Here is a 288,358-nt window from a genome sequence, read left to right as displayed (position 1 = left end):
TTTACTAAATGGAGTCACATCAAAATGAATCTACTCTGTCACCACATTGGGGGGTTTATAGGTAGCTAACCCTATAGTATAAAAGGGATCTAGGTAGTATGACACGATCCAGGAAAGCCAGTGGATCTTGTAGAGGGGACACCAGTCTTTTCAGGGGTCTGGTCACTCCTCTTCCTCTTCCTCAGTCTCAGGCTTTTCCTGGCTGTTTGAGGAAGGGCTGGAAGCCTTGTTCTCCTTTTTCCATTTCATCCTGCGGTTCTGGAACCAGATTTTTATCTGTCGTTCAGTCAGACACAAGGCATGTGCGATCTCTATGCGCCTCCGTCGGGTCAGGTAGCGATTGTAATGGAACTCCTTCTCCAGCTCCAGGGTCTGGTACCTGGTGTAGGTCTGGCGGCCTCTCTTTCTGTCGGTGCCTGCAACATTACAAAGGGTCATGAATGAAATTGTGGACCATAGAACTACTGTGTAAAGTTAGGGAGGTAAGGCATGGGAAAGATACTCCTGTATGACACCTGCCCCTATCTATGCCCTTCTTGAGGTTCTGCAGCAGATTCTGTCCACCATTGCCAGGCTCAGCAGTACCAGTACTTCACTGCCTGGTATACAAGCCCCCACAGGTATGGTAGAAGAAAGATCAGATTTGTCAGATAATTGTATGGGGTTCAGGAATGGAGTCCTGTGGGGCACTACGGGCCAGGATGAATCGGATCGGTAAGTCTGTGGGGGAGCAGGAATCAGATACCTTCTTCTGTGCAGGGGACTGAGAGAATAATTAATAAATAGATAGGTATTTGTATAAGGCTCTATGGGGGGCTGCAGTAATCAGATATGCTCTCCAGTGGGGGGCCGATAGACTATTAGTAAGATGATATTTAATTCTGTAGGGTTTCTGGAGACAATCAGCTTTTAGATATCAGTTAGGTTGAGTTCACACATCACTTATTTTGACTGTTATTTCCATCAGTTATTTTGAGCCAGTAGTGAAGCCTCTCAGATAAAAGGTGTAATCGAAAGACTTCCTTCTGTTCTTCTGTTGGCCGACGCCTGGTTTGGACTCACAATAACTGACCAAATAACTGAAGTGTGAACTCAGCCTTAGGCCTCTTTCACACTACAGTTTTTTGCGTTCCGTATACGGTCCGTTTTTTGCGTTCCGTATACGGTCCGTATACGGAACCATTCATTTCAATGGTTCCGCAAAAAAACGGAATGTGTTCCGTATGCATTCCGTTTCCGTATTTCCGTTTTTCCGTTCCGTTGAAAAGATAGAACATGTCCTATATTTGGCCGCAAATCACAGTCCGTGGCTCCATTCAAGTCAATGGGTCCGCAAAAAAAACGGAACACATACGGAAATGCATCCGTATGTCTTCCGTATCCGTTCCGTTTTTTGCGGAACCATCTATTGAAAATGTTATGCCCAGCCCAATTTTTAATATGAAATTACTGTATACTGTATTTGCCATACGGAAAAACGGAACGGAACAACGGAACGGAAACGGAACCACAACGGAAGCAAAAAACGGAACAACGGATCCGTGAAAAACGGAACGCAAAACACTGAATTCAACATACTGTAGTGTGAAAGAGGCCTTAAGGGGAAAGAGCCAGGAACATAGGACTTGTCTCGGCACATCACAATGCACATCCACAGGACATATGTTTATATGAAGAACACGCCTGTGGTCAGATTATATCCACTGTGGGGAATTGCCGGAGTAATATTTGGTCAGCTTTTCTGAAAGATGAGAGGCCAATGGGGGGATTACCCCTGTTCCTAATCCTTATTACACTACACCCAGAAACTCTGCTATCAGGTGTTCTGGAAATGCATCAAGATCCTACCTGGACAGCTAACATCAGTCTAGGTGTAAAGGAAAGTTATTCCTTTACTTCTGGTCTAACAATGGCTGTCAATGTAATCCATACATCAGCAGTGTACTCAGCCTGCTTACTTCTGAATACCTCCTCCAGAAAGTATATCTCTAGCAATGAAACCTATGCTTATAAAAATAATAGTCACACTGATGTCATAGAGAAAAGCTAGAACACAGGACAAACTGCTGCAATTCACATTGTGCGGAAAAGTTCCAGTCCTGACATCTGCTGTAATTATTGCTGAGGTACAGAAGTACATATAGACATTGCTCTGTGAGAGGTAGAGCATGGAAGGATGGCATTTTGTAGATAGAAAGAAAGATAGATAGATAGATAGATAGATAGATAGATAAAGAAACCTAAAAACCCACCTCTTCAGACAAGCCTACAACCAGTGACCCTGCTGCCTCTATCCCACCATGACCAGCTTCACCCTCACCTACTGTGTCCTTCTCCCATACCATGTAGATTGTAAGCCCTCAGGGTCCATTGTTTATGGATAGTGCAATTGTCTGTATTATGTATGTATGCCCCTTCTCATATGTACAGTGCTATGGAATGAATGGCGCTTTAATAAATAATAATAATAATAATAAGAAGAAGAAGATAGATAGATAGATAGATAGATAGGTACATAGATAGGTACATAGATAGATAGATGGACAGATACATGGATAGATAGATAGATAGATAGATAGATAGACAGACAGACAGATAGTTGCATTGAAAGATAGATGATATATAGATAGATTGACAGATCATAGATACATAGATAAATAGATAGATAGAACACTATGTGAAGACTTTTCCCAAAAACTCAGCCAGAAAGACAGATAATCAATCATTATACGGAAGAAACCTGCCCCGTATTTCAGGAGAACGCATCTATTTCCCTTTTGTCAGCCACTTATTGCAGATTGCGGAGCTGCCAGCCCCCAGTAAATCCAGGGCATCCTGCCTCGTGGATCATCCTGCTCTTATTTGCATAGCTCCTTAGCTGTGATTTTATGGCGTAGGCTTGTTGAGCTTGTAAACTTCCCCAATCCCACTAAACACCCGATGCCTCTAAATCTCCTGCCTGAGCTAGAAGCCGGCCAGTATGAACACGCTCCTATAGGTAGGGAGGCAGCAGTCCAGTCTGAACACGCTCCTCTAGGTGCTGCAGGGACTGGGAGGCAGCAGTCCAGTCTGAACGCCATTGATGAGCTGGGATTAATCCCAGGCGCCATGTAATCATCTCTCCATTCCAGAGGTGCCCTCCCTCCCCCTGTCCTTCTTACCTGTGCTCCTCATCCAGGGGTAGATTCGGAAGTTGCTCTCGTGGCTGAGGTCAGAGTCCCTCTGCTCGCTCTTTGTGCAGTTCTGCTTGGAGGAGTCACCGGAGCACATCAGAGAAAGGTTCTGCTCAAACGGAGAGCAGTGCATGTTAAAGGAGGCCGCCTCCAGCCCGTAGCCGGAGGGAGGGTACATGGCGGGGCTCTGGGGGTGCATGCTGCTCCCATTGCTGTAGATCCCGGCCATGGATCCGGGGAAGGACGCCCCGCTCCCCGAGCCATAGCCCGGCCGCTGGCTATTGGAAGCAAAGGCGCACGAAGTTTGCTCCGGGAAGACTCCGGATGGGAAGACAGAAGTTGCAGTTGGATATTTGGAGAATAAAGCATTGGCATAATACAATGAACTCATAATTTGGCCGGATGATTTGTAGGCCGGGACGTTTTAGTGTCGGTTTTACGAGGTACCGTGATATATTACAGAATTAGAGTCCAGATTTACACCAAAAAGGACCCCCTTTTTCCTCCCTGACCATGTGACTGCAGGACACGTGATTTCCCAGCGCCCAATCCAGGCCATGCATCCCACAGCTCTCATAATGTGGAAAAAAAAAAATGTAGTAGTGCTGGATTTATAAAATATGATAAATATTTGATGCAGCCTGAGATCTATGGTAGAAAGTGCAATAGCGATGGAGTCGATAAGTAAGCGGTAATCTGCTGCAATTCTACATGAAACCCACTGCTCAGGCACAAAAAACTCCAGCCTATTTATTCCTCTATTGATTTTGCTGTGAGGCTGCCGTCTGCGCGCTGTGAGATCTCGCTATCTGTGCCATAGTTATTAATGGATCCTGCCTAATGCTGCTCAGCCTTGGGCCGGTGGAGAAACCGCAAAGAGACCGCAGCATCCAGGCAAGCAAGGCTTGTGCCTCTCATGGCTTCTTCTAGCTGGGATGATCGCAGAGGCGTCCTAGTCCTGTCCCTGCTCCAGAGCACATTTCCAGGCTGAGGATCCCGACCCACTACTATTGTACTAAGCCATTGCTGTATCCATAGTGAAGACCTTGGACAAGTATATAGTATATACTGCTCTGTCACTGAACCAGAGAGGTTACAGTTTCTCTGTATGTATGCTCCTCATAGTCCTGGAACTTATTGTGATCAATAACATCCCACCTACTAAAATGGTCCTCTTGTTCTGATCCACGAGCAAAACCCTTGGAAAAGGTCTGATCTGTCTTGTTATGATAGTTACATTTGATCCAGAGGGGGGTCACCACCATACTTATATCTATAATGATAAACATGTGCAAGAAACGTGTGCTCATCTGTATTTAACCACTCATGTACCACTATGGCCTGCAATGTAATACAATGTACTGACCCAAAAGGAATATCCATCTTTACTTCACTAGATCTGGCATCTTTACTGGTGGACATGGCAAAGTAGGACATGGCAAAGTAAGTTGTGCTGATTGTTTTCTATAACAGCTACATACATTATCCCTACCTCCCTTCCCATAGCAGATTATACTTCTATCTTGTACAATATACATTTATTAGCCTACGAGCCCAATTAACTAAAAGCAAAAGTTGAGATCCCTCTACCTAAAGACATCATCAGGAATAACATCTTTATGTTAGTCATATATTTACATTATGCAACCATGCACATACTGAATCAAATTACCATCCTCAGGTATGATGTAAAATGCCTGCATATAATAGATAGCAAGACAGGTTGGGGGGTAAATGGAAAGACATATGAGGATAGATAGATAGATAGATAGATAGATAGATAGATAATAGATAGATAGACAGGCACAGACATATCTAAAGGTCTAGACAGGAAATTAAGTTACCTGATCCCCTCATCCAGGATCCATGACTCTCTCTTCAGTTTATCAGATCCCTGCAAGCATCTTCATCCAAGCCCCTGACCCCACACACACAGCCCCAATCAGTGCTCTCATATATTACATTCTCTCTGGAGTAACACAGAAGACTTTTTATTTCTCTTTTTCACCCCAAGTGGAGGAAGTGAAGCATCAAAACTCACTGATGTCACAATCCCTCTTGTAAACTTTATTGTAACTCCTTCTTCCGCCTCTTCCATGTTTAGACAATAGGACAAAGTGTGCAGAACCATCAAATCGAGAATTATCCCCATACCCCCAATAAAAGGAATTCACGTATACAGTATACAGTCTGTTCACAGTAACCCTAAAATCACAAGTGGCTTTTCACTGGGCGCATGCTAACTACAGCCTGGCACACACTGAGAATGCGGGGTGCCAGGGACAACAAGAGGGGGATCTAGCAGTGTGTTAGAGGGGGGTGGGGGACTACAGCTGAATTAGGCAGTTTCATGTTGTTGGTCTGTTTTTTTTTTATAGATATAGGTAAAGAAAATACAGTTAACCACATAGAGAAATAGTGCACACAAAACTTCTAGAGCAAACCTCCCCCCACCCCCAAAAAAAACAACCCCCAAATGATCACCCACAAAAGCTATTGCGTTATACACAAACACTACAAAGTCAGTGGCTTCCCTCTCAAGAAGGTGGGAATACGGTGGTAGTTTTTCCTTGTCTTATGGGGGCTCTGGTAAGGTTTTAAGTTGGAAGAGAGGGGATTACAGCTACAGCAACATTGTGCCCCCTCCTGTATCTTTCCAGGAACACAGGGCGAGGATTGGGGATAATTGGAGAGTGCCTGATTCTTTCCAGGAACATAGGACGAGGACTGAAGAGAGCGCCTGCTAACATGTCCAACCTAGTCCAGGCTTTTCTCGTCCTTCTGTCCATCCAGTGCCTCCTCAGTGTCTTGTTGTGACCTCTCCATTTTCTGTTTCTCCAGTTCCTCTTGCTCACATTTGCTGCTGGGGAACTTATCTTTGTTGTTCTCCTTTTTCCATTTCATCCTCCTGTTCTGGAACCAGATTTTAACCTGTCTTTCAGTAAGTCCCAAAGCATGAGAAACCTCAATCCTCCGTTTGCGAGTCAGGTAGGGGTTGAAGAGAAATTCTTTCTCCAGCTCCAAGGTCTGGTAGCGGCTGTAGGTCTGTCTACCTCTCCTGCGTCCAGCGGCTGCTGGAGATGACAAAGGGTCAAGAATCAGGGGTTGGAAATATGACCGGGACACACACCACGTACAAAGCAGAAAAAAAGACAGTATATAGTACACATATAAAATGAATAAACAATAAATAAGAGTACACATATCAAATAATAAACAAATAAAAATAAATAAAGACAAGGCATGCTTCAAAGGGCTGAGGAAGGAGGGTGTAAATAGTCTGGGAAGTGTCCAGCAGTAAAACACAAACCTCCATCCGGGCAATTAAACTATAAAGCAATTCACAAGTGCACAAGTTACCCCCCACCATAAAACAGGGTCACTTTACGGTGGTGTTCTACTATGGCTCACCTTGTGGTCTCATCCATGGAAAGAGCTGTGTGGGTGAAGGACTCTGTTCAGAGCTCTCTGCCTCTTCCCCCAGGCCGGCTGAAGCCAACTTGCAGTCGGTGTACTGCACAAGATCCGAGTCCTGGCTGCTGAACAGGCTCTGCCTTTGCAAAGGGTCGTATCCATAGAAGCTGCTAGGGTCTCCATGACAGGTCACAGCACAAGGATTCTGCTGGTAAGGGGGCGAGGACAAGGAGGACGTTCCATGGTAAAATTCCTGAATTTGGCTAGGGTGCTGAAAGGTGCCCCCAGCGCTGGGTCCATACACCACGGTGGGTCTGCCACCTAGATCCTGTGCAAAGCCACAATCATAGTAATTGGGGCGCAAAGATTCCCCTGTTTTGTATTTGGAGAAGAGTGAATTGACAAAATAGGAGCTCATTTTAATGATTTCTTTTTTACAGACTGAAGAAGAAGAAGAAGAAGAAAAAAAAAAGTAGTAGTGGTAGTAGTAGTAGTGGTGGTAGTAGTAGAAGAAGAAGCAAAAAAGATCCTGGCCGGTTGTGTCTGTGATTTCCAGGAAAGATACAATCAAAAGTCTATGCCTGGATGAGATTGCATCCCTTGTTTTTTATCATAATAAAAAAAAAATAGCACTTAAGACTTGTCGCTTTACATTTCCAGGAAGGGATTGCCAGTTCATAAACAGTTTCTGTGATTTACTTCGCAGCAAATGACTTGTTTCATATTTTGCAGCGTCTTTTCACGAACATTTGCATCTATTAGACGCGCCTCCTCCTATTGGCTTCTAGCGCTCCACCAGGACTGCGCGCAGGATTGGAGGGGGAGAGGTGGAGAGACACCACAATATACCGATTAAATATGTTTAACTACCTCCACTAATGACATATCCATCTCCCCCCATCGCATACCTAGCCCACCCCAAAGATTGATTTTTGGGGAGTGCAGAAAATTAAAGAAAGGGACATTTAGTCGTTAATTTGGAACATTTTAACGAGGCAGTTTTAGCCTTTTGAAATGTCAGGGTCGCTTTAGAAATCTGTAAAAGTACACGATTTAATTGCTACGAGTTTTTACTGGGTCCAATAAATGTAATTGGTATTTTAATACAAGTTATCAAATCATACAGTTTCTCAGGCTAAACATATTTTAAAACAAACGAGCCAGTCATATTTAACATTTTAATGATCAATGTCCCCTATTATTGATAAAGGTGCAGAACCCCCCCCCCCCCCCCATTCCCCTTATAGGAAAAAAAAGGGGGCCTGTAAAGTGTTTAGTAAACTATAAAAGGCTGTAAAGCCGAGATGGGGAGGTTGTTTATGCCGCAGAATATAAAACGCGTTAGCAGTTTACGAGGCTTCTCCATTACAGCGATAAAATAGCAGATTCGATTGGAACCCTGCACATTATTATAGCAAGATGCTGCGAGTGTCAATACTGAATTAAAATCATCATCGTCTCCACAATAACACTTTCTCTCTTTTTGTGACTGTGTTTTTCTCCTTTTTTTCTTCTCCCCTCCAGGCAGCTACTTATTATTACACAGACCAGGCAGGAGAACAGGGCATGGATGGCCCCAAACATTGGCCTCTGTCCCTGCTGGTGTCTTATGTGTCCCCATCCTGCCTGCACACAGTAATAATCCCCTTATCTCACAGCTCAGATAAAATACACAGGTCCAGCTCATAAAAAGCCTTCAAAAGAGGGGCCCCTTTATTACAGTGCACTGCTCTGCTGTGGATGTAGGCGCCTTGTCCTTTCACCTTAGATAATGCAGGGAATCCCTGGAGTTCTTGTGTCATTTATTGGATAGGACATGGGAGCCTGTCTTATGCTCTCATGTCTAACAGTCTGTCTATCTATCTATCTATCTATCTATCTATCTATCCATCTATCCATCTATCTATATGTTTGTCTGCCTGCTGTCTGTCTATTTGCTATATATGGTTATATATGGCTATCTATCTATCTATCTATCTATCTATCTATCTATCTATCTATCTATCCAGTATATATGTTATACTATCTATCTATCTATCTATCTATCTATCTATCTATCTATCTATCTATCTATCTATCTATCTATCTATCTATCTATCCAGCATATATTATCTATCTATCTATCTATCTATCTATCTATCTATCTATCTAGTATATAGTATCTATCTATCTATCTATCTATCTATCTATCTATCTGTCTATCTATCATTTATCTACATTGCCCATATAAATAACTATTGTTATGTGATGCATTTCGAGTCTTGAAATGCAAAATGATGTAGTCATCAGACGTAATTCACAATAACATACAACACATACCTGAGACCTACCTTCCCTCAGAGGCCTAAAGTGTATATACCTGTTAAATACAAATGACTACATTGGGACACATTAGCAAGCAATAGAGATATATCTTTTCCTGAGAGCGCTTTAGACTGTGATGTGATTTGGATATCAGGCAAATGTGGCATTTAAATGGAGACTGGTAAATAATATTTATGGAAGACTGTTGTTAAACAGCTGACATATATTTATATTTTTATCTGTATTTACTGGGGTTAGATCTCAGGAAATTCGCGCAAAAGTGTAGAATGAGTCCACATTTAGTAGACACCAGCCATGATTCCATTTTCCCAATCTTTTCTGACACTGGACAATCAATGGATCAATTTTTATATAGTGTTATGCTTTTTTTGTACATTAGACAGATATATTTTATGGGTGCCTTATAAAATGAAAAGCAAACACAGAGGATATAAAAAAGCTGAAAACTTGAAAATGTCTAATCATAAAAAGAAACTCATCCATTCCTCCCCTCTGTCAAACACACCACATACACGTACAACACACACAAAACACACATACAAACACACACCTAACACACAACACACATACATACATACACACCAAACACACATTACACATACCTACAGACATATTTACCCCTATACATATACATATATAATTCCACAACACACAGACACTATACATGTACATATATAATTCCACAACACACAGACATCACACATATAAACAACATACATATAGACACACATACATAGAAAACACACAAGGCACACAGACACATATACATAAGCAACACACAGGTATTTACATACACACACACACACACACACACACACATACGTGCACATCACACATGACACAAACAACCACATACATACACATAGACAAACACACACACTACCACAAACACACACACACACACACACACACACACACACACACAACCACATACATACACACATAGACAGACTGACAGTCAGACACACACACACACACACACACACACACACACATAGACACACACACATACACACACATCCCTAGACACTACAACTACTAGAGGGATAACGGTGCAGAGATGCTCTGGAGTACTTTGTGCTTTAAATTAATTGGATTCTACCATTAAATAAAGGAATATGGCGGAATAAGCCCCCATAGATTTGGAGGTTATGGTAACATTACCGTACAATGGGCACATAGAAGCCATGCTCTTTCGTTTAATGTTCAGCATTCTCCTACATAATCATGCTAATTATACTCTGGTACAGATTATGCGTCTGAATGTCATATTTATCTTATGTGATTACAACTTGATGAAATACTCTGGTGATCCAGCACCCACTTTCCCTTACAGGAGGGATCCAGAAATGACCAGTAAAATATCTGTCAACACAAAGTCCTATTATCTCATAACACTCAATATAATTAAAGTGTATTTGGATATCACTGTGCGATCTGCAGGGAGGAATATCTCCAAAACGGCATCCTAGCAATCCTTAGTATACTAATCTTCCCCCTGTGCTATTGTTCACTAATTTACTGATTGTTAAAACGTTTTACAGTGTCATAAAGCTGAATTATTCGCTCAAGTTACATTTAGGAGATATTTTGTTTTCGTGTTTTATTTCTTACGACGAACAGACATAACAATTTCTGGGGAGGAAAAGAACAGCTATTTTTTGTTATGTAAAAAAGGGTATGTTTAGTGCAATTTTTAAAGCCTTTTTCTCTGTGCAGATTCTAAGGACTAGAAAGGAAAATCTAAAATTCATAGATCAACAGCGCCACCTAGTGAGCGCTTCTACGAATAACCTGCATGATAGAAATGGCTAAATCAAGAGCTCTCCAACTTTCTTCAAAACATATACCACTAAAGAAAGATCATACTTGAGAGTTGTAATGCAGATTTTTTGGATTTTTTTTAATGCGACAAATGGGCATTTTCTGTCAAAGTCATGTACTCTTCTAGGGGGTGATAAAGAGTTAAATACAGTATATAGTGGGAAGGAGTGGAAGTGGGGGAGTCTGAACAGCTTTGGTTTGATACTGATAAAGAAAACACAATTTCAGACGTCTGGCCACAGTTCTCTTGTTTGAAAGTTTATGGCTTGAATTCTTGCAGCCAGGAATTGCTCAGAGTGAAGAAAAAAAAAAAAGAAACAACAAAAGACATTAAACCCCAGAGAGGAGTTTCCAAGGCTTCTGAAAAGCTCCAGAAATTCCCAGCTTCCCTCTGCCTCATCATATATTTTCTCGGAGCTGTTGAAAGGTATTTACGTGTTCCCAGCCCTCTCTAGCCAGGAAACTTCCTCACAGTCTCCTCACTTCTCTGCCTATAAACTTTTACAGCCCTTATATACTTTTATGACACAGCACTAAACGGAATTTTCCTTTTTATCACCAGCACTTGCTTTTTAAGCCCTTCATCTTTTTTTTGTTTTTCCAAAGAATTATGCAAATAGGACCCTAAAAAAGAGAGAGAAACCAGCAAAGGCAGAGGCCCTTCCAGAACACTATCAATACTCTTCCCAACTCCCCTCTCTATTTAACTGTGTTTTCCTGAGTGATAAAAGTCCTATTATTTTTCAATTGATGTCGGTGGAAAATAAAATATTTAAAAGGACATTATATATATATAGGAGCGCATGAGACATTTTCTATAAATCAGGTCACCACTATGGGTGGACAACACCCTCTATATACATCCAAATGATGGGGGGCAATCTATATTCCTATAAAATCCACCAATAGCAAGAACAAAACAAATCTAACTATAATATATACACATATAGATATATAGATATATATATATTGTACACCATAAATATAAATTATATACATACAATATATATATGTGTATAATATTTATAGTGCATGCTATCTATGTGCATATATAGTCGATCTTTCCATATTATCAATACTAATTACCATAAATGTATAATATATGTTATCGATATTTTATTAGTTTTTCTGCATCTATCTATTTGTGTATCTATCTATCTATCTATCTATCTAAACACACACACACATTTATTTATTACTTGTTTACATTTCTTATGTGTCAATATTATATTTTATTAATTTATATGTATGATCTATCTATCTATCCACACACATTTTTATGTATTACTAGTTTATATTTCTTGTCTGTCTATCTATGATCTGTTTATCTATCTACCTATGATCTATCTATCTCTATATCTATCTACACACTTTTTTATTTATTACTAGTTTATATTTCTTAATTGTGTGTATATATATGATCTATCTATCTATATATAATCTATCATATATATATATATATATATATATATATATATAATCTATCTACATACACAGAGACACACACACACGTTTATGTATTACTAGTTTATATTTCTTGTCTGTTTAACTATATCTATCCATCTATGATCTATCTATCTATCTATCTATCTATGATCTATCTCTACACACACACATTTTTCTATACACATACATATTATACACCCATACATAGCGTGCAGTAATAAAGGAGGGAGAATGGCCTGTAGCTCATATTACTAGTTTAATAACTGTTTGCAGATAAAACACATCATGAAAGGGTCCATTGTAAACAGCGGGTCGCCCCAGTGAATACTACATTAATAGATATTTACACACAGACACAAAACTTTCAAGTATCGCAGATTTCAACAACAAAAATATACAAATACTTTGACTTGACACAAGAACAAAATCTACATTTCGTATAAACGTCATTTCACAATAAATTAGAAATAGCTACTTCTAGGGAACATTCAGCTTTTTCTGTCGATCTAGTTGTACTAAAAACAAAAAAAATTCACTTCTTTATAGTTTTTTTTTGTAAATTACTTTTTTTTTCTAAAAAACTATTTTTAGCAAATCGAGGCTTTTCCAGTGTGCTTTTCGTCTTAATCTTCTGGCTCAGTATAAAAAGGGAGTCTGCTGGCTGAAGGTATTATAATAGAGAGAGTGAATATTAAATATATCTATAAGTTATAGCTCTTGCTGATAATGCTGATGGATGGGGCGAGGTTGCACTGCATACCTTCATCTGCTGAAGGCGAGGTGACCTCCATACCCAGACTAGCACCCATGAGGAGCTGCCTACCTGCAGGTAGGTACCACATCCCCTGTCTATAAAGGGACAACATGTGGACATGTAGAACAGGACTGCACAGAAAAGAACATTAACGCTGTCTGCTGGCTACTACCTGGCCATTCTACAACAGCCTCCATATGTCATGCAAATAGAGATGGACAAGTCCTATGCAAGTGTAATCATAAATAGAAGAGGGAGCAGGTGCACTATGGCGAGGGAAGGTAAGGGGTTAATCCTTCCCCTGTTCCTTGTTCAGCTTCTTCATTTTCATCCTCCGGTTCTGGAACCAAATTTTGACTTGTCTCTCGCTCAGGTTAAGCAGTCTGGCCACTTCATGCCTCCTGTCCCTGGTCAGGTACATGTTAAACAGAAATTCTTTTTCCAGCTCCAGGGTTTGGTATTTGGTATAGGGACACCTCTTCTTCCTGGATGATCTGGCGTGCAACCAGTTTGCAGAGGGATTGGCTGCAGAAAAGAAAGAGACAGGAACGTAATATATCATATATATCATATATATATATATATATATATATATATATATATATATATATATCACATTCTAGTTATGAATATGGGAAATACAGACTTAAATAGATAGATATTAGATAGATGCTAGAGAGATAGAGATAGAAAGATAGATAGATATACATTAGATATGTAGATAAATATTAGATAGATAGACAATTAGATAGATAGATAGATAAATATTAGATAGATGCTAGATAGATATACATTAGATATGTAGATAAATATTAGATAGATAGACAATTAGATAGATAAAAATTAGATAGATGCTAGATAGATATACATTAGATGTGTAGATAGATGCTAGATAGATAGATATATAGATAATAGATATAACAAAAAGATAGATAATAGATAAATGACAGATACATATTAGATGAATAAATAAATAGACAAATAGAATAACATGATATGCTAAGGACTTTCCCTAAATATGCCCCTATCCCTCATACCCTTATTTGTCAGTGCTAATGTGTATTTGTTTCTGTCAATAAAGGTTATTTGGATTTGATAGACAGACATAGATATACTTATAAATACAGAATATATATCTATAATATCTATACACATCTATAGATTTTATGATTTTATTCCGTATACATTGTATCATGTGACACCGTGATATTTATCTACATGGGCACACTGCCCCACAGTCGCAGGGCAGATGAGAGGTGTTAGTGTCCGGTCGTCTGTAGGCAGTGACTGGTGTATTGTCTGCTGTAATGTATTTTCTCTTCCCTCACATAATAACCCGGCTTCCAGTGATGAAATATACATGCTGGTCCCCGGCTCTGCTGGCTTCCTCCCAGTGTACAAACCCCTGCCTTCATTGTCTCCTTCTTCCCAGAATGTGCAGGAAAATAAAATATTCAAGAGATTTAAATGAGTGAATAATTAATAGTTGTTAATCCGGCGGCTGCGATGCGATTCCGAGCAGATATCGTACATTTCTGAATCTGCAGCTAGCGGGCTTTTCCCTGACAGCTTCAATATTTACATTGCCAATTATTTATACCGAGAGGTTTTTTTGTTGTTACTTGGTTGGAGTGTGTGTTAATACATTATATTAATTGTGTAGTGAATCATATGCAGCAACTAGCATTATTATCTTAGTACATTAACAATAATAATTATAGATGTACCACACCGAGAACCGAAGCCAAATCCAGGACTCGGTACATGTAACACCGACTCCTGCTCTCTGCTACAATTACACATTATCCTATCGTGACATGAACGGTAAATACACGTAAGGTGGAAGGGAAATTATCATGAGTATATCCATCATCATCCACTAGAAAAATGATCATTAATGTGACAGGAGGAAAAGAAATGACACTTATCAAGTGCATCACAAAGTGCAGGTGAAGTAGAGCAAGAAATAATGTCACGGCCATTGTGAGGATGAGGATGTCTGAAACCGAGTTTGAATCTATCTATCCATCTATCTATCTATCTATCTATCTATCTTATGCCTCTCCATTTATCTCCCACCTGTCTTGCTGTTACATCTATTTATTTATACATGTATTTATTTATTAAATATCCATTTATCTACTTGATATCGTCCTTTTCTCTTTCTTTCTCTCTCTTCTTTTTTTCTTTCTGTCTTTCTTAACATATCTATTCCATCAATAATCTAAAGCACTTATATTTCGATTTATACATACATTTACTTATAAGTATTAATTTATCTATCAATTATCTATCTAATAATCCATGTCCCCTATAGATGTTCCTGGCACAGAAGGTGGAGGGCCCTAGCCTGTGTGCAGGGTGCTGGACAGGATTAGCAGTTTCCTTGCACTTTTATGGCAGTGTTATTACTATTCTTCTCTGCTGACTTCCTCAGTGGTGTAACTTACTTTGATGTGTCCTGTCTTTGTCCTCGCTTCCTTCGCACACTTTATTGTCCTGGAAAGTGGGCCTCTCATTAGCTTCTTCTCTTCCAGCAGGCGACTCTAGATTGTACTCCTGGGCTCCCAATTTCTGCAGCTCCCCAGGGTGCCCCAGCAGTGGCTCAGCCTTCACGGCTCCTTGTCCCGGTCCAGAGTCAGTCCTGGGCAGCGGTTCCAGCCAGCCCCGTAAGTACCTGGTCTCTGAAGTGGGGGCACCCTGCGGTAGGTAGGGGTGGTAGACAGGAGGCAGGGGGGTGGCAGCAGCGCCGTGTGGGTTCAGGGGAGTCCAGGACGCACTGAATACTGGAGCTTTGGGCTGGAAGCTACACGAGGGGAAGTCCAGGGTGTCTGAGTGTCCTGCAGCCCGAGGACTGGGGTACTGTCCAGAATACTTGGGTGCTGGAGGTTCCTCACTCTCAGGGCTTATTATGGACTCCACAAAGTAGTTACTGAGGGCTCCAGAAATGGACATTCTTGGACATCATACAAAGCAGGTTCATTGAAGGGAAGAAGATATAGGACAGATGCAGAGCTTTTCCCTTCCCAACTTCCCAGCCAACAAAGTGCACTTGGGCTGCTGCCTCCTGAGCTCCTGGCAAATGATTGGTCAAACTTTATCCGTGTGCCTGATAAAGCGTCACAGAGACATCAATCAATCGGAGGGGCCGCACGGAGCTGTCAGCAATTCATATCAAGGAGCTATTGTTTTATGTGGATGAGGCTGCTGCACGCCTGAGACCCCAGCACATCCTCCACCCTGCAGGTCGTGGTACCTTCTAGTGCACCAGGTGCTCCCAGGCTGCACACTGGTTGCACTCGCCTCCTGGGTGCAGTCAGATACTGGCGACACCTCAAGATCGGCACAGCACTAGCAAGGGTTAATGGCATATCACAGAGGACTCTTTTTATTATTAATATTCTTATGATTAGTGGAAAGCTGCCCGAGCAAAACCAGAAATGATACTTGCAAAAGGAAAACTGCTCATAAATGAATTAAACAGTAACTATGTAGAATATACACCAAGAGATACAGAGAACAGTCCTCACATCCAAGCCCTTAATATTCATAGTCCTCCCCACCTTTCCCTACCTCCTCCTGCAAAATATATGACCTCAGACTATAAAATATCAACTGCTTATACTAACCCAAATATCCATCAGAGCCTGGTAATGAATAAGGGGCTGAATTATACAGGTGAATACTCCAGCTCCACAGCTTCCCCCTGATTTCTTATATCATCCTTCCCTCATCTATATCTACTTCATTTCCTCAACATATCAGCTAGATTTTGCTTTCCATTAGGTCCTTGTCAGTTTCTTTATCTATCTATCTATCTATCTATCTATCTATCTATCTATCTATATATCTATTTATTTATCTATTTTCTATCTATCTATTTATTTATCTAATATCTATCTCTCTATGTATTATCTATCTATCTATCTATCTATCTATCATCTATCTATTTATCTAATATATATCTATCTATTTATCTAATATCTATCTATCTATCTAATCACTACAAAATGTCCTCAATATAAGAAGATTGTAGTATTTTACATAAGTGCTAGCCACTGAGTCACAATCTGTCTATTAGTTGCTGTGTAATACATCTAAATACGTTTAAAAGTATGATATTGAAAACTTTTATATCCAGAGGGACAAAGGGCAAAATATATAACTTTGTATATACAGTTAACCGCATTCCTTGTAGGTGAAATATCCCACCTAAAATTCGTTGGTTATACCTTAGTTCTGCTTGTACACACATATCATAATCTAAATATTAGGACAGACAGATAGTTATCTTGTATATAAAGTCCATTTATACCCAGTGTCAATTATATATAGCCATATGCTAGATAATGCGGAAGAACAGACGTATCCAATAAATAGGAAAACAAATATTTAAATTTACAATGAACATACATATGGAAGACACACACACACACACACACACACACACACACACACACACTATATATATATATATATATATATATATATATATTTGTAAACAGACAGCTTACAACTTTAAATAGAGTAAACAGTGGAGTCTGTAAAGGCTCATGATCCGACCTTTTGGTTTTCCCTCTTTTTTTTTTATCACTGGCATAATAATCCAGAAAAGAATCCATTTATTGTAAGGAGGCCTGGGGTAGATGAGGGAGGCAGGAAGCACTGTGATTATATGATAATATACATTGATTCTCCTCACACAATAATTGGGTTATTAAACTGGAATGCGCCCACATATTACAGTTCGATTTCCTCTCATTTCAAGTTGTACAAGGAGATTTTCAGCTTGTACAGGCGGCTCCATTAATTCCTTTTATGGGGAGAGAAATGAAGGAGGATAATAGTTTTATATGTGTCTGTATATGGGGCAGACAGCAGCGACTCCAATAATTACCTAGAATGCCTGCTCCATTCATATTTTTATTTATCATAATGTATCTAAAGGGCGAAACCTAAATGGTCTAAATTAACGCAATACAAAGACTTGTACTCAGGATTCAATGGAACTTTTATTAACATGTCAATGAAAACTACTACTATTACTGCTAATATTGCTAATAGTAATAATAGTATTAATATTTTTAGCATATACAACTGTATGAAAGTGATTTGTTATTGAGCTGTTTCTTTTGCACTCACCTGAGTTTGGGTGTTTTGCAAAAACAGATAACTAATGGTAATATTATGATGAGTTGGGTTCAATGAAGTGAACAAGTGTAGTAGTGCAGGAACTGGATCTGTGCAGAGACCCAAACTATATAAACATAAAACTTATATATATATATATATATATATATATATATATATATCACACACACACTAAGTTCACAAGTAGTAAAAGTAATGGCTGGATGTCCGGCACTAAAGACAAAGGAGGAACTTCTACAAAGTGACCATGTGCTAAGACTATCGATAGCAACAGTCAAAACCTGTCCAAACCTCAGCACAGTTTCTCTGATCAGTCTCTAAATCACATCTGACCTTTTTTTTTCTTCCAATGCATCGATTTCCTGGGAAAATCCATAGTAAAATATGATCTTTTAATGACCGGCTCTTGCTTACCACCAGCAGCTGACAACCCACAGCAGATCTGGGCAGTTCTGTTCATAAAAACTGCATTAAGCCAGTGAGTTTCCAGCCCTTTCATCAGGTGCTACCAGCCAGTCTTGAACTCTCCTCGACCATCCTCTTCTCACTGCAAGGAATCTTTTGTTGGACTTTGTGGCCCAAGTGTGAAGGAAGTAGGAGGTGAACTACAAGTAGCTTTTATTTACAAAGCCATGGCAGAGCTCCTGCTATTTACACTCCAGTCACCAATTTCCCCACCAAACATTGCAGTGAAGCTCTGCACCCCAATACAATACAGGACAACAGAGAGGAACCCAAATCCATTTACAACTAGGTGTAAATATGCCAAGGATCGCTCTGAACGCAGATCCTGTACTCTCTACTGTACTCACATGGAAATATATCGACATAACCTACCTCCAAAAGAAACACTAGTTAAGTGCTCTCATTAAAGAAACAAAATACGAGTATTGCAGGTTTGATACCTTTTAATGCCTAACAATAATTTTTGTTAGCCATTAAAAGGTATCAAACCTGCAATACTCTTATTTTGTTTCTCTTAATGAGAGCCCTTAATTAGTTTTCTATTGGCTAACACAGTACCAGACTTTTTCCTTTTTCTTTGGTCCAAAAGCAACACATACTCTAGATCTATCTATCTATCTATCTATCTATCTATCTATCTATCTATCTATCTATCTTCTACCATTTAATATCATAATTATCATTCATTATCATCTATCTATCTATCTACATTATGTACCTCTGAAAGCAACACATACCCTAGATGTATCTATCTATCTATCTATCTATCTATCTACCATCTATTATCATCTATCTATTATCTATCTTCTATCATTCATTATCTTTTCTTTTCAATTATCTTTTTATTAAATTTTTACAATCTCAAGTAATAATAGAGTGTAAGACAGTGCAATTTCAAGTGGAGCAAGTATTTCCAGATCTAAACAATTAGAACAAAGTCACATTTCAAGGTAAGTCTGGTAACCCAAGGAGGTAAAAGTCCATAAGCAAGTAAAAGTAGTCCTGAGAGTAATAATGGATCATTTCCTCTACCATTCATTATTATCTATCTATCTATCTATCTATCTATCTATCTATCTACGACCTATTTGTGTATTTCATTTACTTGTTGTACATGTTACATTCTCCAGGTTATGTTGCTTTCTGGTTTAGCAATGTAAAAGGTGTGCTTTGGATTACTGTTATTCACCCCTAACTATGCCTTTACTGTCTACAGTGCACCGGAATACTGCTGAAGACCTTATAAACCTAGTCCTTAAGATGAAACATTGATTTAACATATGATAATTGCAAATATAACTTTTGCCTGATCTTGTTTTATAACCAATATTTTCCACAGGAAATTCAATACCTTCCCTCAAAGGGTGATATAATATTTTAGGAGGGTGTGTGATGACAAGTCATGGTGTTAGCTTCATTGCACATTACTAATTTATGTGAAAGGGATGATGTTGGGAAACGAGTGTCAGCAATGAAAGTAGTGAAATTATAACAAGATAATTGTGCAGATGTGCCTGAGTACACAACCTCCCCAGCTCCTCCACCAATGTAAAGAGCTGCAATATTTAGGTGAATATGGCAGGAACTTCTAGCTGTTAACTGTAGGATATATGTACAGATGTCAGTCTCTCTGATTTACTAGGAGAGCTACATTTAACTTACAGCAGACAGACAACATCTAAATCCAGTCATAAATAGTTATATTTATGGCACTTCCAATAAAGGAGCACACTATTCACTTCTGTTGAAACCATGAAATAACACATAAAAACATGTTTTGGTTTGACCCTACATAAAAAAGTCACATGGCCTCTGGCCACCAGAGGGAGCAGTTCATTCAGTAAACCTGTGGCTAATTGCAGAGGAGGCTAAAATTACCCAAATTTCCCTACACCATTGAAAATTTGCAAATCTCCCATCCTAGTATTTCTTTCAGATAATGCTGCTGGCTGACCTGGGTATTAGGGTATATTCACACAGCAGATTTGTTGCAGAAATTTCTTTGACTGCCCCATGTTGAATAGGGCTTTCAGAAATCAATGTGCTTGCCACCAAAACAACCCCATTCAGATGAAATTTTAGCAGTAAATCTGCTGAATTCACCCTAACTGCTGCCTGACGGTTTTGAATGCTTTTTTTTTTGTTTATTTTTTTGTTTATTTTTGTTTAATGCTTTTTTAATTTTGTTTAATGCTTTTTTTTTGTTTTGTTTAATGCATTTTGTTTTTGTTTTAATGCTTTTTTTTATTCATTTGTTTTTGTTTCCACTGTGTTTTCTTTTTCAAAACACAGCGTGCATTTTGTTCAGGTGATTTCCCTCAGTCTTCTTTACAGGAAACGGGAAACGGGACGGATCCGTTTTGTAGCCCATAGACTTCTATTATTCTATTATTCCGTCATAGAATTGCGTTATGGTCCGTGGTAACAGAATCTATAACGCAATTGTGCTTTTACCAACAAACGAAACGTGAACAAATTTCAAAATATTAAATTCACTCCTCTCTACTTAAAAATATCTAGACTTTTTATTTTCAATTCACCATGGCAACACCATGACAAAACTATAGGCGAAGGAAGCTTAAGCAGGTTTTCCCCACATAGTTTTTTTCTGAAATATTTATGGTGTTTTCTGCGCGCATATGTTGTAATACAGTAACATGTGCAATATGAAATGCATTACATACAAAGCATTTTGTTTTAGTGGCATGCGGTTGTGGTCTTTGGGTCGTGGATAGAATACTCTGGGCATGATTATTTTTTTCAGATTTTCTTCCCCATGGGCTTTTCTATATAACCTGAAAAATGCTATAAATGCATGTAACAAATGTAACAAGATAAAAAAATGTAATGAAAAATGCTTGAAAGTATTGACTTTTTATAAGCCCTCCCCACTCCTAAAAAAACAATGCTGAAAAAAAGTGCATATGAAGAAGCCCTAAAAAGAGTTTATAACCTTTTTCTGGAGGTAAATACTGAAGTCTATATGACTGACTAGTGGCTTCACAGTACCTGCACACGTCGCGGCCTAAGTGCCTTTTTTTGCATATTTTTTTGAGTGGAAATTGACCTGCCATGCGGTTTTTAAAATCCGCAGTGTGTAATTTGTGCGGTTTCGCACCATATATAGTGGTTTTCCCCACAGACACCAAAATCCACAAGAAACACACCAAAATTGTGATAAATAGCGCACTTTTATGTGCGTTTTTAATGTGGTTTAAGTGCTGATTATGTGGACATTCTGCATACAATGTGCAGTTAATCTTAGGCTATGACATGCATTTTGGATTACACTTGTTTTTTTCTGCACAAACTGTCATGCAGAAAAATCACACCGTAATACAGTACAAGCAAAGTGTGAGATTAGAAAAATCTCTTGTACCCTGTTTTTTTCTTCAGTTTGGCAATCAACCTGCTTGGCAGATTTTCAATGTAATGGTGGGATTTACAGTGAAACCGCATCAAATCTGCACCAAAAACTACAAGTTACACATGCGGATTTTGATGCAGATTTAGTGTCGAAACTTACAAAAATCTGCATTAAAATTAAAGCGGAATTTCTGCAAGTTTACCTGCACCCGTGTACAGGTAGCCTTAGGGTACTGCCACGTGGCCAGGTTTCCTGATGCAGTTATGGAAGCTAAAATCAGGAGTGGATCATAAAAAGAGAGTAAATATAAAGAACAGATACAACTTCTTTCTTTTAAATTCACTCCTGGTTTTGGCTTCCCAAACTGTATGCCGAAAACTGACCTTGTTGACATACCCTTACTGTGCTAACAGCAGTGGGAACATTTTAGTCCAAATTTGCAAGCAGAAGTGCAACAGCGTAATAGAACTGTAAAAGTGAGTGAGGTCAAGGCTGTTACATTGCTGCACAGTCAGCCCAGAAAAGTAGGATTTATGTTGTGGCATAGAACAAGCAGTAGATTCAAATGGGGGAATGACTCACATTGCTGGCTGGAAGTTCACCTTTGTAAACTTTTTTTCTTGCATTGATGTGGTAGTTTTTAATACAGAGGGCACAGGCCTGGGTTAGGACATGTCTACACTTTACATTTTTTCTTTCTAAATGTTTTGTAAAGTGACTGTTGATACTTAAAATGATGCCTGTTGAGCTAGATTCACACCATGATTGGGCCCTATAAGATCTATGGTTGAGAAAATAAACCAAGAGCAGTAAAAACAGGGGTATGACTTCATACCATCTGTATATAGATCTGTCAAAACTGTTATATAGTTAGTATGCAGTTAGCATACAGCATAGAAAAGGTCACTCTCTTACCATTCTTTCATCCCCTAGAAGACAATGGGTGCTGTACTGTACTTGGGAATACTGCAACTATATGGCTAAATGTGGTGTGAATAGAGCCTTTGTACAACATTTTCAGGACCCAGAAAACAGATATTGACTAAATGGATCTAAATGGATTCATATTTTTTTCATCAGTCAGCATTCCATAGAAATTCATGGGATCTGTCAAAGGATTTCTTTCTTTCTCTCCTTTTTTTTTTTTTTTTAACCAGATAAAGGTAAAAAGACAACCAGGCACATAAACAAGATCTTATATGTTATTTACCAGTCTCCAGGGGTGCCTTCATGTGCAGCAGATTTTGTTGCAGAAAATTTCTGTGAGTGAATATCAGTTCTGTTCATCTAAATCGGGTGGTTTTGGCGGCAAGCACATGGATTTCTGCAAGCCCCATTCAGAATGGAACCTATTTTCAATGGCAGAAATTTTTCTGCAACAAAATCTACTGCATGTGAAAGAAAAGGCTCATATCTAATAGGTCTTTACAAAAAAAAAGAAAAAAAAAAAGAAAAAAAGAAGAATCATATTTTTATTGACTCAGCTGTCCAAATAATTCCCAGGTGCTCCTGCAATACTCCAAGATTATTTTTGTAGCTAATAAGATAAAGTGCTAATGCAATCTCTTTTATGTTTCAGTCATTCTTTTTTATTTTATGTAATAAAACAGAATATTTCAAGTGTGTATGTGCAATCAGCTCTATTTTGTTTTAGAAAACAAATGATACAACTATGTTCATTAGCACACAAAGCATACATACCTACAAATGCACAAACTATACATACACATAAATATACATATGTCCCATATACATAATAGTTACATATATAACACATACATAAATACATGCCTAGATATTTTCTGTTAGGTTATTTTTCCTAAATACTATCTAAGTAATATGTTATTATGTCTAAAAACACTTACATGATAAAATATTGTATAACATTTGCCTCTATAAAATTATTATTCACCTTCTCACGCTGCATTGTTCATTCACGTCAACAGATAGATGGAAATGTTCTATTATTACCATTTGTGCTATTATTTTCAGTACTGTCAAATGTGTCACCAGTACAAGTTTAGTAAATATTAAACATTAAATTTGGATATGTTTTACTTTTTTTTTTTTTTTTACTGAATATATGAAACTTTTTGGTTTATGTATTAAGGTGGGCAATTATAATGTTGAAGTACATAATACAAAAAATTAGACATATGTTTGGTAAAAATCTTTTGTGCTGATAAAGCTACATGCTTAGATGCGTATGTAACAATTTATATTGTTTTTCGTACATAACTATGGGAAAACAATTGTCTTTGTATGGTATTTAAGTTTTTTTTTAATAGTTGCTAAATAAAGTAACATTTAGCACAATTTTTACATAATTCTATTATGCCTATCTCAACAGAATTATACTTATCAGAATTTAAAGAGAAAATAAAAGAATATGTTCATAATGATGACAAGAATATCCCGAAACCTGTCATAAATAAAATTACATTTTTTCAAAATCTTACGATTTACATTTTAAAAAGGAATAATTGTTTTTGCGCTGTGTAAAGATTATGCTCTAATTTATTTAAAGAGGAACTAGAATTCAAAATAATTTAGTAAAGGAATAGACTAAATGATGTCTATAAACAATCAAGATAGAAATAAATATAGCTTGCAAACATATAAATTAGTTACTGGATTCAGCTCACATTCACCTGTTCACAGACACTCACCATTTACATTTCCTACTACTTTTTATAGATGCATACTGACGCAGTTTGTGCAATATGTAACTGGTGCATTCACACTATTGCCTTTCACATAGGTTTTTCGACTGCAAACTAAACCCCTTTGGCAGTAAATTCTCCCATCACTATACTGTAGGTTGTTTTTAGATAAAAACAGCAAAAATTTCATAAGGTGTCCTTTGGTCGCCAAACTATGAACAGTACCAGATCCAAGAAATGGAAGATAATATATAATGCCAACACATATCTTTTCATATCATCAGTTGATGAATCAGCTCTTGGATTACAAAGGAGATTGTCATCTAAATTTTCCCATTGTAAAAGGTAATACTCTATCTGCTATCTATCTATCTATCTATCTCTCTCTCTCTCTCTCTCTCTCTCTCACATCTATCATCTATCTATCTCTCACATCTATCATCTATCTATCTATCTATCTATCTATCTCATATCTACCTACCTATCACAGGTCTATCTATCTCATATCTATTTATCTCATATCTACCTATCTATCGATCCATTTTATATATATATATATATATATATATATATGTATATATACACCTATCTTCTATTTATCTATTTCATATCTAGCATCTATCTATCTATCTATCTATCTCATATCTACCTATTATCTATCTATCTTATACCTATATATTTCATATCTATCTATCCATCATCTATCTCATGCTTATCTATATATATCAAATCTATCGATCTATTTGTCTATCTATCTCACATCTATTTATCTCATATCTACCTATCTATCGATCTATCTTATATATATATATATATATATATATATATATATATATATTCCTATCTTCTATTTATCTCTCTATCTAGCTATCTATCTCATATCTACCTATCATCTATCTATCTCTCATGTCTATATATCTATCTATCTATCTATCTATCTATCTATCTATCTATCTATCTATCTTATGTCTATGTCATAACCCTCTGTCAAATCAAAATACAAATCAATAAAGCTTTATTGGCAGGTCTAAAATTATACATTACTATTGCCAAAACATGTGGGAAATAGGGGGTTGAGAAATCACTGTCTATCCGCCTATTAACAGTGTAATAATCCCATAAAACTCTAATATTCATAGGTATTATTATTAGAATAGTGTATAAATGGAGATTGCAAAGTAGACCTATTACAGGATGAGCCAGGTTACATTTTGTAAGAGGAGAATGATTTTTGTTCAGCTCCGGGTTTTCCTTGGCAAATGATTTTCACACTATTGTTAGAGTATGTTCACAGGCAACAGATTTGTTGTAGAAATGTTGGACTATTCCACTCATCTGAAAGGGGTTTGTAAAAATCCATGCAAATACTGCAATAAAGTCCTATGTAGATATTTGGAAGAGTACTTCAGTCTCAGAAACTTAAAAAAATCAGCCAAGTTTAAACAAATCTTTACCCTGTAAATGTCAATGAATGTAATGCTTGAATTCTGAATGATATGTGCACAATAGATATTTTTACAAACTTAGCCTTTACATTGAATTTAAGTGGGTGAACCTTTTTTGCGTCCACCTTGCATTTGTTCTCCTATAGGATTCACTGACAGATGTCAGGACTGATGTTTTTATGTAGTACTTTTGGGGCATAGTATATTTGAACAGAAAAGAATGGGATATTTTTTTCGCCTTTTTACAATTGAAGACTGAGATGAAAATGCTTGATAAGTGTGTAATAACCAGATTGAAACACTCTATCCACATTTGCGTGTTCCTATTTTTGAAAGGGATTCTACAATTTTTGACAGAAAGAATAGTGATCCCCATTGGGGACAGTGTGATGCTAATGTTATATATAAAGTGCTGCGGAATATGTCATTGCTATATAAGTTAGTATAATAATAGTGCTGTCTGCTATGCTATTTTTGTAATTGAAAAACCCCAAACCCCCCCAAGTACCTGTCCGATTCCATTAAAAATCTATAGGATTCTTCCGGATTTGTTGAGATCCATTCAAATACTGATCTGTCATAGCTCTCTTATGAATGGAAGCCACGGAACAAGTGCAATCAGAACCTAATGTAGTGGTCAGAAGAACATCCTGGGAGCGAATTGTAGAGGTGGTATGCTTACTGGGGAGAATGGGTGGGTTGGGAGGTTGACAAGTTCGTAAGGTGTTAACCCAGCCTAACAGTTCACTGCTCAAATGCTATATTGATGGGTCATCCTGCCAGCTCTTTCATTGAAGAGGTAGGTGTGTATGTATTATTATTATTTATTATTAAAGTGCCATTCATTCCATGGCGCTGTACATATGATAAGGGGTAAACATATATAATACAGACGGTATACATACATAATACAGTATGTATGTATGTGGGTGTATGATTGTTTGTGTGTGTGTGCATAAGTTTGCATGTGTGAATGTGTGCGTGGGTGTCTTTGGCAACCCCTTTAATTAGTTCAGTGCGCAGAACATATTTTTAGCCAAGTTCTATGTCCTACAGAAGGTCAACATTGTCAAAACATCAAAACTTTTCACTTACTGTTATATTGTAATTCAGAATTCTGATCGCTTGGTAGAAAATTTCAGTATGGTGCAATTAATTCAAACTTTTTTTTTTTACTTTTGAAGATATAGAACATGTTCTTAAATGCAAATAGCTACACTTACTTTCACCCAAATGACCCCTAATAGCTCTTCAATAGCAAACGTTTGAGCAAGAGGGTCTAGGTCAGGTATGTAATCCCATAATCCCTTCCACACAAACTCTGTGTGATCTCGCTTACAAATATCATGGAGTGTCATGGCTCCTCAGATCCTTCTTTTTCTACAGCCTTGCCTCAGAAACTGACAGGATCGCTTTAAGGTATTGAATAAATCTATTGATGTATTAAACACATAGATCTGACCAGAAAAGAACAGTCTGTCCAGTATGATGAGTGTAGTTTCAACTTTGCTTCCTCTCTATTTGGCTGAGAAGTCATTGCAAGTTCAGTGTATGCATTCGTTAAATTAATAGTATCTTATAGCACTTTCAATGTTATATGTCCCCTCCTCCTTCCCAAATGCTTGGTATTACTTAAGCTTTCCTGAACTTCTATGTGTAAGATTCCTTATAGTTTGTGCAGGGCTTTAAACCGAGTTTCCTAACTATGTACTGATGTCTGTATGGCTGGATGCACATACATCAGACATGTCTGGCCAATTGTTTTTAATTTGTAGTTTTTTTTGCGGAACTGGGCAAAACTGATGTCTATGTGCACTTTGTGCAGGGATCTTGTGTCTATAGACTGTTAACATCGGAGAGTGCTATTTGACATCGGGATGGGATCAGTTCTGGCTTCATCTTCTATCCAGCGTTTTCTGCACCACGCCGGAGGGAAACTGAACAAGATCACTAAACATATGTGAAGGGGACCCTAACAGGGTTAGGCCTATGACAACCTTTAGGCCCCCTGCAGACGAGCGTGTAGGGATTAGGTCCGGGTACATTGCGAATGCATTCAGTGAAAAATGCACAATTTTGCAGGCAAAGCCATTCAGTTTTGACTGATATCTCGTTCAATTGTTCAGTTTTTATTGCGTGGGTGCGTTTTGCACGTGCGTGATAAAAAACGGAATGTTTGCAAACAACATCTCTTAGCAACCATCCGTGAAAATTGCTTGCTTATGCGATGCGATTTTCACGCAGCTCCATTCACTTCTATGGGGCCAGCATTGAGTGAAAACTGCAAACTATAAAACATGCTGCGATTTTCGAGCAACGCACAAGTGAAATGAATGGGTCTGGATTCCTTGCGGGCGCAATACGTTCGCATCACGCATTGCACCTGTGCAGAATACTCGCTCGTGTGAAAGGGGCCTTAGTCCTAAAAAAGGTGGCAGCTGTGATTTTATGTATAACAAACATAGTAAGAAACCAATTGATACTGAAATACTATGGTGTTCAGCTCTCAAGAATGCTTGACTACAATTGAATCACAATTCACCAACTTAAAAACATTTAGAGGAACCTTTGTGAAATTTAGCTTTAAAAAGTCTGGTGCACGTGTTTTTTTGTGCAAAGTTTTGTGACTTTTGTCCTCCTGAACCACCGCATGCCACTTTCAAAAGTGTGCTGGGTTTAAGCCCAAGTTTGAAGATTAGAGCAGTTTTAAGTCACATTTATCTTCTGTGACATTCACACGCGCGACAAAAATATTGCAACACCGGGCCAAGCAAGCCCCAGGCGTACTTTAAAATATATAAGCGTAACCACATTGCACTTACGCGCCAAATTCAGCACAAACCAAAGACAGACATAAAAATGACACAGGAAATACAGCGAATAATAAATCCCCCCACCCATACTGTTTTAAAACTGCTGGTATCATTCACACATATGTAATGAAATGTTTTTGGAGGTATCACTATTGTAGCTAGTGGAATAAAGCAGGGGACATTGCACGGTGAGCATTTTGCTTGGCTTTTAATCAGTTAAATTATTAAAGGTCTGTAGCCTGGCTTCTTACAGGACACATATGCACTAAGTTGCCACCAAATCTGTGGTATACGAATGGCACATAAACCTCATGATCTATACAGCGACTTGCCCCTAGATTTCATTGCGAATAACATATGTCAAACAGACACTAAAGATGGGTACCTCTACACTTTCAATAGCTTCCCTCTTGAGAATATATACAGGTGCATACAGTTTTACACCAAATGTTATCACTAAAACAGCATGAATTTAGCCTAAGATCAACCTGATAATATGTTTCATTTTTAAAGCCATAAGACTCGAGTTTGCATAAACCATATTTAGGTTTTGCTATAAATGAGATGACTAGACTAGTAAGGAATCTCTCCAAGAGGCTGGTACGTTATTACAATCATCATCACGTGTTGTTAGAATCCAGGAATTTGTATCTGCTTGAAACATCTAAAAATCATCTCAAAAGTTAAAATTTCTGAACGATTCGGCTGCATCATTGTACAAGCTCGACTGTCCAATGAACAAAAGATGGATCTGGAAATAACAGCATTCAGTGCTACAAAAAAAAAAGTGATGATACAAAGCAGGATATTGCATGTGTAACGACACAACATGCAATTCTGAAACATACATTTCTTTGAAAAAAAAATTGGAGAAACATTTGCCAATTTTTCCTTAGTCGCGGATTTTGGTAATGAATAAGTTCCCGAGCTCTGCATTTATACACCAGATGATTTACTAAAGGAAAGAAAATCTGTGTCGCTAGTTACCAGTAGACAGAGAAGATAAAATTCTTCAGTCGTTGATATGGCTAAAGGTCCCCATTATGGGGAATAAACATTTGTATGAATGCGCGCTCTGATAACTGACCCATGTAAATGTGTCGCTGAACACTTGATGAATGAGCAAATGTTCGTTCATAGGGTGAAATCATTGCTGATACGGATATCGAAATCATAATGTCTGAGCAGCAAATTGTGCTGTCTAAACAGCGATCTTTTACTCAAAAACAATAAGGGGGTCATTTGTATGAATGCGCGCTCTGATAACTGACCCATATAAATGTGTCGCTGAACACTTGATGAATGAGCAAATGTTCGTTCATAGGGTTAAATCATTGCTGATACGGATATCGAAATCATAATGTCTGAGCAGCAAATTGTGCTGTCTAAACAGCGATCTTTTACTCAAAAACAATAAGGGGGTCATTTATTAAACAGAAATACGCCTAAAGTAGGCATTTTTTTGGAGCAGATTGCGGCGCAAAGGTCCTTTGTGCCGCAATCTGTGACTTCTCCTTGCTCATGCCAGGTCTAAAAAAGTGGGCTTGGCGTGGACTGGCCGAGAGGCCGGTCTCATTCTTTATTTGCGTCGTTCAAAACTTCGGATTAATGTTGTACCGAGATCCGTCTCCATACAGCATTAAAATGATGATGAGCCAAAGTCAGTTATTCCCGAAGTCGCGCATGACTTTGTTGAATAACTTCAAAGTGGAAAACCACTTTAAAACTTGGAAACGAACTCAGCTTCGGTTCCGAGGTACCAGTCAACTTAGTTGTAGAAAATTGTCTAAATGTAAGACAGCTAGGAAGCTGTCTTACATTTGGAAGCGGCTGGGAGAATCTGCCGAAGTTATGAAGAGGCCGACACCTCTTCATAATTCCGGCGGATCCACCGACAGCGCAGGGCCTTATTAAGACTGGCGTCTAAAATGTCGGTCTTAATAAATGTGCCCCTAAATCTCTATGTGGATGAAGGATTGCAGCAGCTATCAGGTGATTGTTGTATGTAAATGCAGCTCCCACCTCTCACGAGTAGGTAGTTATCGGAAACGGTTTGTTCCTGATAATTGCCTGCACAGCTGACCTTTAGGCTCGGACTGCATGTGTCGCATAACATAAAAATTGTGTGACATTGCATCTGATTGTCAGTGGTGTCACAGTGTGACACACAAAATGCAGCGGCTTCGAAGCCACAATCACAGAAAATCCAGTGCTGACAGATTTTTGGTCACAAGTCGCAAGCCACTTTGACATCATAAATTGCAATGCAAGCCATGTGTGAAATGGGACTTACCTGCGGCTTTTCTGTGACTTAGCTGTTTTATTTTAGGCTAGAACTACACTGTGACTTTTTGTAGCGTTCTAGATCCATTTTTACTATTGAGCCACAGTTACTGTCCATTAGTTTGTATGCAATCTTTTAGACAAACAATAGAAACACCATTGGGGAATATCTCACTCAAACAATCTCTTTCCACTGGCATATGGTTGTAGTGCACAGAAGTACAGCAGATCCGTGTCGGCTTGTACAACTTAAAGCTTCAAAAAGAGAAAAATCTTTGGCACTTGCAAAATAAAAATACTTCATATTAACTATATACAGGGTGGGCCATTATATGGATCCACCTTAGTAAAATGGGAATGGTTGGTGATATTAACCTCCTGTTTGTGGCACATTGGTATTCAAAACATAGAATACACATAGACCCAAAAACATAGTATTGGGCACTAATAAAATGACCCTAACAAAAAACCTACACAGTGTACATAAATACACCTATACCAAAATCAACTGAGACTAAACAGGTTTTACATAAAAAAAAGTATATGCTTTATTATAAATACAAATTACATAGATAAAAAGAGACATGATACATCAGATAAAAATAGTGGACTACACCTAGGAAGTATTGACAAAATATACACGTAGAGGAAATACAGAAAATCATGTAGGCAGGCCCAATTTTATGACTGCATGTATACAAAAGATATATATAAAAAGATGGCGGCACCGAACAAACAAGCGTGGGGCGGGTGCTATGTCCCAGGGCATGTGCTCAATGCCCAAATATAAAAAACGAAAATCGGACAACATTACATTTTTGACACATGGGTGAATAAAATGTCATTGTTTTTGGAGTGCTGTCCGATTTTCGTTTTATATATATGTATATATATATATATATATATATATATATATATATACACACTCACCTAAAGAATTATTAGGAACACCATACTAATACGGTGTTGGACCCCCTTTTGCCTTCAGAACTGCCTTAATTCTACGTGCCATTGATTCAACAAGGTGCTGATAGCATTCTTTAGAAATGTTGGCCCATATTGATAGGATAGCATCTTCCAGTTGATGGAGATTTGAGGGATGCACATCCAGGGCACGAAGCTCCAGTTCCACCTAATCCCAAAGATGCTCTATTGGGTTGAGATCTGGTGACTGGGGGGGCCATTTTAGTACAGTGAACTCATTGTCATGTTCAAGAAACCAATTTGAAATGATTTGATCTTTGTGACATGGTGCATTATCCTGCTGGAAGTAGCCATCAGAGGATGGGTACATGGTGGTCATGAAGGGATGGACATGGTCAGAAACAATGCTCAGGTAGCCCGTGGCATTTAAACGATGGCCAATTGGCACTAAGGGTGCCCAGAAAACATCCCCCACACCATTACACCACCACCAGCCTGCACAGTGGTAACAAGGCATGATGGATACATGTTCTTATTCTGTTTACGCCAAATTCGGACTCTACCATTTGAATGTCTCAACAGAAATCGAGACTCATCAGACCAGGCAACATTTGTCCAGTCTTCAACAGTCCAATTTTGGTGAGCTCGTGCAAATTGTAGCCTCTTTTTCCTATTTGTAGTGGAGATGACTGGTACCCAGTGGGGTCTTCTGCTGTTGTAGCCCACCTTTCTTTCCCATTCTGACATTCAGTTTGGAGTTCAGGAGATTGCCTTGACCAGGACCACAACCCTACATGCATTGAAGCAACTGCCATGTGATTGGTTGACTAGATAATCGCATTAATGAGAAATAGAACAGGTGTTCCTAATAATTCTTTAGGTGAGTGTATATATATGGCACCCAGCATAGTACTAAAGTGAAAAGCAAGTGCATATATCTAATCAAGTTGTTCCTCCATATCAAATAGCAACACACCAGTAAAGTAAATAGAACTACTTGAATCATACAGATAAATATGCTGGGGAGCATACATATAGAAAGCCTGAACCCACAGTGTATATGCAAATACACCACTAAGTGTTTACTTCATACCTGAGGTATGAGGTGGATCTCCCTATTATGGGTATGTGATATCAGTGTGATTTTAGGTATGAGGCAAACTAATTTGTATTTATAATAAAGCATATATTTTTTTATCTAAAACCGGTTCATTTTTGGTATAGGTGTATTACCTATACAGGTAGCATCTTAACTGGCACGTTTTAGGTGAATCCGATCACCCTTAGTCCTGGTTATACAATAAAAAAAGTGAGGTTGCAATAGCATAACATAGTTGATCATAATTAACAACCGTTTGGTTTGAAACATGTCGGTCTGATGGGAGGTGATGACCACTGCTTTTGTATACTTACTGTATATTCCACGATGGAATAAAGATAATGCAGCGCTTTAACATACTACGTGCTGGACGTTTCTTCTGTTTCAAGTGTTCATACTGAGCCAGCCTTGGCTTGTCCATGCACTGTGGATTACTGGTGAGCTGGACTTTTACTCTTTCTATTGTGCATAACATAGTTGCATCACATCCTGCTCAACTCTGATTGCTACCTCTAAAACTGACCTTAAAGGGATTGTCTGGGCTCAGAGCTGAACCTGGGCATATTCCCTTCTTCACCAAGGCAGCCCTTCTGAGTTTAGCATCTGAGATTTTCAAGGCTTTTTCAGCAGATCCTGTGACTTACTGGGTCTCACCACGGGAATGCTAGGCAGAGGCTTCTGCCTAGCAGTGATCCTGGTGATGTCACCGACACTAATAGGTGGGCTTAAGCACTGCAAACAGGCTAGAGTAGCACTATAGCCCACCCATTATTGCCAGTGATTTCACCAAAACACTGCTAGACGGAAGCCTCTGCCTAGCAGTGTAAAAATACCGACAAAACAGCCCTTGTCCTGTGCGATGCTGCGCAGGGCAAGGGAGAGCATCAGTCCATGAAATGCTCCGATGCTCTAGTCAGAGGGGCTGCCTGGGTGAAGGAGGGGATATGTCCAGGTTCAGCTCTGAACCCAGACAATCCCTTTAACGCCTTCTTTCGCTGAGATTCCACTAGCATCTTCCTCCAATAGACCAGTATTATAGAAACCTGTACAGAACTGCACGCGGACCTCCGTGTGAACAATAGTCAACATACATGCCTTAATAAAAATACATAAGATCAGTATTTGGATTTTATTTTGCAAGTGTCAAAGATTTTTCTCTTTTTGGAATCAAGCAAATAAGTTGCAGTCCAGTCGCACAAATGTTTCGGTTGTGCAACCTTTCTTTCTGTCGCACGACACATCGCCATGTACTGCAGCCTGAGCCGAACTGACAAGATGAAAACAAATAGCAAGCAATCAAGACTACTTAGGTCTTTTCATCATGCCTTATCATGCTTGATGAAGAGACCTAAGTAGTCTCAAAAGTGTGCTATTTGTTATCATCTATTCCAGTTAGACATTAAAAGGTATCACTGATGGAGGATTCTCAAGTTTTATGTTCTCAGATAATATGCTAGGATTGAAGCTAGTTTTACAGGGAAACATCATTGCCATGCTAGAGCAATAAAATCCTTCCGTTCCGCCTTAAAGAGAACTTGTCTGCTGATCACCATCTCCACGTTACGACTCCATTGATAACGTTACAGGAATTAGATCATTTTCCAATCTAGTGGTTCTGATTGTTTTAAACAATTACGTACAGAAAATGTCTACAATCTTTCATTTTCAGTCACCCTACAGCACAAATCTGTCAGTGTTAGGCTGGGTGCACATGTATCAGTTGTGTCCGGCCAAATGTTTTTTTTTCTTTCTGCAGAGAGATGAATGGAACTGATTTTCAGTCACAGAAATTATTTGCATCAAAATCTGAAGGCACCTAAAGGGTCCAATGAATGAGCCAACATGGGTCGAAGGACGCTATAAAATTAGGCTTCGGTACATACATGAGTAGTCTTGTCATTTCTAGGGCTCCAAGCAAAGTTATGTCTCGGGGCCCTAGTCAAAAACATTTTTTGTATAGCAAAATACAATATTTACCCACCTTCTACAGAGGCCATGTGATGTCAGCAAGCTTAGCTAGCCTAGTAGATGATAGACAGTCCGCAGTCACATGGAGAGGCTGGGCTTATCTTTCTGGTCTGGTCTAGGACTACAGGTAACACCTACCACATTACTTACTGTACTTAGAGAGTTATCACTTTGTTATCTGTGCTGTTACATAGGACTGTGAGTGACATCTACTACATTATCTGTTCTCAGAGAGTTATCACTGTGTTATCTATAGCGTTACATAGGACTGCACTTAACACCTACTTCATTATCTGTCTTCAGAGAGTCATCACTGTGTTATGATCTGTGGTGATACATAGGACTGCAAGTAGCATCTACTACATTATCTTTACTCAGAGAGATATCACTGTGTTATCTGTGGTGTTACGTAGGTGACATCAAGTACATTACAAATACAGAGAACGATCAATGTATTATCTATTAGATAGGACTGCAGGTACTGTACATGACACTACATTATCTGCACTCTGTTCATGGAGCCAAATAAAAAATATCAAATTTGTCAATCATGTAGCTTCATGAGTAGAAGTGCAGATAACGTAGTATCATGTACCTGCAGTCCTATGTAATGCCACAGAGATCATTATCTGTACAGATTATATAAATGTTACCTGTAGACCTATGTAACACCCCAGATAACACAGGGATAGTAGGGGCCACTGCGTGAGGGCCAAAGGCTAGATGAGGCTCACAGCAAGCAGCAGTGTGATTGAATACTCAGGGCAGCCTGAGCACACTCCATAAATTGTTCCTTGGGGCGGTGCAGTGTCCTGAAGCACACTGCTCAATGATGTGATTGTGTTTCATGTACTGTGCTTGTAACTTTGTTCTCATAAAGTTGCATAGGCAGGGGGAGCTTCTAACAAGCCTCCCAGGGCTAACTCACAAAAATGGCTTTTGAGGTTCAGCCCTACACACTCAGTGCACAGTGCAGGAAGAAGAAGGTCAGTGTGTCATGTCTGAGGACAAGCTGAACCTCAGCAGCCATTTTTGTGAGTTATCCAAGCTCCATAGTTAGTTCCATGTACCAGCCCATAGAAGGGAAATGATTACAGTATCTCCAGGCTAGCCAGAGAGGGAATGAGGATAATGATGAAGGAAGGTAACTGTCATTTATCAGACCCCAGACTCCTTTGCTTCAGGTGGAGAGATTTAAAGCTACAAGCTACCCACCATAATTAAAGACAAAAAGGCCATTTGTCTGAGAATAGTATTCCTAGAAGAGGATACAGAAGTATAGGATTATACAGTACAACAGAGATATTTCATCCCCCCTACCTGGAGAAATAAGAGAGAGAAAGACTGATTGTCATAGGGGACAATTCCTTATGCAAGTTCTGGGAACTAATGTGAATCACTGTGAAAGGTGCCTTTATGTAAATGTCACATACCTTGATGATCTGTGGATCAGCTTCAGTAAAGTACTGGGAGTTTGTTAAATGCTCTAGTCTCCCATATTCTATATCATCATTTCAACTACTAACAAACATTTGCACCAAACGGTGCTGGCGTCACGAACCAGGGGCCCAGCCGCAAAAGCACCTAACACCAGCTACCATCAAGGGCACCTCAACTTCCATCTGGCTGGTGTTCCCTGCAACCGAGAGTGCCCCGGAGGATTTAGTACTGTCTTGCCATCCACTGTACGCCAGCCCAGGGGGGCATCTGCTAACCGTGAGTACATGAACTATTGCACCCATCGGCCCACCGTGAGCTTCATGTGTTGTCCCCTGTGGTTTGGTATGCTACAGCAGCAGCAGACCAGTACCTGTAAAGTCAGTATCTACTTCCATTGCACACAGACTCTCCACACTTGGAATAAGAGACTTTAGTAAAACTGAGGTTAGGTAGTGAGATAGTGCAGAACCAATATATACTGCTGCAGGCAGCTCCTGGGCTCCGCTGTCTCAGGCCTCTGCGTTGAAACATCATGTGCTGTGTGCGTGCCGGTGTAGGCCTGATGGTTAAAAGGACCGCTCCTGGTATCATACAGGGGTACAAGCAGGATATTATTCATGCAGAAGCTGTAAGAAAATAAAATTGTGGCATGCATTATGCAGATGAATCTGGGAGAGAATACAGCACCTCACAGAGAACACAGCGCCTCACAGAGAACACAGCACCTCATAGAGAATACATCGCCTCATAGAGAATGCACCTCAGAGAGAATACAGAGCCTCATAGAGAATACATCTCCTCATAGAGAATACAGCGCCTCACAGAGAACACAGCGCCTCACACAGAATACATCTCCTCATACAGAATACACCTCCTCACAGAGAATACATCTCCTCAAAGAGAATACACATCAGAGAGAATACAGAGCCTCATAGAGAATACATCTCCTCATAGAGAATACAGAGCCTCATAGAGAATACAGCAACTCACAGAGAATACAGCGCCTCACAGAGAACACAGCGCCTCACAGAGAATACAGCGCCTCACAGAGAATACAGCACCTCACAGAGAACACAGCACCTCACAGAGAATACAGCGCCTCACAGAGAATACAGCACCTCACAGAGAACACAGCACCTCACAGAGAATACAGCGCCTCACAGAGAATACAGCACCTCACAGAGAACAGAGCACCTCACAGAGAACAGAGCACCTCACAGAGAATACAACACCTCACAGAGAATACAGCAACTCACAGAGAATACAGCGCCTCACAGAGAACACAGTGCCTCACAGAGAACACAGCGCCTCACAGAGAACACAGCACCTCATAGAGAATACATTGCCTCATAGAGAATACGCCTCAGAGAGAATACAGAGCCTCATAGAGAATACATCTCCTCACAGAGAACACAGCACCTCATAGAGAATACATCGCCTCATAGAGAATACATCTCCTTATAGAGAATACACCTCACAGAGAACACAGCGCCTCATAGAGAATACATCTCCTCATAGAGAATACATCTCCTTATAGAGAATACACCTCACAGAGAACACAGCGCCTCATAGAGAATACATCTCCTCATAGAGAATACATCTCCTTATAGAGAATACACCTCATAGAGAATACAGCAACTCACAGAGAACACAGCACCTCAGAGAACACAGCGCCTCACAGAGAATACAGCGCCTCACAGAGAATACAGCGCCTCACAGAGAATACAGCACCTGACAGAGAATACAGTGCCTCACAGAGAATACATCTCCTCATAGAGAATACATCTCCTCATAGAGGATACATCTCCTCATAGAGAATACATCTCTCCTCATAGAGAATACACCTCATAGAGATTACAGCAACTCACAGAGAACACAGCGCCTCACAGAGAACACAACACCTCATAGAAAACAACACCTCACAGAGAACACAGCGCCTCACAGAGAACACAACACCTCATAGAGAACACAACACCTCATAGAGAATACATCTCCTCATAGAGAATACACCTCATAGAGAATACAGTAACTCACAGAGAATACAGCGCCTCACAGAGAACACAACACCTCATAGAGAACACAACACCTCATAGAGAATACAGTAACTCACAGAGAATACAGCGCCTCACAGAGAACACAGCGCCTCACAGAGAACACAGCGCCTCATAGAGAACACAGCGCCTTATAGAGAATACACCTCATAGAGAATACAGTAACTCACAGAGAATACAGCGCCTCACAGAGAACACAACACCTCATAGAGAACACAACACCTCATAGAGAATACAGTAACTCACAGAGAATACAGCGCCTCACAGAGAATACAGCGCCTCACAGAGAACACAGCGCCTCATAGAGAACACAGCGCCTCATAGAGAACACAGCACCTTATAGAGAATACATCTCCTCATAGTGAATACACCTCAGAGAGAATACAGAGCCTCATAGAGAACACAACACCTCATAGAGAACACAACACCTCATAGAGAATACAGTAACTCACAGAGAATACAGCGCCTCACAGAGAATACAGCGCCTCACAGAGAACACAGCGCCTCATAGAGAACACAGCGCCTCATAGAGAACACAGCACCTTATAGAGAATACATCTCCTCATAGTGAATACACCTCAGAGAGAATACAGAGCCTCATAGAGAAAACATCTCATCATAGAAAATGCAGCGCCTCACAGAGAACACAGCGCCTCACACAGAATACATCTCCTCATACAGAATACACCTCCTCACAGAGAATACATCTCCTCAAAGAGAATACACATCAGAGAGAATACAGAGCCTCATAGAGAATACATCTCCTCATAGAGAATACAGAGCCTCATAGAGAATACAGCAACTCACAGAGAATACAGCGCCTCACAGAGAACACAGCGCCTCACAGAGAATACAGCGCCTCACAGAGAATACAGCACCTCACAGAGAACACAGCACCTCACAGAGAATACAGCGCCTCACAGAGAATACAGCACCTCACAGAGAACACAGCACCTCACAGAGAATACAGCGCCTCACAGAGAATACAGCGCCTCACAGAGAACAGAGCACCTCACAGAGAATACAACACCTCACAGAGAATACAGCAACTCACAGAGAATACAGCGCCTCACAGAGAACACAGTGCCTCACAGAGAACACAGCGCCTCACAGAGAACACAGCACCTCATAGAGAATACATTGCCTCATAGAGAATACGCCTCAGAGAGAATACAGAGCCTCATAGAGAATACATCTCCTCACAGAGAACACAGCACCTCATAGAGAATACATCGCCTCATAGAGAATACATCTCCTTATAGAGAATACACCTCACAGAGAACACAGCGCCTCATAGAGAATACATCTCCTCATAGAGAATACATCTCCTTATAGAGAATACACCTCACAGAGAACACAGCGCCTCATAGAGAATACATCTCCTCATAGAGAATACATCTCCTTATAGAGAATACACCTCATAGAGAATACAGCAACTCACAGAGAACACAGCACCTCACAGAGAACACAGCGCCTCACAGAGAATACAGCGCCTCACAGAGAATACAGTGCCTCACAGAGAATACATCTCCTCATAGAGAATACATCTCCTCATAGAGGATACATCTCCTCATAGAGAATACATCTCTCCTCATAGAGAATACACCTCATAGAGATTACAGCAACTCACAGAGAACACAGCGCCTCACAGAGAACACAACACCTCATAGAAAACAACACCTCACAGAGAACACAGCGCCTCACAGAGAACACAACACCTCATAGAGAACACAACACCTCATAGAAAATACATCTCCTCATAGAGAATACACCTCATAGAGAATACAGTAACTCACAGAGAATACAGCGCCTCACAGAGAACACAACACCTCATAGAGAACACAACACCTCATAGAGAATACAGTAACTCACAGAGAATACAGCGCCTCACAGAGAACACAGCGCCTCACAGAGAACACAGCGCCTCATAGAGAACACAGCACCTTATAGAGAATACACCTCATAGAGAATACAGTAACTCACAGAGAATACAGCGCCTCACAGAGAACACAACACCTCATAGAGAACACAACACCTCATAGAGAATACAGTAACTCACAGAGAATACAGCGCCTCACAGAGAATACAGCGCCTCACAGAGAACACAGCGCCTCATAGAGAACACAGCGCCTCATAGAGAACACAGCACCTTATAGAGAATACATCTCCTCATAGTGAATACACCTCAGAGAGAATACAGAGCCTCATAGAGAACACAACACCTCATAGAGAACACAACACCTCATAGAGAATACAGTAACTCACAGAGAATACAGCGCCTCACAGAGAATACAGCGCCTCACAGAGAATACAGCGCCTCACAGAGAACACAGCGCCTCATAGAGAACACAGCGCCTCATAGAGAACACAGCACCTTATAGAGAATACATCTCCTCATAGTGAATACACCTCAGAGAGAATACAGAGCCTCATAGAGAAAACATCTCATCATAGAAAATGCAGCGCCTCACAGAGAATACAGCACCTCATAGAGAACACAACACCTCATAGAGAACACAGCGCCTCACAGAGAACACAGCGCCTCACAGAGAATACACCTCAGAGAGAATACAGAGCCTCATAGAGAATATATCTTATCATAGAGAATACAGCAACTCACAGAGAATACAGCGCCTCACAGAGAACACAGCGCCTCATAGAGAATACATCTCATCAAAGAGAATACAGCAACTCACAGAGATCACAGCGCCTCATAGAGAACACAGCACCTTATAGAAAATACATCTTCTCATAGAGAATACACCTCAGAGAGAACACAGTGCCTCACAGAGAACACAGCGCCTCATAGAGAATACATCTCATCATAGAGAATACAGCAACTCACAGAGAATACAGCTCCTCACAGAGAACACAGGGCCTCATAGAGAACACAGCGCCTCACAGAGCAGGCATCCTCAAACTGCGGCACCCTCCAGCTGTTGCAAAACTACAACTCCCAGCATACCTTAACAGCCTACAGCAGGGCATTGTGGGAGTTGTAGTTTTACAACAGCTGGAGGGCCGCAGTTTGAGGATGCCTGTCATAGAGAATACAACACCTCACAGAGAATACAGCACCTCACAGAGAACACAGCACCTTATAGAGAATACAGCGCCTCACAGAGAACACAACACCTCACAGAGAACACAGCACCTTATAGAGAATACATCTCCTCATAGAGAACACAACACCTAACAGAGAATACAACACCTCAGAGAGAATACAGCGCCTCACAGAGAACACAGCACCTCACAGAGAATACAGCACCTCACAGAGAACACAGCACCTTATAGAGAATACATCTCCTCATAGAGAACACAACACCTAACAGAGACCACAGCACCTCACAGAGAATACAACACCTCACAGAGAACACAGCGCCTCACAGAGAATACAACACCTCACAGAGAATACAACACCTCAGAGAGAATACAGCACCTCACAGAGAACACAGCACCTCACAGAGAATACAGCACCTCACAGAGAACACAGCACCTCACAGAGAATACAGCGCCTCACAGAGAATACTGCATCTCACAGAGAATACAACACCTGACAGAGAACACAACACCTCACAGAGAATACAACACCTGACAGAGAACACAACACCTCACAGAGAACACAGCACCTCACAGAGAATACAGCACCTCACAGAGAACACAGCACCTCACAGAGAATACAGCGCCTCACAGAGAATACAACACCTGACAGAGAACACAACACCTCACAGAGAATACAACACCTGACAGAGAACACAACACCTCACAGAGAACACAGCACCTCACAGAGAATACAGCACCTCACAGAGAACACAGCACCTCACAGAGAATACAGCGCCTCACAGAGAATACTGCATCTCATAGACAATACACCTAACAGAGAATCAGGGTCGGTGCAATGATTTTTGCCAACACAAGCGAAGCTACATTTTGTAAATACAACTTAAACATAAAGAAATATATTAATTAAAATTTAATCCAATGATTGTATGGCAATATACGGAGTCTTAAAGACATTCAGGGGCGGACCAGGGTCATGTAGGTCAATGGGTGTCTTAATTGGTCCCCATATGGTTGTATACCTCTAACTGTTCAGAGAGAATAATACAGGGGGTATTATTGTAGATGTAAGGAGTCAAGGAGACACTCAAAGGCAGACCAAGATTAGGCGGGCCAATGGGTGCCTCAGATAGTCCCCATATAATTATAAACCTCTGACCATTCAGAGAAAGTAATATTGTATATAATAAATTGATATGTAAAATATAACAATTCTCTTCATGCAGGTAAGGTCATTAATCAATATTCATCAATGTGGTAATCAAAATTCAACCAAGTAAAAACACTATCCACAATGGGACCACAAAAATTTGCAAACGTGAAAAATATATAGTGTGATCAATTCATATAGTGAGTCCACGTTAAAAAAATTATATAAGTATACCCTGAGTGCACCTTTAAAAATTAAATAAATAAAGTGAGTCCACCTGTAAGAATCATATATATAACGATCATTTGAATATAGGATGTTTCCACCTATGTATGAAGAGTTCCACCTATAAGGTAAAAGTAAAAGAAGAGGGAGGGTTCCACCTCTATATGCTAGAGAGTTATGTGCACAGATCCTTCATCCACAACGGAGTCACACTGGTAAAAATATATCCTAAAAAGTCCATCCACTATAAAGGGCAGCAATAGCTATTGCAATACATGGCTTCAAATGGTTCCAATTGTATAACAAGGTATCACCACAGTATTGGAATAAGGTATCATAACCTGGGATACATCGGTAGTTGTTGCAACTTTGATCGGTTCCTGTAATTGTAAGTAATCAATCTAGGAGGCAATGTACTTACTTACAGTTTGGTGATTCAACTGGAACACAGCCTGGCAGTATCGTAGTGCAGCCGAGATTAGCCGCTATACTACGTGTCTGCAGCGGGTGATATTTGTGATCCCGGTATTTGGAGCAGTAGGTTAATGTTGCTTATACCTGTGGCCACGGCGTCAGCGCCTACAGCGCTGACGATGTTCTGACTTTCCGGCGTCTCCTTCTGGTCGGGAATAGTTACCGGAGTTGCAGGGTCCTAATGCTCATGGTATTGGATACTGCTTGGAAACTTCAAAGTGATGAATAACGTCTGGAGGATCTCACCATACGCGTTTCAGAGATCTCTGTCTCCTTCCTCAGTGGTTAGGAGACCCCCAAATGTAACGGACCTTATATAGTCATTGTTCAATTGGTGTCTTCAGTTTGATGAAAAACTGGCATGGAATCGGTATTCCACCGATCTTCACTAGTATTAGTATAATGCAACCACTTTGCGTTTTTCATGCGTCTTTTCCAAATGATGTATAGTACTACAGATCTTTTAAAATGATTATTTAAAATGATTAGCAGTCTTTCCAATCGCTCAAATTGTATTTTTCAAATACTAAGCAACATTACATGCATAATCACAATATACAATGATATTGTTAGTATAAATCTGTAAGATTAACCCCTTAAGGACCACAGGTTTATACCCCCCTAGTGACCAGGCCCTTTTTTACAAATCGGCACTTCACAAATTTAACGGTTTATTGCTCGGTCATGCAACTTGGCACCCAAATTAATTTTACCATCTTTTCTTCTCACAAATACAGATTTCTTTTGGTGGTATTTGATTGCTGCTGAGATTTTTCGTTTTTCTGATATTAATCAAAATAGACCGAAAATTTCTCAAAAAAAAGTGTATTTTTAACATTTTCTGGTAAAATTGTTCAAATATAATTACATTTCTATACAAGTTTGTGTCAGAATTTATTGTGCTACATGTCTTTGATAAAAAAAATCCAATAAGTGTACATTTATTGGTTTGCGCAAAAGTTATAGCGTTTACAATCTATGGTACAAAAATGTGAATTTCCGCATTTTGAAGCAGCTCTGATTTTCTGAGCACCTGTCATGTTTCTTGAGGTGCTAGAATGCCAGGATAGTATAAATACCCCCCAAATGACCCTATCTTAGAAAGAAGACACCCCAAAGTATTCGCGGAGGGGCATGGTGAATTTATGTATGATTTTAAAAAAAAATCACAAGTTAGCGGAAAATGACACTTTGAGGAAAAAAAATATAATAAAGTTTCCATTTCTGCTAACTTCTGGCAAAAAAAATAAAAAAAAACTCCCACGGACTCACTATGCCCCTCAGTGAATACGTTGGGGTGTCTACTTTCCGAAATGGGGTCATTTGTGGGGTGTGTTTACTGTTCTGGCATTTTGGGCGGGGCTAAATCGTGAGCAACCCTGTAAAGCCTAAAGGTACTCGTTGGACTTTCGGCCCCTTTACGCACCTAGGCTGCAAAAAAGTGTTACACATTTGGTATCGCCGTACTCAGAAGAAGTAGGGCAATGTGTTTTGGGGTGTATTTTTACATATACCCATACTGGGTGAGAGAAATATCTCTGTAAATTGACAAATTTGTATAAAAAAAAATAGAAAGTTGTCATTTACAGAGATATTTCTCACACACAGTATGGGTATATGTAAAAATACACCCCACATTGCCCTACTTCTTCTGAGTACAGCGATACCACATATGTGACACTTTTTTTGCAGCCTAGGTGCGCAAAGGGGCCCAAATTCCTATGAGTACCTTTAGGATTTCACAGGGCATTTTTACGCATTTGGATTCCAAACTACTGCTCACGCTTTAGGGCCCCTAAAATGCCAGGGCAGTATAAATACCACACAAGTGACCCCATTTTGGAAAGAAGACACCCCAAGGTATTCCGTGAGGGGCATGGTGAGTTCATAGAAGGTTTTTTTTATTGGCACAAGTTAGCGGAAATTATTATTATTTTTTTCTTAGAAAGTCTCTTATTCCACTAACTTGTGACAAAAAATAAAATCTTACATGAACTCACTTAACCCTCACGGAATACCTTGGGGTGTCTTCTTTCCAAAATGGGGTCACTTGTGGGGTATTTATACTGCCCTGGCATTTTAGGGGCCCTAGTTGGTGGCGGAGAAGTCACGCAAGTCATCCGGCATGCAGTGATTAAATACAGCAGCGTGTGGACCATTTTTAGCCCAAGGCATCTCATCAGGCCTTTTTTAGTCAAATGCATCCCCCACTGTCAGTCCCTTCGGGATCCATGCCTCATTCATCTTAATAAAGGTGAGGTAATCTAGACTTTTTTGATCTAGGCGACTTCTCTTCTCAGTGACAATATCTCCTGCTATGCTGAAAGTCCTTTCTGACAGGACACTTGAAGCGGGGCAGGCCAGAAGTTCTATCGCAAATTGGGATAGCTCAGGCCACAGGTCAAGCCTGCACACCCAGTAGTCAAGGGGTTCATCGCTCCTCAGAGTGTCGATATCTGCAGTTAAGACTAGGTAGTCTGCTACCTGTCGGTCGAGTCATTCTCTGAGGGTGGACCCCGAAGGGCTGTGGCGATGCGTAGGACTTAAAAAGCTCTGCATGTCCTCCATCAACAACACGACTGTGAAGCGTCCTGTCCTTGCCGGCGTGGGTTGTGGTGGGAGGAGGATTACTTTCACCACTTCCCCTGTTAGATTCCCGTTGTGCTGTGACATCACCCTTATACGCTGTGTAAAGCATACTTTTTAACTTGTTTTGGAACTTCTGCATCCTTTTCTGACTTCCGGTAATTCGGTAACATTTCAGGCACTTTCTGCTTATACCGGGGGTCTAGTAGCGTGGCCACCCAGTACAGGTCGTTCTCCTTCAGCCTTTTTATACGTGGGTCCCTAAACAGGCATGACAGCATGAAAGACCCCATTTGCACAAGGCTGGATGCCGAGCTACTCATGTCCCGTTCCTCATCCTCACTGATCTCATTGAAGGTCTGTTCTTCCCCCCAGCCACGTACAACACCACGGGTACCAGATAGGTGACAACGAGCACCCTGGGATGCCTGCTGTGGTTGGTCTTCCTCCTCCTCAAAGCCACATTCCTCCTCTGACTCCTCTTCCTCAGACTCCTCTTCCAGCGTTGCCGCAGGTCCAGCAAGCGATGCTGATAAGGCTGTTTCTGGTGGTGATGGTGACCACAACTCTTCCTCTTCACGCTGATCTATGGCCTGATCCAGCACTCTTCACGGGCACGCTCCAGGAAGTAAACAAATGGGATGATGTCGCTGATGGTGCCTTCGGTGCAACTGACTAGGTTTGTCACCAGCTCAAAAGTACGCATGAGCCTACAGGCATTGCGCATGAGCGTCCAGTAACGTGGCAAAAAAATACCCAGCTCCGCAGAGGCTGTCCTAGCACCCCGGTCATACAAATACTCGTTGATGGCTTTTTCTTGTTGGAGCAGGCAGTCGAACATTAGGAGTGTTGAATTCCAACATGTCGGGCTGTCTCAAATCAAGCGCCTCACTGGCATGTTGTTTCGCCACTTAATATCTGAAAAGTTTGCCATGGCCGTGTATTAACGCCTGACATGGCCACACACCTTCCTGGCCTGCTTGAGGACGTCCTGTAAGCCTGGGTACTTATGCACAAAGCGTTGTACGATCAGATTCAACACATGTGCCATGCACGGCACATGTGTCAACTTGCCCAAATTCAATGCCGCCAACAAATTGCTTACGTTGTCACACACCACTTTGCCGATCTCCAGTTGGTGCGGAGTCAGCCTCTGATCCACCTGTGCGTTCAGGGCGGACAGGAGTGCTGGTCCGGTGTGACTCTCTGCTTTCAGGCAAGTCAACCCCAAGATGGCGTGACACTGTCGTATCCGGGATGTGGAATAGCCCCTGGGGAGCTAGGGGGGTGCAGTTGATGTGGATCAATACGTAGCAGCAGAAGAGGACTCAGCCGAGGAGGCTAGCGAAGAGGATGGAGTAGGAGGAGTAGAGGAGGTGGCAGCAGGCCTGCCTGCAAGTCGTGGCAGTGTCACCAACTCCTCTGCAGAGCCACGCATTCCATGCCTGGCAGCCGTCAGCAGGTTTACCCAATGCGCAGTGTATGTGATATACCTGCCCTGACCATGCTTTGCAGACCAGGTATCAGTGGTCAGATGGACCCTTGCGCCAACTCTGTGTGCCAGACATGCCATGACTTCCTTTTCCACAATAGAGTACAGGTTGGGGAATGCCTTTTGTGAAAAAAAAATTTGGCCGGGTACCTTCCACTGCGGTGTCCCAATAGCTACAAATTTTTTTAAGGCCTCAGACTTCACCAGCTTGTATGGTAAAAGCTGGCGGGCTAAGAGTTCCGACAAGCCATCTGTCAGAAGCCGGGCAAGGGGGTGACTCTGTGACATTGGCTTCTTACACTCAAACATTTCCTTGACAGACACCTGACTGTGGGCAGATGAGCAGGAACTGCTGAAGGTGAGAGGAGGAGTGGCGGATGGTTGAGAGGGGCCAAGGAGGACAGCAGTAATTGACGTGGCTGAAGATGCTGGACCAGGAGGAGGATGGTGGCTTTGAGTTTGTGTGCTGCTTGTACTCATCATGTGTTGATCCCATAGGCATTTGTGATGTGAGATCATGTGCCTTCGCAAAGCAGTTGTACCTAGGTGGGTGTTGGACTTCCCACGACTCAGTTTCTTTTGGCACAGGTTGCAAATGGCATCGCTGTTATCAGAGGCAGACACACAACAAAAATGCCACACTGCTGAGCTTTGCAATGACGGCATTCTGGTGGTGGCAACAGCATGCGTTGATTGGCGTGCTGTCTGGCTGACCCCGGGTGCCGATACATGCTGTCTGTCTGTGCCACTAGCTCCTTGCGATGACCTCCCCCTGCTTCCAACTTGTCTCCTCCTCCTCCTTGTCTCCCCATCACAACTTTCCCCCTGTTCTTCCCCCTGGTATTTTCCGTCGTCTCCCTCTCCGTAATTTCTTCTTTTTCTGTATTGGTGAGGTGAGTGATTTCTCCTTGGTGTCTGGTAATGTGTCCTTGGATTTCTTATCCCCTGAGTGTTTGAATATTGTTCCGTATCGTAATGTGAATCTTGATTGTGGTGACGCTGTCTCAAATTGTATGGAGGATTGTGCCTTGCTGGTGTTTGCCGTATTCTTGTCTGTATTTGTAATGTTGAGAATTGTCTCGATATTTGTCAAGTCCGTGTCCTGTGATTGAGGGGTGTGTGTGTGTGTGTGTGTGTGTGTAATCCAAAACATTGTGCTCGGATAATGCTTCATATTGATTATTAGTAGGTATTGTGATTTTTTCCTGTTTTGACTGTGAATCATATTCTCCATTTGTATTTGCATTAGTGGATTCTGGAATTTCCTCTCTTTCTTTATTGGCTAGTGGATATGCATTACTGTTTTTATTCTTGTTTGTGTTTTGATTTTGTTTTAGTATTTTGTATCCAATACCAATAATCTCGGCTGCACTACGATACTGCCAGGCTGTGTTCCAGTTGAATCATCAAACTGTAAGTAAGGACATTGCCTCCTAGCTTGATTACTTACAATTACAGGAACCGATGAAAGTTGCAACAACTACCGATGTATCCCAGGTTATGATACCTTATTCCAATACTGTGGTGATACCTTGTTATACAATTGGAACCATTTGAAGCCATTTATTGGATGAACTTTTTATGATATATTTTTACCAGTGTGACTCAGTTGTGGATGAAGGATCTGTGCACATAACTTTCTAGCATATAGAGGTGGAACCCTCCCTCTCCTTTTCCTTTTACCTTATAGGTGGAACTCTTCATACATAGGTGGAAACATCCTATATTCAAATGATCGTTATATATATGATTCTTACAGGTGGACTCACTTTATTTATTTAATTTTTAAAGGTGGACTCACGGTTCAATTTTTAAAGGTGCACTCACAGTATACTTATATAATTTTTTTAAAGTGGACTCACTATATGAATTCTTTAAACGTGGACTCACTATATGAATTGATCACACTATATATTTTTCACGTTTGCAAATTTTTGTGGTCCCATTGTGGATAGTGTTTTTACTTGGTTGAATTTCGATTACCACATTGATGAATGTTGATTAATGACCTTACCTGCATGAAGAGAATTGTTATATTTTACATATCAATTTATTATATACAATATTACTTTCTCTGAATGGTCAGAGGTTTATAATTATATGGGGACTATCTGAGGCACCCATTGGCCCGCCTAATCTTAGTCTGCCTTTGAGTGTCTCCTTGACTCCTTACATCTACAATAATACCCCCTGTATTATTCTCTCTGAACAGTTAGAGGTATACAACCATATGGGGACCATTTAAGACACCCATTGGCTTACCTAACCCTGGTCCGCCCCTGAGTGTCTTTAAGACTCCGTATATTGCCATACAATCATTGGATAAAATTTTAATGAATACATTTGTTTATGTGTAAGTTGTATTATTCCAGATGAGGTGTGCACAACCATCCTATACTTTACATTGATCCTTTTTGTATAGACGGGGTGTGTCAATATCAGTTGGGGCACCCATTCCATATACAATAGTGGGGTGAGTCACCACAAACCAACATATCAGAAGCTACATTTTAGCCAGCTCACCTGGTTCTGTTCCCGTCTGCAGCAGCTGGCTTCTTTTCTGTGTGGTCCTGGTATCTTCTCTCTGCTTCAGATAATCGCTGGTTTGAGGACCGTATTTTTCGACCTCTAAAACACACCGGCCCATAAGATGCACCTAGGTTTTAGAGGAGGATAATAAGAAAAAATTATTTTCCATAGCACCTCAGGTCAGACCAGCAATCAGACCCCCAATGCCTCACATCGGCCCCCCATGTCAGCCATCAGCCCCGCCATGTCAGCCATCATGCCCGCTATTAATCATGCCCCCCATGTCAGCCATCAGCACAAATAAAATAAAAGTTACCTCTCCTGCTCCTGGAAGACGACGCTCCTCACCACCAGCGCTCTCTCTCTTATTCCTGGTTCTCGGCTGTCAGCTGTGAAGGCTGCGCACAGTGAGGTCATATTGTGCGCAGCCCTGCACAGCAGACAGCCGAGCGGAAGACCAGGAAGCGGTGAGTACAGATCCTTCACCGCTTCCCAGTCCTCCGGTACTAATGAAGCGCTTCCAAAATGGAAGCACTTCATTAGTATTTGCCCCATAAGACCCAGGGGTGAAAAATACAGGGTATTTAACCTCTTCAGGACATAGGGTGTACAGGTATGCCCTTATGTCCTGGTACTTAAGGACACAGGGCGTACCTGTACGCCCTGTTGTGTATTTCTGATCACCGCCGCACAGCGGGCGGTGATCGGAAGCCGGTGCCTCCTCAAATCATTGAGCAGGCACTTCGGCTAAATGCCCGGGGGGGTCAATTCAGACCTGCGGTTTGCGGCTTTTCTAACTTGCGGCGGCGAGCGGTGCCATCGGGTCCCCATGGGGTTGTGGGGGGACCCGATGGCATGGAAGGCAGCGCGATGTTTAAGGAAGGCATCGCGCTGCCATCCGGTGACGTGCCTGTGAGATCCAGCCCCCTGGATCTCACAGGCCCCGGAAGCTGTATGAGTAATACACACAGTATTACTCATACAGCCAATGCATTCCAATACAGAAGTATTAGAATGCATTGTAAAGGAACATACCCCCAAAAGTTCAAGTCCCAAAGTGGGACAAAAAATTAAGTGAAAAAAAAGTTGAAAAAATAAAGTTCCCCCCAAAAATTAAAAGTTTCAAGTAAAAATAAACAAAAACGTAATTTTCCCCAAATAAAGTTTAAAAAAAATTGTAAAAAATAGAGGAAAATAAAGTATACATATTAGGTATCACCGCGTCCGTATCGACTGGCTCTATAAACATATCACATTAATTAACCCCTCAGATGAACACCATAAAAAATAAAAAGTGAAAACTGTGCTAAATAAACCATTTTTTTTGTCACCTTACATCATAAAAAGTACAACAGAAAGCGACCAAAAAGGCGTTTGCCCACCAAAATAGTACCAATCTAACATCACCTCATCCCGCAAAAAATGAGCCCCTATCTGAGACAATCACCCAAAAAATAAAAAAACTATGGCACAGAATATGGAGACACTAAAACATCATTTTTTTGTTTTAAAAAAGCTGTTATTGTGTAAAACTTGCATAAATAAATAAAAAAGTATACATATTTGGTATCGCCGCATTCGTATAGATCATCTCTATAAACATATCACATGATCTACCCCCTCAGATGAACACCGTAAAAAATAAAAAATAAAAACTGTGCTAAATAAACAATTTTTTGTCACCTTACATCACAAAAAGTGTAATAGCAAGCGATCAGAAAGTCATATGTACCCCAAAATAGTGCCAATCAAAGCGGCATCTCATCCCGCAAAAAATGAGACCCTACCTAAGATAATCGCCCAAAAACTGAAAACATTATGGCTCTCACCCTATGGAAACACTAAAACATGTTTTTTTTTGCTTCAAAATGAAATCATTGTGTAAAACTTACATAAATAAAAAAAAGTATACATATTAGGTATTGCCGCGTCCGTGAAAACTTGGTCTATAAAAATACCACATGATCTAACCTGTTAGATGAATGTTGTAAATAACAAAAAATAAAAACAGTGCCAAAACAGCTATTTCTTGTTATCTTGCCTCACAAAAAGTGTAATACGGAGCAACAAAAAATCATATGTACCCTGAACTAGTACCAAAAAAACTTCCACCCGATCCCAAAGTTTCTAAAATGGGGTAATTTTTTGGAGTTTCTACTCTAGGGGTGCATCAGGGGGGCTTCAAATGGGACATGGTGCAAAAAAAAAAACCATTCCAGCAAAATCTGCCTTCCAAAAACTGTATGGCATTCCTTTCCTTCTGAGCCCTGCCGTGTGCCCGTACAGCAGTTTATGACCACATATGGGGTGTTTCTGTAAACTACAGAATCTGGGCCATAAATATTGAGTTTTGTTTGGCTGTTAACCCTTGCTTTGTTACTGGAAAAAAATGATTAAAATGGAAAATGTACCATAAAATTAAAATTCAGAAATTTCATCTCTATTTGACCAATAATTCCTGTGGAACACCTAAAGGGTTAACGACGTTTGTAAAATCAGTTTTCAATACCTTGAGGGGTGTAGTTTCTTAGATGTGGTCACCTTTTGGAGTTTCTACTCTAGGGGTGCATCAGGGGGACTTCAAATGGGACATGGTATAAAAAAAAAACAGTCCAGCAAAACCTGCCGTGTGCCTGTACAGTGGTTTACAACCACATATGGGGTGTTTCTGTAAACTACAGAATCAGGGCCATAAATATTGAGTTTGGTTTGGCTGTTAACCCTTGCTTTGTAACTGAAAAAAAGTTATTAAAATTGAAAATCTGCCAAAAAAGTGAAATTATGAAATTATATCTCTATTTTCCATTAATTCTTGTGGAACACCTAAAGGGTTATCAAAGTTTGTAAAATCAGTTTTGAATACCTGGAGGGGTGTAGTTTCTAAAATGGGGTCATTTTTGGGTGGTTTCTATTATGTAAGCCTCGCAAAGTGACTTTAGATCTGGACTGGTCCCTAAAAATTGGGTTTTTGAAAATTCCTGAAAAATTTTCAAGATTTGCTTCTAAACTTCCAAGCCTTGTAACATCCCCAAAATATAAAATATCATTCCCAAAATGATCCAAACATGAAGTAGACATATGGGGAATGTAAAGTAATAACTATTTTTGGAGGTATTACTATGTATTATAGAAGTAGAGAAATTGAAACTTGGAAATTTGCAATTTTTTACAAATTTTTGCTAAATTTGGTATTTTAAAAAAAATATAAATGATTTTTTTTAACTTCATTTTACCAGTGTCATGAAGTACAATATGTGACGAAAAAACAATCTCAGAATGGCCTGGATAAGTCAAAGCGTTTTAAAGTTATCACCACTTAAAGTGACACTGGTCAGATTTGCAAAAAATGGCTTGGTCCTTAAGGTGAAATAAGGCTGTGTCCTTAAGGAGTTAAAAAAAAAAGTTGAATTTTTTCTGCCCCCCCCCCCCGTCTCTGCGCCCTAAGGCAGCCACTTGTTCTGCCTTATTGTAGCACCGGCCCTGCCGAGAATACAGCGCCTCATAGAGAATACAACACCTCATAGAGAATACAGCACCTCACAGACAATACAGAGCCTCACAGACAATACAGAGCCTCACAGACAATACAGCGCCTCATAGACAATACAGCGCTGATAGACAATACAGCGCCTCATACACAATACAGCACCTCATAGACAATACATCGCCTAATAGACAATACAGCATCTCATAGACAATACAGCGCCTCATAGACAATACAGCACCTGACAGAGAATACATCGTCTCATAGAAAATACAGCACCTCATAGAGAATGCAACACCTCTTAGAAAATACAATACCTCATAGAGAACACAACACCTCATAGAAAATACAATACCTATACAAACGCAAAAACACAAAATGCAATCGCACTTTGCAACCAGCACTCTAGCCTTTATGCTGGATGTTGAATAAGGCATTGGTGAACATTTTGGCCAAAGCGTAATAAGCCACTCACCACGTCAAGGTCGCCTTAATGAGTGGTCCCTAACACTAGTTCCTACCTTTAATGGCCCATGACAGCCACACAAAGTCCAGGGAGCGCAGGTACAGCATGCACGCCAAGCACACTCTGCTTTTAACCCCGTCCGGTGCCATTACAGCTTTCATCGGATCCAGGGATGCAAGTACCAACATGCATGCTGAGCCCACTATATACTTTTCCTGGAGCCTAATGGCTACTGGTAGGTGCTATATATAGGTGCTTATATAGCACCTACCAGTAGCCATTAGGCTCCAGGAGAAGTATATAGTGGGCTCAGCATGCATGTTGGTACTTGCATCCCTGGATCCGATGAAAGCTGTAATGGCACCGGACGGGGTTAAAAGCAGAGTACAGCGCCTCATAGACAATACAGAGCCTCAAAGAGAACACAGCGCCTCACAGAGAACACAGCGCCTCACAGAGAACACTGCGCCTCACAGAGAACACTGCGCCTCACAGAGAACACTGCGCCTTTAAAAGGTCAAATCTGTGCAAAGATGTGGATTCATTGTCATTTTCTGTCAGGTAGTCACACGTTGTGATGGCAAAGACAAAAAAAAGCTCCCTTTTTGAACGTGGTCGGGTTGTTGAACTGCATAAGCAGGGTCTCTCACAGCACGCCATCGCTGCTGAGGTGGGACGCAGTAAGACAGTCATTTGGAATTTCTTAAATGATCCTGAGGGTTATGGAACAAAAAAGTCAAGTGGAAGCCCCAAAAAAATTTCATCAGCTCTGAGCCGGAGGATCTAATTGGCTGTCCGTCAAGACACTGGATGATCCTCGACCCAAATTAAGGCCCTTACTGGTGCTGACTGCAGCCCCATAACATCAGACGGCATCTGAAACTGAAGGGCTTCAAAAACAAAAAACGTCTTCAAAGACCTCGTCTCCTTTAACGCCACAGAACTGCTCGTTTGGACTTTGCAAGAGAGCACCAAACATGGGACATTCAAAGGAGGAAGAAAGTTTTATTCTCTGATGAGATTTTTTTTTACCTTGATGGTCCTGATGGTTTCCAACGTTACTGGCATGACAAGCAGATCCCACCTGAGATGTTTTCTACGCACCACAGTGGAGGGGGCACCGTAATGGTCTGGGGTGCTTTTTCCTTCAGTGGAACAATGGAGCTTCAGGAAGTGCAGGGGCGTCAAACGGCACGTCCTGAGAATTTTCGATCATCGCAGCGCCGCCTGGGGTTTCGATGTCGGCAATCGCAGAAAACCGCAATTCAGACCTGCGGTTTTCTGCATTTCCGGGTTATTCGGGTCTTTGATGACCCGATAACCCAGAAAGGACGGTGATCGGTGGTGTGATTATACACCACCAATCCCCGTCCTGCGATCCTGTGAGGTGGCGATCACGTCACCTCTCAGGATCGCCTGCGACTGGTCCCATGCGGCATGTGGGCGGAGCGCGGCAAGTTTGAATCTCCCCCTGTTGCTCTCCTCCCTCATTCTGGTTCATGGAGCGGCGAGAGCAGCAGGAGATCACGCTGCCCACCATCTTGTGAGTTTTTGGTGCCATCAGGCACCTTAGGAGGCAGGGACAGGCAGGGGCAGGCAGGTAGTGGGAGGTGTAGGCAGGGGTAGTTAGGGCAAGTTTAGGGTTAGATTAGGTAAAAAAAACTAAAAACTTTTTGGGTCTGTGAGTCCCCTGATAGCTGTGTGACCCTAGACCCACTCTTTGCGTCCGGCCACTGTTAGCGCATCGCCCACCCTGCCCCACAGCGCATTTGTATTATTATTATTCTTTTTTACACTTTTCTTAGTTGGGCAGTGCTTCTCAAATAGTGGGGCGCCAGGCTCCGTAAAGGGGGGCTCATTCAGGGCCGGCCTTTGGGGTGTGCGGCAGTGTAATATGCGGCAGGGAGATGAGCGCTTCCATTGTGGAAGCGCTCATCTCCCTTCCTCTGATCAGAGGTCGGCGCAGTATGGAGCGGGGGCCGGGGGAGGGACTGGGAGGAGGAGCTGGGGGCCGGCAATAGCGGTGGGGCGGTGCGGTCACTGTACTATAGCCCCGCCCCACCGCTCCCTCCTAATAGTACCGTATATCCGAATTTCTTCTGTATAATGCCGGCAGGCAGGCCGGGCGGCCGGCTCATCCCTCAGTGATGTCACGTGCCTGCGCCGCCTGCTTTATGAATGAAGCAGGCGGCGCAGACAAGTGACGTCACTGAGGGACGTGCCGGCCACCCGGCCCGCCTGCCGGCATTATACAGAAGAAATTCGGATATAAGGTACTATTAGGAGTGAGGGGGGCATGTTGGAAAAAGCACAACAATGTTTAATAACTTTAAACGGCGGCGGCGGGCACACGGAATCTGTGGATGGCACAGTTAAGGGGTGGGGGTCTGCGGATGGCACTGTTATGGGCTGGGGGGGGCACTGTGGATGGCACTGTTATGGGGTGCGGGGGTCTGTGGATGGCACATATGTAACAGTGCCAGCCACAGATCCCCCTGTAACAGTGCCAGCCACAGATCCCCCCCTGTAACAGTGCCAGCCACAGATCCCCCCATAAGTGTCCGTCATCCACAGATCCCACCATAAGTGTCCGTTATCCGCAGATCCCCCCATAAGTGTCCGTCATCCACAGATCCCCCCATAAGTGTCCATCATCCACAGATCCCCCCATAAGTGTCCGTCATCCACAGATCCCCCCATAAGTGTCCGTCATTCACAGATCCCCCCATAACAGTGTCCGTCATTCACAGATCCCCCATAACAGTGTCCGTCATCCACAGATCCCCCATAACAGTGTCCGTCATCCACAGATCCCCCCATAACAGTGTCTGTCACCCACAGATCCCCCCCATAACATTACTGGCAAAGGGGGGGCTGTTATTACTGGCAAAGGGGGGGCTGTTATTACGGGCGGGGGCTGTTATTACTGGCACAGAGGGGCTCTTATTACTGGGGGCTGTACTTATAACAATTTTATAGACAAATTATACTATTTACAGTCGCGCGGGGGGCGCGAAATGTTTTCTTCTTCCTAGGGGGGGGCATGACCGAAAATAATTGAGAAGCACTGCTATAGGGTAAGTGCGTGAACACCTGTGCCCCACACACACGCACACCTAATAAAGATTTACACACACGCACATACACACGCAGACACACACTCCCCTATGGCCCGCCGGACGTTCTCAGCCGAGGAGGCATACGCCCTCCTTGCCTTCGAGTCCGTGAGCCCCAGTGAGGATGAGGATGACCCCACGTTCCTGTCATCCGCATCCTCCTCATCATCAAGCAATGATGAGCCCCCAAGGCGGCGGAGATGCCGCCAGGCGGATCGAGGGGACCCCAATGCTAGTGATCCTGTGGCCCAGCCTAGTACGAGCAGCTCTGGGGCTCGTACTAGTTTTCCGGCCCACCAGGTCCGTCCACCTGAGCCCCCCGCAGGTGGACTTGTCTGGTGTACCCCAGAGAACTTTGAGCCCACAATTCCTGATTTTGTTGGTGAATCAGGAATCCATATTTACACAGTGGGCTTCACTGAATATGACTTTTTCAGTCTTTTTTTCAGTAAGGAACTGGTAAATCTGATGGTGGAGCAGATGAACCTGTACGCCCAACAGTTCGTCGCTCAACACCCAGGCTAGTTTTTGGCTAGGCCCGGTGGCTGGACCCCGGTCAGTGCAGCCGAGATGAGGACGTTTTTGGGCCTCGTTCTGCATATGGGCCTAGTCAAAAAGCCCAGTGTTAGGTTGTACTGGAGTGGGTACGTCCTCTACCAGACCCCACTCTACAGTATGGCCATGACACGTTCCCGATTTGAGGCCATCCGGAAATGCCTGCATTATGCAGATTATGCAGCATGTCCCCCCAAGGTGATCCTGCCTATGACCGTCTGTATAAGATACGTCCGGTCATTGATCATTTTGGGGCCAAATTCATGGAGGCCTATGTACCTGAAAGGGAGGTCGTGGTTGATGAGCCTCTCATTGCGTTCAAGGGGAGACTCATTTTCCGCTAGTATGTTCCCTCAAAGCGGGTGAGGTATGGCGTGAAGCTGTATAAAATTTGTGAGAGTACCTCAGGGTACACTTACAAGTTTCGCGTGTACGAGGGGCGAGATTCCCGTATTCAACCCCCAGAATGTCCCCCCACTCTGGGTGTTAGCGGGAAACTTGTGTGGGACCTTATGCACCCACTGCTGGATAAGGGTTACCACCTATACGTGGATAACTTTTATACTAGTATCCCCTTGTTCCAGTCCCTCGCCACCAGATCCACGTTCGCTTGTGGGACAGTGCGGAAAAATCAGCGCGGCCTCCCTGCCTACCCCCTCCAGGTACCTATCCCCAGGGGTGAGACCCGTGCCCTTACCAGTGGAAACCTGCTGCTGGTCAGATATAAGGACAAGAGGGATGTCCTTGTACTGTCCACAATTCATGGCATCACCCCTGTCCCTGTGCGAGGTACCGCGGCAACAGTATATGGGAGGAGTTGATCTCTCTGATGAAGTCCTCAAGCCATATAACGCCATGCGCAAAACCAAGGCATGGTACAAAAAAGTTGCGGTCTACTTGGTGCAGGTTGCCACGTACAACTCTTTTGTACTGTTCCAGAGCGCTGGCAACACAGGGACATTCCTCCAGTTCTATGAGGCAGTCCTCAAGACCCTGATCTTTTCTGACCGGGAAAGGGCAGGTGGGAGTACCTTGGGAATTGGAGGTGCCTGGATCGTCCCTGGTAAACACTTTCCAGGTGTGGTCCCCCATACTGGAAAGAAGGGACGAACCCCAAAAAAATGCAGAGTGTGTCGCAGGAGGGAGATACGGAAGGACACCACTACTCAATGTGACACATGTCCCGATCATCCGGGCCTCTGCGTTATTGGTTGCTTCAGGGAGTACCACACTTCCATGGAGTTCTAAATTTATAATCCCCTTCACCAACTTAGCCACTGACTATTCAAAAAAACTATGGTTCTCAGACTTGAGACACCAAAAATAAATAAATGGTAGAACTAAAAAAAATAAAAAGTAGACTTACTAGGTAGTGCAGCATTGGTAATAATCTCCTCTGTAAATATACCCCTAACCCCCCAGATTAACACAGTAAAAGAAAAAAAAGAAAAAAGGTGCAAAAAAAGATTTTTTTTTGTCACCTTACATAAAAAAAGTGTAATAGCAAGCGATCAAAAAGTCATATAGCCCCCAAAATAGTGCCAATCAAACCGTCCCCTCATCCCACAAAAAATTAGCCCCTACCTAATACAATCGGCTAAAAAACAATAAAAAAGAGATACAGAAAAGACTATAGAGATACAAAAAATTTCTTTTTTAGTATCCAAAAAGATAATATAGTCTAAAACCTAAATAATTGTAAAAAAATAGACTTATTAGGTATCGCCGCGTCCCAGATTAACATGGTCCAAAAAAAAAAATGTTTAAATGGTGCCAAAACAGCTATTTTTGTCACTTTTCCATTTCAATCCGTCTTTTCTGGTAAAAGCCAAGGGTTAACAGCCAAACAAAACTTAATATTTATTACCCTGATACTGCAGTTTACAGAAACGCCACATTTGTGGTTGTTAACTGCTGTATCAGTAAAAGGGAGGCGCAAAAGGAAAGGATCGACATGGTTTCTGGAAGGCCGATTTTGATGGCCTTCATTATTGACACCATGTCCCTTTAGAAGCCCCCCTGATGCCCCCCTAGAGTAGAAACTACTTCCGATTTGAAAAATGTGAAAAATTTTGGGTAAATTTTGTATTTTTTTATAAATAATTTTTTTTTTTTTTTTACTCCATTTTACCAGTGTCATGAAGTACAATATGTGACGAAAAAACAATCTCAGAATGGCCTGGCTAAGTAAAAGTGTTTTAAAGTTATCACCACATAAAGTGACTCAGATTTGCAAAAAATGGCCTGGTCCTTAAGGTGAAATAAGGCTGTGTTCTGAAGGGGTTAAATTAAATGTTCAAAAAATGTTTTGTCTCACTTCCATTTCTTCTTGTTGCATGTTGAAGCTCTACTTGGAACCTTGTTAAGATACAGCCATGCTAAATATGATTTTTTGCCATTTTTCAAGTGGTCTTAAACTTTTGATCAGGACAAAGTTTGCTGCTAAACTGCTTTTAGATCTTTGTTTCAGTTGTTTCTGTGATGTAGTGAAATATAATTACACACACTTCATACGTTTCAAAGGCTTTTATCGACAATTACATGACATTTATGCAAAGAGTCAGTATTTGCAGTGTTGGCCCTTCTTTTTCAGGACCTCTGCAATTCGACTGGGCATGCCCTCAATCAACTTCTGGGCCAATTCTTGACTGATATCAAACCATTCTTTCATAATCACTTCTTGGAGTTTGTCAGAATTAGTGCGTTTTTGTTTGTCCACCCGCCTCTTGAGGATTGACCACAAGTTCTCAATGGGATTAAGATCTGGGGAGTTTCCAGGCCATGGACCCAAAATGTCAACGTTTTGGTTCCCGAGCCACTTAGTTATCACTTTTTTCTTATGGCACAGTGCTCCATTGTGCTGGAAAATGCATTGTTCTTCACCAAACTGTTGTTGGATTGTTGGAAGAAGTTGCTGTTGGAGGGTGTTTTGGTACCATTCTTTATTCATAGCTGTGTTTTTGGGCAAAATTGTGAGTTAGCCCACTCCCTTGGATGAGAAGCAACCCCACACATGAATGTTCTCAGGATGCTTTACTGTTGGCATGACACAGGACTGATGGTAGCACTCACCTTTTCTTCTCCGGACAAGCCTTTTTCCTGATGCCCCAAACAATCGGAAAGAGGCTCCATCGGAGAATATGACTTTGCCCCAGTCCTCAGCAGTCCATTCACCATATTTTCTGCAGAAGATCAATCTGTCCCTGATGGGTTTTTTTGGAGAGAAGTGGCTTCTTTGCTGCCCTTCTTGACACCAGGCCATCTTCCAAAAGTCTTTGACTCACTGTGCGTGCAGATGCGCTCAGACCTGCCTGCTGCCCTTCCTGAGCCAGCTCTGCACTGGTGGCACTCCGATCCCGCAGCTGAATCCTCTTTAGGAGACGATCCTGGCGCTTGCTGGACTTTCTTGGATGCCCTGAAGCCTTCTTAACAAGAATTGAACCTCTTTCCTTGAAGTTCTTGATGATCCTATAAATTGTTGATTGAGGTGCAATCTTAGTAGCCACAATATCCTTGCCTGTTAAGCCATTTTAATGCAACGCAATGATGGCTGCGCGCGTTTCTTTGCAGGTCACCATGGTTAACAATGGAAGAACAATGATTTCAAGCATCACCCTCCTTTTAACAGGTCAAGTCTGCCATTTTAACCCAATCAGCCTGACATAATGATCTCCAGCCTTGTGCTCGTTAACATTCTCACCTGAGTTAACAAGACGATTGCTGAAATGATCTCAGCAGGTCCTTTAATGACAGCAATGAAATGCAGTGGAAAGTTTTTTTTGGGATTAAGTTAATTTTCATGGCAAAGAAGGACTATGCAATTCATCTGATCACTCTTCATAACATTCTGGATTATATGCAAATTGCTATTATAAGAACTTAAGCAGCAACTTTTCCAATTTCCAATATTTATGTAATTCTCAAAACTTTTGGCCACGACTGTATATACAGAGCTAAAAAACCTATTTAGAAACTTTGCCTTTTCCTTATCTTAAGTGACTACCCCCCCGCTTTACCATTATTTACGAGACCTACCTGCTCAGACCTAGGTTTTTTAGCATTTATATATTTATAAAAATGTTTTGGGATTTGTTTTTCTTTCTTTTGCTACTTGCTGTTCGTTTTGTATCTTTGCTAATTTTATCTCCTTTTTGCAGATTTTATTAAGCCCTTTGTAATCTTCAAACGCTACAGCTGACCCCTCAGATTTGTATTTTTTTAATGCCCTCTTTTTGTCTTTTATTGCTCTTTTTACAGTAACTAAAAGCCATGGGGGTTTAATTTTAGCCGTTTATGCTTGTTACCTAAAGGAATACATTTTTTAGTGCAATTTCTCAATGTGGATTTGAAGTTCTCCCATTTATCCTCTGTATTATGTGACAGTAGCTGCTCCCAGTCTATGCCCTGAAATGCTGCCCTCAGCCGAGGGAAATTAGCCTTTTTGAAATTCAGTGTCTCTGCTCTGCCTGACAGAGTTTGCTTCTTATAGTTTAGGGGGAATATAATTATATTGTGGTCACTATTACCTAGTGTTTCTCGAACAGTAACATTACCAACAAGCTTTGCATCATTAGAAATTACTAGATCCAACAGAGCATCGCCCCTAGTGGGAGCTTCTACAGTTGAGGAATTTTCTCCCCTTTGCAGTTGAGGCAATGTGATGTTAGGGGGTCTATAGATTGCACCAAGTATTATTTTCTCACTGTTTTTATCCTTTTGAACTTCTACCCAGAAGGTTTCCACATCCTCACACACGATTGCCACTTTCACACTTGTCTTCAGATCACTCCTCGCATACAGGCGCACGCCACCACCTTTTCTATTGACCCGGTCTTTCCTAAATAGTGTAAAACCCTCAATATTTACAGCCAAGTCATGCAAAGAGTCTAATCATGTCTCAACCACACCTTCTACATCTATGATTTCATCCATACCATTGCCTCCAGCTCCCCCATTTTGCTAGCTAGACTTCTAGAATTTGTGAAAATACATTTTAAATTACTATTACCTGTGATTATCTGGGATTTTTTGGTTACCTTGGTTAATGTTTGTATGTAACAGGTTCTTGTTACCAGCAGTAACTCACTAGCCCCAGCCCCCACTAAATCCCCACTGTCCCCTTCTATAACCCACTCTGTATCTACACTATCTATCCCCTTATTAGTATGACACCCCCCCCCCCATATCCTAGTTTAAAAGCTCCTCCAGCCATCTAACCATTTTTCCCCCAGGGCAGTTGCGCCCTCCCTATTGAGGTGCAGCTCGTCCCTAATGTAGAGCCTGTAACCGACCGCAAAGTCGGCCCAGTTCTCCATGAACCCAAACCCTCCCTTCCTGCACCAGCTTCTGAGCGACTTATTTAACTCCCTAAGCTCCCGTTGTCTCTCTGGTGACGCTCGTGGCACTGGTAGTATTTCTGAAAACACTACCTTGGAGATCCTGGACTTGAGCTTCTCACCTAGTTCCCTAAAATCTTTAAGGACCTTCCATCTCCCACTCACTGTCATTGGTGCCAATTTGTACCATGACCGCTGGGTCTTCTCCAGCCCCACCCAGCAATCTTTCAGTCCGATCCGCAATATGCCGAACCCGAGCACCCGACAGACAACACACTGTTCGGCATTCATGGTCTCAGAGACAGATAACCCTGTCTGTCCGCCTAATAATAGAGTCCCCTACCACCAGCATCTGTCTGACCTTTGCTGCACTACTTTTCCCATCCTTCCTGCAGTGGTCATCCTCGTGGTTGCTAGGAGAAACACCCTGCTGCAGTGCTGCTGGCCCTGGGCTTTCATCCCTAGTATTAGCCAACAGGCATATTTACTAGGGCGTTCCAGCCCAGGACTAGCCTCCCTGGCACTTTTCCCTTCACCACTTCTTTCTACATTAACCCAACTGCTGATCTAATAGTCCTGATCTTGCCCTTCTCCTCCCACCTCCATTTCACTGACCCCAGTCAGTGCCTGCACAGTGAGGTCTAAGCCTCTCTCCAGGTCTGCAATGCCCCTAACTATTTCAAGCTGCTTATTTAAATCCAAGATCTGGGCTTCCAAATATGCAACATGATTGCATCTAGTGCAAATATATTCCCCCTAGAACGGCTCTGCAAGGCACGCATACATTGCACAGGACACACTTTGTGGCATTGTCCATGAGGCACATGTTTAATGGGGATGAACAGTAAAGAAGGAAAACACTAAATGTGAGTCAGAATTAGACCCTGTCTGCTGCAGTTGAAGGACTAGCTAGAATCAAGCCAACAACACACAGTTTAGTTTTTTGCTCCTTGTCTAAACCTCCGTTTCTTTAAACTCCACTTAATCAGAAGCCACTTAGTACAGCAAGCTCTGGGAGAGTTCAGTGGTTCAATTTATAGCACTTCAGAGAGAATATATCTCCTCATAGAGAATACAGCGCCTCATAGAGAATATATCTCCTTATAGAGAATACAACACCTGACAGAGAACACAGCGCCTCATAGAGAACACAGCGCTTCATAGAGAATACATCTCCTCATAGAGAAAACAACACCTACCAGAGAATACAGCACCTTATAGAGAATACAGCACTTTGTACAGAATATAGCACCTTGTAAGGAATACAGCGCCTCAGAGAATAGTTTCTTATAGAGAATACAGCTCCTCATAGAGAATACAGTGCCTCATACCGAATATAGCACCTCACAGAATCACTGGTAAGGCATCACACTGTTCCTCATATGGAGTTCTACAGTCACATATCTTCCTCATTTGGTATACACTATCACTGATAAAGATGTTGCCACTATATAAAGAAAAGATAATCCAGAATAATAAAATATAGTTATTTTAGTAAAATTTAAAATACATTGTCAGGAAGCGACACCAGTATGATTTCATAAGTAATAGATCCTCAGACTGCCCTGTAATCCAGCCTCACAATTCCTGTCCTACAATACCGATAGTTAATTATGGTTGTTGTACTGTTTAATAATTCAGAGGCATTCATACAGTCATACACTGATTTACATTCTCCCTGTTATTAGGCTTTTTTTTATCATGAGAAAGCATCAGTACCAGGAGTTATTCCTTGCTTTACTATTTGGCTGGGTTAAAAATTATTTGGCTATAGATAATGGGCTTTATAATTAGTGTTTTGCTGTAAATTTTTTCACTTAATGTAAGTTTCAGGGTGTTCACAGACCTCCTGCTCCCTACCCCTGCATAATACTAGTAATACCAGGAGAAAACTGTCCATTGACACTACCTGCAAACTTACTGGTGGGTCAATGCTTGGGAGGACCTCTCTCCTAATGACTACTGGCTGGCTACATAGCAATGTAGTCAGTTGGCGGCTGCAGATGCCCCCCTTAAATCAAATGTATTGTTGTCCTCAGGACAGTAATACACTTGAATACTGTGATAGGAAACGGGAACTGATGGCTCCATGCCTCACCATTCAACTTCATAGGCCACAGGCCAATAGGCCTAAAGCCTATCAGGCAGTACAGTGGTGCAGTAGGACATGTAGCTATTATTTCATTACAACCACTAGTGCTGGGTCACAGGCATCAAAGAGGCCTGTGTCCTGCATCACAGATGGCAGCGGGGGATTGGACTCAAGTATTAGATTTCTTTTTTAGTTTGAGTTTACAGGACACTATAAGGGGCATTACTTGGGGCATTATAGAGGAATTAACTGGGGGCACTATACAGGGCAATACTTGAGGCACTATGGGGGCATTTTTAATACTGGTGGCACTTTCAATACAGGAGGTACTATATACTTGGGCACAACGGGGACATTATTACTACTGGAAGCACTATAGGGGCATTTTTATTACTGGGGCATAATTATTACTGGGATATTATTGGGTATATTATTATTACTGTGAGCACTATAGGGGGTATAATTATTGCTGGAAACTCTATAGGGGCATTATTACTGGGGGAATTATGAGGGCATTATCACTACTGGGGCACCACGTTTTGTCTGTGGCAGCAGGATGGGAATCATGATGGAAATGGTAAGACAATCTAAGATGTCCACGGGGCAAACTCTGCAGAGATGAGGGACAGCTGAAAGATGTTGTCATGGTGGTCAGGGTCAAATGGAGAAGATGAGGAAAGTAATTGTCTACATTCAGAACAGACATCCCTGGATGTAAAAGGTATTTAGTGTTGTATTTGTAGTACCCCAGAGGACTACTGCAAATAGTTAATTATTGACAAAAAAAGTTAATTTAATGTTGACAAGTTAAATGTTATGATAAACATATACTTACCTGACTGTTGTCTTCTGTCTCTACTGGTTACGGCCACCGCTCTCCTCAGGAATCGCGGTGGCCGCACTTGCGCAGACGAATTCTCTTCTCCCGGCCGGCTGCGCGCAGTCCTGAAAGCGCACGCCGAGGCCGTGCATGTGCTATGGTGATTTCTTCCTGGCCAGTATAGTATACTTGCCAGGAAGAAGTCACCAGGGCGCATGCGCGGCGGCGTGCGCGTTCAGTCCAGCGCGCGGCCCGGCCGGGAGAAGACTTCAATCAAGATGGAGCCCGCCCCCTGCCGAAACCAGGAAGTGGACAGCGCGCTGAAAGCAGGTAAGTATAAAACTGCGTTACTGAGAATACCCCTTTAATTAGTATAAAGTAGTTTTAGCAGAGCTACCTGAAGGATGTGTGTGATAGACTTTCTACAGACCAGGTCCCAGTCCAAAGAACCTCTGTCTCTGAGTCTACAGTTGTCAAAATAGCAACTCTACTACCAGGGTACCCCTGAAGGAAAGAGGCCATACTTTATAGAAGGTCCAGAACCATTCCAGCCATGCAAGATCATATAAGTAAGGTATTTTCTTGTTGATGGCATAAGAGACGTCTTATGGATTATTGCCCCTGGAACCTACGACACTTTGAAATAGATTGGCCCTCTTTGTCTAAATTCTGTACCCCATAGCATGGGAATTGCAGAAGGAGATAAGAATTTAATTGCATGCCTGTGGTTATTTTGGAAAGACTGAAGAATGGGTATGTCCTCCGGCCCTATGGTGCGCCAAGGTGGAGCAGGCTACCTTGTACTGTGAATACCATTACCACCACCATCCTCCCATCCTGGGTCACTACATATTCTTCTGTATGTTTGGTAGACCTGAAATACCAGAAAGACCAGACAGCATGCTGAAGGTAGGGCTGGCTTGGTGCTGTGGACTGCATCTTTCCTTCTCAGTCACCTCCTCCATATTTTATCTAAACAACTTGAAGAAAAGGACAGAATGTGGCAGTTATCACTGGCTACTACAGAAGGGCAGATTCTGGAAAGCTGCTGAGGCAGTATTTTGTGCTGCACTGTGGTATTTGGTTCTGCTGTGGAAGTACCATATTATTCACTTTATAATAAGCATCTAATCATATGATGCACCAAGGTTTTAGAGGAGGAAAAAAAAAAAAATAATAATAAGAAAATTCTCATTAGGGTTAGGGTTAGACCTCAGATCACATGCCCAGTCTTCATCAGACCTCAGAATAGACTCACAATCTTCATCAAACATTGACTTAGACCTTCAATCAGACTCCTAATTTAATTAGACTCCCAATCTTCCTCAGACCTCATATTACATATTAGACCCCCAGTCTTCATCAAACCCCAAATCAGTCCCTCAACCTTTATCAGCTATCAGATCAAACCCTAATTGTTATCACCCCTCACATCAAACCCCAATCTCCATCAGACCTCAGATCAGACAGTAAAATAAATAAAACAACTTACTTATCCTGCTCCAGGATGGTGCTGCCAGCACGCTTATCCTGTACTGACTGCTCTTTGGTCTTCTGCCAGTGCTGCGCTGTACTGTGACCTAAAGTCGCCTCGGTCAGAGTGTGCACTACGTCCTGACACTATACACAGTGAGGACACAGCACAGTGTAGTTATCACAGCTAGAGCCAGCAGTGCTACATTCACGGCTCCTTGCACCTCCTGCATACTAATGACAACTTCTATAATGAAAGAGTTCATTAGTGTTTGCTTTAATAAGATGAAGTGCCATTTTCTCCACTCTTTTGGATGCAAAAAATGCATCTTATAAGGAAAAAAAAAATTATTTAAAAAAAAGTGAGTGTGGGTGGCCGGATGGGTACAGTAGTCGTACTCATGGTTTCCTAAAGCTCCCTGGGCCAGCATACAGTGACGGGAAGGGCACACCAGTTCTTCCCTTCTAGGCACACTCTGGTTCTGGGGTTCTCCTGGTGGTTGTGGTGCCTTTGATGCTGCTGTTTTACAGTGCGAGGCGGGGTCTCAGTTGTTGTGACGTCAGTACGTTGCGGTGCAAATGTAGTGTGGTATAATGATGAGGCCGGTGTTGGTATAACAAATCCACAGTACTTTACTGAAGCAGGTCAGCAGGTGATCCACACAAGTACTATTTGCATGAAATACAGTCTTAACAGTCGATTCAAGTAGTTCCCAAAGTTTGTATATGGAGGCTAGCTTCTCTCTTTCTCTCAGTCAGATTGGTTAATCTCTCCTTTTCCCGGCCTAAAGGGATGCTCTTTTTTTATAATCAGTAGTCTGAACACCACTGATACGTACCTGTAACATGCAGGTGATGGCCCTACCTAACCTTGACCTGAGGTGTGCCACGGTCACTATGGTCAGTATGCAATAAGGGGCCAAAACCACTCAGTAGGAAAGGGGATACATTTATTAAAGTGACAACTATAGCAGAAGTTTGGAGAATGCCTGCGCCATTTCCAGCTGTGGATCAGGCACATATCTAGCATAACACCCTGAACTCCACCTTCCCAACTGCTTAATGACATGCACTGGAACACCTTGCCTGGATGCCGCAGAAGCTGCCCCTATCCTGAAGGAATGCCCAGAATATTGCTCGGGGTTGAGATGCCTGTTGGCTAGGAGGATGCGGACATATCTAATAAAATTTGCAGAACTGAGTGGACCTCCTGAGAAAGGCAACAGGGGACTGTCCGGAGAGGAATGACCGAGAGCAGCTAGCAGCTGGTCCAGAACTCTGACTGGACACCAGGCATTCTGTGAAGGAAAGTACTTGACCTCCGCGCTTTTGCCAGGTTGCAGTGTCTTCGAGTGTTCCAAACAAAATGAGAAGAAGGTTTTAGAGGAGGGTTAATATTGGCAGAACCCCCTGTCTCCATGCAAGAGCATGACCCTGCGGCCTGGTAACAGTGAACTCTCCGGGCCTTAGAAACCCGCAGAAGGCTAAGTAGATTGCCGCCTTCAAAACCAGGCTGGGCAGTACACCGAAAGGTGCCTGCAACAGCTCTTGATCAAGATCCCGGAAAATGCCCGCCGTAACGGGAAGGTGTGTGAGTCTTGGCCCATGGCCTTAACCGGATGCGCTGAAAAGAGAGATGGCCTGTCGGGGTCCCGGAGGGACATGTGATGTTGCACCCCCGCTAAATACAGTTTGATGGTACTATGTGAAAAACCCAGGTTGGTGTAGCAATACGATACGAATGACAGTATGTATTTGATGTTGACTAGTCTCGGGTACCTCTCCTGAAATTCTAGAAACCTGAGCCAGGCTGAGGAGTAAGCCCTCCTTGTGTTCTCGGATAACAACTTCTCAATTATGTGGCAGGCGGTGGCCCAATGAGAGGTCAGTCCAGAATTAGCAGACAAAAAGGTGGCACTGGAGTGTCTGTCATGTCTGCCTGTGGATGCTGTTGGAAAAAAAAGGGGGAAATTAAATCGTGACAGTGCATTCGCAGCAGTGTTTCCCCTCCTGGGGATAAACGAACAGGCTATATTGAAACTATGTTGCAGAGACAACCATACCAGCCTATACCAGCCTCAGGAAGGAAATAATGGCTAGGGACTTGAATCTGCCTTTAGTGATGATATCGAAGGTAGCCTGATTATCAGTGAGAAATGTTACTGTTTGACCCGATCACAAGTGTCCCCAAACTATGGCCGCAGCCACAATAGGGTAAGAGGTCCTTGAAAATTCTGGAATCTCCAAAACCTATTCTGACCAGGGGGCTGATAGCCATTGGGGGCCAAAAATGGCCGCGTAGCCCCTTGAGGCTGCGGCGTCGGTAACCACAAGAGGCGAATTCACAGAGGCCTGCGGGATAAACATGGACACACTGTTCCATCGACTGAGAAACTCCTCCCACATTGCCAGGTCCGCTCGTGCGCATGGGTCCAAGCGAACCAAGGACTCCGCATCAGGAGCCGAATGCAGCAGCGAAAGCAACCTGGAGATGAAGGACCTGCCCTGTGGTATAATCCGCATGCCTAGCAAAGACTGCAGCTCCCTCCTGGTGGCGCGGCTGGCGAACTTGCTCCTGTCCAATTTATCCTGGGGTAAACTGGCCTGCATGTGCAACGTGTCCAGCGTCAGAAATGTCCGCTTTGGACAACCAGGCACCCCTGTCTGCCAGAATGATTGTCTGAATCGCCTGATCCACAGAGGAATATTTAAGCGAAAACTCCTCTGACGGGATCAGCGAAATCACACTAGGCACACTGGATGAGTTAGGCGCAGACAAATCATAAATTAAGTGGGGTTTATTGGAAAATTTACCTCTGACCAATTCAATAGGGCTCACCCTCCAAGTTCGGAAAGGGGGGGCAGCAAAGGGACCAATAAGAAAACCCTTTTCCAGCTCCTGAGCCAGCAACCTGTCAACTTCGTCCGGATCCAGGGAGGACGACAGCAGATTCCTGCACTCAAAAGAGGAGGTGGGAAAGATGATGAACCCCATTTGGAACCCCAGGGTGAACCCCTGCACCAGGAAGTCACGGAAAGACTGGGATGGGTGACCCACCAGACTCTGTTCACACACCACGGGCAGTTGAGTGGTAGGACCCCATGTGTGCTGAGACACCGTGACGTAGTGCATGAGGGGCTCCGATATGTTCCTGAAGATATTGGCAAAGTTCTCAGCTTTTAACATCGGCCTGAGGAAATAGCTAGTATTGTCAGTTGTGTATCATCTTAGTGCATTTTTTGCAGTGATTTTTGTATGTATATTTTTTCATCTGCACAATGTATTATTTTGTGTAAGATGTTCTTGTGGTGCATGCGGTCCGCCCCGGCATCCTCCATTGTACACATTTTTTGCTGGGGATTGCCGTTGTCTGCGGACCGCATGCAGAGGATTTGCTCACCCGGTTATAGACACGCTACAGTGTCTGGGTTTGGAGCATTTTCACCCAAAAAATGAAAGCAGTATCCGGACCCTCCATCTTATAGGCCGCTACAGGGACATTAAATTTGGCGAAAACGGCCATCAGTGACAGCAGATCCACAGGGGGCCGAGCCAGATTCTCAACCAGAAAAAAGTCATCCAGGTAGTGGATTACCACTGGCAGCCTACCACGTTGGTGAGAATCCAAAGCCTGGGCGAACCTGTCAAACAGCCACGGGCTACTCTTGGAACTGAAAGTAAGCTTCGTGGCAAAGTAATACCCATCTCTCCACTTCAGACCGTGCCACTGAAAAAGAGAAGGCCTGATTGGGAGAAGCTTAAAAGCGTCGGAAATGCACCCCTGCCTGCCAGAATGATTGTCTGAATCGCCTGATCCACAGAGGAATATTTAAGCGAAAACTCCTCCGACGGGATCAGCGAATCCAGACTAGGCACACTGGATGAGTGAGGCGCAGAGACCAGCAAAGGGACCAATGAGAAAACCCTTTTCCATCTCCTGAGCCAGCAACCCGTCAATTTCGTCCGGATCCAGGGAGGACAACAGCAGATTCCTGCACTCAAAAGAGGAGGTGGGCAAGGTGATGAACCCCGTTTGGAACCCCAGAGTGAACCCCTGTACCAGGAAGTCACGGAAAGACGGGGTCGGGTGACCCACCAGACAGTGACTCAGGAACCCCTTGTCAACCCTGCTTAGTCACGCTGAATCCCCCTGCAGCAAGGTACAAGCCAATTTGGGGTGGGCCCGAAAGCACAAGGCACAGATGTGCAGGAGGTGGCATTGCCCAAAGTTACAGGCGGTATGATTGAAGTTGTTGCATATCTGGGCCTTGCCCAAAAAATGAATGGCGGGTGAGAGGCTGGGACGGATGGGATCTCGGCGGAGGGACACCAAGTGGTGGCATGGGAGGAGGACTGGCAGATGGCACACACCGGTGCCCCTAAACCTGCAAAATGACGGCAGAACAGCTCCATGTCCACGCCGCCCCAGTTGGTCACAACTTAGAACTGAGCCATTGTGGCTGCTGCCTTAGCCGAAAAAGACCTGTGGCAGTCGTAGAATGCCCAATCACCATACCTGTGACCCAACTCCACCACAGGGTACACATACAAGTCTAACCCCTCCCTCCTGTTGGGCGCCACCGAACAGACCAGGTCTCTGTACACGCTGAATGCCAGCATGAACTTGGGCAGGGACAGCTTACGGTTGAGACAGGGATCCTTCGCTTTAAGGATCACCGAAACGTCCCCGCAGGCAAAGGCCTTGTTCTCGGTCATGTCCTTTGACGCCAACAGCAAGGAAGCGAGGTTCACATCCTTTCCCTCCAGGATGTCCTTCCTGATGCTAGAGGGCACAAACCGAGCCGGAGTAACAGAGGGAGATGAAGCAGGGATACTTGAGAGCACTGGAGGGGGCTGTGGCAACTACAGGGACAGCCACGGACGGGGGGGGCGGAGGTTGCCACCTCCACCGACTCCATACGCTGTTGAAAATCCTGGAGAGAGGAGTTAAGGGAGTTCAACAATGTATGGATTTGCGGAAGGGAAGTGGCCACAGTTTGCAGAGAGACCTGCTCGACTCCGGAGGCTGCAGTATCGGCCGCAGCTGGGGCAGGAAACAATAATCGAAACAGTTCAGCTTTGTGGGCAGTCGCCGGAAACGGAACCTTCGAATGCCGTAATTCAGCCGTCAGACGGGGGATGGTCCATGCTTGTAGGAATGGAGCCATGTTCGGAGCCCCTGGCAGGGGAAGGCGGAACGGAGACCAACTCATCTAAATCCGAAGCCTGAGACATCCTGTGAATACGAATGAGAGAAGCGAAAAAATGTAACGAGCGCCAAAGCCAACGTGCTCTGACCCACAACCAGACACCCGACAAACCAGACAACAGAAAGACCGTGAACGTTGTAATGGCAACACAGACGTGGGGCAGAATGAGGCCCGTGACGGGTGTAGGCTAACTAACCGAGACGTGACCGAGGCCTGGAATGAACAGGCATGTCACACTGAGGTCTCTGCGTGCAAGGCTGCGTGTGTAAGGGGGGGGGGGAACATACAATAAAGTACCCATAAATTACACTGTATGCACGTGGCAGCACCTAAGACGCCGCGGGTAAATGACTAGGAGCAGAACAAAGTCTGTCCGACGGCCAGTAATGTGGAGAGTGGCAAGACAACGTATGACGTATGAGCAGGGAACTCGAGGACAATGGTGACCAATCTAACCTAAAGACACTCAGAGTTCCCTCGACTCCTGTTGGGGTAGAGACTATGTGTATGCAATGCGGCTGCACACTAACCACGTGCTTGGTGAAAAACCACTACGCATCCCCCACAGCTCCACGACCTATGACCTAGTGTATGTGGAGTAGCAAGGTGTAGCGCACTGTGATGTGCGCACGTAATGAACCGAGAATGCGAGTAAACCCTCGACAGAGTTCCACACACCTGAAATGAGTAAGCAGCACAAATTCCCACAGAGAACAGCGGATCCACACGCACTCTCAGACTTGCGATAAATGAAAACATCAGTGTAAAACGCACAAGTATCCCCACAACCTCAGACTCCCACGCCAGCAAAACCACAGAAACATACCAACAGTCCAAACGCCCCCACCTACCGACACACATGCCGCCACGCAAACCCCCTGTCACGACCAGCGGGACCTGCACATGCAAAGTCACCCAGGAAACCCCCATACCTGCACATGCAACAAGTTTGCCATCCATGAACAAGGGCACCAACATGCAGCAACCACGGGAAGCACAACACCCCCCGCAAGGCAGCAAGCGCAACCAAAAACACAATCACCAGAAATGGATGTCACTTCCTGTGACGATATCATCCATGTCGCCGTCTAGTATTCCCTTCTTCCCTTGGGGTTAGCACCGCCAAATAATCCAGAGAGCCATAAATCGCTAGTATCGCTGGTATCGCCAGTATCGCTGGTATCGCCAAATAAGTCCATACATGAGCCAAAGCTGAATGCTGGAACAAGACTTTACTGGAAGCAATACAGGCATTCAAAACTACACTTTCTTTTATGCCCTGCTCCCATGCAAGGGAGACACCCACAACCAATATACATTAACCAATAACACAAAGGTTACAACCCACATAACATGCTCCCCTCTGCCTGTGATATAATTATGTTGCACAATGGTTAACATAATCATCACAGGCAGGAACATACACAATGTCTTCTGTCCTGGAGACAACCGAGGTGTAATTCAATTATCTCTCAGGACAAAGGGAAATCGCCAATATACACGGGGAGACAATTGAGAAATTATCCACTTATCTTCCAAGGACAGGGGCAAGACTCCATTAGCCACATGGTAGCAAAAGACAGCAAAATACATGAATTTATATAACTATGCAGCTATTACATAAAACAGGTACATTCAACATGGGACCATAATCACATGGTAAGAGGCTGGCAAGTAGTCCTCTCCAAGTTCTCTTGGCAAACTCAAAAGAGGGGGATTAGTCACATATCTTCCCTTTGGGGTTAAGACTAAACAGGTATCTGACCTCCTGTCGGTCAGTACCTAGATTAGTCGGGAAGCCCACCCACAAGGGACAGTGCTGGTCTGTAGGTCCCAGGTTGTGGTGAAACAGTTCAGCATCCTCAGTCTCCCTGGTGCAGCTAGGCAAACCGCTGGGGCTACTTGGGGGACAGCGGTCAGCGGCATTCAGCCCTGTAACAAGGGGGTCGGTGGAGCAGAGGCTAGCGGTTCTCTGCCCTGATGCCAGCTCTTCCACTGGGAAGTAGCGTGGAAGGGGAGGGCTCACTTACCTCCTCCTCCTGGTATCCCTGCGGAGATAGTTGGGGATCTGGACCAACCGCCCAGCATCCCTGTAGGATTGGCACAGAGTCGCAGTCTCCTCTGCGCCCGTGTAGTGGGGTGTGTGTTCCCCTTTTCCTGGTATCTCTGGCTGCTGTTGGAAGGTGAGGCCGGTTGCATCTCCTCCCTAGGACTCTGGTTGCTGTAGGGCAGAGGGACCCATCATCTCCTCCCCCTGGAACTCAGGTTGCCGCTGGGGAGAGAGACCGGTTATCTCCTCTCCCTGTGATATGCACTGCCGCTGGAGATCCGGGCAGGAGGCCCAGCATCCCTGTAGGGCCGGTAGAGAGACCTCGGTCCCATCTCCACCTGCCATCTGTGGGTCCTCCCAGGACCAGTCTATGAGGTTGCTCACCGCTGAGGTTGGGGAGGGATCAGTGGGTATCGCAGGCTCATCCCCTTTCCCCAGAACTCGGTTGGGAAGTAGCGGGGAAGGGGAGGGCTCGCTTACCTCCTCCTCCTGGTATCCCTGCGGAGATGGTTGGGGATCTGGACCGACCGTCCAGCATCCCTGTAGGACTGGCACCGAGCCCGCAGTCTCATCTGCGCCCGTGTAGTGGGGTTTGTGTTCCCCTTTTCCCGGTATCTCCGGCTGCTGTTGGAAGGTGAGGCCAGTTGCCTCTCCTCCCTAGGACTCTGGTTGCTGTAGGGCAGAGGGACCCAGCATCTCCTCCCCCTGGAACTCAGGTTGCCGCTGGGGAGAGAGATGGGTTATCTCCTCTGCCTGTGATATGCACTGCCGCTGGAGATCCAGGCAGGAGGCCCAGCATCCCTGTAGGGCCGGTAGAGAGACCTCGGTCCCATCTCCACCTGCCATCTGTGGGTCCTCCCAGGACCAGTCTATGAGGTTGCTCACCGCTGAGGTTGGGGAGGGTTCAGTGGGTATCGCAGGCTCATCCCCTGGCCCTAGAACTCTGTTGGAAAGTAGCGGGGAAGGGGAGGGCTCGCTTACCTCCTCCTCCTGGCATCCCTGCGGAGATGGTTGGGGATCTGGACCGACCGTCCAGCATCCCTGTAGGACGGGCACCGAGCCCGCGGTCTCATCTGCGCCCGTGTAGTGGGGGTTGTGTTCCCCTTTTCCTGGTATCTCCGGCTGCTGTTGGAAGGTGAGGCCAGTTGCCTCTCCTCCCCAGGACTCTGGTTGCTGTAGGGCAGAGGGACCCAGCATCTCCTCCCCCTGGAACTCAGGTTGCCGCTGGGGAGAGAGACCAGTTGTCTCCTCTCCCTGTGATATGTACTGCCGCTGGAGATCTGGGCAGGAAGCCCAGCATCCCTGGAGGGCCGGTAGAGAGACCTCGGTCCCATCTCCACCTGCCATCTGTTGGTCCTCCCAGGACCAGTCTATGAGGTTGCTCACCTCTGAGGTTGGTTGGGCAAAAGAGGGTATAATTTCCAGGCAATCCTCTGGGCTGAGGGATGGTGGTTGAGCTAGGTTGAACAGTTGATGGTAGCTCTGCTCCAGCTCCCACTCCACGGTGACTAGATGAATCAGGTCTGGCCCAAGGTCATCCGCTCGGGGAAGGTCCAGCATGGTCTCCCTGATGTCGTGGATGTCCCATAACCGACATTCTGTGGGGCATCCAAAGTCATCGCCCTCCTCAAAGGCTTCCCACAGTAAGCCCAGACCATTATAATCCTCTCTCTCCGGCAGATAGTGGTTAGTCATCCATGGGTTGCTCTGGGTGGCATACCACTTTAGTGCCCGGTACGCTTTCTCCAGCCACAACTCCTCCCGAATCAGGTTCCACAATTCCGTCAGCCACTCAGCCAAGGGTTGTTTTCCTAGGAAGGGTGACCGCAGGACCACGAGTACCTAAAACCTCTGTTCCTCACCGTGAAGGCTCTCTCTCCGCTGCCGCATACCACAGGCCCTTTCGAGTGGCATCTCTGTAATCCAGTATTTTAGAAGTGATCCACTTATCTTCCAAGGACAGAGGCAAGACTCCATTAGCCACATGGTAGCAAAAGACAGCAAAATACCTGAACTTATATAACTATGCAGCGATTACATAAAACAGGTACATTCAACATGGGACCGTAATCACATGGTAAGAGGCTGGCAAGTAGTCCTCTCCAAGTACTCGTGGCGAAAACTCAAAAGAGGGGGATTTATCACACTTCCCCTTTAAAAAATAAAATAAAATTCAAACACACATTTTTTTTTTCTTTTCAGTTGCAGGTGAGCTAGAGAAAGGGTAGACAGTGGCTGTGTAGCCTGAAATGAAACAAAGCATTGTATTGTATGGAAACTGCAAACGGCAGAGTTCAAAGGCATACTCACAAGCCCTGAAAATTCAAATCTCAGCCGCAAGGAGAGGAACGAAAAACGAACGATCAATACCGAAGGCAGCCGAGGCCGGACAGCAGCAGCCGAATGACGTCACGGCCTCGGCTGCCTTAATGAAGCTCCAGATGACTCGATCATCCTGACGGGTGAGTGGCGGAACAAGATGGGTTGAAATGTGCGGGGCTCCTCCCACAAATCCGGCCAATAATTGACCTCAAACATATATATATATATATATATATATAATATATATACAGTTGCAAGAAAAAGTATGTGAACCCTTTGGAATGATATGGATTTCTGCACAAATTGGTCATAAAATGTGATCTGATCTTCATCTAAGACACAACAATAGACAATCACAGTCTGCTTAAACTAATAACACACAAAGAATTAAATGTTACCATGTTATTATTGAACACACCATGTAAACATTCACAGTGCAGGTGGATAAAGTATGTGAACCCTTGGATTTAATAACTGGTTGAACCTCCTTTGGCAGCAATAACTTCAACCAAATGTTTCCTGATGTTGCAGATCAGACGTGCACAACGGTCAGGAGTCATTCTTGACCATTCCTCTTTCCTGTCTGGTGTGAATCGCTTTCTTAAGGTCATGCCACAGCATCACAATCGGGTTGAGGTCAGGACTCTGACTGGGCCACTCCAGGAGGAGTATTTTCTTCTGTTTAAGCCATTCTGTTGTTGATTTACTTCTATGCTTTGGGTCGTTGTCCTGTTGCAACATCCATCTTCTCTTGAGCTTCAGCTGGTGGACAGATGGCCTTAAGTTCTCCTGCAAAATGTCTTGATAAACTTGGGAATTAATTTTTCCTTTGATGATAGCAATCCGTCCAGGCCCTGACGCAGCAAAGCAGCCCCAAACCATGATGCCCTCACCCCCATACTCTGTTGGCTAAACCTTCTATAGATCTATTCCCTTCTGCCACATAAGTTACTTGTGGGCTGTAGGGGGAATGGAATCTCCCTACAGGAGCTGGTCCTTGTTGCTCTGACGTATTCACTCCTCAGCAGTCAGCCATTAACTCCAGAATCTTCATCCTAGAAAGGAAGGGTGGAGCCAGCCCTGAATAGCCTCATGGGACCTCCCTATACAGCCTTAAAGGGACACTGACAGGCCCAATTAGCATATTGAGTTATATATATCACAGTACAGGTCATATGAAGTGTATTAGAATCATGTAAGTATCCCCCCTGCCCACCTTATAAATACGGAAATATAAAGTTTTATAACCTGCTTGTCCGGTCTCCAATCTGCCCAAGGGGCGGCGTTTCATCTGAAAATGCGCCCAGCCAGCCGCTCCCAACTGCCGTTCTGAAGCCCCACCCAGCTCATCAATATTCACGTGGCTGGGCGGCGGCTACAACTCTCCAGGTCTCGATCCTGCGCATGGGCAATCGAATCCTCCTGGCATCGTTCGTGTGTAATCTTCTGCGCCTGCGCCCCGCCGTGGTTAGATTGTGCCTGCGTACACACCCTGCCTGCGTCCCCGAGCCTCTGCCTCATGCGCATGCGCCAAACACTGTTCATAGCAGCAGCACTTCAGGCGCATGCGCATGAGGCTCGGGGACGCAGGCAGGGTGTGGACGCAGGTGCGATCTAACCACGGCGGGGCGCAGGCGCAGAAGATTACACACGAACGATGCCAGGAGGATTCGATTGCCCATGCGCAGGATCGAGACCTGGAGAGTTGTAGCCGCCGCCCAGCGAAGTGAATATTGATGAGCTGGGTGGGGCTTCAGAACGGCAGTTGGGAGCGGCTGGCTGGGCGCATTTTCAGATGAAACGCCGCCCCTTGGGCAGATTGGAGACCGGACAAGCAGGTTATAAAACTTTATATTTCCGTATTTATAAGGTGGGCAGGGGGGATACTTACATGATTCTAATACACTTTATATGACCTGTACTGTGATATATATAACTCAATATGCTAATTGGGCCTGTCAGTGTCCCTTTAAGGGATTTGTAATACATGCACATACTACATGAACTATAATGATATTAAAACTTTTAGTGTGCTGATGACAGCTTTAAGGGAAGCTTACCCCAGTGCACTATTGCCACAAAGATAGGTTATCTGGAAGACAAAGAGAGAATGCATGCATATATACGCCATTTTTTATTCTTGTATACTTCTATCTTCTTCCTTGCTGCAAAAGAATTTGGTTAGGCACAACTATATCAGGGGCAGCCAAACATAAATATATGTAGCAGCATGGGTGACAAGGGCCGTAGTCATCTCATATGGGGACCTGGTGGCTCTGGCCTAGTACAGGAGCAGTCAGTAGCCGGCCGGGCCAGGAGGGAACATGCCCCCCAAGGCCGGTGGATGTCAGGGCCGCTGAGGCCCCTAAACACAATTGTATCTGCATCCACTAGATGCAGATACAATTGTGCCAGCAGCAGCCAGCGCCAGCGAAACAAGGGAACCTCTGGTTCGCTGCTCCGCCATTCCCGGTCAGCGCACTGATGTGACGTAAGCGGCTCGAGCATGTGGCACTATATACAGAGGGCACAGAGCATGTGGCACTTTATACAGAGGGCATAGAGTATGTGGCATTATATACAGAGGGCACAGAGTGTGTGGCACAATATACAGAGAGCACAGAGTGTGTGGCACAATATACAGAGGGCACAGAGCATATGGCACTGTATATGGAGGGCACAGAGCATGTGGCACTATATGCAGAGGGCACAGAATAAGTGGCACTATATACAGAGGGCACAGAGTATGTAGCACTATATACAGAGCGCACAGAGTGTGTGGCAGTACCATTGGGGGCCCTGTTTGTAGCAATAATGCTGCTGTTATATTCAGGGCAAAGATTGTGGCACTAAGATCAGTTTGTGTTAGTATGCAGGTTGCCAATGTGTTGGTAAAGAGAGAAGCTGAAGACATCTTCTCGGCAAAATCTGCAGAGCCGAATTGTGGTCAGGATATGTCATCATGGTGGACTGAACCAGATGGAGAAGAACTCAAGAGGAGACGTCACCTGTAAGTCACTAATGGAAATGATTGTTCTGTCACTGACTGTGTATGATGAGAGCTGTAGTCACCTGGATGATCAACTGATGATGGGTGGTAGCATGCTTTTTTGTAAAACAGCAACAACCAGCATACCTTTACACTTGTTCAGGCCATACTGGGAGCTGTAGTGTCACACTGTACAAGCTTATTTGGCGAGGGCCGACCTGACTACTCAAATGGTATCTGTACTGAACTTTTAAAAACTGGTGCTGAATTTATGTGGAGAACTTGGTTCTGGTGCTGTATTTGACTTATGGGTTTGGTTCTGGTGCTATATTTTTTGTTGATTTTGTTGCTGTATTTGACATATGGGCCTGGTTCTGGTGCTGTACGTATGCAGTGAACTTGGTTCTGGTGCCATATGTATGCAGTGATCTTGGCAGAGTTAAACAGGTTAAGGGTGGGCCGCTGCTCATGGGCAAGTGCTGCGTGCTTGTTCCACAACTCCCCCCCCCCCCTCACCGGTAAGATTTGCCAGCCAGCCCTTGGGAACAGTCCAGTCCAGGAGAGTTCATTATAATGTAAACAAAGGCAACTTGGAACATCTTAGGAGGCTCAAAGAGCATGGGTCCATTGCCTGGGCACAAAGCTTTATGGTTACAGAACATCACAGAGGGCTTAGATGCATTAAAGTCCATCTCCCGACTTGAAAGTTGCAAAAGTTGCAAAGGTTAAAGGAGTCTTTAGAGAGTACTTAAGGCAAAGTAAACAATTAGGATAGCAGCAAGTCTCTTACCCTGGTTCTGTAGCTCCAAATTGTCTGGAAAGATAGTCACAGTTCAATCCAGGTACCAGACAGATAGTTTACCTTTTGTGGTCTGGTCGGATATTCAAAGTGGTGGTTCTTCCTCAGGTGACCTTGGTTCCTCCTGATCCGCAGAGGACTCCTCATAGGATGGTACTTCTGGTTAATGTGGAGCTAGCGTATTTCCAACAGGAACGAGGAAGTTAAGCTACGGCTTAAGAAACGACTGCAGAGGTTGAGTCCAATAATTGCTTCCTTATGAGCATCAGTTGTTGCATTGGAGCAGACAACTTTGGTTCCCCAAATGGTTGCTCAGTGATTGGAATTTCTTCCTGAACAGTCTCTTTTAGGCATAATTTGAGATAGTTGCGATGCACTACTTGAGGTGCTCTGTTTTAAAAAAAAATGATTTTATAGACATCTGTCCCAGGATAGAGGATAGCTGTGATGATGTAAGGCTCTCTTTCCCATTTGTTATCCAGTTTGCTGGTACGATGGTTATTTTTCAGCCATTCATAGTCATCAATTTGGAAAGGCTCTGCTTTAGCAGATTCGTCATAGTCTCTTTGTTGTTTCTGTCATGCATTTGCCATGTGGATTTGAACAATCTCCTGAGCATCAGCTAGACATTTTTGATGGTCACTCATCCAATCTGTTTGTGGCAAAGGGTTGATGGTATCTGGAACTAATACGTCTAAGGTGAGGTCTGCTGGTAGCTTACCTTGACAGCCAAACATAAGGTGTACCCAGTAGAACAATAGATGGTCACAATAATAAAAAAGTTCCGATACGTTATCTCAACGGTTTTACAGCTGCAGGTATCAAGCGAACACCAAATTCCCAAATATCCTCCTCCCACTACAGCTCCTGCGGAGGTGAGCGCACTGATAGTGAAGTACTGTATTAGCTTCCCACACGTGCTTTCAGCTGTTATACTCACCGGGGCAGGTAGGAGTTAGGCACATCAAATAAACATTTTCCACTGCACTTTCCTCTATTCTCTTGTTTCTTCTGTGGTCTACTAGAGCATAAAAACTCCAATAGTGCAACACCGCTATTCACTATTACATAAAATTATTTTAATATACTCACAAGAGTAGGTTGACAAACAGCATAAAACAACTCTCAACCCGATAATCCTGCAGTATATTAAAATAATTTTATGTAAAAGTGAATAGCGGTGTTGCACTATCAGAGTTGTTATGCTCTAGTAGACCACAGAAGAAACAAGAGAATCAAGGAAAGTTCAGTGGAAAATTTTGATTTTCACTATCAGTGCACTTCTCTCCGCAGGAGCCGTAGTGGGAGGATATTTGGAAATTTGGTGTTCGCTTAATACCTACACAGTCGGAGGATTCAAGATTAAGAACAATGGATAGTGTTGTTATACAAGTACACCAGCTCAGGTAGCAAAGTCGGTCAATCAGTTCTTTGGTCAGATGGTATAGCTCTCAGCATCTCAATGAGAGTTTGATTTATCTTTTCATAAAATCCATTATCTTGAGGATGATAAGCTGTTGTTTTGAGCTTTTGCCAGTTGTGGATTAAGCATAGTTCTTAGAAGAGTTGAGACTCAAAGGCAGATGTCTGGTCTATTAAAGTGTAACTGCCATTTCATTTTTAATACCGTAATGGTATAGTACACCCTACAGTATATGTGCATTTGTGTTTTAAAATGTTATCATTTTCAGTTTCACCTCATAATAACTCCAACAAATGCATGCTACTTTGCCATATTGCAGGTCTCTTCTCACAACGTTGTCATATGCAGGCCGTCTCCTCTCTGATATAAACATGAGATGGGTAGTGTGACGAACGTCACAAAACCGCCACAGCGCCCCTAGTGGTCAATCCGCAAACAGGCCTCCCAGCCACTTTCAGCACACCGACAGTCTAACTTGAGTCCGTGCAGTCGATAGGCTGAAAGCGCGGGGATTGGACCGCAGATTGACCACAAGTAAGCGTGTGAGCGACCGGACCGGAACCACACACAGGGTAGTTTAACTGCCACCACCTTGCAATTTGTGGGAGCAAGGAACCCACTATCTGGATAACTGAACAGAGTAGCTTTCTCTTCGGAGAGGCTAGGGTAAGTTTTTGCAGTGTTTGAAAGCAGGCATATGGCTAGAGAAATGACTTGTAGGTCATTTATTATATATATATACAATACAACTTCTCAATATGTGCAGTGATTAAGGAAAGTATAGTCCAATAAACAAAAAGGGAGAAAAGAAAGAAAATACTTATTTTCCGCAGAAAAGATGTCCGTTGGTGAAATAGTCCGTTGCAGGGATAAAGTCCAAGAAACCTTTGTCCAGGGTGTAATAATCCAAATATGCCTACAGCCCACGGGTTCTCTGGCTAAGGCCCTCTTCAGGTGTTGTTAAAAGTGGAGAACTCCTTTAACAGATTCTAGGCCCTTGTTATAAGGATCCCAGAATCAAGGCGGGGAATTGAGAGTCCGCCTGCTGGGGCAGGATGTATTTCTGAGATGATTGCCAGTTCTGAAATATGGTATGTGCCATATCTCGGGATGTCTCTGCTGTATATAAGTAACAAGCACAGATTCACATTCCCCACAAAATATGGAGTGTAGGGATATCAAATATGACTATTATAACCTGTTTTATGATGGGGTAACGCCATAACTTTACCTGGGCATCTCCAAGAGTTATGTTTGTCATATGTAAATGTCCAGTGAATTTTGAGGGACAAGATGACGTAATTTTTATGTCCGTAAGATGCATGGTCTCTCTTAAAAAGGGTAAAAATCATATCTCAGATCGCAGTGCCTGACTGTCTATACTTTCACCCAGGTAACTTCCTTTTCAGGACACTGATTTCACATTTCTTATTTACCAGGGATGCAGACGAATAGCCACAGCCTGATCAGTAAATTGTAGAGGACGCCGTAATGAAGTTAGCATTCGGTCCATCTCCAGTTTTAGCTGTGATAGACAGTCGGTAGGAAGTCTGAAGCATGCTGGCCTCTATTGACTGACTTGAACAAAAGGACCCTTTTGTTCTCTGGGTACATAGAAGGAGACGCTCTGAGTAATCAGATTGTAAACTCTGGGGGCCCCTATGGAAATAAGGACTGTTTAATAGGCCCATTGATTGGTAAGGGATAGTAATATTGATAATATTGTGAGGATGGTTCAATATTCTTGCGGATTATCCATGACAGGTAGAGCACTGGGAGGAGGAGCACAGCCCTGAGTGCCTGGGCTGGGGCAGAAAGTGGAGGGGGATAGGGCTGCTTTACATGCTGCTATATCCTGAATGGTAGAAGCTAGAAATATTCAACTGGTCTTGTTTGAAAGCTGACATCCCAGGCTTTCATACACAACCAAAATAAGGAGAAATCACTGTTAGAAATTGAGTCAGGAATAATTGCGGGTAAAACCTGCTTTTACTTTCAGCTGCATTCATAGCATCACGATTTCTATCAGTGATCTTCCCCTGTACTGAACATATTGCTGTCATTCTGGTATTGTCTGAAATGTTGAAATGTCAAACAATACAAAGCCCATATCTCTAGCTGGTACCAAACCAGAGATATAAGCAGCTACAGGAGGAGAGAAAAAACTGCAAAAAAGTATAGAAATGTTACATTAGTGATGATTGAGCACCAAAGTGCTTGGGTAGTCTGGCCGAACACATTGGGATGCTCGAGTGCTCTACCGAGCACTCGAGTATAATGGAAGTCAATGTGAGAACCTGAGCATTAAACCAGGCACCCCCTGCTCTGAAGAGGGGAGGGTGTCTGGTTCATAGGAAAAGGTCAGAAATGGATTGGGAACAGCATGGGGAGGATGTCTCGATGCATCTTGGACTCCCAGGTCGCTGCTGGGAACCATGTTGTCTGAGTAGTAAGCCACTTTTACAGACTGACAATAATACGCACAAAACCGGAAAAAAAAAATCACTTTTAGAGGAAAAATTGTTAAGAAACATTCTTTCCTGTACATTTACTTGTATATAAATAGCAAGTGCTGCCAAAAATTACAAGGAAGAGGTACTCCGATACAACCTGTATATCACATAATGGAGGGCCTCATTCACATTCTATGTGCGAATGCTGTAAACCCTCTAGGACATGGTTTACATCAAGCTGGGTCTTGAATCCTTCCCCAGCGGGTCGCGCAACATCCCCAAGTTTACTTCTCAGGACTTCCATATCCATAGTGTTCAGGGCGCCTACTCCTAATGCACCTCCGCCTAGTCCCATGGCTACCAGATCTCTTCTTCCCCTGTGTTTCCTTTCTTACCTCTTGCTGAGCCTCTATCCAACCTCTTATCATGTCAATTTGGTTCCTCACAAACTCCCCACATCTGTGATCCCAATGATCAACTCTGAAGGCATCCACGGAAATTCTCCAGGTAAATTGGACGAAATTTGTGTCCCCGTGATGATCTTCCATCGGGATGACAGTTAAGGAGCTATAGGATCTGCCAATTGATGGATAGGGGCGTTGCAAGAGTCCAAATGCAGTTTTACAGGTTGGAGACTTGTCGTTTTATAGGGGATCCTCACCACTGTTGCACAAACTTGCCCTCTACCTCTGAACTGATACCATTGGTCACTTTATCCAGCCTGTAACACTAGTTTTCCTACAGGTTTGGATTTGGACAGATAGACCCACTGTGTAAATGTCCATCACCCTTCATCTACTGCCTCGCAAAAAGGCCATTTAAACGAACCATATATATTGATGTCAAAGTTAATATCTCTGCCACTGGGGTCTTTCCAATCGGAAGACACATACCTACCCCAGTATTCCTCAGTCATAGGGGTACCGTCCATCCATACATCCACAGTAGGGGTATCCACCCCATTGCACACTAAATCCCTACTCCAGGGATTAGTGTCCAACATTACCATCTGGGTATCTTGTTCCCAGTGGGCATAGGTGACAAAATAGTATCCAGTCACCTCCTGAACACAATTGTCTCTCATGATGGTGATCATGAAAGACCGTATGGATGGAGATCCCTTTAACTGAGCATACCTAGGATCCTTGGCATCAGTTTGTACCTTTAAAACTGTGGCTCAGTAAAAGCCTTCCAGTTTTACCGGACCAATCTGGTCATTCCATAAGGCCTGACCAGAGTTACTGCAGTTTAACTTTAACATCATTATACTGGTTTGTATGTAATCTGTTGACACATGTCACTGAACATAACTGGATTCCCTAGTGATAATTATCTAGGAATCCCCCAACATACAATAAGCTTTTAGGGTACCCTTTACCAGAATGGGTCTATCAAAATATGTCCTTACCCTCAACCTATTATGGCTGTCCTTCCTTATGAAGGTAGCTTTAAGAATATGCCAGCCACTATACTCTGCCCCAGTGACATCTTCAGGACTCAGAACCCCTTCCTTGGTACACAACACCGTAGTAGTGTTGGCTTCCACTTGCTTGTAAGGGTGCATGTGAGGGTCCCTAGACACCCATCGTAAAGATTTGATAGTCTTGAAAATGTCTGAATTCCTTGAGGCAGAGGGCATGTAAGTCATGTTGTATGGCAGACACATTCTCCATAGGGTTTTAATTTTAAATTACACCTTTGGCAAAACCCTCCCTCTGGAAGCCATACAGATACCACTGTCCCGGTGTAAAGGAGAAGTTCTCTTATGGTTCCAGGATTTTGCCATCCAAACATTCCACCCGGGACCGGGTTTACTAATTGATATGTTGGCCATACCATAATTAACTCCCAGGCCCTCCCCCGAAGAGGTTGAGCCTGCCATCATCATGCTTACCCCCAGTGTCACAAGTTGGAGATGTGCCATGTTCAGAGGATCTCTAAATCTTTTCTGGCTAGTTGGAACCTTGGCGAGTCTCCCTCCCATGATCTGTCAATTCAATGTATATGTAGTCAGTACTCATGGATCCACCATTGACCAACCAAACCCCCCCTCACCCAACTCTAAGCAGGTTTACGTTATTGAGTTGGAAGGCTCGGGTGGCCTTGGCCTGGTTGATATGGATCCACAAGACTTCCTGCTGCCTACGTGACTTTTTCTTGGTTGTCTTGCACCTTCAGCATTGTGTCACCCATTACCTGATAGTGTCCTTCCCAGCATGCGTCCCAAGGGCCGGCCCGACGGAAGATTTTTACCATCACCAGCTCTCCTACAGAGGGCATCAGTGTTTTCCCCTGTAGATACGTTCTGTGCAGCCGTATCGCTATATGAGGCAATAACTCTTTCAGTTTCTGTTGAACCTGTTGGAGAAACAGCGATGGCGTTCTTCATAAGCTCCGACACTAGAGGTTCATTGGGCAGGCATAGGGGCATTTTGCGTCCGGTCATGAGTTCAAACGGTGTGATATGGTAGCCTTGGTAGCTCTGATTCCCATTAGCACAGCTAGAAGAGAGGTTACCCATGAGGAACCTTTCTCTAGTAGCGCTTTAGAAAGTCGTGTCTTAATGGTCCGGTTCATCCGCTCCATGATGCCCGCAGACTGAGGGTGGTAAGGCACATGAAACCTTTGCTTTATATCTAAAAGACCACAAAGCGCTTTCATTACCTTACCCGTGAAATGGGTTCCTCTGTCTGACTCTATCAATCTGGGGATACCCCATCGTGACAGAACCTGTTCCCAGAGAACACTGGCAGTTGTTGTAGCTGAATCGTTGACCGTGGATGTATTTAGAGAAGACATCCACTACCACCAGTGTGTAACGACAGTTACGACTTCCTGTTGGTAAAGGTCCTATAAAATCAATTTGTAGTGCGGACCACGGACAATCTGCAGGAGGAACTCGCTGCAAAACTGGCTTCAGGGCTGATGCCCTTGGGTTAATCTGAGCACATACCAGGCATTGTTGTGTAACTTCCACTACTGTATTGGACATTCCTGGCCAGTACAACTTGTTTCTCAGGAGAGACAAGAGTTTATTCCGGCCAAGGTGTACAAACAGTAGGCGGTTCAATCTCGTCAGCTCTGCTTGCAGATGCTGCAAAACCACGGGAAGAGGAAGTTGCTGTGTACCGGTATCGTAATGCAGGATCCCTTGTTGTGTTGATCAGGAATGCTGTGGAGATATGAGATGTGTCATTAGAAGAGGATCTTTGGCTTGTTCCTCCTCAAATGACATTGGGACTTTTTTCAGATTGGTACGAACTGCAATCCGGTAAGCTGGTAGCGGCTCAGTGCCTGTTTCCCGAAGGATCCCAGACACTGCCGCTAGTTTGGCCAATTCATCTGCCTTGTTGTTGCCTAGCGTCAAAGGCTCGTCCCATTTCTGATGTGCAGGGATTTTAATGATGGCTGCTTCCGCCATGTGTGCCATGCCCCATTCCCATAGTTCCTTCAGGACCGACAAATGAGCCAGAGGTTTGTTTTGGCTGTCCACAAATCCTTGTCTTTTCCATGTGTCCAGGTGCAGGGTGAGAGAACAAACTACATATGAACTGTCGCTATATATAGTTTGTTTCCCTGGGGTTTGAAGAAGCAGAGCTTCCTTGACCGCCTCCAGTTCTGCCTGCTGTGCCGACATGTAACCTGGTAACCTGACGAGACTCTGGGTACCTGAGGTCTCATCCAGTACAACACAATGGTTCAGTAACTAGGACAGAACATACTTGGCCACTAAGATCCATAATCCACCTCCCGAATCTCTGTTGGGAGACTCCAGGGAGTGTATCACGGAGCAAGAGGGCCAATGAAGAGTGTGGAGTCTGCAGGGTGAGGGACCTGAAGCCTACAATATGCTCAGTGGTTTTGATGGCATAGTGTATGGCTGCCAGTTGTTGGGCACACTCATCGAACCCTCATTCAATGGGCGAAAGTAACCTGGAGAAGTATCCCAGCGGTCTAGTGTCATACCCTATCTGCTGTAGGAGGACCGCTGTGATAGACTCTGTCCCTTCAGGATGGGGAGTGGCCAGTACAGGGGCAGAGGAGAGGTCCCTTTTCAAAGTAGAAAAGGCCTCCTGTGCATCAGACCATCATTTGATTGAAGGGTCTTCTCCTTGGAGGAGTTCATAGAGGGGTTTTGCTTGGGCAGTGAAATCCTCTATGAACTCCCTCATGAAGTTGGCAACTCCCAGGAATTTTCTCAAATCCTGTAGAGTGCCAGGCCTAGGTAATTTTACCATGGCTTCCACTCTGGCTCCCACGATTCCTTTGGCTCCAAAATAAATTTGGACCCCAAGGAAAGTCACCTCTGTTCGGCCCAAATTTGCCTTGTGGGGACTCAACTTGAGTCCTGACCTGGCCAGGAGTCCCAATAGTTCTTTTAACAGAACCAAGTGTTCTTCTATGGTTTCTGTGGGCAAGAGCAAGTCGTCCACGTATTGCAGAAGACATTCCGGCCGTGAAAACACACTCAGTATTGCTGCCAATGCCTGGTGAAAATACGTGGGACTACTGTGGAACCCCTGGGGGAGTACTCCGAACATGTACTGTTTGTCTCCCACTGTAAAGGCAAATTTGTACCTACAGTTTTCGGTAAGTTCGATTGAAAAGAACCCATTGGCAACATCTATGGTCGAGAATATGCAACTTTTGCCGCTTATTCTGGCCATGATGTCGGGAGTCTGTGCCACCACTGGAGCGGACATTGGGGTGTATTTGTTAAGGACCCGGAGGTCTATGGTGAGCCTCCATGCATTGGTGTCCTTCTTCTTTACTGGCCAGAGAGCATTGTTGCATTTAGAATTGCCCTCTATGACCACACCCCTAGTTTCCAATTCCTGGACGGTGTCCAAAATTGAATAGGTGGCTTCTGGCGGAAAACAGTATTGGCATTGAGGTGGAGGGTCGGGACCTTGTATGTCCACCTGCCACAATCATTTTTGCTCTGGGCCCACAGATCGGGGTACTTATACACAATAGGCTCAAGGTCTGGATTATGTGAGATCTCTGGCCATTTGTGCTCGAGTACTTCAGTAGAATTCTCTACTGTTGGCAATGGTGGTCCCAGACACTGGCGTTGGATGACAAACACCTTGGATTGCCTGGGACCCTTCCATACAATACCATTTGCTAGATCTAGGATCCACCCATTTTCTGTTATTACGTCGGCTCCAATAATGTTGTCAGAACCGGGTTAATGCCACATTGGAATCCTAAGGGTCATGTAACTGGTAATCTGGACAATTACCTCTTCAATTCTGTGGGCCTTCACCCCCCCTTGTTGGTGAACAAATCCGATCACCACACACTGAGGGCTGTTGGGATGTAAATCATGTTTGCCATTGGTAATGGAGATTTCCGCACCAGTGTCAAGCATGATTTCAGCATTCTGATTCTTTTTTTTTGCTTTTATGTGGGGTCTCCCTGAAGAATCCAGTACGATGGGACATACTAGCGCCAGATCTTTCGGGACCCCTGATCTTCACTAAATTTCTACCAGACTCCCAGTCGGTACCTGTGAGGTACATACTGCCACTTGTGGCGTCTTGCCACTTGGTGTGGATTCCTTGGATTCCACACCCCTTACCGAACGCGCTGCGGCATTCACAACAGTCACATGTTTTGGTGTCTGGTCCTGTGAATGTCCCAGATTTTTATCAACATATTCCCCCACTGATTTGGCATAATTAGGTTTCATTTTGAAACCATTATTATTGCCAGTTCTCTCCGGATTTGTCCGGTTATTACGTGGCCATTGTGGACAATTCCTCTTTATGTGCCCGTATTGTAAACACAGGAAGCATCGAATTCCTCCTGTCCTTTCCAATTGCGGGGCCGTGGGGCTGAATTAGCCTTTGTGTGCTGTACCCGTTCATCTTGAGATGTAATGTGTACAGGCACACGCTCCCTCATTTTGACGGATTTCTTATTGAGCAGTGTATCGTGTCTACACTGCTCAATAATCATAGCCGCATCCATGTGGGATGGCTCCCTAGCTGCACTCAGCTGGATTGCAGTGTCAAGGTATGGGAGATTTTCCACAAACATAAATATCATTCACTGTGGCATTCCGATACCGTGATACTTTGTAACCCTCCTGTACATTGCTTCAAACCGACTACACAGAGACAGAGGTTAGTCATGTATAGTGGGTCTGAACTTGGACAGGATATCGTCCCAATGGCCCATTGCCAGTCTTATGAGTATGGAGAGACGTTCCTCCTTATCATAAAACTGTCCGTTCATGGGTTGCGTCCTCCCTGTTACCTCATACCTTTGGTTTAGGTGTGTAGATAACCATAACTTGAATAACTCCATGCGATATTCGGGAGCCACTGAATACTTGTTACAGTGACCCTCGAAGATATCACATAAGGTAAACGGATCTACACTGGGATCGTATTTTGGGATCTCCTTGCAAATCCATAACAGGAAGTTTATCCATTCCATATTGGAATGGTTAGGATAAAAGTCTTCCTGTCTTTCCGGACGCATTGGCTGCTTGGAAGTGGTAAATGGCCAACCACTTTCCTCTCCCCAATTGTTGTCCTGATCCTGGAAGCGGCTGCTATACCTGTTTTCCCTGGGTGTTTGGGTAAAATGTAGCGTCCATTCCACCTGTCCTTTAGAGTCTACCGCATCGGATGTTTGATCTGTGGGAGACCTTGGCGCCATCGCCTCTGTCTCCCCCTGTGCCATTTCCGAAACACAAACCTGTTTTGTGAGCAACATGCTGTTAGCACCAGGCCGTGACAGATTCAAAATGACTTGCTGCAAATCCGCAATTGTTTGCGTTTTCACAGCCAGGTCTTCTCGAAGTTGAACAATCATAGTATCCGTAGATACCGCATTGTTCCTAAACTGATTTATCTCAGTATACAGTCTGAGCAGTTCCTTGTCCATGTCAGAGTAGAAACTCTCCTTGTCCGAGAGTCTAGACTCTCTAACACGCAAATCTCTCTGCCCCTCTCGACTGTACACTGGACCATCTCTTGTAGTTGTGTTTGTAATGTGTGTAACTTTTTGATGTCCTCAACACAACAATTGCAGTAAAAGTTTGCCATGTTGGAAAGTGTTTCAAGATGTTCTGGCTTCCAAATGGTATCCTCAAAGGTGTAAACCAATTTGGTTAACATTTGGAGCCGTTTTTTTTAAATGCTATGATTGATACAGATTTTATCATGAGTGTATGCCTGGTCCAATAGAGTGGACCATAGCAGCTCAGTGGATTTGTAAGTGGTGGGGATGATGGGGTTGAATGTGCTACGTTTGCTGAGGTGTTGCAGTGTGGAGAAGTTCATACTCACTTTTTGACGAGAGGCCATCTTCTTTGGTGCCGTTGTTTGTTGTCCTATGTTGCTGCGTGGAGGAGGTCCTTCAATATCCGGAACTCCTTCTCCCGACGACTTCTGTTCAGCTCTAATGATGATGGTTCTCTCTTCAGTGATGTATGTCATGACTTCTCCCCAGTGTTCAGTGGGCGTTTAAGGGAATCAGAAAATACTTAATACACAAATAAGAAAGATTTAAATTCTCTGCTGTAGATTTTGGCCTGTGCCTAGCTCTGATTGAAAAAATCGCGTTCTGTCCGAATTATCAGGCCCTGGACGCTCAGAAACCACTGATCGCGTCTCTCTTGCCTGACTAATTCATAGAATAGCGACTTCCTTCACCAAAGCCAAACATGGACAAAAATTCTTACAGTGGGCCTGGCTCGCCAATCTTAAGGGGAATATTAATTATTGATATTTTGGATACGCTCAATAATTAATATTCGTCTAGTGAGGACTCCGCCTATTTATACCTAAAATATATTATACTAAACTACCTGCGGCTATTGCTGCGGCTCCTACTACAACAAAAAGACTATACGCTGTGCTTAAATAAAAGGTATTTATTAACACGCAACAATTCTACAGTCTAATTATTGCTTATAACTATATATATCTATATCAATGGAATAACATGAAGAATTCCAAAAATGGAATAGATATATATAGTTATAGCAGCACACAGCAATATAATATAATCACACTGCAACAACACACTAATACGGTCCTACCTACGCTAACACAATCCCTTGTCCTTCCCAGAATCTAACTACAATTACACATATATAACAGCAGCCCACCCAACCTGGCAATATACTATCCCTATCCGGTATAAGGGGTTAAAAACACAATACTATTCAGGGGTTGGAATACAGGGCAGGGAGCAGCAAGGGTTAAAGGCGTTGGTGGTATTGGGAAATACATGGGTAAAAGGAGTTAGTGGTATAGGAAAATCAGGGGAGCAAGGGTTAATGCTGAATGCGTTGGTGGTATAGGGTTTGGTGAAGTAGGGTTTAACAGGGATTATGCAGGGGTAAAAGGCGTTGGTGGTATATTGGTGAAGTAGGGGTTAGCAGGGATTATGCAGGGGTAAAAGGCATTGGTGGTATAGGGAAATACAGGGGTTAATGCAGGGGAAAAACATTGGTGGTATAGGGTATGCAGGGGTTCATTGGTAATATAAGGTATGCAGGGGTTAACAATACTTAGCCCTATATGCTCGTTGTCCAGGGGTTAATTCCTGCTTGTATATGCTCGTTGTCCAGGGGTTAATTCCCACTTGTATATGCTCGTCTCTCTAGGGGATGATCCTCTCTTGTGCCGGGCTGCTGGCTCGAACTCTTGAGCATAGCACGGCCGGGGTATTTAAACCCGGTCGTGCTCGCTCCCGTATCCCTGGGCTTCCGCTGGCTCCATGCGGATCGGACCGGTGATATGACGTCACCGGGCTGGCCCGCGCATCCTCAACAATAAAAGTTAGAGAGACATCAGGTTGTGCCAAAATGGGAGCGGAAGCAAAAAACTCTCTTTGATACTAGAAAAAGCCTTAAGCGCATCTACTGACCAGGAGGAAAAATCTACCCCCTTTTTAGTCATATCAGTGAGTGGCTTAACAACAGAGAAATAATTCAAAATGAACTTTCTGTAATAATTGGCAAAACCCAAAAACCGCATCAGCACCTTCTGATTCTCAGGAAGCTCCCAATCAAGCACAGCGCGGACCTTCTCAGGGTCCATGCGAAAACCAGAAGCGGAGAGAAGAAAACCAAGAAATTGCATTTCCGGAACCGCAAACACACATTTTTCCAGTTTAGCGTACAATTTATTCTCCCGAAGAATGAGCAAGACCTGACGTAGGTGGTCCCTATGAGTTTTGAAATCAGGAGAAAACATCAAAATGTCATCTAGATACACCAGTACAAATTTCCCCATTAAATGATAAAAAATGCTGTTCACAAAATGTTGGAAGACGGCCGGAGCATTCATCAATCCAAAGGGCATAACCAAATTCTCAAAATGACCCTCAGGGGTATTAAAGGCCGTCTTCCATTCGTCTCCTTCCCTGACCCTGACTAGGTTGCATGCCCCTCTTAAATCCAACTTAGAAAAAACTTTAGCCCCAACAATCTGGTTAAACAGGTCCGGGATCAGAGGAAGCGGATATGGGTCACGAATTGTGATACGGTTCAGCTCCCTGAAATCCAGACAAGGTCTTAAAGAATCATCTTTTTTCTTAACAAAAAAAACCCCAGCGGCAACAGGTGACTTCGAGGGTCGGATGTGTCCCTTTCTCAGGCTCTCAGAGATATACCGTATTTTTCGCCCCATAAGACGCACTTTTTTCTCCCCAAAAATGGGAGGAAAATCCCCCTGCGTCTTATGGGGCGAATGCTGACATGTTTAACATCGCTGGCTGCGATGTGCGAGCGGAGGGACTGGGAGGAGTGCAGATCAGAGCCTGAAACTGGCATTTTAACACTGCCGCGATCCGATTGGTTAGTCTGCACAGACTAACCAATCGGATCGATTGCCGGCAAGGGACCACTCTGATTGGTCTCTTGCCGGTGTTCTGCCAGATTTCTATAGCTTGCCGAAAGTCTATAGCGGAAGTGATGTGGTGCGCTGCGGAAGCGCACAAGCGCACTTCCACAAATCATCCGAATCATCGCCTTAAAGTGACAATCACCTCCAGTAAAATACAGCATCTACATTAATTTGTACCCTCGCGGGCTCGCTTCGCTCGACACGCATCGGGCTCGGCCTCGCTGCGCTCGGCATTTAGTAAAACTAACTCTATGCCGCCATTGATAGTAAAGAAGGAAATGGATGGTAAAGAAAGAGACTATCCCTCTCTTTCTTTACCATCCGTTTCCTTCTTTACTATCAATAAAGGCATAGAGTTAGTTTTACTAAATGCCGAGCGCAGCGAGGCCGAGCCCGATGCGTGGCGAGCGAAGCAAGCCCGCGAGGGTACAAATTAATGTAGATTAATGGAGATGACTGTCACTTTAAGGAATCTATACCCTTAAGTCTGCGCACGCGCGGTGTGCAAACTACTCCAGTGGAGGCAGCAGGAATGCTTCGCTGAAGTACGCTTGCGCAGCGTGCCACGTGACTTCTGCTATAGACTTTCGGCAAGCTATAGACTTTCGGCAGAACACCGGCATTACTAGACTGTATGCTGTCCGTGACAGCAGCAGGGCAGGGGAAGAATCTTTAATCCAAGTGCTTTGCAGCGCTTGGATTAAAGAACTGCCTAACGTCTATATACGTGGTAGCTGCACGGGGTATGTGCAGCTATCACGTATATAGACGGATTGCGGGCGTGAAGGAGTTAATGCCCCCACACAGTAGTGCTCCTCCACATATAAGTGAAAACCCCCAATGGTGTAAAAATATTAAAAATGAGTAATACTCCCCAAAACCAGTTCCACTGCTGAGCTCCGCCCCCTCTGGAACAGATCACATGATGGCGATGTTATCACAAGCCCTTTAGCTCTAGCTAATGGCTATCAGCCATTGGCACAACACTTTATACAGAGGATATATATACAGGGTGAGCACAAAAACAGTCCTTGATTTCCAGCAGGTACAGATTTCCAACATTAGTGGCTACAGTTCCATCAACTCATAAAGTTTCATGTGGTATCAGTTGGTGTAACACACACTCGATGTGTGCCCCACCCATAAAATTTTTATTTTATTACTATCTGATGCTTTCCTGTATTTGCAGTCTGGCAGGGAAGACCTAGGCCCCCTTGCTGGCCCCATAGCAGTTTCTATGGCTGCTATGGCGATAGGTCGATCCTTCTAAAAACTATGCACTAAAACTATGTACTAAAACAGACCTGTTGGGAGAAATGATGAGAGGTACTGGTACAGTAAGAACCCCTATTGTGCACAAAGCATAAGTTTTATAGGGAAGGTACGTGATTATGGTGTAATCGGTATATTGTATAGTATTATGGGAAAATATGTGACTGTCATGTTACACATGCATGGTTTGCCTTTTTATTCTGTATGTCCCTTCCCTCTTCCCCTCCTGCTATGCTCTCTGTAAAGTCTCCTCCCCTCTCTCCCTTGCATTCTGGCTTCACTCTTCATCTCAGCCACATGTATCCTGTTAGCTGCTCACACCATGATTTTTTTTACCTATCCATTTGTTCATCGGTGTATGATCTGCAGTTTCGAATATACTTCTTCACGATTTACAAGGTGTCATTTGGATCGAGTCACTGTCAGCCAATTCAACTAAGATTGATGGTTACCGCTATCTCAGCACAACTGTAAGTTGCAGAGATCACACTTTCAATGCTTAGATTGGAGAGGCAGAACAGTGACCCAAACTAAAAATAAAAAAAAGGTAAAATTAACTGGTGAATAAACAGAACACTTACCTAGCACCCTCCTTTTCATCTTTTTAGCTGTAGATCAGTCAATTCCTGGAGTCCACTTCTGCCATGTGTAAGGGATCGCTCTCCCACAGGGGGTCGGCAACGACAGACTTCTCTCAGACAGCAGGGGTTACAAAGTCCACAGGGTGTTTTATTTTGTCTCTTCAGCAGTACAAATGATCACCCAGTTAACATTACTGGGTGATATGTGGTTCCAGCAACACAAAACACAAAACAAACACATGCCTTTCTGGGCTCTACCTAATACATAGGTCTCCCTAACTCACCTCTAAGATTCAGTTCACATAAGGGGTGAGATCTGGCTTTCCTCAGCCATATGGTCCAGCAGCTTCCTGGCTGTGGCCACACCAATACCTTGGGGGGATATGGTCCAAGAGTCTTCCCGATTCTGACCGTGCAACACCTCTTTCCTTAGGCGTCGCTGGGCCCCCCAACCCTCCTGGCTAGGACTACATGGAGCCTCTGCAGGCTTCCTTTTCAATTCCTCTAGGGTCACTTCCTCTCTTATACACAGAGGGTTGTTTTATCCCTCATTATTTATCATAGACCACCTCACCGGCGATCACCTTAGGTTAAAGGGAATATGTGCAGTGGAAGGATATGTGGACTGAAAGGTCCCACTGCCAAATCTACCACTAAGTCCAAATAAAATCCAGCCCATATAACTTTACCAAAACAGCTCCAACAACTATGTTTGCTGAAGAAAGTGTAGCTTTTCTGGACTTCACTTATCTCACCCAGCTGAGGTATCTGGGTGGGATATACACACCCTCCAAGATTATACTGTACACATTACCACACATGCAAGATGTCTACACCGGTTCTCAGACTACCTGATGGTTGTCCATAAACACCTGCTGCCTTTGGATTGGCCAGAAATGCTCATGTGAACATTGCTAGCCAATCCAAGATCAGGGCTGAACAAAACGGAAGTGTATTTAGTTACCAATGCACAGCGTGTACCAGGTAGTCTGAGATCTAGTGCACAGATGGCAGACAGGGAGCCCAAGATTTAGTGGATCTGCAAACAAAAAGATGAAATGAAGGGGATTTTGTAAGTGTTCTGTTCATTCCCCAGTTAATGTGATTTTTTTTTCTTGAAGGTTGACGGTTGCTTTCAAACTGTCGCTTATTAAAAAACTGCATTGTGAAACTACCTGAGAAACACACAGTATCAAACGTGTATTTTCTCCGTAAATTTCGAAGGGATAAGAAAAAGAGAAAGAACACATGTTCTAAATTCTACACATGGCTGCCCTCTGTAAAAGGAAGATCATACATTCCTATTCTTACATGCTTAAGATCTGACCTTTGCAGAGGCAAAATGTACTGCTATGGGCACATTAAGCGATAGACATATAGCCGTACGGCCCAGAAATTAAATGATAAAAAAAATCACAATCACGCTGAAATATCGATATTTCGAATTTTGTTTACTCTTTCACCCATTGGTTGACATATCTAAGAAAATACTGTCTGTAGCCTTCACATTGATTCCAATGGCACATCACTGCAACTTCCTTGCCACGCTTATTTAATTAATATTATTTGTTAAGCCATGGTAATTTCCCATGGGATACTGTGAGCACAAGCCCCAGCCCTGTCCTAAGTAACTAATCTCTATATAGCCTGATGCCCGCTGTGAAGAATATTGCTAATATCAGCCTTAACTATACTGCATTTCAACACCGAGCAATAGATATATCAAAGGCAGCAAAGTAAAAAAAAAATGACACAGTTATTAAGTCTTTTAAGAGTTCGGCGTAAAGATATTACTCTACTATGAAGCCAGCAAAAATATCTGATTTACTTCCAACCCTTACAGAGGGAGAGTATTTGTCATTCTACACTCTCGTAGGAATACAAGTAGAAATAATGCGGTACAGAGAGATATTTAGTATTATTAGGGTCTGTTTAAAATATACACAGAAAGATTTCAGGAAACAATAGGGAACATTTATAAATGGTGACATTATGCTGATGCTGACAGTTTTCTGTTGTAAAAAAAAATGGCTAATGCCAAAGGTACATAGTTAGTTTACAGATGTATGAAGATTTGGTGTCAGTACTATATATTTGAGCACAGAAGAGGTAAGTACAAATATATAGCTGAGCTTGTGGTGTATGCCAAAAACAAAAGTCTCCCACACAATTGATATTCTAAACGAAAGCTTGTGGTCATATGCACGCTCCACCCTACACGTCCTCCAGTAATTCTGTTCTTGGTAGTCTACATTATTGATTACTACTTGGCTCCTGTAATACTGTGCTGCGTAATTAGTTAATTGCAGCTTGTTGCGGTATGTACAGTCACGTGGTATTCAAGCGCAGCATGGACACTTCACAACCGTGGCACAACTGAGCTGTGTGGCCGTACCCTTAGGTTTCACATTTTTTTCTATTGTAAGTTCTCGCTCTCCCTGAGTCCCGGAAATGCCAAGTCCACCCCTGTTTATATAGCCCATGCAAGGCCATTTTAACCATAGGGCAAAAGGTGCATGTGCACAGGCCTTTCCTGGTAAAGGGCCCCCTGGTAGCATTATTTACATCCTGTGGACACAGACACAGTAGAAAATAGTAAGCAGCGGGGTCTGAGTTGAGACCCGGGGATCAAGTCAATAGGGCTGAGTTGCAATACCATACCTCCCAACTTTAGAAAAGAAGGAAGAAGGACACTATGTGTGTCGGCAAATTTTCCCCCCACTAGGTCACACCTCTAACTCCACCCAAAACATAACTAAACACCTAATCCCACCCAGTCCCCTAAATGCCCTCACATAGTAATTATTCCCCCTTTATGCCACCACTCAGTAGTTATGCCAGCATTGTGACCCCTTCACAATAGCGATGCCCAGATATGTGCCCCCTCACAGTAATATGCCCAGATATGTGCCCCCTAACAGGAATATGCCCAGCTGTGGCCCCCATGACAGTAATATGTCCAGCTGTGGCCCCCCTCCCAGTAATATGCCCACCTGTGGCCCCCATCACAGTAATATGCCAAGCTGTGGCCTCCCCTCACAGTAATATGCCCAGCTGCGGCCCCCATCACAGTAATATGCCCAGAATTGTGCCCCCTTCACAGGCAGTAAAAATAATATTCCACATACTCACCTCGTTCCCCAGCAGCAGGCAGGATACACAGAGCACACGGTCGGCCTCACTCTTGCTTGGGAAAGGGGGCAGGGGGTTTCAATAATTTGCGGTGGGGCCTAGCCTTTTCTAGTTAAGTTACTAAGAGAGGATCTGATTCACGTGCAGAAGGAGGTGGGCCAGGATCTCTAAGCATGAGCATGATTCACCCTTGGCTCTCCTGGCTCTTCTGCAATTTTACACAATCTGGTAAATTGCAGGGCAACAACCACAGATGTTGTTTAGGAAGACACCCAATTAGCAATGTCAGAAAAGCATCCATTGCATGTATCTTAGTATCTGCTCTTATTCTGTATATATGGACACTGCACAGTACCACTTCTCCTGTCCTATATACTAGGTGTAATTCTCAGGATCTGCTCCTATTCTGTATATATGAAGACTGCACAGTACCACTTCTGCTGTCCTGTTTGTAATTCTCAGTATTTGCTCTTATTCTGTATATATGAACACTGCACAGTACCACTTCTCTTGTCCTGTATACTGGGTGTAATTCTCAGGATCTGCTTTTATTCTGTATATATGGACACTGTCCAATACCACTTCTGCTGTCCAGTCCAGGCCGGACTCAGGGCTGCAAGCCTGGGGGTAGGCCTTGCATGACAGAGGCTTGGAGGGAGTGGATTTTGTACCTATGGGGTTAATTGGTGGGGCAGGGGGTAGGCGGTGAGTCAGGGGAGGGGTATAAGGTTTATAAAGGGTGGCAAGGGCGGGAAAGGGGCCATCTTGTGGGGACAGCAGATTTTCAGCAGCCCCTGTCAGAGCTGCTGATTACCTCTTGTGTGGCAGTGTCTGCACCAGGATGTCCTCTGTGGAAGTGCTGCTGGCGCAGCCCCGGGGGGCGGCAGAGAGCAGGGGATCCGACTGACTCCTGGGGACTGTGCAGGGATTGCTTCCGGGGTCGGGGGACTTGGCCTCCACGGCTTCCCCCCTTAGTCGACCACGGAGGACCAGGCCTTCGACGCGCCTCAGTCTGGAGGAGACCCCGAGGGTCCGGCGCTGGATGAGTGAGGCGGGACCCTGGGTGGGGGAGACCAGTCACCCCCGCCTCTGATTCAGCAAGCGGGGAAGTGGGACCAGGATTGGCAGGTGGGCCAGGCCAGGCTCACCTTGTCCGGCGTGGGAGTGGAGTCCAGGATGCTTCCTCGGGGTGGCAGGGTCAAGATGGCTTTGACGCGCCTCAGTCTGGAGGAGACCCCGAGGGTCCGGCGCTGGATGAGGGAGGTGGACCCTGGGTGGGGGAGACCAGTCACCCCCGCCTCTGATTCAGCCAGCGGGGAAGTGGGACCAGGATTGGTAGGTGGACCAGGCCAGGATCACCTTGTCCGGCGTGGGAGTGGAGTCCAGGATGCTTCCTCGGGGTGGCAGGGTCAAGATGGCGGGGGAAAAGAGAAGGGGGGGACGGGGAAAGATGGGGAGGAGCCACGTTTGGATGACGGGGCAAGAGGGGAGGTATATGTTTGCTTTGAAGGGCTGCTGGGGGCCCACCTGCGGCCAGAGGTGAAGGAAAAAATTTGGAAAGGGGAGTACGTAGACATATTTTCGTTACTCCCGCTGGAACATTTCAATTTGGATAGCTAGAAAGGAGGATAGGAGAAAGGACTAAGAGGACAAGTGGCGGCGCTGTTTGATTCCGTGGACTTTTTCCAACTGGTTGCAGGCATTCTTTATCCTGTCCAGTGTCATTGGGGAGAAGGTGCCGGAGAACTGTTCCGGGCTTTTATGTTACCTGGAAGTGATAGGCCAAGCCTATCGGGTATATGGGGGGTTGGGGTGGTTGTGGTACGACAAGCAATTTAGGCAGCAGAAATCGGTGCGGTCTAGCATTCAGTGGGATCATAAGGACATTGGCTTGTGGATGAGGGTGATGGCTCTGGTCAGGGCGGGGAAGTCCTTTCCAGGAGGCGCCGGGGGTTCTGGCCAATCGGAGAGCTCGGCAGCCTGCAAAAAGGATTATGCTTCCTGTTTAACGAGGGAGGATGCAAGTATGGGGACAAGTGCAAATTTAAGCACGAGTGGGTTTGAAGGGATGCTCCATGATGTTGTATTCTTTCAAAGTCATGTTGCTATTTTTTTGGGTTCCCTTGTCATCGGAAAAAACGGAAGGCCCTATGACGGCGTTTTCATGGGATAGTCATAGATACTCTGGCTATGGAGTGCAGGTTGCCCGAGGACAAAGTTGAGGATTTACGTCGGGTAGTGTCGGCTGCCTGTGGGCAAAAGAAATTGCGGCTTGAGGAGTTGCAGTCCTTATTAGGAAAACCTAACTTTTCCTGTTGAATTATGCCCATGGGTCGGATTTTTTGTAGGAGGTTGGCACAGGCGACAGGGGGGAGTTCAGGCTCCTCATCACTTTGTGCGACTTACTCGGGAATTGCGGGACGATTTGAGGGTGTGGGCTTCCTTTTTGAAAAGGTATAATGGTCAGTCTTTATGGATGGCGGAAGGGGTGTTGGCAGCGTATCTGAACTTGTTTACGGATGCGGCTGGGGGGTACAGTTTGGGGCAGGAAGAAGGCTGGGTGAAGAATTTGGTGTTGCTAAAACTCTTTCCCATTGTGGTGGCAGTGTCCATTTGGGGGGAATTTTTTCGGAATAGGAAGATGCGATTCCATTGTGACAATTTGGGGGTGGTGGAGGCCATTAATCGCATTTCGGCTTTGTCACCGCCAGTTGTGTGCTTGCTTCAGCATTTGGTTTTGAGTTGTTTATCATTGAATGCTTGGATAGTTGCGTCCCATGTGCCAGGGGCGTATAAGAAGGCATTGGGTTTATGGGAAAAATGGAGGCAGCGTTTTAAGGGGTGTGGGTTAGAGGAAGGGGCTTTGATGTTGCTTTTTGTGGGGCACTGCAGAGAGGAGGGATGGTCGGTGTCCAGAATGAATACGTTAATGGCAGGGGTGGCTTCTGGTTGTAAGTGTTGGGCTACGTCAGATGTGACGAAATCATTCTGGGTATTACAGGCATTAAACGGTTGAAGGAGGCGGTCGCCGGGGGTGGATCGACGTAGGCCTGTTTCCTTCGCATTGTTGGGGGATATGATGGAGAAGTTGGGGAAGGTTTGTGTGTCAGTTAGTAAGGTTAGGCTGTTTAAGCTAGCATTTTCTTTTGCTTTCTTTGAGGTGTTGCGCATTGGAGAATTGGTTAGTCCAAGTAAGAGCAGAGCGGGTGGGCTTCAGAGGGAAGAAGTGGATTTATTTCAAAACAGGGTGGAATTTTGTATTAGGAGGTCAAAAACGTTCAGTTGGGTCGGGGTTGTTGGGTGGTTTTATATCAGGTGGTGGGGTCGGCTGCGTGCCCAGTTTGGTATCTTAGGGAGTTTTGGGGGCGAGAGGTTGGGGAGGTTGGACCATTGTTGGTTCATGACGGGTCATTTCTTTCTCATTTCCAGTTTATCGCAGTATTCCGAGCTTGTTTAAAAAGGCTAGATAGGGACCCCTTATTGTTTGGGGGTCATTCTTTCCTGATCGGTGTGGTCATGGAAGCAGCTAGGAGAGGGTTGGAGGAGGAGGCCATTCATCGCATTGGTCGATGGGAGTCTAGTTTATTGGGGTTAGGAACATGTGGTGAGCCGTTTTAGTTTCTGTTGATGTATGGTATTTTGTGCTTCTTCCAGGTGGTTCAGCATGCTTGGTGTGGATTATGGGGCACTGTTACATGTTCTGGGGAGCATGGCGAGCAGCAGTCAGACCAGATGGAAGACAGTTGGGTTTTCCAAGAGAGGTGGCTGTGATTCGCTGGTTTGGGATGAGAGGAATGCTGTGGAGCTGGGTTCTTCCAGAGTTTCACAAGTTTGCGAGGTTAGATACGTACCCGGGAGTCTTGGTGTTACATGTAGGGGGTAATGATTTGGGGGTGCAGAGCGGGTGGGCTTCAGAGGGAAGACGTGGATTTATTTCATGACAGGGTGGAATTTTGTATTAGGAGGTCAAAAACGGATCAGTTGAGTCAAGGTTGTCGGGTGGTTTTATATCAGGTGGTGGGGTCAGCTGCATGCCTGGTTCGGTATCTTAGGGAGTTTTGGGGGCGAGAGGTTGGGGAGGTTAGACCGTTGTTGGTTCATGATGATGGGTCGTTTTTTTCTCGTTTCTAGTTTATCGCGGTATTCCGAGCTTGTTTAAAAGGGCTAGATAGGGACCCCTTATTGTTTGAGGGTCGTTCTTTCCGGATCGGTGCGACCATGGAAGCAGCTAGGAAAGGGTTGGATGAAGAGGTGGTTCAGCGTGCTTTGTATGGATTATGGGGCACTCTTACGTGTTCTGGGGAGCGTTGCAAGCAGCGGTCAGGTCAGACGGAAGACAGTTGGGTTTTCCAAGAGAGGTGGCGGTGATTCGCTGGTTGGGGATGAGAGGAATGCTTTGGAGCCGGGTTCTTCCGGAGTTTCACAAGTTTGCGAGGTTTGATACGTACCCGGGGGTCTTGGTGTTACATGTAGGGGGTAACAATTTGGGGGTGCGCCCCTTTCGAGAGCTCACAATGGACATTAAATTCGATTTGTGGCGTTTGTGGGCTCAGTGTCCTGGAATGGTGATGGTCTGGTCGGATATGGTGCAGCGTAAGCAATGGAGGGACGCTAGGTCAGTGGAGAGGCTGAATAAAGTGAGGATAAAAGTCAATAGGGTGGTAGCCATTTAGTAGAGAGGAATGGCGGTATTGCGGTTCATCATAGGGAACTGGAGTTGGGAGAAGGGGTGTTCTGGAGGGGGATGGGGTACATCTGAATGCGGTGGGTATTGATTTATGGTGTTCAGGTTTACAGGACTGAATTGAGTTGGCTCTGGAGGTGTGGCGGGACGCAAGGAGGTGAGGTTTCACCCCCTTGTGTCGTTGGCGGGGGTGGGTCCTTGGAGTTGGTGGTTATGGTGGTTCTGGCATGATGGGGAGGGAGCCAAAGGGGCTCTGGACTCCCCAGGGATTGGATTTTGAGGTGTGATATGGCGGGTATCTGCCCACATTTGTTGCCCATGGTTACCGGTTCTGCCTCTGAGCTGGCGTTTATCGGCTAAAAGTAATTTAATAGAGCGGGGGGCAGTTACCAGTCAGGTTTATGGGGCTCCAAGGACCCTCTCCGTGCTGTCATGTTTTTCTCAGGGTTTATTTTTGGTTTTCTTGGGAAGGTATTGGGTTGGTTATTCTTTTATGTTATTTATGGTATTTAAGTTATTATTAATAAAATGTCTGCTGTGGCCAATAAAATCCACTTGCGGAGTTGTGCCTTTATTGGGGTCAATGGAGGGAGAGTGTGATGGGAACGACTCGACAATTCGCTGGTCATGTATACTAGGTGTAATTCTCAGTATCTACTCTTATTCTGTATATACACTATATGGACACTGCACAATACCACTTCTGCTGTCCTGTATACTGGATGTAATTCTCAGTATCTGCTTTTATTCTGTATATAAGGAAACTGCACAGTACCACTTCTCCTGTCCTGTATGCTAGGTGTATTTATCAGTATCTGCATTTATTCTGTATATAAGGACACTGCACAATACTACTTATCTGGTCCTGTATAATGGGTGCAATTCTCAGTATCTTACCCTTATTCTGTATACAGTATATAAGGATAGTTCACAGTACCGCTTTTCTTGTTCTGTATGCGGAACAGCAGTTCATAGTAAAATAAAGGTATATTGTAGAAACAAAATAAAATCACACAGAATAAATTAGGACCATATAGTAAAACAGTAAATATCAGATATAAAACGAACATGAAATGAAATAAAATTGCAGCATTTGAATCAGTTAAAAATAATCGGATAAGAGTTGGATGAATATCAGGTTAGAATAATCAGATAAAAAATCTAATAAAAATCAGGTGAGATTTGTTCACTGAGAAAAATATATATTATATCAAAGGTGCTAGTAAAATCCATGCAATGAGCCAATTAGGAGTCCCGTATTGTGTTTTTCTAGTGCGTTCGCGATTGCACTTGAAGTTGTTTGATTCTTATACCATACAAAGGTATATATGGTCATCCAGATGTACTGTACGTGTAACAATGTCTTTTGATTCAGTCCACTGTAGTAATATTGTGGTTAATATACTGTATTTTCAGGTGAGAAACACTTGACCAGAATGAAATAATCGGACTATATAGCTCTTATCGATAAATATCAAATTGTAAATGCAATTTTTCTTGCGAATAGTTTTAATGTTCGATTGTCTCTACTTACGAAAGACTTAGTTTTGCTTACTGCAGGGGCGTCCCTAGTGCAGTGCAGCTACTCACCCAAACCGGGGGCTGTTTTTTCTTTCGTGATGAGCTGTTATTGTGCTCAAATGTCGGCGTCCCACTTGATGGTTTGTGGTCACGTGACTTATCTGCAAATATGTGCTGGAGAGAAACAAAGTTGTTCTATTTGTCTTTTATATTTTTCCGATTCTGTGGACCATAAACCATCACGTGGGATGCCGACATTTGAGCGCAATAACCGCGCATCACGAAAGAAAAAACAGCCCCCGGTTTGGCGCGTTCTATGGAAGCAGTAGGTTTAAAGAGCACACCAAATGCTTCAAATAACTTCTTTATTCACTTCAACTTTTCTTCATATATAACACTGCCACCTCCACAGCAGATAGTCTATGTACAAAACACGTGTTGAATAAAGTATCATAAAATAGCGGTATGCATAAGATGGTGGTTCAACTGTTCAATCTTGTCATTTAACATGAAATGGTGGATATATTTATCTTGAGTATCTGTACTCTCACTTTATGTTATTTAAGTACTTTTTGTTCTCTCTGAGAGGTATATCTGAGGTCTAACTAATAGCTCACTTGCTGAATTTGGTCGCAATTTGCAGTATGCAGTTAGCAGTAACTATTTGCAGATTAATTGAGTATGATCTGGTATGGTTGTATTTAAACACACATATAACTGGTTCAGTATACAGTTCTAATCACTATATTAACAGTAAGAACATTATATAACTGTTTTAAATACCTATTTTGGCCTCCCTGCTTCCATAAAACACAGCTCTTAGTGGAGTGAATGTCTGTTCAGCTTCTCTCCTCTGGTGTAATGATTGTAGGCGCTCCTGCTAGTGGAATTTCCCACACAGGCTGGTTGTGATTGGTCAAAACTCTTGCTGTGTGTGAGGCTGGCTGTAATTTGTCAAGACTCCGGCCCAGCAACAACAGTTTAACTCTATGCTTTATTTTACTTCTCCTGTGTCATTGAGATTACCTTACATTATATAATGAATCTTAAAGGCATATTATAATTTCTGTTTCTTTGAACACAATATATAACAGTTTTATGACATCCAAACATGAAGTCACTGTAAATAATCACTTTTGTCTTTAACATAGAAACATAGGAACTGTATTAAGGTTATTAGCAGGTTTAGCTGTATAAACATAGAGGCTATATTAGCAACCTAGGACAGGTCTCAGCTTGCCAGCTACACTTCTTACTGGCACATTATTGGGGGGGGGGGGCACTATGGGGGAAGAAGGGAGAGGAACACTATGGGGGCATCTACTGAGGCCACAAAGAAGGGGTATTTTATACGGGGGGCTCTGTATAGGGGCATTTTATACTGGTACATTATGAGGGGCTCCAGGAGGAAGGGGGGAGCACTATGGGGGCATTTATTGGGGGAACTATATAGAGGTATTTTATACTGGCACATTATGGGGGTACTATAGGGACATTAACTTAACTGGGGTCATTGAAGGGGGAATTTTTTTTTACTGTCATATTATAAGAAGAATTATTACTACTGGAGGGCATTATGGTGGGCTTTATTACTACTGGGGGTCTATGGGGAACATGATTACTAGTATGGGCACTATGGGATCATTATTATTTCCAGGGTACAGTGGGGACATGTTGGGGGCACTGTAGGAGAACTATTACCACCATGTGTGCTCTAGCAGATAATTATTACTATTGGTGTGACTTTTGGGTGCACTATTACTGTGGGGGGCACCCTGGCACAGTATCAGCTTACCACAATTATTTTGGGGGGACATTATGTTTACACTATTAGTGTCAGGGGCACTATTTGCTGGGCACAGTTATTTTAGGACACGGCATACCAATAATTATTGATGGGCACTATCTGCATGGTACTAGTATTATCAGGGGGTTTGTCTGTTTCTGCAGTATAATATTGGGGGGCACAGCGGCACAGTATTGGGGGTGGTAAGATGATTTGTCCAAAAGATGGGAGGATGATGGAAAAGTAGTAAACTAAGATTTTTTTTGTGTTAAACTGCAGAGACGAGAAATGGTTGAAAAATGGTGGTCTGGTCTGAAAGTAGAAGATGAGGAAAGGGAACATCTACATCAGAGGAGACGTCACTGGATGTAAGAGGTATGTGGCGCTGTATTACCTTGTATGTTCTGTAGTGATATACGTAAAGTTAGGAGGGAAAGGGTTAGGTTGAGAATTTGGTATGGGTGGGGGTGCTTATTCTATTTTCGCCTCAGGCAGCGGAAAGGCTAGGTGCACCCCTGGCAGGGCGGCAGCTTGTCTTTCTGCCATGAACAGGGCGGAGCAGACATTTGGTAGCATAATGTAAGCTAATGATGGCACAGTAGTAAATTATTTTTCTGCTGTTGGTAGAGCTTACACACAGGTAACCCCTCATGGACTGGTCATGAGCAACTTGTTGTAATACAGTAGTCAATTCACTGAGTGCAAACTAGGTTATAGTGCAAAAATTCTAAGGGTCTATTCACACGTCAGTTGTTTCTTTCCTGATCTGTTCCGTTTTTTGCTGACCAGATCTGTTCAGCAAAAACGGAACAGATCAGGAAAGAAACAACGGACGTGTGAATGGACCCCAGGTTTCTCCGTTTTCAGTATACTGCTAGCATATGGAAGCTTAGGCTGGCATATCCCACAGTGCATCAGCCAATAAATGTTTTTATTAGTGCAATATAACGTTTTATATCTCAGTTCTCATACTAGCAATTCTCTGAGAGCTTTCAAGAAAAAGTCTCTAAACATCCACAAGCAATGCTTCATTAGCTTTTGAGTCAAAGTCACTAGCACTTTCTCCAGCAGCTTTAAATAAAAGTCTCTGGGCACTCTTTCAACACACAGTACAATAGCAATTACTCTCAGCAGTCTTTCAGCCCAATAAACAGTAAAATAAAGTCTCTTAATAAGGCACAGGGGCAGTTGTATCCTGGTCCTAGTGCCATTTTTTTGGTTGTTCAGCGACCTGAAGGCATGTGGCAGAAAAGATAGGAGTAGTAGTGTTGTTGGTGGTAATCCTCCTCCAGCACTCCCCTTGGGCAGTGCAACAGTGAAGGGAGTTGTGCAAGCCTTTCTTCCTCTCTGGGCACACCTTAGTCTTTGGGGGTCTCCTGCCTGGTGGCAGTTTGGATGCTCAGGCTATTAGTGGGTGTATTCCAGGGTGCAAGGCAGATAGACGAGGTTGAACGTTTGGGTGCAACGCCACAGTCCACAATGACGAGGCTGGTATTGTAACTAATAATAAACCTTTAATGGTAATAATGGTGGCAAATTTAAAATACACATCCTTACTGTAATAGTCACAGGTTTTAACATGCATACCCTGTCAGATCTTACATGTCTTTTAGTGCAGACAGGTCTCAAGGCTGCAAATATGGAACTAACAGGCCTCTCTCTGAGTTAATCTTCCAATACTTGTTCTTAGTCTCTCTGATCCAGCCACAGTAGTGCAATATCTTTTCCTCCTCTCTCTCTCTCTTCTTCAAATGTGGCACAAAAATACCCAGCTGAGGGGTGTAGACCTGTAGCAGATGGCCAATCTGCCTCTAAATTATGCCTGGGTGCGAGGCTCCCTATTGTCCCAGACAAGTGCGCTATGGAGTCAAAAAGCTTTGAGCAGGTAATCTCAACAGGCTCTGTCATGTACCTTCTCCTGATGGCTGATATAAAATCCAAAATAAGTTTCAATTGCTTCCTCATAGGCTGGTACAGGGCTCTGTTAATTTCCTTTGCTGGTGATTACTCAGGGCTTTCTGCTTCCTCTCATTTAGAAATCACTGACATACAAAAGCTTAATTTTTTGGGGGTATCAAAAATATTCAGGACTAATAGTTATTTATTAATGTAAAAAAATGAAAATAAGGCATCATATAGTACACGACAAAGCAAGAACTAGCCCTTTACCTCTCATGGATCCAGAGATATCCCTATTCATTGGTCTGCTTCATTTATATCAAGCTGCAGCTCAGGGGGCTTTGCCATTCTTCCGCAGCCCTCTCCCTATCACAGCTCAGAAGGTAGTTGAAAGATTAAACAAGTGTGGCCTTCTTAGTGAGCCGGTCAAAGAAATAAGAAATTAAGTGACACTACATTTCATTGAATAACTCAGTAGATATACAAAATTTTAATTTTTTTGCAGTTACAAAGGCCAAGTGCTGGCTTGAAAACTGAAGAATATTTTTCGTGGAACAACACTTTTAAGTCCATAGAAAAACACCATGTATAATAGATCCAGTAGAATCAGTGGAGAATAGTTGCCATTCCTTTTTGCTGTCAGATCATTAGATACTTTAGCAAGAGCAGTTTCTGTAGAGTGGAGATAGCAAAAGGCAGATTGTAAAGGGTGAAGAAGAGAGTTTTCAGAAAGATAGCTTATTAAGCGAGAGTAGGCGAAACGTTCCAGGAGTTTAGAGATGAAGGGGAGGTTAGAAACAGGTCAGGTCAAGTGATGGTATTTTTAGTAGCGTGTTTATAACAGAATGTTTAAAAGAGGACAGAACGATACCAGAAGAAAGAAAGAGGTTAAATATTTTAGTAAGGTGAGTAATGACAACCTGGGAGAGGGACTGGAGGATGTGTGATGGAATAGGATCACTGCTTCAGGTTGTGGGTCGAGAAGAAGAGAGAAGCCTGGAGACTTCTTCATCTGTGATAGGGTCATAAGTGGAAAGAGGGCATGTGGAAGTGTGAAAAGGAGGAGGATTGAAATTGGTTAGGGAATGGAAGATTACTTCCTGCCGGATGTTACCAATCTTGTCTCTGAAGTAAGTGGCCATGTTATCAGCGCAGCGATCAGTGACTGTTTCTTGAACTTTAGGGCTTAGAAGGGAATAAATAGTGTCAAAGAGTCATTTTGGGTTATTTGAGAGTGAGGATATGAGAGAGGTGAAGTACTTCTGTTTGGCAAAGTTGAGGGCTGAATTGTATGTGTTAAGCATAAATTTACAATGGTGGAAGTCTGCTGATATTCGAGATTTTCTTTATAAGCGTTCTGCACATCTGGAGCACCAGTGGAGAAAACGTATTTCAGATGTCTGCCAGGGTTGACGAGTTCTGTGTCGGGAGGGTTGGATTGATATTGGAGCAGCTTCATCCAGGGTGGTTTTGTATGGCTGTAATGATTGGCAGCCTGGTCTGCAAGAGATTGGGGTAAGTAGGGTGTCAATGAGTTGCTGACACTTAACGGTGTGTAGGTTTCTAGAAGTATGAAAAGTAGGATTGTCGTGAGAAGAGTGAGAGGTCTTAATAGTAAATGAAAGAAGACTGTGGTCAGAAAGTGGGAAGGATGAGTTAATAAAGTTTGAGACTGGGCAGTAATGGTAGAAGATTAGATCAAGTGTATTGCATTGTTCATGCGTGGCAGAGGAAGTATGATGTGATAGGCCAAGAGAGGAGGTTATAGCGAGAAAGTGAGAGGCTAATGCGGAGATAGAATCATCAATGGGGATACTAAAATCACCCATAATAAGAGTTGGTGATTCAGAAGATAGGCAGTGATGAAGCCAAGTGGCAAAGTGATCCAGGGATTAGTGGGGGGAGCCTGGGGGATGATAGACCAACTGCAACTTGAAGGGGGAATGGGCAGAAGAGTCTGATAATATGGATTTCAAAAGAGAGGGTACAGGGGGAATGACCTGAAACTGGGGATCTGGGGATATCGGAGAAGTGAAGTCATACACAATATGTAATTATCACAGATAATCTATTCTTTCCTTGTACAGTGTATGGATGTCATGAATAAGGACTGAGTACAGTCCGAAACGCGTTTACTGGTGTGGGGATATGTCCTGCTGTGTGCCAATTTGGACTTTTTTTTTAAAGATATTTAAAATAAAAAATCTATGGTTTTATCCAAGACCTGAGTGCTGGACCCGCTACTTTGCTTCTACAATGTGGATTTGCTTCTGTAACACCCCAGAGTGACATTATTGGTTAACCTCATGTGTATTTATATGAGGTCCTAAACACTGTGCATATTTATTTCTTCTAACTAACTGTTATTGTTCATGTAATTTACCTGGTTCACCAGAAGGTGGCAGCAAGCATGGCATATATACATTTATAGAGAATGGAACCCTTCTTTCCATTCTAACTCTCCCTCTAAGGAGGGGAGGGACTTGTTAGTTAGAAGTCAGTCTCGCTTTCCCTCTGCTAGGGGAAGGTTCAGCTTACCGCCTCCTAGGGGTTAGGTGTGCAGCAGGTGCACGTCCTTGTTGGACGTGCCTTGTCTAGGCCAGCTAGAGCACCTTCAGCTCTGCTGGATGTGGAGGCCAGAGCTTGAAGCCTCAGAAGCCAGAAAGAGAGTACCCTGGATTAAGCAAGAGTCAGACTACAAAGAGAGAAGTTGCAGCATACACCTAAAGCAAAGTTATTCAGTCAGCGTGTCAGCACAGCAGAGCCAGATAGCAACTGATGTAGCAGAGTTGATTTTGTTTGCCTGCCAGAGTTAATGCTAAAGCCTGCTGGTACCCAAGACAAAGCCTGAAACTGTTGGAGAAATGTTTATTCAAGTAAAGCTGTTATTGAATTTCATCACAAGGTCTGGACTCAATTTATCTCTTAAAATCCCTCAATTATTCACCCTATTTGCTCTGCTTCAGACGACAACGCTGGGGATCCAGCGTATCCAGGGAGGAGCACCGTGACACGTGCACAACACATTAAGGGACATTATAGGCTACCCTACACCACTCTGGCATTCCTACATCTGGGTGCCATCTACTATATCATTTAAAGGAAGTCTGTCACCTCCATATGGCCACATACAGTGCTTACATGGCTCTGTAGCACACCTATACAGGATTGTAATGGTACCTTTGTCTTTGTTTTTAGACTTGTACCAGCAGTTTACTCCTCCCCAGCCTCTTCCTTTGCCCGCCCTCCAAGTCTCTTGCCTCATCGATAGGGAAAAGGAAGAGGCTGGGGAGGAGTAAAGTGAAAAGAAGGCAGAGCAGCCTGGGCACCTACACACTGAACGCCCCCCCCCCCCCCTTCCCCTGGGCACTTGCGAGTTTACATTTGCATATGAATTAAACTTCGTTTTTCCTGCTGGTGCAAGTCTAAAGACAAAGACAAAGGTACCGTTACAATCCTGTATAGGTGTGCTACAGAGCCATGTAAGCACTGTATATGGCCATATGGAGGTGACAGACTCCCTTTAAAAAGAGCCCTGTGCCCTTGTTGCTTCACTGCGTCACGTCACGAAAAACATTTTATTTGAGGGACCCCTGGCTGTTGTCGTGCGTTGCACTTCTCCTAAGGATCTGTGCACCGAGGACTGGCAAAAGTGGTGAGCTGACTGCATTTATTTTTTTATGGATCACAGAGCATTCCTAGAACACTCTCCCATAGAAGTCAATGAGTCACTAGGATATTGTTTCTATGGCCCATGGTGGCTGCTGTAAAGCATATCTCTAAATCCTATTTACAACAGCTCAGGCAAGATGGTCGCCCCTATAATCATGTTCAGAAAATAGAATTAAAAAAACTACAATGAAAAAATTGATGTGTCACTATCTAGTTTTAACTAGCAGAAAATTCAGTTTAAATGTCAACATGCATATGAGGACACTAACAGATGGGTAGATCTCATGTCGTGAAAATTTCATTTAATATATTCCTGTATTTCTTCTACTCTTATGAATAACAACAAAACCTACAGATGAGAGCACGATCATGGCCCGGCTACACCCCCCTCAATATGACACATGACATGATCTTCAAATATCTGACGCTGATTAGGCAAAAACGTTTCAGAACATACAGGACATTTTAAAGGACTCGATGGCTGTCTGCTTGTAGAGCTTGTGGATGATCCATGCTGTAAATTAAACAGAAGACATGAATTGTTATATGAATATCCCAACTACAGTGTTATTTTGGCTATGATTTTATGGTAGATAAGAGGTGAATGTGCTGTTATGTAATTATACATATCAAGAGAAGTGGAAATAGTTCAGCTGGAATTGCGTTTATGAATTGAGTCTTATCTGCATATCATTTTGACTATTTATGGCATAAATCAATATTTTGTAATTGTGTCAAAAAGTGGAATAATTTGATTAAATTTATGGTGTGTGCAAAATGGATCACAATTTTTCCCCCCCTCTCATTGCCCAGTCAGTCCACCCAATCTACCATTAAGCTTGGAAAATGTTTCTTTGTTTCATAAGGGAAGCTAATGACTCATACTGAACATATCTATAAGGCCCGATTCAGCTGATGGATGCCAAAAGACTGTCCTTTTAGTCAGTATACACAGTATTTTAAATTTTACATAGGTGGAATAGTGTAGTTGACTATGCTATTTAACACAGAAGCATTTCGACAAAAAACAGTATACTATGGGTAATGTATGCCACTATATGGCTATACGGTGGCATATATCAGAGAATTCTGTCAGTGATATACATTACAAGTATTTCCCAACTTACACTTTCACCGTACTCTCCAAACACAATTTGGAAAGTATACCCCAACAGTGTTATCAGTGAAAGTTGTTGGAAGTGCTTAAAAGGGTATTCTATTTTCAAATATTAACGGTACATATACAGTTTATGCCAGAAATGCCTAATTGATGAGAGTCCCACCCTGACCCCATCCTGCTGGGCGCCACACAAATGCTGCCAGAAGTGGCTAGGTTTATGGAAACAGCTTAGCTCATAGTACTACACCATTTCTGTAAATCCTATTCACTTTTATAGGCGTTATTAAAACAGCATAGCACAGTGAGCTTGGCAAGGTCCATATACTTGGCCACCTTTGCAGCCTGAATGTGGTGGCCACTGGATGGGATGAGGTGGGATGGGGTCAGGTGACATGCTTTCTAGAGATAGATGTGGGTCCCAGAGGTGGAACCCACATCTATCATGAAGGGGGAATATACAGATCTCAATGGGCCCCAAAGCAAAATTTATTATGCCCCCCAGAATGGTTTTTTTTTAAAAGTAAAGTTTAAAAAAATTGTGCTCTTTTCATGACTTCTATGTCTGAAAAAGTGGAATATGTGCTTCCTAACATATTCCTCCATGTATTTAACACCAGAAAAAAAATACATTGATAGATTTTCCTCATATTTTAAAGCCTCTTTTCTTCCTCACATATTACAAAACTGGCTGCCTGCACCCACCAGTAGGGGGAGCTCAGTACAAGGGAATTTACATAGATAGCATTGCAGTCAATAGAAGCTGTAGAATCTCTATGCACTGAGCCCCCCCGCCCGGTGGCAGCTGCAAAAAATGACCTGAATCTATATTAGGAACAGAAGAAGGAGTTCAACACTAGCCTCCCCACTTGCCCCCAAAACTCTATAGATGTCACTTGGCTGGCTTCCATGGTAGGTGCTCCCCTGCTATCAGACATGTATATCATGTGGATATATACATGCAGTGGTACTACTCATGATTAGTTGCAGTATAAGTTATCTATGGTAGGATTCTTCAGTCCAAATAGTATGTGTCAGAGAACCATGTATGCTAAATTCAGATGCAAATTTCAAGACTATCCTCACCCAGGCAGCGGTGGATTGCTGCTTCATCCAGTTCCTCCATTATTACCAGATATGACTTGATAAAGGTCAATGCAAGATTGAAATGTTGCATACTTAATGTCTGGAACAAAACCTGCCTAATGTAATATTTTGGATGAAGCATACATGTATTTACCAATTTTCTGGAAATTGTTTGGCTAAATCTGAAAATTTACATCTGAATTTGCCAAGGTTCTCTGTCAAATATCCTATGACATAAAGGGCAGAATAAGGGCTCATTAAGATGACCGTATGGTCGTCTATCTGTGCTGCAGACTTCAAATAGCGGTCAGCAATGCACAGGCACTGGCAGTGTGAAGTCCATGCTGAGGATGCGGTACGCAATACGGGTAAAGGTAAAGCCTGGGATTGAATGCATGGAAGTGTTTAAGTTTCTGGCTAGCAAATGACTGTGGAGGTCATCTATTTCAATACGATAATTCTAGTAAAGAATAAACACGAGTCCATGCTGATTACTAGTCATGCCATACGAGACTGAGGAGATTCTAACCAGAATGATTCTAATTTCCCAATACTGATTATCATACAAGAAGACATGTATATAAAAAAGAAAGAGGGACAGTTTTAGTCATCTTGAACCTGCATGCACGAGTAGGAGCTGGGTTCTAAAATATTCTGTATTATCAGGTGGCTATGTAAGTGAGCACTGTGGGGTTTCGCTCTGGTAGCTAGGGTAAGCGGGCACAGTAGAGAGGCAAAATACAAGTTCTGTCACCAGGTTTCACCCCTGTCAGCTAAACATATGCTGATGTTCAGGGCCTCATCACGATTCCTAATGTGGGCTTCTAAATGTGATGCATAGCCTTATTTTGCTAAAAAAACAGCTTTTACTAACCTGTCATTCAAAGAAATAAGGTGCCCAAGGGGATGTCAAGTATCCAAGCTGCCGGCCACACCCGCCGCCGTTCGTGCCTAGCGCCGCCTTTCCAGACTTTTGCGCCGCCTCCTAATCCTCTGTGCCGCCTCTCGATCTCCCTCCCTCCTCCTCCTGCTGTAAGATCTCGTGCATACAGGGGTTGAGCGAAGTGCCGGCGCATGCGCACTTGGCTGTAAGAAGCCAAATGGAGAAGTCCACACAGGCGCATCAGGTAGAGCCCTGTGCGCACGCGCAAGATCTTACAGGAGGAGGAGGGGGGAGGGAGAGCGAGAGGCGGCACAGAGGATTAGAAGGCGGCGCATAAGTCTGGAAAGACGGCGCTGGGCACGAAAGGCGGCGGGTGCGGCCGGCAGCTTGGATCCCTTGATATCCCCTTGGGCACCTTATTTCTTTGAATGACAGGTTAGTAAAAGCTGTTTTTTTTTAGCAAAATAAGGCTACAGATCACATTTAGAAGCCCACATTAGGAATCGTGATGAGGCCCTGAACATCAGTATATGTTTAGCTGACAGGGGTGAAACCTGGTGACAGAATCCCTTTAAGGGTACTTTTACACTTGAGGCAGAGAAATCCGGCAGGCAGTTCCCTTGCCGGAACTGCCTGCCGGATCCGTCAAAACGTATGAAATATTGAAAATGGTACAGAATATCCACAAAGGCTATATTAGTAAGTGCCATATAGTCCTGTTACCTACACATTGGTCAACAGTAGCCAGAGAGTGGCCAACCCCTTTAACAAATAGGTTGTAGTAACCAGTGATAAATTCTGATCTGCATATTGTTACCTGCATTTCCTGGAAGTGCTGCACCTGGATTGCAGCAGCTCCACAATTCTAAAGCAAGAATAGGTAAGTAATACTTTATTTTATATAGCACACTAAAGCTACTTTCACACTTGCGGCAGAGTGATCCGGCAAGCAGTTCCGTCAAAACGTATGCCAACTGGTGGCATTTGTAAGACGGATCAGGATCCTGATCCGTCTTACAAATGCATTGAAATGCTGGTTCCGTCTTTCTGGTGTCATCCGGAAAAACGGATCCGGCATTTATTTTTTTCACATTTTTTTTTCGGTTTGCGCATGGACGGATCCGGCATTGCGGTACATTCCTATCGAAAAAAAATACGTAGCATGATGCGGTATTATCTCCGTCTTGAAAAGTCAAAACGACTGAACTGAAGACATCCTGATGCATCCTGAACGGATTGCTCTCCATTCAGAATGCATTAGGATAAAACTGATCAGTTCTTTTCCGGTATAGAGCCCCTAGGACGGAACTCTATGCCGGAAAATAAAAAAGCTAGTGTGAAAGTACCCTAACTCAAAACGTCAGTGTTTATTCACACTTGAGGCAATTGCACAAAACAGCACGTAACTTTGCAGTCTTGGTGTTAATTCACATACAATGGAAAGTTCATATAACACAAGTCACCTTGCTGGCAGTTCTGCCTTCAGTAGTCTATAGCAGGCTTTAGGGGGCCCGTTTCCCCAGCGTGCGGCTCTCAGCCCTCCAGCACGGCACAAAGCCTCAGATTCCAAAAACAGAGACATCTCTGCTGAGCCCAGCTGCCTATTTAAGGACAGCCAGGTGCTGCCAAAACCTGGACAAGCACTTAAACTCCGGTCCAGTGTTTGACCTCACCTGGCTGTAAACCAGCCCAGCCGCACATGCTGGGAGGAAAATACCTGCCTTGCCAGACACAACCCCTCACTGTGTCACAGTACATAAACTATACTACTATCACTGTTAGCTCACTGTAGTACCTTATGTACATCCTTCAAGTCTTCTTCGATGAGTTCTAGAGCACTTCTTAATCTTAACACTTCTTCACCCTGTTCTCTACATACGTCCTGTGAACAATAAGGAAGACAACTATTGTTACTGTGCCCTGTGATGTAGAATAGCAGTGCCATTTTGAAAAACTTCACAAAAACAATATGAACCCAGATAGTGGAGCTGTAGGTGAAGATTAACATGTCCATTATAAGTTCTGTATTGACCTGTGTCATTATCCTATTAAGTTTCTGTGTAAAAGTAGGATCTATGTTGCATACGTTACTGTAGTTTACACATTATTGCTTTATGTTTTTGTGATATGGCAGACAATGCAATGAATTCACATCACTGGAGCCCAATGCTGGCTGAGATGGCAGACATTTCGTAGTCAGCACTGGTCTATTACTTTTAAATATATCCTACTTCTGTCTCTTATGTGTGGTTTCACCAATTTCTTTGCAATGTCTTATATTATAAAATAATTCCTATTTTGGGGAACATTTATTAAGTCAGGGATATTACATGGCAGTCTTAAAGAGCGCCTTTCAACATTACTTACTAAACCAAACCTGTGACAAACTCCCCTCGTTTGAGGTTGCCACGAGTGCTTGGAGAGGACTTGCCAGCCTCTTACCATGTGATTACGGTCCCATGTTGAATGCACCGGTTTTGTGCAATGGCTGGATAGTTATGTGGGTTCATGTATTTTGCTGTCTTTTGCTACCATGTGGCTAATGGAGTCTTGCCTCTGTCCTTGGGAGATAAGTGGATCACTTCTCAATTGTCTCCAGGACAAAAGACGGTGTAGAACCGGTTTTGGACAGAAAAGCCATGAGTACAGCCAGGCCCAAGAGACTTTTACTAACGTTTAACCCCTGGTTTAATTCGTGCCATTTTGGGATGTTAAATGTCTATGTGTATTGTAAAGGGTGGGACATTGTATAAGTTGAGTAGTGAGGTCTGTTCCATTGTCTCTCTGTGTGTATTGGCGATTGCCCACTGTCCTGAGAGATAATTGAATTACAACTCGGTTGTCTCCAGGACAGAGGACATTGTGTATTTTCTTGCTTGTGATGATTATGTTAACCATGGTGTACCATGATTATATCACAGGCAGAGGGGAGGATTATATGTGGGTTGTAACCTTTGTGTTATTGGTTAATGTATTTGTTGTGGGTATCTCCCTTGCATGGGAGCAGGGCATAAAAGAAAGTATAGTTCTGAATACATGGGATGCTTCCAGTAAAGTCTTGTTCCAGTATTAAGCTTGGGCTCATATGTGGAATTATTCAGCGATACTAGCGATAATAAAAAATTATTGCTCCGTGGATTATTTGGCTGTGCTATTTCATGGGAAGAAGGGAAGACTAGACGGTGACACGCATGATACAGTCACAAAACCTTTCAACATTACCTACTAAACTAAACTTTTAATAAGTTTATCATGCTGATTAAAATGATATCTGCCTACTTCCGGTTCCGGCATGGGCATGTAAAGACGCAGGAACTGGTGCTCCGCTTCACCGCTGGGAAAAACCTGCTAGTCCCGCTTCTCTACGGGCAGCTGAGGGATCCCCTATAGCTGCATGGAGCGTTGCCTGCTGTCGAAGTGGGCAAAAATCTACGGCGCATAACAGGTAGTATTTAGTGTTAGGACCCGTCTAACAGAGACCGCCTTGACGTTCGGCAGACGGGCTCAGATGGTTTTGTACAAAATGCATTGGCCAAGCATTTCACTTTATAAATAAGCGTAGCATTAGCACTATAATTTTTGGCATTATTGTACTTTATCTGATTTGCAGGGTGCTGCTGCATTGTCTCTTTTTTTCCTCTAGGTCTTTGCCATGGCGGCGTGCACCTGTGCACTGGGAGATGCTGACTAACCCCCTTTTTTTGCAGATACCCCAGCTCTGTTATGGGAGACTGCTACAGCAGTTCTGAGGGGGCGGTTGTGTCACCACCAGACATCTGAGAAGCTCTGACAGATGTCTTTCAGAAGCTCCTCCTTGAGCTTCCTTTTGTTTTGCTTTCATTTTCTCATCTCGTTAGCCTCTCTCAGCTGTCATGTAGGTGCACTGATTGCATCCCTTTAAATTCCCTCCCAGACTGCTTCACTTTGCGGTTTATATTCCTTCCTGGAGTGTGTGCATGCTGATCCTACTTCTGAGTCTTCTACAGATAAGTTTTGTTCATTCATTTGTGTTTTTCTGTTTGCTGGATCCCAGGTGACCCTGACTCCCTCCGTATCAAGTGTAGGGAGCCGGTGGTCGTGTCCCCTCACTATTATAGGGTGTTCAGGTGTTATACAGTCGAGGTACGAGGATATGCGATCATCTACCATTGGGATTTTCGCATAGGCTGATTAGTCAGGGAGAGAGCCAGGTCTGATGCAGGGCTCTCGCTTTTGTTCCTTAGTTTTGGATCCAGTGAGTCGGATATTCATTTTGTGTCTTCTAGTTTCCTGTACACCTTCCGTGACAGGTTGCTGGCGTATGTGTCTTCCATAAAGAAGACAGCTAGGACACAGTATGAAAGGGCGAGTGGATGTTTGAGGGATGCCTACAGTGACTTTCTCTTGACTCAGACCCAGACAACGAAAGAACGCTGGATCTTGGCTAAGAGGGACTTCGATGCGTGGGCAGAGAAACTGGAACAGTTAAAGCGGTCTTAATTCGATGCCCGGCTCCATAGATTTGGCAACAAATCGGGGAAACTACTGGCCTCCTTGGCTAGAGGGAAGCGCCCTCTCAATCATATTCAAAAAGTGAGGGGATGTGACGGGACCAGGGAGCACAGACCTCAGCAGATAAATAAGTTATTTGAGCAATACATGGCCAAATTTTATCAGGGTGGGGAGGATAGAGTAGAGGAGGGAAAATCCTTCTTGGAACGTGTGTGTGTCCTTGCCAGTACTGACAGAACAGCAGGTGGTTGCCTTGGACGCCCCCTTGACGGCAGTGGAAATACAGACCACTATAAAATCCTCTCCACCTGGCAAGGCCCCTGGCCCCCGATGGATGTCTGATTTACGTCTGATTTCTATAAAGCTATAGACGCTCAGGTTGCTCCGTTTCTTACCTCTCTTTACTCTTCCGTGGTGGAGGGGAGTGAATTACAGGAGCAAATGAACATGGCTCATATCACATTACTTCACAAGGCTGGTAAGGATCCAGAGGGTTTGGCCTCATACAGGCCGATCTCACTGATCAATCATGACCTTAGAATTTTGTCAAAACTATTAGCCAATAGGTTGGCTGCTGTTCTTCCCTCTCTGATCTCTCTGGTGCAAGTGGGCTTTATAAAGGGGCGTGCTGCGGTAACTAACCTGCGTAAGATCTTATTGGCCCTTTCAGTGGCGGGGTCGCCGGCGTGCCAGGGGCAGGACCCAGCCATTCTCACTTTGGATGCTGAATGGCTGGGTCTCACCCTGGACTCTGTGGGCATTACAGGGATGTTTCGTACGCTTCTGGATGGCTTGTATTCCAGGCCGAGAGCGCGGGTTTCTACAGGGGGTTATTTGTCTGATCTATTTGTACTCCAAAAGGGAACCAGACAGGGTTGCCCCTTGTCCGCTCTATTGTTTGATTTGGCGATAGAGCCCTTGTCACGGTGGCTAGACTCAGAGGAGCTTTTCGAGGGGCTGAGGGTGGGCGCTAAGCAGATGAGAACGACATTGTTCGCTGATGACATCTTGTTGTTTATGGCCGACCCGCATAGGGATGTGGGAAAGGTGATAACAGCATTGGAGGAGTTTGGCCATTTCTCGGGACTTCAAATTAAAGAAAACCAAAAGTGAGTTCCTCTTCTTGAAGGGGGGGAGACAGCGTGAGATAGGGAGTTCGCTAGGGGACATCCCAATAGCTCGTTCTCACATAACCTATCTAGGCATTACATAGAAACATAGAATGTGTCGGCAGATAAGAACCATTTGGCCCATCTAGTCTGCCCAATATATCTGAATCCTATGAATAGTCCCTGGCCCTATCTTATATGAAGGATAGCCTTATGCCTATCCCATGCATGCTTAAACTCCTTCACTGTATTTGCCGCTACCACTTCTGCAGGAAGGCTATTCCATGCATCCACTACTCTCTCAGTAAAGTAATACTTCCTTATATTACTTTTAAACCTTTGCCCCTCTAATTTAAAACTGTGTCCTCTTGTGGTAGTTTTTCTTCTTTTAAATATGCTCTCCTCCTTTACCGAGTTGATTCCCTTTATGTATTTAAAAGTTTCTATCATATCCCCTCGGTCTCTTCTTTCTTCCAAGCTATACATATTAAGGTCTTTTAACCTTTCCTGGTAAGTTTTATCCTGCAATCCATGGACCAGTTTAGTAGCTCTTCTCTGAACTCTCTCTAGAGTATCTATATCCTTCTGGAGATATGGCCTCCAGTACTGCGCACAATACTCCAAGTGAGGTCTCACCAGTGATCTGTACAGCGGCATAAGCACTTCACTCTTTCTACTGCTTATACCTCTCCCTATACATCCAAGCATTCTGCTGGCATTTCATGCTGCTTTATTACATTGTCTTCCCACCTTTAAGTCTTCTGAAATAATTACTCCTAAATCCCTTTCCTCAGATACTGAGGTCAGGACTGTGTCAAATATTCTATATTCTGCCCTTGGGTTTTTACGCCCCAGGTGCATTATCTTGCACTTATCCACATTAAATTTCAGTTGCCAGAGTTCTGACCATTCTTCTAGTTTTCCTAAATCCTTTTCCATTTGGCGTTTCCCTCCAGGAACATCAACCCTGTTACATATCTTTGTGTCATCAGCAAAAAGACAAACCTTACCATCGAGGCCTTTTGCAATATCACTTATGAAGATATTAAACAAAATTGGTCCCAGTACAGATCCCTGTGGAATCCCACTGGTAACATGACCTTGTTTTGAATGTTCTCCATTGACTACAACCCTCTGTTGTCTGTCACTCAGCCACTGCCTAATCCACTCAGCAATATGGGAGTCCATGCTCAATGACTGCAGTTTATTGATAAGTCTTCTATGTGGGACAGTGTCAAAAGCCTTACTAAAATCTAGATATGCGATGTCTACTGCACCTCCACCGTCTATTATTTTAGTCACCCAGTCAAAAAAATCTATAAGATTTGTTTGACATGATCTCCCTGAAGTAAACCCATGCTGTTTTTCATCTTGCAATCCATGGGATTTTAGATAATCCACAATCCTATCCTTTAATAGGGTTTCCATTAATTTGCCTACTATTGATGTCAGACTCACTGGTCTATAGTTGCTCGATTCCTCCTTACTACCTTTCTTGTGAATGGGCACGACATTTGCCAATTTCCAATCTTCCGGGACGACTCCTGTTACTAATGATTGGTTAAATAAATCTGTTAACGGTTTTGCCAGCTCACCACTAAGCTGTTTTAATAATTTTGGGTGTATCTCATCAGGCCCCTGTGACTTATTTGTCTTCACTTTAGACAGCAAACTTAGAACATCTTCCTCTGTAAAGACACATGCATCAAACGATTTAATAGTCATCCTTTCTAGTGGAGGTCCTTCTTTTTCTTTTGTAAAAACTGAACAGAAGTATTCATTAAGGCAGTCCGCTAGCCCTTTATTCTCTTCTACATACCTTCCGTCCTTTATTTTTAATTTAGTTATTCCTTGTTTTAATTTTCTTTTTTCATTTATATATCTGAAGAATGTCTTATCCCCTTTTTTCATAGACTGAGCTAGTTTTTCTTCTGCCTGAGCTTTAGAAGTTCTTATAACTTGCTTGGCCTCTTTCTGCCTAATCTTGTAGATTTCCTTATCTTCATTGCTCTGTTTTTTTTTATAATTACAAAATGCTAGCTTTTTATTTTTAATGATTTGGGCCACTTCTGCTGAGTACCACAGTGGTCTCTTCCTTTTTTTTGCTTTTACTGACAAGTCTAATGCAATTTTCTGTTGCCTTCAATAATGCACCTTTTAAGTAGTCCCATTTCTCCTGGACTCCATGTAATCCGTTCCAGTCTGATAAGGACTCATTTATGACTAATTTCATTTTTGAAAAGTCTGTTTTTCTAAAATCTAAAACTTTTGTTTTTGTGTGGTGGGACTCTTTCACAGTTCTTATATTAAACCACACTGACTGGTGATCACTAGATCCCAAGGTTTCGCCAACAATGACATCATATACCGAATCCCCATTTGTGAATATCAAATCCAAAATGGCCTCCCTCCGGGTTGGCTCCTCAACCATTTGTTGTAGGGATAACCCCAGTAGGGAATTTAGAATATCTGTACTCCTGGTAGAACTTGCTATTTTGGTTTTCCAGTTTATATCTGGAAGATTGAAATCTCCCATAATGATAACTTCTCCTTTCATTGTCATTTTAGCTATTTCTTCAACTAGTAGATCATCTAGTTCTTTAACTTGATCAGGTGGTCTATATATCACACCTACACGAGTTACTGCATGATTAGCAAACTGCAACGTAACCCAAACTGACTCTATGTTGGCCTCACCAACTTGTATTAGGTTAGATTTAATGCTATCTTTCACATACAGGGCCACTCCTCCTCCTTTCTTGCCTTCTCTGTCTCTTCTGTATAAAGAGTACCCTGGTATGGTTATGTCCCAGTCATTTCTTTCATTAAACCATGTCTCCGTAACAGCCACTAAATCTACATTCTCAGATGCCATTATTGACCCAAGTTCATTGATTTTTTTACCTAAACTGCGAGCATTTGTAGAGAGGACTCGGAGCTTATCATTTCTTACCCTCTGTGCTTCTGACCTGTTCTGGCATTGTTTCGGGGGGCAATTGGACTCTTATTTTCACTCTTTTGCCCCCCCCCTTCCTAGTTTAAATACTCTTTCGCAAATTCTTGGAGTTGTTCACTAAGTACATTTGTTCCTTTGAGAGAAAGATGCAAACCATCTTTTTTGTACAGTTCCTTTCTATTCCAAGTAGAGCTATTATGAGAAACAAAGCCAAATCCTTGCTCTTGACACCATTTACCAAGCCATATGTTGAACTCCTTTATGCGCCTCTGCCTATCATTCTGAACATTATGCACAGGCAGAACTTCAGAAAATGAAATGGTGGATGCAAAATCCTGTACGTCATTACCAAGTGTGATAAAAGATTTTTTCACCTCTGACACTTCATTGCAAGCCAGGTCATTTGTCCCTAGATGGACAAGAACATCCACGTCCCCTTCCTGCTTTGCTTGCTTAACAATATTAATAATACGTCTTCTATCTCTTCTAGCAGTAGCCCCAGGGAGACATCTCACAAAACCATTTTCTTTAAGCTCCACACTTCTTATGATTGAATCACCCAGCAACAGCTGCTTCCTTTGAGACTTCACTTTATCTTTTTTGTCCTTGGCTGCAGTCTTGCATACATTAGACATAGGAGTCGATGGTTTCTCACCCTCTGTGCTTGAGTCCATATCCATGTTGTCCTTACATTCTGAGAGTGCTGCAAATGAATTTTGGAGAATCACCGACTGTGGGACATGTCTTCTATCCACCACTCTAAGTCTTCCAGAACCTACAGTAACCCATCTGCCATTTCTGGGGGTCCTCTGTGGCAGTGGCATTGCAGCAGTCCTAGCTGGAGTTTGTTTAACAGATAATTTAAATATCTCAGATTTCAAAAATGCAATTTCCTGCTGCAGTAAGGAGAACTGTCTACAGATCTGACAGCATCCGAATCTCCAAAGAGTGGAACATGAAATAAATGCACAACAATTCCTGCACTGAACCAAGTCTGCCATTTTAAAGAGGAGAAAGTAGGTATTAAAGTAGGTATTACCTTGGAATCGCTATATAGGCTTAACTATGTTCCCCTGATAGCCAAAATAACTGGAGAACTGCAGAGATGGCATGACCTCCTGCTGTCTTTACTGGGAAGAAATCATCTCATAAAGATTATGTCAGTCTCCAAGCTCCTTTATCCCTTGCAGCCTATCCCCATTCTTTTAAAGCATGTGGACGTAAATAAAATAACTAAAGATTTCACTACCTTCCTGTGGCATGGGAAAAGACCTAGGATAAGACTACACATATTAATGAAGGAGTCGGACCTGGGTGGGATAGCCTTTCCTGACATGAGAAGCTATAATTTGGCTTGCATGGCCAGGCATGTTTGTGATTGGATAAATGGGCCTAGTCATTACTCTGCTCTCGCTTTAGAACAGGAATTCTGTGCTCCCTGGTCCCAGGAGGCGCTGTTGCACTCAAGGCTGCAGGTGATCCCAGGGTGGATTAAGCAATCGGTACTTATTAAAGACACGATGGCCACGTGGAGAACTCTACGGAAAAAATACGGGTTATCCCACAGGATCTCCAAACATCTCCCGCTTTGGAATAACCCTGAATTTATACAGGGTAGAAATAATAAATTGTTTGAGGAATGGAGGTTGAAGGGGATTACGCGGGTGAAACACTTACTTCATGTCACGGAACCCAGGTGGCTAATGGGACGGGAACTGATTGAGAGATTTTCTTTGACACCTTTCCAGACAATTCAATGGTCCCAAGGTTAAGGAGGCTGTGATGAATCGGCGGATATTGGTGAAGGAGGAAGTTCACAGAAATGTACTGGACAAAATTCTGGATTTGGGTGGGGGGAAGATTTCTATATCCGTGATTTACAAGGATATGCGGAGTGAAGATGGGAAAAGTGACAGAAGTAAGAGTTTTGAGAAATGGGCTGAACAGGTGGGAGACGATGACATCGAACAAAAGGTATTGAAAGGATGGGATAAGGTCAGGAAACATGAGTCATGGAGGGATACCCAGCTGAGATATATGCACAGGGCCATATATGGCTTTAACATTCCCCCACATCCAGATAAGCCAGATCCTAAAACAAATCGCCCGAAGTGTGGGATAGGTTACACAGATCTGTATCATGGTATGTGGACCTGCCCGTCCAGTCGGAGGCTTTGGGAGGAGGTTGGGGGTATGATCCAGAGGTTATGGGAACGGGAGGTAAAACTAACCCCTCAATTCTTTCTGTTCCACCATGATGACGGTGAAGCTGGCTGGGGGGTCCCACCTCGCTTATTTCATACCATTTGCTTGGTGATCAAACGAAGTATCCTGCTGAACTGGTTGAAAGATGAAGTAGCAGGTATGCAGTTCATAGTAGAGCGTTTAAAAAATGTGTTTTACCTGAAAAGAACGGCAGGCAAAATTTTTGTTTCAAAAATGGAAACCATTTATTATACACTACATGTCGGATGTGGAGATACAGCAAATTATGAAACCTTTCACACACACTGAATGGTACCTGGTGGGTCAACTGAGAGGAACACTAGGTCGTTTGCTGCCCAGACCTTCTGGGCCTTCTTAGAGGTCTTGAACGCCCCCTGTCGCAGGAATGGTTGTAATGGTTGCCCACATATGCTAGGATTTAATGCTTTATGTTTAAAACCCTCATATGTTTTTTTCTTTTGATTTACTTTTATAGTACTTTTTGTACTGTAATTTGTTCAGAGTTGTACACTCTGGCTGTTTAAAAAAATGTATATAAAAAAAAGATATCTGCCTTGTGAAAATTGGTTGTGATGTTCCCCCCCAAAAAAAGAAGGCTTTTATTCTTTATGCCAATGAGGGCTTAGCCCCTTGGTGCTCCTCTCAGCACACTGAAGCCCTCATCTGCATCAAGAATTACATTTTTATAAGACAGATATAATTTTAAATCAGCAGGATCAACACCACCAGGTAGTATAACTGGTTTAACAGGGTTGATCCTGCTCTTTAATCTATCCCCTGCTAGCGTCAGATGGACTAAAATTATTAAGAGATGCAAAACTCTTAATAATTGTGGCTTATCTGTGCACGTGTGTGCACCAAAAAATAAATCTACATCAACAAGGTAACTGGTGTAGGTTTCTGCTATAATCTATGGCAGTTTCCAGTAGGTTATAATAAATAAACCAGGTTCAGCTATAGCCACATTTTGGAAATCAGGGCCCTAAACCCCCAAAAAGTTGCACAACGAAGGTGTGCGCCAGACTTTGCGACTTTTTAATGTCAGTTTTTGGCATACAGGGGATAATAAATGTCCCCCTATGTCAATATATTTTGGGAGTCATTTACCAACTGATATACGCCAATTTTCTGGCGCATATCTGTCACAGATTGTGGCACAAAGGTTATTTGCATTGCAATCTACAACTTTTCCCGACTCACGCCTGTCTCATTGATCATTTTCTACGCCTGTTTCAGGCGTAGAAAATATTCTAAATCTACGCCAGCAAGGAAGCTGGTGTAGATTTAGACCGGAGGTGGATGTGCCGAAGTTATGTTTGTCTAAAACGCTGGTCTTAATAAATGTTGATAGATATGAACCCCATATAACACTGAACATTCACCTTCTGTTGAGCCAGTTGCATTTCCAAGTCTTGCATCATCTCTTCAGCAGATTGGAGGTGTGTTTTCAGTTGTCTCACTGTTGTTCTTTCTGCTTCCATCTTGCTCTAGATGAATTGCACAATTAAAAATTATTCTCAGTTGACAATTTATTCATTTCAAGACCCAACTTTAATGTGGCACTGGATTCATGTTAACAATAGCTGGTAGCTAAATCTGCCTCTACTGTGAAAACACCACATCAGTTGCACAGGAGCCATCGAATCGGGCAGACAGTTCCCAGGTACCTAGGTTTTTGGGTGGTTTTCTATTGATGCTTATAAAAATTATTTATGAATGCTAAATATTGTCTCTCTACCTTCATAGTCCTTCAAGGTGCTGTATTTTGGACACTATGACATGTGCTTATTCTACTTGCCATCTTATCTAATTTTCCATGTTCCTAACTTCAGTGGATGAGCCATGTTACATTCCATTAAATTGTATGTACAACATTTATAAATGAATATCATCAAAAATAGGACATTTGGGGTAATTAAAAGAAACATAAATCTCCTGGATGTCTTTTGCATACTGCACATATTTCTAAACCATCATGTCTCTTGCCCTAGCGCTGAATGTAAACTTCTCTTAGTATAAACATATCTTCCACTCTCGAGACATCTGAACCCCACAGTTCTGTGTTGGGAAGAGGTAACAGCTTTGGGTACCACAAAATGGTTCCTGAAGTCATAGTCACTTTTTAGTCCTGTTATGCTGATAGGCAATCAATATAAGATCAGCAGGGGTCCAACACCTGCCCCCTGCCAATTATCTGTTACCTTGTAACTCAGGAACCAAAACTCCATCCATTGAGTAGTGGTCGGAGCTGGTAACTGCAGCGCTGCTCCCATTCACTTCAGTGGGAACAGTACTGCGGTTACCTTCTATGTCCACTACACTATGGATGGAGCCATGTAGTTCTGGCACTGACTTCCGGCGCTGTAGCTACAAGGTAACAGCTGATCAGAGGGGTGCTGGTTGTCTCGAGGATAGGCGATCAATCTCAAATCCTGGACAACCCATTTAAGGTGCCCATACACAATGAACAAAACCTGGTCTAACCTGCAGATTTTGGCATGATCGATGCAATGTAAATGGGGCCAACCTACTCTGTGCTGATGGCTGATGTCAGAGAAAGAATGATCGGGCATTTTGGATTTAAACATGCCCAATCTTGTGTTTCCACAAGAGATAAGCCACTTTCTGACATTAGTGAAGCTGTTATTTAATGTTTATAGCCACCAAAAAGGGAACCTGTCATGTTGTATGCGCGATCCTGTCTGCAGGCAGCATGTTATAGAGCAGGAGGAACTGAGCAGATTAATATAACATTGTGAGGCAAAAGATTCAGTATAACTTGTATCTTGTTCATTGAAACCCCTGCTCTTGTTATGCTTAAGAGTCCCTTGGGAGGTCCTACCCTTTGATTGACAGCTATCACCTTATGCACACCCATATAGGGCAGACTATCCATCACTGAACATTACCACCCACTGGACTCAATCATTGCAGGGTTTCTTTTAATGAATAAGATACATATTATGCTGAACCTTTTCCCACAAAACTATATATGAATTTGCTCAGCTCCTCCTGCTCTATAACATGCTGCTATGTGCAGTGTAGCAGGTATCCTTTAAAGTAATGACACATTGATACTAGCAATGTTTAATAACTACAACTTTTCTACTGATGACCTAGCTGATTGGTGGGGGCTCGACACCCAGGACCCCCCGCCAGTCAGCTGTTAGAGATGGCACCAGTGCTTGAAGCTCTCTCAGTTTAGTCCCATTCCCTGCAACACCATATAACACTGAACATTCACCTGCTGCTGAGCCAGTTGCCTTTCCAAGCCATGCTTCTTCTCTTCAGCAGATTGGAGTTGTGTTCTCAGTTCTCTCACTGTTCTTTCTGCTTCCATCTTGCTCTAGATGAATTGCACAATGAAAAATTATTCTCACTTGAAAATGTATTCATCTCAAGACCCAACTTTAATGTGGCACTGGATTCATGTTAACAATAGCTGGTAGCTAAATCTGCCTCTACTGTGAAAACACCACATCAGTTGCACAGGAGCCATCGAATCGGACAGACAGTTTCCAGGAACCTAGGTTTTTGGGTGGTTTTCTATTGTTGCTTATAAAAATTATTTATGAATGCTAAATATTGGCTCTGGGAATGGACTAGTCAGCTCCCAAATTCTGCAAAACGGTCCATATCCACATTTAAACATAGAGGACTCTCTACCTCCATAGTCCTTCAAGGTGCTGTATTTTGGACACTATGACATGTGCTTATTCTACTTGCCATCTTATCTAATTTTCCATGTTCCTAACTTCAGTGGATGAGCCATGTTACATTCCATTAAATTGTATGTACAACATTTAAAAATTAATATCATCAAAAATAGGACATTTGGGGTAATTAAAATAAACATAAATCTCCTGGATGTCTTTTGCATACTGCACACATTTCTAAACCATCATGTCTCTTGCCCTAGCGCTGAATGTAAACTTCTCTTAGTATAAACATATTGTCACGGACGGTGTACAGGAAACAAGACAATGCAACATGCATATATGACTCACTGGAACCAAAGCTAAGGAACCAAGGGGAGACCCCTGCACAAGACCTAGCACTTTCCCTGGCTGCTCAGCCTATGCAAAGATCCCAGAGGTGGATGGTTGCATATCCACGTACCTCGACTATATAACCCCTGAACACCCTACAATAGTGAGGGGACACGACCACTGGCTCCCTACACCAGACATAGAGGGAGTCAGGGTCACCTGGGATCCAGCAAACAGAAAATAACAGATAAATGTACAGCACTTAACTTTGTAGCAGACAGGAAAACAGGATCAGCATGCACACACACTCCAGGAAGAAGTATAAGCCGCCCAGTAATGCATTATGGGGCGGAATTTAAAGGGATGCAATCAGTCCAACTACATGACAGCTGAGAGAGGCTAACGAGATGAGGAACTGAATACCAAAACAAATAAAACTCAAGGAGGAGGTTCTGAAAGGCTTCTGTCAGAGCTTCTCAGCTGTCTGGTTGTGACAGTACCCCTCCCTCTACGAGTGGACTCCGGACACTCAGAGCCCACCTTCTCAGGATGGGACCTATGTAAAGCCCTGATGAGACGAGAGGCCTTAATGTCCGTCACTGGGACCCACATCCTCTCCTCAGCACCATAACCCTCCCAATGAACATGGTACTGGAGAGAACTGCGGACAAGACGAGAATCCACAATCTTAGAGACCTGAAATTCAAGATTCCCATCAACCATAATCGGAGGAGGAGGAGGCAAAGGCGAGGGTACAATGGGTTGAACATAAGGTTTCAATAAGGACTTATGAAAAACATTATGGATCTTCCAAGTCTGAGGAAGATCAAGATGGTAGGCAACAGGATTGATGACAGACAGGATTTTGTAAGGCCCAATAAACCTAGGACCCAACTTCCAGGAGGGAACCTTCAATTTGATATTCTTGGTAGACAACCACACCAGATCACCAACATTAAGGTCCGGACCAAGCACACGTCTCTTATCTGCCACACGCTTATATCTCTCACTCATGCTCTTTATATTATCCTGAATCTTTTGCCAAATAGATGACAAAGACGAGGAGAATCTGTCCTCATCAGGTAAACCAGAAGACCCCTCTCCCGAGAAAGTCCCAAACTGCGGATGAAATCCATATGCACCAAAAAATGGTGACTTATCAGAGGACTCCTGACGACGGTTATTTAAAGCAAACTCAGCAAGGGACAAAAAAGAACACCAATCCTCCTGATTCTCCGCCACAAAACAGCGCAGATATGTCTCCAGATTCTGATTGACGCGCTACGTCTGGCCATTCCACTGCGGGTGGAAAGCAGAAGAGAATGACAACCGAACCCCCAAGCGAGAACAGAAAGCCTTCCAGAATATGCAAACAAACTGCGTGCCCCTATCAGAGACTATGTCTGAAGGAATACCGTGCAATTTGACAATGTGATCAATAAATGCCTGCGCCAGCGTCTTAGCATTGGGCAAACCAGGAAAAGGGATGAAATGCACCATTTTGCTAAAACGGTCCACCACCACCAGAATCACAGTCTTCCCCGAGGAACGAGGCAGGTCCGTTATGAACAGATGTGTCCAAGGACGGGAAGGAATGGGTAAGGGAAGGAGAGGACCTGATGGCCGTGAATGAGGGACTTTGGCACGAGCGCAAGTCTCACAGGCTGCTACAAAACCCTCAACCGACTTACGAAGCGCAGGCCACCAGAATCTCCGAGCGATGAGATCCAGTGTGGCTCTTGCCCCCGGGTGCCCAGCAAGGACCGTATCGTGGTGTTCCTTAAAAATCTTGTGTCTTAAAGCGAGAGGCACAAACAACCTCCCAGGAGGACAAAGATCAGGAGCCTCTGACTGGGCTGCCTGCACCTCTGCCTCCAATTCAGAAAAAAGAGCAGAGACCACCACACCTTCGGCCAAAATTGGACCTGGGTCTTCAAAATTCCCGCCTCCCGGAAAACAACGTGACAGGGCATCTGCCTTGACATTCTTAACCCCAGGGCGGAACGTGACAACAAAATTAAATCTTGAAAAGAACAAAGACCATCTGGCCTGTCTCGGGTTCAGACGCTTGGCTGACTCCAAGTAGGCCAGATTTTTATGGTCAGTAAACACGGTAATAGGGTGTCTGGCTCCCTCTAGCCAATGGCGCCATTCCTCAAAAGCCAGCTTGATGGCCAACAATTCCCTATCTCCCACATCGTAATTTCTCTCTGCGGAGGAGAGTTTTTTTGAGAAAAAGGCACACAGTCGCCATTTGGCAAGAGAGGAACCCTGAGACAAGACCGCACCCACACCCACCTCAGAAGCATCAACCTCAACTATGAAGGGTAAAGAAATATCAGGTTGCACCAAGATGGGAGCGGAAGCAAAACTCTCCTTGATATTAGAAAAAGCCTTACGCGCCTCTACCGACCAAGAAGAAAAATCTACCCCCTTTCTGGTCATATCAGTGAGTGGTTTAACAATAGAGGAATAATTCAAAATAAATTTCCTGTAATAATTGGCAAAGCCCGAAAAACGCATCAGCGCCTTCTGATTCTCAGGAAGCTCCCACTCAAGCACAGCGCGGACCTTCTCGGGGTCCATGCGAAAAACCAGAAGCGGAGAGAAGAAACCCCAGAAATTGAATTTCTGGAACCGCAAACACACATTTTTCCAGTTTTGCATATAATGTATTCTCCCGCAGGATGAGCAAGACCTGACGTAAATGTTCCTTATGAGTTTTGAAATCAGGAGAAAAAATCTAAATGTCATCCAAATACACTAATACAAATTTTCCTATCAAATGATAAAAAATGCTGTTCACGAAATGCTGAAAAACGGCTGGGGCATTCATCAAACCAAAAGGCATAACCAAATTTTCAAAATGGCCCTCAGGGGTATTGAAGGCCGTCTTCCATTCGTCTCCTTCTCTGACCCTGACCAGGTTGTATGCCCCTCTTAGATCTAATTTGGAAAAGACATTAGCCCCAACAACCTGGTTAAACAGGTCCGGGATCAGAGGAAGCGGATAAGGGTCACGAATAGTGATACTGTTCAGCTCCCTGAAATCCAGACAAGGTCTTAAAGAACCATCTTTTTTCTTAACAAAGAAAAAACCAGCGGCAACAGGTGACTTCGAGGGTTGTATGTGTCCTTTTCTCAGACTCTCAGAGATATAAGCACGCATAGCGATCCTTTCAGGTTGGGAAAGATTGTATAAACGAGATTTAGGCAGCTTGGCGCCTGGGATGAGATTAATAGGGCAATCATACTCCCTGTGCGGAGGCAAATCCTGAACTCCACTCTCAGAGAAGACATCCGAAAATTCAGAGAGAAAAGATGGTACAGTCTTAGTAGCAACCTCAGAAACAGATGTCGTGAGGCAATTCTCTCTGTAAAAGTCACTCCAACCATTTATTTGCCTCGCTTGCCAATCAATGGTGGGGTTATGTTTAGTGAGCCAGGGTAGCCCCAACACTAGAGGAGTAGGCAAACCGCAAAGGACGAAACATGACACATCCTCAACATGAGCATCACTCACAATTAAACGGATATTGTGAACTATGCCCTTTAATGATTTCTGAGAAAGTGGAGCGGAATCAATAGCAAAAACAGGAATATCCTTGCCCAAAGCGCGCACCTGGAAACCATGAGTTATCGCAAATTGATTATCAATGAGATTGACAGCTGCTCCACTATCCACAAAAATCTCACAAAAAATGCTCTTGCTCTCTAGCGCCACCCTAGCAGGCAGGACAAAACGGGAACTACAAGCAAACGGAAAACCTTCAATTTCCGCCTCAACCCTGCCAATAGTAACAGACGGAACATTTTTAAAAGATTTTTTCCTCTTTGTTTCTTTATTACTCCCAGAGAACTGCCTGAATCTCCTAGAGGGACAAATATTTGCCAAATGATTTATACCTCCACAACAAAAACAAACCCTCCCATGCGGGCTGAATCTTCTATTGTCAGAAGCAATCAACCCCAGCTGCATGGGCTCCTGCTCAGAAGGGGCTGACAGCGACTGAGACCCCTGCACACAGAATGGGACCGCTGCACCGTCCTGGGACTGAGTATGACAGGAAGGAGAGATCTCTCCTCTCTCTCTAAGACGCCTGTCAATACGAACGGCCCGAGACATAACACAGTCCAAGGAAATAGGCCTTTCATGAAAGGCAAATGCATCTTTCAATCCCTCTGAAAGACCATGGCAAAATTGACTTCGGAGTGCAGCATCATTCCAACCAGTATCAGCTGCCCATCTCCGAAATTCTGAGCAGTATATCTCTGCGGATTGTTTACCCTGGCATAATAGACGTAGTCTAGACTCAGCCAGAGCAATACGATCCGGATAATCATATATCTGACCCAGGGCTAAAAAGAATTCATCCACTGAACGGAGGGGCCGTGCCCCCTCCGGCAACGAAAAGGCCCAAGACTGAGCGTTACCCCTGAGCAGCGATATAATGATCCCCACCCTCCGTTCCTCATCACCAGAGGAATGGGGAAGAAGGCGAAAATGGAGTTTGCAAGCCTCTCTAAAACGCACAAAATTCTCACTACCCCCGGAAAACGTATCCGGGAGCGAGATCTTAGGCTCAGAACAAACTCCATGAACGCCAGCTGAACCGGTCACTTGAAGCTGAGAAAAAGTCCTGCGGAGATCAGCTACCTCCAATGAAAGACCCTGAAGGCGTTCAGCCAAAAGTGAAACCGGATCCATGCTTGAGACGGTTTTTGCGGCTTATAATGTCACGGACGGTGTACAGGAAACAAGACAATGCAACATGCATATATGACTCACTGGATCCAAAGCTAACGAACCAAGGGGAGACCCCTGCACAAGACCTAGCACTTTCCCTGGCTGCTCAGCCTATGCAAAGATCCCAGAGGTGGATGGTTGCATATCCACGTACCTCGACTATATAACCCCTGAACACCCTACAATAGTGAGGGGACTACTGGCTCCCTACACCAGACACGGAGGGAGTCAGGGTCAACCTGGGATCCAGCAAACAGAAAATAACAGATAAATGTACAGCACTTAACTTTGTAGCAGACAGGAAAACAGGATCAGCATGCACACACACTCCAGGAAGAAGTATAAGCCGCCCAGTAATGCATTATGGGGCGGAATTTAAAGGGATGCAATCAGTCCAACTACATGACAGCTGAGAGAGGCTAACAAGATGAGGAACTGAATACCACAACAAATAAAACTCAAGGAGGAGGTTCTGAAAGGCTTCTGTCAGAGCTTCTCAGCTGTCTGGTTGTGACACATATCTTCCACCCTCGAGACATCTGAATCCCACAGTTCTGTGTTGGGAAGGGGTAACAGCTTTGGGTACCACAATATGGTTCCTGAAGTCAGTCACTTTTTAGTCCTGTTATGCTGAGGATAGCCAATCAATATAAGATCGGAAGGGGTCCAACACCTGCCCCCCCTGCCAATTATCTGTTACCATGTAACTCAGGCACCAAAAACTGCACAGCTCCATCCATTGAGTAGTGGTCAGAGCTGGTAACTGCAGCGCTGCTCCCATTCACTTCAGAGGGAACAGCACTGCGGTTACCTTCTATGTCCACTACACAATGGATGGAGCCATGTAGTTCTGGCACTGACTTCCAGCGCTGTAGCTACAAGGTAACAGCTGATCAGAAGGGTGCTGGTTGTCCTGAGGATAGGCGATCAATCTCAAATCCTGGACAATCCCTTTAAAGTGCCCATACACAATGAACAAAACCTGGTCTAACCTGCAGATTTTGGCATGATCGATGCAATGTAAATAGGGCCAACCTACTCTGTGCTGATGGCTGATGTCAGAGAAAGAATGATCGGGCATTTTGGCTTTAAACATGTCCAATCTTTTGTTCCTACAAGAGATAAGCCAATCTCTGACATTAGTGAAGCTGTTATTTAATGTTTATAGCCACCAAAAAGGGAACCTGTCACGTTGTATGTGCAATCCTGTCTGCAGGAGGCATGTTATAGAGCAGGAGGAACTGAGCAGATTAATATAACATTGTGAGGCAAAAGATTCAGCCCTGCTCTTGTTATGCTTAGGAGTCCCTTGGCAGGTCCTACCCTTTGATTGACAGCTATCACCTTATGCACACCCATATAGGGCAGACTGTCAGACACTGAATATTACCACCCACTGGACTCAATCATTGCAGGTTTTTTTAAGATACATATTATGCTGAACCTTTTCCTACAAAACTATATATGAATCTGCTTAGCTCCTCCTGCTCTATAACATGCTGCTATGTGCAGTGTAGCAGGTATATCCTTTAAAGCAATGACACATTGATACTTGCAACGTTTAATAACTGCAACTTTTCTACTGATGACCTATCCGATTGGTGAGGGCTTGACACCCAGGACCCCGGCCAGTCAGCTGTTGGAGACGGCACCAGTGCTTGCAGCTCTCTCAGTTTAGCCCCATTTCCTACAATGAGGCCGAGTTGTGCCTAGGCCATGTGACTGATGAAGTGACAATGCAATTCAAATTAACTCTGACAAATGTCGGGTTATACTTAAAGGGGTTTTGCCATCTCAGACAATGGGGGCATATCGCTAGGATATGCCCCCATTGTCTGATAGGTGCGGGTCCCACCTCTGGGACCCGCACCTACAATGAGAACGGAGCACCTACTTAACTTTTTTCCACATTGTTCACGTATACTCTAAAGCTAATTGTTCTGTCCCCAGATGCAGATCCAGTTGTTTTCTGTGTGTTTCTCTGTTTGACATTGCATTTTAACTGTGTTGTAATTCATTTGCATTATTTTGTATGGTAACATCACCATCTATTGATTAGTTCATGTATTTTATCCAGACTGTTTTTCCTATGCATTATGGGAGTCCCAGGGCATTGTGGGTAGTTCCTGGTTGTTTCTAGTATTGTGCTGGGATAGCAAGCAGCCACCGTCTTATGTCTCAGGAGCCACACACTCTCACTGGTTTTACTGCTCCATCATCTGTTATTCAGCCTGTTTTCAAGCATAGTCGGTAAGGGCACTATCTATGTGACATTTAGTGAAGTTTATTGTATGTTTCTTGTATCTGATAGCTCATGTACTGTATGTATAGCAGATTATTCTGTGTCTTATGCTATGTACCTTGGATATTTAAGTTCTAAAATACTACTGTTTTATTCTGTAGTTTCACCTTTCCTGTCAATCTACTATCAATAAAGAGAAAGTTAAAGCAGTACAGTTTTCTCTTCTTATCAAGACAGAGAAGGTTTAGCTACATGTCAGATGACACACCGTGTTAACGTGTATGAGGACAGTATACTAATGATTAAAAGACCACGTCACTGCTACTGCTTTGTTTTGCTAGCACATCTATCAGCTTGCAGTGTGGATGGTGCACACAACCTATCTATCTTTATGACACTGTCAGATACTGCGGTGTACTTGTACTTGTATTCCTGTATAACAAGCTTGCAGCTAGTGACAGATTAAAACTCTTAGACACTGCCCCCCCATGATGAACATGACGTCACATGGCCCAGGCCAGTGATGATGAACCTTTTACAGACTAAGTGCCCAAACTGTAACCCAAAACCCACATATTTATCGTAAAGTGCCAACACGGCAATTTAACCTGAATACTACAGTCCAATATCGTATATCTTCCATGTACTTTATCATTTAGCTATAATATCCTGCCTACATTCAGTGCACTGCCTGTGCTGTTCATAGCCCGCTCTGCGCTGATGAATGGCAGGAAAAGTCTAAGGCATATGGGTACACCATAAACTTTTTCCAGGGTGCAGGTGCCTACAGAGAGGGCCCCGAGTGCCCGCTCTGGCACCCGTGCCATAGGTTCATCCCCACTGACATAGGCTAAGCTCTGAGAAGGCCGCGGTGCTACTGCGGCACTGATGCCTTCTAAAACCACTGATCGTCGGGGTCCCAGGTGTCAGACCCCCACCGATCAGATACTAATGACCTATCCTGAGGATAGATCATCAGTATAAAAGTCTCAGAAAAACTATTTAGCACATATATAAATCCAAGCCCCATCTGACAAATATATTTAATCATTCATGGAAAACTGTGTAAATCTAAAAACTTCTAGATTAATTGTAGTTACCTTGCACTCGTCTTTCAGTCTTTTCACTTTACTCTCCAAATTAGCAATCATAATATGTAACGCCCCCATCGTTTTAATTTTATTTTCACTTACAGCCTAGAGAGATGAAGAAAGAACACAGATAAGACTACACTATCATGGATCAGTCAGGAGCAGCATCCTCAATGGTTAGCCTGCATGGACGCTGTACCAGAAACAAAAATAGAAGATATATTACATTGTTACTTATGGTTTACAACCACTTTGATATAGAGCATCCACAAGTTGTCTCATTACTGCATAATCTGCTGAACATATCAGAAGAGCGTAATCTGCAGTGTTTGTAGAGAATACAAACAACAAAGAAAGCCATATGGATACTTTTTTAAACAAGTACCAACCAAAAAGAACAGGAATAATCCTGGACAAACAGGTAGGAGACAGTGGCAGATGTAGAACCACTGGGCCATTGGGCCAAGTGACCGGTTTGACTAATAACCAAATCCTAAGGGCGTTATTCTGGCGTTTCCCTGGTTTCACCTTCTAACCCCTATATACGGATGCTCACGGTTGCAAGGAATGTGGTCAATATCAGATGGGGGCCCAAGGTGCATCAAAGTTACATGCCATCTTCACTCTCCATGGGCTCTCCAGGTAATGCTTTTCTCAAGCACTGCCTGGAGAGCTTGTGGAGGATGAAGACAACAAATATTTTGGGCATAATGATTGAGGCCTGGTCTAAAGATTGCATTGGGCCCATAGGAGTCTAGTTACTAAGATATTACTAAGTTAGGATGGGTTCGCACTTGTGTTAGGGTATTCCGTTATAGGTTCCGTTATAACGGAATATAACAGAATTTTTAAGACGGAATGAAAAACGGAAGCCTTTAAGAGGCATTCCGTTTTGATCGGTGATTATATAAGTCTATGGGCATGCATAACAAATTAGTATGGTTACCGTTATGCAGTACGGAAAACAAATCAATCAATGGGACTGTTTTTTAACGGCTGTTTAGACAGTAGTCCTCCCGTCTAATGGCCATTAAAAACAGGTATAAAATGTCTTTCATGGGTTAAAAAAAAAACACGAAAAACCTTATCCACTTTAATGCATTGGGACACTTACTCCTCACTGTATGTATCAGGAAAGGACCTGCCCTCCCAAGCACAATGGGGGCCAAAGAGGGCATTATTAATACTGGGGGGCACTAATGCAGACATTAATGGCTATGTATATCTTCAGAGAAATTTTTTATTTTTTTTCCACAAAGGGTTAACTGTTTTTCTAGCAGGGTGAATCCTACTTTTTACTTTTACTTCATCTAATAACCCTTATCTCTAATTCACTTAGAGGTCATAAACACTTATTTAAAGAGGACCTTTCATCGGTCCAAACATTGTGAACTAAGTATCATGACATATACAGCGCCTCCCAGGGATCTCACTGCACTTACTATTATCCCTGGGCGCCGCACCGTTCTCCCGTTATGTCCTCCGGTATGTTCGGGGACTTGGTTATAGTAGGAGGAGACTTCCCTTGTTCTGCTGGGCGTCTCCTTCTCCTATGCTGTAGTGCTGGCCAATCGCAGAGCTCAATTCTGAAGTGTTTCGGGCAATATTATCTGCTCATATTCAGCCAAATGCTTCAGAACTCATTGGACGGCACTTCACAGTGCAGATGGACAATGACCCAAAGCATACTGCAAGAGCAACCAAAGAGTTTTTTAAGGGAAAGAAGTGGAATGTTATGCAATGGCCAAGTCAATCACCTGACCTGAATCCGATTGAGCATGCATTTCACTTTCTGAAGACAAAACTGAAGGGAAAGTGTCCCAAGAATAAGCAGGAACTGAAGACAGTTGCAGTAGAGGCCTGGCAGAGCATCACCGGGGATGAAACCCAGCGTCTGGTGATGTCTATGCGTTCCAGACTTCAGGCTGTAATTGACTGCAAAGGATTTGCAAACAAGTATTAAAAAGTGAAAGTTTGATTTAGGATTATTATTCTGTCACATTACTTTTGGTCCCTTAACAAGTGGGAGGCCCATATGGAAACTGTTGTAATTCCTACACCGTTCACCTGATTTGGATGTAAATACCCTCAAATTAAAGCTGACAGTCAAAGCACATCTTGTTTGTTTAATTTCAAATCCATTGTGGTGGTGTATAGAGCCAAAAATGTTAGAATTGTGGAGATGTCCCAATATTTATGGACCTGACTGTATATCACTGTATAAGGGGGCACAGAGCATGGGAATACAGAGCATGTATCACTACATAAGGGGGCACCGAGCAGGTCTCATTATAAAAGGAGGCACAGAACATGGGGTACAGATCATGTCTCACTCTATAAGGGGGCACAGAGCATGTATCACTATATAGGGGGCACAGAGCATGTATAACTAAATAGGGGGCACAGAGCATACATCACTCTATAAGGGTGCACAGAGTATGTATTACTCTATAAGGTGGCACAGAGCATATATCACTATATAAGGAGGGGCAGATCACAGGAGCACAAAGCATGTGGCACAGTATGGGGGCATAGAGCATGTGGCACAGTATGTGGGAACAGGACATGTGGCATAGTGTGGGGGCACAGAGCATGTGGCATTATCTATAGGGGCACTGTGTTTGGGGTGCATTATTTTCAGAGGGCATAGTACGTGACATGATTGTATTCAAGAGCACAGTGTATGCTGTTATTACATTCAGAGCACAGCATGTATCACTGAAAAGAGTTGGTGTCAGTTAATAATGTGTTAGAAAAGTGAGAAGCTGAAGACATCTGGGTGGCAAATTCTGCAGATGAGTTGTGGCCTGGAGAAGCCAACTATGGTTGTCTGAATCTAATGGAAGGAAAGGGAAAGAGAAGAACTCTGGAGGAGATGTCACCTGTAAATCACTAAATGTAAATGTAAATGTTTATTCTGCTACTGACGGTGTCTGTAGTCACTTTTATCATCTACAACAGGCCTCGATGGTAAGGTGTCTTTGCTGATCACACAGAAATTGGTAACAGGGTTAATGTTCCTGGAAGGATACACCAAATGGAAAAGGATTTAGGAAAACTAGAGGAATGGTCAAAAATCTGGAAACTGAAATTTAATGTTGATAAGTGCAAGATAATGCACCTGGGACGTAAAAACCCAAGAGCAGAATATAAAATCAGTGATACAGTCCTAACCTCAGTATCTGAGGAAAGGGATTTAGGGATCATTATTTCAGAAGACTTAAAGGTAGGCAGACGATGTCATAGAGCAGCAGGAAATGCTAGCAGAATGCTTGGGTTTATAGGGAGAGGCATTACCAGTAGAAAGAGGGAGGTGCTCATGCCGCTCTACAGAGCACTAGTGAGACCTCATTTGGAGTATTGTGCTCAGTACTGGAGACCATATCTCCAGAAGGATATTGATACTTTGGAGAGAGTTCACAGAAGAGCTACTAAACTGGTACATGGATTGCAGGATAAAACTTACCAGGAAAGATTAAAGGACCTTAACGTGTATAGCTTGGAAGAAAGACGAGACAGAGGGGATATGATAGAAACTTTTAAAGGGAGTCTGTCACCACATTTGAGCATATTAGACTGATCAAATAGCGTTATATGTGCCACCGAGAACTTAAAAACGGTACCTTTGTTGTATCTAATGGAGTTTTCTTTCACCCAAAAATGAACTTTTAAGATTCTTTAAATGCGCCCTCTTAAGTGCCCAGGGCGGCATCTCAATCGTCCGAGCCCCAGGTAGCACCTCCTTAATGGCTCATAACCCCGCCCTCCGTGTGCCTCTGCCCGCCCGTTTACTCTCCTGCTCTCTCCTTTTCCACTGCGGCTGAGCGGTCAAATTCGTAGCGGGTGCAGAGGAAAAAGAAGAGAGGAGGAGAGTAAATGGGCGGGCAGAGGCACACGGAGGGCGGGGTTATGAGCCGTTGAGGAGGTGCTGCCTGGGGCTCGAACGATTGAGATGCCGCCCTGGGCACTTGAGAGGGCGCATTTACAGAATCATAAAAGTTCATTTTTGGCTGAAAGAAAACTCCATTAGATACAACAAAGATACAGTTTTTAAGTTCTCGGTGGCACATATAACGCTATTTGATCAGTCTAATAAACTCAAATGTGGTGACAGACTCCCTTTAAATACATAAAGGGAATCAACAAGGTAAAAGAGGAGAGAATATTTACAAGAAGAAAAACTGCTACAAGAGGACATCGTTTTAAATTAGAGGGGCAAAGGTTTAAAAGTAATATCAGAAAGTATTACTTTACTGAGAGAGTAGTGGATGCATGGAATAGCCTTCCTGCAGAAGTGGTAGCTGCAAATACAGTGAAGGAGTTTAAGCATGCATGGGATAGGCATAAGGCCATCCTTCATATAAGATAGGGCAAGGGGCTATTCATAGTATTCAGTATATTGGGCAGACACATTCTATGTTTCTATGTTTCTAACAGGGATCAACAACCTCTGCTAATCTAAATGTTTTGAAACCTCAACTCCCAGAATCCTCCTTTTACTTCTATGAGAGAAAAGCTGTGTGTCTATGCTGGGAGTTGTAGTTTCACAACAGCTAGAGTCGAAGGTAGCTGATCCGTGACCTACAGCATGATGATGGGTGTGGTAGCATTCTCTTTTGTGAAACAGCAACTCCCAGCATAACTTTAGTTACACCTGTTCAGGACAAACTGTAAGCTAGTGTACCGTGTTTGGTTCTGGTGCTGTATGTATGTATTGGTCTTGGTGTCGGTGCTGTATGTATGTATTGTAGGAGAGTACCTGGGGTGGTAATAGACGGCAGGTACGTGCCACCGGGGGTCCTGGCACCGGTGGAGTAAGAGCCAGAAAAGTGCATATTGCAGCGGTTATGCTGTTAACACAGCGGATCCGGGCCGGCTCTTATTGGGAGCAGGCAGATATGCGGGCGGGTGCCTGTCTCCCCACGGTCCAGGCCAGGTTTTGCAGGGAAGGGTTAAAAACCTGACCAGCAACAAGGGTGTGGTGTGCAATGTGAAGCTTCTGTGTTCTCTGGCTGTGAGAGTGAGAAGTGGAGGTGAGCTGGGCTGTGTGCTGAGGCCTGTGGAGGACTGTGCAGGATCCTGCAGCTGAACCCAGGAGGGATCCGTGTCCTGTGGCTAGAAGCAAGACCCATGGACTTACTTCACCAAGGAGAAAAAGGTGACATTACTCCTGGCTTTAAATAGACTTTGCTTTATGTGACTGAAACAGGCCTCAAGTAGCCGGCAGCAGGGACTTGCTGTGTTTGAATTATTATTTTGCTGTTGTGTGTGACCACCCTCCCTATGAACTGCACCGTCTTTCACTTGTATGCACCGTGTGAATAAACAAAGCATCGTGTTTTACACCAAGACCATTCTGTGTTGCCTCTATACTGCACTCGCTACCACTGCCTACCAGAGCGGATCCCCACAGTATGTAATGAGCTTAGTTCTGGTGCTGTATGTATGTAATAAGCTTAGTTCTGGTACTGTATGTATGTAATGAGCTTGGTTCTGGAGCTGTATTTATGTAATGAGCTTGGTTCTGGTGCTGTATGTATGTACAGAGCTTGGTTCTGGTGCTATATTTATGTAATGAGCTTGGTTCTGGAGCTGTATTTATGTAATGAGCTTAGTTCTGGTGCTGTATGTATGTAAGGCGCTTGGTTCTGGTGCTGTATGTATGTAATGAGCTTAGTTCTGGTGCTGTATGTATGTAATGAGCTTGGTTCTGGTTCTGTATTTATGTAATGAGCTTGGTTCTGGTGCTGTATGTATGTACAGAGCTTGGTTCTGGTGCTATATTTATGTAATGAGCTTGGTTCTGGTGCTGTTTGTGTAAAGGGCCTGGTATGGCACCATTACTACTGTATCGTATATAGCACACTATGCATGCACTGTGTTCTCTCTGCTGTTGGACTACAGAAAATACTGAGCCAGCGCTCCACTATTTTCAGGAGTCACATAGCAGTGAATGGAGGAGTAGCCGAATATGTGTGCCTTGCTCTCGAATCACTTAGGGGCCCTGTTCTTGAGATAGCAGAGGATCTCCCAGAGATGGGACCCGGACCAGCACCTGTCAGACATTTATTCTATCCTATTCATAGGTCATAAATGTCCCAGATGAGAATATCCCCTGAAGCATTGGCTGTGCATTCTTTTCTCCATAAAATTGCATAACATTTTAAATTTGATGCTATTCATTTATTGTATTTTATTCCCTATAATGGTTGTGGTGTGTGTGTGTGTGTGTGGGGGGCAAAAAGACTGCTTACACAGGGCGTCATTTAACCTAAGTCAACAAAAAAAACCAATCATAAACACTACTATTTATTGCAAGAAATAATATATTTATTGAAAAGAAAAAAATATTAAAAGCAGATTCCTCTCTGAGGAAGATACACGAATTGCACATTGGAGGGTGTGGTGTGTGGGGCCGTGGCAGGAACTATATAGATATATGGAAAATTCAGTTCGGTGTATATATATATTATATATTCATTTTTTAAGCATTATACTGTATTTATACAGTTTTTTGTTAGATTGAGTACATGTAATAGCTTTAACCCCTTCCACGCCAATTTTTTTTTTGGAGTTGTGCTCCCTGCCTTCCCACAGCCATAACTTTTATATTTTTCAGTTCACATAGCCGTATGAGGCCTTGTTTTTTGCTGGACAAGTTATACTTTCCAACGCCACCATTTAATATTACATATGATGAAATGGAAAAGAAGAAAAAAAATTCCAAATTGGGTGAAATTAGAAATAAAAGGAATTCCGCCACAGTTTTACGGGTTTTTTATTTATGACGTTCGATAAAACTGACCAGTTACCTTCATTCTACAGGTTAGTATGAATCCAGCGATACCTTATATGTATAGTTTTTCTTGCGTTTTGAAATAATAAAACACTTGGAAAAAATCAGTTTTATTATTTCACTGCCATATTTTGACCTCTATAACTTTTTGTAAATAGGTGTATCAAGCTGTGTGGGGGCTCACTTTTTGTGGGGCAATGAATGCTAAATATTGGCTCTGGGAATGGACTAGTTAGCTCCCAAATTCTGCAAAACGGTCCATATCCACATTCAAACATAGAGGACTCTCTACCTCTAGAGTTGAGCGAACACCTGGATGTTCGGGTTCGAGAAGTTCGGCCGAACTTCCCGGAAATGTTCGGGTTCGGGATCCGAACTTCGCCCCGAACCCGAACCCCATTGAAGTCAATGGGCACCCGAACTTTTCGGCACTAAAAAGGCTGTAAAATAGCCCAGCAAAGGGCTAGAGGGCTGCAAAATGTAGGTAAATCCCCTGCAAACAAATGCGGATAGGGAAATGAATAAAAATAAAAAAAATTAAAATTAACCAATATCAATTGGAGAAAGGTCTCATGGCAGAGAATCAGGCTTCACGTCACCCAACACTGGAACAGGCCACTGTCAGATATTTAGGCCCCGGTACACCCAGACAGAGGAGAGAGGTCCCATTGCAGAGAATCAGGCTTCATGTCATAGCAGAGAATCAGGCTTCACGTCACCCACCACTGGAACAGGCCATTGTCAGATATTTAGGCCCCGGCACCCAGACAGAGGAGAGAGGTCCCATAGCAGAGAATCAGGCTTAATGTCACCCACCACTGGAACAGGCCACTGTCAGATATTTTTAGGCCCCGGCACACAGACAGAGGAGAGAGGTCCCATAGCAGAGATTCAGGCTTCATGTCATAGCAGAGATTCAGGCTTCATGTCATAGCAGAGAATCAGGCTTCATGTCATAGCAGAGAATCAGGCTTCGTGTCATAGCAGAGAATCAGGCTTCGTGTCATAGCAGAGAATCAGGCTTCGTGTCATAGCAGAGAATCAGGCTTCGTGTCATAGCAGAGAATCAGGCTTCGTGTCATAGCAGAGAATCAGGCTTCGTGTCATAGCAGAGAATCAGGCTTCGTGTCATAGCAGAGAATCAGGCTTCGTGTCATAGCAGAGAATCAGGCTTCGTGTCATAGCAGAGAATCAGGCTTCGTGTCATAGCAGAGAATCAGGCTTCGTGTCATAGCAGAGAATCAGGCTTCGTGTCATAGCAGAGAATCAGGCTTCGTGTCATAGCAGAGAATCAGGCTTCGTGTCATAGCAGAGAATCAGGCTTCGTGTCATAGCAGAGAATCAGGCTTCGTGTCATAGCAGAGAATCAGGCTTCGTGTCATAGCAGAGAATCAGGCTTCGTGTCATAGCAGAGAATCAGGCTTCGTGTCATAGCAGAGAATCAGGCTTCACGTCATAGCAGAGAATCAGGCTTCACATCACCCAACACTGGAACAGGCCACTGTCAGATATTTAGGCCCCGACACCCAGACAGAGGAGAGAGGTCCCATTGCAGAGAATCAGACTTCATGTCATAGCAGAGAATCAGGCTTCACGTCACCCACCACTAGAACAGGCCATTGTCAGATATTTAGGCCCCGGCACCCAGACAGAGGAGAGAGGTCCCATAGCAGAGAATCAGGCTTCATGTCATAGCAGAGAATCAGGCTTCACGTCACCCACCACTAGAACAGGCCATTGTCAGATATTTAGGCCCCGGCACCCAGACAGAGGAGAGAGGTCCCATAGCAGAGAATCAGGCTTCATGTCATAGCAGAGAATCAGGCTTCACGTCACCCACCACTAGAACAGGCCATTGTCAGATATTTAGGCCCCGGCACCCAGACAGAGGAGAGAGGTCCCATAGCAGAGAATCAGGCTTCATGTCATAGCAGAGATTCAGGCTTCATGTCATAGCAGAGATTCAGGCTTCATGTCATAGCAGAGATTCAGGCTTCATGTCATAGCAGAGAATCAGGCTTCATGTCATAGCAGAGAATCGGGCTTCATGTCATAGCAGAGAATCAGGCTTCGTGTCATAGCAGAGAATCAGGCTTCGTGTCATAGCAGAGAATCAGGCTTCGTGTCATAGCAGAGAATCAGGCTTCGTGTCATAGCAGAGAATCAGGCTTCACATCACCCAACACTGGAACAGGCCACTGTCAGATATTTAGTCCCCGGCACCCACACAGAGGAGAGAGGTCCCGTTGCAGAGAATCAGGCTTCATGTCATAGCAGAGAATCAGGCTTCACGTCACCCACCACTGGAAAAGGCCTTTGTTAGATATTTAGGCCCCAGCACCCAGACAGAGGAGAGAGGTCCCATAGCAGAGAATCATGCTTCATGTCATAGCAGAGAATCAGGCTTCAAGTCATAGCAGAGAATCGGGCTTCACGTCACCCACCACTGGAACAGGCCATTGTCAGATATTTAGGCCCCGGCACCCAGACAGAGGAGAGAGGTCCCATTGCAGAGAATCAGGCTTCATGTCATAGCAGAGAATCAGGCTTCATGTCATAGCAGAGAATCAGGCTTCATGTCATAGCAGAGAATCAGGCTTCACGTCACCCACCACTGAAACAGGCCATTGTCAGATATTTAGGCCCCGGCACCCAGACAGAGGAGAGAGGTCCCATAGCAGAGAATCAGGCTTCGTGTCATAGCAGAGAATCAGGCTTCGTGTCATAGCAGAGAATCAGGCTTCGTGTCATAGCAGAGAATCAGGTTTCTTGTCATTGCAGAGAATCAGGCTTCGTGTCATAGCAGAGAATCAGGCTTCGTGTCATAGCAGAGAATCAGGCTTCGTGTCATAGCAGAGAATCAGGCTTCGTGTCATAGCAGAGAATCAGGCTTCGTGTCATAGCAGAGAATCAGGCTTCGTGTCATAGCAGAGAATCAGGCTTCGTGTCATAGCAGAGAATCAGGCTTCGTGTCATAGCAGAGAATCAGGCTTCGTGTCATAGCAGAGAATCAGGCTTCGTGTCATAGCAGAGAATCAGGCTTCGTGTCATAGCAGAGAATCAGGCTTCGTGTCATAGCAGAGAATCAGGCTTCGTGTCATAGCAGAGAATCAGGCTTCGTGTCATAGCAGAGAATCAGGCTTCACATCACCCAACACTGGAACAGGCCACTGTCAGATATTTAGGCCCCGACACCCAGACAGAGGAGAGAGGTCCCATTGCAGAGAATCAGACTTCATGTCATAGCAGAGAATCAGGCTTCACGTCACCCACCACTAGAACAGGCCATTGTCAGATATTTAGGCCCCGGCACCCAGACAGAGGAGAGAGGTCCCATAGCAGAGAATCAGGCTTCATGTCATAGCAGAGAATCAGGCTTCACGTCACCCACCACTAGAACAGGCCATTGTCAGATATTTAGGCCCCGGCACCCAGACAGAGGAGAGAGGTCCCATAGCAGAGAATCAGGCTTCATGTCACCCACCACTGGAACAGGCCACTGTCAGATATTTTTAGGCCCCGGCACCCAGACAGAGGAGAGGTTCACTCAACTTTGGGTTGCCCCGCAATATAATGGTAAAATGAAAATAAAAAAAGGATTGAATGAGGAAGTGCCCTGGAGTACAATATATGGTTAAGGGGAGGTAGCCATAAATGTCTAATCTGCACAAGGGATGGACAGGTCCTGTGGGATCCATGCTTGGTTCATTTTTATGAACATCAGCTTGTCCACATTGGTGGTAGACAGGGGGCTGCGTTTGTCTGTAATGACGCCCCCTGCCGTGCTGAATACACGTTCAGACAAAACGCTGGCCGCCGGGCAGGCCAGCACCTCCAAGGCATAAAAGGCTAGCTCTGGCCACGTGGACAATTTGGAGACCCAGAAGTTGAATGGGACCGAACCATCAGTCAGTACGTGGAGGGGTGTGCACACGTACTGTTCCACCATGTTAGTGAAATGTTGCCTCCTGCTAACATGTTCCGTATCAGGTGGTGGTGCAGATAGCTGTGGCGTGGTGACAAAACTTTTCCATATCTCTGCCATGCTAACCCTGCCCTCAGAGGATCTGGCCGTGACACAGCTGCGTTGGCGACCTCTTGCTCCTCCTCTGCTTTCGCCTTGGGCTTCCACTTGTTCCCCTGTGACATTTGTGAATGCTCTCAGTAGCGCGTCTACCAACGTGCGCTTGTACTCGCGCATCTTCCTATCACGCACCAGTGCAGGAAGTAAGGTGGGCACATTGTCTTTGTACCGGGGATCCAGCAGGGTGGCAACCCAGTAGTCCGCATACGTTAAAATGTGGGCAACTCTGCTGTCGTTGCGCAGGCACTGCAGCATGTAGTCGCTCATGTGTGCCAGGCTGCCCAGAGGTAAGGACAAGCTGTCCTCTGTGGGAGGCGTATCGTCATCGTCCTGCGTTTCCCCCCCCAGTCACGCACCAGTGATGGGCCCGAGCTGCGTTGGGTGCCACCCCGCTGTGAACATGCTTCATCCTCATCCTCCTCCACCTCCTCCTCATCCTCGTCCTCCAGTAGTGGGCCCTGGCTGGCCACATTTGTACCTGGCCTCTGCTGTTGCAAAAAACCTCCCTCTGAGTCACTTCTAAGAGACTGGCCTGAAAGTGCTAAAAATGACCCCTCTTCCTCCTCCTCCTGGGCCACCTCCTCTTCCATCATCACCCTAAGTGTTTTCTCAAGGAGACATAGAAGTGGTATTTTAACACTGATAACAGCGTCATCGCCACTGGTTATGTTGGTGGAGTACTCGAAACAGCGCAACAGGGCACACAGGTCTCGCATGGAGGCCCAGTCATTGGTGGTGAAGTGGTGCTGTTCCGCAGTGCGACTGACCCGTGCATGCTGCAGCTGAAACGCCACTATGGCCCGCTGCTGCTCGCACAGTCTGTCCAGCATGTGCAAGGTGTTGTTCCACCTGGTGGGCACGTCGCATATGAGGCGGTGAGCGGGAAGGCCGAAGTTACGCTGTAGCGCAGACAGGCGAGCAGCGGCAGGATGTGAACTCCAGAAGCGCGCACAGACGGCCCGCACTTTATGCAGCAGCTCTGACATGTCGGGGTAGTTGTGAATGAACTTCTGCACCACCAAATTCAGCACATGCGCCAAGCAAGGGATGTGCGTCAAACCGGCTAGTCCCAGAGCTGCAATGAGATTTTGCCCATTATCGCACACCACCAGGCCGGGCTTGAGGCTCACCGGCAGCAACCACTCGTCGGTCTGTTGTTCAATACCCTGCCACAACTCCTGTGCGGTGTGGGACCTGTCCCCCAAACATATGAGTTTCAGAATGGCCTGCTGACGTTTACTCCGGGCTGTGCTGAAGTTGGTGGTGAAGGTGTGTGGCTGACTGGATGAACAGGTGGAAGAAGAGGAGGAGGAAGCCGAGTAGGAGGAGGAGGCTACAGGAGGCAAAGAATGTTGCCCTGCGATCCTTGGCGGCGGAAGGACGTGCGCCAAACAGTCCTCCGCCTGGGGCCCAGCCGCCACTACATTTACCCAGTGTGCAGTTAGGGAGATATAGCGTCCCTGGCCGTGCTTAATGGTCCACGTATCTGTGGTTAGGTGGACCTTGCCACAGATGGCGTTGCGCAGTGCACACTTGATTTTATCGGATACTTGGTTGTGCAGGGAAGGCACGGCTCTCTTGGAGAAGTAGTGGCGGCTGGGAACAACATACTATGGGACAGAAAGCGACATGAGCTGTTTGAAGCTGTCTGTGTCCACCAGCCTGAATGACAGCATTTCATAGGCCAGTAGTTTAGAAATGCTGGCATTCAGGGCCAGGGATCGAGGGTGGCTAGGTGGGAATTTACGCTTTCTCTCAAATGTTTGTGAGATGGAGAGCTGAACGCTGCCGTGTGACATGGTTAAGATGCTTGGTGACAGAGGTGGTGGTGTTGGTGGTACATCCTCTGTTTGCTAGGCGGCAGGTCCCAACGTTCCTCCAGAGGCGGAGGAAGAGGCCGAGGCGGCAGCAGCAGAAGAGGTAGCAGGGGGAGTCTGAGTGAGTTCCTTGTTTTTAAGGTGTTTACTCCACTGCAGCTCATGCTTTGCATGCAGGTGCCTGGTCATGCAGGTTGTGCTAAGGTTCAGAACGTTAATGCCTCGCTTCAGGCTCTGATGGCACAGCGTGCAAACCACTCGGGTCTTGTCATCAGCACATTGTTTGAAGAACTGCCACGCTAGGGAACTCCTTGAAGCTGCCTTTGGGGTGCTCGGTCCCAGATGGCGGCGGTCAGTAGCAGGCGGAGTCTCTTGGCGGCGGGTGTTCTGCTTTTGCCCACTGCTCCCTCTTTTGCTACGCTGTTGGCTCGGTCTCACCACTGCCTCTTCCTCCGAACTCTGAAAGTCAGTGGCACGACCTTCATTCCATGTGGGGTCTAGGACCTTATCGTCCCCTGCATCGTCTTCCACCCAGTCTTCCTCCCTGACCTCCTGTTCAGTCTGCACACTGCAGAAAGACGCAGCAGTTGGCACCTGTGTTTCATCAGAGACGTGCTGAGGTGGTATTCCCATGTCCTCATCATCAGGAAACATAAGTGGTTGTGCATCAGTGCATTCTATGTCTTCCACCGCTGGGGAAGGGCTAGGTGGATGCCCTTGGTAAACCCTGTCAGCAGAGTCTTCAAACAGCATAAGAGACTGCTGCATAACTTGAGGCTCAGACAGTTTCCCTGATATGCATGGGGGTGTTGTGACAGACTGATGGGCTTGGTTTTCAGGCGCCATCTGTGAGCTTTCTGCAGAAGACTGGGTGGGAGATAATGTGAACGTGCTGGATCCACTGTCGGCCACCCAATTGACTAATGCCTGTACCTGCTCAGGCCTTACCATGCTTAGAACGGCATTGGGCCCCACCAAATATGGCTGTAAATTCTAGCGTCTACTGGGACCTGAGGTAGTTGGTACACTAGGACGTGTGGCTGTGGCACAACGGCCATGTCCTCTCCCAGAACCAGAGGGTCCACTAACACCACCACGACCATGTCCGCGTCCCTTACTAGATGTTTTCCTCATTGTTACCGTTCACAACAATAAGAAAAAAATTATTTGGCCCAATGTATTGAATTCAAATTCAGGCCTTTTTTTTTACAGGCACCTAACACTATCTGGCTATCTATTTAGGTATCGTATTACACTAATAAAGGCACAGTAGTAACCACAGATTTTAGCTGAATATAAATTGTAGGCCTAGTATTTAGGCCCTGGATGACAGGTATACGTTTACGGACAGAATTGGACTTGGAAATGCACGGTAGCGTGTGAAGTTATTGAGGATGACCCTATAAGCACCTTCAAGGTAATATACCCTTTTATGGATAGATTTAAACTTGGCCTGATACAGCAGAAACCACTGATTTAGGGAATTGCTAAGTTGGGAATTGTATTTCAACCCATAAAAAAAACTGTGCTTTGGCGGACACTAAATAACTTGACCAGCCACAGCAATAACCACAGATTTAGCTGAATATAAATTGTAGGCCTAGTATTTAGGCCCTGGATGACAGGTATCCCTTTTTCGGACAGAATTAGACTTGGAAATGCACAGTAGCGTGTGAAGTTATTGAGGATGACCCCATCAGCACCTTCAATGTAATATACCCTTTTATGGATAGTTTTAAACTTGGCCTGCTACAGCAGGAAACCACTGCTTTAGGGAATTGCTAATTTGGGAATTGTATTTCAACCCAGAAAAAAATATATCCTTTGCCAGACAGCAGACAGTATTACAATTGGCTAGCCACAGCTGAAACACCAGATTTAGGGTACTGCTATTTTGGCAATTGTATTTCACCCCTCAATAAAATAGTAAGCACAGCCAAGCCCCTGATATAGGATATAGCAAAAAAAAAAAAAACACTATTGGTTAAATGTACTTGGTGGCAGCTTGTGCTGGCGCACCACAAGACACGAAATGGCCGCCGATCACCCCAGAAAAAAGTGACAGAAAAACGCTCTGGGCAGCCTAAAAACAGTGAGCATTTAAATAGCAGAGGTTGAATGATTCACAGCTGTAGATCGATCACTTCATTAAGTGTTTTGGAAGAGTAAATCCCTGCCTAATCTCGCCCTAACAGCAGCAGCTGCATCCTATCCCTACACTGATCAGAGCAGAGTGACGTGCAGCGCTACGTGACTCCAGCTTAAATAGAGGCTGGGTCACATGCTGCACTGGCCAATCACAGCCATGCCAATAGTAGGCATGACTGTGATGGCCTCTTGGGGCAAGTAGTATGATGCTTGTTGATTGGCTGCTTTGCAGCCTTTCAAAAAGCGCCAAGAAAGCACCGAACACCGAACCTGAACCCGGACTTTTACGAAAATGTTCGGGTCCATGTCACGAACACCCCAAAATTCGGTACAAACCCGAACTATACAGTTCGGGTTCGCTCATCCCTATCTACCTCCATAGTCCTTCGAGGTGCTGTATTTTGGACACTATGACATGTGCTTATTCTACTTGCCATCTTATCTAATTTTCCATGTTCCTAACTTCAGTGGATGAGCCATGTTACATTCTATTAAATCGTATGTACAACATTTAAAAATGAATATCATCAAAAATAGGACATTTGGGGTAATTAAAAGAAACATAAATCTCCTGGATGTCTTTTGCATACTGCACACATTTCTAAACCAACATGTCCTTTTGCCCTAGCGCTGAATGTAAACTTCTCTTAGTATAAACATATCTTCCACCCTCGAGACATCTGAACCCCACAGTTCTGTGTTGGGAAGGGGTAACAGCTTTGGGTACCACAATATGGTTCCTGAAGTCATAGTCACTTTTTAGTCCTGTTATGCTGAGGATAGGCAATCAATACAAGATCGGCAGGGGTACAACACTTGCCCCCCTGCCAATTATCTGTTACCTTGTAACTCAGGCACTAAAAACTACACAGCTCCATCCATTGAGTAGTGGTCAGAGCTGGTAACTGCAGCGCTGCTCCCATTCACTTCAGTGGAAACAGAACTGCGGTTACCATATATGTCCACTACACAATGGATGGAGCCATGTAGTTCTGGCACTGACTTCCAGCGCTGTAGCTACAAGGTAACAGCTGATCAGAGGGGTGCCGGTTGTCCTGAGGATAGGCGATCCATCTCAAATCCTGGACAATCCCTTTAAAGTGCCCATACACAATGAACAAAACCTGGTCTAACCTGCTGATTTTGGCATGATCGATGAAATGTAAATGGGGCCAACCTACTCTGTGCTGATGGCTGATGTCAGAGAAAGAATGATCGGGCATTTTGGCTTTAAACATGTCCAATCTTTTGTTCCTACAAGAGATAAGCCAATCTCTGACATTAGTGAAGCTGTGTAATGTTTATAGCCTCCAAAAAGGGAACCTGTCACGTTGTATGTGCAATCCTGTCTGCAGGCGGCATGTTATAGAGCAGGAGGAACTGAGCAGGTCAATATAACATTGTGAGGCAAAAGATTCAGTATAAGGCTACATGCACACGAACGTTGTTTGTTTCCGTGTCGTTCCGTTTTTTTTCTGCATAGGATGCGGACCTATTCATTATAATGGGTCTTCAAAAAATGCGGACAGCACACCGTGTGCTGTCCGCATCAGTATGTCCGGTCCGTAGCCCCGCATAAAAAAAAATAGAACATGTCCTATTCTTGTCCGTTTTAAGCATTGTTACATTGAATCCGCCAAAAAAAAAAAAACGGATGGCATACGGATATCATCCTTTTTTTTTTTTTGCGGATCCGCATGTAGCCTAACTTGTATCTTGTTTATTGAAACCCCTGCTCTTGTCATGCTTAGGAGTCCCTTGGCAGGTCCTACCCTTTGATTGACAGCTATCACCTTATGCACACCCATATAGGGCAGACTGTCAAACACTGAATATTACCACCCACTGGACTCAATCATTGCAGGTTTTCTTTTAATGAATAAGATAAATATTATATGAGCTCTGGAACCCGCGCTTCCGTGAAAGAAAGGAGACAACACTGCACTGATTCACACTCAGTAAGAGTTTGTCGCTGCTTGGTCTACAGAGGGTTAATTGCCAAACCCCTCAATAGGGGTCAGGAAAAGGTATATGATTAGACCCACACCGATGGTGCTCGTACCATGGAGGTATACTACTTGCCTGTCTCTGTTGCGGGCGGTATTCCTCCTGGGTAAGGATGGTGGCGCTGTTTGGCTTAGGAGTGCGTGAGTCTTCAGCTTCCACTACCAGCGCACGTGGTCCCAGCCGGAGACACTCGCGTGCGACAGAAGCTGCGATAGTAATCCGATAGAAAAAAGTCTTCTGTGTGACGTCACACTGGATACAGATGCCTGCTTGGACCAAAACAACGACACGTTTCGGAACTACCGAGTTCCTTCCTCAGTCCGGGACCACGCGCGCTGTTAGTAGAAGCTGAAGACTCACGCATTCCTAACCCAAACAACACCACCATCCTTACCCAGGAGGAATACCACCTGCAACAGAGACAGGCAAGTAGTATACCTCCATGGTACGAGCGCTCAAAACCTGTTTGGCTACTGTATTAAGTTAACAATAACTATAACCGGCTCTTAGGGAATTACATATATATATATATATATATATATATATATATATATATATATATATATATATAAGATACATATTATGCTGAAACTTTTCCCACAAAACTATACAGTGGAGGAAATAATTATTTGACCCCTCACTGATTTTGTAAGTTTGTCCAATGACAAAGAAATGAAAAGTCTCAGAACAGTATCATTTCAATGGTAGGTTTATTGTAACAGTGGCAGATAGCACATCAAAAGGAAAATCGAAAAAATAACTTTAAATAAAAGATAGCAACTGATTTGCATTTCATTGAGTGAAATAAGTATTTGAACCCTCTAACAAAAAAAGACTTAATACTTGGTGGAAAAACCCTTGTTTGCAAGCACAGAGGTCAAACGTTTCTTGTAATTGATGACCAAGTTTGCGCACATTTTAGGAGGAATGTTGGTCCACTCCTCTTTGCAGATCATCTCTAAATCCCTAAGGTTTCGAGGCTGTCTCTGTGCAACTCTGAGCTTGAGCTCCCTCCATAGGTTTTCGATTGGATTAAGGTCCGGAGACTGACTAGGCCACTCCATGACCTTAATGTGCTTCTTCTTGAGCCACTCCTTTGTTGCCTTTGCTGTATGTTTTGGGTCATTGTCGTGCTGGAACACCCATCCACGACCCATTTCCAGTTTCCTGGCAGAGGGAAGGAGGTTGTCGCTCAGGATTTCACGATACATGGCTCCGTCCATTTTCCCGTTTATGCGAATAAGTTGTCCTGTGCCCTTAGCAGAAAAACACCCCCAAAGCAAAATGTTTCCACCCCCATGCTTGACGGTGGGGACGGTGTTTTGGGGGTCATAGGCAGCATTTTTCTTCCTCCAAACACAGCGAGTTGAGTTAATGCCAAAGAGCTCTATTTTGGTCTCATCAGACCACAGCACCTTCTCCCAGTCACTCTCTGAATCATTCAGGTGTTCATTGGCAAACTTCAGACGGGCCTGCACATGTGCCTTCCTGAGCAGGGGGACCTTGCGAGCCCTGCAGGATTTTAATCCATTGCGGTGTAATGTGTTTCCAATGGTTTTCTTGGTGACTGTGGTCCCTGCTAATTTGAGGTCATTAACTAACTCCTCCCGTGTAGTTCTAGGATGCTTTTTCACCTTTCTCAGAACCATTGACACCCCACGAGGTGAGATCTTGCGTGGAGCCCCAGAGCGAGGTCGATTGATGGTCATTTTGTGCTCCTTCCATTTTCGAACAATCGCACCAACAGTTGTCACCTTCTCTCCCAGCTTCTTGCTAATGGTTTTGTAGCCCATTCCAGCCTTGTGCAGGTCTACAATTTTGTCTCTGACATCCTTGGACAGCTCTTTGGTCTTTCCCATGTTGGAGAGTTTGGAGTCTGCTTGATTGATTGATTCTGTGGACAGGTGTCTTTTATACAGGTGACTAGTTAAGACAGGTGTCCTTAATGAGGGTGACTAATTGAGTAGAAGTGTCTAACCACTCTGTGGGAGCCAGAACTCTTAATGGTTGGTAGGGGTTCAAATACTTATTTCACTCAATGAAATGCAAATCAGTTGCTATCTTTTATTTAAAGTTATTTTTTCGATTTTTCCTTTTGATGTGCTATCTGCCACTGTTACAATAAACCTACCATTGAAATGATACTGTTCTGAGACTTTTCATTTCTTTGTCATTGGACAAACTTACAAAATCAGTGAGGGGTCAAATAATTATTTCCGCCACTGTATATGAATCTGCTTAGCTCCTCCTGCTCTATAACATGCTGCTATGTGCAGTGTAGCAGGTATATCCTTTAAAGCAATGACACATTGATACTTGCAACATTTAATAACTGCAACTTTTCTACTGATGACCTATCCGATTGGTGAGGACTTGACACCCAGGACCCCGGCCAGTCAGCTGTTGGAGACGGCACCAGTGCTTGCAGCTCTCTCAGTTTAGCCCCATTTCCAGTCGAGATGCCTAGGCCATGTGACTGATGAAGTGACAATGCAATTCAAATTCACTCTGACAAATGTCGGGTTATACTTAAAGGGGTTTTGCCATCTCAGACAATGGGGGCATATTGCTAGGATATGCCCCCATTGTCTAATAGGTGCGGGTTCCACCTCTGGGACCCGCACCTACAATGAGAAAGGAGCACCTACTTAACTTTATTTTCCACATTGTTCAAATATACTCTAAAACTAAAGATTAAAAGACCCTGTCACTGCTGTTGCTTTGTTTTGCTAGCACATCTATCAGCTTGCAGTGTGGATGGTGCACACAACCTATCTATCTTTATGACGCTGTCAGATACTGCGGCGTACTTGTATTCTTGTATAACAAGCTTGCAGCTAGTGACAGATTAAAACTCTTAGACACTGCCCCCCATGATGAATGTGACGTCACATGGCCTAGGCCAGTGATGGCGAACCTTTTACAGACCGAGTAGCCAAAACCCACATATTTATCGCAAAGTGCCAACGCGGCAATATACCCAGAATACTACAGTCCAATATAGTATATCTTCCATGTACTTTATCATTTAGCTATAACAGCCTGCCTACATTCAGTGCGCTGCCTGTGCTGTTTATAGTGCTCCCTGCGCTGATGAATGGCAGGAAAAGTCTAAGGCATATGGGTACACCATAGACTTTTTCCAGGGTGCGGGTGCCCTCAGAGAGGGCTCCGAGTGCCCGCTATGGCACCCATGCCATAGGTTCATCCCCACTGGCATAGGCTAAGCTCTGAGAAGGCTGCGGTCATACTGCGAGCACTGATGGCTTCTTAAACCGCTGATTGGCGGGGTCCCAGGTGTCAGACCCCCAGCGATCAGATACTAATGACCTATCCTGAGGATAGGTTATCAATATTAAAAAAGTCTCAGAAAAACTCTTTAGCCCATATATAAATCTAAGCCCCATCTGAAAAATATATTTCATCATTCATGGAAAACTATGTAAATCTACAAACTTCTAGATTAATTGTAGTTACCTTGCACTCGTCTTTCAGTCTTTTCACCTCACCTTCCAAATTAGCAATCGTCATATGTAACGCCCCCATCTTTTTATTTTTATCGGAACATTCAGCCTAGAGAGATGAAGAAAGAACACAGATAAGTCTTCACTATCACGGATCAGTCAGAAGCAGCATCCTCAGTGTATACACTGCACCCATGGTTAGCCTGCATGTACTCTGTACCAGAAACCAGAATACAAGATATATTACATTGTTACTTATGGTTTACAACCTCTTTGATATAGAGCATCCACAAGTTGTCTCATTACTGCATCATTTGCTATACAGGGATTTTTCACCACAATTGTAGACTATTATCTGCATTACTACATGAATGGTATTACACACGGGCGAGTATTCCGCGCGGATGCGATGCGTGAGTTGAACGCATTGCACCCGCACTGAATACCGACCCATTTATTTCAATGGGGCTGTTCACATGAGCGGTGATATTCACGCATTACTTATGCGTTGCGTGAAAATCGCAGCATGCTCTATTTTATGCGTTTTTCACGTAACGCAGGCCCCATAGAAATGAATGGGGTTGTGTGAAAATAGCAAGCATCCGCAAGCAAGGAAGGATGCGGTGCGATTTTCACGCACGGTTGCTAGGAGACGATCAGGATTGAGACCCGATCATTATTTTCCCTTATAACATGGTTATAAGGGAAAATAATAGCATTCTGAATATAGAATGCATAGTAAAATAGCGCTGGAGGGGTTAAATTTTTTTTTAAAGAAATTTAACTCGCCTTAATCCACTTGATCGCGCTGCTCGGCATCTCGTCTGTCTCCTTTGCTGAACAGGACCTGCGGTGACGTCACTCCGGTCATTACATGATCCATCACCAAATGGATCATGTGATGACTGGAGTGACGTCACCACAGGTCCTGTTCAGCAAAAGGAGACAGAAGAGATGCCGGGCTACGCGATCAAGTGGACTAAGGAGAGTTAAATTATTATGATTATTTTTTAACCCCTCCAGCGCTATTGTACTATGCATTCTGTATTCAGAATGCTATTATTTTCCCTTATAACCATGTTATAAGGGAAAATAATACAATCTACAGAACACCAATCCCAAGCCCGAACTTCTGTGAAGAAGTTCGGGTTTGGGTACCAAACATGCGCGATTTTTCTCACGCGAGTGCAAAACGCATTACAATGTTTTGCACTCGCGCGGAAAAATCGCGGGTGTTCCTGCAACGCCCGTCTGAAAGAGGCCTAACATGATTAATAATGCTCTGTGCCTGTCTGTGATCTTTTTACTACAAAATCACAGTGATAAAGTTGTTGTGATTTTGTAGTAGAAAGGTCACAGAGAGACAGAGAGCATCATTAATCATGTTTCTCTGCTGTCCAGAACGGGGCTTGGCTCTTTCACACAGCGGATTACCTGCTCGTGTGAAAGAGCCCTATTAGGGCATCTTAGCCCGATACAGAGAAAAGGGTTCCATATTTTTAATAAAGACCAATTTAAAAAATGTTTTTTAGTTCACAATGAGTACAATGCAATAATAAACAAATTGCCGGCAAAGGTGTACATAGCCTCTAATAATACTTGGAACAGCTGAGGCATTATTAATAATGGGGGTCACTAATAGAGGTATTAATAATACTGGGGGCCAGAAATGGGATATTAATAATAATGGGGGAACTATTGGGGACATTATGTATCCAATGTACCCTGCAGGGGTTGGGATTTATAAAAATAAGGCAGTTGAATTTTCCATTTTTAATGGCTGTAACGGATGCAAAATGTCCAGCTATCCAGAAAATGAATGCTAATTATTTTTTTTTTCACTGTAGTGTGAATGTAGCTTTACAAAGAAAAACATTATAGGATTTGACCAGCAAGTTAAGCCACCTTCTTGTTATCAATAAGAAAAAGAACTTAACAGACTAAGGCTACTTTCACATTAGCGTTTTCAATTCCGCTATTTAGATCAGTCATAGGATCTCAATAGCAGAAGAAAACAGTTCAGTTTTGTCCCATTGTCAATGGGGACAAAACTGAACTGAACGAAACGCAATGCACCCAAACGCATTCCGTTTGGTTGCGTCCTCATCGCGGACAGAAAAACGCTGCAAGCAGCGTTTTTCTGTCCGCGGTGTGGAGCAAGACCGATTCGTCCTGATGTACAATGCAAGTCAATGGAGACTGATCTGTTTTCTCAGACACAATAGAAAACGGATGCGTCCCCATTGACTTTCAATAGTGTTCAAGACGGATCCATCATGGCTATAGAAGACATAATACAACCGGATCCGTTCATGACGGCGGTTGTATTATTGTAACGGAAGAATTTTTGCAGATGCATGACGGTTTTGCAAAATACTCTAATGTGAAAGTAACCTAAGGCTACATTTACACAACAGTGAAAACAAAATGGACATTAAAAACTGACACACTGTTTTTCATGGCCTTCTTCAATCATTTGTGCATCCATTATCTGTCTGTCTGTTTTTAACAGCCATTAAAAACGGCTAAATTCAATTTTTTTTTTATTTTTATTTTTTATTTTTATTTTTTATTCCAACCTCTGCAGTGTCCCAATAATATCCCCTGGACATAAAATGTCCCCCATAATGCCCCAGTATGATTAATGCCCCTTTAGTGCCCTGCAAGTTTGTTAATGCCCCTTATACTGTCCCCACTATTATTAATGCCCCCATTAGTGACACCTAGTATGATTAATGTCCCCATTAGTGCTCCCTAATATTATTAATACCCCCTTTAATGCCATCTAATATTATTAATGCCTGCATTAGTGACCCCCAGTATCACCTCAACCACTTACATGCACAGGGAAACGCGCCCTTCACTGAGGGCAGCAGGACCTGACGTTCCCAGCTTGGTGATGTCATCATGCTGGGATTGCAGGTCCTGCTGCATCCAATGAGGTGTGAGTATCCCTGTGTGTGCAAGTGGCTGAGGGGAGTAATTATTTTTTATTTTAACCCCTTAAAGATATTTTTTCTCAGTTTTTAATGGCTGTTAGATAAGCGTACTCCTGTCTAAAAGACTGTCAAAACAGGTCTCATTGATTTAATGGGATCTGTCTGGCTGTGAAAATGGACAAAAATAGGACTTTTCCATTTTTCTATTTTTTTTAACAGCCACTATCCACAGGTCATTTAAAGAAAAAAAAAAAAAAAAAAACAGGCATGTGAATAGCACAGAGCTTGAGGGAAAAAGTACATGTATCACTATACAGTTGCAAGAAAAAGTATGTGAACCCTTTGAAATGATATGGATTTCTGCACAAATTGGTCATAAAATGTGATCTGATCTTCATCTAAGTCACAACAATAGACAATCACAGTCTGCTTAAACTAATAACACACAAAGAATTAAATGTTACCATGTTTTTATTGAACACATCATGTAAACATTCACAGTGCAGGTTTAAAAAGTATGTGAACCCCTAGACTAATGACATCTCCAAGAGCTAATTGGGGTGAGGTGTCAGCCAACTGGAGTCCAATCAATGAGATGAGATTGAAGGTGTTGGTTACAGCTGCCCTGCCCTATAAAAAAAACACACACCAGTTCTGAGTTTGCTTTTCACAAGAAGTATTGCCTGATGTGAATGATGCCTCGTACAAAAGAGCTCTCAGAATACCTACGATTAAGAATGGTTGACTTGCATAAAGCTGGAAAGGCTCCAAAAGCCTTGCTGTTCATCAGTCCACGGTAAGACAAATTGTCTATAAATGGAGAAAGTTCAGCACTGCTGCTACTCTCCCTAGGAGTGGCCGTCCTGTAAAGATGACTGCAAGAGCACAGAGCAGACTGCTCATTGAGGTGAAGAAGAATCCTAGAGTGTCAGCTAAAGACTTACAAAAGTCTCTGGCACATGCTAACATCCCTGTTAGCGAATCTACGATACGTAAAACACTAAACAAGAATCAATTTCATAGGAGGATACGACAGAGGAAGCCACTGCTGTCCAAAAAAAAAAAAACATTGCTGCACGTTTACAGTTTGCACAAGAGCACCTGGATGTTCCACAGCAGTACTGGCAAAATATTTTGTGGACAGATGAAACCAAAGTTGAGTTGTTTGGAAGAAACACACAACACTATGTGTGCAGAAAAAGAGGCACAGCACGCCAACATCAAACCTCATCCCAACTGTGAAGTATGGTGGTGGGGGCATCATGGTTTGGGGCTGCTTTGCTTCATCAGGGCCTGGACGGATTGCTATCATCGAAGGAAAAATGAATTCCCAAGTTTATCAAGACATTTTGGAGGAGAACTTAAGGCCATCTGTCCACCGGCTGAAGCTCAACAGAAGATGGATGTTGCAACAGGACAACGACCCAAAGCATAGAAGTAAGTCAACAACACATTGGCTCAAATAGAAGAAAATACGACTTCTGGAGTGGCCCAGTCAGAGTGCGGACCTCAACCCGATTGAGATGCTGTGGCATGACCGCAAGAAAGCGATTCACATCAGACATCCCAAGAATATTGCTCAACTGAAACAGTTCTGTAAAGCGGAATGGTCAGGAATTACTCCTGGCCGTTGTGCACGTCTGATCTGAAACTACAGGAAACGTTTGGTTGAAGTTATTGCTGCCAAAGGAGGTTCAACCAGTTATTAAATCTAAGGGTTCACATACTTTTTTCACCTGCACTGTGAATGTTTACATGTTGTGTTCAATAAAAACATAGTAACATTTAATTCTTTGTGTGTTATTAGTTTAGGCAGACTGTGATTGTCTATTGTTGTGACTTGGATGAAGATCAGATCACATTTTATGACCAATTTGTGCAGAAATTCATATCATTCCAAAGGGTTCACATACTTTTTCTTGCAACTGTATAAAGGGGAACAGAGTATGGAGGCACAATCCAAGGGGACACAACATGGGTACACAGAAGATATATCACTGTATGAGGGGGCACAGAGCATGTATTGCTATATAAGGGGGCACATAGCATGTTGTATCATCGTAAAGAAGGGCACAAAGCATGGGAACATAGAGCATGTATCACTACATAAGGGGGCATCGAGCAGGTCTTATTATAAAAGGAGGCACAGAACATGGGGCATAGAGCATGTCTCACTTTATAAGGGGGCACAGAGCATGTATCACTCTATAAGGAGCACAGAGCATGCATCACTATATGGGGGCACAGAGCATGTATCTATAAGGTGGCACAGAGCATGTATCACTATATAAGGAGGGGCAGATCACAGGAGCACAAAGCATGTGGCACAGTATGGGGGCATAGAACATGTGGCACAGTATATGTGGCATATTGTGGGGGCACAGAGCATGTGGCATTATCTATAGGGGCACTGTGTTTGGGATGCATAGTACGTAACATGGTTGTATTCAGGAGCACAGTGTATTACATTCAAAGCACAGCATGTATCACTGAAAAAAAGTTTGTGTCAGTTAATGTGTTAGTAAAGTGAGAAGCTGAAGACATCTGGGTGGCAAATTCTGCAGATGAGTTGTGGCCTGGAGAAGCCAACTATGGTTGTCTGAATCTAATGGAAAGAAAGGGAAAGAGAAGAACTCTGGAGGAGATGTCACCCGTAAATCACTAAATGTAAATGTTTATTCTGCTACTGACGGTGTCTGTAGTCACTTTTATTATCTACAACAGGGATCAGCAACCTCTGCTAATCTAAATGTTTTGAAACCTCAACTCCCAGAATCCTCCTTTTACTTCTATGAGAGTTACAAGAAAAGCTTTGTAAGTGTCTATGCTGGGAGTTGTAGTTTCATGACAGCTAGAGAGTCGAAGGTAGCTGATCCCTGATCTACAGCATGATGATGGGTGGTAGCATTCTCTTTTGTGAATCAGCAACTCCCAGAATACCTTCAGGCCTCTTGCCTCTTTTTTTCCCCGTTTATATTCCATTTTTTGCATTCCATATACGGACCATATACGGAACCATTCTTTTCAATGGATCCACAAAATAAACGGAAGGTACTCCATATGCCTTCCGTTTCCGTATTTCCGTTCAAAGATAGAACATGTCCTATTGTTGTCCGCATAACGGACAAGGATAGTACTGTTCAGTAGGGCCAGCTGTTCCGTAACGCAAAAAAACGGAATGCACACGGACGTCATCTGTATTTTTTGCGGATCCGTTTTTTTGCGTTCCTTCCCAACAGTCGGCTGCTCGTTAAGTGGATGTGACTGCTGCAGTTACACAGTAATACAGTACACAGTAATGGGACGAGCCATCGCTACTGCTATCACTTGTCCCTATACAAAATCATGCTCCTGGGCAGCAGATTGCTATTTAGGCAGCATGATCTGCTGCCCGGGAACAATGATTGAGGTGTCTGCACCTCCGATCATGTCACCCAATGATCTGCAGCACCTTTAGACAGTCAGATTATTATGAACGAGCGTTTGTAGGAATAAAATATATCATTTTATTGCAAGAGTGTTTAACATCACTAGAGATGAGCGAATTTCTCAAAAATTCGATTCGGACGGTTTGATGAATTTTTTGAAAAGATTCGGTTTGATCCAAATTTATTTGTGGCGAATCACGTTAAAAAATGGCTATTTCCGGGCTGTAGAGAGCTTTTATAGTCGTGTAGAACACTGTGCCTTGGAGTAACACGCATAAGGAGTCTGCTGTGGTAGTGAAATAATACTGTGGGTCAGTATGACATGCAGATGACAGGCGTCGCTCTTAAAATCACTGCACACTTCACTTATTTGGGCAGTTACGGGGCCAAAACTGACCAAATAGCTCAAGTGTGAACTCAGCCTTATAGGTCGATGTTAGCGTCAAGAAGAAGCGCACTCCTTTTACACCGTTGTCAGCTGATTCCACATAGATGTCTACAGAACCTGTTCTATTAAACGCTTATACAAGTAGAGCCCCCCCACAGAGTGGAGAGGGTGTCAGCAGTAAGTTTGTGTTGACGTCACTGATTATTTTACCCTTCCTCTGATCCGTCAGAACAATAACCCACAAAAAACGGATCCTGTCTGTGGAGCATATGCCTTCACATGGTCAGCATTTGCTCAGTAATCCATCAGTATTGCTAATGCCCCAAAAAACAGGAGTGGATCCAAAATAGAGATGACACTTGAATGGAATATTTGCATGTCTTCTGTGTTTTGTACCCACTCCTGCTTTTGGCTACCAAATTATAAGCCAATTCTGATGGGACCATACAGGCCTAACAGCTGCTACACAGACAGGATCCGTTGTGCGTCTAATTTTTCCTTCCTTCTGACAGATCCGAAGAAAGGTCAAATAAATGATGCTGTCAGCCAGGCCAAAAGGCAAAATAGTGTCCCATTCATGAAATGAGTAGGGTGGGAACAGCATGAGAAGTCCACAGAGTGGCACAATGACATAGTGGTGAGGTGGCGACAGCATCAGGAGACCACAGAGCGGCAAAATGACAGGGTGTGGAGGTGGCAGCAGCATCAGGAGGTTGTCACTGTTTTCATGTACTTTTTGTATTTTTGTTGTTTCATAATATATTTTCCTCACACTTTCTGTAAAAGTAACTTATATATGATGCTGAATGACTGCTCCATAATAAAAGCTTTCCCCAGAGGGGGTCTGATTGCACTGATCATATGGATGTGTGAAAGAACCATTAGGCCTGGTTCACATGCTCCATCACTAGTATTATTGGGGAAGAAATCCTTTTGTTCTTTTGTTATGGCTTTGAACAGGGAGCAAGAATGTTACGCACAATTCTGATGGAACTCCTGATCTTAAGAAACTGGACTTGGACTCCAAAGCAGAGGTTTTCCTGTCATGTCACGTGTGCTGTGGAGATCGAATGCAGACGGAGCAGATAGAAACACATGAATATGTTCAGCTTACTGAAGCTGCTTTATTTAATTGTGAATAGATAGTAAAGGCAAAGTCTGCTGGTGTGTTGTCATCAGTGTCTTCATTGTGTTCACTGCAGGACCCACAACGACGTAATTCGGTCCATACAGCAAAAGGAGTTCTTCAATCACCCATCAATTTTCCCGAAAAAAACAATTTTGAAATAAAATATTTCACCACAACGTAATTCAGTCCATACAGCAAAAGGTGGTCTTCAGTCACCCATCAATTTACCCGAAAAAACATGTTCGAAATAAAAAATTTCACCAATGAAAGGATAATAGAATTCGGTTCATACAGAAGAAAGTCGACAATCAACCATCAATTTTCCCAAAAAAGGTTGTGCCCCCAAAAAAATTTCACCAATGAAAGGATAATGGAATTCGGTTCATACAGAAGAAAGTCTACAATCACCCATCAATTTTCCCCAAAAATTCTTTTGAGATACAGCGTGAACAAGAAGAACATGCATTATTAAGCAATTTGGCCTAGAAGTGGTTTCCTTGCTGAGTCAGGTAGCCAGAAGGAACCAGTCTCTTTTGTCAAGGTTTGGGTGAGGCAGCATGGATGATCTAATCTGATGCCAGGCATTGGTGGGTGGAAATCCTGGCTGATCCACGCCTAATTCATCTTGGCAAAGGTCAGTCTCTCCACATTTTGGGTGGACAGGCGAGTTCTCCTTGGGGTAACTATGGCCCCCGCCGCACTAAACACCCACTCTGATGCCACACTACTGGCCGGGCAGGACAGCTTTTCCAGGGCAAACTTGGCCAGTTTGACTGCCCAATAGTTCAGTGGATCTTCAATGACAGCTGGCAGAGTGCAAAAGTATGCCACCACCTGGTGGTTCAAGTTCTGCTCTATGTCTAGCTGCTGGCAAGTAGTTTCTTTACCTGCAGTTGAAGAAAGCTGCTCATCAGCGACTCTAGACTCAGGCTGCTGGTGCTGCTGTCACTTGCGATGAAGTCGAAGATCGACACAACCAATCAAGAACTGCTGGGTTGCTGGTCAAGACACTACTGCTAGCTGACACTGGGAGCTCAGGCCTCTCGAAATGGCCCCTGCTACCACTGCTCCTTATTATGCTCGACCTGTGCCTGCGCCAGAAACATTTACGCCTCTGCCACTCCCCTGTGCAGGGCCTGGCACTTCTCTTTCAGACATACTATTAGATTAAATAAATAAATAGGAAATTAAAACACCCCAAAAACAGCAAATATAGTTTTCTTTTGCCACTAATACATGGCAAAAAGACCTTTTGAATACATAACTGCACCACTAAATGGCAATTAGGCCCTAATTTTTTTCCACTTTGTCACTACACAAGCCTTTTCAACATATAAGTGTAACACTGAACGGTGAATATATTTTTCTTTTTCCACTTATATACGCCACTAAAGGCTTTTCAACAGATAACCAGTGGTGAACGGCGAATATATTTTTATTTTTCCACTTATATACGCCACTAAAGGCTTTTTAACAGATAACTGCAGGGCTGAACGGTGAATATATTTTTCTTTTTCCACTTATATATGCCACTAAAGGCTTTTCAACAGATAACCAGTGGTGAACTGCGAATATATTTTTCTTTTTCCACTTATATACGCCACTAAAGGCTTTTTAACAGATAACTGCAGGGCTGAACGGTGAATATATTTTTCTTTTGCCACTAATACACAGCAAAAAGGTTATTACAACATATAACTGCACCGCACAAGGGCAATTAAGACATACTGTTGAAATATTTCCTTGTAATAAACCCTGTTAATGGCTGTATCAAACAACACTTGCACCCCAATAACAAGAACGTTTTTCTGGAATTACAGAGCTGTATAATGGCTATTTGGATCCCCAGTCAGTGCAGAAAGGTGTAATAGGATTGTTTCTATTACCCAGGCTGTAACTTTCCCTACTGAACCCTGTTCTACATAAATGCTGTGGAAAGATTCTTCCCTATCCTTTCCCTGCACCTTTAATAATCTTTCCCTGCACTTGTAAATCGCTTTTTTAACACAATGAGGCTTTTCCTAGCACTGTCCTTAGCGCCTGCTGACGTCTCTCCCTGCACTAAGTACACTGAAAAATTGCAGAATCCAAGAGGACTGAGGCTATTTATAGGGCTGTGACATCACAGGGCTGGCTGGCTGCTGATTGGCTGCATGCATGGCATTATGGTTGACTCCACCTTCCCAGAGTTCCTTTCTCCATGCCCTCACATGTGTAGCAGCCAATTTTAGCAGCCATTTATGAAAAAATCTAATTCGTTACCACGAAGCGTGAGGAAATTTGGCTTCGGTGCGAATCAAGTCAGCTTCTAAACATCACATAAAAAAATAAAATCATGCAGTTAACCTAAACTATATGATCTTCCTGTTCTATACAGGTAGCTTTTCAGTAGCAATCTCATTATCATCACAGACAGAATTACAATGAGAGATACCACCCTGTATAGATAACACAGAATAAACCATTCACAATAGGTGATATCACACCTTACCTACACCTTCCTGACCTCTGCACAGGTCACAGAGCATGCCTAGAAAGCTCTGCCATATAATTCAATAGTCCTGTCCATTGTATCCCATGTATGACTCAAGTGTCTCCTCTCAAAGAACAGAAAGTATCTACATATTCTAGGCAGTGTGAAAATTCCATGATTTTAGATTATTATATTTTTTTATATATAGAGGAACACTGAACATAAAAAAATGAAAACACAAAGGATGTTAACTCCTCCCATTAAAAGCGTGATTTACACAATTGTTAATGTTCTGATCACACATTCCTTTTAGTAACTGTCACAGTAAAAGACTGGATTATGACATTAGGACAACATAAAGAGTCACTGTACATTTACACAATTTAATAATGGTGTAATTAACACATTTCTAAATTATTTAAAGTTTAAAAAAATCTGCCTGCATCCACCTAATAAAAAGTCATGGACACTAGGGGTCTTACTTCCACCTAATTTGGAGTTCACTGCCTGTTATTTTCCAAGGTCCGTCACCAGCCACCAGAGACATAGAACATGGCTCACAAGAAATAGTGCTGTGTCAAAGTTAGCTGAGCTTGAGAACCCTGGGTAGAAGCAGTGCTTCTTCACAGCTTTTCAAGAGCAGAGGAGCATCCTGTTTGTGTGTTCTTTCTACTCTCATCTGCTGTGTGTGCTCCCTAGATGAAAACAAACAGTGAAAAGTAAGGGAACTTACGTTACTGCCAGTATAATACTGTCAGACTTCCATAAAAGGGAGACACCCCCTGCTTCAGAGAGAAATGCATCTAGCTGTAGAGGTGAACCAGGGAAGAACATGGCTGAAAAAGACATTAAGCAAGCCTAAAAAAAGACCCATTCCTTCACAGTTATGATTGTGAAATGAAGCACAGCCATTATGCACATTTTTTTTTTACTCAGGTATGCTTTTTTATTATAAAAAAAACTACCTTTCTTCCATAAACAGCATGACACTTGTCCATATGATTTGACTGAAATTACCACAGTTACTTGAAAGAAGCTAAGCAAGGCTTAGCACAAGGGGAACTCTCACTCTTATACCATGAAATGTCCATTACTGCAAGTGATTATATACCCTTGGAGGTGCTATAAATGAACTGAACACTTGCTGCAATGCTCTTCCACACATTACAGCCGATCACTGGGAGTCCCAACACCAAGACACTCCATGATGCACTTACTTGACAAAAAATGGATTGGCAAGAGTAGACAACACAATTACAATCTTGTTTTAGATATTGATATTTGTTAACCTGCCCCATGGAAAGTTACCATATTTTCTGTTTCCACCCTTCGCATCTTTGTTGTAGAACTCAGTAGCTTATCCTGGAGGGTCTGGATCATCTCAGCCTGGGCCTGGGTTTCATTTTGCAGAGAGGATACTTTTTCTTGCAGTTGTGTATTGTCCTTTGTCAGGTTCTTCACTATTTTCTGCAAGGAACATTGCAAAGTTGTTTCAATATTCTAGTGGACAGCATTTTTTTTTAATGCAAAATGATGATCTGGATTATTATTTGGTAAAACAGTGCTTGAGATATGCTGTATATACCCGGTCTGTTGTGGATTCAACTAAAGGTCAACAGGGTCCATCCATACAGCATTGCCACATGCATGGGCATAGACTGCCTATGGGATCAGTAATATGGATATAATGCTGGATGTGTGGTGCTTAAATGTGAGATTGTTTCAAGTGAACAGGACAGGTTCATTTAGCTAGGATTGGAGATGGTGGACTACATTCACAAGTTGGTGCAACATTGAACCTATCTCATGATCTCCACTTCTGATATTCCTATCTATTATGAATGGTATGTAAGAATGTAGTAGTTTATTACAATTTATTTACAATTAAGGTTTCCCTGGCCACATTAGAAACACAGGGATGGATCGAACAGTCAGGCAAGTTGGCAGTGTCTTAGGTTATGGCAGATGATAGGCCCCCATTGGGCCCACGTAGAGACAGATAAGAAGTGAAACCATATCTGAAGCTATCCATAGACCCACATTTGATTTTACACACAATCTTACTAACAAGTCTAGAGCTCCTCACAGACATCGACAGTGATAGCAATATTAAGAATTAGAGAATAGATTCTACCGTTTGGAATTTGCTCAGAATTTCCCCAAAAGTTCAGATTCTAACAAGCTTTTTGTAATGCATTTCAGGCAAATGATGGAGAAAGATATATTCAATTTAGCTTTCCTAAGCCTATCCGATGCCAGCAGATTTAAGATGTGCTAATTTTCATATATTTTCCCCAGAAACCCAGTAGATTATTGAATGGCATGGTAGGGCTGTGGGCAATGAGAGCTTATCTCTCCATATTCTCCTCAGGACAGCGATGCACTTGAATCACTTGGTGGGGCACTGGAGCAATGTTTCCTTTCCCTGTCGTTTCCTCTGATAGGCTTCATGCCTAGGGTCTGTAGCCCATCAAAAGCTGACACAGGGAAAAATATTTAAATTAACTTTTCTGACAAAAAGGATGCCAGCGGATGTTATACATGCATACATTTTCCCCAGAAACCTAGAGAAACGCTGCCTAGCCTTCAATTTTCATCCTGTATGTTAACTGGTCTCTATAGTAGAAATAGTACTGACCCAGAGGTTCCCCAAGGTTTTAAAATCTGATTCTATATGCTCTGATGGGCTTTTGTTCTGAAAGAGCTACTTGCAGGTATGAGGTTGACTTACCTATTCACCTAGTTATGCTATGTAAGTTGGTTTAAAAGGCTAATCAATGACTGAAAGGCTATGCTATAGTTGTGAAACACTCAACTTTTTTAATCTTTTTGGAAAGAAAGCTGCAATGCTTAAAATGAGTTATAAAAGATTTGGGTTAAAAGCCAATTTTTTTGAAAAATTGTGAATTAATTTCAAATAAATAAAGAATGAATTTGCTCATCTCTAGTAATTATATTTATATATATCTCCATGTGCTTCATAGATTAATTTTCTCCTATTTCTTTCCATGACATGTTTGGTCAAACTGTTTATTCTGTGGTTTTTCATAATAAGATTTTCACCTAGCTGTAGGCTCAAATTACTTTTTCATAATCAGATAGTCTATCTGTGTCTGTGCTTGTATCTGCCCAAAATGCTTCTCTGGAAAAGAAACGTGCAACAACGCATCTTACAAAAAGGAAAGGAAAAATGACTGTCTCATACCAGATATGCAGCTCTTTCTGGGTAACTACCCTTTAACAGAGCTGAGCAAAAAAAAAAATTGGTTGAGTATGTATGAAGAATGTTAGAGGCATAGCTATAGGGGTCTCAACAGTCTCGATTGAGACCGGGTCCTTAAGCCAGGAGGGCCCTTGCCAGTGACGCAACACCAATTATGTATCGCCGTCCTCAGGACAACAATACAGTTAGGTGCTGCAGAAGGGCACGGGCATGTCTCCCTGCTCCACCTTTCCCTCCTAAAGGCTTCAGGCCTAGTGCCTGTAGCCCATCAGAGGCCAGAACTGGTGGTAGTCATCATTGTGCTGCTTGAGCTGGGCAGTGTACAGCTCAGAAAACAGGATGGAAAAGGCCTGCACCACATTGGTGACAGCCACATGAAGGTGAGTATTTGAATTGATTTATTATTTGGAACTATGATGTTGGGCCACCATGGGGTGGGGGAGGAGCACTATGACATCTACTGGCTGCACTAAATAGAGGCATTTGGTGCTGGCACACAAAAAGGGGCATATTCTTGTAATGGCACACATTATGGAGACATCGGCTCTACTGGGGGCACTAAGAGGGAGCATTTTTTGTACTGACACACAGAAGTGGACATTGTTTGCACTGGCACACATTTTAAGGGGGCATTTTTTGCACTGGCACACATTTTAAGGGGGCATTTTTTGCACTGGCACGCATTATAAGTGGGTATTTTGTGCACTAGTATGCATTATAAGGAGGTATTTTTACCCTCGCACACATTATAAGCAGGGATTTTTTGCACTGGCAAACATTAAAGGGGGTATTTTTTGCACTGGCGCAAATTAAAAGTTCTATTATTTGTACTAGTGCACATTATAGTGGTATTTCTTGAGGTGGTGCCCATTGTAAGAGGTTATTTTTGTACTGTCCCACACACACTGGGGGACTATGAGAAACATGATTACTAGTAGGGGCAGAATGGGGGGATTATTACTATTGCAGTGTTAACACTAAGTACAAAAAATTAATTCTATTGTTCGCACTTTTGGAAGCACTATTACTGTGGGGGACACCCTGGCACAGTATCAGCTTAGCACAATTGATTTTGGGGGACAATATGTTTACACTATTAGTGTCAGGCACACTATTTTCTGGGTGCAGTTATTTTTTAGGGCACTGTGTGCCAATAATTATTGCAAAGGGCACTATCTGTGTGGTACTAGTATTTTAAGGGAGACTGTTTCTGTAGTATTGTATTGGGGAACACAGTGGGCACAGTATTGGTGGAAGCAGGATGGGGTGTTCAGAAGGTGGGAGGATGATAGATGTCTGTTTGTCAAACTATGTAGATATAAGAGATGGCTGAAAGAAATCATCATGGTGGTCTGGTCTGAATGGAGAAGATGAGGAAAGAGAATACATCAGAAGAGACATTATGTCTTTAACAGTAGGGCTGGAGAGAAAGGGTTAAGCTTGAGAATTTGGCACGGCGGGGGGGTTCAATTTTTGCATCAGGCAGCAGAAAGGCTGTGTGCTCCCCTATCCTTGCCACAAGGCTCTGTGGGAAGGGGGCCCATGATCCTTTAGCTACGCTCGTGAGAAGTGTCATAAATCAATCAACACTTCACTGGGTTTCTGGAAAAAATATATGAAAGTTAGCATATCTTACATCTGCTGGTATCAGATAAGCTTTGGAAAGCTAATTTCAATATGTCTCCCAGAAATCCAGAGGGATGTTGCCTGGCCTACAATACTATGCACACATACAACACATACTAGTGTCTCTTTCTCTATTCCAGAAAAAAAAAAACATAACCCCTAGGAGACCAGAGAGTGTTACATACCAACTTCTTTTCAAAAATTTTCATAAATTCTGCGAATCAGACCCAAAACAAATTTTAAAAAATGTGTTCACCCTAAAAAGGAACTCATCATGTTGAACACGGTGTTTGAGCTGCAGACAGCATGTTATAGAGCAGGAGGAGCTGAGGAGATTGATATCTCGTTTTGTGGAAAAAGATTAAGTAAAACTTGCATTTCATTCATTTAAATTCCTGTTCATGCTAAGTATTGAAGTCCAGGAGGCGGTCCTAACAGTGATTGACAGCTATCTCTGTATATACAGTCATAGGGAGAAGGCTGTCAATCACTGATAGGACTGTCTCCTCGACTTCACAGCCCAGAATGAGCAGGAATATAAATGAATACATTTTTTATATTTTTTTGTTTTACTGAATATTTTCCAACAAAACTACATTGTATATATCAGTCTGCATAGCTCCACAGCTTTATAACATGCTGCCTGTAGCTTACATTGCATTTTCATGGTGACAAGTTGCCTTTAATCAATATACTATAGTAATAACAAATTACACATTGATAATGCGATTCATTCCATTTACAATAGAAATATTTTACCTTTAGATCAACCTTCTCTTTATCTGTCCTCATCTCCATCTAATAAAATTGGAGAAAAATGCAACAGGGCATAAATCCATATTATTATAGCCAAATCAAATCTTATGACTATGCAGAAGAACTGCTCACTCTCCGCAACTCAACAAATGAAGAGAAATGTATTAAATGTTTCTGATTACGAGTCTGGTACTGGTTTACTTCTATAGGGCTGACATACACAATACACTTGTCAGCCCTATAGCAATGAATGGAGCGGTTAACAGACATGTGCACTACTGCTCTATTCAGAGAGGGGTTTCCGGGGAGGTTCAACGTGTGGATAGGTAATAAATAATTTTCATTAGATAACCCCTTTATGGAGTAATACGCCTCCTTTAGCTCAGTACTTCCAATCTGGTAGCAAGTCAGTAGTCAACAAAAAGGCTAAGGCCTCTTTCACACAGGCGTCATGGTTTTAGGCTGGATAAGATGCGGGTGCGTCGCGGGAAAATGCGCAATTTTTTAGCACAAGTGCAAAACATTTTAATGCATTTTGCACGCGCGTGAGAAAAATTGGCATGTTTGGTACCCAAACCCGAACTTCTTCACAGAAGTTCGGTTTTGGGTTAGGTGTTGTGTACATTGTATTGTTTTCCCTTAAAACATGGTTATAATGGAAAATAGTAGCATTCTTAATACAGAATTCTTAGTAAAATAGGGCTGGAGGGGTAAAAAATAAATAAATAAATTTAACTCACCTTAATCCACTTGTTTGCGCAGCCCCGGCTTCTCTTCTTTCTTCAGGACCTGGGTAAAGGACCTTTGATGACATTACTGCGCTCATCACATGGTCCATCATATGATCCATCACCATGGTAATGGATCATGTGACGGACCATGTTATGAGCAGTGACATCACCACAGGTCCCTTTCCTCCTGCACAACAAAGAAGAAGAAAGAGGAGAAGCCGGGCTGCGCAAAAACAAGTGGATTAAGGCGAGTTAATTTTTAAATTTTTTTAACCCCTCCAGCCCTATTTTACTAACATTCTGTATTAAGAATGCTATCATTTTCCCTTAAATAATAATGATCAGGTCCCCATCCCGATCAGCTCCTAGCAACCATGGGTGAAAATCATACCTCATCCGCACTTGCTTGCGATTTTCACGCAGCCCCATTCACTTCTATGGGGCCTGCGTTGCGTGAAAAACGCACATAATAGAGCATGCTGCGATTTTCACACAATGCACAAGTGATCCGTGAAAATCACCGCTAATGTGCACAGCCCCATAGAAGTGAATGGGTCCGGATTCAGTGCGGTTGCAATGCATTCACCTCACGCATTGCACCCGCGCGGAAAACTCGCCCGTGTGAAAGAGGCCTAATGGTCATATAGATTCTCTGCAATTCTGGTGGGCCCAGGCTCTGTCCCAATACTGGGCCCAAAATGTCCAGGAAAAGACAACTGTATTGGAGCTGACTTTGCAGTCAAACACTTGCCAATAGGGTCTACAGTATTTCTTATGGTTTAGGTTCACACTCATGTACATCACTGTGATGGGTGCTGCAGTAAAGAGTTTCTGCTGCTCTTTCATTCAAATGATTGGTTGGGGCCCTGGGGGTTAGACCCCCATTGATCATATAGTCTATCCAAAGGATAGTCCATCAATGTAAGATGCCAGAAAAAAACCTTTAATGGACATTAAAGGAAAGGTATCATCAGAAAATGACCTATTGTTTTGATCATGTTTTTATGTTTAACATATTTTAAAATAATTTTTGATGATGTTATTTTAAATTTTCCATGTCAATATCTATATTTAAACAAAACCATAAAATCCTGCAGTTTTTGCACTGGCTACTAAGAATAATAATAGGCCCCACTTCTTGGTCTATACAGTTCACTTTAGTATAGTTACCTGCTTATCTATATATAGAGGTGATATAATTACAGGCAGGATTAGAATGACAGATAAGACAGGATCCACCATTCATAATAGGTGATTGTCAGAGCTTATCTATTCTTTCCTTGTACAATGACCTATGCACAGGTCACAGAGCATGCCTAGAAAACTTTCCAGTAGAAGTCAATTAGGTTCACTTCCTGTCCATTGTGTCTATGGCCCATGGGGCTTCTGTAAAGCAAATTTCTTAATACTTGCTAAATGCCCCCCCATTTGTGCCCCCAGTAGGAATAATGCTCCCATTAGTGCCCCCCAGGAAGAATAATGCCCCCTATTTGTGCTCCCAGAAAGATTAATGCCCCCATTAGTGCCCCCCGGAAGAATAATGCCCCCCATTTGTGCCCCCAGAAATAATAATGCCCCCATTAGTTCCCCCCAGGAAGAATAATGCCACCCATTAATGCCACCCATTAGTGCCCCCAGTTAGAATAATGCCCCCATTTAGTGCCCCCAGTTTGCTTCTGCAAAAACAAACAAACAAAAAGCACTCACCTTCTCCAATTGCTCACGCTGCAGTGAACTCCCCCTGCTGACTGAAAGCTCAGGACAGGACCTGTGCTTGAGCGTGATGACGTTTCGCAGGTCCTGTCCTGCACATCCAGTCAGCACTGTGAGCAAATGCAGGAGTTGAGTGCTTTTTTTTTTTTATTAACAAGGGAGTGTGTTAAAGGCTGCACTTATGAGCGCTCTGCAATGGAAGCGCTCATTAGTAGCAGTTGGCACAGGAAAATACCGGCAATGAAAAAAAAATTACCGGCAGCGGCAGGGGCACTAAATTACCGGCCGGGTGGCAACCCTGTGTCTGTAGTATGTGCCATTCCTTTATTATTTCTACTAGAAGTTATGAATTGCTAGCAGCCTGCAGTAAGGGTACAGAGGGGTGGTAACCAGTTGGGTGTGTGTCCCTGCATAATCTGAAAATGGCAGCACCGAACTGGATAGAGTGAGTCTGTGCAGGTACCCTAACTGGTTACCATCCCTCTGTACCCTTACTGAAGGCTAATAGCAATTCATTCATAACTTCTAGCAGGAATAATATACGGATGGATCATGGCACAACATAGAGCCATAAGAATAGATGTTCCAGAATTATTACATGGAAAATGCATGTAGCTATTAAAGCAGACATGTCAGGAGAGGTGACAGGTACTCTTTAAAGCATCATTTTATATAAATCACCACGGCAAATATTTTTTCCAGACTCTTCTCCTATGAAGTCTTAATTTCTAAATTCTTGGAAAAGAACAGACAAAATCAGACCTCAGATGTTACCACCACGATATCATCGTCTTCTGGGATATTGTAACTGAACTGAAAAGGAATGCTGGTTCCTCTTGCTTCTCCCTTGTAGTCCACATAGCAGAACTGGTAGTAGTCATCATCCTTGGGCAGAAAGGATGCTGGAAAAAAGATAAGTCAGGTATTATTTCTTGGTCTATGTCCAATGAAAGGCTTTTCCACTATGTGAGGTTCTAATTTTTAACCCCCTAAAAGAACACTCCAGTTAAAAATCAAGACATCACCTGGTATTTATAGGTGTTTCTTAGGGTAGGTTCACATATATGGCATGGACTCCGGTAGTCTGTTTCGGCAGAGGAACAGACTCAGACTATCAGAGTTCACCATATCCTGCATTGCTGGATGTTGATACATGCTACTGGATTCTCATTGACTATAAAGCTACCTTCACACTTGCAGATCCGGCAGAGCATCTCAATACTGGAAAAATACGTTTCCATTTAGTCCTCATGCATTCAAGCTTCCACTGCAAGCTACCGTTTTGTGTCTGGTCATAAAACGGAAAAAATGTAAGTCAATGGTGACGGATCCGTTTTTTATGGAGCCTAAAAAACGGATCCATTACCTATTGAAGTTTTTTTCCGTTTTGACTTCACATAGCCGCATCCTAACAGAAAGGATTCATCCTGATGTGCAAAATCAAAACGTATCTGCTGGAAATAACAATGCAAGTGTAAAGTAGCCTAATGGGATCTAATGGGGATCCAGACAGCTTCTTGAATAAATGCCACCTGACGGCCACAAAAATACAGCTGCATGCAGTATTTTTCATCTAGCTACAAGCTGGCATTTATGCGAGAAACTGTCTGGATCCCCATAGAATCCCATTATAGTCAATGAGAATCCAGTGGTATGTGGCAGTATCCGATGATGCCATATACCAGTAATGGCTAACCTCCGGTACTCCAGCTGTGGTGAAACTATGACTCCCAGCATGCTCCATTTCTATGGAGTTCTGAGAACAGCCAAGCAAGTGTACATCTTGGGAGTCGTAGTTTTACCACAGCTGGAGTGTCGGAGGTTAGTCATCACTGCCATATACGGTAAACTCCAGGCAGTATCAGACTGGAGTGTCTTGGCCCCACCAGTAAAATTCATTCTGGAGGCCTACATGTAAATATTATCTGCTCTCACAGCAGCAGACAGACCCTGAAGATGACTGATTATAGGGGTCCATGCAGAGAGTTTGATCGACGGGTCTCTGATGAAAGAGGACACTGGATGGCCTGCTTCTGTACCTACAAGTCACCTGAGCCATACAATGCATCTATAATAATAAACTGGGGAGTTGGTCAAATAATCTATCCAGTTTTTTTATAGGAACATAGGCAAGTTGAGATGTTAAGTGCTGTCTATCTGTATGTAGAGCAGTTACTTTACTATGTCATGTGCCATTATAAACAGGAAGGGGGACTAAGGGTCCACCTTACTCAGCGGTCCACTGGTGGATTCACTTGTTCCTCTGTGGGCCAGTCCGAGCCCGACTCCAGTAGTCTGTTCCTCTGCTGGAACAGACTATCAGAATTTGTTCCGCATATGTGAACGTAACCTTACTTGTCACATTAATTAATATCTGTTCCCTTTTATTTCCTGTACTACATATTTTCCCTATTGAATCACTAAGTGGCTGCTATCTGTACGACTCCAAGGCAAGTAACTGAGTCAGCTGTATAACTACTACCTCTCGGTACATACATGTCAATTGGCGGTGCACACAGCTAAGCCCCCGCCACAGAGGTGACAATGTAAAACGAGTGTAAATGATGCATCAAAGAGCCTGGGAGTACAGTGTTCATTTTAGGACATGGTCAGATGTCATAGTCAAGTATCAGAATAATGCCAGCGTGACACCTGAGACAAATTCAAGTGATGTGTGACCCTGATGTCTGACTCTACTGACTTGTCAGTGTCAGCGTCCCAATGACTTTTAGGTTTATTGTACTTTTTAATATACTGAATCACATAGATGAAGAAAATCCTTTAGGTTGCCGTCTAGACCTATAGCTCAGTGGTTTAGACGGTTGCCTCACATGCAATGTTCTTTGGTTCAAAACCCCTATTGGTTTAAAAAAAATATTTATTTTTTTATTGAGGCCTAGAAAAGAGACAAATTCAAAAGACGTGTGACCCTGATGTCTGACTCTACTGACTAGTCAGCGTCACAATGACTTTTAGGTTTACTGTGTATTTGTCTTCTGAATTACATAGCTAGAGAAAATCACTACCTAACAATAGGTAGACATGTAGCTTGGGTTGCCTGACTCTCATGCAGTGTCCATGGGTTTAAAACCCACTAATGGACAAGAAAAAAAATATATAAAATTATTATATTACATAAAACAGATGACAAAGAGTACTGTAAGTAGTCCTTTTTTATTTTATTAAAGAGCACATGGGCAGCACTATAGGAAGGGGGGGGGGGGAACTAATTACTGTATCTTCATTCATTTTCAGGTGACTGAAGGCTATTTTGTTTGTCTTGAAAGAGTCACTGTACAATATAATAAAGCATTCTTATTTCTTAGGAAGGAGTCTAATTATCAGATCTGTAAATCACTATTGAAATTATTTGTCGGCATCCACCCAAACATAAGCTGCAAAGATATGACCGCTAGGGGTCTCACTAGTCCATTGTGGTTAGGCATGGTCCAGCTCTCCCAGCAAATACAAGCAGGAGGAAGTGTGGGAGTGTTCTGGAGTAGCTGAGGGTGTAGGAGACTTGCCAGATTCACTGCCTCTTCACAGATCTGCAAACCAACTTATCTTACTCTAAGTGTGCTCTCCTTCAGCTATCTTAGGGTACTTTCACACTTGCGGTAGAGGATTCCGGCAGGCAATCTGGACAAATGCATTGCAATACTGGATCCGTCTCTCCGGTGTCATCTGGAAAAACGGATCTGGTATTAATTTCTTTCCCCATTTTTAAAGGTCTGCGCATGCGCAGACCGGGAAGCCAGATCTGTTTTGCTGGAACACTTAATGCTGGATCCGGCACTAATACACTTCAATGTAATTTAATGCCGGATCCGGAATTCCGACAAGCGTTCAGTATTTTTGGCCGGAGAGAAAACTGCAGCATGCTGCGGTATTTTCTCCATTCAATAAATGTAAGAGGGACTGAACTGATGCATACTGAATGGAATGCTCTCCATTCAGAATGCATTAGGATAAAACTGATCATTTTTTTTCTGGTATTGAGCTCCTGTGACGGAACTCAATTCCGGAAAACAAAAATGCTAGTGTGAAAGTACCCTTACATGGCTTATACATTGATTCACCTCTCTCAAGTGTGTATGCAGTTCCATATTAGCAAGAATGACAATTTTTTGGTAGTTTTGAAAACTGTCAAGTCATGCTGGTTTTTACTGTATAGCTTCCTCTAATTTGTAGTGCAGTTGCAATAATAGGCATTTTAGGCATCATATAAGCCACTTTCTTTTACCAGTTAGGCGATACACTACTGTCCCTCTTTTCGACCAAAGTCCCTCCATTACTTTTTGTAACATAAAAACGTTGTCCAAGTTCAGCTTTGAGCCCCTGTATTCACTCATATGGCCTGTATAAGTGGAGCATCAGAGCTCCCCCTTGCCCTGCACGGCATAGCGCAGGACAAGGGCTTTTTCTTTACTACCGGTGGCGTACTAGCAGTAAGCCCAGTAATGTCATTGTCACAAATGGGCAATCTACAGCGCTGCCCTAGGCTGTTTTAGAGCCTATGGCAGTACTATAGACTGCCTAATTGTGCCAGTAATGTCACCGGGCTCACTGCTAGGCGGAAGTCTCTACCTAGCATACTCATGTGAAGCCCTTTAAGATCTGTGTGTAAAATGGCAGTAAATATCCCTTACTTTTTTTGTTTATTTTGTTGTAGTAGCTGAGAAGCAGCAATTATGTGATGTGTAGCAACACCCTAAGGGTAAATGCACACTATCGCTTTTAAAATCCGCAGCATGTGAATTTAATTTTTCCTGACTGGATTTTCTCCACTCACTTCAACGGGGAGAGTAAAATCTGCAATCAAATCCACACGTAAATCCGCATCAACTGTGAATATCTACGGATTTCAGTGCGGATTGTCCGCACATAAATCCTGAATGTGTGCATTTACCCTTAAGCTGGGTTTACACATAGTATTTAACCGCCTCCGGACCATGTAACGCACGGATGCGTCCGGCAGGCGGTCGATTGATTCCTCCTGGACGCATCCGTGCGTCATCTCACAAGACGCAAGATTTCGGACTGAGCCGGCCCGCGCATGCGCATCGCGGGCCGGCAAATGAACAAGCACAATTTCGTCACCAGCCTGCCAGCCAATGATCGTGACTGGCAGGCTGGCGATTTTTAAAATGACAAATCACAAGCCATCAAACACATCATATTAGTAAATATGATGTGTTAAATGGCTTCCCTGCTCCTCTGCTGGTCCTTTTGGTCGGTTGGTTCCAGCAGAGGAGCAGGCTTCACAGTGAGTAGCACCAAACACCACACATAGCCCCAGATCACCCCCCTGCACCCCAATTAACCCCTTGACCACCCCTTCTTGCCCCAGTCAATCACTAGTGAAAGGGAAAAAAGTGATCAGTGTAAACTGTCACTTTTTTTCCCCACTGGTATTGACTTAGATTTTAGGGATAGTTTAGGCCCCTTGGTTAGGTAGTTTAGCGATCGTTTAGCGCCCAGCCCACCGCAGTCACTTATTCGCTGATTAGCATATCGCTAATCAGCATTTGTACTTTTATAGTATCTGGAAGTGATCAAAACTGATGACAGTCAGATCTATAATAGTATAAGTGTCACCTTAGCTCGCCCTCCACCCAAAACGCAGTGTTTGCCCGATCAGGCCTGATCGGTCGCCCACATGTGCGTTCACCCACGCCCGCCCCACCGCAGTGACAAAAATTTTTTTTTTTGATCACTGCACAATCACTTCACAAGCGCTGCGGCGATAAAAAAACTGTTTTGATATTTTTATGAACCGCAGCGGCCTCCGGTACTTCGCTAGCCTCCCATTTGTAAGACAGGTGCTTTTTTTCTTGGGTAGTCTCAGGGAATACCCCTACATTTTGTAGCCCAAACGTCAAACAGGGGGTATTCTTCTGAAGAGGCCTACAGGCTTCTGACCCAGTCGGATGAGGAATGGGAACCCTCATCTGATGAATCTAGCGCGTCAGAATATGAACCTGTAGAAAGCAGTGGCAGTCTGACTCAAAGTTCGGACGAGGAGGTTGAGGTCCCTGATACCACCAGGCGTACCCGGCCCCGTGTCGCTAGACCACAGGTTGCGCAGGATCCGCTTCAAGGGCAGCAGAGTGGGGCTGGTGCTGTCGGATTACGTGGTGAGGCATACACCAGCAGCGCAGCCCATCCTGGACCTAGTACCAGCACTGCCGTACAACATGGTGAAGTGGCGAGCACCAGAAGGGCAGTTGAAGCTGGTACGGTGGCACGTGCAGTAGTTCCCCCGTCGCAGCCACCGCACAGACAGGCCCATAGAGCCCCTAGAATCCCTGAGGTGCTGGCAAACCCTGATTGGCAGTCTCCAACTTCAGCCGCACCTGTAGTTCCCCCTTTCACTGCCCAGTCTGGAGTTCGGGTTGAGACAGCTCAGATCGGTTCGGCCCTAGGATTTTTTGAGCTGTTCTTGACTGCGGAGCTCTTGGACTTAGTTGTGGCAGAAACAAATTGGTATGCCACTCAATTTATATCCGCCAACCCGGGAAGCTTTTATGCCCAGCCTTTCCGGTGGAAACCAGTCCAAGTTTCCGAAATTAAAATTTTTCTGGGCCTTCTTCTCAACATGGGTCTAACCAAAAAGCATGAATTGCGGGCATATTGGTCCACGGACCCAATTCATCACATGCCCATGTTCTCTGCTGCTATGTCCAGGACACGATTTGAGACCATCCTGCGTTTCCTGCACTTTAGCGACAACACCACCTCCCATCCCAAAGGCCACCCAGCTTTTGACCGGCTCCACAAAATTCGCTGATTTGTATACCCCAGAGCAAAACATCTGCGTAGACGAGTTCCTAATACATTTTACGGGGCGCCTTGGCTTCAAACAATACATCCCAAGCAAGCGCGCCCGGTATGGGGTCAAATTGTATAAGCTCTGTGAAAGGGCCACAGGCTATACCCACCAATTTCGTGTCTATGAGGGAAAAGATCAGACCCTGGAGCCGGTCGGTTGCCCTGACTACCTGGGGAGTAGTGGGAAGACAGTCTGGGACTTGGTGTCACCCTTATTTGGCAAGAGGTACCATCTTTATGTGGACAATTTCTACACAAGTGTGGCCCTCTTCAGGCATTTGTTTCTAGAACAGATTGGCTGCTGTGGCACCGCGCGAACTAGTCACGTGGGCTTCCCCCAACGGCTCGTTACCACCCGTCTTGCAAGGGGGGAGAGGGCTGCCTTGTGTAACCAAGAACTGCTCGCGGTGAAATGGAGCGACAAGCGTGATGTTTACATGCTCTCCTCCATTCACGCAGACACGACAATCCAAATTGAGCGAGCAACCCGTGTCATTGAAAAGCCCCTCTCAGTCCACGACTATAACCTTCACATGGGAGGGGTGGACTTCAATGACCAGATGTTGTCTCCGTATTTAGTTTCCCGACGCACCAGACGCTGGTATAAGAAGGTGTCTGTATATTTAATTCAATTGGCTCTGTATAATAGTTTTGTTCTCTACAGTAAGGCTGGGAGAACACGATCCTTCCTCAAATTTCAGCAAGAGATCATCGAGCACCTCCTGTACCCAGAAGGTTCCGTGGCCCCATCCACCAGTGTAGTTAGCCGTCTACACGAGCGACATTTCCCCAATGTCGTTGCTGGTACCTCAACCCAACCGTCACCCCGAAAAAGATGTTGTGTCTGTAGCAGGAGTGGAATAAGGCGTGACACCCGCTATTTCTGTCCTGACTGCCCTAACCACCCTGCCTTATGCTTAGAGGAGTGTTTCCGGAAGTACCACACACAGGTACACCTAGCATAGGGATCACATCTCACCAGGACAGGCACACAGGGCTATTAGGGCCCATTCACACACAGAGCTGCTGCAAACCTCTCCTTTCACCTGGGACAAAGTGCATAATGCACTTCGCCACATCTTTGGGCGATTTGCGATTTGCACATTGTCCCATGGGGAAGGAGAGGTTTGTCCTATAAAGGTAAAAAAAAAAAAAAAAAACAGTAAGCAAAAAAAGTTAACGTTGAGTTCCAAAAGTTAAATAAAGTTTATATGTTCTGTTCTAAAGTTATTATAAAGTTAATAAAATTTATTGCGTTGTGGCCTGGTTTTTTTCTTTTTTGTTTTGTTTTTTTTACCTTCCAGGTGGACCAACCGATCAACTAGTTGCAGCACTGATGTGCATTCTGACAGAAGCATTGCGCTACTGTCAGATTACACACAAGTCGGTGTATGCGGCGCTGCAAGACGAGATTTCTCCTCTGCAGTAAAAGATACATTTGCCAAAGCATATGAACACCGCCACCTCCTCAGCTCATATGCCTCGGCAAACACTTTGTGTGTATATATATATATATAGAAATGGAAATTCAAGGCAGCACTCCTGGTAGTAGATGGTGTGGGTGCCAGCGGTGGAGTCACCTCACCAAGGTGTACCATATAGAAAGAAGAATGACACCGCAGCACTCCATTTAGTGAAAAAAGTGGGACCCTTTATTCACCTATGCGACGTTTCGGTCCGCTTGCTGGGACCATTATCAAGCAATACAACATTGTGAAGACTGTGGATATTTATGCAGTCGTGGCTAATTGTCCAACATAAGTGACAATTATTAAAATATTCAAAAAACAAAATATACAATACATATCATCAGAGAAAAATGTGGCTTATCTGGAGGGTAACAAAAAGTGAAGTCATAATCAGTATATATCAAGCCCCCAGATATACATATTCATAGTTGTTACAATCAATATACATAAGTGACAATAAATTGTGAATCATCATCACCTGTGAGTATAAAAAATTAACAGGACCAAACGTGGAATCAGGCGTGCTCAATCCTGGGAGGATACAATGTAGCAAGTTGCGTCGCATGGATCCGGCGTCCCGGAACTGCAAATGCGCATGACCGTGACGTCACTGTGGGTGATTCACGTGATCACTCACGGAACGTCACATAGTAACAGACATATCGCATCGCTGTCATAGAAACTTGTATACAAGCAAGAATACCATATAGGAAATTCATACAGTAGTTAGAGGATAAAGCGCCCAGGTTATATGGGCGGATGACGTGCAATTATACAAAAGCACCGTCACGCGGCATCTGCATACAGAAAACAGGGGGCGGAAACGGCGTCAGTCGTGATCCTCCCACTATGTTCAACACAGTTTTAACCCCTTATCGGGTGGATGTCCTCCACAGTAATTATATAAATGTGCGTGCAACAGTAATAATTGTACAATGTAATTGGCAGTAATCCAGGGACAGATCATACATGACCAGAATGAGCATCTCGCCTCCCTTTGAGCAAAGCCTTTCCAACCGCAGGTCCTGAAAGTGAAATAATAAAAGAAATATATTATCCAAATATATTCATTAAAAACAACAATTTTTTCAACACAAACATCGGCAGAAAACAGGACTAGAGGAAATCATATGAAAAGCCAAGGCCTATATTCTACATTCAAGCCCATCGGTCGAATGGTTTGTAACTTAAAAATCCATTCGGACTCACGTTTTTTGAGCATCCTTATGCGGTCACCTCCAGTCCGCGGTAACGGAACATGGTCAAGGATCATGAATTTAAGATCTCTTTCAACATGTCCCATATCCGCGAAGTGGTGTGAAACAGGCAAATCCATACGTTTTTTACGTATAGAAAACCGGTGTTGGTTAAACCGGGATTTGAAATCACATGTAGTTTCACCCACATATAGTAATTTACAGGGGCACCATAAAACATAAATCACAAAACACAAGTCACAGGTCAGAAAAAATTTAAGGGGGTAAGAAATCCCAGTTTGTGGATGAGTAAATACTCGTCCCTTCACCATGTATTTGCAATTTACACAGTGGAGGCACGGGTAGCTGCCATTATTTTTCAGGCCCCGAAAAATAATGGCAGCTACCCGTGCCTCCACTGTGTAAATTGCAAATACATGGTGAAGGGACGAGTATTTACTCATCCACAAACTGGGATTTCTTACCCCCTTAAATTTTTTCTGACCTGTGACTCGTGTTTTGTGATTTATGTTTTATGGTGCCCCTGTAAATTACTATATGTGGGTGAAACCACATGTGATTTCAAATCCCGGTTTAACCAACACCGGTTTTCTATACGTAAAAAACGTATGGATTTGCCTGTTTCACACCACTTCGCGGATATGGGACATGTTGAAAGAGATCTTAAATTCATGATCCTTGACCATGTTCCGTTACCGCGGACTGGAGGTGACCGCATAAGGATGCTCAAAAAACGTGAGTCCGAATGGATTTTTAAGTTACAAACCATTCGACCGATGGGCTTGAATGTAGAATATAGGCCTTGGCTTTTCATATGATTTCCTCTAGTCCTGTTTTCTGCCGATGTTTGTGTTGAAAAAATTGTTGTTTTTAATGAATATATTTGGATAATATATTTCTTTTATTATTTCACTTTCAGGACCTGCGGTTGGAAAGGCTTTGCTCAAAGGGAGGCGAGATGCTCATTCTGGTCATGTATGATCTGTCCCTGGATTACTGCCAATTACATTGTACAATTATTACTGTTGCACGCACATTTATATAATTACTGTGGAGGACATCCACCCGATAAGGGGTTAAAACTGTGTTGAACATAGTGGGAGGACTACGACTGACGCCGTTTCCTCCCCCTGTTTTCTGTATGCAGATGCCGCGTGACGGTGCTTTTGTATAATTGCACGTCATCCGCCCATATAACCTGGGCGCTTTATCCTCTAACTACTGTATGAATTTCCTATATGGTATTCTTGCTTGTATACAAGTTTCTATGACAGCGATGCGATATGTCTGTTACTATGTGACGTTCAGTGAGTGATCAGGTGAATCACCCACAGTGACGTCACGGTCATGCGCATTTGCAGTTCCGGGACGCCGGATCCATGCGACGCAACTTGCTATATTGTATCCTCCCAGGATTGAGCACGCCTGATTCCACGTTTGGTCCTGTTAATTTTTTATACTCACAGGTGATGATGATTCACAATTTATTGTCACTTATGTATATTGATTGTAACAACTATGAATGTTTATATCTGGGGGCTTGATATATACTGATTATGACTTCACTTTTTGTTACCCTCCAGATAAGCCACATTTTTCTCTGATGATATGTATTGTATATTTTGTTTTTTGAATATTTTAATAATTGTCACTTATGTTGGACAATTAGCCACGACTGCATAAATATCCACAGTCTTCACAATGTTGTATTGCTTGATAATGGTTCCAGCAAGCGGACCGAAACGTCGCATAGGTGAATAAAGGGTCCCACTTTTTTCACTAAATGGAGTGCTGCGGTGTCATTCTTCTTTATATATATATATACCGTATTTATCGGCGTATAACACGCACAGGCGTATAACACGCACCTTCATTTTAAGAGGGAAATTTCAGGAAAAAAAGGGTAGCTCAGAACTTTTTTTTATTAATATTAATACCACTTATAAGGTAAATAATGTAAAAGGATGACACTTATGGGGCTCTGTGGATGACACTTATGTCATCCACAGATCCCCATAAGTGTCATCTACAGATCCCCCATCAGATGGATAAGTGTGGAGAGAGGAGGCGGGAACACTCATGGCGGGGCCCGGTGCAGTGACTCTATTCTAATACACCGGGCCCCGCAACTGTTAAACATTCAATCTGACTCTATATCTAATTGTACGGTACTTACTGTAGTACCGGAGGTATAACATTAAGACGGCGCAGACCGGCATCTCCCTCGGTCATGCGCCGCCTGTCTCAGCTCCCTCCTGATGCGCCGCCTGCCCCAGCTCCCTCCTCATGCGCCGCCTGCCCCAGCTCCCTCCTCATGCGCCGCCTGCCTGCTTATCTCACTTTATGAATGAACAGGCAAGCGGCGCATGACAGAGTGAGCTGGGGCAGGCGCCGCATGACAGAGGGAGCTGGGACAGGCGGCGCATGAGGAGGGAGCTGCGGCAGGCGCTGCGCCGTCTTAATGTTATACATTCGGTATGTAAAAACATGGCTTCTTAACATTATATTGGCGTATAACACGCATACATCATTTGCCCCCTATTTTCAGGGGGAAAAAGTGCGTGTTATACGCCGATAAATACGGTATATATATATATATATATATATATATATATAGAAAAATTTAAAAAATCCCGGCAATGATTTATTCATCCACATCGAATGATGTGAATGGAGAAATCTGGTTTGCCAGGGCATACGAGCTAAGTGGGTATGGATGTTGGGCGGAGCTCCTATGTCCTGGCAGACGCCTTTCCCCTCCTTTTTTTTTTTTTTGGGCAGAGATTTTTTCATCCACATTGATCGATGCGAATGAAGAAATCTGTGCCGTTCATTACCTGTATGCTCAATATAAGGAGAATAGCAGAAACTCCTAATGCTGGCCATACATGTAATGATTGCGGAGACCCTCAAATGCCAGGGCAGTACAAACACCCCACAACTGACCCCATTTTGGAAAGAAGACACCCCAAGGTATTCGCTGAGGGGCATATTGAGTCCATGAAAGATTGAAATTTTTGTCCCAAGTTAGCGGAAAGTGAGACTTTGTGAGAGAAAAAAATAAAAATAAAAACAAAATCTATTTCCGCTAACTTATGCCAAAAAAAAAATAAAAAATTCTATGAACTCGCCAGGCCCCTCATAGAATACCTTGGGGTGTCTTCTTTCCAAAGTGGGATCACATGTGGGGTATTTATACTGCCCTGGCTTTTTAGGGGCCCTAAAGCATGAGAAGAAGTCTGGGATCCAAATGTCTAAAAATGCCCTCCTAAAAGGAATTTGGGCACCTTTGCGCATCTAGGCTGCAAAAAAGTGTCACACATGTGGTATCGCCGTACTCAGGAGAAGTTGAGGAATGTGTTTTGGGTGTCTTTTTACATATACCCATGCTGGGTGAGATAAATATCTTGGTCAAATGCCAACTTTGTATAAAAAACAAAATGGGAAAAGTTGTCTTTTGCCGAAATATTTCTCTCACCCAGCATGGGTATATGTAAAAAGACACCCCAAAACACATTGCCCTACTTCTTCTGAGTACGGCGATACCAGATGTGTGCCCCTTTTTTACAGCCTAGGTGGGCAAAGGGGCCCACATTCCAAAGAGCACCTTTTGGATTTCACAGGCCATTTTTTACAGATTTTGATTTCAAACTACTTCCCACACATTTGGGCCCCTAAAATGCCAGGGCAGTATAACTACCCCACAAGTCACCCCATTTTGGAAAGAAGACACCCCAAGGTATTTCATGATGGGCATAGTGAGTTCATAGAAGTTTTTATTTTTTGGCACAAGTTAGTGGAATATGAGACTTTGTAAGAAAAAAAAACACCATCATTTTCCTCTAACTTGTGACAAAAAAGAAAAAGTTCTATGAACTCACTATGCCCATCAGCGAATACCTTAGGGTGTCTACTTTCCGAAATGGGGTCATTTGTGGGGGTTTTCTACTGTCTGGGCATTGTAGAACCTCAGGAAACATGACAGGTGCTCAGAAAGTCAGAGCTGCTTCAAAAAGTGGAAATTCACATTTTTGTACCATAGTTTGTAAACACTAACTTTTACCCAAACCATTTTTTTTTTACCCAAACTTTTTTTTTATCAAAGACATGTAGAACAATAAATTTAGTGAAAAATGTATATATGGATGTCGTTTTTTTTGGGAAAATTTTACAACTGAAAGTGAAAAATGTCATTTTTTGGCAAAAAAATCGTTAAATTTCGATTAATAACAAAAAAGTAAAAATGTCAGCAGCAATGAAATACCACCAAATGAAAGCTCTATTAGTGAGAAGAAAAGGAGGTAAAATTCATTTGGGTGGTAAGTTGCATGACCGAGCAATAAACGGTGAAAGTAGTGTAGTGCAGAAGTGTAAAAAGTGGCCTGGTCATTAAGGGTGTTTCAGCTAGGGGGGTTGAAGTGGTTAAAAGAGCTTTTGGAGTTCATTTTTTACTGATGATCTATTCTCTAGATAGATCATCTGTTTGAGAAGGCAGCGGTGCTCCAGGAGTGCCGCGGCCTCCACTCTGTTTCCCTCAGGCACATTGACCTCACAACTAGTGTTGATGTCCTGGGCGCGGCTAAGCTTAATTCCAGTGAACGTGGCGTAGCCGCGCCAAGGCCAGTGATACTAGTTAGGGGCCCGTGGTAAACAGTGAGAAGGCTGCGGCGCTCCTGGAGCATTTCCTTGCTTTGATGCTCTCTTTTGTCATGCTGCATTGCACTGTGCTAGCCTGTGTGTGTTGGAGCTGGTAATGCACTGAGGTTCACATCACTATGCTAGTCGGAGACTTCCTTCCTCCAAAACAGCCTAGCTCAGTGCTATAGGCTACCCATTTGTGCTGGTGATGTCACCAGGTTCACTGCTAGGTGGAAGTCTCTGCCTAGCATAGTGATGTGAAGCCAGGTACGTCACCGGCTCAAAACAAACACAGGCTTGCAAATGCTCCGATGCTCCTCTAATATATATATATATATAGTAAAAGAATAAAGAAAGCTTATACCTGGGTTCAGCCCTGAACCTGGAAAACCCATTCAAGGCTACATTCACACTCGCGTTTTGTGCGGATCCATCATGGACGGATTCGTTCAGATAATACAACAGTCGGCTCAGTTTCATCAGACGGACACCAAAATGCTGCAAGCAGCGTTTTGGTGTCAGTCTCCAAAGCGGAATGGAGACTGAACTGATGCATTCTGAGCGGATCCTTTTCCATTCAGAATGCATTAGAATGCAAACTGATCTGTTTTGGACCGCTTGTGAGAGCCCTGAATGGATCTCACAAACGGAAAGTGAAAACGCGAGTGTGAAAGTAGACTAACACACTGCGAGAAACCATAATAAAGCACAAGTGCCAAACAATATTCCACAGAAAGCAAGACATTTTTATTGCATTTAATAATGTATTGTAAACTATTATCTTAAAGAATGACAAAAACCATCAAACTAAATAGATTTTTTTCTTCATTTTATTTTTGCCTGATGCAATAAACACCACCATTGTTGTATGAATGTACAAATGACACAGTTTGTTAAATCACATTCCTATAGCTGCTTGATTATTGTTTTTATTGTAATATTTTTAAACCGACTTTGAAACCATGGATAGAAAATCAGATGTGTTATCGATGAATATGATGAATAAAAGGAACGGAAAGAAGATATGTATTGCTTTCGTTATGTAGGGAGACCTCTAACGAGGTAAAATAGCTAGCAAACTGTGCAGGAACGTTGTCTTGAAGAGTTGTACAAATTGACAGTTAATTTACACGTGTGGCCATGTCGGCTGCCTGCCTTCTCTCGCGCGTACTGGCTGCAGGCTGATTCCTGTGTATGCTGGTTGCTTGGGGCTGTGGTCCTCTGTGCACTGTTGCCTGTGTTTGTGTCCTAGAGCCTTGCTAGGTGCAGAACCTTTGCTGCTTAACTGCTTCTGATCCCGTCCGGTTTATGTTTTACCTTCGGTAAGAGGGTGCAGCATGTTCTTTGCCTGCCTTGTCTTGTAGCCTGGTCATGTTGGTTCTCCAGAGGGAGGACATTTCAGTCCATGTGTGCAGCTCTGCTGGGACCGCTATGTACAGTGCCTTGCAAAAGTATTCACCCTCCTTGACTTTTTTCGGATTTTGGTGCCTCACAACCTGGAATCAACATGGATTGTTTGAGGATTTGCATCATTTAATTTACAGAACATGCCAACAACTTTGAAGATGTTTTATTTATTTATTGTGAAGCAAACAACAAATAGGACAAAATAACTGAAAGAGTCAATGTGCATTCACGCCCCTAAAGTCAATACTTTGTAGAGCCACCTTTTGCAGCAATCACAGCTCCAAGTCGCTTTGGATAGGTCTCTATGAGCTTGCCACATCTTACCACTGGGATTTTTGCCCATTCCTCCTTGCAAAACTGCCCCAGCTCCTTTAATTTGGATGGTTTGTGCTTGTAAACAGCAATCTAAGTCTGACCACAGATTTTCTATTGGATTGAGATCTGGCCTTTGACTAGGCCATTCTCACACATTTACATGTTTCCCCTTAAACCAGTCAAGTGTTGCTTTAGCAGTGTGTTTGGGGTCATTGTCCTGCTGGAAGGTGAACCTCCATCCTAGCCTCAAATCAAGCACAGAGTGGTACAGGTTTTGCTCCAGAATATCCCGGTATTTAGCACTATCCACCTTTCTCTCATATCTGACCAGTTTCTCAGTCCCATCCCCACAGTATGATGCTGCCACCACCATGTCTCACTGTGGGGATGGTGTCCTTTGGGTGATGTGATGTGTTGGGTTTGCGTCAGACATAGCGTTTTCTTTGATGGCCAAAAAGTTCAATTTTAGTTTCATCAGACCAGACCTCCATATATTTTGGGAGTTTCCCCACATGCCTTTTTGTTGAAAGTAATGGCTTTCTTGTGGCCACTCTGCCATAAAGCCCAACTCTATGGAGCGTACAGCTTATTGTCGTCCTATGTACAGATACTCCAGTCTGCTGTGGAACTTTGCAGCTTCTCCAGGGTTACCTTAGGTCTCTGTGCTGCCTCTCTGATTAATGCCTTCCTTGCCCGGTCCGAGTTTTGGTGGGCAGCTGTCTTTTGGCAGATTGGCTGTTGTACCATGTTCTTTCCATTTGGTTATGATAGATTTGATGGTGCTCCTGGGGATCATCAAAGATTTGGATATTTATTTTTTTATTAAATTTTTTTATAACCTAACCCTGACTTGTACTTCGCAACAACATTGTCCCTTACTTGTTTGGAGAGTTATTTGGTCTTCATGGCAGTGTTTGGTTAGTGATGCCTCTTGCTTAGGTGTTTCAGCCTCTGGGGCCTTTCAGAAAAGGTGTGTGTGTGTGTGTATATGTAATGACAGATCATGTGACATTTAGATTGCACATAGGTATAAACCCAGCTTAAGGGTAAATGCACATGCAACGTCCCACGTTCACTAATTATGTGACTTCTGAAGGTAATTGGTTGCACCAGAGCTTTTTACAGGCTTCCTAACAAAGAGGGCGAATACATACGCACATGCCAATTTTCTGTTTTCTATTTCTAAACAATAGTTTAATATAAATTTATATAAATAAATATATATATATATATATATATATATATATATATTATTATTTTTATTTTATTTTTTTTATTTTTTTTTTTCAATTCACCTCACCAACTTAGACTATTGTATTTTGATCCATCACACAAAATTCAGGTTACAAAACATTGAATTTAAGGCTGTAATGTAACAAAACAGGAAAAAAAAGTGAATACTTTTGCAAGGCACTGTGACAGCATCTTTATAGGGTCTAGTTATCTGTCATAAACAACCAACACTTGTTTCCCTCTATTTGCTATGTAAGCAATCCAGTATCACCATTAGCGAAACCAATATTTAGATACATAGATCAATTCAAATTACAAATTATAACTCCATCGACAATTGCATTTTAAATAATCAATTTTATTGGTACACAGAGTTACAACCATTTCTGGCCTCACAGAAATTAAGAACATTTAAAATTCTATTCAGACTTCAGGTTTATGGCAATTACAATTCATACATATAAAGTGCAAGTGCAACAGTATATATGGGAAAGTGCAATCAGTGCATACAAGACATGTTATCCTGTCCACATATGTGGTCACGGAGTCAGACTTCCGACCCTGGATCCCACGGACATTATCACACACACTGCCATAGCAAAATATCATAAAAATAGCAGACAGACAATCTAGCATACTGCCCCAAGTATCTGCCACAACACCATCAGACTGTGCCCCACCGCGCGTTTCGCTGTCAGCTTTTTCAAGGGGTAATCTGACAGTTCTGTGTCTTGTTGTGCAGCTCTGTCTGTTCCCCCATGGACTAACTCTATGGGGTAAAACAGGCATCTGCTTGTCTGGTTCTGGGTCTTGTCTGGTTCCCATTCTGTCTTTTCTGAACTGTGTCCTGTGTTCTGGTTGGGTTCCTGTTCTTGTGCCTGGTTTTCAGTCTAGTCTTGTGTTTTTCTGGACCACTGGAGTCTGCACAAGCATCTGTCTCTGCAGGTGAGTGGCCAAGTGCACCGGGACCATCCTGAACGTGCGACCTGGTGAGCCCTCAGCTTAGTTCATCCCCACCACCAGGGGCTCTGTGAAGAACGGGGCTCACTTAGTGTCCACCCTCTGGGTTTGGCCCAAAGCCAAACCGGTGCACTTGGTCCAGTGGTGCTTTTGGCACAGTACCCTTACCTGCTTGTCCAGTGGTTACTGTCATGTTCGTTTATTACATGTGTAATAAAGTATTCAGTAGGTTTCCTGGTCTGTTATCTGTCTGGTCATGTTTGTGAGACGCTCTTGGGGTCTCTGTCTGCCCTTTGGAACGTGGCAGGGGACAACCAATCAATACTGGAATTTGTTGTCCATATAGAAATTCATTATTCCTGCACAGCAGAGCTTTGTTTAAACAGGACGATCTTCTGCACAAGAACTGTGATTTTTGGTGTTGGCACCCCGACTGGGTACCTCTGTCGATGGATGCTCCTAGTGCTTCCCGAGGACTCCAAGCACTCCACTTGACACCGTAAGCACTGCAGACCCCACGAACCGCTGAAGCTTGGTTGAGGTCTCACCATCTCCTACCCACCCTGATCCTACGACAAGGCTCCAGGCTCCAGTGGGTGAACCTATCCTAAATCAAGAGAGCAAGAACAGCTCTTACAAGAGCTAGTAGTTATAGCCAGGGGAGTATACAGCGTATAGAAATCCCCATACACATGAGACGAGGCTTCTATGTTTAATGTAAAACAGGAACTCTTTATTGAACACACAGCATTGACTGATATACACATGACATACTGAGGACATGACATAGCAGCCAATCCTGTACAGTTTAAACACAAAACTAACCCTATTCAACAAACAACATGGCATTGCCTGTGACGCAATTACCAAAACACACTGGCATGGTCTCTGAGGCAATCAACAAAATACAATGGGCATTGTCTTTGACGCAAACAAAATACAATTACCAACATAATGGGCTAACTTAATCACTCACAGACAGAAACCACACATTTTTCCCAAAACACAGAAAACACCTCAAAACCCCACATATCCCCATAATGTATACATCCATGGATAGCTCTGATCTGGGTGAACAACACATCCAAAAATCACCCAGATCCAAGCAGGGGTTCCCGAATTCCATGGAAGTCACATTTGGCCGGCCGCAAACATTGCTTTCCTGCCCAAAACAGTTCCACAGATTTAAGCTGTGTGTCACAACCAGACAGCTGAGAAGCTCTGACAGAGGCCTTTCAGAACCTCCTCCTTGACTTCCTTTGCTGTGGTATTCAGTTGCTCATCTCGTTAGCCTCTCTCAGCTGTCATGTGTTGGACTAATTGCTTCCCTTGCTGGATCCCAGGTGACCCTGACTCCCTCCGTATCTTGTGTAGGGAGCCGGTGGTCGTGTCCCCTCACTATTGTAGGGTATATATAGTCAAGGTACGTGGATATGCAAACCTCCACCATTCGGATCTTTGCATAGGCTGAGCAGCCAGGGAAAGTGCCAGGTCTTCTGCAGGGGTCTCCCCTTTATTCCTTAGTTTTTGGATCCAGCGAGTCATTTATGCATGTTGCTTTGCCTTGTTTCCTGTACACCGTCCGTGACATTATAAGCCGCCAAAACCGTCTCAAGCATGAATCCGGTTTCACTTTTGGCTGAACGCTTCCAGGGTCTTTCATTGGAGGTAGCTGATCTCCGTAAGACTTTTTCTCAGCTTCAAGTGACCGGTTCCGCTTGCGTTCATGGAGTTTGTTCTGAGCATAAGATCTCGCTCCCGGATACATTCTCCGGGGGTAGTGAGAATTTTGTGCGTTTTAGAGAGGCTTGCAAACTCCATTTTCGCCTTCTTCCCCATTCCTCTGGTGATGAGGAACGGAGGGTGGGGATCATTATATCGCTGCTCAGAGGTAACGCTCAGTCCTGGGCCTTTTCGCTGCCGGAGGGGGCACGGCCTCTCCGTTCAGTGGATGAATTCTTTTTAGCCCATGGTCAGATATATGATGATCCGGATCGTATTGCTCTGGCTGAGTCTAGACTACGTCTATTATGCCAGGGTAAACAATCCGCAGAAATATACTGCTCAGAATTTCGGAGATGGGCAGTTGATACTGGTTGGAATGATGCTGCACTCCGAAGTCAATTTTGCCATGGTCTTTCAGAGGGATTGAAAGATGCATTTGCCTTTCATGAGAGGTCTATTTCTTTGGACTCTGCTATGTCTCAGGCCGTTCGTATTGACAGGCGTCTTAGAGAAAGAGGAGAGATGTCCCCTTCCTGTCATACTCAGTCCCAGGACAGTGCAGCGGTCCCATTCTGTGCGCAGGGGTCTCAGTCGCCGTCAGCCCCTTCTGAGCAGGAGCCCATGCAGCTGGGGTTGATTGCTTCTGACAATAGAAGATTCAGCTCGCATGGGAGGGTTTGTTTTTGTTGTGGAGGTATAAATCATTTGGCAAATATTTGTCCCTCTAGGAGATTCAGGCAGTTTTCTGGGAGTAATAAAGAAACAAACAGGAAAAAAATCTTTTAAAAATGTTCCGTCTGTTACTATTGGCAGGGTTGAGGCGGAAATTGAAGGTTTTCCATTTGCTTGTAGTTCCCGTTTTGTCCTGCCGGCTAGGGTGGCGCTAGAGAGCAAGAACATTTTTTGTGAGATTTTTGTGGATAGTGGAGCAGCGGTCAATCTCATTGATGATCAATTTGCGATAACTCATGGTTTCCAGGTGCGCACTTTGGGAAAGGATATTCCTGTTTTTGCTATCGATTCCGCTCCACTTTCTCAGAAATCATTAACCCCTTAAGGACATAGGGCGTACCGGTACGCCCTATTTCCCGAGTCCTTAAGGACCAAGGGCGTACCGGTACGTCCTAACTTAAAATCTTAATTCCGGCGCCGCTGGGGTTAATCGGAACGGGATTTCGGCTGAAATCATTCAGCCGGCATCCCGTAACAACGCAGGGGGGGGTCATTTGACCCCCCCGTATCGGCGATCGCAGAAAACCGCAGGTCAATTCAGACCTGCGGTTTGCTGCGCTTTTTGCCGTTTCTGATCCCCGCGGTCCCTGACCGCGGGGATCAGAAACTTCAGAGTGCCCGAAATCAATATTGTTAACCCCCCCCTGCACCCCTGCACGATTTGATGGCGGCGGGTGGTGCAGGGGGGGTGTCGCATGCAGTGGGGGCGTTGCGGGAGGCGGGCGGTGCGGCAGGCGGGATCGCGATCCCCCGCCCGCCTCCCATTGCATAATCGTTGGTGTACAGTGGGTATACCAGGGTGCCAGCACATTGCTGGCACCCTGGTATAAACGGCTGACATCGTTGATGCGATGTCAGCCGTTTAACCCTTTCCATACAGCGGTCCGTACGGACCGCTGTATGGAAAAGGTTAACAGTAAGAGGGAGCTCCCTCCCTCTCCGATCGGGGGGCTGCTGTGCCTTTGCAGCCCCCCGATGGGAGAGGGAGAGAGCCCCCAGACAGCCCCCCCAGAACCCCGTCCTTACCCTTCCCCGTCTGCGAAGTTCTGACCATAACTGAGCAGACGGGGAAGGTTCCCATGGCAACAGGACGCCTGATCAGGCGTCCTGCTGTCCATGGTGCTGAACAGATCTGTGCTGAAAGCATAGACCTGTTCAGTGTAAGTAAAATACAGTGCAGAAACCTATATAGGTTCTGTTCTGTATTTTACAGACATCAGACCCACTGGATCTTCAAGAACCAAGTGGGTCTGGGTCAAAAAAATCAAATAAAAGTGAAAAAAGTTAAGATTAAAAAAAAAAAACATTTATCACTGAATAAAAATTAAAAAAATAAAATACACTACACATATTAGGTATCGCCGCGTCCGTAACGACCTGATCTATAAAATGGTCATGTTACTTTCCCCGCACAGTGAACGCCATAAAAATAAAAAAATAAAAACTATGAGAAAATTGAAATTTTGCCCACCTTACTTCCCAAAAAAGGTAATAAAAGTGATCAAAAAAGTCGCATGTACGCCAAAATAGTACCAATCAAACCGTCATCTCATCCCGCAAAAAATGAGACCCTACTCAAGATAATCGCCCAAAAACTGAAAAAACTATGGCTCTTAGACTATGGAAACACTAAAACATGATTTTTTTTGGTTTCAAAAATAAAATCATTGTGTAAAATGTACATAAATAAAAATAAAGTATACATATTAGGTATCGCCGCGTCCGTATCGACCGGCTCTATATAAATATCACATGACCTAACCCCTCAGGTGACCACCGTAAAAAAAAAAAAAAAAAAAACTGTGTAAAAAAAGCAATTTTTTGCCATCTTACGTCACAAAAAGTGTAATAGCAAGCGATCAAAAAGTCATATGCACCCCAAAATAGTGCCAATCAAACTGTCATCTCACCCCGCAAAAAATTAGACCCTACTCAAGATAATCACCCAAAAACTGAAAAAACTATGGCTCTTAGACTATGGAGACACTAAACAATTTTTTGGTTTTCAAAATGAAGTTATTGTATAAAACTTACATAAATAAAAAAAATTGTATACATATTAGGTATCGCCGCGTCCGTGACAACCTGCTCTATAAAATTACCACGTGATCTAACCTGTCAGATGAATGTTGTAAATAACAAAAAAAAAAAACATGCCAAAAAAGCTATTTCTTGTTACCTTGCCGCACAAAAAGTGTAATATAGAGCAACCAAAAATCATATGTACCCTAAACTAGTACCAACAATACTGCCACCCTATTCCGTACTTTCTAAAATGGGGTCACTTTTTTTGGAGTTTCTACTCTAGGGGTGCATCAGGGGGGCTTCAAATGGGACATGGTGTCAAAAAACCAGTCCAGCAAAATCTGCCTTCCAAAAACCGTATGGCATTCCTTTTCTTCTGCACCCTGCCGTGTGCCCGTACAGTAGTTTAGGACCACATATGGGGTGTTTCTGTAAACTACAGAATCAGGGCCATAAATAATGAGTTTTGTTTGGCTGTTAACCCTTGCTTTGTTACAGGAAAAAAAATATTAAAATGGAAAATCTGCCAAAAAAGTGAAATTTTGAAATTGTATCTCTATTTTCCATTGAATCTTGTGCAACACCTAAAGGGTTAACAAAGTTTGTAAAATCAGTTTTGAATACCTTGAGGGGTGTAGTTTCTTAGATGGGGTCACTTTTATGGAGTTTCTACTCTAGGGGTGCATCAGGGGGGCTTCAAATGGGACATGGTGTCAAAAAAACTGTCCAGCACAATCTGGCTTCCAAAAACCATACGGCGCACCTTTCACTCTACGCCCCGCTGTGTGGCCGTACAGTAGTTTATGGCCACATATGGGGTGTTTCTGTAAACAGTAGAGTCAGGGCAATAAAGATACAGTCTTGTTTGGCTGTTAACCCTTGCTTTGTTAGTGGAAAAAATGGGTTAAAATGGAAAATTAGGCAAAAAAATGAAATTCTCAAATTTCATCCCCATTTGCCAATAACTCTTGTGCAACACCTAAAGGGTTAACGGAGTTTGTAAAATCAGTTTTGAATACCTTGAGGGGTGTAGTTTCTTAGATGGGGTCACTTTTATGGAGTTTCTACTCTAGGGGTGCATCAGGGGGCTTCAAATGGGACATGGTGTCAAAAAAACTGTCCAGCAAAATCTGGCTTCCAAAAACCATACGGCGCACCTTTCACTCTACGCCCCGCTGTGTGGCCGTACAGTAGTTTATGGCCACATATGGGGTGTTTCTGTAAACAGCAGAGTCAGGGCAATAAAGATACAGTCTTGTTTGGCTGTTAACCCTTGCTTTGTTAGTGGAAAAAATGGGTTAAAATGGAAAATTAGGCAAAAAAATGAAATTCTCAAATTTCATCCCCATTTGCCAATAACTCTTGTGCAACACCTAAAGGGTTAACGGAGTTTGTAAAATCAGTTTTGAATACCTTGAGGGGTGTAGTTTATAGAATGGGGTCATTTTTGGGCGGTTTCTATTATGTAAGCCTCGCAAAGTGACTTCAGAGCTGTAGTGGTCCCTAAAAATTGGGTTTTTGTAAATTTCTGAAAAATTTCAAGATTTGCTTCTAAACTTCTAAGCCTTGTAACATCCCCAAAAAATAAAATATCATTCCCAAAATAATTCAAACATGAAGTAGACATATGGGGAATGTTAAGTCATCACAATTTTTTGGGGTATTACTATGTATTACAGAAGTAGAGAAACTGAAACTTTGAAATTTGCTAATTTTTCCAAATTTTTGATAAATTAGGTATTTTATTATGCAAAAAAATTAATTTTTTTGACTTTTTTTTACTAGTATCATGAAGTACAATATGTGACGAAAAAACAATCTCAGAATGGCCTGGATAAGTCAAAGCGTTTTAAAGTTATCACCACTTAAAGTGACACTGGTCAGATTTGCAAAAAATGGCCTGGTCCTTAAGGTGAAAATGAGCCCGGTCCTTAAGGGGTTAAAGGGCATAGTTCACAATATTCGTTTAATTGTGAGTGATGCTCATGTTGAGGATGTGTCATGTTTCGTCCTTAGCGGTTTGCCTACCCCTCTGGTGTTGGGGCTGCCCTGGCTCACTAAGCATAACCCCACCATTGATTGGCAAGCGAGGCAAATAAATGGTTGGAGTGACTTTTGCAGAGAGAATTGCCTCATGACATCTGTTTCTGAGGTTGCTACTAAGACTGTACCATCTTTTCTCTCTGAATTTTCGGATGTCTTCTCTGAGAGTGGAGTTCAGGATTTGCCCCCGCACAGGGAGTACGATTGCCCTATTAATCTCATCCCAGACGCCAAGCTGCCTAAATCTCGTTTATACAATCTTTCCCAACCTGAGAGGATCGCTATGCGTGCTTATATCTCTGAGAGTCTGAGAAAAGGACACATACGACCCTCGAAGTCACCTGTTGCCGCTGGTTTTTTCTTTGTTAAGAAAAAAGATGGTTCTTTAAGACCTTGTCTGGATTTCAGGGAGCTGAACAGTATCACAATTCGTGACCCTTATCCGCTTCCTCTGATCCCGGACCTGTTTTACCAGGTTGTTGGGGCTAAAGTATTTTCCAAATTAGATCTAAGAGGGGCATACAACCTGGTCAGGGTCAGAGAAGGGGGCGAATGGAAGACGGCCTTCAATACCCCTGAGGGCCATTTTGAAAATGTGGTTATGCCTTTTGGTTTGATGAATGCCCCAGCCGTTTTTCAGCATTTTCTGAACAGCATTTTTTTATCATTTTATGGGAAAATTTGTATTGGTGTATTTGGATGACATTTTGATTTTTTCTCCCGACTTCAAAACTCATAAGGAACATTTACGTCAGGTCTTGCTCATCCTGCGGGAGAATAAATTATATGCGAAACTGGAGAAATGTGTGTTTGCGGTTCCAGAAATTCAATTTCTGGGGTTTCTTCTCTCCGCTTCTGGTTTTCGCATGGACCCCGAGAAGGTCCGCGCTGTGCTTGAGTGGGAGCTTCCTGAGAATCAGAAGGCGCTGATGCGTTTTTTGGGCTTTGCCAATTATTACAGGAAGTTCATTTTGAATTATTCTTCTATTGTTAAACCACTCACTGATATGACCAGAAAGGGGGTAGATTTTTCTTCTTGGTCAGTAGAGGCGCGTAAGGCTTTTTCTGATATCAAGGAGAGTTTTGCTTCCGCTCCCATCTTGGTGCAACCTGATGTTTCTTTACCCTTCATAGTTGAGGTTGATGCTTCTGAGGTGGGTGTGGGGGCGGTCTTGTCTCAGGGTTCCTCTCCTGCCAATTGGCGACCGTGTGCCTTTTTCTCAAGAAAACTCTCCTCCGCAGAGAGAAATTACAATGTGGGAGATAGGGAATTGTTGGCCATCAAGTTGGCTTTTGAGGAATGGCGCCATTGGCTAGAGGGAGCCAGACACCCTATTACCGTATTTACTGACCATAAAAACCTGGCCTACTTGGAGTCAGCCAAGCGTCTGAACCCGAGACAGGCCAGATGGTCTTTGTTCTTTTCTAGGTTTAATTTTGTTGTCACGTTCCGCCCTGGAGTTAAGAATGTGAAGGCAGATGCCCTGTCACGTTGTTTTCCGGGAGGCGGGAATTTTGAAGACCCGGGTCCCATTTTGGCTGAAGGTGTGGTGGTCTCTGCTCTTTTTCCTGAATTGGAGGCAGAGGTGCAGGCAGCCCAGTCAGAGGCTCCTGATCTTTGTCCTCCTGGGAGGTTGTTTGTGCCTCTCGCTTTAAGACACAAGATTTTTAAAGAACACCACGATACGGTCCTTGCTGGGCACCTGGGGGTAAGAGCCACACTGGATCTCATCGCTCGGAGATTCTGGTGGCCTGCGCTTCGTAAGTCGGTTGAGGGTTTTGTGGCAGCCTGCGAGACTTGTGCTCGTGCCAAAGTCCCTCATTCACGGCCATCAGGTCCTCTCCTTCCCTTACCCATTCCTTCCCGTCCTTGGACACATCTGTCCATGGACTTCATAACGAACCTGCCTCGTTCCTCGGGGAAGACTGTGATTCTCTTGGTGGTGGACCGTTTTAGCAAAATGGTGCATTTCATCCCTTTTCCTGGTTTGCCCAATGCTAAGACGCTGGCGCAGGCATTTATTGATCACATTGTCAAATTGCACGGTATTCCTTCAGACATAGTCTCTGATAGGGGCACGCAGTTTGTTTCCAGGTTCTGGAAGGCTTTCTGTTCTCGCTTGGGGGTTTGGTTGTCATTCTCTTCTGCTTTCCACCCGCAGTCGAATGGCCAAACAGAGCGCGTCAATCAGAATCTGGAGACATATCTGCGCTGTTTTGTGGCGGAGAATCAAGAGGATTGGTGTTCTTTTTTGTCCCTTGCTGAGTTTGCTTTAAATAACCGTCGTCAGGAGTCCTCTGATAAGTCACCATTTTTTGGTGCATATGGGTTTCATCCGCAGTTTGGGACTTTCTCGGGAGAGGGGTCTTCTGGTTTACCTGATGAGGACAGATTCTCCTCGTCTTTGTCATCTATTTGGCAAAAGATTCAGGATAATCTAAAGAGCATGAGTGAGAGATATAAGCTTGTGGCAGTTAAGAGACGTGTGCTTGGTCCGGACCTGAATGTTGGTGATCTGGTGTGGTTGTCTACCAAGAATATCAAATTGAAGGTTCCCTCCTGGAAGTTGGATCCTAGGTTTATTGGGCCTTACAAAATCCTGTCTGTCATCAATCCTGTTGCATACCGTCTTGATCTTCCTCAGACTTGGAAGATCCATAATGTTTTTCATAAGTCCTTATTGAAACCTTATGTTCAACCCATTGTACCCTCGCCTTTGCCTCCTCCGATTATGGTTGATGGAAATCTTGAATTTCAGGTCTCTAGGATTGTGGATTCTCGTCTTGTCCGCGGTTCTCTTCAGTACCTTGTTCATTGGGAGGGGTATGGTCCTGAGGAGAGGATGTGGGTCCCAGTGACGGACATTAAGGCCTCTCGTCTCATCAGGGCTTTCCATAGGTCCCATCCTGAGAAGGTGGGTTCTGAGTGTCCGGAGTCCACTCTTAGAGGGAGGGGTACTGTCACAACCAGACAGCTGAGAAGCTCTGACAGAGGCCTTTCAGAACCTCCTCCTTGACTTCCTTTGTTGTGGTATTCAGTTGCTCATCTCGTTAGCCTCTCTCAGCTGTCATGTGTTGGACTAATTGCTTCCATTTAAATTCCTCCCCAGAATGCTTTTCTGGGCGGCTTATACTTCTTCCTGGAGTGTGTGTGCATGCTGGTCTTGTTCTCCTGTCTGCTACAAAAGCTAAGTGTTGAACATTTATCTGTTATTTTCTGTTTGCTGGATCCCAGGTGACCCTGACTCCCTCCGTATCTTGTGTAGGGAGCCGGTGGTCGTGTCCCCTCACTATTGTAGGGTGCTCAGGGGTTATATAGTCAAGGTACGTGGATATGCAAACCTCCACCATTCGGATCTTTGCATAGGCTGAGCAGCCAGGGAAAGTGCCAGGTCTTCTGCAGGGGTCTCCCCTTTGTTCCTTAGTTTTTGGATCCAGCGAGTCATTTATGCATGTTGCTTTGCCTTGTTTCCTGTACACCGTCCGTGACACTGTGCGGCCGATCTGTCTTCTCCTTCAAAGTTAGTATGGGCCATAATCCTGAGGCAAGAGGCTGACAAACAGGCCCCTCCAAAACCCAGTGGCGAGGTTATTTTCGCCACACATCTCCCCCTCCCAGGAAAGACTAACCAGATACCTGACCTCACGCCGGTCGGTACCTGAGTTAGTCTGGCAGTCCACCCACAACCAAATACTGGACCTGTTGAATTTTGGGGCCTGGCTCTGTTCTGTATGGCCCCAGCTGTTGAGTGGGCCTCTGCTACTCCTTGCTTCATTGTTGTTCTCTAGCTTGGAGCTGTAGGTACTTGGTGGGCCGAGGCAGACTGCGCTCTGCCCAGATGCCAGCTCTTCTGCTGGGGTAGCCAGTGGGGAGTCAGGCTCTGGACAAGAGGATAGGGGAGGGCAGAGGCCGACTGCGCTCTGCCCAGATACCAGCTCTTTTGCTGGGATGGTGTCAGGGAATCCTGCCCCCAGGACCTTGCTGCGGATCAGCTGTGGAGAGGAGGGATCGTTTACCTCCTCTTCCTGGCATTCCTGTGGGGTTGGTGGGGGATCCGTACCGGCCGTCCAGCATCCCGGTAGGCCTGGTGCAGAGACTGCGGTCCCATCTGCACCATCGGAGTTAGGGGTGCTGTCCCCCTGTGGTTGGGGAGAGAGACCGATTGTCTCCTCTCCCTTCAAGGAACACTGCCACTGTGGAATGGAGACAATGCTCTCCTCTCCCTGCAAAACATACTGCCGCTGGGGAGCAGTACCGACTGTCCCTACTTCCTGAAACTCCGGCTGCCTTTGGGTAACTGGGCCGACTGCCCAGCATCCCTGTAGGGCCGGTGGAGAGATCTCGGTCCCATCTCCACCTGCCATATGGGTTTCCCCCCAGGACCAGTCTATGAGGTCCTCTACCATTGTAGCTGGTACTGAAGCAGGGGATACTTCAGTTGTGTCTTCCTAGCTGTAGGGTTGTAGGTCTGGGACTGCCACCCAGCTCTCTGGCAGTGTATATTGGGACCGAATTAAGCTGAAGTATTGGTAATCCTGCTCCAGCTCCCACTCCTTTGTCACTAGAGATGCCAGGTCTCGTTTCACCTCTCTCGCTGTAGCCCAATCATGCATAGCCTCCCTGTAGTCATAGATAACCAAGAACCGGGACTCTCCAGCATCTCCGAACTCCGGTTCTGCGAAGGCCTCAAACAGGCCAGGGCCATCATAACCCTCACCCTCGGGTCTTTCATGCTCAGCCATCCAGGGGGAGTGCCGAATCACATACCACCAGAGTGCCTGGTAGGAGTCGTCTAGCCAAAGCTCCTTCCATACCAGGCTCTTGAGTTCTGTCGCCCACTCATCCTGGGGCTTCTCTCCCAGAAGGGGCATTCGCAGGGCCACTCACATCCGCAACTGCTGCTCCTCACTGGGGATACACTCGTCCCGCCGACGCTGTACATCTTCCAGGGCCTTGTGCCAGACGCCTTTCCAGACTGCATCCCTCCAGTCCGTGTCATCCTCTTCCTCGTAGTGGAAACCTGTTCGAAGAATAGCCGATTCCATCCTGCTGTAGCCAGGGGCGCTGTACGGATACTAGCGTTGCCCTCAATTTTGTAAATCCACGAACAGTGTCTCAGAGCCGCTTCTCCTCTCACTAGGACGTCATCCCACTGCTGCCACCAATGTAACGGATATCCTGGCACCCCGATCGGGTACCTCTGTCGATGGATGCTCCTAGTGCTTTCCGAGGACTCCAAGCACTCCACTTGACACTGTAAGCACTGCAGACCCCATGAACCGCCGAAGCTTGGTTGAGGTCTCACCGTCTCCTACCCACCCTGGACCTACAACAAGGCTCCAGTGGGTAAACCTCTCCTAAATCCAGAGAGCAGGAACAGCTTTTACAAGAGCTAGTAGTTATAGCCAATGAGTATATAGCGCATAGCAATCCCCATACACATGAGACGAGGCTCTATGTTGAATGTAAAAAAGGAACTCTTTATTGAACACACAGCATTGACTTATATACACGACATACTGAGGACATAATATAGCAGCCAATCCTGTACAGTTTAAACACAAAACTAACCCTATTCAACAAACACAATGGCATTGCCTGTGACGCAATTACCAAACACACTGGCATTGTCTTTGAGGCAATCAACAAGATACAATAGGCATTGTCTTTGACGCAATCAACAAAATACAATTACTAACCATAATGGTCTAACTTAAATCACTCACAGACAGAAACCACAATTTTTTTCCCAAAACACAGAAAACACCTCAAAACCCCACATATCCCCATAATATATACATCCACGGATAGCTCTGATCTGGGTGAACAACATATCCAAAAATCACCCAGATCCAAGCAGGGGTTCCTGAATTCCATGGAAGTCACATTTGGCCGGCCGCAAAAACATGGCTTTCCTGCCCAAAACAGTTCCACAGATTTAAGCTGTGCGGCCGATCTGTCTTCTCCTTCAAAGTTAGTATGGGCCATAATCCTGAGGCAAGAGGCTGGCAAACAGGCCCCTCCAAAACCCAGTGGCGAGGTTATTTTCACCACAGACAGAATGACAGTCACCTGATGAACGAGAGTTTTCTCATTCACCAGGTGATTGCCAGCCCCTTTTTACACAGACCAATTATCTGCAACAAGCATTTATATAAACATTTATCTTCAATAATCTGAGATATATAATTCTCAATTTCAGAGCTTCTCCTACTCTGTAACTTGTTGTCTCCAGATCATACACTATGTTCAATGTAGGGTTGTTTCGGGTATCGAATTTTCGATACCCAATCGACACTTTAGCCTGGTATCGACCTTGAAACCAGGATTTGCCTTTTTTCGATACTAGGCTTCACTATTGCATAGTCTAGTATCAGAACAAGGAGCGCGCTGCTCTCCTCAGCAGCACAGGGGAGAAGGAGGCAGTCTCTCCCTTCCCCCTGTGCCGCTGCTACTAATGAGGAGAGAGGGACGGGTGCACTGCGCCACCAATGATATATATATATATTATTTGTGGTCAGGGCAACGGTCCCTGGATGAAGGAGCTAGCGCCGACCTCTGGCTGGTGAATGCCGGAAGCCTGTAACGAGGATAGGCCTAAAAGGGGGCCTATCCTAAAGGAAGAGCTATGAAAAGGGGAAGGGAGGGAGGGGTACCTGGCTGCACGTCCCGTCCATTGTAAACCGAGGAATATATAGCAAAGGGGCGGGGCCTATGCCCCTCCCACAAATTCAGGCTACACGGCAGCCTTATCTACTTGTGGTCAGGGCGACTGTCCCTGGATGAAGGAGCTAGCGCCGACCTCTGGCTAGTGAATGCCGGAAGCCTGTAATGAGGATAGGCCTAAAAGGGGCCAAAAAGGAGACACAATCATACAGACAGATACTTTATTGTACCGTTACAGGGCAAGAGAACAGAAAGCATTACGGATTTCTGATTGGGGATTCGGAACGTACCTAGCAAAACATGACGACCTCCAGCGCCCCATGCACCTGATGACATGAGGAGGTATCTGGTGCCTTGATGCCGCAGAGGCTGCCCCAATACGAAAGGAGTGTCCCGAGATGCCTTTCGGGTCTTGATCTAACCCCGCCACTAATGAGCGTACATGTGACATGAACTGGGGCGTGGACAACGGCCCTCCTTTGAAGGGGAGTAGGGGACTATCTGCTGCTGCTGCCTGCAGGGCCACAGACAACTGACGCAGCACCTTGACCGGGCACCAAGCGTTATGCGAGGGGTAGAAAGAAACCAGGGTTGGAGGCCCTGTCTGAGCGGTCTTGGTAGATGGAATGCTCAGCACAAACAGGTCCTGATGCCAGGTCAAGTGCTGCTTCTGGAGATGACTGCCGTTGCGGACGGAGGTGGTGAATTCCCCTGGACGAATGACCCGTAAAACCCTAGATAAAGGGCGACTTTGATGATTGTGCTAATCAAGGGCCCAAAGGGATCACCATCCAGAGCCAGGGACAATTGCCTAACTAAGGAGCCGGACATGGGTTGCCGGACCACCGGCCTGCTTGCACCGTCTTTCTCAATGCCCCGGAGCGTGGCCTTGATGGCCTGTGAATTAAAGAACGAAATCCGGGCCGGATTGTCAAACGTGAACTGATGTTGCACCCCTGCTAAATACAGGCGGATGGTATTGTGAGCGAGTCCGAGGTTGGCATGGCAATGCGCGATGAAGGCCATAACGAAAGACACGTCATCCACGTCGCCCTGTGGATGACTCTCGGCAAATTTCTTAAACATATTTCAGCCCGTACGATAGTTCCTGACTGTATTTTCAGACAGGCTCTGGTGCAACAGGTCCTTTGCTTTGCTGATCAATGATGTTAGTCCCACACCAGGTTGCTGTACGCCGGAACGTCTGCCCCCATTGCGTCTGCGAGTGGCATGTTCTGAAAGAAGACATCAACGTTAAACCTGGACAGCGCATCAGCAGCCGTATTCTTGGAACCCTGAATGTGGGAGCACTCAATGCAAAAATTGTGTACCATGGACAACCAAACCAGCCTACGCATAAGAGCCATGATCTTAGGGGATTTGGCTCTGCCATTGCGGATGATGTCAACCAAGTCCTGACTATCGGTAATGAATAAGACCCTCGAGTTTGACGAAACGTGGCCCCATACATGGGCTGCTGCCACCACCGGATATATCTCCAACAAGGGAGAAGACCGAAGGGCCTGCCCGTCCAGCACAATCTGGGACGGCCAGGCCCTGGCCAGCCAGTGGTTGCCAAATATGGCTGCAAAGCCCTTGTATGCGGCCGCGTTAGAATAGACCGTGGGCGAGGACGGGTCCCGGAGGGGAATGAACAGCCTGACGCCATTCCATGAGGACATGAACGTGCTCCACATGGACAGGTCTGCCATGGCCTGTTGGTCCAACCGAACGACACTGTCCAGATCCGGGGCCGATGGCAGGAGCAGCAAGAGCCGAGACACAAAGGTGCGCCCCTGGGGCATGACCCTCATGGCGAAGTTCAGCCGGCCCAGCAAGGATTGGAGGCTTGTCTTGGTCAGGAAGCAGGATTTGGCAGCCTCCTGGATGGCTAACCGGATCTGCTGTAACTTCTCCTCGGGGAGTCTTGCTTCCAACTTAACTGAATCCAGAATGACCCCCAGGAAGGTGATCGTTGAAGAAGGACCGACCGTCTTCCCTGTGGCGACAGGGACCTGAAGTGCCGAAAATAACTCCAGCAGGGAGGATAAGCCGGAGGGCTGACGGGAGGGCTGCTCCACCAGCAGGAAATCGTCCAGGTAGGGGATACACATAGGAGCCTGCCCATGTTCGACCAGGATCCAATGCAGGGCCTGGGCCAGCCGGTCAAACAGCCATGGGCTGCTTTTAGAGCCAAATGTTAGACGATTGGCAAAGTAGTACCTGCCTGCCCATTTGATGCCATAATATTGCCACAGTTGCGGGAGGATCGGGAGCAATTTAAAGGCATCGGCAATATCGGTTTTAGACAACCAGGCCCCCCTGCCTGCCTTGAGAACGAACTGAATGGCCTCATCGATAGAGGAGTATGTCATGCTGAACTCTTCTGATGGTATGAGAGAGTTAATACTAGCGATGTGCGAGGAATGAGGCGCCGAGAGATCGTAGATCAGTCTTTTTTTATTTGAGCCTTTCTTAGCCACCACTCCAATCGGGTTGACCCTCCAAACTTCAAAGGGGATAGAGTCAAAAGGGCCGATGATGAAGCCTTTATCCAATTCCAAGGACAATGCCGCTTGCACTGCCTCCGGATCCTGTCTGGCAGAGAGGAGGTTCTCACACTCCCAACTTGAATGTGGCAGGGCCACCAATCCCGTGTGGAACCCTAGTGACAGGCCAGTGATCAAGTGTTGCACGAACTGCCGGTCGTCATGACCTTCCAGGAGCGCCTCCAGGAGAGCCACGTTGACGTCGGTTATTCATGCCTGCTTGGCAGATTTTTGGGGACAGGTGGACCTGGGATGTGCCCGAAAGCAGACCGTGCACGCGTGAAGGGCCCTGCACCCACTGAACATACAGTGACCGAAGTTGAAATTATTGCATATCTGGCTCTTGCCCAGATACACAATAGGCCTGCCAAACTTGTCCACGAGGGCCGGGCCCCTGGGGACACCCGACGTTCCCGGAAGGGCTCTGTCCGGATGGGCAGACACCTCATTGGGGCACCATTCCGTGGCATGGAAAATGGATTGGCATGTGCCACAAGTGGGGGCTCGGAGACCAGCAAAATGCCTGCAGAAAAGCTCCATGTCCAGCACAGCCCAATTAGTCATAAACTGGAACTGTGCTAGGGAGACTGCGGCTTTAGCCGCGAAGGACTGGTGATAATCATAGAACGCCGAGCCCCCATACTTGTGACCCAAATCAGTGACCTGGTACAAATATGCGTCCAGCTCCTCCCTCCTATTGGGCTGCGCCGAGCATATGGCATCTCTGAACAAGCTGAAAGCGAGAACAAATTCCGGTATGGACAGTTTGCGATTCAAACGGGCATCCTTTGACCTCATGACCACTGACACCTCCCCGCAATCAATGGTTTTGTGTTTGCTTGCATCGTGGGATGCTATGAGGATGGATGCCAGGTTAACTTCTTTGCCTGCCAGTATATCCCTCCTAATATTTTCTTCCACAAAATGAGCTGGGACAATGGCTGGCGGAGTAGCAGACATACCTGGGGAACCCGCCAACGGCCATGACACTGCTGTCGCGGGCTCCACTGACTGCGAAGAGGTGGAGGCCCTGGACTCCAGCTCCATGACCCTGTGCTGAATGTCCGCTACTGAGGCAGCCAGACTCCCCATAGTGGCATTCAACTGAGCCAGTGATGACTGGATAGTAGGTGCTGCAAGCTGCTCGCTGGGTGGAGCCGGGCTAGATACCAGCAGCCTATAGAGTTCGGCTTTCCTGGCCGAAGCCGGGTGACTGATGCCCCTTCTGTTCAATTCCGCCACTAGTTTCGGAATAGTCCAGTTCCTCAGGGATCCATGACCAGCCAGACCGGAAACCACGGACCCGGAGATGGACGAGGCATCGTCGATGTCTGAGGCCTGGGACATGTTGATCCCGCTGCAATAACTCTACGCCCTCGAATTTACCTGGTTATGGAATTTGATGAAAATGGTAACGATACCGTACTGGAGGCCCGTACCACCGACCGAGGTGGAGGCCTTGTTTATTGGAAACCGAAGGCACTGAGACCCCAAACGTGCTGCCGTATAAACAAAGAACAAGTATGAAAAACTAAATGTGCTGGGAATATAACCAACCTGGTTAAGTCAGGCCGCACAACCTGCCCCTAAGGGTAAAAGAAAAACATGGCCCAAACGTTTAGGTGACAATGATGAGGACAGAAGAGCCAACAAAAACCAGGATGACGTGCCCCCCCGGGCGTGCTGCTAGGTCATGCATGCTGCTATGGGCGGATGTGTGCCCAGATTGGTGAAAAAGACCCCTTGGACGTACTTAGACAGGACACCATTCCTCCAGAGCAGCTGACGCGACATTGCCTGAACGCTTCAGACAGACGTGCAACAAGAGATGAGTGAGACAACCTGGATGTACCAGGTAGGACCACGTGCCACCGGGGTGGCGGACATAACATTGCCTGAACGTTTCAAGCAGACGTGCAACAGGAGACGAGTATGGCAACCTGGACGTTCCAGGTAGGACCGCCTGTCACTGGAGTGACCAACATAATAATGCTTGAATACTTCAAGCGGATGTACCACATGAGGTAAAAGACACCCTGGAGATCCAAGCAAGACACTGTGCCACGGAGTGGCAAACGTAACATTGCCTGACCGCTTCAAGCAGACGCACCACAATAAACAAAATGACAACCTGGGGTTCCAGGCAGGACTACATGCCACCGGCGTGGCGGACGCAACAATGCCTGAACGCTTCAAGCAGACGTACCACAATAGACAAGTGACAACCTGGACGTTCCAGGCAGAATCATGCGTCACCGGGGTGGCCGACAGAATAGTGCCTGAACGTTTCAAGCAGACGAGCAACGAGAGAGAGAGAGAGAGAGAGAGAGAGAGAGAAACGGGTATGACAACCTGAACGTGCCAAGAGGGACCACATGCCACTGGTGCGGCGGACATCACATATGGGACGTGTGAACGTGCCTGCGGCCAAACCCCCATGACACATACCATACCCGTATAGAAATCAGGACGTACCACCTACTGCAAGTAAGGAATCCTTGGCATGGAGTGAAGCGTCAGATAACAGACACCACTCTAGAGCAGGTAAAGTAGAAAAAAATAGAAGCTTGGGGTCTTCATATCTGACACAATCACAGACAGGCTCAGTGAGGCCGCTGGTTAAAAGTACAGTAGAAGCAGATCTATGTGGTATAGTTGGACAGTGGAACCGTAGTGGCGAATGTACACTTTTTTTTTTTTGGCACATAACTAATAATATGCCACCAAAAATGGCCGTGCGATGCACCAGGATGCCGCCACCCTGGCCAGGAACCTAATGTGCGCCGTGAAAGGAGCCTGTACATATGCCCTGCCGTATGAAGCAGGGTGATGACCTGTCATGCGGGGACACCTGCCGTGCTGCTGAGAGAAAAAACAGAATGGAGCACGGCCAAGCGAGAGTTAAATAGGACAATGATGCAACCGGACCCCCCTGATCGCGCCTTATAGGAGATCATACCGTGAATGTGGTAGCTCAATGCGTATAACCATGAATGACAGCGGCTCCCCCGGCTGCAGGAGGGGCCCACTGGTACGGCGCGTGTGTTGCCGGGGCCGCCGCGCGTGCCTAGCAACAGGCACTCGCGGCCGCCCCCTGAACATGCGCCTGCACGAGACTGGCCAGCGCCGCCCGACATGGATGTGAGCCGGCCAAGGCACTCCCCCCAACGGACATCGGCTTCCACCGCACCGGGGTAGGTACAACACGAGCCGCGCGCCCGCCTCTGCCTGGCAACGGCTTCCTAACTTACCTGAGACCGCACAAGCCGCTGGACGCCGACCTGTCCTAATACTCACCCAAATCCTGGCTTAAAGGTGCGGGACATGCAGGAACCAGACGTAACCGGAAGTACCTGGCTGCACGTCCCGTCCCTTGTAAACCGAGGAATATATAGCAACGGGGCGGGGCCTATGCCCCTCCCACAAATTCAGGCTGCACGGCAGCCTTATCTACCTATCATCAGAGCATTTGCAAGCCTGTGTTTGTTTTGAGACGGTGACGTACCTGGCTTCACATCACTATGCTAGGCAGAGACTTCCACCTAGTGTAGTGTACGGGAGAGTAATACCCCGTCACCACAGAAGGGTCACTTGGGTACTGTCGTTCCCCCTGTATTTATGGGGAGGTTGGTATAAAATATCTTGTTAATGTAATGCTATGTACTTCCCTGTTACTGTGAAATGTGCATGTGCAGGCCGGCTAGGGTGTCATTCCATCTGAGTCACTAGAGGGAGCTAGGGAACCCTAGTTTATATAAGGCCCAGTCAGGAAGTAGAAAGCAGGCAGACAGTGGGAAAAGGAGTCAGAGATGATCCTGTGTCTGAGTCAAGGCCAGGCTATGGGCCTGTGAGAGTAGTGCAGGCCTGAAGCCTGCCGACTAGGAGAGGGTAGTAAGCCCTGTAACCGGGTTCCGGATCCAAGGAAAAGGTTCCCCTCCTGAGTCATCATCCGTATTAGCTGAAACATCATAAGCAACCAGCCGGGACACAGAATACCACAGAGGCCAATCTGATAAAGCAAGAGGTACTCAAGATAACAGAGGAGGTACTAGATAAGGACAGCTTCAAGGATGCGCCAGATATAGGGCATTAGACCTTGGAGAATAAGTCACATGTTTCAGGACCAGTCAGGAATAGTGTGCAAGCCGCCTGTACTGCATCTCCTGTAATTAACACTCTGTAAAGAACATTGCTAAAACCGGCCAGTCTGTGCTTCTAAGAACCAACTGTATTCAAATAGAAACCAACTGTCTTCCATGGAACTGCGCTTCCAACTGCGTCCATGTATGATTATCACTGACATTCAGTAAAGTTCCAGTTTTGGTTGGCTATCCCGTGGTTGCTTCATTCTTCTACATTACTATACACGGCGTGTCACCGTTTAATTGACACTGGCGTCACGAACATTAAATACCTGCCTGTTCCAGTATTTGCCCCGATTGAAGACGACAGTGGATCCCAGGTTAGTGGGTTAATCTGCACTACAAAGCCCAGCATACACTACTGACCCCCTGGGACACTGCACTAGCAGTGAACCTGGTGACATCACCAGCACGAATGGGTAGTCTATAGCATTGCGCTAGGCTGTTTTGGAGGAAGGAAGTCTCCGACTAGCATAGTGATGTGAAGCTCAGTGCATCACCAGCTCAAAACACACACAGGCTAGCACAGTGCAATGCAGCATGACAAAGGGGAGCATCGAAGCAAGGAAATGCTCCAGGAGCGCTGCGGCCTTCTCATTGTTTGCCGCAGGCCCATAACTAGTATCACTGGCCTCAGCGCGGCTATGTCACGTTCACTGGAATTGAGCTTAGCCGCGCCCAGGCCAGCGATACTAGTTGTGAGGTCAATGGGCCTGGAGCACTGCTGCCTTCTCAGAAATATGATTTATCCAGAGAATAGATCATCGGTAAAAAATAAATAAAATAAAAAAGAACTCCAAAAGCTCTTTAAATACTATGTGTGAACCCAGCTTAAGGGTAAATGCACATGCAACGTCCCACTAAAGGGCCACGCCTGGGGTGTCCCTTGCCCCTTGGGAGGTTTCTACAAAATATGTCCCTCTTATAGAGCAAGTAAACGTGACGCCAGCTGCGGTTAAGAAGCGGAAGCACAAGGCTCCCTTTGTAGATAGTAATGTTGGTACCCAGAGGTAGGATTGCCCAAGTGGTTCAGGGTGGCCTACAGTCTCTACAGATGTTACGTACACATGTCACAGTGTTCCAACCTGGACATCCGTTGATCCCAGATGTGATGTGGTCCAAAGCAGTGCAAAAGGATTAGGTGAACTTGGATGATGGACGAGAAAAATGGAGTCCAGACTTTGAAGTAACTGAACAGTTGCTTTTACTTGGCATAAATTGGTAATCCAAACAGCATCTATGTCATTAGCAGGTATTGGCTTAACTTTGGCAGGCAAATGCTTCTCTGCAGCTATCTCAGCTCTGCTAAGCGGTAGCTGAATGAATAGGAAACTCTTCCTCTTCTGCTGGAACTTAAGTTAGCTGTAGTTTGTAGTCTGTCTTATAATCCTAGGAACTTATTTTCCTGGCTTTCGAGTACCCCAAGCTTCGGCTCAGCTTGGAAGGACGCAATGCAAGCCCAGGAGGGGACAAGCAACCATGTAGACTTCAGAGGCAAGGCATCTGGGCCTAGCAGAGCAGGCAGCACCCTGTTAGCCAGCACACAACCTCTCCCTAAGGAGGGTACACTAGAACTTCTGCAGGCTCGTCCAGAAGGGACGAGAGCCTGCTGCTTCCCCTTACACGGGCTAAAATAGACTGATTTACTCACTAACTAAACTCCTCCCTCTAGCTATAGATGGCTGGAAGGAACTAAACGGTTCCTCCCCAGGGAAGCTAATACTGCCAATGTTGCTGCCATCTGCTGGTGGACCAGGTTACTACACGTTATTAGGCGATGACATGAAATACATTAGATATTATGTATTAGCACATGGAAATGGTAGCATGGTGTCAAAAGTAGTAATGGCCCTCCGGGTCATTACACACACATTCTGGATTTATGTGTGGACAATCCGCACTGAAATCCGCAGGGAAATCCATGCAGTCAATCCGCATCAATTGGTGTGGATTTATGTGTGGATTTTACTCTCCCCGTTGAAGTGAGTGGAGAAATTCCAGTCAGGAAAAATAAAATAAATTCACATGCTGCAGATTTTAAAAGCCGCACCGCAGGTCAATGTCTGCATGGAAAAAAATCCTCATTATCTGCATAGGAATTTCAAATTCTCATAGAATACAATGTACATGACCTACGGTGCAGATTTTCCGCATGCAAATCGGCACAGAAAATCCTCACGCAAACCCGATACTGTGCATTTACCCTTAGGGTGTTGCTACACATCACATCAGGGCTGCTTCTCAACTACAACAAAAATCAAAAAACCGTAAGGGATATTTACTGCCATAACATTTTAACTTTGTTCTGCGTGTCAATTCACTTTTGTACAGAACACAAGTATATACATTACAAACAAGTGTGAATAAACAACTTAAATTTTTTCCATTTTTGTAGGATAAGTTGATGATTTCATCTGTACCATTTTGGGGTATATTTTTGTTTTGGGGAGATGGGATGAACAAAAAAAGACAACATTTTGGAATTGCAGTGTATTGTTGTTACTTTGTAACTTCTAATGTCTTTCACTGCACCGTGAGCTTCAGTATCTGCTGCAGGCACAGTATAGGAAGAAGGCTTGCTGGCAGTGCGAGACTTTAGAAGTCAGGCCCAGACTCCATCAGGTTTAGGCTACTTTCACACCTGCGTTCGGTGCAGATCCATCTTGTATCTGCACAGACGGATCCGCACCCATAATGCAAACGTGTGTATCCGTTTAGAACGAATCCGTTTGCATTATTCTTTCAAAAATTAAAGTCTAAGTCAAAACTTAATTGCACCATATTGTGTCAGTTTGGCTCCGTATCAGCAAGCAGCGTTTTGGTGTCCGCCTCCAGAGCGGAATAGAGGCGCAACGGAGCCAAACTGATGCATTCTGAAAGGATCCTTATCCATTCAGAAAGCATTGGGGCTGAACTGATCCATTTTGGGCCCAGAAATGCCAGTGTGAAAGTAGCCTTAGTCTACTTTCGAACTCACGTTTTGGTTTTCTGTTTGTGAGATCCGTTCAGGGCTCTCACAAGCGGTCCAAAACTGATCAGTTTGCATTCTAATGCATTCTGAATGGAAAATGATCCGCTCAGAATGCATCAGTTCTGTCTCCATTCCGCTTTGGAGACGGACACCAAAATGCTTTTGGTGTCCGTCTGATGAAACTGAGTCAAACGGATCCGTTCTGGCACACAATGTAAGTCAATAGGGACGGATCCGTTTTTCACTGACACAATCTGGTACAAAAAAAAACAAAAATAAACACACACACACACACACACACACACACACACCACATTTATTAGATAAAAGCAATCCCATAAAAAAAAATTAAAACATTTTTTCCCACTGAAAATACGCTTTGAGAAATAAAAAAATAAAATTATAAAAAAAAACTCCCCCATATATTCGGTATTGCCGTGTCCACAAGGACATAATATCACATACATAAATATCACATAAATTATCCCCTACCATTAAAAATAAATAAAAAGACAGAATTGCTAATTTATTCTTAGTTGCCACTGAAAATACGTAACAATTGATAAAAAAGCGCCATATCCTCCAAAATGATACCAATGAAAAATACAAGTCGTCCCGCAAAAATAAAGCCCTCACGCAACTCCATAGAAAGGGAAAAAAAAAAAAAAAAAAAAATATAAAAATGGTATAGGTCTTGGGAAGCGAAAATTTTTTTTTGTTTTATTGCAAAAAAGTTGTAAAACCCCCCAAAAAACTATATATATATATATATATATATATATATATATATATATATATATATATATATATATATATATACACACACACACACACATATATATTTGGTATCACTGTAATCGTACTGACCCAGAGAATAAAGATATAATGTTATTTATACAAAAAATTTAACGCTGTAAAATTAAAAACGTAAAAACGCAGTGGCAGTATTGCTGTTTTTCCCCCCATCTCCCTCCCAGAAAGAATTAATAAAAGTTAACCAGAAAGTTATGTGTACCCCAAAATAGCGCCATTAAAAACTACAGCTTGTCTCACAAAAAACAAGCCCTTATAAAGCTATATAGACAGAAAAAGTTTAAAGTTATAGCTCTTGGAACGCGACAATGGAAAAAGTAAGAAAACGCTTGGTCAGTAAGGCCCAAAACAGGCTGGTCAGTAAGGGGTTAATATATAATGTAAAACAGCTGAGAATTCTGTTTTTGGGTGGTATATTGAAACTTAATCAGCGTTTGAAAAGTTTTATGAAATGTAAAAAGAGGGCGCGCAACCATTGATTAGGAAAAGTAAAGATTTCTAACACAGACATGGTATTACCTTGGTGTAGACTACCAATGTGCACAACAGAGTAAAGAGTTATTGTTATGCCCTTGAGAATTTTGTCATGGTTGACAGACCAGCTATAGACACAGTAAGTATATAGACTATGCTGACCTTTGAAGAGAACAGTGTCGTCCACGCTGGTCCGTGCCGAGATCCAGCTGCAAAATTCTCTAGTCGTTTTCCATCCAACCTTCAAAGTAAACAAACCAGATTAGAATCTTACATAAGGACTTCTCACTAAACTAACATTAAAACTGGCATGTTTATTACTTTCTATCTAAGGGTGCCCTCACACATTCAGGATTTTTGATGCAGTTTTTAAAGCCAAAATCGGGTGTGGATCATAACAGATGAGAATGTATTAAGGGCATACAACTTCTCCACTTTTTTTAATCCACTCCTGGTTTTGGCTTCAGAAACTCTATTATAAAAATCTGAACGCGTCAGCAACCTAATAGTGTTTAATCCAAGAAGAGCTTTAACTATTTGAGGGCACAGGTTAAGTATAGTCATTATAAGCAGCAGACAGTTGCTGCATTAGGACCGGCATATTCATCCTGCTGATCACACAGGCACAGCAAGGGTGCCTGCGTGGTAAGATGTGGGACAGCGGATGTACTATTCAGCTGTGTCTCTGCTGTAATGGCAGAGATCAGAGGAAACTCATCATTTAAACCTTTAGTCAATAAGCGGTTCCTCTGTCAGTCCCTTGGCTCTCCCCGCTATGTGATTGGTATGGCAGCCAGATGCCCAACATTGGCCTTCTAATCTGCTACCTATGAGCTCTGCACAATCCACTATAAAAGCCACATGTAACACATGCAGATTTTAGAGTGGATTCTCTGCTTTATGGCCACGTGGACTTACCCTTGCAATATGGTTCCTACATTTTAGCAGTTAGTGCATATTATTTTTCAATTTTTTTTTCCACACCAGCCATATGTTAAATGGGTATTCTGGTTATTTCAAGTCATCCCCTATCCACAGGCTTAGGGATAACTATAACATTGGCAAGGTTCTTACCAGCCTCCAACAATCACAATAATATGGTCCTCACATCCCCTCAAAATGAAAACGGCGGCAGGCTGAGCATGTACAACGCTGCTCCATTCATCTTCATTATCTCTTGAAATCCCACTGAGATGAATGAAGAGGCAGTGCAGGGTTACCAACCAGAATTTCTTTTTTCTGGACAACTTTTCCCAAAATCACGGACAGCCAACATTTTTTACGGGCAAATTGGAAGACCATAATTAATTGTATGTAATACATGTCTATAGCTCAGTATACTGATAACAACCCATTACCAGCATTTACTGTGAGTTGGAAAATGATAATTACCAATAAAATAATCTAGTCAAGTACCACTAGACAAAAAAAAAAATTAAAATCACGGACACAGGAAAAAAATTCACCTATTTTTACAGAGCGTCCAGAAATTTCTGAACGGTTGGCAACCCTGAGGCAGCGTGCATGCTCAACCTGTCACTCAGTTAAATTCCATTAGTTCCATTTCCTGTGGTAACACACCCACTGGTCTAATAGTCATCTTCTATCCTGTGGATAGTGGTTAACCTGAAACACTCCTTTAATTACTCATCTTAAGGGTCCATTCACACGTCCGTTTTGGTGTTCCGCATCCGTTCCGATTAAAAACGGAACGTTATACAGATCCATTTGTTTTCAATGGAAATAGGAAATAATCGGACAGCACTCATGGTGCTCTCCGATTCTGTGATTCCGTTCCGTTCCGTGGGTTCCGTTATTCGGATCCTGGAAAAAAAAAAATATACCCTGTCCTACTATTTGTCCGATTTTGCGTTCCGTCATCCCATTCTAGTCAATGGATCCGTCGAAAATCTGGAAGACATGCTAAAAGCATCCTCATGTCATCCAGATTTTCGGATCCGCAAAAAACAGGAACGTTTATCTGGAAAGGTAAAAATACTGACGTGTGAATGGACCCTTACACTGGACTCAGTTTACATGTGCACACAAACATGTGCCAGGAGTTGATATCAATAAAACTTCAGTAACCTAAGTCTCTATTTGTCTTGATTGTACAAGTTTCTAGCCTGATCATTACCGATTTCCTGTAGAGATTGTACCAAAAAGTACAATTGCAGTGAGCCCCTGAGGAGATGGTGCAGAGGATGGGAGTGGTAGTGGCCCTGTTGAAATATTGTGTCATGATGTTCTCCCTCAGGACATTGGTCCCAGTGAAAAGGTGATTTAAAGACACAGGCCAGAAGTAAAAGGGAAAAAAAAGGCTCACTTTACAAATTATAGCTTAAAGTAAATCCAGCAGTAATTGGTACAAAGTGCAATTTGTATCCCCAGATGATGAGGTATGATGGCTTGATAAGTGGCCATGAATGGCACCTATGACGTATCTCAACGATGACAACTCTCTCTTAAAGGGAACCTGTCACCTCTCAAAACCATCCCAAGCCGCCAGCAGTACCTGCGTGTAGCCAGCAGTGTGTTTTTGACAATGCCTTTCTTCCTGAAGGCAGATGCAGCAAAAGTACTGAAAACTTTGTTATTTCCCCTGCCCGGTGCGCTTCTCCACACATGATTGAAGTCAAGGAGGCAGCGGCCTCCTTGCTTCAAGTCACGGTAACCACGCCCCCTTCCCTGCCCCTTCGGAGAACGGAAAAGAGAAAGGGTGATGTGAAAGTAGCCTAAGGTTTTTTTACACTGTGTTAGGCCGCTTTCACACAGTCAGTTCCTGGTCAGTGATTTCTATTGAGGATTGTGAGCTAAAACCAGTAGTGAAGCCTACACAAAGATAAGGTATAATATAAAGATTTGTACCTGTTCTGTGTTTTTTGACCCACATCTGGTTTTGGCTCACAATAACTCATACAAATCACTGACCAAATGCTGACTGTGTGAAAGCAACCTTATATAGTGCCCAGACAAAAACTTTGGACATAGGCAGTGTCGTACCTCCAATCGAGGCAGACCATGCAGCTACTATAGGGTCCATGAGGAAAAGGAAACTGTAGTGAACCAAAGACCCCACCCCCTAATTAAACTCATTATTGTCCAGCTCCATTATATTGTCCCTATAATCAGTGAAGAAAGCTAAAGGACCTGGGATGATGTCATCACAGGTCCTGTACTTCTAGTAAAGGAACTTCACAAAGAATGGTGTAAATCCCTGGTTAGATAGGAGCATCTGCAAGGACTTGTGATGACATCTTCAGCATCACAGGTCCTGTACATCTAGTAAAGGAAATGCACAGAGGCTTTGCGGCAAATCACATTTTTCATGATATTCGGATCGAAGTCCACTTCGGATACTTTGTTTCGCTCAACACTAATCACAAACTCAAAAAGAACCAGGAGACCTTGCCTCCGCATGAAAAATAAACTTAGGCTACTTTCACACTTGCGCTTGATCGGATCCGTTCTGAACGGATCCGATCATATTAATGCAGACGGAGGCTCCGTTCAGTACGGATCCGTCTGCATTAATAACTTAGAAAAATTTCTAAGTGCGCAAGATGCCTGAGCGGATCCGTTCAGACTTTCAATGTAAAGTCAATGGGGGACGAATCCGCTTGAAGATTGAGCCATATGGTGTCATCTTCAAGCGGATCCGTTCCCATTGACTTACATTGTAAGTCTGAATGGATCCGCTCGCCTCCGCAGGGCCAGGCGGACAGCTGAACGCTGCAAGCAGTGTTCAGCTGTCCGCCTGGCCGTGCGGAGGCGAGCGGAGCGGAGGCTGAACGCCGCCAGACTGATGCAGTCTGAGCGGATCCGCTCCATTCAGACTGCATCAGGGCTGGACGGAGGCGTTCGGGTCCGCTCGTGAGCCCCTTCAAACGGAGCTCACGAGCGGACCGACGAACGCTAGTGTGAAAGTAGCCTAAACTATACTGTGTATGCTGCTGAGTACATAGTAACCCAGAAAGAACAGTGTACCCCCAGAATGTCAGCTTGCAGAAGAACACCTAAAAGGAGAACATGTGGACCATCTCTAAAAGCATGTACCAGAAAATTATGACCCTACTATAGCAGGAAAATCCAGTTTCATCCAGGAAGAACATCAAAACCAGAAGCAGGAGTATCATTGCACACAAACATCATCTAGCATCAGGCTAGCGAGAACTAAGAAGGTTTAAAATGAACTATGCAAAAAAAAAAAAAAAACAGATTCAGGCCAGATCAAGATTGAATGACGAAACTGGGTTAGAAAATTTGGTGTTCTGCTAAGTTAACAAAATCAATAACAATGTTATGTATTTGATGGTAGGCAGCATGGTTGTTCACTGGTTAGCAATCTTGGCTTGTAGTGTCAGGGTCCAGGGTTTGAACCCGATAAAAGACAACATCTATATAGAGTTTGTACGTTTACCCTGTGTTTGCATAGGTTTCCTCCCACACTCAAAAAATATTGGCGAATTTAGATTGTTATCCCCAATAGAGACACGGAATAATGTGAGTGACATCAATCCCAGGACAATGCTCTGAAATGTAAAAGTGCTATAGAATAATAATCCTATTAGGATCTGGTGCCAGTTCAACAAGCTGGATTCATCTTCATCCCCTGATCCAGCTTCAGCCTCATTCACAGGTGCTTCACATACGTGTTCTCTACGGACAGCACACGTACCCATTCATTTTAATGTGTATTCACACATTCGCGTTTTACCACATTCCGTGGGTCTGTGTTTTTAGCGAAGGAAGCATTCTCTATTTTGTCCGTGTTCCCTGGATCCATCACGCCCAAAATAATCTCATGCCCTCTGCGTTTCACGGATCATTAGTAATAGAGAGTTTGAAATTATTTTTCAGCTGCAGTGTCCGTGAGAAATGGATGACAAACGGACAGAAAAAAGCTGACTCGGATCCTTCACGGAGGCATCACTGACCACCTTTTCACAGATTTGAGCATGAACGTGTGAATGAGGCTTAATGAAAATATATATTTATCTTAAATGTTCTATCTGCAATCTGTAATGTTTAAGAAAGGTATGCGGAGAGCTCCAGGTAGCCGCCCTGCAAATCTGGGCTAAAGATACATCAGCTCTCTCAGCCCACGAAGTAGACACTGCCCTAGTAGAATGGGCCCCAAAACCTGAAGGAGGGGGGAGACTCAGGGAAATATAAGCTCTAGCTATGGCCTTCTTCACCCATCTAGCAATAACCCAGCGGGATACTTTTTTCCACTTATTTCCTCCTAAAAACTGGACCAGGAGGTTCTCGTCCTTTCTCCAAGGAGCCGTAACATCTAAGTAGACTAACAAGCATCTCTTAACGTCCAGGCAATGAAACTTTTCTTCCAAGCTATTGGAGGGGTTAGGAAAAAAAAAGGAAGGCAACACAATGTCTTGGCTCCTATGAAAATCGGAGACAACCTTGGGAAGGAAAGAAGGCAGGGGCCTGATAACTATTTGGTTATCCTGGATGATAGTATAGGGCTGATATGCCGAGAAGGCCTGGATCTCCGAGATCCTCCTAGCAGAGATCCAGGAGGAAAGCCATTTTAATGGATAAGATGTCAATTGGGACCTCTAATAAGGGCTCAAAGGGTCTATCGGTTAGGGCCGTCAAGACGCTGTTCAGGTCCCAAGGAGGGGAAAGAGGTCTAACAGAAGGACAGATTCTGGCAGCGGCAGAAAGGAAACGCTTGACCCACGGGTGGATTGCTAATTGGAAGTCAAAAAAGTAGCTCATGGCAGACACCTGGACTTTTAAGGTGGAGGCCTTGAGCCCTTTGTCTAACCCCGCTTGTAAAAAGTCTAAAATCTTAGGGATTTCTGGAGGACTAAATGGATCAGGGCTAGAACCTAGAAAGGAAGAAAAGACATTCCAAACCCTATTATACTTCCTAGCTGTTGAAGTTTTTTTTTTTACTACCGAGAAGGGTGGAAACAACTTTGCTAGAAAGCCCTCTCTTCAACCAGATGTCCCTGTCAATCTCCATACTGCCAATTGAAGAATCCCCTGATTGGGATGCCATACGGGCCCCTGGGAGAGTAGATCCTCCCTTGGAGGGATCACCCAGGGAGGGCTTCCGGCTAGACTTAAGAGGGTGGAGTACCAGACTCTCTTGGGCCACTTTGAGGCTACCATGATTATGGTGGCTCCCTCCCTCCACACCTTCTTCAGAACCTGCGGGATTAGGGAAATAGGTGGGAAGGCATAGCCGAGTTCCTGGCTCCAATCCTGAGCCAGACTGTCTACCGCTGTAGGATTCTCTGTGTAATTTAGGGAGAAGAATCTTTGTCTTCCTGTTTTTCCGGGTGGCGAAGAGGTCTACAGATGGGGTCCCAAACTTTGTTACAATCTGGGAAAAGGTCTCCTCGTTCAGACTCCACTCTGCCTGACCGAGTTCTACTCGGCTTAGAAAGTCGGCCACCGTATTCTCTTTCCCTTTCAAATGTATTGCGGATAAGACCAGGTTCCTGTCTTCCGCTATTTTGAAAGTTTCCTGGCAGAGGAAGATTAGGGATGGTATTTTTGTTCCGCCCTGATGATTTATATAGGCCACCGTCGTTGAATTGTCCGAGTAAAAGACCAACTTTCTGTTGGAGACATCTGGAACTGCCACCCTTAGTACTCTTTCTATTGCCTTGAGCTCCTTGTAATTTGACGTGCAGTCCCGGGTTCTTAAATCCCATCTTCCCTGCCAGTATTTTCCCTCTGAATGAGCTCCCCAACCCCACGGACTGGCGTCTGTCATTATCAGCATGGGTTCCATGAAGGACCAAGGCATTCCTACCGAGAGGTTCTTCTCGGACGTCCACCACAGAAGGGAGTACCTTGCTCTGGAGGAGAGATGAAATTTTTCCTCTAGTGTTTGTGGAATACCATTCCAATTCTTTAAGATGTCCGACTGTAACGGTCTTGTGTGGATCTGTGCGGATGGTACGGCTGGAATTGTAGCCGTCAGGTGCCCCAGTACTGCCATCGCCTCTCTGATGGAACATCGGAAGGACCGGAAAAGGAACCACACATGCTCTATTGTTGAGGATACTTTCTTCTGAGGGAGGAATGTCTTCTGAGCCGTGGAATCTAGCTGCATTCCTAAAAAGGTGCAAATTTGAGAAGGGGTTAGACAAGACTTTTCTTGATTCATCTTCCACCCCAGATCCTTCAACAGAGAGCACACCAGGACCAGCTCTGTTTGTAACTGCTCCCTTGTTTGGGCTACGAACAAAAAATCGTCCAGATAGGGTACTACTACTATCCCAGACGATCGAAGGAATGCCAACATCTCCGCCACGACCTTGGTGAAAATTCTCGGGGCTTGAGAGACCCCCAACGGAAGTGCCCTGTATTGCAGGTGTAGAAGTTGGCCCCTTACTTGAACAGCCGTCCTTAAATACTTTTGGGAGGAAGAGTGAATTGGGATGTGATAATAGGCATCCTCTAAGTCTATACTTGCCATCCAGCAACCTTGGTATAACAGGTCTAAAGTCGACTTTATAGTTTCCATCCGGAACTTCTTGTATCTCAGGAATTTGTTTAGCCGTTTTAGGTTCAGAATCATATGAAAAGAACCGTTGGGTTTCTTTATTAAAAAGAGTGGGGAGTAAAACCCCCTGCCCTCCTCCTTCTTTGGGACTTGGCAAACAACTCCTTTGTCCAACAATAACTGAACCTCTCTCTCCAGAACTGTGGACTTTAGAGGATCCTTTGGAGTTGGAGTCTGGGTTAAAAAGACTTGGGGATAAGAGCGGAACTCCAACCTGAATCCCTCCGCTATCCCCCCCAAAACCCACTTGTTCTGGGTGACGTTTGCCCAAGCTGGGAGAAAGGCAGAGAGTCTTCCCCCAACCTGGAGTCTGGCGTCATTGCTTGTCCTTTGGTTTGCTATCCTGGGATTTAAAAAGGAAGCCGCTAGTTTTTCTTGGAAATCTATCCCTTTCCTTTCTATCGTATGGCTTACCCCTTTGTTTTCTAAAGCCCTGCTGGGGTTTACGAAAAAAGGGAGTCTTCTGAGGGACCTTTTTTCTTGTCGGATGCCTTCTCCAAGATGTCATCCAGGGAGGACCCAAACAATCTATCGCCCTCACACGGAAGGGCACAGAGTCTGGCCTTAGACCCCTGGTCACCCTTCCATGATCTAAGTCAAATGGCTCTTCTTGCCGCATTCGTCATAGCTGAGGATTTGGCGGCAAAGCGCATAACATCCGTAGAAGCAATCCGCCGCTTTAGCAAAGGTGGGAAGAGAAGCTAAGATTTCCTCCCTAGGCTTCTTCTCTTTAAGATGTGCCTCTAGCTGTTCAATCCACAATCTTAAGGCGAAGCTCCGCCCCCCCCCGACGTCATCTTCAGGAGACGGCCCCGCGCATGCGCATAAGCGCACGGACGCGCGGGCGCCATCTTGGAACCAGGGAGAGCGAGGAAGAGCATGGGGAGCCGCCTGAACACGGCCACAGCGGCTCCCCGCAGGGCCGGAGAGAGGGCAGGTGCAGGCAGACTTATGGGGAGCGGCTTCCTGCACGGCCACAGAACTACCGCTCCCCAGGGATAGGACTTCCTACGGCATACAGCCACAGACGTTCCCCAGCTCCGGTGTCTTGGAGGTACGTCTTCAGCAGTGACTGTGCTGCTTCTCAGGATCTCCCATCCGGAGGACAGGAAACTTGAACTGGTGTTGGGTGGAGGTGTGTCCTTTTTATCTTCTCAGGTTTCTTCTCCTGATGGGAGGTCCTGAGTCGCACAGGCTGCCATCATGGGTGAGGGGAAAACACGAAAAACAAATCCCAACGTTACGTTTCCCCAGCCAGTATGGATTCTGACTGGTTCGTCAGGGGAAGAGGAGAGAGATACTCCTACAGCAATGTCTCATAATAGAGATCTCCGATATCGTGTCCCTCAATCAAGACCCTCCAGGAGTATGAGATGACCAGTGTGTGAGGAATATGGATTAATATTTACTGTCAGCCATGTCCTCACACCCCCCATTTGCTGACAGGATTTCCCTGCTTCAAAGCCCCCCAGCCCTGATTGTAATTTATGCATCTCTTGGCATGACTCAGGGTACATGCAAAATAAGTTACACCCCCCATGTGCTGACAGATTGCAGAGGTAAGGAACTCCACAGGAGGGCCCTGCTTCAAGGAAAAGTTCACACCTCCATGCACCAGTTTGGAGCCAGCTGAATCTTGCAGGAAACTCCCCCCCAGCAGGGGGTATCTGCTTTTGCCTGGTTCAATGAGATTTCCTAGACATATTGGCACCTACCTCTCATAAGGAATTATGAATCACCTGGCCACCGCAGACGCAAACCGGATACATATTTGTGTCCCGGTGGCCACGAGGTACGGTCCCATGGTCTTTGTTTACTCGTACCCAGTCGGGGTAGGGAGATACCCATATCTCCCCATAGAAGCCACCTACCGGTACCAGGTTTGGGCTCTAATTGTAGCCGGAACCCAGGCAGGTCCATTAGTCCCAGAACCATCTCCCTGTGACCCTCTGGTCTGGAGCTATGACCCCTAAAGGGTTTTGTGGGTCATTCACCGTCAGCCCAGAAGAGGGGGAGTTGACCCCTCCCTGAGGCAGGGAGGGGGTGGGCCAGCTCCAGGTTAAAAGCCTGGTGCCAGCAAGTAGGGGGCGTCTTTTTCTGAAGAGGGGTCACATGCTACACATGTGTTTAGAGGGACCCAGGAAATAGCAGGAGATCACAGCCCCTCGGGTGGCCTCCAGTTCAGGACATCGCCAAGGACCTTTCATCATACTTGGTAACTTACTTTCACACTGCTTAATCCTATTGTAACCATATACCCTGTAATCTGTAACCTCAGACCACTGTATATATATATTGTCTGTGTATAGTGTTATATCTAGTGTGCTCTTATAGCGATTAAATATATAATTTAATCTTGTGCTATCTTGTATCTCGATCACGAATCCCCACGTCCGTGTTTTGGCCTAGTTATAAGCTACCGCGGGTTGGTTTCTGACCCTATATAATCCCGTTAGCGGACCGGGCTTATATCAAACGAGAAACTGGTGGCAGTTACCCGGGCTGAGTGTGGGCTGTTTTCACTGCGGCAGTGAAAAGGCCCTTCCAGCTTGTTGCCTCTCTGTGCCCGCGTGGACAGGAGGTGTATGTGTAAACTATACCAGCCTGACCTTACGTGCTCCTCTGGAGGGCGTAACTTCACGTTTTTGGTAAACCCTGTGATCATACCAGGTCTCGTGAGCTCGACGTGGTTGACGTCAGCGGACACGAGGGGTGGTATTCATCACATATTGGTGGCAGCAAAGTGGGATCGAGATACTAGTGTGTGTGAGTGTGAGACCCATACTCCCAGACACTAAAGACGACCAGCAGTAGCTCTTGCTGCTGGAGTCTTAAGATCAGTTCGACACTAGACTGTCTGAGGGCAGATACAATAAGGTGTGTGTGCATCAGGTTGCAGTGGTGTCAGTGACCACCCGTTGCAATGACGGCCAGTATCACAAGGAGCAAATCGAAGGAGATGGCCGATGCTTTAAATGGGGGCGGAGAGGAGGTGGAAGGCGAGGGGGAGCACAACCAAAGCTCCCCAAGGAGCCAGTCGCCAGAGGTGAGGTCCGCGGCGGGCCTCGCTCCACCTGCCCCTCCCCCCAGCCAAGCTGGCTCAGCTGCTCTCCTACAAGCTGCCATGGACCGTCTCCAGGCTGGAGACCAGGCAGCCTCTGAGCTCCTACTGGCGGCTGCAGAGCGTCGCGAGCAAGCAGAGGCTGCAGAGCGTCGCGAGCGAGCAGAGGCTGCAGAGCGTCGCGAGCGGGCCGAGCGTGAGCACCAGCTACAGATGCTCCAGCTAAAGCTCCAATTCCAGCAGCCATCCCCAGCCCAATGTGAGTCTCCAGAGGTCCGGATTCCCAAACTGCGGGCGGAGGACTTTCCCCTACTGGACAAAGATGGGGACCTGGACACCTTTTTGTTGGCATTTGAGACAGCCTGCCATCAATACCAGCTGCCAGAGGACCAGTGGGTCAGATTCCTCACGCCACGGCTCAGGGGAAAAGCCCTTGAAATCTTCGGGTACCTGCCCAGCGAGACCATCCTGAGCTATGAGGACATCAAACAGGCTCTGGTCAGGCAGTATAACTTAACCCCTGAGTCGTACCGGAAAAGGCTCAGGAATTTGCACCGGGGTTCTACCCAGAGCTGGGCCGATCACATGCGGGCCTTGCTGAGAGCGGTCGACCAATGGACCACAGGATTGGAGCTCTCCACCGTCCAGCAGCTGAAGGAGCTCATCGCCACAGAACAGTTCTTGTGGAACTGCCCAGAGGATCTCCAGCAGTACCTCCGTGACCGGAAGCCAAAGGGGGCCTCCGCAACCGCAGCCCTGGCCGATGAATACACCAACAACAGGACTTCAGAGGCCCGGAAACCTGTCGGCTGGAGAGGGGGTAAGACGCACGCTGCACCTGCTACCCCTGCCCCTAGGCCCAAGTGGGCACCGGCCCCTGCTGCACTTTCCACGTCGGTGGGGGAACCCCGACTTTGTCACCTGTGTAAGCAGCCAGGACACTTCAAAGCCATGTGTCCCCAGCGCCCGAGGGATCCGTCCCAGTCATCAACCCGGAAACCGTCCACGGTGTTGTGTGTGGGTGGGGGTGGTGGGAGGTCCCTTGACAATGTTCAACCGGTCACCGTGGGCCAGGCCGTGGCCATGGGACTTAGAGACACCGGCGCTGAAATGACACTGGTACGGCCTGAACTGGTGACACCCTATGATTTACTGCCCGGGAGATCCCTCACTGTCTCCGGGATTGGAGGAGTGGAACCGGCGCTGCCCGTCGCCAAGGTCTATCTGGACTGGGGTGCCGGTCGAGGAGTAAGGGAGGTGGGGGTATCCGCAAATATCCCTGCCAGTGTTTTGCTGGGGACGGACCTGGGGCGGCTTGTGTCTAAGTATGTGGCCGCTGACGCCCCAGGGTCCGATTCCCCAGAATGTGATGCAATGTCCCCCCCGGATAATACTGTGAATGTACCTATTATGCATGTTGATGGGGATGTGGGGGATGTAATGTGTGCCTCTCCCCTCAGTGGGGAGGGGGTCATTCCTGTCAGCTGGGCTGAAGCCCCAGGATGTAGCCAGCAAGCATGCTGGGACCTGTTGTCCTCCAGTGTGGCGACTGGGGGGACAAGCAGGGGGCAGACAGCTGCAGGGGGGGAGGATGCAAATGAGGTCAGGGCTGTCCCAGGAGAAGTGGGACTGCCAGGTGAAGCCTCAGTGCAGTGTTCCTCCACCACTGGGATGTCAGGGGGCCAGGTTAGTCCGCCTGGACTGGCGACTTGGTCAGGAGTTGAGGGGAAGCAGGCACTACCAGCGGTGGCAGCGGCTGTCACGCGCAGTGGGAGTGCTGGGGCCCTAGGGGCCCCTCAGGGGTCTGATGGCTTTCCCCCTTCCGACCAAGTGTCTGCCAAGTCAGATGGAGGCCCAGAGACAGGTCCCAGGGACCTGACAGAGGACGTGGCAGTCTCATCTATTCTGACCACGTCCAGTCAGGGGTTTCAGGTGGCGTTAGTGGCTGACGCCAGCCTGAACGCTCTCAGGGAGCAAGCGGCGCTGCCTCCCTCGGACTCAGACCTCAAGCAGGTGGTCTGGGACCAAGGAAGGCTGTGCCGGGTCACGGTCCAGCAGGGCTCACCGGAGGAGTGGCCTAGGGACCAGCAGTTAGTAGAACTGGCAGGGGACGTGGCAGTCTCATCCATTCTGACCACGTCCCACCAGGGGTTTCAGGGGGCGTTAGGGGCTAGCGCCAGCTTGAAAGCTCTCACAGAGCATATGGCACGGCCTCCCTTGGATTCAGACCTCCAGAGGGCGGTCTGGGACCAAGGTCGGTTGTGCCAGGAAACGGTCCCACAGGGCTCACCAGGGGCGTGGCCTAGGGACCGACCATTTGTGGTATCCTATCCGTACAGGGCAGAATTTCTGTGGACTGTGCATGAGACTCCGGTAACCAGATACCCAGGGGCCGCTAAGGCAGAGGCTTGGAGTGGAGACCTAGCCACCCCTGGGGCGTCGGTCATCGAGTGTGTCATGCGCTTCCAGGAAAAAGCGCCGGCCTTGTCGCGGTTGGTGCACGACAGTATGGGGCAGGCCCAGACCGTCCAGAAGCAGGGGTACGACCAGTTAGCTTGTGAGAGGACCCATCACGTGGGTCCGCAAGCATGGATACTGGTTTCGGTACCTCAGACTAAGCTTCAGGCGGCCTGGGAGGGACCGTACCTCGCACACCAGCAGCTCAATGCCAGGATGCACCTGGTCACCCTGGACCACGCCCGGGGAAGGCAGAAGGCACGGGAGGCAGGTGCCCTCCCAGAAGGCCACCCCTTCCGGGAAATGTTAGCAAACAAGCATGGAAGGACTGCGTCCACCAAGATGCCCTTGGGCATGGAGTATGCCCCTGCCACTTCTCAGCGGATGGTCAAGCTGCTTAAGGGACTTGAAGGGTACGCGGCTGTGTACCTGGAGGTCATTGCCGTCTTCGGTCCTACATGGGAGGATCCCCGAGAGCATCTGGCGCAGATGCTCGGGCAGATCGGCCAGGCAGGCTTGACCCTTACGCCAGGAAAGTGCCAGCTGGGCATAAGTGAGGGGCCCCGGGTAGGCAGGGAAGCCTCGGAACCGGAACCTGGGAGAGGGGATGCCAGCTCATCCTGGATCACACTCCGGGACAAGCACCAGGCGATATCCTTCCTGGGCTCCGCCGGGTACTATAGGGAGTTCGCACCCCACTATAGTAGCCTGGCGAGGCCCCTGACGGACCGCACCAGGAAGAAGCTGCCCTCCGCAGTCGATTTGACCAACGACTGTGAGACGGCCTTCCAGGCGCTGGAGCATGCCCTTTCTAGCTTCCCGGTACTACAGGCAGCCGACTGCACGCGGCCGTTTATGGTACCGTCTGATGCCAGCCATTGTGGCCTCAGGGTCAGGCTCAATCCAGGTGACCACCTGGGTCAGGAACGAATGGGAGGTTGGTACGCAGGAGCCTGGCTCTCCGGCCGTACCACTTTGCCATTAACCACCAGGGAGGGCGCGGATGGGCGCACGGGGGAACACAGGAATGTGCTGCCCCCTGGCGCCCTCTAAAAGGGGGAGGTGTGAGGAATATGGATTAATATTTACTGTCAGCCATGTCCTCACACCCCCCATTTGCTGACAGGATTTCCCTGCTTCAAAGCCCCCCAGCCCTGATTGTAATTTATGCATCTCTTGGCATGACTCAGGGTACATGCAAAATAAGTTACACCCCCCATGTGCTGACAGATTGCAGAGGTAAGGAACTCCACAGGAGGGCCCTGCTTCAAGGAAAAGTTCACACCTCCATGCACCAGTTTGGAGCCAGCTGAATCTTGCAGGAAACTCCCCCCCAGCAGGGGGTATCTGCTTTTGCCTGGTTCAATGAGATTTCCTAGACATATTGGCACCTACCTCTCATAAGGAATTATGAATCACCTGGCCACCGCAGACGCAAACCGGATACATATTTGTGTCCCGGTGGCCACGAGGTACGGTCCCATGGTCTTTGTTTACTCGTACCCAGTCGGGGTAGGGAGATACCCATATCTCCCCATAGAAGCCACCTACCGGTACCAGGTTTGGGCTCTAATTGTAGCCGGAACCCAGGCAGGTCCATTAGTCCCAGAACCATCTCCCTGTGACCCTCTGGTCTGGAGCTATGACCCCTAAAGGGTTTTGTGGGTCATTCACCGTCAGCCCAGAAGAGGGGGAGTTGACCCCTCCCTGAGGCAGGGAGGGGGTGGGCCAGCTCCAGGTTAAAAGCCTGGTGCCAGCAAGTAGGGGGCGTCTTTTTCTGAAGAGGGGTCACATGCTACACATGTGTTTAGAGGGACCCAGGAAATAGCAGGAGATCACAGCCCCTCGGGTGGCCTCCAGTTCAGGACATCGCCAAGGACCTTTCATCATACTTGGTAACTTACTTTCACACTGCTTAATCCTATTGTAACCATATACCCTGTAATCTGTAACCTCAGACCACTGTATATATATATTGTCTGTGTATAGTGTTATATCTAGTGTGCTCTTATAGCGATTAAATATATAATTTAATCTTGTGCTATCTTGTATCTCGATCACGAATCCCCACGTCCGTGTTTTGGCCTAGTTATAAGCTACCGCGGGTTGGTTTCTGACCCTATATAATCCCGTTAGCGGACCGGGCTTATATCAAACGAGAAACTGGTGGCAGTTACCCGGGCTGAGTGTGGGCTGTTTTCACTGCGGCAGTGAAAAGGCCCTTCCAGCTTGTTGCCTCTCTGTGCCCGCGTGGACAGGAGGTGTATGTGTAAACTATACCAGCCTGACCTTACGTGCTCCTCTGGAGGGCGTAACTTCACGTTTTTGGTAAACCCTGTGATCATACCAGGTCTCGTGAGCTCGACGTGGTTGACGTCAGCGGACACGAGGGGTGGTATTCATCACACAGTGTCTCAATCTATTTGATACTAATTGCTGTAGGAGTATCTCTCTCCTCTTCCCCTGACGAACCAGTCAGAATCCATACTGGCTGGGGAAACGTAACGTTGGGATTTGTTTGTTTCGTGTTTTCCTATATGTTTTAGTTTTGTTATCTGCCTTAGATCATTGAGGATAGGGTAATACAGGGTGAGTCAGGCTAGGCACGAGGACAGGGAGCCTCTACCATTAAGGGGTATCCCTGGGCTGAGTCCAGTTAGGGTAACGGAGGTTAATGTATAGGTAGGACTCCCCTTACTGACCTTCCAAGGGAGTGTCTCAATCTATTTGATACTAATTCTCATAAGTCTATTTTTACGACTGCCTTTGGACCACCCCGGATTCCATCAGTGCCTAATGACCACCTGATTGAATTTTATTTCACCAGTGTTGGATTTCCACCTGTTTGAGAAATATCTCATCTCTGGTGTTTCAGCTAACCGTGAGTAATCACAAAACACCCCATATTTTAACTGACCATGTTGTATAAATGTCACTCTATAATGGTCTTATATGTACTGGGCAATCAATGAGTCTCTAACATTGGTTCTTGGCATTTGATTTACTCCATAGCTATCTGTGAATCACATACGGAGCAACTTTATGTGGGTGTACTCACATGTATCACCACTATTCCTCTTTGATTCTATACATTATAACCTAATATGTATAGTATATGTTTTTCCTGACTCTTCTGCTACATGTAGGCCGGCTGTAGGCCATTTTTTAGTATAATAATAATAAAAGGTATATTTTAATTGGGAAGGTGCTCCAGTGTATATTAATTGTTTCTTCCCTTACATATATTTACTGCAAAGCGTTTTTTTTGATGTGGTATGCAGGAATGAGGGCCAAAAAGAACCATGTAGATAGGAAGAGAATCCTTGAATAGTTCCCCAGACAACAGCTATCTGCTAGCCGTGGTCCCCGCGTTGTTCTACTGTGTGCCCCTGAGAATTGTTTTAACGCTTGAGACATGAAGACCGACCTACTAGCTGAATCTTCTACTGTGAAGAAATGCTGGCCGGGGACCTGGTTGACCAGATATGATCGACTACGATCAGAGACTGAAATGCTAGAGGGAATTGCCCTACTTGTTCTTCCTCCGGCAGGACCTGAACGAAAGCATGAACAATTAAAGCATGACGAAATATCTGCGTAAGACATGACAAAGATGCTGTAGGGTGAACCGGAGCAGTTTGCGGTCAAAACAAAGTGAGCGATCAACAGGGATTATTAGGAAATTAGGGAAGCAGGTATGTACGCGATACATACGGGCCAAATCAGCACAGATGGACAACCAACCAGGCAATCAGCCCAGCAGGACTAAAAACAGTCTCCTGGCCCCCGAAGCAAGTTTTTTTTTTTTTTTTTAAGAATTATAACTATAAAAAGTGACCTGAATAAGGTGCAGGTGAAATTAAACCATGAGCCTGACCGATGTGGCAGGCGATACCCAAGATAAACTACGTGGCCTGAATAACATGCAAGGCGAAATATCGTTAGGAACGAGACATGGCCGACGTGGAAGGTGACCCCCAACATGAGTTCAACTGCATGACCTGAAAAGACAAAGGGAAACGTGACAGAAAATGGAGATAATAACGGACATTAACTAAAATGAAACCTAAATAACGCAAGCTGGCAAGCAGCTAAAGATGTGGGTCATTCAAAACCAAAAGCATAGCTGCACAAGTGGACAGACAACCATTGGTCGGACCTCTGAAGCCATGGTGCCAAAGCAACCATCAGGGGCCCATGGGGCCGGGCAGCCGCCGGGATGCAAACCTTAAGAATTAAGGACGGCTGGGGAATAGATTGGGGCTTAACCCAACGGGTTTAGTAATCAACCTGGGACTCGATAACCTAGAAAGACAAAGACATGGGGTAAAGCTTCTTAATTAAATGAGGCTGAAATGAATCGCAAGTACTAATCTGTAAAATATAAATGAACAAAAGAAAACTTATGAAAGGTGTGCCATGGAAAATAGTATCAGATGGCCGTATGACCTACCAATGTCGATGAAAATTGTGAAATCCTCTAAGCTAAGAGCCACTCCAGCAAGCCTCTTATGGCGGGAACCATGCGTGCGAGTCTCTTATGGCGGAACAAGTATCGGATGACCGTGCAAACTATGAATGATGATGCCAGTCGTGAGGTCCTATAAGCGAACAGCCACTCGTGCAAGCCTCTTATGATTTTTATAATTATTATTTTTTTTTTTTTAATAAGCCACTTATGCAGCACCAGAATGCCTTGGGGACTCGCATAACCATGACCCACTCCAACAGCAAAACTGGGACACTAACCAACCTACAACCATGTCGTACCTCTAACAAACAAAACATGAAAAAACGGTCATGGGGCCCCCGGAGCCGGATCAGTCAAAGGGCCCCCAAAGCCAGAGGGATGACGTTGCGGTGACGATAATTAAAACGTAAGCCGGACCTGATGGGATATGCAACGACTTGAATGATTGGATTGGCTAGAAGGTGGCCTAAGGAACGTGTATGCCGACAGGCGTTGAAAATATAGACATTAGTAATCCGAAGCACGTGCATACATATAACACTAACCACCGCAAACCATAAATGTCAACATGAAATTGAAAACAGAGATGGGAGAAAAACAAGAGCCTGAGACATTGCAAGTTCGCTAAGAGAAGTCTCTTATTGTGACAAACAAATGAACAGCTTGTGAAAACATAGCAGGAAACTTGCTCCTATCGGCCCACTGACCTCTGCTGAGGAGCTGTTTGGTGAACTGGGGCAGGAGACCAATCTGAGTGAATACGAACCAGAAGTAAAAGGAGACCAGTCTGAGTGATTGTGAACCAGGATTAACAGAAAGTAACAGACCACCGAGGAAAGGAACATAAGCCTGAAAAGAACGCAGTTATGTTTGTCGGGAGAGAGGTACCAGAGCGGTGGGTGCAGACTGCCCCGGTGAGATTATTGAGTAAACCATGACATAGAAATGAACATGAGAATGCAGCTTTAAGTGGGAGCAGAGTACAACACATGATGTAACAACAAATAGGTGAATGCAGCTTTCGATGTGAGTGGTACCTAAAAAACATGGTATGGGTAGCGCATGAAAAGCATTGTATAAAGCAGACGTATAAATGCAACCTGAAAGTGAGCAGAGTATTGACGTGATGCGAAAGCAGACACGTGAACGCAGCTCTAGTAGTGAAAGGAGTATAGGACAAGATGTGAAAGCAGACATGCGGACGCAGCTTTGGATGTGAACGGAATATTACTTGATGTGACAGCAGACATGGAAAGAGGCTCTGGTGAGTGGGGTATACGACCTGGTGTAGCAGTAGAAGTGTGAACACAACTTTGGGTATAAGCAGAGGATGAAATTTGGTATAACAGCAGCTCTGGTTGTGAACGGAGCATAACATAGATGTAACAGCGACGTGAACGCAGTTCTTGAAATGGGCCTGGAAAGAACCTATAGTAGCATAGGACGTGTGAATACAGCTCTGAGTGCGAGTAGAGCAAACATGATGTACCGATAAACGTATGAATGGTTGTGGGTGGAGTGCAAAAAATGATTTGACAGCGTAGTGTGAATGCACCTCTGGGTGTGGCCGAGAATGAAATAGGAAGAATAGCAGCTCTAAATGCGAGTGGAGCTAAAGTAACTTTTCATATGAAACGAACAAAGCAAAGTGAAACTTGTAAGATTTATAGGAACTAACTCCTATTACCAACAAACAAAGTTGAAAAGAAGTAGAAGTATTTAGCCCCAATGAGCAAACCTGAGGTAGCAGATTCTGAGGCGAAGCCTCCCGTTCGCTAGCAAAGTCAGTTCCGACCGGCCAGGAGAGACGGCCCCGGCCCAACCTACTTACGTAGTATGGCACGTGCATGCTACGGTAGCAGAGAGCAAAATAACAAGCTGCATAGAAAGACTCCTACCACCAGAGAAGCTAGGTTGCTGATGACACCCAGCAGCAGCTGTGCACCTGAGAACACACACCTGTGAGTGAGGCTGTGGCTCGTATATGAAGAGCCTCCGCCCCTCCCACAAAGGCTGGGCATAGCATTACTACAGTATAGAAATACGGATGTGTTCCGTGTGCGTTCTGTATTTTTTGCGGACCCATTGACTTGAATGGGGCCTCGGACCATGATTTGCGGACAATATTAGAACATACACTACTTTTTTTTACAGAACGGCTACGCGGACAAACGGAAATGGAATGCACACAGAGTAACTTCCGTATTTTCTACAGCCCCATTGAAGTAAATGGTTCCGCATACGGGCCGCACAAAAAACGTAACGGAAGCGGAAAGAAAATACGTTTGTGTGCATGAGCACTAAGACTTACTTTAAAGATTCCAATCCAGTCTTTAGATTTGCTGGCAAAGTTTTTCCCTCTGCAGAATGTGCACTGTATATCAGATTTCGGATTGTAGAACGGCTGCATGTTGATGAAGATGACCTGAGAAAGATTACATTCGGCACGCGAAATACTAGACGTGGGTGGGTCTTCTGCTTCCCAATCCATGGTCGGTGAAGCTTCAGAGACTGGAATAGGTCACCGAGGCCCTGTGATGGAGGAAATGTGACCACAAGTGGTTAATGTACAGAAAGTTTACACAGACAGATCCTTCCTACATACAAAGCAAAGGGTTAACTCACTAACTGTTCATCCAAAAAGTTACAGAAATCAGCAGAGAAGCCGGACAGGATTCAAGTTCTGTGTAAGATTGTAAAGTGAAAGTGAAAGCTGCAGTACTGAAGCTATAACAGGAAACCTCTAAACTGGTTTTAACTACTTCAGGCAAAAAGCCTAACCCATCTTCCCTCCTTCCCCGAGCTGTTGTGAGCCCAGGAGGGGAGAGTGAGAGGCAGTGCAGATGGGATTGGTGACTGCGGTAAGGATGGTAGTAGTACCCATAGTGGCACATTGGTGATCTTCACCCGCTCTCCGACACGGCATCAATTTGGTCTGCATGGCTGTAGTCCCAGAAGGAAGCCTCTAAAGATGATGCACAAGAAAGCCCGCAAACAGTTTGCTGAAGACAAGTAGACAAAGGACATGGATTACTGGCAGGGCAATTTCCCAGGGCCCCCATCCCTAAATGGGGCCCTCTGCTGAGCTGCCCAGACAGAAGTGGAAGAGAGCTGGTGGCCCTACCTGAGAAGAGCACAGACAGCGCAGCAAGCAGCGCTGGTCCCTGGTCTCATGCCCAGGGGCGTACATAGAAATCATGGGGCCCCATAGCAAAACTCAGAATAAAAAGTACATGCAGATGTTGTCTCTAGTAGTGTGTGTGTGTGTGTGTGTATATATATATATATATATATATATATATATATATATATATATATATATATATATATATATATATATATATATACACAAACTTGTGTTTTGAAGTTCGCCATACAAGGTTCGGGTTATCTAAGAATTCCGTTATGGATTCCGCTACGGTATCGGAATCCATAATGGAATTCTTAGATAACCCGAACCTTGTACGGCGAACTTCAAAACAAAAGTCCGCTGAGCACTAATAATAATACATAGACATATACTTCAAATTCTGAGGGCAATCCAGTCCCTGCCCCTCATTGCCCTATTAGAAATAGTAATAAGGCAATGAGGCGCAGGGACTGAACCACCCTTCAGAATTTCAAGCATGTACGAGAAGCTACTGTGAGGTGAATAAGCTGTGAGCAGGTCTGTGTGTGTGTGTATGTATGTATATATATATATATATATATATATATATATTTATACACACAACCACTGGCTCCCTGCTACACCTACATAACACACATAGCTTTAACCAGCCGTCAGCACTCTAGTGTGACCCCCCTCCCCCTCTGCAGCTCAGCAGATAACGGTCATATAGAGTGTGCAGTCTGCTGCTGTGGGAATCCCAACAGCTCATGGAGTTTACACTACCTTGCAGGCCAGAGGTCAGGAAGTTAGAGCCGTGAAGCACTGCTAGCCTTGCCGGGCCCCCCCTCTTTCCCACATAGTGCTCTGCTGCTGTAGTGATACTGTAGTGTCCCACTAGGTAAAGGTGGGCACTGCACAGGTTAATGTGTTTCATTGCATTGAATGACATGTGCATGTTTTTCCCTGTGTTATCTGGGTGTCAGGCCTGTCAGGGTGTAGTTTAGCCTCCCGGACGTTAGAGGGAGCTGGAGAGCCCTAGTGATATATAGGAAGGCCCAGACAGGGGAGAGTTAGTTCATTCCAGGGGACTAGAGGAGTTACTTCCTCCACCTGAAGCTCCTGAGGCTAGGATTAGCTCAGTAGAGACACCCCAGTAGCAGGACAGAACCTCCTGGGAGAAACCCACAGTCATCCACCAAACAAGTAAGGAAATCCCAGGGAAAGCTAAGTAACTCTGGGCAGATGCATTACACAGTAAAGCAAGGATTTAATTAATACCTGAGGAAGATATAATTACCAAGGATTTAAGCCACCCTTTGGGCATCCGGGCCTTGGGATAGAAAGCCAGACAGGAGTTCTAGAAAGAACAGTGTACACTATTTCTGAGGAAAGGTACAACCTGCTTCTGAGTGCATTGTGAATTTACCCTCTGCGTATCTTGCATAAATATTACCTGCCATTTTGTGGAGAAAGCCTACTTGTGAAACTGTGATTTAAAGACTGTGTTACCACCTGCTGTACAAAGTTGGACTGTTCAGTAAAGTAACGTTTGGTTCACTATACTACCTGTGTACCTCCATCATTCCAACTACCAACCGGTGTGCCACCGTCAAAGGCACTGGCGTCACGAATCCAAAAGGGACCTTGCCCCAGGCACTCAAAATACCTGTAACATCCAGGGCACCTCATCCACCATCAGGCCTGGTCCCTCCATACAGAGTGTGCCCCAGAGGAACCGTGTCTACCTCTCATTCACTGCCACATGCCTGCCCAGGGTTCTCCAATACAGTGAGCAACCCTCGATTGCCCATACCCGTGACCTCACTTCGCTATACCCTGCAGGTCTGGCGTGTTGCAATACTAGGCAGGGGAAGCAGCAGAAACAATTTGGTGGGTGGCTGCAAGGCCAAGGAGGAAGGGAGACGCACTTTGATTGGAAAGGGGATGGGGCCAATCAGCCTGCACGGGCCCCTCAAACTTCCGGGACCCATAGCAACTGCGTGGTCTGCCGCTATGGGTGGTACGCCAGCGCTCCTGCCCACTGTGACCCGTAGGGTCCTTATGCTGTAGTGAGGAGCTGGGTGCTGCATCCATAGCACCGGCTCCACTGCAGTCACTGCACTGCAAATGTAATGGCCTCCTCTAGCCTGCTCCCCTGGTTTACTGTTGAGTTCAGAATGTCACCCTCTAATGACCTGACATATTTGCCGCCAGCCCCGCTCTCCTCTCTGTGCTACAATAAATGACAAGGGCGGCTTGTTAGCAGACATAACCTGATAGGTACAGGAGGGGAAGATAATAACAGTATGGCTGCGCAACATTTCACATACAAACAATAGAACTGAGAAACGGGGATCATTCTAAATTAAAATGGTATAATACCTACTATAAATGAAAAAAATAGAAGCACATTTTTGATCAAACGTGTGTTGGGCCCATCTACCAGGTGTCAAGGTGGCTTCTGCAGATGGGTACCTAACGCTAAGGGCTCATTCACACGACCATTGCCCCTCTGTTGCCATATTGTGGACCGCATACGGTGGGTCTGCAATACACGGGGCACCGGCCATGTGCATTCCGCATCACGGATGCGGACCCATTCACTTAAATGAGTCCGCAAATCTGGAGATGCGGTGAGGAATGGAACCACTACGGAGTGCTTCCGTAGGTTCTATTTTGTGCCTCCGCACCGCAAAAAGATAGAACTTGCTCTATTTTTTTGCATAACAGATGGATCGCGGACCCCATTCAAGTCAATGGGGTCGCGATCTGCATGCCACAGCCCCACGGTGGGGCAACGGTCATGTGACCAAGCCCTAACATAACTGCCTCTCTTGGACTTACCTAAGCCTACAATATTCAGGGCAGTGTAAGAACCAGCTACATTTATACTCTGCTCAGAAGCCCCAGGCAGATGGGCGTTGCTCAGTCTAAAAGAAGTTGCTATCCTCAACATATACTACAAGAAAATTTAGACTAGCACATTCATGGTCACAGGTGCATATCCATTAAGCGAGGATGCAGAAAGCTAATAGCAGTATGGCTGCACAACATTTCACATATAAACAATAGAACTAAGCTTCTATTTTTTCATTTATAGTAGGTATAATACCATTTTAATTTAGAATGATCCCCATTTCTCAGTTCTATTGTTTGTATGTGAAATGTTGTGCAGCCATACTGTTATTAGCTTTCTGCATCCTCGCTTGATGGATATGCACCTGTGACCATGAATGTGCTAGTCTAAGGCTAGGGCTACACAACGACATTTGTCATATGACAATTTTTATAATGATAGTCTATGGCAGTGATGGCGAACATTTTAGAGACCGAGTGCCCAAATGGCAACCCAAAACCCACTTATTTATCACATAGTGCCAACACGGCAATTTATCCTGAATACTATCATGCAATATAGTATATCTTCCATGTACTTTATCATTTAGCTATATTAGCCTGCCTACATTCAGTGCTCTGCCTGCGCTGTTCGTAGTGCGCCCTGTGCTGATGAATGGCAGGAAAAGTCTAAGGCATATTGGTACACCATAGACTTTTTCCAGGGTGCGGGTGCCCACAGAGAGGGCTCTGAGTGCCGCCTCTGGCACCCGTGCCATAGGTTCGCCACCACTGGTCTATGGTGTTGCACTGCGACGCGACAGTAGCAAAAACTTCATCCCAGATGGATTTTTCTGCGACTGTCGCGTTGCAGTCACAGCATGTCGCAGTGCAACTCCATAGACTATCATTATAAAAATTTTGTGCGACATCAAAGTCGCGCAACAAATGTCGTTGTGTAGCCCTAGCCTAAATTTTCTTGTAGTATATATTGAGCGTAGCGGCCTCTTTTAGACTGAGCAACGCCCATCTGCCTGGAGCTTCTGAGCAGAGTATAAATGTAGCTGGTTCCTACACTGCAATACTGTAGGCTTAGGTAAGTCCAAGAGAGGCAATTCTGTTAGTGTTAGATACCCATCTGCAGAAGCCACCTTGATGCCTGGTAAACCAACCAACAAGAATAAACTGAGATTAAACGGGTATATCATCAAAAATAAATCCTTTATTGAATTAATGACACATAAAAACGAGACATGAGACAACAGATAAAAAATGGCTACATCTGAGGAGGTATGTAAACACAAATGCGACATGGGGAGGTGGGGTTTTGGAGTATACAATGTACAAAAGGCGGTAGAAAAAAGGAGTACAATACCTCACTGATTTCTGTATGTATAACTGCAACCACAGATATAAAAATGCAAAAGTGCAAATACTGAGTGGCAAAACACCATAGCAAAAAAGTGGTTGCAGATAACACCGCGACGTATGAATGTCTGATGGTTCCATGTTATGGGGCCATATAACAGCCAACAGAAGGTTAAAGTGCAAGTGCATAAGAAGTCACTATATCAATGGTCAAATACCACAATTGTAGCTATGGTGACAGCTTAAACCTCCAAATACATACAAAGTTAAAGTGCAAGTGCATAAGAAACCACCTTGATGTCTGGTAGGTGGGCCCATTTAATAAAAAATGTGCGCAAAGAGCTTCTATTTTTTCATTTAGAGTAGGTATAATACCATTTTAATTTAGAATGATCCCCATTTCTCAGTTCTATTGTTTGTATCTGAAATGTTGTGAAGCCATACTGTTACTAGCTTTCTGCATGCTAGCTTGATGGATATGTAACGCCCCCAAGTGGCATTACCATTCCTATACTCTGATTATGTCTGAATACACAATAACCATTTTATCTTATGTCTTTATTCCAGGTCCTCTATGTAGTGTGCATTTTTTCTTCTGCATTTGTATTGTTCATGCAATAACCTGGTTCCCCAGCGGGTGGCAGCAGACTTGACAGTGCTACTTTACAGAGGGAGGAACCTGGCTTTCCAGCCCTCTTAGACACTCTACTCCAAGGAGCAAGTACCATCTGGTAAGAATCAGTTAGTTCCTGTACCCCATGCTGTAGGGAGAAGCAGCAGACGCTCGTCCCTGAGGGACTGAGCTCTCCCTAAAATCCAGCCAGGACAAGAAGTTCCTAGGATCACAGTGAGAGACAGACTTAGAACAACAGCAACAAGCAGAAAGGAAAGCAATCCTAATTTAATACTGCTGACCAGTGGCGTAGCGTGGGTTGCCAGCACCCGGGGCAAGCTATGTATCGCGCCCCCCCCCCAACCTGTGGACATGCTCCTTTTTACCGATAATGTAGTAGATGTCACCTGCAGTCCTATGTAACACTACAGATAACACAGTGATAATTGTCTGAGTACAGATAATGTAGTAGATGTGTGTGAGGCCCCAGAATTCAGAACACGCACAGTGTGACCTGAAGTCTGGGGCCAGGATGCAGCGGGGTGGGCTATATTCTCAATCCACCCCCCAACCCTACCATGAAACAAATATGTGGATGGACATTAATATATACAGTAGAATACAGCACCACATACCTAATCAATTCAGTGACCTCTCCTGTGATGTGGACTTTGCTCAACATCTTCATTCGGAGATAAGACCACCATGATAGCTTCTTTCAGCTGCGTCTCGTCTCTACAGAGTTTCACAGAAAACGTTTAGATTCCTCCCTTTACTATCATCCTCTACTATCATTATACACAGCGGCTATTATATATACTAATAATACAGAGGGGCCATTATATATACTAATAATAAAGAGGGGCCATTATATATACTAATAATACAGATGGGACCATTATACACTCACCTAATGAATTATTAGGAACACCATACTAATACGGTGTTGGACCCCCTTTTGCCTTCAGAACTGCCTTAATTCTACGTGGCATTGATTCAACAAGGTGCTGATAGCATTCTTTAGAAATGGCAGGGCACGAAGCTCCCGTTCCACCACATCCCAAAGATGCTCTATTGGGTTGAGATCTGGTGACTGTGGGGGCCATTTTAGTACAGTGAACTCATTGTCATGTTTAAGAAACCATTTTTCCAGTCTTCAACAGTCCAATTTTGGTGAGCTCGTGCAAATTGTAGCCTCTTTTTTCCTATTTGTAGTGGAGATGAGTGGTACCCGGTGGGGTCTTCTGCTGTTGTAGCCCATCCGCCTCAAGGTTGTGCGTGTTGTGGCTTCACAAATGCTTTACTGCATACCTCGGTTGTAACGAGTGGTTATTTCAGTCAACGTTGCTCTTCTATCAGCTTGAATTAGTCGGCCCATTCTCCTCTGACCTCTAGCATCAACAAGGCATTTTCGCCCACAGGACTGCCGCATACTGGATGTTTTTCACTTTTCACACCATTCTTTGTAAACCCTAGAAATGGTTGTGCGTGAAAATCCCAGTAACTCAGCAGATTGTGAAATACTCAGACCGGCCCGTCTGGCACCAACAACCATGCCACGCTCAAAATTGCTTAAATCACCTTTCTTTCCCATTCTGACATTCAGTTTCGAGTTCAGGAGATTGTCTTGACCAGGACCACAACCCTACATGCATTGAAGCAACTGCCATGTGATTGGCTGACTAGATAATCACATTAATGAAAAATAGAACAAGTGTTCCTAATAATTCTTTAGGTGAGGTGAGTGTATATACTAATAATGCACAGGGGGCCATTATATATTATAATAATACAGATGGGACCATTATATATACTAATACAGAGGGGCCATTATATTTACTAATAATACAGAGGGGCCATTATATATATTAATACAGAAGGGCCATTAGATTTGTGGTCGAGGCTACGGAAAATAGGATATGTTAGCTGTGGGGGGAAGAAGCTTAGTAAGGAAACTAACTGATGGCTGGTGGTGTGCCCTTAGCCATGAGCGCGGGTAGGCCTATAAGGGAGCATACCCTAGGAGAAAAGGAATACATAAGGGAGGGAGGGGCACCGGAAGCGCACGTAGGGTGTGAAACACCCCGTGAGAGTTATAAGCGCACCTGCGCCCCTCCCGCGAATTCGGCTGATTAACTCAGCCCTCTAATATACCAATAAAACAGAGGGGCTATTATATATTATAATAATACAGAGGGGCCATTATATATACTAATAATGCAGAGGGGGCAATTATATATACTAATAATACAGAGGGGGCTCTTATATACTAATAGTACTGAGGGAGCATTATATATACTAATTACAGAGGGGGCTATTATATACTAATAATACTGAGGGGGCATTATATATATAATACAGAGGGGGCCATTATATATTATAATAATACGGAGGGACCATTATATATACTAATAATATAGAGGGGGGCATTATATATTATAATACAGAGGGGGCCATTATATATTATAATAATACAGAGGGGCCTATTATACTAATAATACAAAGGCAGCCATAATATATCTTAATGTTACACAGGGGCCATTATATATTATAATAAGGGGTCATTATTAATGGCCCCTCTGTATAATTATAATATATAATGGCCCTTCTGCAAAATTCATATAGATACTGGCCCCCTCTGTATAATGTGGCCCCCTCTATATAATATATAATGTGGCCCCTCTGTATAATATATAACTAGCTTCTTTGTTTTTTCTTCTATTTAAACTGATAATGCCCCCTACCTCCATAGTGCCCCAGTATGGCCTGCCTTAGGGAACTTACACAAAGAAAAACTAAATCACCTGTCTTTCTCACTCCATTACCGCATGTGTGCGTCCCGGCGCAGGAGGTCACAAACACCTCACTGTGCCTTCCGGCGCCACATCATCTCGCGAGACCCGCGAGGTCACGGTGAAGTAATCGCAATCTCCAGCGCCGTTCTACTCCCTAATAGGCTTCAGGTCTGGCCTGAAGCCTATGAGGCAGAACGGAGGGGATGGGAGCCATAGGCTCCTGTGAAGCTCAGTGAATTGCCTGCTGCCTGGCACCCCCTGCAATTTGGCGCCCGGGTCAACGGTCCCCCACGCTACACCACTGCTGCAGACATAGCAGAGCTGAGTGAGTACACTACATGTGTAAATAATAAATCAAGTCAACTGGACTTACTGTAGATTTCTTGAAAACGTTTCACTCGTTCTTCCAACAAGCTTTATCAATTCTGAGTGACTGTACAAGAATTCTCTGGGAATAAATATGTAACTGAATCAACATCTGGTAATGATACCCAGCATGGGGTCAAAGGTGTTGATTCCATTATCCTAAACTTTGAAGACAGTCAAGTATGTGTTTTGGATAAGGAGGCCGATTGGTACAAACGAGGTGTGAAGGAGGCCATCTACGTAAAAATAGAGAAGCCAATCTTGAATAGAGGTGGGGGGGGGGTTAGACATTTATTGTCTGCCACATACAATGCTGTCTTGACACCTTTTTCTGGGAGGTCATTATCACCTACTGACTCCAATTAGGATAATAGAATCAACATCTTTGACCTCATGCTGGGTATAATAACCTCTGACCCCATGCTGGGTACTTTGTATAATTACCAGAAGTTGATTCAGTTACATATTTATTCCCAGAGAATTCTTGTACAGTCACTCAGAATTGAGAAAGCTTGTTGGAAGAACAAGTGAAACGTTTTCAAGAAATCTACAGTAAGTCCAGTTGCCTTGATTTATTCTTTACAGATATACCATGACCTGGATAAATGAGAACCTTCACAGACAGAGTACACTACAGATTCAGCAGAGAGAAGTTTGTTTTGCAGAAGTTGTTTGCCTGCCAAAGTCCTGCTAAAACCTGTTGGGAACCAAGACAAGTTTTGTGGATTGTTTGGATTATCGTTTATGCAAAGTAAGGCAACTGTTGAACTTCCATACAACTAAGTCTGGACTCAACTTTATTTCTACACTATCCAAGTTAAGTACCCTTTTGCACTGCTTCGGATGGTCACATCTGGGATCCACGGATATCCAGTTAGGAACACCGGGACACGTGTATATAAAATCTACAGAGATTGTAGGCCACCCTGCACCACTCTGGCAATCCTACCCCTGCTTCCGCTGCTGAACCGCAGATGGCGTCACGTTTACTTGCTCTATAAGAGGTAGATATTTTGTAGAAACCTCCTAAAGGGAAAGGGAACCCCCAAAAGCTGAACCCGTCCATTGCATCATTTGGCGTCACAAACAGGATTGTGATAACGCAAAACTGTGTGCCACCCCATTGTAAAGCTTGCATAATCAACAGAAAACCCTTGAGAAGTGACTTTATTGAATTTTCTATGGGACAGCAGATGCAAAACCGTGCATGCTGACGTCCGAAGGGATAATCCGCCATCTGTAATGGTGACGGCGCAGCTTCTCCTATCAGTCCAGAAGAAAGACAAGGAACGCCCCATCCACAGTGTGAAAATCCAGCTCCACCGACAGGGAGCGATCGCACAGCAAAGAGAAGGGAAGTGGCAGCTCCAGCCCCTAAGCTCCTCCTTCGTCTTTAGCTCATGCCGGTGTTCTGCCAGATTCCAATGCCTGGCAGAATGCTATACCCGGAAATGACGCGGCCGCACCGGAATCAGCTGGAGGAGGGTGTGTGTGGATCTGCGCAAGCGCAGATCCACTGGATTCATACTAATAATTGCACCGTCGCGGGAGAAGCACCTACTTCATTTGCATGCGCGAAACCGTACACCGCGCGTGCGCACTCAGGGGTAGGTAGATTTTTCAGTAAAAAATGTTCCATCAGCTCTCCCTACCCCTGAGTGCGCACGCGCGGACACATCCTCTAGAGCAGTTCAGCCTCACCACATAGCAGAGCTGAGTGCAGGATATTGGGGTGGTGGGGTCACCACATAGCAGAGCTGAGTGCGGTCCCTGAGTGCGCACGCACAGTGTATGGTTTCATGCATGCAAATGAAGTAGGTGCTTCTCCCGTAGCTGTGCAATTATTTTTTACGAATCCACAGATCCACACACACCCTCCTCCAGCTGATTCAGGTGCGGCCGCGTCACTTCCGGGTAGAGCATTCTGCCAAGGTATAGAAATCTGGCAGAACACTGGTGTTCCATTATTGTTTGCTACCTGTGAAATTTTGTTACCCTTGTCGCTTCCTGTTGTGACGTAGCTCTAGAGCAAAGATGGGCCTCTAGACTAGCAAACTTTGACTTTACCATTAAGTACCGGACAGGCAAAGCTAATGACAACGCTGACGTCTTATCCAGACTACCTGCCCAGCATGAACTAATTTCCAAAGACGATCAGTGGGAAGACGTGGAAATGCCTATGTTCTACTCCCGATTTGCCCGTCAGGAAGCCCTGTCTCCAAAGCCCCTAATGCTCCAAGGACCAGTGGTCCCTTACCTCCAGTAGAGAAAGAGCTCTGGCTCCAACTACAGAGAGTAGAGTTATCGGAGAACTATTGTATTACTTTTCCAGTGGGAAAGTACCGGAGAGAATCCGGCAACAGAGAGCTGACTCGGAGCTAGTTCGCCTCTGGCGACAACGGAGAATGCTCTTCATACAGAGAGATCTACTCAGAAAAACGCTTGATCTATTCACCTTTAAGCATCTTTATCAGATAGTTGTGCTCCAGAGAGATGCCAAGATGGTAATGGACATGTACCATAACAGATCTGGTCACTTTTGAACCCAAAAGACAGAAGCCACCATCAGCCAGCATTTCTTTTAGTGTCACGGATGGTGTTGCAGAAAACTAGAAGACAACAAATGAAGATCCGACTGACTTGATCCCAAACTAAGGAACATAAGGGTGAGCCCTGTAAAAGCCCTAGCTCTCTCTCTCTGACTTCTCAGCCCATGCAAAGATCTCTATGATAGATAATTGCATGCCCTCGTGGCCTCGACTGTATGACACCTGAACACCCTATAATAGTGAGGGGACACGACCACCGGCTCCCTACACTTAATACGGAGGGAGCCAGGGTCACCGAGGATCAAGCCAACAGGAAAACACAAATAAAGGAACAGACTTATCTGTAAAAGCATCAGCTACAGCATTCAGCATGCACACAATCCAGGAAGTTGTATAAACCGCAAAGTGATGCAGTATGGGAGGGGATTTGAAGGGAAGCAATCAGTGCAACTAGATGACAGCTGAGAGAGGGAAACGAGATGACAAAACTAAATAGAAACAAAAGAACCTCAAGCAAGAGGTTCTGAAGAACGTCAGTCAGAGCTTCTCAGATATCTGGCGGTGACAGTACCCCTCCTTCTACGAGTGGACTCCGGACACTCAGAACCCACCTTCTCAGGATAGGACCTATGGAAAGCCCTGATGAGACGAGTGGCCTTAATGTCCGTCACTGGGACCCACATCCTCTCCTCAGGACCATAACCCTCCCAATGAACGAGATACTGGAGAGAACCGCGGACAATATGAGAATCCACAATCCTAGAGACCTGAAATTCAAGATTACCATCAACCGCAATGGGAGGAGGAGGCAAAGAGGAGGGTACAGTGGGTTGGACATAAGGTCTTAGTAGGGACTTATGAAAAACATTATGGAAACTACAAGTCTGAGGAAGATCAAGATGGTAGGCAACAGTATTGATGACGGACAAGATTTTGTAAGGCCCAATAAACTTAGGACCCAACTCTGCAATGCCTCTATGCTGGATGTTGAATGAAGCATTAGTGTACATTTTGGCCAAAGCTTAATAAGCCACTCACCACGTCAAGGTCGCCTCTATGAGTGGTCCCTAACACTAGTTCCTAGTTATGGGCCATGACAGCCACACAAAGTCCAGGGAGCGCAGGTACAGCATGCACGCCAGGCACACTCTGCTTTTAACCCCGTCCGGTGCCATATCAGCTTCCATCGGATTCAGGGAGTGCAGAGTGCTATTGCATTTGTGTTTTTGCGTTTGTATCTGTATTTCGCCATAGCAATGTGCATCTGCATACAGGGTTGTGCTGACTAAACCCCCCACATGGTCTTAAAGAACCATCTTTTTTCTTAACAAAAAAAAAAAAAAAAACAGCGGCAACAGGTGACTTTGAGGGTCGTATGTGTCCCTTTCTCAGGCTCTCAGAGATATAAGCACGCATAGCGACCCTTTCAGGTTGGGAGAGATTGTACAAACGAGATTTAGGCAGCTTGGCACCTGGGATGAGATTAATAGGGCAATCGTACTCCCTGTGAGGGGGCAGCTCCTGAACACCACTCTCCGAAAACACATCTGAAAATTCAGAGAGAAAAGATGGTACAGTCTTAGTAGAAACCTCTGAAACAGATGTTGAGAGGCAATTCTCTCTGCAAAAGTCACTCCAACCATTTATTTGCCTCGCTTGCCAATCAATGGTCGGGTTATGTTTAGTGAGCCAGGGTAGCCCCAATACTAGAGGAGTAGGTAACCCGCTTGGGACAACACATCCTCAACTTGAGCATCACTCACAATCAAACGGATATTGTGAACTATGCCTTTAAACGATTTTTTTGAAAGTGGAGCGGAATCAATGCAAAAACAGGTATGTCCTTTCCCAAAGTGCATACCTGGAAACCATGTGTTATAGCAAATTGATTATCAATGAGATTGACAGCTGCTCCACTATCTACAAAAATCTTACAAAGAATGTTCTTGCTCTCTAGCACCACCCTGGCAGGTAGGACAAAACGGGAACTACAAGCAAACGGAAAACCTTCAATTTCCGCATGAACCTTGCCAATAGTAACAGATGGAAAGTTTTTAGAGGACTTTTTTATGTTTGTTTCTTTATTGCTCGCAAAAAAAATGCCTGAATCTCCTAGAGGGACAAACATTTGCCAAATGATTTATACCTCCACAACAAAAACAAACCCTCCTCTGAGACCTGAATCCTATGTTGTCAGAGGCAAGCAAACCCAGCTGCATGGGCTCCTGCTCAGAGAGGATTGAGAGAGACTGAGGCTCCTGCGCACTGAATGAGACCACCCCACTGTCCTTGGACTGAGTATGACAGGAAGGAGTGATCTCTCCTCTCTTTCTAAGACGCCTGTCAATACGAACAGCCCGAGAAATGGCAGACTCAAAGGAGGTAGGTCTCTCATGAAAGGCAAATGCATCTTTCAATCCCTCTGAAAGACCATGGCAAAATTGACTTCGGAGTGCAGGATCATTCCAACCAGTATCAGCTGCCCATCTCCGAAATTCTGAACAGTATATCTCTGCGGACGGTTTACCCTGGCATAAAAGATGCAGTCTAGATTCAGCCAGAGCAATACGATCCGGATCATGATATATCTGACCCAGGGCTACAAAAAATTAATCCACTGAACGGAGGGGCCGGTGGGGCCAGCGAAAAGGCCCAGGACTGAGCGTTATCCCTGAGTAGCGAGATGATGATCCCCACCCTCCGCTCCTCATCACCAGAGGAATGAGGAAGTAGGCGACAATGGAGTTTGCAAGCCTCTCTAAAACGAACAAAATTCTCACTACCCCCGGAGAACGTATCCGGAAGCGAAATTTTAGGCTCAGAATGAATTCTATGAACGCAAGCAGAAACGGTCAGCTCAAACTGAGAGACAGTTTTCCGGAGATCTGCTACCTCCAGGGAAAGACCCTGCATGCGGTCAATCAAGGCTGAAACCGGATTCATGCTTAAGACGGTTTTGGCGGTTTATAATGTCACTGATGGTGTTTCAGAAAACTAGAAGACAACAAATGAAGATCTGACTTGATTCACAAACTAAGGAACATAAGGATCAGCCTTGTAAAAGCCCTAGCTCTCTCCCTGACTTCTCAGCCCATGCAAAGATCTCTATGATAGATAGTTGCATGCCCTCGTGCCTCGACTGTATGACACCTGAACACCCTATAATAGTGAGGGGACACGACCACCGGCTCCCTACACTTAATACGGAAGGAGCCAGGGTCACCTAGGATCAAGCCAACAGGAAAACACAAATTAAGGAACAGACTTATCTGTAGAAGCATCAGCTGCAGCATCCAGCATGCACACAATCCAGGAAGTTGTATAAACCGCAAAGTGATGCAGTATGGGAGGGGATTTAAAGGGAAGCAATCAGTTCAACTAGATGACAGCTGAGAGAGGGAAACGAGATGACAAAACGAAATCAAAACAAAAGAACCTCAAGCAAGAGGTTCTGAAGAACGTCTGTCAGAGCTTCTCAGATATCTGGCGGTGACAATTAGACTGGCATGAGAGGTGATATCGAAGCCTGGTGTCGGGAATGTACCACCTGTGGCCAGAAGAGAAAGACATGATCAGCAAGCCCCCTTCGTCCAATAGTGAGTAAAAGTCACTGTGAGAGACAGACTTAGAACAACAGCAACAAGCAGAAAGGAAAGCAATCTTATTTAATACATCTGACATAGCAGAGCTGAGTGAGTACACTACAGATTCAGCAGAGAGAAGTTTGTTTTGCTAAAGTTTTTTGCCTGCCAAAGTCCTGCTAAAACCTGTTGGGAACCAAGACAAGTTCTGTGAATTGTTTGGATTATCGATTATGCAAAGTAAGGCAACTGTTGAACTTCCATACAGCCAAGTCTGGACTCAACTTTATTTCTATACTATCCAAGTTAAGTACCCTTTTGCACTGCTTCGGACGGCCACGTCTGGGATCCACGGATATTCAGTTAGGAACACTGTGACACGTGTATATAACAGCTACAGAGATTGTAGGCCACCCTGCACCACTCTGGAAATCCTACCCCTGGGTACCAACATTATCAGCTACAAAAGGGAGCCTTGTGCTTCCGCTGCTGAACCACAGCTGGCGTTGCGTTTACTTGCTCTATAAGAGGGACATATTTTGTAGAAACCTCCTAAGGGGCAAGGGAACCCCCAAACGCTGAACCAGTCCTCTGCAAACTGAGGTGACGGTTTGAATGGTACTATTTTGGGGGGAATACGCCTTTTTGATCGCTTGGTGATGCACTTTTTGTGATGTAAGGTGACCAAAATGGCTTTTTTGTCACTGTTTCTATAACTTTTTTTTTTACGGTGTTCACCTGAGGAGTTAGGTCATGTGATATTTTTATCGAGCATGTTGTTACGGACACGGCGATACATAATATGTACACTTTTTTTTATTTATTTCACTTTAACACAATAATAGCATATTTGAAATAAAAAAAAATGATGTTTTAGTGTCTCCATGTTCTGAGAGCTATATTTTTTTTTATTTTTTTAGCAATTTTCTTACGTAGGGTCTCATGTTTATAAGGGAATTTAATAATGATCGGGTCCCCATCCCGATCGTCACCTAGCAACCGTGCGTGAAAATCGCACCCCATCAGCACTTGCTTGCGATTTTCACGCAACCCCATTCATTTCTATGGGGCCTGCGTTACGTGAAAAACGCACAAAGAGGAACATGCTGCGATTTTCACGCAACGCACAAGTGATGCGTGAAAATCACTGCTCATGTGCACAGCCCCATAGAAATGAATGGATCCGTTCACCTCACGCATTGCACCTGCGCGGAAATCTCACCCGTGTGAAAGGGGCCTTAGGGCTCTATCACATGAGCGGATGCCGTGCTGGTAATCCACTGCGTGAAAGATAGCCAAGTCCCGTTCCGGACAGCAGAGACAGCGTTAACATGATTGATAATGCTCCGTGCCTCTGTGATCTTTTTACTACAAAATCACTGTGACAAATTTATCTCACCTGATTTTGTCATAAAAAGATCAGAGAGGCACGGAGCATTATCAATCATGTTAATGCTCCATATCTCTGCTGTCCGGAGCGGGGCTTGGCTGTCTTTCACACAGCGGATTCCACGCAAGGGATCCGCTCGTATGAAAGAGCCCTTATACTTACCTCCATCAGGCTGGCAGCGATGCAATGCAGGCCTCTTCCGGCCTGTGTCCCGCGCTGTACAGCTCAGGCGGCACGATGAATTCATGCGCCGCCTACACCGGCCTCTGATAGGCTGCAAGCACTAGGCCTGCAGCCTATCAGAGGAACAGGGAAGGGAGACACCTCTCCCACCCCTGCCCAGCCACAGCACATTTTTCTGTATCGCTGTCCTGAGGACAGCGATACAGATTACTGTGGAGATGAGCGCTTCCACATTGAAAGCGCTCATCTCCCTGTGCCCTGCTGTCGCCCCCCACTTGTCACCAGGGCTGCACCGCCTGGGGCCATCACCTCACTTTGCCAAATTGGCGATGCGGTCGTGCTGGCGCCCCCTGGAATTTTGCGCCTGGGGCAACGCCCCCCCCCCCCACACTACGCCACTGACCAGTGGGGCTCAAGAGGCAGCTGCCTTGGGACCCTCAGGAGCAACTGGGCCCGGGCAGCTGCCCCTTTTGCCACACGTTAAAGTGCAGTCTTCATTATTACATGAAAGGCAGCTAAAGTCTAATTGGCCATGCTGATTTTCCCTGCAGCATGGCCACAACTTGCCTGCAGCACTGGCGCTTTGTGTAGCCGTACCCTAATGCCTCATTCACACGACCCTATGTATTTTGCAGTCCGCAAAACATGGATCTGTAAAAAAAACAAAAAACTGGATGACGTACTTGCTATCGGGGTAGCACACAGGGGGGTCCGAAAAGAAAATAATGCGACGCACATAGCGTGCCACGTACATTTTTGGGCCCCGCTAATTTTTTTAAGCCACTTGTACTAATTAAAATGTGGTGCGCGGTGCAAAATGTTTGGCCCTGCCCATTATTATAAGCCCCTCCTACATATAATAGGCCACTCCCAATAAACACTGTACAGCTGAAATTATATTGTGGAGTTTCACCCTCATCCTCCATAGACTCACTGTACTGAATACTCAGGTGTCACGCCTAGCCCTGTGAATGTGCGGAGGTCTGTCAGACCACATGTCTGACTTCTCTGTTTGTTTTGGTTTGTGTTTGAGCTGGATCCACCTTCCCCCAGCGGACTGTGCGGGTTATAGTTCTTTCCTGTGAGCTCTGGATGTGTGGTGGATTGTCTTCTCCAGCTCTGATCAAGATCAGTCCTCTCCATTATTTCCCATTGTGTCTTTTATCTAGGCCTCTAGGGAGACGCTTGCTTCCTCCAGGTTTGAAGAAGCAGGTTGCCTCTTCCCTTTTCCCTACAGCTTAGGGTTTGCCCAGGGTGAATAGGTTTAGGCACGAGGGCATGTGCATATCCACCATTATGGGCACAGCAGTTTAGGGAAACCTTTAGGGATCACTAGGAGGTGACCCTTTTCTCCCTAGCTTATGGGCCTAGTCATTTGTTCTGTTTGTTTTCCTGTGTTTGGTTATTTCCCCGCTTACCTACCTATTGTGACATTAGGGCCCCGACATAAAGCTCCTGTACTCGCACTCACACTGCCCCCCACATAGCTCTGTGGCAGGAGCTGTTGCAGTTTCACTTCCTCCCTCCTAGTCCTGAAAGTGCCAACAGAGGAGTGGAGGAGGAGCTGTGTAATATTGAAGGTGTGTAGGTCCGGGTGGGGGCCCAGCTCTACACATCATACAGAAAGGGGAGGGCCTGCCCTGGCTGCATTGCCTGCTTCACATTATATAATAGACAACAGCAGGCTACAGCCAGGAAGATCCTTTGCTCTCCTCCCTCCCCAGATCCTGCTCAAGATCTGTGGTTCCCTCCCACCATTAGCCACCCGCCCGTGGCCTGCTACCCGCCTTGGCCGTCGTCACCCAGCTCTGAATCCTCCTGCAAATGGCAGGGGGAGGAGCTGGAGCATATCCTTTCCCACATACTTCTTACATCCAGTGATGTCACCTTTGATGTAGATGTTCTCTTTCCTCATCTTCTCCATTCAGACCAGACCGCCATGATGATTTTTCAGCCATCTCTTGTCTCTGCAGAGATTGACAAACAAACATTTGTTTCTCACTTTTCCATCATCTTCACATCTATTGAACACCCTTTCATGCCACCCACAATACGATGCTCCCCAATATTATACTGCAGAAACAGCCCTGAAAATACTAGTACCACACAAATATTGCCCCCTTCAACAATTATTGGCATGCAGTGCTCTAAAAAAAAAAATAACTGCACCCAGTAAATAGTGTCCTGGACACTATTAGTATAAACATAATGTCCCCCAAAAATAATTGTGCTAAGCTGATACTGTACTAGGCCACCAAACAGTGCACCCCAAAATCCCACCTATAGAAATAATTCTCTGCCAGAGCACACTTAGTAGTGATAATGCCCCCATAGTGCACATACTAGTAATCATGTTCCCCATAGCCCCCCAGTAGTAGTGAAGCTCACAATAATGCCCCCTAGTAGTAATATTTCTCCTTATAATATGACAGTACAAGAAATACCCTCGCTTAGTGCCCACAGTTGAGCTAATGTCCCCATAATGTATGCCAGTTATAAATACCCCTATATAGTGCCCCATTAAATTCCCCCATAGTGCTCCTCTCCCCCTTCCCCATAGTGCCCCCCATAATGTGCCAGTATAAAATACCCCATCTTAGTGCCCCCCAGCACATGCTTCCATTGTGCTCCTCTCCCCCTTCCTCATAGTGCCCCCCATAATATGCTAGTTAAATCCTCTTCTTAGTGCCCCCAGCAGATGCACTTAAAGTGCTCCTCTCCCCCAAATTGTGCCAGGAAAAAATACTTCTTCTTAGTCCACCCCCATAATGTATCAGTAAAAAAAATCCCCTTTCTTAGTCCCATTAGATGACCCCCGTAATGTGCCAGTAAAAATCCCCCTTCTTAGTGCCACCAGATGCCCCCATAGTTCTCCTCTCCCCTATAGGGCCCCTATAATGTGCCAGTAAATAATCCCCCTTCTTAGTGCCACCAGATGTCCCCATAGTTCTCCTCTCCCCCATAATGTGCCAGTAAAAAATGCCCCCTTAGTGCCAGATACCATAGTGCCCCCTATAGTGTGCCAGTAAAAAAAAGCCCCTTTAGAGCCCCCAGATGCCCTCATAGTACTCCTCTCCCCCATGGTGCCCCACCCAAAAATGTGCCAGTAAGAAATTCCCCCAGATGCCTCCATAGTGCAGCACCCCATAATGTGCCAGTAAGAAGTGCCCCCCATAATGCACCAGTAAGAAATGCCCCCATAGTGCCCCCCAAGATTGGCCAATAAGAAATGCCCGCAGATGCCCCATAGTGCCCCTCCCAAATGGGCCAGTGAGAAATGCCCCCATAGTGCCACCCCCCCAAAATGGGCCAGTAAGAAAAGCCCCCAGATTTCACCCCCCCAATGGGCCAGTAACAAATGCCCCCCTTAGTGTCACCAGGTGCCTCCTATAATGTGCCATCTATAAAAAAAAAAAAAAAAACCCTATACTTACCTCCATGAGGCTGGCAGTGATGCGATGCAGGCCTCTTCCGTCCTGTGTCCCGCGCTGTGTGCTACCCGGCTCAGGGGGTGTAATGATAATGACGTCATTGCGCCACCTGAGCCAGCCTCTGATAGGCTGCAGGTACTATTGCCTGCAAGCTATCAAAAGAACGGGTAAGGGAGACGCCTCTTATTACCGTTTTTGTCAAGCATTATTGAAATAAATGGTTCCGGATAAGGACCTGTAAAAAAAAGCGGAACGGAAATAGAAGAAAAATTTGTTTGTGTGCAGCATTCTCATTTATCATTTTCTATGCCTGTTTTAGCAAGCAAGGAATCTGACGTAGATTTAGACTGGCGGTGGATGCGGTGAAGTTATGTACAGGCCGGTGGCTCTACATCACTTCAGCGGATCCAGCGCAGGGGTTATTAATAAATTACCCCTATAGAAAAGAAAATGTTTTTGCATTGCTGCATCCCAAAAAACATAACTTTTTTTATTTTTTGTGCTAGAGAGCTGTGTGAGGGCCTGATTTTTATAGGACGACTTGTACTTTTCATTGGTATCATCTTGGGGTTCATAACACTAATCGCTTTTTATTTCGTTTTTTGGGGTGGAAATAAGGAAAAACTGTGGGAGTTTCTTTTTTTTTATGGAGTTAACCATATGGGATAAATTATATTATAATTGTGTAGTGTGAGTCACTAAGATGCATCAATACCAAAAATGTAGAGGGAATTTTATTTTTAGCTATATTTTTTCCACTGAAAAGCTTGTTTTTCAATTTCATATTTTTTAACTTCAAATTTTATTAATAAACTTTTTTACTTTTTTAAAAACTATTTTATAGTCGCACAAGGAGTCGTTAATATGCAATCTTTGATCACTTCTATAATACATAGCAATTGCTTATGTAATGCAAAGTATTTTGTCAGTACTATACTGACATCCACCAGCAGGCTGTGCCAGAGAGGCGCCGCCTGCTAGGATACACGGCAGGCATGACTGAAGCCTTTATTAGGCGGCGGCCCAGCTTAAGGCCCTTTAGTGACCACCATAAAAAGATGTATTGGTGGTCCTTAAGGTATTAATAAATAGAAACTAAAGATATTGACCAAAATTTACCAATACCATAGTCCAATGTGTCATGAAGAAACAGTACCAGAATTGCTTGGATAAATAAAAGCATTGCAATCTTATTACCACATAAAGTGACACAATTGAAAAATGAGGCTGCATCCTGAAGGCCAAAATAAGCTTCATCCTTAAAGGGGTAAAACAAAGATTATTCAATTATCCTTTCACCAATAGTGGATGTGGTGTGACACAATTCAGAAGGACACATTATACAGGCATCCTCTGTGTGTGTGTACGACCCCTGCTGGTTGTTTTTGGGATATACAGATTTCTTTGAAAGGATGATTATTTTTAGTTATCAAAGCACCATGTATTCCATGACGCTGTACACATAATATAAAATACAAACTGGATTCCCAAAAAGTTGGGACACTATACAAATCGTGAATAATAACTGAATGCAATGATGTGGAGGTGCCAACTTCTAATATTTTATTCAAAATAGAACATAAATCACAGAACAAAAGTTTAAACTGAGAAAATATACCATTTTAAGGGAAAATATGTTGAATCAGAATTTCATGGTGTCAACAAATCCCCAAAAAGTTGGGACAAGGCCATTGTCACCACTGTGTGGCATCTCCCCTTCTTCTTACAACACTCAACAGACATCTGGGGACCGAGGAGACCAGTTTATCAAGTTTAGAAATAGGAATGCTCTCCAATTCTTGTCTAATACAGGCCTCTAACTGCTCAATCGTCTTGGGCCTTCTTTGTTGCACCTTCCTCTTTATGATGTGCCAAATGTTCTCTATAGGTCAGTGGTGGCGAACCTATGGCACGGGTGCCAGAGGCGGCACTCAGAGCCCTCTCTGTGGGCACCCACACCCTGGAAAGAGTCTGAGTGTACCAATATGTCTTAGACCTTTCCTGCCATTCATCAGCGGAACACGCACCATGAACAGCATAGGCAGCACACTGAATGTAGACAGGCTATTATAGCTACTACATGATAAAGTACATGAAAGATATACTATATTGGACTGTAGGATTCAGGTTAACTTGCCGCGCTGGCACTTTGCGATAAATAAGGGGGATTTAGAGTTGCGGTTTGGGCACTCGGTCTCTAAAAGGTTCGCCATCACTGCTATAGGTGAAAGATCTGGACTGCAGACTGGCCATTTCAGTACCCGGATCCTTCTCCTACGCAGCCATGATGTTGTGATTGATGCAGAATGTGGTCTGGCATTATCTTGTTGAAAAATGCAGGGTCTTCCCTGAAAGAGATGACGTCTGGAAGGGAGCATATGTTGTTCTAGAACCTGAATATATTTTTCTGCATTGATGGTGCCTTTCCAGACATGCAAGCTGCCCATGCCACATGCACTCATGCAACCCCATACCATCAGAGATGCAGGCTTCTGAACTGAGCGTTGATAACAACTTGGGTTGTCCTTGTCCTCTTTGGTCCGGATGACATGGCGTCCCAGATTTCCAAAAAGAACTTCGAATAGTGACTCGTCTGACCACAGAACAGTCTTCCATTTTGCCACACTCCTTTTTAAATGATCCCTGGCCCAGTGAAAACGCATGAGCTTGTGGATCTTGCTTAGAAATGGCTTCTTCTTTGCACTGTAGAGTTTCAGCTGGCAACAGCGGATGGCACGGTGGATTGTGTTCACTGACAATGGTTTCTGGAAGTATTCCTGAGCCCATTCTGTGATTTCCTTTACAGTAGCATTCCTGTTTGTGGTGCAGTATGGTTTTACGGCCTTGACCCTTACGCACAGAGATTGTTCCAGATTCTCTGAATCTTCGGATGATGTTATGCACAGTTGATGATGATAGATGCAAAGTCTTTGCAATCTTTCGCTGGGTAAGACCTTTCTGATATTGCTCCACTATCTTTCTGCGCAACATTGTGGGAATTGGTGATCCTCTACCCATCTTGGCTTCTGAGAGACACTGCCACTCTGAGAAGCTCTTTCTATACCCAATCATGTTGCCAATTGACCTAATTAGTGTTAATTGGTCTTCCAGCTCTTTGTTATGCTCAAATTTACTTTTTCCAGCCTCTTATTGCTACTTGTCCCAACTTTTTGGGGATTTGTTGACACCGTGAAAATTTGAATCAACGTATTTTTCCTTTAAAATGATACATTTACTCGGATTAAACGTTTGATCTGTCATCTACGTTCTATTACAAATAAAATATTGACATTTGCCATCTCCACATCATTGCATTCAGTTTTTATTCACAATTTGTTTAGTGTCCCAACTTTTTTGGAATCTGGTTTGTAATTACGATAAGCATGAACAAGAGAAGACTCTGCACATGAGGGCTTATAATCTACGAGGGATGGGAGAAGGATTCAGTACATGAGGGTAAAGCTGGTCATACAGCGGTAAAGTGGCAGCAGGGTTACTGTAGGTTGTAGGCTTGTCTGAAGAGGGTTTCCAGGTTTCTTTTGAAGGTTCCCACAGTAGTTTAGTGTATCATATATTGGGGTAAAGAGTTCCAATGTTTAAAGGGGTTCTCCGGGAATTAAGAAAATGAAAATACTTAAATACTTTATAATAAATATATTCCCAAATTCCTTTCATTAATTAGAGTGGCTAGTTTTGTCTACAGAGCAATCACTAGGATAAATAAAATGGCTGCTGTCCTACTAGTACACACAGAACCTGTCCTAACCACACAGGAGGACAAGTTACTTCACAACACTGAGCTGAAGAGCAGCCTCATCCTCCTCTCTGCTCTGTGGGAATGGAAATGATGAGGAGACATGAAGTACAGAGAGGAGGGTAGGGGTAATTAGCAGCAGCACTTGTATGCAGTATCCATTACCACAGCTCCATATCACCACAGTCTGTCCTGTCCAGTCTCTCTGTACTTCATGTCTCCTCTGAACTAAATTCCCCAGAGATTCAGCTAAAGTTCTTATCATCTGTATTATGGATCATAATCACTGAGAAGTAGAGCAGAGAGGAGGATGAGGCAGCTCTTTACCTCAGTTTTATGAAGTAACTTGTTCTCCTGTGTGATTAGGATTGTGTACTAATAGGACAGCGACCTTTTTGTTTCCCCTGATGATTGCTCCCTCGACAAAATGAGCCATAATAAATAATAAAAGGTATTTGGAAATATTTTTATTATAAAGTAATATTTAAGTATTTTAATTTTCTTAATTCCAAGAGAACCCCTTTAAGGGATGTATGTGAGAAATCTTGGAGGCAATTGTCGGAAGAGCAGATAAGAGGAGAGTAGAGAAGGAGATCTTGTGAAGATCGGAGATTGTATAGGAAGGTACTAGGGGATCAGGTCACAGATGTAAGTAGGGGACAGGTTGTCTACAGCCTTCTATGTCATAGTGGATTCTCTGGGCAAGGGGTAGCTAGTAAAGAGATTAGTAGAGAGATGAGACAGAGAAATAACGGGGGCAGAGGTGGATCAGTTGGGCAGCAGAGTTGAGGATAAATTGGAGGGGTGCAAGATTGCTAGATGAGAGGCCACAGAGAAGGATGTTACGGTAGTCTAGGCAAGAGATGACAAGAGCATTTGATTGTGGAATGTGTGGATCTGAGAGATATTTTTGATTTTTTTGATATTTTTTGATATTTTTGATGGAAAGGGCATGAATGGGCAGTTGAAAGGACAGAGAAAACGAAAAGATTAAGGCAATGGACTTAATTGACCAGGGGGAGTGTGTAGCCATTAATAGGTTTGTTGGGGGGCGGGAGGGGGCTTGGTGAGATGGGAAAAAGATGATACATTTTGTTTTTGTTTTTGAGTTTTATAAAGTAAGAGGAGAAGGAGGATATAGCAAATAGGAATTGTGGGATTCTGGACACTAAGGAGGTGATAGAGGGGATGAAACAAAGAGGTGGTGTGTTAGTGGGAAACACTAATGGGGTTATTTACTAACAGAAATACATCTATATTAGGTGTATTTCTGGTGCAGATTGCGGCGCAAAGGTTCTTTGCGCCGCAATTTGTGACTTTTCCCCGCTCACACCAGGTCTTAAAAAGTGGATGTAGAAAATGGTCTAAATCTACACCAGCAAGGGAGCTGACGTAGATTTAGAAGAAACGGTAGATCCGCCAAAGTTATATAGAGGCCGGCAGTGAAGAGAGGTGGGAGGACAGTTTAGATACAGTGACCAGTGAGGAGCCGGGTCGGAGAATGGGAGTGTTAGTGGTTTGGGCGGTCACAGTCAATCACAGCGGCTGTCCTCACACCATTTCTCACTACGCGATGCTTGAGTCTCCTCCCCGCACATTTGTTGCCTGCTATGCAGCCAATAAATGTGCGCTGGGCTACTGGCACTCACTGTAATGCAGTAGCCATGTTGGCCACTGGCATTACAGTGATTGGCTGGCCTTAGCGCTCATGTTGATAGTAGCTCCATTTACCCTGAGGACGCCACAGTAGTGGCGAAACATGTCGGGATAGCTGCGTGTTATTATAGGTATTTGGTAATTACAAACCACCTTAGAAGGATAGCGTAGATTGCCTGAGATACAGCAGTGCTGGATGTATCTATACACAGCGGCACTGATTACGTGAGCATCAGACAATCTGCAGACTGACTATGTGGCAAAAGTAACTACAATTATATGGGGATAACTGACTGCCATCTTATGGTAACCAAGAGGATATGCCAATAATATCCTTAAGGTTATCTCCATACTAGCTAAACAATAACTTAGAATTAACAATAATTATAGACTGATAGAAGCATTCCCTACCACAGTAATTGGCCATGTTTTATTTTTAAAGTGTTTTTTTCTTTTGAGCTGTTTGTTACACTTTTAATATAGTTAATAAACGTTATGTTTTAAATAAAGACCATAAACGGGAATAACTTAGCCTTAGGCTAAATGAACCAAATATATTTATTTTTATTAGCTCAACCTGCGCTAAATTGTGTGCAATTGTTAGTGCCGCTTCTGATAGTAACACAACCTCTGCTACATCTTTTATTTTACATTTTGCTTAGCCTAAATATCTGTGACATTCAACGCAATTGTTTGGCCGCTGGTCACAGTGACATTACCAGCACTACATCTCCTGTATAATGTTTGTGAATCCTAAATATCAGTAACATTAATTCAGTGTAATTTTTTTATTAGCAGCTGGTGACGACATTACTTGCGCTATACCTCCTGTATAATGTTTGCGCATCCTAAATATCAGTGACATTCATTCAGTGTAATTTTTTATTAGCCGCTGGTGACAGCGACATTATGTCACGGAAGGTGTACAGGAAACAAGACAATACAAAAAGAATATATGACTCACTGGATCCAAAACTAAGGAACGAAAAGGGAGACCCCTGCATAAGACCTGGCAATCTCCCTGACTGCTCAGCCTATGCGAACATCCCAATGGTAGATGATCGCATATCCTCGTACCTCGACTGCATAACACCTGAACACCCTATAATAGTGAGGGGACACTACCACCGGCTACCTACACAAGACACGGAGGGAGTCAGGGTCACCTGGGATCCAGCAAACAGAAAATCACAAATGAATGTACAACACTTATCTTGTAGATGACTGGGAAATAGGATCAGCATGCACACACACTCCAGGAAGTTGTATAAACCGCACACTAATGCATTATGGGGAGGAATTTAAAGGGATGCAATCAGTCCAACTATAAGGCAGCTGAGAGAGGCTAACGAGATGAGGAACTGAAAACCAAAACAAAGAAAGCTCGAGGAGGAGGTTCTGAAAGGCATCTGTCAGAGCTTCTCAGATGTCTGGTTGTGACAGTACCCCTCCCTCTACGAGTGGACTCCAGACACTCAGAGCCCACATTCTCAGGATGGGACCTATGGAAAGCCCAGATGAGACGAGTGGCCTTAATGTCCGTCACTGGGACCCACATCCTCTCCTCAGGACCATAACCCTCCCAATGAACGAGGTACTGGAGAGAACCACGGACAACACGAGAATCCACAATCCTAGAGACCTGAAATTCAAGATTACCATCAACCATAATCGGAGGAGGAGGCAAAGGCGAGGGTACAATGGGTTGAACATAAGGTTTTAATAAGGACTTATGAAAAACATTATGGATCTTCCAAGTCTGAGGAAGATCAAGACGGTAGGCAACAGGATTGATGACAGACAGGATTTTGTAAGGCCCAATAAACTTAGGACCCAACTTCCAGGAGGGAACCTTCAATTTGATATTCTTGGTAGACAACCACACCAGATCACCAACATTCAGGTCCGGACCAGGCACACGTCTCTTATCTGCCACACGCTTATATTTCTCACTCATGCTCTTTAGATTATCCTGAATCTTTTGCCAAATCGATGACAAAGATGAGGAGAATCTGTCCTCATCAGGTAAACCAGAAGACCCCTCTCCCGAGAATGTCCCAAACTGCGGATGAAACCCATATGCACCAAAAAATGGTGACTTATCAGAGGACTCCTGACGACGGTTATTTAAAGCAAACTCAGCAAGGGACAAAAAAAGAACACCAATCCTCCTGATTCTCCGCCACAAAACAGCGCAGATATGTCTCCAGATTCTGATTGACGCGCTCTGTCTGGCCATTCGACTGCGGGTGGAAAGCAGAAGAGAATGACAACCGAACCCCCAAGCGAGAACAGAAAGCCTTCCAGAATCTGGAAACAAACTGCGTGCCCCTATCCGAGACTATGTCTGAAGGAATACCATGCAATTTGACAATGTGATCAATAAATGCCTGCACCAGCGTCTTAGCATTGGGCAAACCAGGAAAAGGGATGAAATGCACCATTTTGCTAAAACGGTCCACGACCACCAGAATCACAGTCTTCCCCGAGGAACGAGGCAGGTCCGTTATTAAGTCCATGGACAGATGTGTCCAAGGACGGGAAGGAATGGGTAAGGGAAGGAGAGGACCTGATGGCCGTGAATGAGGGACTTTGGCACGAGCGCAAGTCTCACAGGCTGCCACAAAACCCTCAACCGACTTACGAAGCGCAGGCCACCAGAATCTCCGAGTGATGAGATCCACTGTGGCTCTTGCCCCCGGGTGCCCAGCAAGGACAGTATCGTGGTGTTCCTTAAAAATCTTGTGTCTTAAAGCGAGAGGCACAAACAACCTCCCAGGAGGACAAAGATCAGGAGCCTCTGACTGGGCTACCTGCACCTCAGCCTCCAATTCAGGAAAAAGAGCAGAGACCACCACACCTTCAGCCAAAATGGGACCCGGGTCTTCAAAATTCCCACCACCCGGAAAACAATGTGACAGGGCATCTGCCTTCACATTCTTAACCCCAGGGCGGAACGTGACAACAAAATTAAACCTTGAAAAGAACAAAGACCATCTGGCCTGTCTTGGGTTCAGACGCTTGGCTGACTCCAAGTAGGCCAGATTTTTATGGTCAGTAAACACGGTAATAGGGTGTCTGGCTCCCTCTAGCCAATGGCGCCACTCCTCAAAAGCCAATTTGATGGCCAACAACTCCCTATCTCCCACATCATAATTTCTCTCTGCGGAGGAGAGTTTCTTCGAGAAAAAGGCACACCGTTGCCATTTGGCAGGAGAGGAACCCTGAGACAAGACAGCACCCACACCTACCTCAGAAGCATCAACCTCAACTATGAAGGGTAGAGAAATATCAGGTTGTACCAAGATGGGAGCGGAAGCAAAACTCTCCTTGATATTAGAAAAGGCCTTACGCGCCTCTATCGACCAGGAAGAAAAATCTACCCCCTTTCTGGTCATATCAGTGAGTGGTTTAACAACAGAGGAATAATTCAAAATAAACTTCCTGTAATAATTGGCAAAGCCCAAAAAACGCATCAGCGCCTTCTGATTCTCAGGAAGCTCCCACTCAAGCACAGCGCGGACCTTCTCGGGGTCCATGCGAAAACCAGAAGCGGAGAGAAGAAACCCCAGAAATTGAATTTCTGGAACCGCAAACACACATTTTTCCAGTTTCGCGTATAATTTATTCTCCCGCAGGATGAGCAAGACCTGACGTAAGTGTTCCTTATGAGTTTTGAAATCAGGAGAAAAAATCTAAATGTCATCCAAATACACTAATACAAATTTTCCCATTAAATGATTAAAAATGCTGTTCACGAAATGCTGAAAAGCGGCTGGGGCATTCATCAAACCAAAAGGCATAACCAAATTCTCAAAATGGCCCTCAGGAGTATTGAAGGCCGTCTTCCATTCGTCTCCTTCTCTGACCAGGTTGTATGCCCCTCTTAGATCTAATTTGGAAAAGACTTTAGCCCCAACAATCTGGTTAAACAGGTCCGGGATCAGAGGAAGCGGATAAGGGTCACGAATAGTGATACTGTTCAGCTCCCTGAAATCCAGACAAGGTCTTAAAGAACCATCTTTTTTCTTAACAAAGAAAAAAACAGCGGCAACAGGTGACTTTGAGGGTCGTATGTGTCCTTTTCTCAGACTCTCAGAGATATAAGCACGCATAGCAACCCTTTCAGGTTGGGAAAGATTGTATAAACGATATTTAGGCAGCTTGGCGCCTGGGATGAGATTAATAGGGCAATCGTGCTTCCTGTGCGGAGGCAAATCCTGAACTCCACTCTCAGAGAAGACATCCGAAAATTCAGAGAGAAAAGGTGGTACAGTCTTAGTAGAAACCTCAGAAACAGATGTCGTAAGGCAATTCTCTCTGCAAAAGTCACTCCAACCATTTATTTGCCTCGCTTGCCAATCAATGGTGGGGTTATGTTTAGTGAGCCAGGGTAGCCCCAACACAAGAGGAGTAGGTAATCCACTAAGAACGAAACATGACACATCCTCAACATGAGCATCACTCACAATTAAACGGATATTGTGAACTATGCCCTTTAATGAGTTCTGAGAAAGTGGAGCGGAATCAATAGCAAAAACAGGTATATCCTTTCCCAAAGTGCATACCTGGAAACCATGAGTTATCACAAATTGATTATCAATGAGATTGACAGCTGCTCCACTATCTACAAAAATCTCACAAAAAATGTTCTTGCTCTCTAGCGCCACCCTGGCAGGCAGGACAAAACGGGAACTACAAGCAAATGGAAAACCTTAAATTTCCGCCTCAACCCTGCCAATAGTAACAGACGGAACATTTTTAAAAGATTTTTTCCTGTTTGTTTCTTTATTACTCCCAAAAAACTGCCTGAATCTCCTAGAGGGACAAACATTTGCCAAATGATTTTATACCTTCACAACAAAAACAAACCTTCCCATGCGGGCTGAATCTTCTATTGTCAGAGGCAATCAACCCCAGCTGCATGGGCTCCTGCTCAGAAGAGGCTGACAGTGACTGCGCACAGAATGAGACCGCTGCACTGTCCTGGGATTGAGTATGACAGGAAGGAGAGATATCTCCTCTCTCTAAGACGCCTGTCAATACGAACGGCCTGAGACATAGCAGAGTCCAAGGAGATAGGCCTCTCATGAAAGGCAAATGCATCTTTCAATCCCTCTGAAAGACCATGGCAAAATTGACTTCGGAGTGCAGCATCATTCCAACCAGTATCAGCTGCCCATCTCCGAAATTCTGAGCAGTATATCTCTGGGGATTGTTTACCCTGGCATAACTGACGTAGTCTAGACTCAGCCAAAGCAATACGATCCGGATCATCATATATCTGACCCAGGGCTAAAAATAATTCATCCACTGAACGGAGGGGCCGTGCCTCCACCGGCAGCGAAAAGGCCCACGACTGAGCGTTACCCCTGAGCAGCGATATAATGATCCCCACCCTCTGTTCCTCATCACCAGAGGAATTGGGAAGAAGGCGAAAATGGAGTTTGCAAGCCTCTCTAAAACGCACAAAATTCTCACTACCCCCGGAGAACGTATCCGGGAGCGAGATCTTAGGCTCAGAACAAACTCCATGAACGCAAGCTGAACCAGTCACTTGAAACTGAGAGAGTCTTACGGAGATCAGCTACCTCCAATGAAAGACCCTGGAAGCGTTCAGTCAAAAGTGAAACCGGATCCATGCTTGAGACGGTTTTGGCGGTTTTATAATGTCACTGAAGGTGTACAGGAAACAAGACAATACAAAAAGAATATATGACTCACTGGATCCAAAACTAAGGAACGAAAAGGGAGACCCCTGCATAAGACCTGGCACTCTCCCTGACTGCTCAGCCTATGCAAACATCCCAATGGTAGATGATTGCATATCCTCGTACCTCGACTGTATAACACCTGAACACCCTATAATAGTGAGGGGACACGACTACCGGCTCCCTACACAAGACACGGAGGGAGTCAGGGTCACCTGGGATCCAGCAAACAGAAAATCACAAATGAATGTACAACACTTATCTTGTAGATGACTGGGAAATAGGATCAGCATGCACACACACTCCAGGAAGTTGTATAAACCGCACACTAATGCATTATGGGGAGGAATTTAAAGGGATGCAATCAGTCCAACTACAAGACAGCTGAGAGAGGCTAACGAGATGAGGAACTGAAAACCAAAACAAAGAAAGCTCAAGGAGGAGGTTCTGAAAGGCATCTGTCAGAGCTTCTCAGATGTCTGGTTGTGACACATTACTTGCGCTATATCTCCTGTATAACGTTTGCGCATCCTAAAATTATCTGTGACATTCAGTGTACTTTTTTCAGACGCTGCGGACAGCGTCATTATCTGTGCTACTTCCGAGGAGCTCTTTTCATCGCCATTGGTTGATTTAGGCCTCTTGACAAGCCCGCTTGAAGAGGGACATGAGGAGATATTGTGCCCTGATTCCCAAACTCTAGAGCATCCACAGTCACAAGAATATGACGGTGGGAAATGGCAATTAGTGTTTCACGAGGTGGATGATGATGATTAGACACAGTTGCCAATAAGAAAACCACAATTAGTGTCTCAAGAGGTTCATGATGAGGATGAGACACAGTTGTCAATAACTGAGGTTGTTGTCTGGTTATCCTCCTGACTTGTTGACCTGAGTGAGGAAGTGGAAGAGGAGGTGGTGGACGATGAACTCACTGACCCAACCTGAGAAGGTGGCAAGCCGAGCGAGGACAGCAGTACAGAGGGGAAGGGATCCGCAGCACCACAACAGGCTGGAAGAGGCAGTGGGGTGGCAAAAGGCTGGGCTACACCATACAGGCCCGCAACTGTTCCCCGTTGCGGCAATCTCCCTTGCCGTGTTCCGCAGTCTGGCGCTTTTTTTAGGTAAGTGCGGACGATAAAAGAATTTTCATTTGCAACCTGTGAACGCTAACAACCTCACCACCGCCAGCATGATCCGCCACATGTCATCAAAGCACCCTAATAGGTGGGTCGAACACCTGGGTCCACAATCAGTGTCTGCGGGTCACACCACTACCCCCTCTTCCCATGTGTTACGTGCTGGCCAATCCCCTGTCCAAGACGCAGGCCCGGATGCCTCCTGCCATGCACCTGGACCTTCGCAAGCACCATCAGCTAGCACATCCACTTCTGTGTCCCAGCGCAGTGTACAGATGTCTATACCCCAGGCATTTAAACTGAAAGCGCAAATACCCAGCCACCCACCCACAAGCCATAGAACTACATGCACACCTTTCCAAATTGCTGGCCCTGGAAATGTTGCCATTTAGGCTTGTGGACATTGAGGCTTTCTGCAGCCTGATGGCGGTGGCCGTCCCGCGTTACTCTGTCCCCAGCCGCCAATATTTTTCACAGTGTGCAGTCCCAGCCTTACACCAACATGTGTCCCGTAACATCACCCATGCCCTCACCAATGCAGTTATTGGTCCACTGAATTTTGGTGTAGAGAAACCAGCAGTCACATTCAAGTGCATGCTGCACGGGAGAGGACGTCAATCCACAGCAATATATATAAAGAATCCCAGCAGTCGTGTCTTAGTGCAAATCAGATGTCTTTTATTCCATAAATGAAAAGACCAGGACCAGGTTTTGGCAATGTGCCTTACCTGTTGATGAAGGCACATTGCCGAAACCTGGTCCTGGTCTTTTCATTTATGGAATAAAAGACATCTGATTCGCACTAAGACACGACTGCTGGGATTCTTTATATATATTGGTCCACTGAATGACTGACACATGGACAAGTGCTTTTGGCCAGGGATGCTACATTTACCTGACGGCACACTGGGTGAACCTTGTGGAGGCCGAGAGCGAGTCGTACCCTGGAATGGCACAGGTGCTACCGACGCCAAGGATTGCGGGCCCTATTTCCATCAGGGTTTCTGCCATCACCTACGTTAGTGGCTGCAACCCCCCCTTCTCCTCCTCCGCCTCCTCCTCCACTTCAACCTCTGAATTATCATCTTGCAGCACCAGTCAGATATCAGTCAGTAGCTGGAAGCAGTGTAGCACTGCAGTGGGGACGTGGCAACAGGCCGTGCTTAAACTGATCTGCTTAGGTGACAAACAGCAGACCGCCGCAGAGCTGTGGCAGGGAATAAAGGACCACTCAACCTAGAACCAGGCATGGTTGTGTCTGATAATGGCTGTAACTTGATAGTTGCTTTGGAGCTCGGCAAGCTCACACACATACTATGCCTAGCCCACGTGTTCAACGTAGTGGTTCAGCGGTTTCTCAAAAGCTACCCCAATTTTCCTGAGCTACTGGTGGAGGTGCGCTGCGTGTGTTCCCATTTCCGCAAGTCATCGACAGCTACCGCTGGTCTGACATAACTGCAGCAGCACTTGCAATTGCCAGCTCACCGACTGTTGTGCGATGTAAGCATGCGCTGGAGCTCCATGTTCCACATGTTGGCCAGGTTTATGAGCAGCAGAGGGCAGTAGTGGAACACCAGCTGCAACATGGTTGTCGCCTTTCCAGTCAGCTTCCGCTCTTCACAAGCAACAAGTGGGCATTGATGTCTGACCTCTGTGAGGTTTTATGCAACTTTGAGGATTCAACACAGATGGTGAGCGGTGATAACGCTATTATCAGCGTAACCATCCCACTTCTGTGTCTGCTCAAACGCCCGCTGCTCACAATTAAGGCAGACGCTTTCTATGTGGAAGAGGTGGAAATAGGGGAAGACAGTACACAAAGTGATAGCCAGATCACCCTCAGTTCGTCTACTCAGCGTGAATTGGAGGAGGAGGAGACGGTTGCCTCCGCTACAGAGGGTAGTACCCATGGAAGTTTTATTCCATATGTTCAGCGTGGATGGGTAGAAGATAAGGAAGAGGATGAGGAGATTGAGAGTCATCCTCCTGATGAGGACAGTGATGTCTTGTCTGTTGGGACTTTGGCACACATGGCTGACTTTATGTTAGGCTGCCTTTCCCGTGACCCTCGCATTGTATGCAGTTTGGCCAACACCGATGGCTGCAGAGTACGTAGTTCCTTTGCCAACCAAGAAGGAGAGACGAGGGGAACACACAGCAGTTCCAAAAGAGGTAGGGCAACACTCCCCAAGGCCTGGGACAGTTTTATGACACCCCGCCAGCACCCTCAACCTGATGCGTGGCCTAGTGTCACAAGGAGGGAAAAAATTTGGAAGATTGTGAAGGAGTACGTAGAATACTGTGTCAGCGTCCTCAGTGATCACTCTGTGCTTTACAACTATTGGGTGTCCAAGCCGGACACGTGGCATGAACTGGCACTCTACGCCTTGGAGGTGCTGGCCTGCCCCGCCGCCAGAGTTTTGTCAGAGCCTGTATTTAGTGCTGCTGGGAGAATAATAACTGATAAGCACATCCGCCTGTCAACTGAAAATGCTGACCGGTTGACTTTTATAAAAATAAACAAGGCCTAGATTGCCCCTGAGTTCTCTACTTCACCAGAGGAAAGCAGCTGAACATAAAGGCACTCTGAATGTGGCTTTTATGGTGTATTGAATACACTGTATTCCCATGCACCCCTTCCACCACTAAAAAGAGTTCAATCTCCCTTTTCTCGTCCTCCTCCTCCATCATATCAACATGCTTATAAGGCTGCCCTCACTCCTAATGTTTTAGCGGGTCAGCTCAGCAGCAGGCCCTCCCCCATAATGTTTTAGAGGGTCACCAGCAGGCCCTCAACCATAATGTTTTAGAGGGTCAGCTCAGCAGCAGGCCCTCACCCCTAATGTTTTAGATAGTTAGATCAGCAGCAGGCTCTCGCCCCTAATGTTTTAGATGGTCAGATCAGCAGCAGGCACCCGCCCCTAATGTTTTAGACGGTCAGCTCAGCAGCAGACCGTCACCCCTAATGTTTTAGATGGTCAGATCAGCAGGCCCCTGCTCCAATAGTTTTTGAGGGTCACCAACAGGCAATCAATCATAATATTTCAAGGGTGTGTAGGATGCCCTCCTTTATGTGTGAAAGGGTGTATTGTAGTGCTGTTTCCTTGTAATTTTTGGCAGCCTTTTCACTTAGTGCGTAGGCTTTATGAGTGTAGGAGTCCCACTACCTGAACAATTGTACCACAATGTGAATAAGGCCCTCCTTTATGTGATATACAGGTTGTATCGGAGTGCCTCTTCCTTGTAATTTTTGGCAGCACTTGCACTTTATATACAAGTAAATATACAGGAAATAATTTTTCCTAACAATTTTTCCTCTAAAATCGATTTTATCTTTGGTTTTGTGCGTCTTGTCAGTATGTAAAAGTGGCATACTTTTCGGACAACATCGTTCCCAGCAGCAACCTGGGAGTCCAAGATGCAACCAGACATCATCCCCATGCTGTTCCCGAACCATTTCGGTGGTGTTTCCATCAATTTCTGACCAGACAACCTGCCCTCTTCAGAGCAGGGGGTGCCTGGTTTAATGCTCTGGTTCTCCCATTGACTTCCATTGTGCTCGGGTGCTCTGTAGAGCACCCAAGCTTTCCGAGGTGTTCTACCCGAGTACCCGAGCACTTTGGTGCTCAACAACACACAGTATTTAAAAGTAATATGTATAGAGTAATTCCATTCACACACACAGACATTCACTCCCCCCACAGGATCGAGACATATCCCTGCATCTCAACGTAACTGTAACGGGATGCCGAAGGCGCACTTGGTATCCCATCAGCCGCAGACCTGCTGCTTAGCTTTGGGAGCGAGGATCTGTGTTTGACCTCGTTCCCAGGGCGGCTTTGCTAGCTGGCAGGCTCCCTGCTCCTAGGTCTGCCTTAAGTGCCGAGCTGATCACTCGGTGCTCGACTGGTCGGTCTGTCGGTCATGTGACGCTGGCCACGTCACATGACCCTCGCTCCCCACTATAAATACAGGCAGCCTGCTGGCCACAGGTTGCCTGTTAATTCTAGGTTCCTGGCATTTTGTTGGACTACTGAATACTACCTAACCCTGTTCCCTGACGATCCTTTGCCTGCTCCTCCTGTACTGCGCGTCTCTCCTGGTATCCTGACTCCGGCTTCCACCTGACGATTCTTTGCAAACTCCTGTTGTACTTCATTTCTATCCTGGAATTTGACCTTGGCTTTTCCTGACTATTCTCTGCTCGTTCCTTAGTACTGCGTAGCTCTCTAGGTATTGACCCGGTCTGTTCACATTCCGTTATTTGTCTTGTCTGTCTTCCCAGCACGTATCCTAAGTTAGGGACTGCCGTCTAGTTGTCCCCTGTCATTAGGACTTGCGAGGCAAGTAGGCAGGGCCAGGGGTGAGGGTGGAGCGCAGTGGTCACTATCCTCCCCCCTGTGTGTAGTGTACGTTACCGTCACAGATTAACAGGCCATAACCTAACCACTGTATCATGAATCCTCTGGTGACCCTGACTGACCATGTCTCTAACCTGACGCAGATGGTGCAGGAGCTAGGGGAGAAACTCTGTTCTTTTGAGCTAGGACAAGATACTTCCATCCCTCAGGCCTCCGGACCGCATTTAGAGCCCCAAATTAAGCTTCCTGAGCCCTTTTCTGGAGATCGGAAGAAGTTTCTTTCCTTTAAAGAAAATGTAAACTTTTATTCCGTTTGCACCCTGTATCCTCTGGCCCCGAGAGTCAACGCGTAGGCATTGACATTTCCCGGTTACAGGGTGATCCCCAGGACTGGGCATTTTCTTTACCTGCTGATGCCAGTTGTTTAACATCAGTGGAGGTTTTTTTTTCAGGCCCTGGGTACCCTGTATGATGAACCAGACAGGACACTGGTAGCTGAGACTTCTCTAAAGGTTCTGATTCAGGGCAATCTCCCTGCAGAGGAGTATTGCACCCAATTCAGAAGGTGGTGTGTTCCCTCAGGATGGAATGAACCAGCACTTAAGAGTCAGTTCAGGTCAGGTCTGTCTGATAACTTAAAGGATCTTCTAGTGAGTTATCAGCTTCCAGAGACTCTAGAGGAGATGACCAACTTGACCGACGGGTTAGAGAGAGACAATAGGAACGACAGTTCTCTCCTCAGGTGGTGGTTCAGCCTGAGGTCTATCCCAGAAACAACGCTGAGGTCTCTACCGAAGAACCCATGCAGGTCGGCATGACTCAAGGGAATCTGCACCGCAGACGTGGAGTGTGTTTTTACTGCGGAGATCCTGATCATTGGATCAACCCGTGTCCTAAGAAGGCCCTCTCCATTAAGTCTCCCAAGGCAAGGCAACCTAAAGACACCTACACCCTGATATTATGAAATGTAAGCTTTTGGTACCTATAACAATATCTCTGGGGGTTAATAAATGGCCGGGTAAGGCCTTTATTGACTCTGGTTCAGCGGCCAGCTTTATTGACTCTGAGTACGCCATTAGACTGGGTATTCCAATGTTTTCTCTTCCTACACCTATCCATGTCATGGCTATTGACGCCACTCCCCTGGTAGGTGGTATGGTGAGGTCATGTACCTCAGAGATTTCTTTAACCGTGGGGGTGTGCCACTGTGAGAAATGTTCCCTCTTAGTCCTGGAGAACTTACCGGTCGAGGTGGTACTAGGGTTGCCTTGGCTTCGATTACACAACCCCACTATTGATTGGTCCAGGGGGGAGTTTGTGAAATGGGGACCTAAGTGTGACTCGTGCTTGTCTGTGGTACAAGCTGGGGTCTCAGTAGAATCTGATATATTACCCACGGTCATTAGGGAATATTCTGATGTGTTCTCATCACCTACCCCAGAGGTTCTACCACCCCATAGACCTTATAATTGTGCCATAGAGTTAGTAGAAGGTGCCAGGTTTCCTAAGGGGCGTATTTATAATCTCTCTAAGCCTGAATGCAAGGCCATGGAGGATTATATTAAGGAAAGCCTTGGTAAGGGGCACATTAGACCTTCTGTCTCTCCTATGGGAGCAGGGTTTTTCTTTGTTAAGAAGAAGGATGGTGGTCTTAGGCCTTGTATCGATTACCGGAAATTGATTAAGATCACTATCCAGAATATATACTCTCTCCCATTGATTCCGAGATTTATTTAACCAGGTTCTGGGGGCAACCTGGTTTTCTAAGATTGACCTGAAAGGGGCATATAATCTAATCCAAATCAAGGAGGGAGACGAATGGAAGACGGCGTTCAATACTCCGGCAGTACATTTTGAATATCAGGTTATGCCTTTTGGACTCAGAAATGCCCCCGCTGTGTTCCAAAACTTTATGAATGATATTCTTAGAGAGTTTTTAGGTAAATTTGTCATTGTCTATCTTGACGACATTTTGATATTTTCGCCTGATTTCAAATCTCATGTGTCTCATGTTAGATTAAAGGTGTTGAGGGAGAATCAGTTGTCCGCTAAAAAAGAGAAATGTGTCTTTGGTGTACAGGAGATACTGTTTCTAGGGTATGTCCTGACCCCTCATTCCTTCAAGATGGACAAGATGGATCCTGGTAAGGTACTAGCTATTAAGGAATGGGTAAGGCCTTCATCCTTAAAGGCCTTACAACGGTTCTTAGGTTTTGCCGATTACTACCGTAAATGTATTAAGAATTTTTCAGTAATTGCTAAACCGTTGACCGACCTTACTAAGAAAGGGGTGGATTTGGAGAACTGGTCTACTGATGCCATTACGTCATTTGAAACACTAAAAAAGGCATTCAGTAGCGCTCCCATTCTTATCCAGCCAGATCACGAGAGACCTTTTATTGTGGAGGTGGATGCGTCTGAGGACGGCGCAGGAGCAGTCCTTTCACAAGGTCCTGCTAGTCTAACTAACCTGAGACCGTGTGCTTTCTTTTCCAGAAATTCTTCTTCCACCGAGAGAAACTACGACATAGGGAATCGGGAGTTGCTGGCCATTAAGTGGGCATTTGAGGAGTGGAGGCATTTTCTGGAGGGGGCAAGGCATGGTGTAACTGTTGTCACTGACCATAAGAACCTTATGTTTCTAGAATCTGCTAAGAGGTTGAATCCTCGTCAGGCTAGATGGGCACTGTTTTTTACTTGTTTTGAATTCTCCATTACTTTCAGGCCTGGAAGTAAAAACGTGAAGGCTGATGCATTATCTCAGAGCTTCCATGCTTTTCAGCCTACAGAGGCACCGCCTGAATCCATCCTACCAGCAAATATCTTCGTAGCAGCCTTAACCCAAAATATCTCGGCTCTCATTAAGGCTGAACAACATCTGGCACCGGCAACCACCCCAACAGATAAGTTGTTTGTCCCCATACAATTTCGTCTCCAGCTGTTGGGTGAGTGTCATGAGTCTGCTTTTTGTGGACATCCTGGTTTTGAGGGAACTAGAGAGCTGGTTTCTAGATCTTATTGGTGGCCCACTCTATTTAGGGATGTCAAGTCCTATGTGTCAGCCTGTGAGGTTTGTGCTAGGTCTAAGACAACTTGGACGTGCCCTGCTGGTAACCTACGACCCCTACCCATTCCCAGTAGACCCTGGTCCCATATCTCGATGGACTTTATTACTGACCTGCCGCCGGCAGAGGGTAAGACTGTTGTTTGGGTAGTGGTCGATAGGTTTAGCAAGATGGTTCACTTCATTCCTCTGTCTAAACTCCCGAATGCCAAGACCCTGGCGTCTGTTTTTGTGAAAGAAATTGTACGGTTACATGGTATCCCGGAAAATATTGTATCTGACAGGGGTGTGCAGTTTGTGTCCAAATTTTGGAGGGCTTTCTGTCAAAGATGTCAGATTTTGTTGTCCTTTTCCTCTGCCTACCACCCTGAGAGTAATGGGCAGACTGAACGCCTTAATCAGTCTGTGGAACAATTCCTGAGGTCGTATGTTGCTGATGACCAGCAATTATGGGTTAAATACCTTCCGTTGGCTGAATTTGCTTTGAATAACCGTGTTAATTCTTCTGCTGGGGTCTCCCCTTTCTTTTGTAACCATGGTTTTCATCCCCGTTTTCATTCTGGGTCGTCCGACTCCTCCTCTATCCCTGAAGCGGATAAAATCTCCGAACTGTGCACAGTTTGGGCCCGGGTTCAATCGAACCTAGAAAAGGCTCAAAGTTCTCAAAAACTCAAGGCCGATAGGAGACGTTCCAAGGGGGTGAACTTTCAGGTTTGGGATAAAGTATGGTTGTCCTCCAAGAATCTATCTCTCAAGGTAGCTTCTAGAAAATTTGTTCCTCGTTTTATTGGACCATATAAGATCACGGAGGTTATTAATCCGGTATTGTTTAAGTTGGAGCTGCCCGAGTCGTTCCACATTCATAATGTATTTCATAAATCTCTACTTAAAAAGTATTTTGAACCTGTTGTACTGTTGAAAGCCTCGCCTCCGCCGGTTCTTGTTAGTGATGCTGTCGAGTATGTGGTGTCTAAGATAGTGGATGTCAGGAGAGTGCGTAATTCCTTACAGTACCTGATTCACTGGAAGGGGTATGGACCTGAAGAGAGAACTTGGGTACCTGCCAGGGAGGTTCATGCTCCTAGACTTGTTCGAAAATTTTATTTAGAACACCCTGAAAGGCCATCGCCTGAAGTCTTGGGTCCGGAGGCCCCTCGTAAAAGGGGGGGTACTGTTAGGGACTGCCATCTAGTTGTCCCCTGTCATTAGGACTTGCGAGGCAAGTAGGCAGGGCCAGGGGTGAGGGTGGAGCGCAGTGGTCACTATCCTCCCCCCTGTGTGTAGTGTACGTGACCGTCACAGTAACACTGTTTGAGCGTTAATCCAAGGATCCTATATTTTCAGGAAACGGTCAGGGGATCACCTATTTTCATATACAAGCCTATATAATTCTAGATCAGAATTAACTAATTGTATCCAATGTTGTAAAGTGGGAGTTTGGGGGGTCTTCCAATTCAGAAGGATAGTTTTCCTTGCATAGAACAAGAGCAAACTGTATAGTTGTCTACCATATTTAGTGGGGATAACATCCTAAAAGACTCCTCATGCAATGCAAACATCAGGAAAGCCAAGTTTAGCATTTTTCACCTCAAGGACTAGGCAATTTTAGCAAATCTGACATGTGTCCCTTTATGTGGAAATAACTTTAAAACGCTTTTACGTATCCAGGCCATTCTGGGATTTGTTTTCTCGTCACATATTGTATTTTTATTTATAAAAAATTCAAACTTTAGAAAAATTTCCAAATTTCCAAATTTCTATTTCTCTGCTTTTATAATAGATAGTAATATCTCCAAAAATAGTTATAACTTTACATTCCCCATATGTCTACTTCATGTTTTGATCATTTTGAAAATTGCATTTTCTTTTTTGGGGACAATTTAAAGCTTAGAAGTTTAGAAGCAAATCTAAATTTTTAAGAAAACCCAGTTTTTTCAGGACTTTCTGGGGCTTACATATTAGAAACCACCCGTAAATCACCCCATTTAAGAAACTACACCCCTCAAGCTATTCAAAACTGATTTTACAAATAATGTTAACCCTTTAGGTGCCCCACGAGAATTAAAGGAAAAATGGGAATAAAATTTCAAAATTTAACTTTTTTTAGCAGATTTTAAATTTTAATAATTTTTTTTCTACATCAAGGGTTAACAGCCAAACAAAACTTAAAATCTATTACTCTGAATCTGGAGTTTACAGATACACCCCATGTGTGCTCAAAAACTGATGTATGGGCGCACAGCAGACTTCAGAGTGGAAAGAGCACCATATAGCTTTTGGAGAGAAGATTTAGCTGGAATGGTAATTGAGAGCTATGTCGCATATGAAGACACCCTGAGGTGGCCCTACAGTGGAAACCCCCCAAAAGTGACCCCATTCTGGAAACTACACCCCTCAAGGAATATTTCAAGGTGTGTAGTGAGTACTTTGACCCATCAGGTGTTTCACATGATTAGGAAACGCTTTGCTGTGAAAAGGAAAAAAAAAAAAAAAATCAAAATTTTTTCCAGAAAAATTTGCTTTACACACACATTTTTCACTTTCACAAGAGGTAACAGGACAAAATGCACCCCACATTTCGTACCCATTTCCCCCCGAATACGGAAACACCCTATGTGTGCTAAAAAAAATGATGTATGAGCGCACAGCAGGCTTCAGAGTGGAAGGAGCACCATATGGCTTTTGGAGAGCAGATTTAGCTGGAATGGTAATTGGGAGCTATGTCGCATATGAAGACACCCTAAGGTGGCCCTACAGTGGAAATCCCCAAAAAGTGACCCTATTCCGGAAACTACACCTCTCAAGGAATATTTCAAGGTCTGTAGTGAGCACTTTGACCCATCAGGTGTTTCACAGAATTAGGAAACCCTTGGATGTGAAAATGAAGAATTAAAATTTTTGACAGAAAAAGTTGCTTTACACACCCTTTTTTTTACTTTCACAAGGGGTAACAGGACAAAAAGCACCCCACATTTTGTTACCCATTTCCCCCCGAATACGACAACACCCCATATGTGCTCAATAAATTGAGCGCACAGCAGGGCTCTAGAGGCAAAGTGAAATAAAAAAAAACAAGAAGTGACCCCATTTTGGAAAAGCACCCCCATACGAACATTTTAAGTGGTAGAAATTGTACTTTTCGGCAAAAAGGTGTTTGACAGAAGGCAGAAACACTTGTTAAAAGATTTCAAAGCACACGTTTGTGGAAAAAAAAAACAATTACTAGCCGACCCCATTTTTTTCACAAGGGGTTAAAATAAAAAATGAACCATAGTATGTGTTCCCCATTTTCTCCCCATTCAGGAAACACCCCATATGTGCTTGTAGCCTGCTGTATGGGCACACAGCAGGCAAACAGCAAAATATGGATTTTGCTGGCAGGCCTGAATAGGCAGACATGGATTTTAAGTGCCATGTCGCATTAAAATTTCCTGAGGTCCCCAGAAATTAAAAACCTCAAGAAGTGACCCCATTTTGGAAAGAGCACCCCCGTACGAACATTTTAAGGGGTGGAAAGGGTACTTTTGACCTAACAGTTGTCTCACAGAAAAGAATATGTAGTGGTTGTTGAAAAGTGGATATGCAAGCGAGGTGGCCTAAATCAGATAAATAAAGTGGAAATATTACAGGGAGCATAAAGGAGGAAATGACATTAATACTCCATGGATGAGTGGTAGATGAGTGTTAGATTCTGAAACACTCCTACTGTATATGCACAGGCCAGTTTTTTCAGGGCAGGTTTTGCAGTGGTAAATGGTGTCTTTCCTGTCTGGGGGACCTAACCTGGAAAATGTTGCCCTGGTACAACATGGGCACCATGACTTCCAGAAGTACAGAGGGACCCTCCCCTGCCTGGGTTTGAAAAATTAGGGACTTGATAACCACCTTTTGGAACTGATGGAAAGTTCCTATGTGGCCTGCAGGCTGAAATAGCATGTCGCATTGAACATTGTACAGATGGCAATGTGTACGGACAACTTTTTGTACCACACCTTCGTTTTTCGTGTGACACTGTAGGGCTTCTAAAGTTGATCTGATAGATCCACACCTCCCATGTGCCTGTTGTAGTCCAGGATACAAACTGGTTTGGGGACAGTGGAGGCCAGGTCATCTGGCGCAGCACCCCATCACTCTCCTTCATGGTCAAATAGCCCTTACTTTCAAAGTTTTCCCAAATTTTCGGACTGACTGACCTTCATTTCTTAAAGTAATGATGGCCACTCGTTTTTCTTTACTTAGCTGCTTTTTTCTTGTCATAATACAAATTCTAACGGTCTATTCAGTAGGACTATCAGCTGTGTATCCACCTGACTTCTTCACAACGCAAACTGATGGTCCCAACCCTGTTTATAAGGCAAGAAATCCTACTTATTAAACCTGACAGGGCACACCCATTTCCGGTGACTACCTCTTGAAGCTCATCAAGAGAATGCAAAGCAGTAATCAAAGCAAAAGGTGGCTACTTTGAAGAACCTTGAATATGACATATTTTCAGTTGTTTCACACTTTTTTGTTATGTATATAATTCCACATGTGTTAATTCATAGTTTTGATGCCTTCAGTGTGAATCTACAATTTTCATAGTCATGAAAATAAAGAAAACTCTTTGAATGAGAAGGTGTGTCCAAACTTTTGGTCTGTACTGTATATACACATAGTCAGGTCCATAAATATTGGGACATCTACACAATGCTAAAATTTTTGGCTCTATACACCAGCACAATGGATTTGAAATGAAACGAACAAGATGTGCTTTAACTGCAGACTGTCAGCTTTAATTTGAGGGTATTTACATCCAAATCAGTTGAACGGTGTAGGAATTACAACAGTCGATGTCCCAATATTTATGGACCTGACTTATATATATAACTAATTACCACTAACTGCAGGTCTTTTTTCACAAAAAAAAGTAAAAAATAAAAAATCCTCAAATGTGCAGATGCAAATGAGTACACTACTGACCGATGCTCTGCATCACACACACAGATCGTGCGTGCGTGCGTTCGTGCAAAAACTGTAGTATAAAAATTTACTACAGTGCTCTGCAAAATGCACGCACGCAGATGGTGCGTTCGTGCAAAAATCACTTACTGAAATTTATATATATATCTAACTTAAATAATCACTAACTGAAATTTATATATATATATATATATATCTAACTTACTACCGCTAGCTAACTACCGAGAGGGAAGGGACAGGGACGGAGGGTTTTTAAGGATCTGGAACAGCTGCAAATAAAATAAAAAAATAGTGCAGCTATTCCAGATGTTCTTCTTCTTTTCTTTCAGCATCAAAGGGTTAAAATCGCATTGGTGTGCACCGCAAGTCCCAAAAAGTCACAAGCAGCACAGAAAGGCACAGAACCTCTCTGCGTGCTGTCACCAGCTACAATGGCTGCATGCAGGGAAGTGCAGCCCTTTCCTGTGCAGCTAATAGCGCTGCCATTAGCTGGAACTTTGTTCCAGCCAATGTGACCGCCCATATCGGCGATCGCAGAAACCGCAGGTCAATTCAGACCTGCGGTTTGCTGCGTTTCCGATCCATTCGGGTCTCCGGTGACCCGATGAACCGGAAAAAGACTGTGATCGGTGGTGTGATTACACACCACCAATCACAGTACGAACATTTGGAGAGGCGGTGCTGGCCGTGGTGCTGATGCCTGCTTCCAGGGTGCTGATTAGTGCAGGGGAGAGAGGCGCGAGATTCAAACTTCCAGCGCTCCTCTCTCCCCTCCTCTTCCTGTTCAGCACCCGCACCCTGCAGCACCGTCCTCACCAGGCTCCTGCGATTCCCCCCAATCGGCACCCATCACCCTCCTGCACCCATCGCCCTCCAGGTAGGTTAGGGTCAGTGAGGGAGAGGCACCGTAAGGCAGGGATAGAAGGGAAAAGTTAGAAAAAAGAAATCACTTTTATCTAAACTTTTTTTTTGTTTCAGCTTTGAGACCCTATACCCCCCCTGCCACTTTCCCACGCATAGCCGCATCCGTAAAAATCTTCTCTATAAAAATAAAAGCCATTTTTTGTCACCTAACATCAAAAAAAGTGTAATAGCGAGCGATCAAAATGTCATATGCACCCCCAATTAGTGCCAATAAAACCGCCATCTCATCCCGCAAAAAATGGGCCCTTACATTAGATAGTCGCCCAACAAAAAAAACAAAAAAACTGTAGCTCCCAGGTTATGGAGATACAAAAATAATTTTTGGGGGTCCTAAAATGATAATCTAGTGTAAAATCTAAATACATTTTAAAATGTAGACATATTAGGTATCGCCGCGTCCATAAGATTCTGCCCTATAAAAATAACATTTGACCAAACCCCTCGGATGAACAGCAATATAAATATAAAATAAAAACAGTGCTAAAACACCAATTTTTGGGCAAAATTTCCATTTGAATCCTTTTTTTCCGGTAATAAAGCAAGGGTTAATAGCCAAACAAAACAAAATATTTATTGCCCTGATTCTGTAGTTTGCAGAAACACCCCATATGTGGTCGTAAATGGCTATATAGCCACACGGCAGGACAAAGAACAAAGGGAACTCCATATGGTTTCTGGACGGCAGATTTTGATGGACTGGTTTATTTACACCATGTCCCATTAGAAGCCCCCCCCCCCCCCCCCCCGATGTAGCCTAGACTAGAAACTCCAAAAAAGTGACCCCATCTAAGAAACTGCACCCCTCAAGGTATTCAAAAGTTACTTTACAAACTTTGTTAACCCTTTAGGTGTTCCACAAAACTAAATAGCGAATGTAGAAACAATTTTAGAATTACAATTTTTTGTTACCTTGTCTCAAAAAAGTGTAATATAGAGCAACCAAAAATCATATTTACCCCTAAAATTGTCCCAAAACAACAACAACCACCTTATCCCATAGTTTCCTAGATGGGGTCACTTTTATGGAGTTTCTACTCTAGGGGTACATCAGGGGGCTTGAAAGCGTACATGGTGTAAATAAACCAGCCCAGCAAAATCTGCCTTCCAAAAACCATATGGCGTTTCCCTTCTTCTATGTCCTGCTGTTTAGCCAAATAGTAGTTTACGACCACATATGGGGTGTTTCTACAAACTACAGAATCAGGGCAACCCATATTCGGTTTTGTTTGGCTGTTAACCCATTTTTTCCAGTAATAAAGTAAGGGTTAAAATGGAAAATTTTCCAAAAAATAGAAATACCAAAATTGTTTCTCCATCTGCCATTAACTCTTGTGGAACACATAAAGGGTTAACAAAGTATCACGATCGGCGTGACTATCACATACGTGACACAGAGGGAGGGAAAGAGGAAGGCCCTGCTCAAGTGAGAGGGAAGGTGGTGACCCCTGACTCACCTTGCGGCTGGCACCTGGCTGCCCTGACGTCCCTAGACGGGTTCCTCACCCGAACGCCGATCACATGCCTAAAACCCTGGCTTTCCCTAAGATGAGCCCTAGATAGTGAACAGGGCGGTGGGAACACTAGTCCGCACCACTAGCTCTAAAGGAAAACACCAAGGGGAGGACAGACAATACAGACTAAACATATAATCCCAGGTGGGCGACAACAGGAGACAACAAAAAGCCCAACAGGGATCCGGAGGGTAGCACTCTGGAACAACAACCAGGATTCACAGCTCCAGTGGGTCAGTATAGAAGTCCAGGCAGGAAGCTCTATAACTGGCAACTAGAGAAGTGTGAGAGGAGAATATAAGGAGGTTGGGAGTGGCAGACAAGAAACAGCTGAGGAGGAGAAGCTACAGATCCCTGAGTGAGACAAAAAGGATTGCAAGGCAAACACAGAAAACAATCACTAAGAAACAACGTGATCTTTAGACATAGAGCGCGCAGCCACCCGCTGCGACTTCCTGACCCCGGGTATAACGGAGTCAGACGTGGCTCTTGACACCCTCGTGACACAAAGTTTGTAAACCCAGTTTTGAATACCTTGAGGGGTGTACTTTCTTAGATGGAGTCACTTTTTTTGAATTTATATTCTAGGGGTGTAACGGGGGGCTTGAAATGGGACATGGTATAAACAAAACCAGTCCTGCAAAATCTGCCTTCCAAAACCTATATGGCGTTCCCCTCTTTCTATGTCCTCCCGTTTGGCCAAACAGTAGTTTAGGACCACATATGGGGTGTTTTTGCAAACTACAGAATCAGGGCAAGACATATTGAGTTTTGTTTGGCAGTTAACCCTTACTTTATTACTGGAAAAAATGTGTTAAAATGGAAAATTTTCCCAAAAATAGATATTTCAAAATTGTTTCTCCATCTGCCATTAACTCTTGTGGAACACCTAAAGGGTTAACAAAGTTTGTAAACCCAGTTTTGAATACCTTGAGGGGTGTACTTCCTAAGATGGAGTAACTTTTTAGAAATTTCTATTCTAGGGGTGCAACAGGGGGCTTGAAATGGGATATGGTATAAACAAAACCAGTCCCGACTATGTAGCTGACTGACATTAGCGATGTACATAACAGTACGCTTTATAACTCCCTGCCGCCGTTCTCTTAAAGACTTGTATAATATGCTAATGAGCCTCTAGGTGCTATGAGGGTGTTGCTGCAGCACCTAGAGGCTCGGTCTACTCACCCTTTGGCAGTGGCACGCCCATGTCCAGTTGATCGACGTCCAAGTTCTCCTCTTTGTCACGTAAATCCCACGCCTGCGCCGTCCCGTTTAGTATTCGGTGCTGCAGCAACGCCCTCATAGCACCTAGAGGCTCATTAGCATATTATAAGTCTTTATTTTAAGAGAACGGCGGCAGGCATGGAGTTATAAAACACACTGTTATGTACTGCTGACATTAGCCCATCGCTATTATGTCAGTCAGCTACATAACATAATGTTTTTTCTGATGACAGAAACCCTTTAATAAAAAATATTAATTGATTGGACAACTATCAATAAAATGGATTTTAGGAAT

General features: G+C 44.5%; 4 protein-coding genes across 7 annotated transcripts in view; all 4 read right to left on the bottom strand.

Moving 5' to 3' along the window:
* HOXB7 (homeobox B7) overlaps nucleotides 1-5,132 on the bottom strand; it is a 5,519-nt gene extending 387 nt beyond the window's left edge. Inside the window, exons 1-3 of one of the 2 annotated variants that reach the window (XM_044299274.1) lie at nucleotides 5,018-5,132; nucleotides 3,162-3,282; nucleotides 1-416 (exon numbers count right to left, since the gene is read on the bottom strand). The exon at nucleotides 1-416 is cut by the window's left edge and continues 387 nt beyond it. In XM_044299274.1, coding sequence (XP_044155209.1) covers nucleotides 163-416; nucleotides 3,162-3,270 — 363 coding nt within the window. In that variant the 5' untranslated portion in view covers nucleotides 3,271-3,282; nucleotides 5,018-5,132 and the 3' untranslated portion in view covers nucleotides 1-162. Of the gene's footprint in view, nucleotides 417-3,161; nucleotides 4,945-5,017 lie in introns of those variants that run through there. The other variant, XM_044299273.1, reaches the window with a different exon arrangement.
* A 798-nt stretch (nucleotides 5,133-5,930) lies between these two features.
* Nucleotides 5,931-8,293, bottom strand: HOXB8 (homeobox B8). 2 transcript variants are annotated; one of them, XM_044299268.1, is made up of 2 exons: nucleotides 6,585-8,293; nucleotides 5,931-6,247 (listed from the first exon to the last, which is right to left on the bottom strand). In XM_044299268.1, the coding sequence occupies exons 1-2, from the start codon at nucleotides 7,003-7,005 to the stop codon at nucleotides 5,931-5,933; spliced, it is 738 nt and encodes a 245-aa protein (XP_044155203.1). In that variant the 5' UTR covers nucleotides 7,006-8,293. The 2 variants fall into 2 exon arrangements, with proteins under 2 accessions (XP_044155203.1, XP_044155204.1); XM_044299269.1 differs by having other exon boundaries at nucleotides 5,931-6,244.
* A 4,155-nt stretch (nucleotides 8,294-12,448) lies between these two features.
* HOXB9 (homeobox B9) lies at nucleotides 12,449-15,995 on the bottom strand. The gene is made up of 2 exons (XM_044297452.1): nucleotides 15,387-15,995; nucleotides 12,449-13,461 (listed from the first exon to the last, which is right to left on the bottom strand). Exons 1-2 carry the CDS (start codon nucleotides 15,889-15,891, stop codon nucleotides 13,226-13,228), a joined length of 741 nt encoding a protein of 246 aa, XP_044153387.1. The 5' UTR covers nucleotides 15,892-15,995; the 3' UTR covers nucleotides 12,449-13,225.
* Nucleotides 15,996-112,914: 96,919 nt separating this feature from the next.
* LOC122940930 (calcium-binding and coiled-coil domain-containing protein 2-like) lies at nucleotides 112,915-240,643 on the bottom strand. Of its 2 annotated transcripts, XM_044297863.1 has the most exons (12): nucleotides 240,160-240,637; nucleotides 239,846-240,066; nucleotides 220,162-220,240; nucleotides 178,551-178,690; nucleotides 175,348-175,386; nucleotides 171,048-171,206; nucleotides 159,396-159,491; nucleotides 139,076-139,171; nucleotides 130,242-130,343; nucleotides 128,380-128,484; nucleotides 118,011-118,097; nucleotides 112,915-113,643 (listed from the first exon to the last, which is right to left on the bottom strand). In XM_044297863.1, the coding sequence occupies exons 2-12, from the start codon at nucleotides 240,023-240,025 to the stop codon at nucleotides 113,497-113,499; spliced, it is 1,230 nt and encodes a 409-aa protein (XP_044153798.1). In that variant the 5' UTR covers nucleotides 240,026-240,066; nucleotides 240,160-240,637; the 3' UTR covers nucleotides 112,915-113,496. The 2 variants fall into 2 exon arrangements, with proteins under 2 accessions (XP_044153798.1, XP_044153799.1); XM_044297864.1 differs by lacking the exon at nucleotides 139,076-139,171 and having other exon boundaries at nucleotides 240,160-240,643.
* Nucleotides 240,644-288,358: the final 47,715 nt, after the last annotated feature.

This window comes from Bufo gargarizans, chromosome 6 (genome assembly GCF_014858855.1).
Source record: "Bufo gargarizans isolate SCDJY-AF-19 chromosome 6, ASM1485885v1, whole genome shotgun sequence".
NCBI classification, from domain to species: Eukaryota; Metazoa; Chordata; class Amphibia; order Anura; family Bufonidae; genus Bufo; species Bufo gargarizans.
Note: the sequence above shows the minus strand (reverse complement) of the source record. Positions and strands in the feature narration are given on the sequence as shown.

Excerpts from the sequence above, each read along its gene's own strand:
- HOXB8 (XM_044299268.1), bottom strand. The coding sequence starts at position 7,005 with ATGAGCTCCTATTTTGTCAATTCACTCTTCTCCAAATACAAAACAGGG. Across the intron at positions 6,248-6,584 it reads TCCATGGATGAGACCACAAG|CAGCCGCTGGACGCAGGAGA; the intron begins GTGAGCCATAGT and ends TGTCATCTCCAG.
- HOXB9 (XM_044297452.1), bottom strand. The coding sequence starts at position 15,891 with ATGTCCATTTCTGGAGCCCTCAGTAACTACTTTGTGGAGTCCATAATA. Across the intron at positions 13,462-15,386 it reads CAAAGACAGGACACATCAAA|CCAATCCCTCTGCAAACTGG; the intron begins GTAAGTTACACC and ends TCTTTTCTGCAG.
- LOC122940930 (XM_044297863.1), bottom strand. The coding sequence starts at position 240,025 with ATGGATTGGGAAGCAGAAGACCCACCCACGTCTAGTATTTCGCGTGCC. Across the intron at positions 220,241-239,845 it reads ACTGGATTGGAATCTTTAAA|GTTGGATGGAAAACGACTAG; the intron begins GTAAGTCTTAGT and ends TTTACTTTGAAG. Across the intron at positions 128,485-130,241 it reads GGCAACTGGCTCAGCAGCAG|AGCAAGATGGAAGCAGAAAG; the intron begins GTGAATGTTCAG and ends CAATTCATCTAG.